Source organism: Neoarius graeffei, chromosome 4 (genome assembly GCF_027579695.1).
Source record: "Neoarius graeffei isolate fNeoGra1 chromosome 4, fNeoGra1.pri, whole genome shotgun sequence".
Lineage (NCBI taxonomy): Eukaryota > Metazoa > Chordata > Actinopteri > Siluriformes > Ariidae > Neoarius > Neoarius graeffei.
The window spans coordinates 71751437-71997344 of NC_083572.1; the positions used below are offsets into that span (position 1 = coordinate 71751437).

Consider the following 245908-nt stretch of genomic DNA (forward strand, 5'->3'; position numbering starts at 1 on the left):
ATTAGAATCTAACAATCGATTGTAAAAGTGTCCTTATGAGATGCAACATCACTCCCAGTTACAGATGGAAGCCCAGCTATGCAATTAAAAAAAAAGGTTTTTAATTGGTGGCACGGTGGTGTAGAGGTTAGCACAGTCGCCTCACAGCAAGAAGGTTCCAGGTTTGAACCCAGCGGCCTTTCTGTGTGGAGTTTGCATGTTCTCCCTGTGTCTGCGTGGGTTTCCTCCAGGTGTGCCGGTTTCCCTCACAATCCGAAGACATGCAGTTAGGTTAATGTGGGGCGGCCTTGGGCTGAGGTGCCCTTGAGCAAGGTACCTGACCCCTGACTGCTCCCTGGGCGCTCTGGTTTGGCTGCCTACTGCTCTGAGTGTGTGCGCGAGCGCGTGTGTTCACTGCTTCAGATGGGTTAAATGCAGAGGATGAATTTCACTGTGCTTGAAGTGTGCACGTGACAAATAAAAAAAGGTTTCTTCTTTCTTGAAACCGATGTGCCAGAAGCCAACAAACCATGCACACAGGGCATTCTCGGTCAAAAGGGATTAATGATCCAAAAGTGGAATCTGGCCTATTAACACAAGAACTTATTGCTGCGTTTGTGTACAACCAACCAGCAGGTCATTAAAACCAAGAAATATACTCAAAAGAAGTGGATATAGAAACCATTCAACAGATAGATCCTTATATGCTAACAAAGAAGGGTTTTTACAGAGTTGAAAATTATCCATCTGTTGAGTTCCTAGACACCTCAGACTACCTGGTGCTACAGACTTCTTTCTACATGGACAAACAGATGAAAACTTGGAAGAGCACAGAGGCATACAACTTTTATAAAAAGTGGCTGGGTTACAGGTCTGGGGCTCAGGACGCTACAAAATAGAGGGTGGTAGACAGATCCAAATGCAGGGGGAAAAAATGTTCATTAGCAGGCGTGATATTTACAAAAAAACAAAACAAAGCAGAGTATTTAAAGTGTTATAAACAAACATGGCTAAAAATAAACATGACCGTGATAATGCTTTGCAAAGCCTTTGTGAAAACACTGTCCGTATCTACACGTGCCGATTGCGCTCAAATCAGTATGCTTCCTCTAACGACCGGGTCCCAAGCATCCGCACAACACACTCCAGGAGCTGCACCAGACTCAAATGTTCACCTGCGATGTCACCACAACTTTTAGCTCACATGTATATGGCCATGCATCACCACCAAAATGACTCATTTTCATTGATAACCCCTCACAAAGTATCATGAGCTGTAATGTGACTGTAGCTTAATGAGGCAGCTGACATCAAATGCTACCCAGCAACTGCACCCGACTACGAGTAAAAATTAGCTTCAACTTGGGGGGCGCAGGATCACAGCCGACAAATGGGCCACAGCCTAGTGGTTGAGAAACACTGGACTAGAAAGATTATGCACACCTCCATGAACAAAATCTTTGGTGAACTGGAGAAACTGGTTGAAAAGTTATCCTAGATAACCAAAGGCTTGTCTGTATTTCTACACTGAAACGTGTGTCGAGAGAGATACAGCCACCCCCCAAAACAGTTTTATTTTTAACTAGCTTTATTGAAAACTACCCATTCATTCTTTTAAAATAGCAAAGGACGCACCATACCAAAAATAAGCGTGTGGTGTCAATGACACGATAACATCAAGATACTTTAAATTTACTTAGCACAGTCCGATTGTTAGCATACCACATATGAAGTGAAAGGTTGAAGTTCAGTTGCAATGCCTGGTGAGTGGCAATCATTTCATGAAGCATGAAAAGCATCAGGAAAATGAATGATCAGTTAACAATGCATCAGACTTAATGATCACAAGGATCTGAGGCTACCATAGGCACAGGTTCACCAAAACTAGACAGTTGAAGACTTTATTAAAAAAAAAAAAAAAGGGCAATTCCCCCCCAAAACAATCTTTAATTGTCCAGTTCGGGTGAGCCTGTGCACACAGCCTCAGACTCCTGTTCTTAACTAATGGGAAACGAAACAGTGCAGCCTTCTGCTGTTGGAGCCCATCCACCTCAAGAGTGGATGTTTTGTGCATACAGAGATGCTTTTCTGCTCACTACAGTTGTAAAGAGTGATTTTACTTTAGTTACCATTTCTGTTGTAGCACCTCAAACCACTCTGGCCATTTTCCTCTGAGCTCCCTCACAAACAAAGGGTTTCCACCCACAGAACCTTCACCCACTCCATGCTTTTTGTTCCATTCTGTGTAAAGTTGAGACTGGTATGTGTGAAATTCCCAGATCAACAGTTTCTAAAAATGCACAAACCAACCCAACTAGCACCAACCACCATGCCAGTCACATTTTACCCTCTCAGATGTTTGATGTGAACATTAACTGAAGCTCAACTTGTATCTTCAAGATTTAATGCATTGCGCTGCTCTCACATGACTTGCTGATTGAAGAACTGTATGAATAAACATATGCATACATCTCAGATCAGCAATAACATTAAAACCACCTGCTTAATATAATGTAGGTCCCCCTTGTGCCATCAAAACAGCTCTGACCTGTCAAGGCATGGACTTAAACTTCTGAAGCAGTGCTGTAGTATCCGGCGCAAAGTTGTTTGTAGCAGAACCTTCAACTCCCAAGTTATGAGGTGAGACCTTCATGGATGAAACTTGTTTGTCCAGCACATCCCACAATGTGCTCAGATGATCTGGGAAACTTATAGGCCCTGAACTAGTCATATTCACTCTGACCAGTCTGCAGCTACACAGCCATACACACTGCAAGCTGCAACACCTTTATCATAGCCAGCATTAACTTTTTCTTCAGCAATTTATGCTACAGTTAAGGTCTTCCCTGCATTCAGACCAGCCAGGCTAGCCTCTGCTTCCCAAGAAAAAAGGTCAAGTCAGAACCCACATCAATAGGGCTTTTCAATGAGGGTGACAACTGAAGGAGGTTTTTTTTTTTTGGGGGGGGGGGGGGGGGGGGGGGGGGTTATGACCATGCCCTACACTCCTCTTCCCCCACTCTCTTATGGACCCATCCTCCAGCAGTAAAATCAGCCAGCATGCAGTCATGTGTTTTGGAAGGATTATTCAGTTGGATACTTTCAAAATCTTATTGCTCCTGCCTTTAAAAGAAATTAAATAAGACTTGTTACATGGATGTATTCTCAACCACAAAATGTCTTCCAAATATCATCCATGTTCTTGCCACTGCACCAATTACCCCAACAGGAATTAAAAGCAGAATCCAAACAGATTAACAAAAACACAAGTGAATTTTTATTGAACATTTTATTGTGCTTGTTTAATTAGTAGCACAATTTCTTGAAACCCCTGCCACCCTAAAACAAAACGTGATTCAACGCAGTGCTTCTCTTAGTGACTGGCTAGGGGAGGAAGTGAAGGTTGGGGAGAAGGCTTTTTTTTGGGGGGGGGGGGGGGGGGGGTTAAAAAAGAAAAAGCGTGGGGGGGGGGGGGGGGGGGGGTGATGGGAAAGGCACATACATACTGTAGCCCCACTTGGGCTCAGCTCCAGCAGGTTCCAGCTACTCTTGTCCACAAGAAATTGTGTACTGGTCAGGAAAGTATTGTTCATACTTGTGGGCATCTTGGTTTTACAAACCAGTCATCAGCAGCACAGCCCATTTTCCACTCTGACCAAATCCAAGGCTGCAAAACGTAGAACCCTACCAATTGTGGGGGGGAAAGAAAAGAAAAAAAAAGTCAAGGGGAAACTCCCAGTGGCCCTATTCTTTACTTTGAAACCTTCCACACAGGAAAAAAAAGAAAGCTATGTACAGGGAGAGGGGGACGGGGGAATCCCATAGTCTGTACAATTCTGACCTATACATTATTTACTTTACTGCAAAATAAACAAACAAAAAGTACAAAAAGAAAATCAAATCCCTAAATAAGCTGATAGGACAATTTCAACAGGGGAGGGGGGAAGGAAAAAAAAAAAAAAAAAGTCCAAGACTCTTAACTTCTAGGCCTATCAACAACTAAGATTTAATCATATAAAACACAGGGCTCCATCACCTGTACATCTTCATAGAAATTAAAGTTCACATTTTTTTTATTTATTTTTTTAAACTAAATAGGGCCATGAGGAAGAGGTCTTGCTGTACTCTGACTGGCTGCAGGATCATATCACTGGCGGAACTCCAGTTCATCAACACTGATTACTTTAGTAGAAGGCATGGAAGGGAGCGGTTGCTGTAGCACATCCGAGCCAAACCACTTGGCCAGGCCTAGAGGTGGACTCCCTGCTCGCCTTTGAGAGTGGGTTGTCCGATGTGTGCTGTGGCTCTGTGACTGCAAAGTTCCAGTGGGCATCGTGTGTATATCTGCAGGGAGAAACAGGTCTAGGGTAAAAACAAATACCAGTGCAATTTCTAGCTACAAGTGCCCTTTATACAAGTAGGACTTTAAGACTCATGTTAACCAATAACTTGCATCAATACAACTCTTGGTATTTACTAGGTCTCTGCTGCTGTTGGAACTGTTGTTGCATGACCGCTAACTGCATGTGTGGTCCAGCAGCTCTCGGGGGAATAAGTGGGTGTCCTGTAGTGCCCAGTGGATACAGAGTCTGGCCTAAGAGAGCAGGAGGCAGACCCTGCAGCTGGGACAGATCCACAGTCTGGGGGAAAAGTCCTGTTCAGACAGACAGACCATTGATATTACAGTCACTGTACACTCTTAGGAGGCACAGGAATATCTCCATTAAACAAAATGAACCTAGACAAACCTCGCAGCTAAACACCAATCCCCACCTGTTTGTAAGAGTGCGGGTCCTAGCTGCTGCGGTTGGATGCCTTGGGCGATCATCCGCTGTACCACACCAGGATGCAATTGTGGTGGTGGAGGCCTAACCAAGGGGACATGCGACAAAAGCGGTACTGGGTAAATGGGTCTGGGGAGAGAGGAAGAGGACCCTGGGGACAGCATAGCAGGAGTGTGATGCCCTGTGGTAAAGCTAGGCCTGGCTCGCTCAGCCTCTTTCGAGTGGCGATTCTGGGCAGATGCAGGGGTGGAGCAGGCTTTTATGCCACCTGCTTGAGGCCCACCACTGTCCACACCATCAAGGAAGGAGCTTGGGGAAGGACCGTCTGTAAAGGGAAACAGTTGAAAGGCTTATAAACCGAAAACTTCAGAACAACACAGCACAGCTAAACCAAGAACCTTACCTTCCTGTGAAGGTATTGTGTCCTCTTTGCTTCCTGGCCTATTCACTGGCTCATCTTTAGTCTTCTCCTTTGACTCATACATTTTTTTAATCACTGAGGTTGGAGTAAAAGATGGAGACAGCTATTTGGGAGGGGAGGAAAAAAGAAAAATTGGTAATACAATTCCAAGAAACAAGCAGTCACTGCATCAAGAGGACATTTGACAATGCAAGGGTTCGCAACTAGTTACATAACTTGCCAAAAAAAAAAAAAAAAAAGACACCACCCAGTAAGGGATGAGGAAGTCCGCTTAAAACCTGGAATTTTGACCTGCTGCACTGCCCAGCTAAAATAATTCCAATTCAACAATTTTGAAAGCAAATCTATAGGGCAAAAATCAGCTATACAGAAGGGGTGGGGTGTGTTTGGACCCATTTATAGTAACACTCACCATGCTTGTAACTGGGGAATGCCTGCCCGGCAGGTGAGGGCCAGGGGACCTGTTAATCCTAGTCTGCCTACAACACAGAACAAAGGCTCTGAACAATTAATTCAACTGGCCACCTATAAGGTTATTTTCAACCATTTCGATAAACAAATCAGGTCATCATTCAAGGGACCTTGGCTGTGTTTGAAATGGCATATGTATCACGCATACTAATTTTAGCATGGTTTATGCTGTAAGTGAATAATCTGGACAGAGGACATCCTTGGCAGCATATCCAAGTAGTTAATATACTGGAAATAAGTTTTTGTGCTGTACTGCATTCCATAATGCAATGTAGTCTCAAAGCTTAACAAAAAAAGGATTGCAAAGAAAGCATCAGCACACATGTAAAATGCCATTTTGTACCACTCTGTTCTAAATATAACCCAAGGTAAGTTTTATTGCAGGCAGTTTATTTTTGGCATTACCTCTGTCAAGACTAAGCAAGCTGAGGCAATATCAGAAAGGTGATCAACACTGCAGACTACTGTTCAGTCTGAGAGAAAAGGGTCCATCACGGCACAAGACAGGATATCCTGAACAAACCCTCCATGTTTATTATAAGTCACTGGTTGTGTGCTTTTGCGCATGTTTGGTGGTGCACATATGAAACGATGTTATGACAAGCCAAAGTTACCACAATTCAGGTTAAGTGTCCAAAGAGGAAGGGGGGGAAGCATCCATACTGTCAGAACGTTATGGGGATAACAGCCATCCGTTTCAGTAGCCAAAAATATTTTTTTAAAAAAGCCTGCTTTTGAATGAGTTTATACCATGCTGGGGTTTTAACAATGCCTTAGAAACGTAACAATTTGTAACTTTGGCTTGCCATAACTTTTCACTTGCACACAAAAACGTGAGTAATAATACATTCCCATGTGTGATGCATTGACATCAGGAGTTTCATGCAGCATTGCTATAACGACCAGCTGTACTGGAAAATGAACTACTGATACCAAAAGCAAGTAGTCAGTACTATGTAGTGGAAAGAGGCCATTAGACATTTAAAAACTTGTCAGTTTGTGTGCCATTCTGAACACAGCCTTTGGCTACCACTTGAACGAGAGGACTTTCCTAACCTGAGCCGAAAGGACTTCTCAAGGCCATGTTTGTTGTAGCCTTGCTGATACTGGCGACCATGTAACGCCAGATCCTGCTGGAACATTACAGCATCCAATTCTGCCTGGTCCATTCCCATAGACAGCGCCCTCAACTTAAAAAAAATAAATAAATAAATAAAAATATATTATATACATACACAATTACACTAATTCATGAAAGTTCATTCATATACAAAATCTAGCTCAATATTTGTATACTGCATAACAGTTTTCACCTGTTGTGGGGTTGCACCAGGACTTACAGCTCTATGCATATCAGGAATTTGATCACCCAGAATTTGTTGTGGGCCACCAGCAAAGCCTGCAAAGAAAATTATAGAATATTCTCAAACTCAAGATTTTCTCAGTCAGAACTAAAGCCAAAGTCTAATAGTAAGAACGTTTCATTTAAAATTGCAGTTCTGTCCAGTACTACATTTCAAATTTTGCTACCTGTTCCTGTCTGCATACCTGTATAGAAGTCGTGAATGGGCCCTCTGTGTGGAAACAGAGGGGGTGAAGAACCACGGTGGTGCAAGAGGCCAGGGGCTGGAGCAGGTGCAGCTTCAGGGTTTGCCAACAGCCCACTCAAGAGTGGCGAACTTGCCCGTGGAGCTCCCTGAACACCCAACAACTCCTAAAGCACAAAAGCAACAGACCAATGCGAATTCAGATCTATAATGTAGTACAATTTTGTGAAATGCTACCAAGAGCAGAACAGTAAAGACTTGGACACATCACCTGGAATATATTCTTCTGCTGTACAGCAGGAACTGGAGACTCCGTTATGGTGCTCAGGATAGCAGGATCTGCTGACTGCTGCAGCTGTGCACACAAAAGGAAAGGCCCATCACAGCTTTACAGTCAGTCAATCAGCTTTACAAGGTTCAGTGCCCCACACCAGTGTTTCCCCACACCAATAACGTGAAAGCCACCACCCCACAATCAGATTCAAATGGACAACTTCACAATGCAGCCTTCATACAACCCAAGTAAGATACAACCATGTACAAACTACAATTTCAGAAATTACAGCTTGATTTTCATGCCAAGTATTTCAGCACTTAACTGTAACATACCTGGACAGATCGCTCAAATACACCGACATACTATGGCCTGCCATAAACCCTGCAGCTGTCTGCTTCTCTGGCAAAACATCATTAGAATTCAAATAACTACTTTTGATGCAAGCTTTTAAACTTGCCAAATGAACAAAACCCACAAGTGTCCTTTCTCTAGGAATAAAAACAGCAATCCAACTTGTTCAACTGCACAGTACAAAACATATGCCCATCATTAATCCAATTCAAGACAGTATGACCGACCAATTACCCTTAAATTTAACCCCCCTTCCACCACACACACTTGCCTGCCCATGGTGTAAGCCATTATGCCTCGTTGCATGCATTTAATGGCAAGCTTTTAATGAAGCTAGCAATATGCATATAAAAGACTCAGAGTCCAGCACTTTTGCTGCATCACCCATGACTCCACTCAAGCTAATAAGAAAATTCATTAAAATTTGACCAAGTGTTTGTCGGAGAATTTTTTGGAGAAAACAATGAGATTTTTTTTTTTTTAAATACCCTCAGTACAAGGATCCAGTAGTTCTGCAGACTGCAGCATTAGCAATAATTAAACTACATTCATGAACCCCAGTTCAATTAGAACCATATACATGGCAAAAATACCCAAGTTTACAAATATACAAAGTATTTTTTTTTCTTCAACACAGCATACATTCCACTTTTGCTCATTTACAGAAGTGTTCCATTAATATTTTCAAAACTGTTTCTCACTGCTAAACACAAACCTTTCAGCTGATGTCTGGAATATTTAGTTCCTTATAAATAGTCTTCAGTTTAAAAAATAAATGAATCACGCCCGAATCAGTGAGAAAACCAAGCACACAGGAATATTTTCTACACACGATGTTCCTTGGGAAACAAATTTACCCGACACTCACTCCCAGCTTTACCTGATGCAGAGAAGCATGCTCACACGTTTAACCAGCTGTGTGGTCACACTTACACTGCTCGTGCTGGCCTTGGGCTGCGTGGGCAGGGTTCCACTTGCCTTCATACTGCTCACCAGCTTGTTGAAGGCAGACATGTCAGCATCACGGGGACGGGCCATGACCCCTGTGCCTCCTGTGAGAGCTTCTTCCAGGTGCTCAGCCATGAAAGGAGTTCCCCTACCCTGAGCCTGCAGTTGCCTGGGGGTTGACTGAGGCTGCTCACTCTGAACTTTTAGCCCCTTTAAACTGCTCTCCACCTCCTCCAAAGACAACACCACCCCAGAGTTAGCTAAAAACAGACAGACAACACAGGATCCTATTAACTCTGAGCCAGAGAGGAAAAACAATTCAAAATGTTACATCAGCATTACTTACTGCTCTCCTTGAGATGAGCCTTGTTTGCATTCAAGCTGGAGAGAAGGGGTTTAAGGTCAATTTTGGCTTTATGGAGCAGCTCCAAGATGTCGACTTTTTCTCTCCTCTCCTCCGAAGGAATTGGTGTGAAATAGGGTGTGGGACCCTGACTAGGAGAACTACTACATGGATCTACATATGGAAAAAAGAGAAAAAAAAAATTTGCAGAAAGAAACTAATGCACTTAGTTTACATGACTGGATAGTAAACTAGAAGTTTGTCACCAGTTCCTTTTTTGTGGAAATAAATGCAGCACTGAACCATGCCATTTGGCCTATGCTACCACTGTTGACCTCAAGCTTGCAATAAGACATGGAACAATTATGGTCATGTAACTGTAGTGCTGTGTGATAAAGGTTTCGGTTTCCCCATACGGTATGAATTTCATACACTGCCATAGCATAGCTGAAACAGCTGTAACGCTTCAAATAGACAGCAAGTTTAGATAATTGTTCACTACTAGAAGTACTATAGACCACTATAAAGAGTACGTCACCATACGCAGAAGTCACTGCACACCCACTGAATACATACTGAAAAGGCAGTGTTCCACTCAAATGCCACACACACAAAAAAAAAAAAATCTAAAATGTGAAAAGATGTTGTGTGATTGCCTGTACAAAGATTCAATGAGAAATTAGAGCCATCTTTTTTTACAGACTGCCAAAAGCAAAAGAAAAGCAGAGCAGATGGATTGCTGCAATTTCACAGAAGTAACTGGAATCCAAGCACCAAAAAGCAGACACGCAGGTGCCGTTTTATAATCGGCATGTTGTAGGATTTTTGGGTAAAAATTTTAAGTCATATCCAAGTAAGTGATAGTTTGCTGAAACATCTTTCCTACAGTTTTGACCTTCAATAGTTTTAAACTATGAAGTCAGGTCTAGGTGTGCCAAGGTCTCACTTTCCAAACTCAGACATGAACAGTGCAGAAATCACCCCCATTAAGCCCAACAATTATTTGCCAAAGGCGAAGTAAATATCGGTGAATAATAAGGGAGACAAAGTTGGTTATGTAAATATTGGCTGGCGTTGAGTAGTACATCAGATATATTCCATTCAGCTAGCATGATCTTGAACTCTTCAGCTCGTTCAATACCATGCTAGCTGAATAGAATATGATACCATGAAAAAAAAGCCAGACAATATTATACATACACATTCCTTTCAGGTGTTCAAGTCTCCTTCAAAATCTCCCATATTTAACAAAACTTGGCAGCCCTGTTTGTTTACAAATTCTCAGTCACTCTCTAGCACGAAAGTTTTACATCAGACACATGATGTCTTGACAATCATACAATAATCAAACCATATTGAACACTCATCCACCTTACCTTTGAATAGTTTTAGACCAAACTTCATAACAGTGTTTATAGGAGCAGCATTTTCTTTCATAATTTTTCACTTACAGTGAAGGGCTTGGCTGCCATTTTGCCAAGTCATTGGAGGTGATTGGTTAAGAGATTCATGTTTCTCAATCAGCACGCATGATTTTCTATAGTCACCTCTGTATTTATACTAAACATTCTATATAACTTGTCAAGACTAATTAAATTACAAGATGACCACACAGAAAACACTAAAGCTTTGGTTTCAAACAGCAACCTAAAAGCTTTCCCAGCTTCTGAATAGGTTAAATATCTCATCTCATTATCTGTAGCCGCTTTATCCTGTTCTACAGGGTCGCAGGCAAGCTGGAGCCTATCCCAGCTGACTATGGGCGAAAGGCAGGGTACACCCTGGACAAGTCGCCAGGTCATCACAGGGCTGACACAGACACAGACAACCATTCACACTCACATTCACACCTACGCTCAATTTAGAGTCACCAGTTAACCTAACCTGCATGTCTTTGGACTGTGGGGGAAACCGGAGCACCCGGAGGAAACCCACGCAGACACGGGGAGAACATGCAAACTCCGCACAGAAAGGCCCTCGCCGGCCACAGGGCTCGAACCCAGACCTTCTTGCTGTGAGGCGACAGCGCTAACACCACCGTGCCACCTAGGTTAAATATATTCTATCCAATAAATAAATAAATAAATACTTCTATGAACTGTACATCAAATGGCTCCTTACAAAAATATTGGGCGTTAATATCAAGCTTGTTAACTTGTGCAATAAAATGTTTGAGAAGTCTGAATATTTAAGACACCAAGTATCTTGGTTCTATAAACTACACTGACCCATCTTAAAATATCTTTTGAAAAGGAAGCAAATGGTACTTCAACAATAAACACACCACACCCACCCTTACTGTGAAACAACTTTTTCGTCATACCACCCAGCATTACATAACCACAGTATTAAAAACGCACATGCAAAAAGCTATGTTCTGCTACCTGCTAGTTTCTCAAGCTCTTCATGTGGGGTGGAGCGTAGGCTGCTGGAACGGCTACCAGAGGGACTCTGATTACTATTGAACCAGCGGCTGAACCGGCTGGCCGTGACTGGCCCTTCACCAAGCACATCTTCGATCATCTGAAAAAATGAGAATAGGCAAGTTGTTGAATTTAAGTCAGAGCAAAAATAAAGGGTTAATGGGGGGGGGGAGGGGGGGTTGAGAATGGCACTTACATGATTAGAGCTTGCAGGCGGTTTAGAGCAATGAAGGCAAAATCAAGTGTGGGCTTTTGGGAAAAGGTAATTCAAAACCATGGGCACAAATGTTCACATTTAACCAAAATATTCATCAAAGGGTCTCCGTGCTCTTAGAGCACAAGACTTTTGTACCACTATGACCATTGAAGACTCACACCAAGCACGCATTCAAACTAATCCTTAAATGGATCAGCGATGGGCATAAATTTGTATCCCCTTGTCTACAAAAACTTCCTCAGCCAACAAGGTAGCCAAATGTCTTAGTTGAGTGCAAACAAGTCTCAATCATAATGCATTACCAATCACTCAAATTTAAAAATAATCAGGGCAGCTGCACAAGCACAAAGCATCCCACAAGGTGGACTGTGAATAAGGAAAAGACCCAAAAGAAATGCCACAGGTGTGATTATTGTTCAGGACAGCCATCCACACATCAACCCAATCACCCTTTTAAGCATGCAGTGCTCCCCATAGCTTACCGAAGCCAGGCCAGGCATTGTCTTCTCCAGATTAAAGAACTCATTGAAGTCAAACTCCCCAGCTGTTGGTTCAGGTAGAATGTCTGGATGAGGCACCTCCTGATCAGTTCCTCTCTCTTGGACTACCTGGGTCTCCTCAGAAATACCACCATTGCACTCAACTGCACAAGAAAGGGTGAACAATTATGCAAAATCATTCCCGATTATTCATTTTTGCATGCAATTCAGTGAAAAACCTAAAAAGCCATGTCAATTAAAAGCACACATTCCACATGCCTTCTTTTGCAGGCTCTGTTCTCCTCCTTGAACGCTTAGATTTCCGCTTATCATCCTCCAAGACTTTATCATCAAAGCCAATAAGCTCAATGGTCTCTGACTGGCTTGTGGGTCCACCAGAAAACCATTCCGGCTCCTCTTCAGCATAAGAGTCATTTCTTCTCCGCTCACTAAACACTCTTTTGTCACCGAAGTCTCTCTGTAATAGCAACACAAACAGGCACTAGTTACACTGTTAACGTGTACAAAAACTAAATAAGACCCAAAAATTTGAAGTAAGAAAAGCCAGGAGTTCCAATCTGTAGATGTTGGCTATAAATTACAAGCTAGTTTTAGCACTAGGGCAGCAGATCATTGCTCTACTAAGATGTTTAAAATCACCAACCACCATGATCAGCAAAAATATAGAAAGCTGTGCGAGTGTACATTATACAGTGCTCAGCATAAATGAGTGCACCCCCTTTAAAAAGTATTTTAAACGATCTCAATGAACACAATTTCCAAAATGTTGACAAGACAAAGTTTAATATAACATCTGTTTAACTTATAACATGAAAGTAAGGTTAATAATAACTTGGATTACACATTTTTCAGTTTTACTCAAATTAGGTGGTGCAAAAATGAGTACACCCCACAACAAAAACTACTACATCTAGTACTTTGTATGGCTTCCATGATTTTTAATGACAGCACCAAGTCTTCTAGGCATGGAATGAACAAGTTGGTGACATTTTTGCAACATCAATCTTTTTCCATTCTTCAACAATGACCTCTTTTAGTGACTGGATGCTGGATGGAGAGTGATGCTCAACTTCTCTTCAGAAGTCTCCAAAGAAAATAAATTTCTTTACAACACAAAGGTGAAGGCTACAAGATCAGCAAAGCTTTAATTATCAGTCAGAATACTGTAGCAAAAGTGGTACAAAAATTTAAGAAAGATAGAACTGCAACCATCTCATAGAGACGTCGCGGTCGTCCATGAAAGTTAACACCTCGACAGGAGCGTCTTCTGATGAGAAGGGTTGAAGAAAATCAGCATGCAAGTTCACTGCAGTTATCTAAAAAAGTAGAACGCCAAACTGGGGTGACCATTTCCCATGACAATACGGCATACACTGCAGAGGAATGGCAAGCATGGATGCCATCCACGAAAGAAGCCTCTCCTAAAGCCCAGGGACAAAAAAAGCCCGCCTAGAGTTTGCCAGGGCCCATGCTGACAAAGATAAAGACTACTGGGACTCTATACTCTGGAGTGATGAGACCAAGATAAATGTTTTTGGAACTGATGGCTTAAACTGTATGGCATCACAAAGGTGAGGAATACAAAGAAAAATGCATGGTGCCTACAGTGAAACATGGTGGTGGCTTATGTAGGGCTGCATGAGTGCTGCTGGTGTCGGGGAGCTGCATTTCATTGATGGCATCATGAATTCACAGATGTATTGCTCTATACTGAAAGAGAAGATGCTACCATCACTCTGTGCCCTTGGGCATCATGCACTTTTCCAACATGACTAAACACATCTAAGGCCACTGTTGGATTTCTGAAGAACAACAGGGTGAAAGTGATTCAGTGGCCAAGTATGTCTCCTGATCTGAACCCAGTCAAACACCTATGGGGAATTCTGAAGAGACAAGTTGAGCATCACTCTCCATCCAGTATCCAGTCACTAAAAGAGGTCATTGTTGAAGAATGGAAAAAGATCGATGTTGCAAAATGTCGCCAACTTGTTCATTCCATACCTAGAAGACTTGGTGCGGTCATTAAAAATCATGGAGGCCATACAAAGTACTAGATGTAATAGTTTTTGTTGTGGGGTGTACTCATTTTTGCACCACCCTAATTTGAGTAAAACTGAAAAAAAATGTGTAATCCAAGTTATATTATTAACCTTACTTTCACGTTATAAGTTACAGATGTTTGTCTTGTCAACATTTTGGAAATTGTGTTCATTGAGATATTGTTTAAAATGTTACTTTTCAAAGGGGGTGCACTCATTTACGCTGAGCACTGCATTTCTGTAGGCTTGGTTTTCAGGAAGTGAAATTGGCAGTAGCCAGAATATATACACAGCATTTTTACACAATACCCTGAATCTCTTGTCCTTGAGGTCACGTTCTCTTTCACGGTCCCTTTCTTTATCCACCCGAATATCCCTCTCGAACCCACGTGCTGCCATGATGCGACCACTTCCGATGCGCCGTGTGCCCCCAAGACGGAGAGACTCGTTCTCTTTGTTCTCAAGGGGACTGATGGGACGCCGAGTCAGGGAAGCTGGTGCCACTTGGCAGCCACCGCCAAAACTACGGCGCTGGGGGCTAAGAACTACCTCCAAGTCATCCTCTTTAATACGCTCTCGTGGGTCTAGAATCACAACACAAAAAAAAAAAAAAAAGGTAATTATAGTGCTTCCTCCCCAAAAACACTGCTTAGAACTGAATTTGATAGTTGTATCAGTGCATGAAATTACCAGCAATTCTACGTTTCAGGGGAGGTCCATCCTCAGCGTAGTCTCTCTTGTATCCCTCCATTGCTAAGTCACACTCTGAAGGATACAGTGACGCATGCCATTTTTCAGGATCCCACACCCCATCGCTAGAGAAATAAAAACATTTAGATTTTCAAAGCAAAAGCAGCCATCACAGCAATCGAGACATTTTTGGACTGTTCCAGAAAAACTTAAAATACAAATTCACATTTAATTTTACAGAACTTTACAAGAAAGATGAGCAAATAAAGGGAATAAAACAGTACCACAATCTGTGCATTAATTTATTTTGTACAACAGTTAGTTCTATTCCATTAATTTGACTGGTCAAGCAGCATTGCAAGAAGGCTGATGTTTATGCGCATCACTCCACTTGTCGGTCCTAAACATAAAATTCCACTTCCCAGTTCTAAACTACTTTCAGGAATATAACCTTTGACTTAACGTGAAGGCTTTTTAGATGAAGATGAAAACAAAGGGAAGCTAATTTTACTAGAAACACCTGACAATCAATGTGAGCTAGCTAGCATGCTATAAAGTGAGCACAACAACTTTGGGATCCTTTTCCACTAGTCTAGCAAAAATAAATAAATTTAGCCATGTGTCCCCAAAATATCACACAATGTTAAGTTATTGTCTTTAGAACTGCTGTATAAAAGTAAGCTCACACTCAGTCATGCTGTTATACTGAACATCAGCATGACTGATTAGCTATGGCCAAACAGCACTCCCTCCTGTGATGTTTAACTACAACTCACCTATCATATTTCTGAGACAAGCATTCTGGTCTCTCATTAGAAATAGGTAGCGCTTTGATTTCCAAAAGCTCCTCCTGTGAAAGAACAAGAAAACGATCACAAATTAAAACCAGATTACACGAATCAAAGAATAAGAACAAGACAGTCAAGAACACGATCTCTCGACTTGGCTGATTTGGAAAGTGAAGCCGATTTACAAAGTGCGCCAACCTTCGTGTATCGATAGGCAGAAGTCAGCTGAGAAGTCCTCACAGTGTGGATCATTTTATTGCCATGTTCCTGATCCTCTATACGAGCATCTTTGTCCATGACTGAGGCAGAAGGCCAAAGTATAGCTTCTGTCTTGGACACTCCAAGTACCTATAGGCAAAGGATCTGGTCAGATTAAAACGTTAAGAAAAATATTGCCAAAAACTTTAGGAATACAAGCTATAAAAAAACATAGGTTTATTCAAGTGGCTAACTTCAGTAACATTTTTAGTACACGTGCTGAAATCCTAAAGTCTCCAACGACACTAAAAGCACAGCTGTGTTGTGGCCGAGCAGCATTATTAGCGTGACGTTAATCAGCGTCAACCAGCGGTGTGTGATCAAGTAACTTTAGCAGTTTGTACAATGAAAGCGATGTTGATTTGTAACCAACTTCGTTTAAAAACTGCTGTCGCGGTTATTGCCTTTGACCAGCATCACACTAAACCGAACACGGAAGGAATACGCACAAGGATATCACCAGCTCTCTCCTCTCACTCAGAAGGATTGTTACAGATACTGATTTCTGCCAAGAACCATAGCTGAGTGGAACCAGCTACCAACATACTTGCATCAAGCTACAGCCATGGATAAATTTAAGATGGGACTTAACAGTATGCACAAGTCTCCCTGGATCCGGGGGCCCATTATTAAACTTTCCACTAGTCACCATGCGCCTGGAACAGTGCATTCCTGCAGAGGAGATTGTTTACAGTCGAAGCAGAACTGTGCAAGAACAGCAGCTAACCCGCTTGTTAGGACCAACTGTCCATTCAGTTTAGCTTGTTAGTGTTAATTGCGTGGACACATTAATTTGGGCGCTAATGTTTACGCAGCCGGATGCTAGCAATATGTAGTTAGCATCCCGAGTTAGCCTTTAACTGTCAGCCAAAAGCACTTGGTAGATTAATTCACCAGTTTACACACCAAAAGGCAATAAAACAGCAGTATATTCTTTTGCTGGGAGCCAATTAACTTACCTGCTTCTAGCCAAAACCCCCCTCAAGTTACTCCTCACTCCACTGATGCTACAATTAGCTAACTTTTACACCAAACCAACGCCGAGTCTTACACAAGTGCGTCCAGGTGATTGAGCTGGACCCGGGCAGCCGCTTGCGGGCCAATTTTAGACTTGAACTCTATATGTATGTTGTGTTTACCGAACTACGGGACGTTAATGATGTGTACAGTTCAGGTAAAACGTTTCCAAGCGTCGACTAGCTAGCGAAGGAGCTTCCAACCAAGCTAGCCAAACGCCTAACAAATTAGTGCTGTTTTTGCTTCAAAAAAATTATTTATTATTATTACTACTACTTCTGTTGCAAAAAACCAAGTCACAAAACCATGCTTCTCTTTTAACACAGAGACCGAGCAACAAAACTACTGCTATTATAATATTTCTGGGTTTGAAGCCTTGCTTACAAGCTGTCGGAAACAATCCAAAGGCTAGCCGGCTAGCTAACCAAATTCTTACTATTCACTTCTAAGCATGATGTGCCCAAAAAGCACGCTTAAATAGCTACTGAAACACGGTAGTGAGTTTGCATCGGTTGGGTTAAACAGGATACTGAGCTCAGCCGCTTTAGTACAGACTGACCGGAACTCCACTGTACCTCCAGCTAATGTTACTTTGTTAAATAAGAGCTCTCTCTGTATGTATCTGTGTGTCTTTCTCTCTCTCCAGTTGCTCAGCAGCAATTTTCCTCTAATCACCATAGGTCCTAACTGAAGGCCCAATCCAGGATTATATAGCGATAGCTTCTGCCTTCGTTAAAATGTAAAATATCCACGCATCTTTTTTATTACGTTTTTAAATTCTCAGTAACGTATAATTATAATTTGGAAAATTAAGATATATATATTTGTTTAGAAATTATACGTAATTTACAAAGCGTGCCATTGAATATTGGTCAGGCATTCCAAATGGCCACCTAATATAGACCAAAAGCGTCGGGGTTGTTTTTCCCCCAGATGATGAGTCCTCTTGGGTCTGAATACTAGTGGTTCTGTTTCTATCCAATAGAAGTAATATTAAAACTAATACTCTGAAACCGATACATTGAAAAGTTTCCTTGTGTCTGTAAAAGGGGGAAATATGCGATTTATACAGTGATAATATGCAAATAATTTTCAGTTACACATGGGCTCTGGAAATTTGAAATCCTTGAATACACTTAAATTATAAATAAAATAAAATAAAACGCTACTTCGAGAAACTTAAAAAAAACTCTTTAAAATTAGTTTAAATATTTTAAACTTAGTTTTGTGGTGTTGCCACAGTATCTAACCTCTGGCATGTGTTATATTTTTGCTCCATTATTGTTTTTTTCTGTAAAATAACTCAAAATACTGCTTCTTTTCCTTTTAGTCATATCATTTGCAATATGTATTAATTCTTTCTCTAAAAATGGGTTGGAAGGCAGAGAGGGAAAGGGATAAGATCATGCGGATAAACTTATTCACACAGTTAGGTCCATATACTGTATATTTGGACACTGACACAAATTTTCTTTTTTACCTGTTTACTTAAACATATTCAAGTTATAGTTATATAATGGACATAAAGTCCAGACTTTCAGCTTTCATTTGAGGGTATCCACATTAAAATTGGATGAAGGGTTTAGGAGTTTCAGCTCCTTAACATGTGCCACCCTGTTTTTAAAGGGACCAAAAGTAATTGGACAATTGACTCAAAGGCTATTTCATGGGCAGGTGTGGGAAATTCCTTCATTATGTCATTCTCAATTAAGCAGATAAAAGGCCTGGAGTTGATTTGAGGTGTGGTGCTTGCATTTGGAAGATTTTGCTGTGAAGAAAACATGCAGTCAAAGGAGCTCTCCATGCAGGTGAAACAAGCCATCCTTAAGCTGCGAAAACAGAAAAAACCCATCCGAGAAATTGCTACAATATTAGGAGTGGCAAAATCTACAGTTTGGTACATCCTGAGAAAGAAAGAAAGCACTGGTGAACTCATCAATGCAAAAAGACCTGGACGCCCACAGAAGACAACAGTGGTGGATGATCGCAGAATAATTTCCATGGTGAAGAGAAACCCCTTCACAACAGCCAACCAAGTGAACAACACTCTCCAGGAGGTAGGCGTATCAATATCCAAATCTACCATAAAGAGAAGACTGCATGAAAGTAAATACAGAGGGTTCACTGCATGGTGCAAGACACTCATAAGCCTTAAGAATAAAAAGGCTAGATTGGACTTTGCTAAAAAAAAAACATCTAAAAAAGCCAGCACAGTTCTGGAAGAGCATTCTTTAGACAGATGAAACCAAGATCAACCTCTACCAGAATGATGGAAAGAAAAAAGTATGGCGAAGGCGTGGTACAGCTCATGATCCAAAGCATACCACATCATCTGTAAAACATGGCGGAGGCAGTGTGATGGCTTGGGCATGCATGGCTGCCAGTGGCATTGGGTCACTGTGTTTATTGATGTGACACAGGACAGAAGCAGCCGGATGTATGCTTTACATGTATGCCATTTGTCAGATGCCTTTATCCAGAGCAAGTTACATTTGTCTCATTTTTACATCTGAGCAGTTAAGGGCCTTGCTCAAGGGCCCAAAAGCTTAGTAGCAGCTTAACAGTGCTGGAGTTTGAACTCATGACCTTCTAATCAATCGTCCAACAGTTTAAACACTATACTATTACTTTACAGTCATGGGTTGAATCCATGTGTCCCCTTAGAGAGAAGGGTTATTGAAACCAATACAAAGTTATTCTTCTTGATCACTTTTATCCTGTGATGAAACATTTCTATCCTGCTGTCAGTGGTCTCTTCAGGATGACCCTGTCCCCTTCCACAGGAACTAAACACCAGTTGGAGATTCTGGACTGATGTGTGAGACAGCACTCTCCACCACCATCATCAAAACACCAATTTGCGGAACATCGTTTAGAAGAACAGTGTTTAGCCATCCAGTATAGTTCCAGAGACGTGTAGAGTCTCTGAACAGTGAAGTTGTTCTGCTGGCTTGTGGTTCTCCACTTTATGCTTTTTCCATTTGGCTGTATATATACACCTGTATGTATGTATATATTTAACATAGGTGGATTAAAAAAAAAAAGACCCATAAGAAAATTTTGAACCACTGCCAGTGCTTCCTAATGATTATATATTTACATTTATGGCATTTGGTAGATGCCCTTATCCAGAACGACTTACAGAAGTGCTTTGAAATCTCTATCAATAAAGACACCCTGATACTGGTTCACTAGGTCATGGACGAAGAATACCATCAGTCTTAGAACTCTGTTAGGGTGGTAATATAGGAGGAAACATACACAGACAATTTTTTTTTTTAAATGAAACTGCTCGTTTAAGTAATTCAAGAAGAGGTAGGTCTTTAGACATCATTTGAAGACTGCCAGTGACTCAGCTGTTCGGATATCCAGGGGAAATTCATTCCACTACCTAAGTGCCAGAACAGAAAAACGTTTTGATGCATGTCTTCTTTGTACCCTGAGAGATGATAGGATTACATATGCAGTATACAAAGTGTGTAAATTATTATACCACAGCGCTATTAAATGCTTGATTCTGACAATAGTACAGGCTGCAAGGTTTATATTAATGCACTTATTTTAATACATTATGGTTTCTATAGTAACAATTTGCACAAGGAATGTATTGCAGACGCGCCACATAAACAGATTAAAAACTGTGTAATTGTTAATACAGGGAGATCTTCTGTAAGCAAATGTTTAGATAGCATTTTTGAAAGGACTCTCCAGTCTCAGTGCTTTGTAACAATCAGAGGAAAAGCTAAAATTATGTTTTCTGACACAGTGTCTTCATGGTTTCTCAGAGACATTACAAGTTGCATTTTGTGAACATGAACCTCAAGAGAGCAAGAAAAAAAGAAACTGGTGAGAGAATAATTAAGCAATATCATACAAGAGGGAGTGCTGTTGTACTGAATATTAGCACAGCTCTGATTCGGTCATAGGCATGAGGCCAGTAGCCGAGCACTATAGCTCATCACAGCCATGTTGATATTCAGTGCAACAGATGATAGTTGGAAGTGGAACTGGGAAATAGAATTTTATGTGTAAGATACAGATGAGTGGAGTGATAGACATGGTGAAATGTCCCAGAGCCATTATGCATAATATCAGTGCTCTTGGAGCATCGCTCGACCAATCAAATTAGTGAACCAGAACTAAAGTGTTGTATAACAGGAACTAACTTGTTTTGCGGATGTTTGGTTTAGTCGCCACTTTCTCACAAATCAAAAATGCTACTAATTATGAACAAACGAAATATGGCAGGGGGAAGAAACAGGAGTTACGTCCCAATTGCCTACATGGTAAAACATGGTAATACAAAGATTACACTGTAAAAAATATTACACCACAACACACCATAATGACAAACATTTAATAAAAAAAAAAGTGCTGACATGAATCAGTGTACATGTTGATGAATAAATATAAGAGATTTAAAAAATTAAGTCAGACACACGGCACAATATTAGCACGAGATGACAAAAACAGAAAAGGGGGGAAAGAGCAAAATAGTTAGACATAACCAAAGAAAGCTAGCTGTTCAAAACCAGACAATAAAAATTGAATGATTTCAGTTAATGAACTATATAATGAGGAAAATATGAATAAAAAATTACATTTTCATTAGATGCTAATGTGGGGGACTATAAGTTGCTCATTTGAAGGCAAGACTTAAACATGTTTTACAACATTAACAAAATTGTGTACTAGAAACAAACAAAAATTATGCTGCCATTTTTTAAATTAATAAAACGTTGGAATAGCCGGCAAATTGCTGTGGTATAAAGGAAACACTTCTGGATGTGCTGTTACTGGAAAATAATCAACTTCACTTCTGCATTGCTTCAGGTCGCATCACACCACCTCTTCTTTGATTATTTTTCTGCCCCATTATGTTGTACTCTCCATGTAGTGTAGAGCAGGGGTTCTCAAACTTCTGTTTTGAGGCCCACCCATTCATACTTGTAACGAATCGGGGCCCATTAAAAAAGATCCCTGATTATCTTGGCTCATCTATTCTTTTAGAATCTAATAATCTACTGTAAAGTGTATTAATGGGATGCAACATCACTCCCTGTTACAGATGGGAGCCCAGGAATTAAATAAATGCAATAAAAACCAAACTGTTTTCAATTGTAGGTGTTGTATCTAAAATTGTATGGATGTGCCAGAAGCCAACATAAACCATGCGTGCAGGGCATTCTCAGTCAAAAGGGATTAATGATCCAAAAGTGGAGTCTGGTCCATTAACACAACAACTTATTGCCATGTTTGTGTACAGCAAACAAGCAAGTTATTAAAACCAAGAAGTACACTCAAAAGAAGTGGATATAGAAACCATTCAATGGGATTAGATCCTTACACGCTAACAAAGAAGGATTTTTCCTACCGGTATGAGTTGAAAATTATCCATCCATTGAGTTCCCCGACATCTCAAATTACCTGGTGCTGCAGACATTGTTCTACACGGACAAACAGATAAAATCCTGGAAGAGTATGGAGGAGTACAACTTTTTATATGTGGCTGGGTTAAAGATCTGGGGATCAGGACACTACAAGATAGACAGCGATAGACAGATCCAAGTGCAGGAAGAGTGTTTATTAGCAGGCATGATATTTACAAAAATGAAAGCAAAACAGAAAGCAGAATCATAAAGCAGAGTATTTAAACAGCGTTATAAACATGACCAGAATTAAATGTGACAATGATAATACTTCGCAAAGCCTCTGTGAAAACAGCGTCTGCATCTATGCGTGCTGATTGTAATCAAATCAGTATCAGTTGTTTCCAATAACGATTGGGTCCCAAGCTGCGTCAGACTCAAGTGCGCAAAGGCGTGACAGTCCAGTGCTGTGTGACCACAACTTTTAGCTCACGTGTATATCACCATGAACAACTGCCAAAATGCCTCATTTTCATCAGAGGTGGACAGCAACAAAGTACATTTACTTGAGTACTGTACTTAAGTACACTTTGAGTATCTGTACTTTACTTGAGTATTTTTTTTGGAAACTTATGACTTTAACTTCACTACATTTTCTATCAAGGTTCTCGTTACTCGTTACTATGAAGCAGCTTTGAAAGTGGATGTTTTTTCTTTTCTTTTCTAAAACGTGATTGGTTTTTTTCTCAGGTAACACTGAGACAGTCTATCAATAATCACTAGGGTCACGTCATGTCCATAGACTGTATAGAATCAAGTTCAATGATTTCTCAGCATCATTATTTAACACGATCAGTTGGTGGCTGAATGGAAGGAGGCAGTTCTTCTGAGGAATGCATACACTCATGGTCATACCCATGTTTGACCATGAGTCAAACCCATGTTTCAGTTTTCTGAAAGGATTAAAGATTCGTTTTGATTTAAATGTTTGCTGAAAATGAACCACATCACGGCCTACAAAAACTCACCATCCAACCTGCAGGAGCATATTGAGGTCTGTAAATGTTTTATTCCAAGAGAAAGCTTGCAATAAAGTTGTCTGTGCTTTTAGAGCTAGCGATAATGTTGCAATAGCTATGCAGTCTGGTTAGTCAAATGACTTTCTATGGATTTGCCCACCAAGTTGCCATTGCCTTGTCCATGGCTAACGTTAACACATAGCTAGTTAACTTAGACACTGTTAGTTAGCATGTAAAAACAGAGTTATGCTAACATGAATAATGTTGACTTATATGAAGTCCTTTCAGAAATATGTTTTAGCATAATCTTGGTAAATAGAATGTAGAAATCTCTCTTTTCTAGTAGCATTAGCTACCCAATACAATTTTGAGTTTGAAAAGAGTTTGCTAGCATGTCAGGTGGAGTTTCACTGACTAGCTAGCTTAACGTTAAACCACCATGATGACACAGCATGTGTTCATTTTGTGAATTCACATTTCTGTCTTTGGTAACGGCATTAGGTTTTGTGTTGTGGCAATAATATAACGATGCGTTGACAGAAAATGTACTTTTAATACTTAAGTATTTTTAAAAGCAAGTACTTCAGTACTTTAACTTAAGTAAAAATTTGACTGGACAACTTTCATTTGTATTGGAATAACATTTGATCAGTGGGATCTGTACTTTGACTTAAGTAATGAAGTTGGGTACTTTGTCTACCACTGATTTTCATTGATAACCCATTGCAAAGCATCACGAGCTGTAGTGTGACCGTAGCTTAATGAGGCGGACGTGACATCGGATGCGACGTCAAATGCAACCCAGCAACTGTACCCTACTATGAGTAAAAATTAGCTTCAACTTGGGAAAAAAAAAATCGCGGCCCAGTTGTTGAGAAACACTGGATAGGAATATACAGAGGTGGACAAAGTACCCAACTTCATTACTTAAGTCAAAGTACAGATACCACTAGATAAATGTTACTCTGATACAAGTGAAAGTTGTACAGTCAGATTTTTACTTAAGTTAAAGTACTGAAGTATTTGCTATTAAAACTACTTAAGTATTAAAAGTACATTTTCTATCAACGTATTGTTGTATTATTGCCACAACGCTTCCAAATACCTAATGCCTCTGAAGCAACCTACTGGATTTACTGACTAGCTTGTAGAACCTGTCGAGTAAACACCTTTAAACACAGATATCTACATTCTGTTTATTTGGCAAGATTATGCTAAAACATATTTCTGAAAGGATTTCAGATAAGTTAACGTTATTCATGTTTGGGTAACTGCGTTTTTACATGCTAACTAACAGTGTCCAAGTTAACTAGCTATGTGTTAACGTTAGCCATGGACAAAGCTGTGGCAACTTGGTGGGTAAATCCACAGAAAGTCATTTGACAAACCAGATAGCATAGCTATTGCAACGTTATTGCTAGCTCTAAAAGCACAGACAACTTCATTGCAAGCTTTCTCTTGGAATAAAATGTTTATAGCCCTCAAAATGCTTCTGCAGGTTGGACGGTGAGTTTTTGTAGATTGTGATGTGGTTCGTTTTCGGCAAACAAAACAAAATGAACCTTTAATCCTTTCGGAAAACTGAAACATGGGTTCTAATTATAGCCATGAGTGTGTGCATTCCCCAGAAGAACCGCCTCCTTCCATTCTGCAATCAACTGATCGTGTTCAAAAAAAGCTGATGAGAAATAATTGAACTTGATTCTATACAGTCTATGGACGTGACGTGACCCTAGTGATTATTGATAGACTGTCTCAGTGTCGCCTGTGAAAAAAAAATCATGTTTTAGAAAAGAAAAGAAAAAAACATCCACTTTCAAAGCTGCTTCATAGTAACGAGTAACGAGGACCTTGATAGAAATGTAGTGGAGTGAAAAGTACGATATTTATCTTTCAAATGTAGTGAAGTTAAAGTCATAAGTTGCTAAAAAAATTAATATTCAAGTAAAGTATAGATACTCAAGTAGATGTACTTCGTTACTGTCCACCTCTGGGAACATCCATTATCTGTAGCTGCTTTATCCTGTTCTACAGGGTCACAGGCAAGCTGGAGCCTATCCCAGCTGACTATGGGTAAGAGGCGGGGTACACCCTGGACAAGTCATCAGATCATTGCAGGGCCGACACATAGACACAAACAAACATTCACACCTACGGTCAATTTAGAGCCACCAATTAACCTAACCTGCATGCCTTTGGACTGTGGAGGAAACCCACACAGACAGAACATGCAAACTCCGCATAGAAAGGCCCTCGCCGGCCACTGGGCTCGAACCCAGGACCTTCTTGCTGTAAGGCGACAGTGCTAACCACTACACCAGTCCTCCTCTGGGAATATCCATCCATCCATCCATCCATTATCTGCAGCCACTTATACAGGATCCTACAGGATCCTGCAGGATCGCAGGCAAGCTGGAGCCTATCCCACCTGACTACGGGCGAAAGGCGGGGTACACCCTGGACAAGTCGCCAGGTCATCGCAGGGTTGACACAGAGACACAAACAACCATTCACACTCACATTCACACCTATGGTCAATTTAGAGTCACCAGTTAACCTAACCTGCATGTCTTTGGACTGTGGGGGAAACCGGAGCACCCGGAGGAAACCCACGCGGACACGGGGAGAACATGCAAACTCCACACAGAAAGGCCCTCGCCTGGCTCGAACCCAGGACCTTCTTGCTGTGAGGCGACAGTGCTAACCACTACACCCGCTCCCCTCTGGGAATATACGGTTAGGTCCATAAATATTTGGACAGAGACAACATTTTTCTAATTTTGGTTTTGTACATTACCACAATGAATTTTGAACAAAACAATTCAGATGCAGTTGAAGTTCAGACTTTCAGCTTTAATTCAGTGGGTTGAACAAAATGATTGCATACAAATGTGAGGAACTAAAGCATTTTTTAAACACAATCCCTTCATTTCAGGGGCTCAAAAGTAATTGGACAAATTAAATAATTGTAAATAAAATGTTCATTTCTAATACTTGGTTGAAAACCCTTTGTTGGCAATGACTGAGTAGAGGGGACAGGGCCTTTGCTGTCATTGGCCCTAAACTCTGGAATGAGCTCCCTCTTCACATCCGCCTGGCCCCCTCCTTGTCTGATTTTAAAACCTACCTTAAAACACATTTCTATGCACAGGCTTTTAACTCTATAAGACCTTAGTCTCGTCTGTTTTAATATACCTAGGGCTTTTGAGGTTTTATTTTATCTATCTATGTCTGAAATCCCGCTTTTAACCCATCTTTTATTGGCAAAATTGTCACTTTGTTTTATTCTTTTAATATATTTATATTCCATCTACTGTAAATAGCCCCCCTCTTGTGCTGGTATTTTATTATTGTTCTCCTATGTGTTTTATGGTTGTTCTTAAGTCCTGTGTGTCTTTCAAGTCTTGCGTGTTTAGGGCCTTTTGTTAGCACTTTGGTCAACTGCCCTGTTGTTGTTTTTTAAAGTGCTTTATAAATAAACTTTGACTTGACTTGACTTGAATGACTGCCTGAAGTCTTGAACTCATGGACATCACCAGACGCTGTGTTTCCTCCTTTTTAATGCTCTGCCAGGCCTTTACTGCAGCGGTTTCCACTTGCTGTTTGTTTGTGGGCCTTTCTGTCTGAAGTTTAGTCTTTAACAAGTGAAATGCATGCTCAATTGGGTTGAGATCAGGTGACTGACTTGGCCATTCAAGAATATTCCACTTCTTTGCTTTAATAAACTCCTGGGTTGCTTTGGCTTTATGTTTTGGGTCATTGTCCATCTGTATTATGAAATGCCGACCAATCAGTTTGGCTGCATTTGGCTGGATTTGAGCACACAGTATGTCTCTGAATACCTCAGAATTCATCTGGCTGCTTCTGTCCTGTGTCACATCATCAATAAACACTAGTGACCCAGTGCCACTGGCAGCCATGCATGCCCAAGCCATCACACTGCCTCTGCCGTGTTTTACAGATGATGTGGTATGCTTTGGATCATGAGCTGTACCACGCCTTCACCAAACTTTTTTTTTCTTTCCATCATTCTGGTCGAGGTTGATCTTGGTTTCATCTGTCCAAAGAATGTTCTTCCAGAACTGTGCTGGCTTTTTTAGATGTTTTTTAGCAAAGTCCAATCTAGCCTTTTTATTCTTAAGGCTTATGAGTGTCTTGCACCGTGCAGTGAACCCTCTGTATTTACTTTCATGCAGTCTTCTCTTTATGGTAGATTTGGATATTGATACGCCTACCTCCTGGAGAGTGTTGTTCACTTGGTTGGCTGTTGTGAAGGGGTTTCTCTTCACCATGGAAATTATTCTGCGATCATCCACCACTGTTGTCTTCTGTGGGCATCCAGGTCTTTTTGCATTGATGAGTTCACCAGTGCTTTCTTTCTTTCTCAGGATGTACCAAACTGTAGATTTTGCCACTCCTAATATTGTAGCAATTTCTCGGATGGTTTTTTTTTCTGTTTTCGCAGCTTAAGGATGGCTTGTTTCACCTGCATGGAGAGCTCCTTTGATCGCATGTTTTCTTCACAGCAAAATCTTCCAAATGCAAGCACCACACCTCAAATCAACTCCAGGCCTTTTATCTGCTTAATTGAGAATGACATAACGAAGGAATTGCCCACACCTGCCCATGAAATAGCCTTTGAGTCAGTTGTCCAAGTACTTTTGGTCCCTTTAAAAACAGGGTGGCACATGTTAAGGAGCTGAAACTCCTAAACCCTTCATCCAATTTTAATGTGGATACCCTCAAATGAAAGCTGAAAGTCTGGACTTTATGTCCATTATATAACTATAACTTGAATATGTTTCAGTAAACAGGTAAAAAAAAAGAAAATTTGTGTCAGTGTCCAAATATATATGGACCTAACTATATAGCATACAATATAGTGTCCTCCTCATATACAGAGTAGTGAGCTTGTGGCTTGACTGAACTTTTATTGTGAAATGAAACAGGCGGATGTTTCCTCAGGGACGCGGTAGTTACGGTTTGTTGTACCTGTAGAAATGGATTTGTGTGAAGGCTATCAAGAAAATTTCACTCAAATGCCATTAAATTATGTCTAACACCATATGTGTGGTTTACTACCTGATTTAAAAAAAGAAAAAGAAGTAAAGACGAGACTTTTGTCTGAAGAAGTTGTGTAGGTAGGGATTTGACTAACAGGAACAGAGTGGTAATGGAACGCTGAAGAGAGGGTTCGAGGTAGGGGACTGTTTCTTCATCATCTCTCTAGGAGTGATCAAACATTTATATAAAATGTCTAAATCTGTCCGGTTGGTTTGTTTTATACAATGAACCCAAAACTTGACTTCTATGGAAATATGGGGTTATTTTCTGTCAAACACCGTCAATCTTGTAATGTACACTACCGGTCAAAAGTTTGGGGTCACTTTGAAATGTCCTTGTTTTTGAAAGAAAAGCACTGTTCTTTTCAATGAAGATCACTTTAAACTAATCAGAAATCCACTCTATACATTGCTAATGTGGTAAATGACTCTTCTAGCTGCAAATGTCTGGTTTTTGGTGCAATATCTCCATAGGTGTATAGAGGCCCATTTCCAGCAACTCTCACTCCAGTGTTCTAATGGTACAGTGTGTTTGCTCATTGCCTCAGAAGGCTAATGGATGATTAGAAAACCCTTGTACAATCATGTTAGCACAGCTGAAAACAGTTGAGCTCTTTAGAGAAGCTATAAAACTGACCTTCCTTTGAGCAGATTGAGTTTCTGGAGCATCACATTTGTGGGGTCGATTAAATGCTCAAAATGGCCAGAAAAATGTCTTGACTATATTTTCTATTCATTTTACAACTTATGGCGGTAAATAAAAGTGTGACTTTTCATGGAAAACACAAAATTGTCTGGGTGACCCCAAACTTTTGAACGGTAATGTAGATCACACAGCTGTCATCATCTTAGGTGGTGTTTACATTAGACCGTATCAGCGGATCATCAGATTAACGTTTTTAAAACGATTAGTGTGCACACAGCAACGCCAATACACGATTTGCGTGCACACAGCAACGCCAATACACGGATACGCTCGGCTCCGCAGGCATCCTGCGCTCCAAATCACTCCGCCCTGAACAGCGAGTGCCCTCTGGAGGGTGCGCACTCCGGCCCTGCGCAGCTCACAGAGCACGCGAGTGGAGTGCACGAGCAGTGATTTGGGACTGAGCCGCTGTGTGTGTGATTTCAGTGCATGTCGGGCACTTACCACTTGCAAGTGATAGGATGGCAAGCCTAAAGACAACCATAACTACACAATGGGCAGTATTTGCAGTATTTTCATACTTTTATACTCTTTAATGAAAGGTGATACAAGGCGGAAGTCCGCGCCGTTTTTCAGCAGTCGCGTCACATGACCAACGCCAGCGAATCAGGAAGGTGGATGTCACAGTGACGTTGTCCAATGACGATGCCAGCTAGAGCTCAGCACAGTGTATCCGTGTATCTCAATGTTTACACAGCACCGGAGCTGACACGATCTGGATTGAATACGTGGACCCTGACGGATTCCCGTTTCCCGGCGTTTCAATGTAAACGGACAGTGCATCTGCGAAGAAAACGAGACAGATACGGTCTAATGTAAACTTGGCCTTAGGTTTGTGAGCACAAGCCTCACATTACAGCACTGAACCGTAGTTTCCGTCTTTAATACTTAAAAAACAAAAATAATTGTAAATCATTATTTGCATGCTTAAAAGTCCACACTACATTCACAAATGGCTGGTTTCTCTGCCGCAGCACACGGGTAGGCACACTTTGAAGGTTTTGACACCTCATTATAATCCAAGGAGACAGTTAGGGGAATAAAATAAAGCTGAAGTTATCTAAAACTAGAGATTTTCTTCTCAGATTGATTTGTTGCCCCTCAGTGAGTAACTGGAGATGAAAGCAACATGGAAATCATGTAGATTTTTTTTCATAAACATGCAACTTGTAATTTTGCATGATGTACAACATTATGTATGTGCTTCTAATGCAGTCAGAGCAAATAATGATTTAATAGGTTTGCAGATTTTACAAGAAAAGGTTTTGATAGTTTGTACAGTGGTATGCAAAAGTTTGGGCACCCCTGGTCAAAATTGCTGTTACTGTGAACAGTTAAGCAAGTTGAAGATTAAATGATCTCCAAAAGGCATAAAGTTAAAGATGACTCACTCATTCTCTTTATATTTTAAGCAAAAACATTTTTTTATTTTTCATCTTCTACATTTTCAAAATGACAAAAAAGGAAAAGGGCCCGAAGCAAAAGTTTGGGCACCCTGCATGGTTAGTACCTACTAACACCCCCTTTGGCAAGTATCACAGCTTGTAAACACTTTTTGTAGCCAGCTAATAATCTTTCAATTCTTACCTGAGGGATTTTCACACATTCGTCCTTGCAAAAGGCTTCCAGTTCTACAAGTTTCTTGGGCTGTCTTGCATGCACTGCTCTTTTGAGATCTAGCCACAGATTTTCAATGATGTTTAGGTCAGGGGACTGTGAGGGCCAGGGCAAAACCTTCAGCTTGTGCCTCTTGAGGTATTCCATTGTAGATTTTGAGGTGTGTTTTGGATCGTCGTCTTATTGTAGGACCCATCCTCTTTTTAACTTAAACTTTTTCACAGATGGTGCGATGTTTGCTTCCAGAATTTGCTGGTATTTATTCGAATCCATGCTTCCCTCGACCAATGAAATGTGCCCTGTGCCACTGGCCGCAACACAACCCCAAAGCATGATCGATCCACACCCATGCTTCAGAGTTGGAGAGGTTTCTTTTCCTGGAATTTGGCACCCTTTTTTCTCCAAACATACCTTTGGACATTGCGGCCAAAAAGTTCTATTTTGATATCATCAGTCCACAGGACTTGTTTCCAAAATGCATCAGTCTTATTTAGATGTTCATTTGCAAACTTCAGACGCTGAATTTTGTGGCTCGGACGCAGGAAAGGTTTTCTTCTGATGACTCTCCCATGGGCGGCACGGTGGTGTAGTGGTTAGCGCTGTCGCCTCACAGCAAGAAGGTCTGGGTTCGAGCCCCGTGGCCGGCGAGGGCCTTTCTGTGCGGAGTTTGCATGTTCTCCCCATGTCCGCGTGGGTTTCCTCCGGGTGCTCCGGTTTCCCCCACAGTCCAAAGACATGCAGGTTAGGTTAACTGGTGACTCTAAATTGACCGTAGGTGTGAATGTGAGTGTGAATGGTTGTCTGTGTCTATGTGTCAGCCCTGTGATGACCTGGTGACTTGTCCAGGGTGTACCCCGCCTTTCACCCATAGTCAGCTGGGATAGGCTCCAGCTTGCTTGAGACCCTGTAGAACAGGATAAAGCAGCTACAGATAATGAGATGAGATGAGACTCTCCCATGAAGGTCATATTTGTTCAGGTGCCGCTGCATAGTAGAACAGTGCACCACCACTCCAGGGTCTGCTAAATCTTTCTGAAGGTCTTTTGCAGTCAAACAGGGGTTTTTATTTGCCTTTCTAGCAATCCAACGAGCAGTTCTTTCAGAAAGTTTTCTTCATCTTCCAGACCTCACCTTGATCTCCACTGTTTCTGTTCACTGCCATTTCTTAATAACATTACAATCTGAGGAAACAGCGACCTGAAAACACTTTGCTACGTTCTTGTAGCCTTCTCCTGCTTTGTAAGCATCAGTTATTTTATTATTCAGAATGCGAGGGAGTTGCTTAGAGGAGCCCATGGCTGTTGATTTTAGGGACAAGTTTGAGGAGCCAGAGAATTTATACAGCTTTGAAATCTGCATCATCTGACCTTTCCTAACGAAGAATTTAAACAAGCCACAGCTCAATAAGCTAATTAAGGTCTGGAACCTTGGTAAAAGTTACCTGAGAACTCAAATGTATTGGGGTGCCCAAACTTTCGCATGGTGTTCATTTTCTTTTTTCACTCTCCAATTGTACAAAACAAAAATAATACACAAATCTTGCAGAAAATGCTGAAAAGAAATGTGTCGTCTTTACCTTTATGCCTTTTGGTGATCAGTTCATCTTCTGCTCACTTAACTATTCACAGTAACAGACATTTTCAGTAAGGGTGCCCAAACTTTTGCATGCCACTGTAGCTGCTCGCTGCAGTGAGAAGTTTCTGTCAGTAATCAGTTTTTTGTACATGTATAATGAAACAAAGACAAATAAGTCAAGTCTGTTTGTTTGTATAGCGCTTTTAACAATAGACATTATCCCAAAGCAGCTTTACAGAATTTGAACGACTTAAAACATGAGCTAATTTTATCCCTAATCTATCCCCAATGAGCAAGCCTGTGGCGATGGTGGCAAGGAAAAACTCCCTCAGACGACATGAGGAAGAAACCTCGAGAGGAACCAGACTCAAAAGGGAACCCATCCTCATTTGGGCAACAACCAACAGCATGACTATAACAGTTTTAACATGAAGTCAGTTTCGTTGATGTTATAACTCTTCAGTTGATGGAAACTTGAGTGCAAAACTGTTCATGACAACTGCAGTCCTAAAGTTAGCAAGTCAACTGTAGTCCTCAGCCATAAAAGCATTAGTGTAAGAGTCCAGCGCGTCTTCCAAGTGTGACTTTCAACTGTCCACATGGGGCCGTCCTCTACAGGAGCGTTAATAATAATAATTCATAGCTGTAATGTGAGGTTTGTACTCATAAAACCTGTCATTACAGTCATACTCACAGGTCTGATTATGGATTTTGTACTTCTTAAAAACTCATTGGTTTTATATAATATTTTTGTCAGGGAATTAACTCCATATTGTAGCAGTATAAGGTGTTTCCTGGAACACAAATGTGAAGCAAAACATTCAAAATCTCTGCTTTAGTTTTAACCAGTGCTAAAGCTGAACAGCAATCACAAAGTAATTTAGCTTCATGAAGTATTTTCTCAATAATGGACCAATGCTAAAGGGCAGCACGGTGGTGTAGTGGTTAGCACTGTAGCCTCACAGCAAGAAGGTCCCGGGTTTGAACCCAGTGGCTGGCGAGGGCCTTTCTGTGCGGAGTTTGCATGTTCTCCCCATGTCTGCATGGGTTTCCTCCGGGTGCTCCGGTTTCCCCCACAGTCCAAAGACATGCGAGTTAGGCTAATCGGTGGCTCTAAAGTGAGTGTGAATGTTTTTTGTCTCTGTGTGTCAGCCCTGCGATAACCTGGCGATTTGTCCTCTTGCGCATAGTCAGCTGGGATAGGTTCCAACTTACCTGCGACCCTGTAGAACAGGATAAGCAGCTACAGATAATGGATGGACCGATGCTAACATTCACCATTATATACATTTTGTTTATTTCAGTCAAAGACTATGCACAAAGCAAAAACCCAGTGTGGAAAGCAGGGTGTGTCTGCAAAGGGCTTGATGAGGAAGACACCAGTCCATAGGGTCAGCTACAGAGTGGGATACACATGGAACAGAGGTGGACGACTCAAAGAGATCAGGATACGGTTAGTAATAAATAATGCAGCGGGATGTTCTTTAACCCTTGTGTGTGGAGTTCATATTTTTGTTACTCAGCCAGTGCTCGTGGGTCTGGTGGACCTGCTGCATTTTGGTGTTTTAAATTCAACATAATCAAACAATTTTACATTAAATACTTAACAGACGTTTACTTCACCCCGATTACAAGCAATATATGAGCAGCATACAGTATATGGTTAAAAAAAAAAAGAAAATGGGTCCCACAGACCTGAACACCATACAAGGGTTAAGAAAGTGACTTTTTTTTTTTTTTTTTTAATGATTGTGCCAAAACCAATGCTGCTTCGGGTTATCTGTGTAGGCATCTTGCACGGAAGTTCCTTCACCTCTGGATTCAGAAGACTTTTGGAAGAATCACTCCATCACGGGCCAGGTTCAGTTCTTGGCCATACTGCCTTTGTTGTACTATTTGGAACTATATTTAAAAAAATTAATAATAATGACAACAGCAACTCCTAGTACTACTAATAAAAATCAGTAACTCCAATAGGTAGTTGTGTGAATGGGTTTAAAGTGACTTTTGTTTCCCAGGTCTCACCACAATAAGGTGGTCCTGAGGAAGGTTCTGAGGGCCTGGAAAGATGAGTGGTGGCATGCCAGAAGAGAGTGGACACTGACTATTAGAGCAGATTGTCACTATAAGTGAGTATTTAATAGAGAAGGAATTTGTGACTAAATAAATAAAAACTAGGTTATCACTGTACAGGTGAAACCATGCTCACTGTTTCCTATTAGTTTTATTTAATGTAATGTCTTATCCACATTTCTGTCTTGACTGACAATGTTAAAACATACTGGTGAGCCAAATGTTTTAAAATGCATTTCTGACTTTAGTATTACAAGTTGCTACCCAAAAGATAGAGAGCCACATCAAATCTTAAAATACTAAGGCAACGGTTTCTCATGTCTTTTGTCCTCTTACTGCAGGTATGTCCTGTACAGTAAATTGTACCAAGCCTGGTGTGAATATTTGTCTATTCAGAAAGAAGAGAACAAAAAGCTGCAGATCGCACTCATCTTTGGTACGGGACATATGCACATTTCAGTACATGTTTCTGATAAACTTGCAACCATAGTGCAATAATCAGCTCTTTGCATAGATGTGTGTCATTGTGTGCTGCGTTGCAGCGAAGCGGCATCGGATGCGTGTCGTGTGGGATGGCTGGGAGCTGTATGTGGAAATGAGGCGCTTAAAGCACAGGATGTATGACACAGCCCTAAAACACTACAGACGCACTGCTACTGGGTGAGCGTTTATGTCTGCTCTTAGTCAGACACAGGTTAGTGTGAGGAAACCGTATAGACCTTTATTTGTGTGTTTTGTGTTAGGTGGGTGTGGACTGCATGGCAAACTGCACTACAGCAACGCAGAACAGAGCATGTTCGTGAAGACTTCGCTTTACAGCAATGGACTATGTCTGTACAGAGCAAAGTAAGTGTGTGTCTAGAATGAGGAGTGTTAAATTTCCTTGAAAGCTTGAATTTGGATGTTATTTGGGAGTTTTACCCCCATTTTCTCTCAGTTTGTTCATCTGCCAATTCCTATCCACTGGCTAGCTCTGTCCTATCAAACAACAGTTAAAAACCAAGGATATTTCCTTCAAGATATGCAAAGCCAGTCACTGCGTCTTTTCACACTGCTGCTCATGCTACGTTACAGCGCAGATGAGCACACTTGGAGGAAACTGCCCTCTTCTGCATACATTAACTCACAACTGCCTACAATTGATTTTGCCTCACTCTGATTGACAGGCAAGAAAGTAATGCATCACACCCAGAAAACACAGCCAGTTTTGCTCTTTGTACTTCCAGCAGCTTTTGGCTGTGGCATCATCAGGATTTGAAGTCACAGTCCTGCATTGGACCACTTGGGAACCCCCAGTGCATTTTGATTTTAATTAAAAACATTTGATAACTGTACAGTGCCCCAGAGTGAACATGCGTTGATCTGGTAAAAACCACAAAAGGTAAAATTTGTGTTGTTTCTGAGACACAATTGTCACTACATGGCAATGTCACAATATTTGTAAACGTAATTGTTTCAAATCTGTTTTTATAGACCCATGCGTTGTGTTTTCTTGTCAATTATCTTTCACTAGAGTTTTACGTTTCTTGGGCAGCCTTTTCACACAGTTGAGAAGAATCCAAAGTGGTTTCTTGTTCATCGTATAACATGGTGTCTTTGTAGAACCTATGAAGAGCAGTGCACTGTTTGCCTTTTTTCAGTGTGGACTATCCGGTTGTAGTTTTCCACATTCATGGACTAAAGACTATTGTATAATCTCTTGGATGTGTGTTAGGGCGTCTCTGTGTTTAGAAAGTGTTTGTGGTGTTCTCCATTTACAATGGAGTTGTCATTGTGAACCTGTTTCTTGTCCTGTTCCCTTAAACAAAGTAATGCCCATTGTATGACAATCAGTACAATTACATGCACAATAATATTCCACGATTATTCAGGATATGACAGTATTTTGAATTTGATACGGGTCAAGTAAACGGCATATTCTGTTCGGATATTCCGAATTTGGCCTTATTCCGAATTTAGTATTTTCTGATTAAGACATAAGGGATATGCCGAGATTATTCAGGTTTTGGGAGCATTCTTTGGATGTGTATACAGTGCATTTGGAATACGCATCTCAATTTGGGTTTTAATGGCAGTTTGTAACACACGGCCTCTTGCCTATTTACGGTCAAATCTGTGTGTTGTACTGTTACATGTAAGCGCGAATATTATTGGAATATTCAATTTCATTAGCCATGACTTGGTGTTCCCGAAAAACATTCCTTAACATCAGTCATATTGTCTGACGTTGGGCAGATCTATGTCAGACATTTTCAGACCTTGTCAGACAATTTTAGCTTTGTGTAAAATGAATGAAAACAAGCAAGAAAATCAAGGACTATTATTTATTCCACAATGTCCTGTTCGACAATGTCCTTTCCAGCACATTGAAACGGTCAGTTACTGATGATATTTTTTGTATCAGTTTATCATTGAACGCATCAAAGCTCATTTCTGAATTTCTCAAGCAGACGGTTGTTAGTTTCCTCATCCTGCTCATCAAAGCTCTCATAGCCTGCATCAAGATCAGAATCAGAATCCTGCTCATAACACTCATCCAAGGTAAACAAATATGGTGCGAATGCATTCGGACAGCATATCGATCGATAACGTATCTTCTCAATGAACTAAGTAGGTTGCTGCAAGAAAACTCTGTGCACCATTAACGTGTATTTAAGGTATGCGAAACCGCATAGAGACATCAATGCATGGAGTATTAGAACTTTGTTTATTAAGTTGCGATAAATACGATATTTGTGAGTGTTTTTTTTTTCTCACGTTAAATTCAGGCATGTTTTAGATTTGGATGTTTATATTAGTAATTACAATAGCTATCGGTCAGGTTGACTGACGTTTTTTTTTTGGGGGGGGGCTTTTTTCACCTTTATTATTGGATAGGACAGTGTAGAGACAGGAAATGAGCGGGAGAGAGAGACGGGGAGGGATCGGGAAATGACCCCGGGCCAGAGCCGGGTCCCCGGATCCACGGTATGACGCCCCATCCACCTGAGCCACGACGCCCCCAAGGTTGACTGACGTTTATGTTAATTACGTAGGACAACTGAATTTTTCGTCTGTCATGACCGGTGTCCGACGATATTTTGGGAACACTTAGACAGCTTAGTAGGAATATTGTCTTTTTCAGAATAAAGGTAAAAGCCAAAATGTTTTAAGCGTGTAGATGAAGAACAGAGGTGGAGTGAAAGGCAAGTGGATCGTTGAGGAGTAAATAAATATTGGATGCTCAGAATTGAATTAATCATAAACCACCGACACATCTTACGTTAAACAGATTCCAGTTTAATTTTATTTTTTATTCACACTAATTTATCAGATTAGTTAGATATGCATCACTTGCTGGTGCTGTGGGTGAGTCAGCATCTGTCTTTTTTTCTTTCTGGGGCTGATGATGATCTTTGCTTCTGATGGAGTTCTTTATCATTGAGAGGTCTTCAAAATCTCTGCTATATGCATGAGAGGAAGTCTAATTTCTGATGCTGACCTTTCTCTTTTTCTGAATTTGCAATATGTAATATAAAATGCGTATTTCATATTTGACTGAATTGTGCGTGTTGATTGCAGGCATGGCTGCAATGGAAAAAGAAATATGCACAGGCATGCATCTTGAGAGAGAAGGAAGCCACAGCACATCTTCAGTACTGCCAGCAAATCCAAAAACGTGTACTACAATGCTGGATTACACACACTCAACACAAAAAGGTTAAAAATGAGGCAAAAGGTACCAGACCTACCCTACCTGTGTTCAGCTACCCAGAAACATGTTGTGCTTATTCATAAGATCTGAAAAATTAATTCAACGTGCAGTCTTTCCTTCACAGGGAGTCTATCTGTAATTACAGTAGGGGCGTTTTCACACTTGGTCCCTTTCAGCCATCTAACCGAACTCAGATCGATGACTCAGCATTTTTTGCGCATATGTGAACACTCCAACCGTACCCAGACCCCTTTAAAGCGAACCGAACTGAGACCACCTCAAGAGGTGGTCTCAGTACGGTTTGCTAAAAATCAACGGTACGGTTCGCCTAATCTGCGCATTGTGAACAAACAGCGCACTGGGTTCACTTCGCCTTTTTCACTGTAGTTTAACCTTCGTTTGCCGTAGTTGGTAACGTGACTGTAGCATGGAAAGTCAACTTCCTTTTGGAACTTACCACAGCCGCTTTACAGTTCTCTGAACTTACTGACTGATGAGTCGGCCACAATAATATAACTATATTATAAATATATAATATTATATATATATATATATATATATATATATATATATATATATATATATATATATATAATATATATATATAAATACATTTATTTTTCCTTAATCCTCACTATTTTGATCAAAGAATACAGCAGGGCAAGCATGGCAGCAGACATTTTGATTCAAGAGAAAATTACCCAGAATTCCGTGCACTGGGGGTCTGAGGGCTCTAGAGGACCTGGTGTGAACAGAAAGAGGACTGAGGCCCCATCAAAGCTTAACTGGACCAGAAAGAGAACCCAGTCCTCTTTGTAATAAATTCACAGTGTGAACACAAAAAGAACTGAGTTCTTTTTCTGTTGGTCCACTTTTTGGTCCACTTAAAGAGGACTGAGTCTGGTTCCTTTAAAGGGGACCAGGTGTGAAAACACCCTTAAAGAGGACTGAGTCTGGTTCCTTTAAAGGGGACCAGGTGTGAAAACACCCTAGAATATCTCATTTTAAGCTCATTGGATAGCCCACATCCCATGTTTTGTGTTTCTTGATATAAATGATAAAGTTGTCAGGAAATTCATCTTGTATAAAGCCCTAAATTGCTCATGTGTTGCAGCTGTGGCTAGCAGTGTATGGCGCTGCTCTGTGTTGAGGAGATACTGGTGTGCGTGGCACAGAGCTTTGCAAAACAGAGAGACTGACAGAGTTAAAGGACAGATTGCAGAGAATCTAGCACTGCAGGCCACTCAACGCCGGGCATTTTCACATTGGAGAGATTGTATCCTTATATGCATTCAGTCATTACTTTTAAAAGTGATTTTCTAATAAATTTATCTCCTCGTTTTCTCCAAATTTGATCCTAGTCAGTTTCCACCAGCTATTTTTCACTGAAAGCATGGTACTGGGTTAATGTTCTTCTGTTGAGCCACGTAGCCAGACGCTGCCTCTTGAAATACTGCTGACATAATATTTAGGAAAGCTGAATTCTCTTTCAGGAGAGCGCTGCTTATGTGCCGCTGTGGCATCATCAGGATTCAAGTTTGTATTTTTCTTAGGATTCTTAGGATAGGGTGACAGTTCTACCACTCTAGAGCTCGGATACACTTTTTTAATCTTAAAATTAGTGATGATGGGCTCCCAAGTGATGTAACAGGAAAGCATTCGCCCAATCATCCAAAGATAGTAAGTTCGAATCCCAGTGTTCCCACAAGCATCTGTAGCCAGGAGCCAAAATTGTCCGTGCTTCCCTGTCAATCACAGCGAGACTAGCCAGTCGTGACAGTCTTTGCCCTCCTTGGTTGGTACAGTAGCTGTTATGTAATGGGGTTATAGAGCTGCCTGATGGGTGGGAATTGGCTATAACTAAATTAGGGAGAAAGTCAGGGGGAAATCCTCAAAATAAGTGATGACTCCAATAAATTTCTGCCTCTTATGAGGAAACCAATAAAGATGCAATTGTTTCATTTCAAACTTTTTCTTGTAAACCACACTTTCCTGATCTGCTTTGTAGATGTGCACATGTGCTCTGTAAAGGCCAAGAAAGAACAGACTGCCATTCAGCATCGACACCTTCACCTGCTGGTCAGAAACATATGAGCTGTGCACTCTTGGAAATTCTAATACAGGAAGCTCTTACACATTTTCTACTCTAGGGAAACATTCTCTATTTCTCACTTCACTCTCTCTTCTTTTTCAGCGTGTAGGGTTTAAAGGCTTGACCCTAAATGCCACTCGCTGTAAAACTCATCAGTTGAACAAGAACATTAGTGCAAAGCATCTTCGGCACACAGTAAGAGAAACTAATTGTTACTGTGTATGAGATTTATGCAGTAGCATCTTTAGTATGTAGTATCTCTAGTACCTTGCAAAAAGTATTACTTGAAACAATTGATTTAATATAATTGTACATTTAGTATTGCATTTATTAAAGTTTATTCAATATGTTAGCTTTTATGTTCTATTCCTTAGATAACTTGTTGGTTGTTTGCAGATGATGGTGAAATATTGGAAGCGTTGGCAGTTGCGCTTGGAGCAGATCGAGGAAAGGCGTGTTCAGCCCCAAATCACTGTCGCAGTGAACTATCACAGGTTCATAATCGATTATCACAAGTGTAAAAATCTACTATTTTAAACACCTTGGACTTAGTTTAAGGCACTTCTTCTTAAACGAGTTCTCAGGGATCTCTATATGCTTTTTGGCTTCTCCCAGCATCCAAAACACTTTAACCAAGAAATCGGTAACACTGAATATCTAAGATTTGAGAAAGGGAAAAAGTATTGACATCTATAGGGCTCCAACAAGCAGTTTAATAAACACTGATTTACGGCAAATCCATTGGTAAGCAGCTGATGTTTTTCAATGGGGCTATTAGATAATGTTAGTGTTTTTAAATTAAATGAACAAAATGGTTTGTAAATGGCTTTATGCAGCATTTTATCAAAATATAGTGGATGAAAAGCATAAAGTCACATGTTTTAGCATAGAAGGGATGCCAAAGATATCGGGATTCCAGCAGGGTTGTTTTGTTTTTTTTTCCACTGGCATTTTCCTGTTCAAGGACAGCTTATTTAAATGAAAAGTTAATACCAAGGTTTAGTAGGTGTGCTAGAGCAGGGAACTCCATCTGGTCTACCAGTGCTGGAGTTACTACATTTGAAACAGACTTATGGAAGCATTAAAAACTTTGTATTTATCTTTAGAATGGCAGTGCTGAGAGTTTATCTTCACAGATGGAGGGAGCAATGCAAAGAGCACAGACACATGCAGGTACCAACCTGAATCTGAATCATGTTTTATCACATACCTTTCCTCCACAGTTAGATCAGCTGATCCTCTGTTCACCTGCCCTATCATAAACCACTGTGTGCATTCAGTACTGCAGTTATCATCAGCATAATGAAAGACTCATTTGTCACACTGTATGAATTGTATTTTGTTTGTATGCGTGTTTGTGTGTATGTGTAGGATTTAGAGTTGCGAGCTGACTCTTGGTTTGAAAGCCGGATCCTTCCAAAATATATGAAATCCTGGACAGAGTTTACGAGACAAAGAATAGAGCACAGAGAGAGGAAAGAAATAGCCGAACAGTGTCATCAGTGAGTATTTGGACCTGTGTGTGTGTGTGTGTTAAATGCATTGTGATTTAAAGCCCCTGCCAATGTACATATATTTATGATATTTGTTTTATACGCATCTTTGGCTGCAGCTTTGACTATACTGTAGATGATAGTGACTGTCTCAACAATGGGAGACTTCTCAGTTGATAGATTTGTACATGAATACCTGATGTCACTTAATCCCAACATGATCCCACTGAACTCAGACCAGCCAAAAAGTCAAAAAATATAATTCCTCTGCTACCAGGTTGTTCGTTCAGGTCTTCTGTCTGAGATTCTTCTTGCAGTGATATCTCAAGGAGTGGTTGAATGTTTGTAAAATTTATATGGCATTATCATTGTAATTTTTGCCAATTTTCATTGGCAGATGAACTGATTAGATGTTGGAATTGAGCCAAACGGTTCCAAACAGTAATAAAAAGGTTGTGGTCAGGACGAGTGAAAATCTTGCTGCTTGCCCGACCGGATAAGTAAATTAAAAAGTTAATATCAAGCCCTGTATACTTGAAATATCCTTAAAATATACTTCAAACACGAAGAAGACTTTTGAAGAAAAACTATCAGACATTTGACTTTACTATGTATTTACTAGTTCAGTGAAAGGAAAGTGATTAACAAAGTTTACCAAAAAGCAGGTATAGTTATGATTTTTTTTTTTTTTTTTAAAGTTTGGCCCTTTTCATCATTTTTGAGATTCTTTGTCTGTGTATTCTAAGCATCACCAATAGCTTATTTTTTACTGGATTGGGTTGAAAATCCAAGACACCCTAAGGATAATGTACATGTATTCATGTGCATAGTTTTTGGTGAATATTTACAGTAATCAAATGAATGAAAGAATTTTTTTTTACCTGAATGAAGATGCTTTAATTTTCAAAAATTAATGTCCCCATTAGTTTTCATTTTCTTGCAACCAAAATTTAATTCTGTGTATTGTATTGCTATAATTCTATCACATCTAGAAGTTATTTGGTCCTGCATTAAAAAAAATCGAGTCCCACAGATCTTGTCAAATCTAGCTTCCCAAGAAGGATTATTTTAATTTGTTGAAACTTTTTATGGGAAAGTGCTAATGTTCATGGCTAAAAAGTGTATACATTTAAAAAAAAAAAAAACTAATTCAAGTAAAACCTTTTTCTTTCATTCATTTGTTTACAGTAAACATGCAGCAAAAACTGTGTACATGAATGCATGTACATTGTCTTGAGGGTGTCTTGGATTTTCAGCACAAATTTCAACCTAATCCAGTGAAAAATAAGCGGTTGGTGACTCTCTTAGAATACGCATACAAACAATCTCAAAAAAATCATACCTGAAAAGTATTTGGAGTAGAGCTATAGGATTTTGCAAAGTTCAACGAATTTAAGAGAAGTTTTTACATTAATCTTTTTCAAGAAAATCCATGACATTAACTGGGAAAAGTTATGAATTTTGCGTGAATTGGCAAGGAATGACCTAAATCAGCTTTTTGTTACATAAATGAGCTATTGTTCTTGAACACGACTTTTTTGCTGAAAGTGAACTGCGTGACTGTGCATATTAGAACTTACTGAGGTGTGTGTGTGTGGTGTTGTTGTTGATTGTATAGACAGCAGATGTACAGCTGGGCTTTTTATACCTGGTGGGAACGTTGTGTTCATCAGAGAGACCAGAGACTGGCGGAGAGAATGGTAAACAATCAGGGAAACAGACACACATGCATCATTAACTGTATAAATGGACATACAAAATTATCTTGAAAAGGGTTAAAAGACTGGAGATTTTTTTTATGTAACCTTCCTGTTAGAAGTTTCTTTTTGTACTGGAATACAGATATAATATTTTGAATATGTAATTTGAGGCAAATATAAATACTAAGTAAGTAACCTTAAGACCTTTTAGAAAGTAAGATTAAAACTGTCCAAAACAGTGGTACAGTACTTCTGGTAGCAGACGGCTGGAACCGTGCTTTTTCCTTTGGCTTTGTGTAAAACAACATCAATTCCAGGGGATTGTTTTTTGCTACCCACAGAAGATTGGCATCAATTTACTTACAATTTCTTTAAGGTTTGTATTGGTCATGTATAAATCAGATCTTGTTTTTCACCTTGCAGTGGAAAATACCCCTATTAATATTATTGTTTATAGCTCTTTCTATGATAAGGGGTTACTACTTTGTGACATGTCACTCAAAATTTAAAACTGCAAGGAGAGCTTTAAATATGGGTTATAGTTAACAGTTATAGTACCCTGGTGTATACATCATAAGGGGGAGAGAACTCTCCCATTGTGTTGTGCAGGAGACCACATTGAAAACCGTGAAAATCTGGCATCACACGTGTAACCTGGACACTAATTTCTGAACCAAAAGTAGGGTGACCAGACATCCCCATTTTCTGGGGACAGGCCACCAAAAACAGGGACTGTCCCCGGAAATGTCCCTATTTTTAACCATGACTGACAGACCCGGGGGGAAAAAATCAGACCGAAACATCTACCAGATTTCAACACACACCTTGCGTATTGTTTTATGGATCACTTTAAGACGGGCTCAGGCCGATAGCAGAGATGTTCTAGAACACTGGCGCAGATTTAAAGGGGGGGATGCACCCTCCATCCAAAAAAAAAAAGTTTTAGTATTGCAGATACCGTGATATGCCTGCTGTTTTTATTGAATTAATAAGGTTTTAAAAAATAAACAAAATAAATCGTTCTGTGGGATTGAGCTGAAAAGTTTATGGTATGAATTTATATTTAATAGTAGGTCCTAGCTTAGGTTTTTCGTTGGTGACACAAATGCAGTGAAAAGCAAGCTGGGTGAGTCCTGTTGGATTTTAACAAGGTGCAGGAACTTTGTGCATCGACAAAAAACCATCCTGTATTCCCAGATTGCACTGTAGACTACATGTAAAAGGTGTACGCCATCCTTTTATGTTTATGGTATTTGTTAAAACGCGTGTTCACAAGCCAAAATGATAAGGTGCTTCAGCAGGCTTACTTACTGCGTATATACACACACACACAGTCTGGCTACTGCTCGTATTCATTAATAGAGTATCCTTGTACTTCTTGTACCCTGTCTATGTACATAGTACATATGTCATTTTGTGGGTGAATCTCACTTTGATTTTTACGACACCAGCTGGATAGGTCTGTGAGAGATGTTGATTTTTGCAACGGCTCTGAAGAAAATCTGCTTGAGATCTCCTGAGTCTTGGGAACTTAGGCTACGTTTACACTAGACCGTATCTGTCTCGTTTTCTTCGCGGATGCACTGTCCGTTTACATTAACCCCCCTGAAAAAGTGGGGAAACGGGAATCCGCCAGCGTCCACGTATTCAATCTAGATCGTATCAGCTCCGGTGCTGTGTAAACATTGAGAATACGCGGATACGCTGTGCTGAGCTCTAGCTGGCGTCTCATTGGACAACGTCACTGTGACATCCACCTTCCTGATTCGCTGGCGTTGGTCATGTGACGCGACTGCTGAAAAACGGCGCAGACTTCCGCCTTGTATCACCTTTCATTAAAGAGTATAAAAGTATGAAAATACTGCAAATACTGATGCAAATACTGCCCATTGTGTAGTTATGATTGTCTTTAGGCTTGCCATCCTTCCACTTGCAAGTAATAAGTGATATGCGCTGGGATCTCACACACAGCGGCTCAGTCCCGAATCGTGGCTTGTTCACTTCACTCGCGCGCTCTGTGAGCTGCGCAGGGCCGGAGTGCACACCCTCCAGAGGGCACTCGCTGTTCAGGGCGGAGTGATTTGGAGCGCAGGATGCCTGCGGAGCCGAGCGTATCCGCGTATTGGTGTTGCTGTGTGCACGGCTAACGGTTTTAGTGTAAACGCGAATCGTTTTAAGAACGTTAATCTGATGATCCGCTGATTCGACGTAATGTAAACGTAGCCTAAGACTTATTATAGGAGTTTACCTGCAACTCACACAATCATTGTATAGTTATTTCAGTCTGTTAGACTCAGGAGCTCAGATTGCAGTTACTGACTTTGTATTATAGACATGCAATTCTTGCAGTCTTTGTTTATAGTTATCTCGGTATTAAGCTCTGTCTTAAGTGGCCACTTACATTCCCTCAGTTTACCTGGGTATATTCACTGAATTCATATATTCTTATAAGAATACAAGAATAAGAATACTTATAAGAATACGTATATTCTTATATGTACACTGAATGTTCTGAGCAAGAGCTCAGATTGCAGTTGCTAAAATAGTAATAATTTATTGCTATAAGGTGTTTTGTGGTCAGTGTACTACACTGTAGTGGGTCATGTAGTAATGCATTATATGACAATGCACCTTTCATAAATGTTACCATATATCAGTTGTAATTACACTACCGTTCAAAAGTTTGGGGTCACTTTGAAATGTCCTTATTTTTGAAAGAAAAGCACTGTTCTTTTCAATGAAGATCACTTTAAACTAATCAGAAATGCACTCTATACATTGCTAATGTGGTAAATGACTCTTCTAGCTGCAAATGTCTGGTTTTTGGTGCAATATCTCCATAGGTGTATAGAGGCCCATTTCCAGCAACTCTCACTCCAGTGTTCTAATGGTACAATGTGTTTGCTCATTGCCTCAGAAGGCTAATGGATGATTAGAAAACCCTTGTACAATCATGTTAGCACAGCTGAAAACAGTTGAGCTCTTTAGAGAAGCTATAAAACTGACCTTCCTTTGAGCAGATTGAGTTTCTGGAGCATCACATTTGTGGGGTCGATTAAATGCTCAAAATGGCCAGAAAAATGTCTTGACTATATTTTCTATTCATTTTACAACTTATGGTGGTAAATAAAAGTGTGACTTTTAATGGAAAACACAAAACTGTCTGGGTGACCCCAAACTTTTGAATGGTAGTGTATGTTCTACGCATATACCTGCAACTCTGACAATATCATTTTCAGTGACTAATAAAATGGTTTTGAAAATTCCTACTTTTAAAACATATTTTTGATAAGGTCATTTTCTTTAAGAGATTTCATTTACAACATGTCTCTGACAGCTCAAAATGCATCTCTGGGCATTTAAAAACTGCAGAGCTTCGAGGGGCCGACCCCCGGCCTTACTGGGTTGACACCCCCCTTCCCATTTTCTTGGCTCCGCCCCGGAACACCTCTGGCGATAGCCTTTCCAGTATTTTGACTGGTGGTGCTGAGGAACAACTTTTTAGCGGAGCGCTAGAATCTTTGCCTAAACTAAAGTCATTCATTCTGCTTTGACAGATCGCTTCATCCGCTCCTGGACAGGTGAACCATAGTCTTTTCTTGTAGGCCTAAGTGATATTGTTTGTCATCCATTTTATTTAGCCTTTAAATGTGTAAGCTACATTTTGTGATGTTGTAGATGACATAACATTGCTTGTCACGCTGTACTGAGATGTAGCGGTTGACCTAACAAACCGTAGCCTACTGCGGCCAATGCTAGCAGGAGAAAGCTCAGTGCAGCGCCATTCAGTCAGCTGAAGTTGTTGCTAGATGTAGCGTTGCTGTAACAGAAATCCAGCGGAGGTAAAATTGTAACAGTTCAACAGCATAAGCTAACTTGCACCAGATTGGTGTGTTATCCCACAGAGTAGCTGCCAATGTAAAGCTGTAGGCTTATAGTAATGTTACCAAAGTGTCAGTAATTTGTATAATTAGTTGTGATGTGTAGTGGACTACACATTTTGATTAAGGTTACTCATTTAGGCGAGGTCATCAATTCAGCTATGGCTGCAATTTAGGCTATGGGAGATCAGGAATAATTTGTATCCTCAATAATAATAATAATAATAGTTACTAGACCTTGAAATTGCTTGGATTGAAGTAAACTGTTTATTTAAATTGTGTTGCGTGTTTTGGATATTTTTAAATACAGTGTCCGTTACTAGTGGCATATACGGTAATTCATTTAATATATTTACTTTCATGGGTCTAAAACATCTATTTCAGCTAGCCTACAATTTAAGAGTCTATAAATCTAAACTCTGTACCCATACCAGAGATTTTCACATTGTCTTTAATTAATGTTAACCTAAAGCAGTTGCAGAATCGGCCTACAGTGCACTCAGTGAGGAAAATCCCACTTTTTATGCAATGCATGATCAAAATACATGAAAACCAGAAACGTCCTTCCTTTTTATTACAAAGATGAAAACATTAGATGCTTTAATGATATTTTCACACCGAACTAAAAATGTCCCCGGTTTACTTCTCAGAAATCTGAAAAAGAAAAAAAAAAGAAGAGAGCACAACTTTATTCATCACACACTTGTGAAATTTCCTCTCTGCATTTAACCCATCTGAAGCAGTGAACACACACATGCACACACATGTAAGCAATGAGAGCGCACACATACCCAGAGCAGTGGGCAGCCATGCTAACAGCGCCCGGGGAGCAGTTGGGAGTCAGGTGCCTCGTTCAAGGGCACCTCAGCCCAAAGCCGTCCCATATTAACCTAACCTGCATGTCTTTGGACTGTGGGGGAAACCAGAGCACCCAGAGGAAACCCACGTAGACACGAGGAGAACATGCAAACTCCACACAGAAAGGCCCTCACCGGCCACGGGGCTCGAACCCAGAACCTTCTTGCTGTGAGGCGACCGTGCTAACCACTACACCACCTTGTCACCTTCGCCAAAAGATTTACAAAAATAGTCATGATTTCTCATAGGGAAATAATAATATAGGAACTCTTCTTAATAGGGAAAGAAAATAATTTCAAATATCATGCAGAAAAAAATGCATAAATTGGCTCCAACCGTTTAAAAAAAAAAAATTTAATGTAGATTTTACCCAGGGAAAACTATTGGAGCCAGAGTAGTGATAACACACTAAAATGTACCTTGTAAGGTTGTTATTTAACCTGAGAAGTAAAAAAAAAAGAACCTCATTCATAAAATATTTATGAATTGGAACTACAGAAGTCACTGGTGTGGGATTGGGGGGGGGGGGGGGGGGGGGTCTCATCCTGTCTCAGGCAGAGAGGGCCAGCAGAGCGGTTATAACTGTAAGAAACTGGAAAGTGATGACCAGGTTAGGTTGTTATTAGATGGGATATTAGAGGTTTCTAATGATATGTGGTCCAGTAACAAATTTTTCCAGGCAGATATATGAATTTTGTTCTTTGATTTCCAGTTCATGAGGATAGTTTTCTTGGCGACAGCTAGCGCAACCAATAGGATGATGTTATTAGAGTGATTCAAGGTGGATACAGTGGTATCTCCAAGCAAACAGAGCGATGGAGAGGTTGGGATGCAGCAGCCAAAGAAAGTAGAAAGTAGATCTATTACCTTCTCCCAAAATTGTTTGATGGGGGTGCAGTGCCAGAGTGTGTGAATATAGGTGTCCGGACAGTTTTGAGTGCAGTGAGGGCAAATGTCTGTGGAAAAACCCATGCAAAACAATTTGTGGCCCGTGAGATGAGTCCTGTGGATAATCTTGTCTCATCTCATCTCATTATCTCTAGCCGCTTTATCCTTCTACAGGGTCGCAGGCAAGCTGGAGCCTATCCCAGCTGACTACGGGCGAAAGGCGGGGTACACCCTGGACAAGTCGCCAGGTCATCACAGGGCTGACACATAGACACAGACAACCATTCACACTCACACCTACGGTCAATTTAGAGTCACCAGTTAACCTAACCTGCATGTCTTTGGACTGTGGGGGAAACCGGAGCACCCGGAGGAAACCCACGCGGACACGGGGAGAACATGCAAACTCCACACAGAAAGGCCCTCGCCAGCCCCGGGGCTCGAACCCAGGACCTTCTTGCTGTGAGGCGACAGCGCTAACCACTACACCACCGTGCCGCCCGGATAATCTTGTATTGGATTAATTGTAAGTTGGTATTTTTAGTCATGAGAAAGGTATTTTTGCAGACTTGAGTCCAGAAATTGGCATCAGTAGTGATAGAGAGGTCTGAATCCCATTTGGCAGATGGTAAGCTCATACTGGTATCAATTTGTATCAATAACTTATAGATTTTGGATAATAGCTTTTTTGAAGAAGATATATTAATAAAATTTGAGATGGGTGTAGTGAGTTCTAAATTGGGTGTTGAGGTATTCATTGTGGATGTGATTATTGATTTAATCTGTAGGTATCGTAGAAAGTGCTTGTTGGTGATGCCGAATTTCTGGACCAAGTCCGCAAATGTGGAAAATTTGCTGTTCGTAAACAAGTGCTGTAAGTGTGTAATGCCTTTATCTTTCCAGGTGCAGAAATTGAGTGTTCGTTTGTTGCAAATTAAATCTGGGTTATTCCAAATCGGGGTGAGCTTTGAGAGTGAGTGCTTTGTGTTAGTGATGTTGTGGAATTTCCACCAGGCTGTCAGACCCGAACAGATGGTAGGGGCTTTGAAACAGGGGTGTTTTTTAATTGTTGGAGTAAGGAATGGAAGATCTGAAATCAGAAGGTCATTGCAAATTGTCTGTTCTAAGTCCAGCCAGATAGTATCGGATTGGTTATGGTGGGTCCATCTGTGCACATATTGGAGATGATTTGCCAAACTATATAGAATGAAATTTGGTGCTTCTAATCCTCCTAGGGACTTGGGTTTTTGAAGGGTTGCTAGTTTAATTCTGGGTGTCTTGTTTTTCCAATCGAATTTTGTGATTGCTGAATCTAGAGATTTAAACCAGGATGTGGGTGGTTGTATTGGGATCACTGAAAAGAGGTAATTAACTTTGGGTAGGATTGTCATTTTGATAGCAGATATACGGCCCATGATGGAGAGTGGAAGGTTTGTCCAGCGTTGCAAATCATCCTGAATTGTTTTTAGAAGGGGGGAAAGTTTAGAGTGAATAGATCAGACAGCCTGGGGGAAACTCTTATTCCTAAATAGGTGATGTGATCGGTACATAGTGAGATAGGAAGGGTGTTGGCTGCTGCATCCCCACTTTGTGGTTTTAAAAGGAGAGCTGATGATTTATTCCAGTTGATTGAGTATTCTGAAATATTGGCAAATGAGTTTGTTTTTATTGTTTCTTGTAATGAACTTACTGGGTTTTGGAGAAAAAGTAGAATATCATCTGCGTAAAGGCTTATTTTATGATGCATGTTTTTAGTCTGAATACCTGTGATTAACGTGTTTTGACGTATGGCTGCAGCTAGAGGTTCAATGAAAATAGCTCCCCCCCCAATCCCCCCCGCCCACCCCCCCCTTTTCCATTGTTTATTTATCCTCCCCCCGCACCTCCCATCAAAAACACAACATAACATCAGTCTCTCCTGTACTGCTCTGGCTTCCAGGGGTCGGGGGCTGGCTGACTTGTGTGGGGGGTTCTGGCCATGGTGGGGCCGTGGTGGGGCCTCTCCCCCGCTGCCTCTGCTGCGGACCTCATCTTCCCCTGGAATGGACCGGGCTGCCTCCACTCTGCGTGTCTCACTTTTTAACGCTCTACATTAGCTGACTCGGAAGGTACATTCCCACTCAATGATACAAACACCTCCAGTAAGTAAGGGCTGAGGTGGGGCGCTCTGTAGAGTGGCCTGTAAAAGGGCCCGAATCAGCTTGCGCCTCACTTCTTTTAATGCATCACATCTTAGAAAAATCATAATCTCAATTTATAAGAAAGGTGGGGGTTGGTCGGGGGGGGGGGGGGAGTCTTTAGTAAGGCTCTCTCTCTGCTCTGCCCCCCCTCTTTTTAATGCATTTAGACATTAGATAAAACATATCATAGGGCCAGTGAGGCGCGTGGATTGGGGGAGCCTTGGGCTCCTGTTCTGTTCGGGATGGTGGGGGCCGGGGGTGGGCGTGGTCTGGGGGTGGGCGTGGTCTGGGGGGCTCTGCGGCGGCCCTTTCCTGTCCTCTCCTCCCGCTGGGGTTCGGCTTGTACTTCTGCACTGGGGCATGGAGTGGTCAAAGGAAGTCATCTTACCACCCCCTCCCCCATTTTATTTTATTTATTTTTTCTCTTGGGGGTGAGTTTGTGTCTGGGGAGGTGCATTAGTTTGCCCGAAATCTGCTTCTCCTTCCTTTGTCTCTTCCTCCCTTCCTCCACTCCTTCCCAGTGGGACTCATCCTAATCCCCCATGCCCTGGACTTTTCTGCTTACATATCATTTACATAACTGCTAAACTGATAATATACATATGTATTCATGTACACACACACACGCATACACACGCATACACAAATACCCCCCTCACACCCATACTCAAACATCCCCCCCCAACACACTCATAGACACACACACACACATACATTCTAATAACCCCCCCAGTATCATGTCCCTAGCCCTTATTGAATGTCAAAAAACAAAAAAAAAGAAGTCACTGGTATGTAATGCATGTAACATGGTTGTAATTTTGTTGGACAGATTGCGACTTTCACCTACCTTTGCCGCCATTCCATGCATCCCGGATGTCTTGCGCCATGACATCACATGAGTGTGTCTGAAAATCCCCATGACCTAGTTAGCTCAGTCTTAACACTTCCGAATAGGAATTAGCGCGCACATAACAGTTGGACGGAGGGTTATGACCATACATTTAAATCCAAATAAAAGACAAATTTATCAGAATTTTTTGCCAAAAAACTCCATAGCATTCAGATTTATATCTATTTAACACACATACGCCTGGCTTTTATTTAATTTTAAAAATAGCCTTTCAAACACTATCTGAACGATCATAACTTAGATGGACAGAGGATGTTACATACGTGACACGATATTTGATTGGCGCCCATGTGGATTTGGGAAGAGTTAGAATGAAAATATTTTTCCATGTTTAACTTCGAGTTTAAGCCTTCCATCAGTACACTAGAGTAAAATTTTAATTTTATCTTATTAGTGTGACATTGGATTGAAATACCAGCACCAATTTTGTCACAAAACGGGTCTCCAGAACCATCATCATTTGATGAAGAGATAGATTAATTAATTAATTAATTAATTAATTAATTAATTAATCCAACAAGATACCGTGCTTATTTTATCAACACTATCTAACAGACATACAATGACCACAAAAATATATTTGGCTTTTATTTCTATTTATTCTCACCCATACTACACAACCACAAACCTGGCATATGGCATTTGTAACCCCTTATCATAGCCTTATTCTAATTCAGTTGAAATTAGGCATTTCTAATAAAATCTTACCTGATTCTACACACACCTGAAAACTCGCATTTATTTCCCAACGTGCTCTTGATATTTTTTTTCTCAGGCTGTGTTGCATGCAGAGCGAGTGTGTCTGTCCCATGCCTGGTCTAAGTGGTTGTCCAGGATGTTTCAGCAGAGAGAGGACCGGCTCAAAGAAATGAAAGCTGCAACATTTTGCAGTCGCACTCTTCTGCACAAAACTCTGAAGCAGTGGCGACACAATGTCAGCAACATTCAGAGGAGGTGCGCCAAAGACACTGAAATCAGGCCCCGTGCACTGTCGGTAATTTCCTCGTTGCAGTTCGCTGAGGGTGGTGTTTAAACTCATGTCTGGTTATTGTGTGTTCTCCATCAGTCAGAGATGTTTTGAGCAGGCAGTGGTCCATGACAGCCAGCAGTCCATGAGGCGAGCTCTGATTGGTTGGCGTAAGGTATTGACAGTTACTATGAACTACTGCAGATGTTTTTAAGAACGCAGTATGAATGAATGAGTGTGATTGTCTCTGTTTTTCTAGTATATAGAGTGCAGAAGAGAGAAGTACAGGCGATTGATGCAAATTGATGAGTATTATGAAGGAAGACTGCTCAAGCACATGTTCGAAACGTGGAAGGTAGAGTATCCATAGAGAGAGAGAATATTTAGATGTTGATTTTTAGACATTTACATTGATGCTAATAGAACATAAAGATGCAATTCCACCACAGGAACCTTTTCAGGAACCTTATGGACCAGGGCCAGTTTTTATTCCTGGGTTGTAGTTTCAAGAACATTTTTTAGGTCTTGCTTTAAAATAATAACTAAAGAATCAAAGGTTTCTGAAATGTATTGGGAACATGAACTACAAACTAAGTTTTAAAGTTTTGGAACATTCTGGAATGTCAGTGAAAACACAGTTATCAGAAATGCATAAAATGTTACTAGAGCAGCGGCTACAGTTATTGACACCTTAACGATCTTTTGGCCATTGCAAAAGTAGAAAAGACTTTCAGTACGTAAATTGTGCATAAATAGTTACTCAGACGTCCACTGGGAAAAAAAACGAGTTGATTCCGTGTATCAGATCACATGACACTGTTCCACAATTATCGACAGCCAGATGATTATTTATTTTTTTAAAAAATTATAATTGGTGTGTGGTATTAAGTTAACAAAACAGTTTTTATTTAAAATTTGTTTTACACAGACATATATTTAGTACAAAATATCTTTTATATAAATATATCGATGTAAATGAGGAAGTAATTCTAATGTTTGTAAACAAATGAACTGATAATGTTTAACCTGTGTCAGAAAATCTTTTTGTTCCACTTTCTAAGTATTTTTGTAGATCACATTTTGTGAATCGTTTGTTGTTGTTTGTATTAATTTCTCGTTTTGTAGTTTACCAATAAATGTCAGCAGGCACTCGACATTGTAACCACATGAAAATCCAGGTCAAAGGTCGCATGTCATTCCTCGAACCAAAATATAAATTGTCTACTGATATTGTAATATGTGGTAGATATTTACAACAAACTGCAAAAAAAAAAATCTGAATGGAATAGAAAAATCTGAATATTTCAAGCATTTTTTATATTTTTAAAAAAATTTTATATTTCATTTTTTAGAATTTTTTATATGCTTGGAATTTAATTCTGGTCTACTTCTATTTATTGCAATAGGATTCCAAATACTCTATAAGCATTCCATTCTGTTATGAATCAGAAAAAAAATTATAAATCACAACACTTTTATTTTTTTAAAGTACTTCATCTACTTCAACAATGTTACCAAAGATCGATCCATAACAGTTGTAAACGTCACTTAATTCCACAGGGTGTCAATAATGGTGGACACCAGTGAAAGTGATCACTATTATCAGCACCTCTCAAACATGTGTTTAGATACAAAATGGCGACTGTCAAATGAAAGAGTAAGAAACAAAGTAGGTTTCGACAAGGAGATCATGAAATATCAGTGAATTTGATCAGTAAAAACATGTCCATGATTTTTCCACCATGCTTACCTGTGATGATAACGTCCGGGTTTTCCTCAAATTGCTGATCATGCTAAAAAAAAATTCCATCTAAGGTAACGAGCTGTGTCATCAGACGACAAGATCAAAGGGTGAGATGGGTCTTCTGGTTGATTTATTAACCAATAATAACAGTTGTAACTGAAACTCACCTTTGTAAAATTGTTTTTTTATTGTTAAATCTGAAAAGGTGTCTAATTATGGACTGTCGATAATTGTAGCCACCGCTGTATTAAAATTTTATATGAATCTAAAATGTATAAAAAAAACCACATTCAAATTATTAATAAAAAGGTACTATCTTTTAAAAAAAACAAAAACAAAACCTTGTTATAAAGAGATTAGTGCCCTCATCATTTTGTGTGTGTGTAGCAACACCATGCACAGATCCAGCAAGTCAATCTAAGTGTAGAAGAACGTCACCAACAACATCAGAAGCATCTGCTCAGGTATTACACTTACACTGCACTGCTGTTGTGAATATTTTGTTATTTATTATGAACAATTCCTGTTTTTTGTGTTTGCATCTGTTTACATTCACTACAGGAGGATGCTGCATTTGTGGAGGAGGAATGTACGTCTGTCAGTGGAGGAAAAAGAGAAAGAGACACGAGCAAAATGTCATTATCAACACAGCTTACTGTCAAAGGTGCTCTTGACTGCTTGTATATGACTGTGGCATGGGATGATGCTGTAGGTCTCAGGTCTTGAGTTTTCAAAGTAATGGCACTGAAAACTATAAATATTCTTCCCTTCAAAAATTGACTGGGGTCCCATCCGGGTTGTATTTCACGTTGCTCCCTATGTTTCCAGGATAGGTTCTAGGTACTGAAGATGAATGAATAAATGAATATGGTTTCTTGAATACTATTGCTAAACACTAGCATTATAAACCAGGTGAAAGTCGTGTTCTTCACTGTCCCCTCTCAGACATGGATGCTGATACAGATAATGATGCTGCTCTGTACATGTTTTGTTTACCTAATATCCATCTCTTTATTGTGTCAAAAAAAAACCTGAAATATTTCATATTTTAAGTAATAATGTAGTTATTTTTTTACACACAGGTGTTATTAGCATGGCATCAGAGATCAGCATTCAAAGCTTTTCATCATCACCAGCAGGAGGAAGCACTGAGCAAAGCGCAACTTCACTTGGACAAAGGTATTATTTGCATCACATTATTTGCTTGTTTTAATATTCAGTACTATACATTTCCCAGAATTCCCCTTGGGGATCAATAAAGTGTATACAGTTAGGTCCATATATATTTGGACACTGACACAAATTTTGTTTTTTTTTACCTGTTTACTGAAACATATTCAAGTTATAGTTATATAATGGACATAAAGTCCAGACTTTCAGCTTTCATTTGAGGGTATCCACATTAAAATTGGATGAAGGGTTTAGGAGTTTCAGCTCCTTAACATGTGCCACCCTGTTTTTAAAGGGACCAAAAGTAATTGGACAATTGACTCAAAGGCTGTTTCATGGGCAGGTGTGGGAAATTCCTTCATTATGTCATTCTCAATTAGCAGATAAAAGGCCTGGGGTTGATTTGAGGTGTGGTGCTTGCATTTGGAAGATTTTGCTGTGAAGAAAACATGCGGTCAAAGGAGCTCTCCATGCAGGTGAAACAAGCCATCTGTGAAAACAGAAAAAAAAACATCCGAGAAATTGCTACAATATTAGGAGTGGCAAAATCTACAGTTTGGTACATCCTGAGAAAGAAAGAAAGCACTGGTGAACTCATCAATGCAAAAAGACCTGGATGCCCACAGAAGACAGCAGTGGTGGATGATCGCAGAATAATTTCCATGGTGAAGAGAAACCCCTTCACAACAGCCAACCAAGTGAACAACACTCTCCAGGAGGTAGGCGTATCAATATCCAAATCTACCATAAAGAGAAGACTGCATGAAAGTAAATACAAAGGGTTCACTGCATGGTGCAAGACACTCATAAGCCTCAAGAATAAAAAGGCTAGATTGGACTTTGCTAAAAAACATCTAAAAAAGCCAGCACAGTTCTGGAAGAACATTCTTTGGACAGATGAAACCAAGATCAACCTCGACCAGAATGATGGAAAGAAAAAAGTATGGCGAAGGCGTGGTACAGCTCATGATCCAAAGCATACCACATCATCTGTAAAACACGGTGGAGGCAGTGTGATGGCTTGGGCATGCATGGCTGTCAGTGGCACTGGGTCACTAGTGTTTATTGATGATGTGACACAGGACAGAAGCAGCCGGATGAATTCTGAGGTATTCAGAGACATACTGTGTGCTCAAATCCAGCCAAATGCAGCCAAACTGATTGGTCGGCGTTTCATAATACAGATGGACAATGACCCAAAACATAAAGCCAAAGCAACCCAGGAGTTTATTAAAGCAAAGAGGTGGAATATTCTTGAATGGCCAAGTCAGTCACCTGATCTCAACCCAATTGAGCATGCATTTCACTTGTTAAAGACTAAACTTCAGACAGAAAGGCCCACAAACAAACAGCATAAACTGAAAACCGCTACAGTAAAGGCCTGGCAGAGCATTAAAAAGGAGGAAACCCAGCGTCTGGTGATGTCCATGAGTTCAAGACTTCAGGCAGTCATTGCCAACAAAGGGTTTTCAACCAAGTATTAGAAATGAACATTTTATTTACAATTATTTAATTTGTCCAATTACTTTTGAGCCCCTGAAATGAAGGGATTGTGTTTAAAAAATGCTTTAGTTCCTCACATTTGTATGCAATCATTTTGTTCAACCCACTGAATTAAAGCTGAAGGTCTGAACTTCAACTGCATCTGAATTGTTTTGTTCAAAATTCATTGTGGTAATGTACAGAACCAAAATTAAAAAATGTTGTCTCTGTCCAAATATTTATGGACCTAACTGTATCTGCCCATCCGTCTATCCATCCATTTAACCATACTGTTCAGTTTTAATATTCAATACTCTGTGTCTCTCCTCTCTATACAATACAAGTCAAAAGTTTGGACACCTTCTAATTCAGTGTTTTTTCTTTATTTTCATTAAGTAAAAGACACATCATGTCTTAAAGTAACGATGGATGTAATTTCTTTTTACTTAGTTGAGCGGTTCTTGACATAATATGGATTACTATATATATATATATATATATATATATATATATATATATATATATCTTATCTAGAGTGTTTTATACTGTTTATATTGTTTATTTCAGTTATTCTGTTTTTATTTATTGCATTGCCTGTTTGCACCGTGGGTCAGAGAGGACTGAAATTTCATCTGTGCTGTATGTCGAGCATGTATAGCATATTTGACAATAAACTTGACTACTACAGTTGTGGAATAATAATTTTTATTATTTACTGTTCAAGCTCAAAAACATTAAGAATGCAAGAAATTGCACTAATTAACTTTTGACGAGACGCACCTGTGAATTAAAAAGCATTCCAGGTGACGACCTCATGAAGCTGGTTAAGATAATGCCAATAGTGTGCAAAGTTTCATCAAGGTAAATGGTGGTTCCTCTGAAGAATCTATTTCCGTATACGTTCCATATATGTTATTTCAGAGTTTTGATGTCTTCAGTGTCTTTCAACAATGTCGAAAATGGTCAAAAAACAAAACCCAAAAACTGTGAATGACTAGCTGTATCCAAACTGTCTGTATGTATGTAGATGTGTGTTGCTTTGCCACAATTCACAATTAAACACACAATTTCATTGAGCTGGAAACACGTATTAAAATGTCAAGTGTTAGTTTATAACACTGCCTAAAATATCAATATTCAATAAAGCAAATTCTGGATACAGAAATATTGTGACTTTCCATTAAAAAGGTGTTTAATTATATTATTGAAATGTATTATCCTTAATCCCTTTTAATAACAGAACTGATATTATTTTATCAGAAATACATTTTTGGTAGTATTAGTGTTGTATTAGAGATTTTATCCACTCTGGTGTTGGAACCGTCCTCATGTGTGTTTTACTCGCAGTTCGTATGCAGGCAGTTCTTAGGAGGTGGAGAGAGAAACACAGTGAGGTGAGAGAAGAGAGGCTGTCTATGGAGAAAGCCTGCAAATGTCACCGCCGTATCCTTCTCAAAAAATGTCTCAGGGCCTGGATCTTGAATAATTACCGACAAAAACACTATCAGGTGCCTATCAGCACATTTACCACCCTGTATTAGACTCCAATACTCATCCTTATTTTCCTGATAGATTTATGTTGAATGTATCTATATGTATTAGGTCATGAAAAACAGAAGTACTGAGCTACACAGATTAAGAGTGTGTCAGCATTTTTTTATCCTCTGGAAAGCACAGGTGAGTACATTCATTGTTTTGTCCTATAGACACCTCCAAGTTTGTGTTTCATACATTATATAGAGCATTATTGTGTTTTAGGGTCAAAAAGAAAAATAAAGCAAAATAAATATCAAATGTGTAACACTCAAAGATATTCCACAGAATACTTTGTCCTTAAGGACAAAACTTTTAATAAGACTATAAACTTTATAAAAAGGTTTATAAAACTTCTGGAATTGTAATACAGCTATCTTTACGGGAACTTATGCATTCAGTATAAACAGACAAAGTATGAGTTGTAACTATAGCAGCAAAAGATTTCAAAATAAAATAACTGAATTTTGTGAAGGTATATGATCCTCACAGTGTGATTTTGTCCTCTTTTGTCTTTTACCCATGTATTTATATATGCCACAGCTACAGAGCAGAAGAAGAGAGGCAGAGCTAACAGAGATAGCCCTTTGGCACTGGTCCCTGAACCTGCAAGCCAAGGTAACACCTGAACAACAACTACTTTGCCTGAACATTTAACTTCTTAACAATTATAGGATTCAGTTGTGTGTGTGTATGTATGTTGATGACTTCAGGTGCTCTGTGCGTGGAGATACTGGGTTACTGAGTGTCAAAGAAAAAAGAGGCGTCTTGCAGCAGCAGCTCAATTCTACAGAGATGAACTGCTACAAGAAGGCGTTAGCCACATCCTTACATACACAACACATATGAGTGCATTCTCCACAAACATGGCTCTCCACAGCCATGAACAGGTATGTGTTCATGTGTTTGGAATAGGGACATGGCTTCTGCACAGCTTTAATATTGTTATGACGAGGTTTTGATGCGTTGCTTAACTGCTTATTCAAACACTGATGCGCATCCTTAATGTCAGTACATTTTGAAAAGAATATGTGTATGTTTAAAATTTTATGGCATAGAATTCACGGCAGCTGCAGGCTGTGGTAAGGCGCTGTGCCTTCAGATGGAAGCAGCGGGCGTTGTGCAAGCCTTCCAGAGTCAGCGAGACAAATAAAAATGACAGAGCCCCTAAAACAAAAAAGACTGTATCCTTCTCCTTGCCTGAAGACCACAACCACACCTACCAACCAATCAGGAGCCCAGCCACAGAGCAGAGGGCAGGAGATTCCACAGTAAACAAACTGTAAGTAAAAACCCGAAGAACAAGTAACTGAATTACATAGATGAATTATATAAGTAGATAGATGAAGGTTACATTGATTACATCATGCTTGATTTACTTGCCAGGGTGGGTAACTGTACACAGGCCTGGTATTTAACAGTTATTCCACAAAATCGAGTCTTATATGAGCTGATAGCCGACGAGGCGCATGGCACCGAGTTGGCTATAAACCATGTCTGATGAGATTGAGTGGAATAACTGTTTTATTCTATCCACGTTTACTGGATTTTAAGAAACGAAGCATTTTTATTTTTTGCAAATTCGATAAATAAAAACTTTATACAAAACATCCGACAAAATCATTTCTGCTTAGAATGTAAACAAACCAGCAAAATGACAGTAGCAATTTGTGAAAATACTGTAATAATAATAATTAGTGAAAAAAAGATACATTCTTACAATCAATTATTTTTTTCGCGGTCCGGTTTCCATCAAATCCCGCGCTCTGATTGGCTGGCGAGCAGGTCCATATCCTACGGTATGGACCCCAGATACGGACCTCTGGTGACTCGCTCGTTCACAACAACAACAAACATAGTAGCAATTTTTGTCAACCTTTATTTTTGCATTTCTCAAGAGAATAGACTTAATTTTGCATCATGGATCGCGATAATGACAGTGTTCACAGTGAAAGCGAGTTTTATTACCCTGAGGAAGAAGAAATAAAAGAAAACATTTCAGAAGAAAGCTAAAAGCCTGTAACTGTTGCTAACGCCGAGCAAAAACATGGCTGAATCCTGAATGACTCCTATTTGTATAAATAGGGGACTACATAGGTGGCAAAATGTAGTTTTTTTCCTGCCATGGAAGTGCACTTGTATACCGAGGAGGAAGCCATTTGCATTACAGCCGTGAATGAGGATTCAAAATGGCGGCTCAGCTCGGCTTGGTTTTCCCTTTCGGGCGCTCTCGTTTTCTGTTAGAATTTGGTAAAGAAAAAATAAATATATTATTTACCAGCTTAAGGTCAGTCCATATGGTGAAATACCGTGACCTCGGCCTTGAATACTGACCTCGGCCTTTCAAGACCTCGATCATGGTATTTCCAGGGATGCAAACAGCGCGCCTTTTGGCGGATGCCGCCTTTTTCACGGCTGAATCGCGCAGATCCGAATTTTTTTTTAGGGGGGGCGTTGGAGTGTCTGATTATAATTTCAAAGTAAATTCTGTATTAAAATTACTAAATAAGCAAATCCGTTACAGTCCATGAAACAGGAAGTATAAGGATGAGAAAAAAGTTTAAATCGGGAAGCTGCGCACATTTGCGCAGTCCTGCCGCTCAGGCTGCACAAACGTGCGCACCTTCCCGATTTAAACTGTTTTTTTCTCATCCTTATACTTCCTGTTTCATGGACTGTAACGGATTTGCTTATTTAGTAATTTTAATACAGAATTTACTTTGAAATTATAATCAGACACTCCAACGCCCCCCCTAAAAAAAAAATTCGGATCTGCGCGATTCAGCCGTGAAAAAGGCGGCATCCGCCAAAAGGCGCGCTGTTTGCATCCCTGTATTTCACGATACGGACCTACTAGCTGGTAAATAACATGTATGTATTTTTATTCCATATTTTGTTGCTTTTTTATTTTTTGGGGGGTTTTGTTTTCGAATAGAGCTTTTATTTCATCCTTGGTTGGTTCAGCAACACGCTCTGCCATTTTGTTTTTCTGTACTCACGATATATGAGCTAATAGCCTCGTAGTAGAGTAGCCAATCAGAGCATGCGGTTGCTCATATCCAGTGAATGTGGATAGAATAACGTGATATCGGTGAACAGCTATCATTAGTTATATACTAGTGTTTTTTATATTTTATATATAGTTGTTGTTTTGTAAGCAGCAACCAGCAGTGAGTAAAATAATGAGTCCATATAACAAAGGCCAATCTTATGACCTCTCTGATAACAAATGATGTATTGTTCCACCTTATGATGGTCTTATTAAACCTGCAGGCTGTTGACTCGAGCATCTAGGACTCAACCACGAAGGCCTGATGATTTATTTCACTCCCCAGCCAAAGAACTGCTATGGAACCTAAGGCCTAGCAAACAAAGTCAGACAGACAGTAATCACAAAGCAACACGCCCTGGGAGGTACAGTTTCCCACACGATAATCACAAGCTAGCGCAGATTAGAAGGTAATGCTATAACTATATACACTGTAAGTCAAAAGACTTGGACATAACTACTTATAATGAAGAAATTACCACAGTGAAATAGCATGGAGTTGTACAGGGACCAAGAAAAGGGTAAAACAAATCAAAAGTATTTGACATTATAAATTCTTAACAGTATTCCTGATGAAACTTGACACACATTTTTGCATCTTCTCAACCAGCATCATCCAGGAGACTTTTCCCCATAGGGGCGGAATCAAATTAACTTTAAGTAAAAAAACTATTAAGACGCGTTTAAAAATACATATACTTGCCAAAATGGTGTGACTAAAGTTTAGTCATAAATGATTTAAAAGCTCATAAAATAATGATGAATGATTAATATTGTTATACTTTGGCTTAGAATAATTTTCTCAGTTAAGACAATACATGATGTTTATATAAATGTTTTAACCATCATGCATTTTCATGGGTGGCACGGTGGTGTAGTGGTTAGCGCTGTCGCCTCACAGCAAGAAGGTCCGGGTTCGAGCCCCGTGGCCGGCGAGGGCCTTTCTGTGCGGAGTTTGCATGTTCTCCCCGTGTCCGCTTGGGTTTCCTCCGGGTGCTCCGGTTTCCCCCACAGTCCAAAGACATGCAGGTTAGGTTAACTGGTGACTCTAAATTGACCGTAGGTGTGAATGTGAGTGTGAATGGTTGTGCGTCTATGTGTCAGCCCTGTGATGACCTGGCGACTTGTCCAGGGTGTACCCCGCCTTTCGCCCGTAGTCAGCTGGGATAGGCTCCAGCTTGCCTGCAACCCTGTAGAACAGGATAAAATGGCTAGAGATAATGAGATGAGATGCATTTTCATGGCATAAAGAGAGGGTTTCTCCAGGACAAATATTGAGGGGTATCAGGGCAGGTCCCACCCCATTTTACATTACATTTAATGTACAGTTGTAAACAAGATCACGATTTTCAGTTTGGCAGAAGTTTTGGCTTGTGAATTGGTGGACCCATGTTGTCCACTATATCATTGTGTCATGCATATAAAACAGTTATGTTAAAACATTTCCAAGTACCAATCATCAAATCATGAATATTTATAACACTGCCAGATTGTGATATTACAACATCCCTTACATTCCTTTATGTAATCGCTTTGTTGTCTTGTTTGCAGTGCTCAGACTGACACTGGATCCAAATCAACTTCAGCATCTGTTCCAGTGCCTTGTCCGTCCCACTCTGTTTCACTTCCATTCACCCAGCCTCAGCCCTCTGGACTTTCTCTGTCCACTTCGCTGCAGCCTCCAGTCCTGGCCTTCAGGTCTGCTTCGACAGGAAACTCCACCATACAGATTAGTGCTGGGAACCAAGAGCTACTGCTTCCTCCTTCTTCATTTACTGCATCTAAATCACTGTTCAAGGTGAATATTGCAGGCAGTTTTACATTTTCATGGATGGACCATGCCTGCTTTCATGGTTTAATCATTTTTCAAAGTAACAATGCTCTCTGTTTCTTCAGCTTTTTCACTTTCTAGCTTTTATTTACCTTTTCGTTGTTTCTTTAACATGTCTCTTTTCTCTGACATGTGAAGCAGACAAGTTCCAGACATAAGGATCCCTCACTCCTCTCCCCTCAAGATTTCATCCAACCTAAGCTACCTCACCAAAGTAAACAATACACACACACTTCACCTATGGATAACATAGTTCCAGTCAATAGTATTAGCAGTGGTAGTCGTAAAAAGTTAGATAAACCATATATTTCAGTAACATCAATTTGGATCTGACTGCAAAAAGATACATTATCTAAAAAATGTCTTGTCTATACATTTGTATTTCATAGTAGTACCACATTACTGCATGACACATGTAATCACATAAGTACAGTGTCTTGCAAAAGTATTCATCCCCCTTGGTGTTTGTCCTGTTTTGTTGCATTATAAGCTGGAATTAAAATGGATTTTTTGGGGGGTTAGCACCATTTGATTTACACAACATGCCTACCAATTTAAAGGTGAAAATTGTTGTTTTATTGTGACACAAACAATAATTAAGATGAAAAAACAGAAATCTGGAGTGTGCAGAGGTATTTATCCCCCCCCAAAGTCAATACTTTGTAGAGCCACTTTTTGCTGCAATTACAGCTGCAAGTCTCTTGGGGTATGTCTCTATTAGCTTAGCACATCTAGCCACTGGGATTTTTGCCCATTCCTCAAGGCAAAACTGCTCCAGCTCCTTCAAGTTAGATGGGTTGTGTTGGTGTACAGCAATCTTCAAATTATGCCACAGAGTCTCAATTGAAGGTCTGGGCTTTGATTAGGCCATTCCAAGACATTTAAATGTTTCCTTTTAAACCACTCCAGTATAGCTTTAGCAGTATGTTTCGGGTCATTGTCCTGCTGTACCGTGAACCTTCATCCCAGTCTCGAACCTCTGGCTGACTCAAACAGGTTTTCCTCCAGGATTGCCCTGTATTTAGTGTCGTCCATCTTTCCTTCAGTCCTGACCAGTTTTCCTGTCCCTGCAGATGAAAAGCATCCCCACAGCATGATGCTGCCACCACCATGCTTCATTGTAGTAATGGTGTTCTCAGGGTGTTGGGTTTGTACCACACATGGCGTTTCCCATGATGGCCAGGAAGATCAATTTTAGTCTCATTTGACGAGAGAATCTTCTTCCATGTGTTTGGGGAGTCTGCCACATGCTGTTGGGCAAACTCCAAACGTGTTTTCTTAAGCTATGACTTTTTTTCTGGCCACTCTTCCATAAAGCCCCACTCTGTGGAGTGTACGGCTTAAAATGGTCCGATGGACAGATACTTCCATCTCCGCTGTGGATCTTTGCAGCTCCTTCAGTGTTTTCTTTGGTGTCTTTGTTGCATCTCTGATTAATGCCCTCCTTGCCTGTTCTGTGAGTTTTGGTGGGCGGCCTTCTCTTGTCAGGTTTGTAGTGGTGCCATATTCTTTCCATTTTGCTATAATGGATTTAATGGTGTTTGGTGGGATATTCAAAGTTTTGGATCATTTTTTTTTTTTTATAACCCAACCCTGATCTCTACTTCACAACTTTGTCTCTGACTTGTTTGGAGGCTCCTCGGTTCTCATGTTGCTTGCTTAGTAGTGTTGCAGAGTCAGGGTCCTTCCAGAACAGGTTGATTTATACAGACATCATGTGACAGGTCATGTGACACTTTGATTGTACACAGGTGGATCTTAATCAACTAATTATGTGACTGTAGCAACTCGGATGGGTGGGTGGAGCACAGAAGGACAGCAGGCCAGAACTGAGTTCACAAACACATTTATTAAAGCTTTTCCGCCTTAACTATACTTTGAACCACATATGCACACACGCCACAAACACACGTGTTCTGGTCGGGAGAGACCCCGCTCTGCTCTCGCTCTCTTCCTTAAATAGGGTGCGACTCCTGGGAAGACACACAAACACAGGTTAATTCACATCAGGTGTAGTGATTCTGCCACTTACCTTCCCTGACTCCGTCCTCTGGTCACAGACCGACGCTTGACCACGCCCCCACTGCCACATACCCCCACCGCCCGATTCAGGCCGGGCAGCCGTCTGGCCCGCAGCCGACCCCCCCCCCCCCCCCCCCCCCCCGACAGGAGAGGAAGTCCGCCACGACCATCTGCGCCCCCGGCCTGTGGACCACCTTGAAGTTAAAGGGTTGGAGTGCCAGATACCAACGGGTGATCCGCGCGTTGGCATCCTTCATGCGGTGGAGCCATTGGAGGGGCACGTGGTCCGAACAGAGGGTGAAAGGGTGTCCCAGCAGGTAGTAACGGAGGGCGAGGACCGCCCACTTGATGGCCAGGCACTCCTTCTCTATGGTGCTGTAGCGCCCCTCACGCACCGACAGCTTCCGACTTATATACAGCACTGGGCAATCCTCCCCCTCCACCTCCTGGGACAAAACAGCCCCCAGCCCTCTGTCCGACGCGTCCGTCTGCAATATAAAAGGGAGAGAAAAGTCAGGTGAGTGTAACAGTGGCCCCCCACACAGTGCAGCCTTTACCTCAGAAAAAGCCCACTGGCACTGCTCCGTCCACTGGACCAGATCTGGTGCCCCCTTTTTAGTGAGATCAGTCAGCGGGCTGGTGACGTCCGAATAATTAGGTATAAACCTACGATAATAGCCAGCCAGCCCCAGGAACTGTCTCACCCCCTTTTTGGTCTTGGGCCTCGGGCAGGCCGCAATTGCCGCTGTCTTGTTAATTTGGGGACGCACCTGCCCGTTGTCCAAGTGGAAGCCCAGATACCGTACTTCCACCCGCCCAATCGCACACTTCTTTGGGTTGGCTGTGAGGCCCACCCGCCTCAGCGACCTAAGGACGGCCCTCAGATGTTGGAGGTGCCTCGGCCAGTCATTACTATAGATGATGATATCGTCGAGATAGGCGGCCGCATAGGCAGCGTGGGGGCGAAGGACCCTATCCATCAGCAGCTGAAACGTAGCGGGCGCCCCAAACAGCCCAAAAGGAAGTGTGACAAACTGGTGTAAGCCGAACGGTGTGGAAAAGGCCATTTTTTCTCGGGATAATGGAGTCAAGGGGATCTGCCAATAACCCTTTGTTAAATCCAGTGTCGAGTAAAAGCAAGCCGTGCCTAGTCGATCGAGCAACTCATCAATATGAGGCATTGGGTACACGTTGAATTTAGACACCGCGTTGACCTTCCTATAGTCGACACAGAACCGGACCGACCTGTCAGCCTTGGGAACCAAGACCACCGGGCTGCTCCAGCCACTGTGGGACTCCTCGACGATGCCCATCTCGAGCATGGTCTCGAGTTCTTCCTGAACCACCTTTTTCTTGTGTTCGGGCAGTCTGTAAGGGCGGTTGCGCACTACCACCCCCGGGGGCGTCTCAATGTGGTGTTCTATGAGGTGGGTGCGGCCGGGCAGGGGCGAGAACACGTCAGAAAATTCTGTTTGCAACCGGGCGACCTCCGCGAGCTGGGTCGGTGAGAGGTGGGCTCCACAGGGGACCGGAGCGGTGGGTGATGCCAATTTTCCCTTTTGAACCTCCGGCCCCAGCTCCGCCTTCTCAGGAACCACCAACACCAGCGCCACGGGGACCTCCTCGCTCCAACGTTTTAACAGATTGAGGTGGTATACCTGTAACGCCCCACCCCTGTCCGTTCACCTCACCTCATAGTCGACGTCCCCGACTCGCCGTGTGACCTCAAAGGGTCCTTGCCACCTGGCGATTAATTTAGAGCTCGACGTGGGCAACAGTACAAGTACTTTATCTCCCGGTGCGAACTCCCTGATGCGCGTACCCTTGTTGTACAGGCGGGTTTGTCGTTCTTGGGCCTGCCGCAAATTCTCCTGGGTTAGGTGGGCGAGTGTGTGGAGTTTTGCGCGCAGGTCAATAACGTATTGGATTTCATTTTTACTTTGTGAAGGTCCTTCCTCCCAATTTTCCCGCAGCACATCTAGAATGCCGCGCGGCTTATGCCCATATAATAATTCAAATGGGGAGAACCCCATGGAGGCTTGTGGGACCTCTCACACTGAAAACAACAAGGGTTCGAGCCACTTATCCCAGTTACGTGCGTCCTCACTTATGAATTTTTTAATTATATTTTTGAGGGTGCGATTGAACCGTTCAACTAAACTGTCCGTTTGTGGGTGATACACGCTGGTGCGGATCGGCTTAATACCCAACAACCTATACAGTTCCTTTAGTGTACGTGACATAAACGTGGTGCCTTGATCAGTCAGAATCTCTTTCGGGATTCCAACTCGGGAGATAACGCGGAACAGCACCTCCGCAATACTGCGTGCTGAGATATTGCGAAGCGGCACTGCTTCCGGGTATCGCGTTGCATAGTCCACCAGAACTAATATAAAGCGGTACCCTCGTGCTGACCGATCTAATGGCCTGACGAGATCCATCCCAATTCTTTCGAACGGGGTCTTGATTAATGGTAGAGGGCGCAAAGGCGCTTTTGGAATGGCCGCTGGATTTACTAACTGGTATTCGCGGCATGCCGTACACCACCTACGGACATCGCCGTGAATCCCTCGCCAATAGAACCAGGCCATTATTCGGGCTAGTGTTTTATCCTGCCCTAAGTGTCCAGCCATGGGATTAAAGTGAGCCGCCTGGAATACCAATTCCTGGCGGCTTTTTGGAATCAAAAGCTGCGTGACTTGCTCTTTAGTTTGAGTGTCCTGCGTCACTCGGTATAATCTATCCTTCATAATCGCGAAGTAGGGGAAGGACAGGGTGGCGTTTGGCTGGAGCATTTGACCATCGATTACTCTCACTTGGTCAAATGCATGCCGCAGAGTCTCGTCTCGCGACTGCTCTAACGGGAAATCCGCGAGGAATTCCCCGAGAGGAGGGGCCGGTGGCTCCTCACTCTGACGCGGAGCTGACGTAGACGGCTCTGTGACAGCTGCTCCCGCCAACGCGACACCGGGACCTCCCCCTGTTAAACTATGGCAGGACCCACTCTTCACTAAATGACTCATTAATTCCCGAAATCCCGGCCAATCAGTCCCCAAAATTATAGAGTGGGTGAGGCGAGGATTAACCGCCGCCTTTACTATAAATTTCTCCCCTCGAAACAGAATGTGAACTGACACTAAAGGGTAGCTGTGAACGTCCCCGTGCACACACAACACCTTCACCAATTGTGCCCCAATGCCTCATCTTGCATCAGGCTTTGGTGGATTGAGGTCTGATTACAACCAGAATCCACCAACGCCTGATACGTATCCCCTTGGATACTCACCAGTATGCGATACGCTCCGGCCCGATCGAGGGCGGCTCCTGGCGCGTCGGGGATCTGAACCACCGCGCCCACCTCCATTACTGAGTACTGCTGTTGGAGGTGGCCCGGCTCCCCGCAGCGCCAGCAAACCAGCCCGGGCTCCCTCTCTGCACTGGTGCTCTGGGGCTCACTCACCTGAGGGGGGGGAGAGACAGACACAGACGGGAGGAACGGGAGGGCACCGTGGGTGCGGCAGGCCGGCTGGGGTGGGGGAACGGGGCGAGGACGAGACACAGGAGGAGAGGGGGAGAGAGAGGAGAGGGGAGAAGAGGTTGTTTGCTGTCCTGCCGTCGGGACAGCCGCCAAATGGTCCTCCGCCAGCTCGATTGCCTGATCCAGCGACGCTGGACGGTGGCACTGGACCCACTCTGCAGCTCTGGCTGGTAGACGCGCGATGAACTGCTCCAGCGCCACCTGGTCGATGATCCCCTCGGCGTCGCGGTTGTCGGCCCTCAACCACCGCCCGCAGGCGTCCCAGAGTTGCTGGCCAAACGCGAACGGCCGGCCGACTTCCTCCAAGCGCAACACGCGGAAGCGCTGCCGTTGTTGCTCGGGGGTGCGCCCCACATGCTGGAGGATGGCCTGGCGAAGGTCCGCGTAGGCCAGCCGGCGGTCGGCAGGGAGCTGTACCGCGGCCAGCTGCGCCTCTCCCGTTAGCAGGGGAAGGAGGCGCGCCGCGCGTTGTTCCATCACAGAGTTCCATCACGTCACAGAGGAAAGACGCATCCGGGTCTTCCCAAACAGGAAGCCCTGGATGACAAATGAAGTCCAGACCCTGATCAGAGCCTGAAACTCGGCCTTCAGGATGGGGGACAGAGCTCTTTACAGCACCGCCAGAGCTGATCTGAGGAGGGGCATCAAACAGGCCAAGGACTCCTACAAGAGGAAAATAGAGGGATACCTGGAGGACAACAACCCACGACAGATGTGGAGGGGCATCCAGGCCCTAACCAATTACAAAGGCCAAACCCCTCCCGCCTCCCCCAGCAGCAGCACACTGGCAGAGGAGCTGAACAACTTCTTTGCCCGGTTTGAGACCACCACCACAAACCTCCAATCACTGCCTCCCCCTGATTCCAGCACCCCACCTCTTTCTCTCTTGGAACACGAGGTGAGGAAAAACCTGAGAGCAGTGAACCGCAGGAAAGCTGCTGGTCCGGATGGTATCCCAGGGGCGGTGATTAAAGCATGTGCAGACCAACTGGCAGGGATCCTCACCAAGATCTTTAACCTCTCCCTGACACATGCCACCGTCCCCACATGTCTGAAGGCCTCCACCATCATCCCCATCCCCAAAAAACCTGCCATAGATAGCCTCAACGATTACAGACCAATAGCCCTGACGTCTGTAATCATGAAGTGTTTAGAGCGATCGGTCTCCCAGCACATCAGAGACTGCCTCCCTCCCTCCTTCGACCCTCACCAGTTTGCATACAGGGCAAATCGGTCTACGGAGTATGCCATCGCCCTGACACTCCATACAGCACTGAGCCACCTGGAGAACAAGAAGAGCTATGTGAGGATGCTCTACGTGGACTACAGCTCTGCGTTTAATACTATCATCCCGGACATTCTCTTCAACAAACTCATGCAGTTACAGATCCCTCTCCCCATATGCAACTGGATTAAAAACTTCCTGACGAGTCGCCCACAGACTGTAAGACTCGGTCCCCACCACTCCTCCACACTCACACTCAGCACTGGGTCCCCTCAAGGATGTGTCCTGAGCCCTCTACTCTACGCCCTGTACACCCATGACTGCTCTCCAACCCACCCAACCAACCACATTATAAAATATGCGGATGACACCACCGTGGTTGGACTCATCTGTGGTGAGGACGAGACATCGTACAGGGCTGAGGTAGAGAAACTGTCGCTCTGGTGCTCAGAGAACAACCTGACCCTGAACGTCCAAAAGACAAAAGAACTCATCATGGACTTCAGGAAGAAAAGACAGGACCACGCCCCCCTCCTCATAAATGGAGAACGGGTGGAAACTGTCACCACCTTCAAGTTTCTGGGCACCCACATCTCCGCTGACCACACCTGGACTTTTAACATCAGGGCCCTAGTAAAGAAGGCTCAGCAGCGGCTGCACTTTCTGCGTGTTCTCAGGAAGAACAACCTGGACACTAAGCTGCTGCTGGCCTTCTATCACTCCTCTGTGGAGAGCGTGCTGACGTACTGTCTGGGTGTCTGGTACGCAGGGTCCACAGCTGTGGATAGGAAGGCGGTGCAGAGGGTCATAAACACCGCCCAAAAAATCATCGGCTGCCCTCTGCCCACCCTGGAACACATCTCCACATCCTGCTGCCTCAGAAGAACCAAGGCCATCACAGGAGACCCCTCACACCCTGCCCACCCCCTGTTTGATCTGTTGCCCTCGGGGAGACGCTTCAGGTCAATAAAGTCCCACACCAGCAGACTGACAAACAGCTTCTTCCCATGGGCCATCAGGACTGCCAACAACAACGGACACATACACACACACACACTCTCACAAACGGACTCACATAAACACCTCCACCCCAACAACCAACAAATCTACCTCCGCTTCTTGTTTAAGTACTTTATATTTATTGCTTTTTATCTGCAAATTGCACATTTTATGTCTCAATTTTGAGACTATAATTAACTCCCTGACGTTTTTATTCCCTGACGTTTTTTATTGTATATTCTGTGTCTCTTATGTGCATTTTATTTTTCTGGTGTATGGTGGCTCTGTGGGAGCACCCTCAATTTCGTTGTATCTCCCGGTACAATGACAATAAAGATTATTCTATTCTATTCTATTCTATTCTATTCTATTCTATTGGCCACCCCGAGGTCTCTGCAACCTGTTCAAAGAGCATGAGGAAGGCCTCGGGGTCGTCCTGCGGGCCCATCTTCGTCAGGGTGAAGGGGACCAGTCCCACGGCGGTGGACCCCGCCGACGCGAGGAGGTGCCGGAATACTTATGCACACTCCAGATTTCTGTTGTTGTTTTTTTCATCTTAGTTATTGTTTGTGTCACCAGAAAACAACAATTTGCACCTTTAAAGTGGTAGGCATGTTGTGTAAATCAAATGGTGCTAACCCTCCAAAAATCCATTTTGATTCCAGCTTATAATGCAACAAAACAGGCCAAATACCAAGGGGGATGAATACTTTTGCAAGACACTGTAAGTGTGGCAGTGACGTGATGTGTACAGACTGCAGTGAATGTCCAGGTGTTGCAATAAAGTAGAGTTTAACTTTAAACAAATAAGAAGCAAAACAATGTGGAGACTACTACTCAAAAAAAAAAAACTTTAAAAAGTGAGTAAACATTAGGTCATATTTAGAAAGATGAGTAAATTTTGTTTGTTTCTACATCCCTAGTTTACTGGACTGTATAAAAAAATTGTTCTGAATTCTTTTGTATCATCTGGGTGTCTAACCAGCAGGTGTGTGTGAAAGTGTTTTTGTGGATGCGGAAGATGATGACAATGAAGAGCCCATGCTCTTGCAGACAAGCAGTGATCCTACTGAAGCTCTGAAGAGGGAGCTCCATGATATCAGGCTCGACCTGCAGAGATATCAGCAAGACAGAAATCAGCTGCAGTATGTACCGTGTCTGTGCATACTGAATGTACTATGATTCTTCTGGCTAGTGTCGAGATTTTTTTTTGGTGAAAGATCTGTCTCTCTTTACAAACAGGACATGGCGCAAACTTCAAAAAGTGATGAGAAATTGGCTCCAGACAACAGGCAGTGATGCAGATACTGAAGAAAGAGAGAGCATTATACAAGAAATAAGCGAGGTATTTGCATCTCATTTCTTTCCGTATTCTAGTCAGCATTACAAAAATCAGAAGGAGAGTCAAATGAGAACAACCCTCTCAGTGTGCCTTACTTGTTTCTTCTGTTAGAATGACCTGATTCAGGCAGATGATGGTGGTCCATTTATTTTATTTTATTTTATTTTATTTTATTTTTTAAGGCCTGTTCATCCCAAAATGGATGCATTTTATTCTTTAGACAGATGGCAGAAATGCATGGTTCATTGTGAGAGGACCTTTTTTATATCATTCAAAAAGGTCACACTTATTTTGTTGCAAATAATAAATATATCACAGTTAACAGTGATTCAGATAAGTTAGCAGTCATTTTGATGAATAAAAGAAAACACCATTTGTAACTCTTTCTGTTTTAATCATGACACGAATAGTTCCCTTTTTACCAGCAGTTTATTGTATGTCGAGCACATACCAGTAGACTTGGGCCATGAGAACTAAAATAAAACATAAAAACAAGTTCATACATTCAAACGACATACACAACAAATAAACACAAATTACGTTAAATAAACTTCAACATACCTCATTGGCCACATAAACAACAAGAGTCCTGAGGAGATGACATAACCCCCCGGCCCCCACATGAAACCCCACTCCAAATTTTCCTAAGTTGAATTGGTTGCCATGGAAATACGGAAAAAATAAAAATCATAGAAATCCCAAAATGTCAAAAGGCACAACTCCGCTAGTCACTTAACATAACTGTTAGGTTTTGTGAAAAAATTCCTAATAGTTTTTGTGTTATGCTCCAGAAACTAAAATCTTTACAGACGGACAGACAGAGCAATAGCTATATCCCCCCATATTATATGCTGGGGGGGATAAAAGGGAGTAAAACGAACATTCAGCTAACATTTATGAGTAATACTTTACCTTAGGCTACATGAACTTCATACAAATGGTGCGGCTGCAATCTCTTGAATGGTAGATGTCCTGCTAATAAGTTTCATCCTTGCAATGCATAACAGTTCCTACTACATTTGCCCAGGTAAATAAAATGGGAAAGGTAACATTATACACAAAATAAAATGTGCAATGAACTGAACACAAACGGTCTGACAGCTACACCATTATTGGCCCAACCCAAAAAACGAAATGGTGAGATTCATGAGATCATTCAAGAGTCTGAACTTTATAAAACTCTTAATGCTCTGTTTCATACACGCACAGTCTATAAGTGAGCATGTTCAAGTGAATATAGTGATTATGGTCTGTTTATAATTGGTCCATCAGTTCTTAACACATGCATTTTGAAAAAATGCAAATATTAACTTCAAGTCAGGAAGACATTTTTTGGACCTGGGGTACAGGTTTCCATAGAGTAGCACGTATGTGTTCAGGAATTTTTTGTCATACAGATGTATCAGTTATGCAATGTGTTTGCATTAGAACAGTAGCCTTTAATCATTATTGACTATTGACTATTTATTTTGCACATCTCCACCAATTCTCTTGCACTGCTTGTTTTTCCATTCTAACTAAAAATTTTGTGTAAGAAAGAAAGAAATGTCAGTTATTTGATGTACTTAAATTGTGCAATTTGTAACACAGGAGAATACTTGAAAAGGTAAAAACTTTTAGGTCCCCATGCAGAATGACCATAAATAAGAATCTTCTGGGTTACATTTAACACACATTCTTTTGGGAGATCAGTTTAAGCATAAATCTGCCTGTGGGCATAACAGCTGTCAGGCGTATTATTGTTGCAGATGGCAGGTTCTCCAGTCAACCAGTGTTTCACATTGTGTTTACATGCGCCTTGTGTCTATGATACAAGTTTGACTGATTTGAATAATTAATTCCCCCCCAGCTAGAGATCCGTATTTCTGCTCTGTCTGAGAAAATGACTGATCGGAAGCCCATCGTGATCTGCCATGCTGCAAGAGTCAGCAGTATAGAAAGCCAGCTGCTGAGAGCCAACGTTAAAATATAGATGTCATGCATTCTTTTATGTTGTTGTGTTTTGCACCCCTTCTGGATTACCTGAATGGATCAGATAAAGCTGAGGAATTAGGAATTGCTTGAAACCTGTAGCTATTAACCTTGAGAGTCATGTCAAATTAAGTTCTTGCTATCTGTCAGACTTAAACTATCAGGAAACACGGTGATGTATTTTGCAAAAAATGTAGGCCAAGTGTAGGAATAGCAGCAACCGAAAGTATTATATATTTTCATGCTTACCATTTATTTATTTATTTGTAACAAAAACAGTTTTATATTTGTAGATCTTTGTGTGTAGTTTTATGTAAATAAATTGTCCTTTTTATATTTCTGTATATTTTCTTACTTTCTATGTGTCTGATCAATACGTGCATGTACTGTTGGTCTGGCTTCCACTGTTTTTGCAGTTCTTCCCATTAAAAAGAAACCTTGGCTAATAAGCACAATGTGTTTTGGAAAAGCTGGAAGCAAGATGTCTGTGACCTAGTGATTCCTTCCACATGCGCTCAGAGCCCAGAATACCATTCCCTCCAAAAACACACATCTCTTTTCCTTACAGTGGTTCGGTAGCAGATACTTGGGCCCTGTTTCTCTCTGGCTCTTACAGTCCCAGACAGATAGGAACTGCAGATGGAAACAAAATAGAACTGCTAAATACAGTAAATAAAAGCTGATTTGAGTGAGTGTGGGGCTGTCAGTGTTAAGAATATGTAGAGTTGTGCAACTTCCAGTTCAGTAACGTCACTGTTTGCGGGTATGCTTGAGTGACACAATGAACACAAGGCTAAAAGTTATTGCATAACACTCATCTTGAGTTTCCAGTCATTGTATGTACGTATAAATAATGTTTAAGGAAAGAATTCGGCCTAAAAAAATATAATTTATACTGTGTTATGAAATTGTTAGATAAGTAATGAATTAAAAAAAAAATTGTGCATACTGTTATCTGAAAATTGGGTAGTGTTGTTGTTGTTATTATTATTCAATAACAGCATATCCAAAAGTGTTTTATTCCTCTTGTACCACAACAATTTACCAACAAAAACAGATCACACTTTTAACCATTTGTAATTACAATTTAATGTTGCAGAATGTCTATGTGACAAGTTTATTTCTGTTATGCCTTATGTTGTAGCATCTATAAACAGTCTTTCCCTCAACAGGCTCTTTGTTTTCTGTGGAAGATTGTAATATCCATCCATCCATTATCTGCTGCAGCTTATCCTGTTCTACAGGGTCGCAGGCAAGCTGGAGCCTATCCCAGCTGACTATGGGCGAGAGGCAGGGTACACCCTGGACAAGTCGCCAGGTCATCACAGGGCTGACACATAGAGACAGACAACCATTCACACTCACATTCACACCTACGGTCAATTTAGAGTCACCAGTTAACCTAACCTGCATGTCTTTGGACTGCGGGGGAAACCGGAGCACCCGGAGGAAACCCACGCGGACACGGGGAGAACATACAAACTCCACACAGAAAGGCCCTCGCCGGCCACGGGGCTCGAACCCGGACCTTCTTGCCTCCGGCAACAGTGCCACTGCACCACCGTGCTGCCCAGATTGTAATACCAAAAAAAAAAAAAATACTGTAGCTTGTAACATTACTAAAAACCTGAAAGAACAAAAGTCCTCTGTCCTGAAGACAAACAACTGCACATTTTTAATACTTTCTTATTAGGCTTGGATTATGTGGGAAAATGTTCACATATTTGAATGAGTGTGTTAATAAATAACAATGATTTGCCTTGGAGCCAGAACTCTCCAACAAAACAAAGGAGCTTGTCATTGACTTCAGAAAACGACCGGTTAAAACAACTGCCAGCCTGGTGATCTCTGGAGAGGAGGTGGAACAGGTGGGGAGTTTCAAATACCTCAGTGTTCACCTCTCAGAGGACCTGACATGGGGAGTGAACACCAGAGAGGTGGTGAAGAAGGGCCAGCAGAGACTTCTTCCTGCGATCCCTGAGGAAAACTGGGCTCTCTCAGAAGCTCCTCACCATATATTGTCTATTATAGTTAATGTTTTACTTTCCATACCGGATTGTATTATATTTCAACTGCATCTCCTGAATGTATTAAGAAAACTTTCAAAATAAACCATGGAAAAAAAAAAAAGAAGCTCCTCACCAAATTCTACCAGTGCACCATACAAAGTGTCCTGAGCTATGGATGCATAGTGTGGTTCTCCAGCTGCACCTCAGAGGAGAGGAAAGATCTGCAGCGGATCATCAGGACTGCATCTAAAATCATTGGTACTGCTCTCCAATCCCTGGAACAGATTTACTCTGCCAGGCTGAGGAACAGAGCCACAAAGATTAGGACTGACTGCACTCACCCCGGACAATGTCTTTTTGACACCCTTCCCTCTGGCAGGCTTAGGGTCATGAAGTTACAAACAGCAAGACACCAAAATAGCTTCTTCCCCAGGGCTGTAAAAGCTCTGCTGGAGGCCTGATCCGGACTTGGACTCACACTCTGCACCTTACTGTGTTTAGTTACTTTGAACAATTACATATTGCAATTTATACTGCTGCTTATATGCCAATATTCTGCTTTTTAAAAGGTTATTTATTTTTTATTTTATTCATATGCTGCTGTGATCTGAGCCCTCAAACAGTGTTTCGTTGTATAGTAATATGCAATGACAATAAAGAATATATCTATTGTCAGGGCAGCAATTATAGAAAATCAATCAACACCTTCTTTATTCACCTTCTTATTTGTGGTATTTTTTTTTTATTAAATATGCAAATTTGGCGGCACGGTGGTGTAGTGGTTAGCGCTGTCACCTCACAGCAAGAAGGTCCGGGTTCGAGCCCCGTGGCCGGCGAGGGCCTTTCTGTGCGGAGTTTGCATGTTCTCCCCGTGTCCGCGTGGGTTTCCTCCGGGTGCTCCGGTTTCCCCCACAGTCCAAAGACATGCAGGTTAGGTTAACTGGTGACTCTAAATTGACCGTAGGTGTGAATGTGAGTGTGAATGCTTGTCTGTGTCTATGTGTCAGCCCTGTGATGACCTGGCGACTTGTCCAGGGTGTACCCCGCCTTTCGCCCATAGTCAGCTGGGATAGGCTCCAGCTCGCCTGCGACCCTGTAGAACAGGATAAAGCGGCTAGAGGTAATGAGATGAGATATGTAAATGTATTATTATTATAAATATGTAAGTCTGTTACTTTAGTCTTTGTGAAGCATTAATAAAAGCAGTAAGTAAGGGTTAGGAGGTAAAGCAGCCAATCTGGCAACACTGACCTGCTCTTCACTGAGGAGCTGAACTTGTGTGTGTGAGTCTCAGTGCAGTGGATTAGGCAGCATGATGAAGGGTGTGTGTGGAATATTCGTCATCCTTTTCTCCACTGCTGTGTGGGGTAAGTGTGTACTGCTTGCTAAAATAAAACCTGCTGTATTATCAACCACACTTGGAAAAAAAAAATTTTTTTAATTGTTTCATGTCAGTATAAAATGAAGTTGTCAATGGAATGTTTTTGTACAGCATGGAATATGAGCACAGGACCTAAAGACTTGATACAGATTATAAATACAGGACATACACAGTGGCAGTAATAAAGTGGTATAAACATAACACATCATCAGTGCAGTTTATATGTAATCCAGGGCATAATGCATGTTACAAAGCACTTGGGGGTAAAATTCCAGAACAGGAAAAGATGCTGTTCTGCCAGCATGGGAAGTGGGATGTAAGAGATTATAATCATTATCACTGGGGTCATGTCAAAACAATACTTTTCTGTTAATAAGCTATTAGACTACTACGGTCCTATTCTGTTTAGCCTGATACTTCCCTGCTTTCTTCTTCTAGATCATTGATAATATGCACTTGTTTTTCTGGGGAGCATTTCTATCATGCAGAGCCTATCTCAGAGGGTCTGAGCTAGTCTAAAGGGGGTGGGGGTGCTGTTGACACTTGTATCACAACAAAATGTTAAATTGAATGATAAATGTGTGTGTGTGTGTGTGTGTGTGTGTGTGCCATACAGCAAAAAAGATGCGCTGGTGTATAGTGTCAGAGCCAGAGCGAAGGAAATGTGCAGACCTGGCTAAAGTACTAGGAGCTGCTTTTCCTCCTGCAGCCACAATGTACAGCCAGCTGTCTTGTGTGAGAGCCTCCAGCACTGTCGACTGCCTCAGTAAGATACGGGTAGGTTACTGCTACGTACAGTGCCTTGCAAAAGTATTCATACCCCTTGAACTTTTTCACATTTTTCCACCTTACAACCACGAACTTAAAAGTTTTTTATTGAGATTTTATGTGATAGACCAACACAGAGTAGCACATAATTGTGAAGTGAAACGAAATTGATAAATGGTCTTCAAAATTTTAAATAAAAATCTGAAAAATGTGGTGTGCATTAGTATTCAGCCCCCCTGCGTCAATACTTTGTAGAGCCACCTTTTGCTGCAATTACAGCTGCAAGTCTTTTGTGGTATGTCTCTACCAGCTTTGCACATCTAGACACTGAAATTTTTGCCCATTCTTCTTTGCAAAATAGCTCAAGCTCAGCCAGATCGGATGGAGAGCGTCTGTGAACAGCAATTTTCAAGTCTTGCCACAGATGCTCAATGGGATTTAGGTCTGGACTTTGACTGGGCCATTCTAACACATGAATATTCTTTGATCTAAACCATTCCATTGTAGCTCTGGCTGTATGTTTAGGGTCATTGTCTTGCTGGAAGGTGAATCTCCTTCCCAGTCTCAAGTCTTTTGCAGCCTCCAACAGGTTTTCTTCCAGGATTGCCCTGTATTTAGCTCCATCCATCTTCCCATCAACTCTGACCAGCTTCCCTGTCCCTGCTGAAGAAAAGCATCCCCATAGCATGATGCTGCCACCACCATGTTTCACAGTGGGGATGGTGTGTGCAGGGTGATGAGCAGTGTTAGTTTTCTGCCACACATAGCGCTTTGCATTTAGGCCAAAAAGTTCAACTTTGGTCTCATCTGACCAAAGCACCTTCTTCCACGTTTGCTGTGTCCCCTACATTTCTTATGCCTGTCTTTCAACAATGGCTTTCTTCTTGCCACTCTTCCAAAAAGGCCAGATTTGTGGAGTGTATGACTTATAGTTGTCCTGTGCACAGATTCTCCCACCTGAGCTGTGGATTTCTGCAGCTCCTCCAGAGTGATCATGGGCCTCTTGGCTGCTTCTCTGACCAGTGCTCTCCTTGCTCGCTCTGTCAGTTTAGGTGGACGGCCATGTCTTGGTAGGTTTGCAGTTGTGCCACACTTTTTCCGTTTTTGAATGATGGATTGAGCAGTGCTTCTTGAGATGTTCAGAGCTTGGGATATTTTTTTATAACCTAACCCTGCTTTAAACTTCTCCAGAACTTTATCCCTGACCTGTCTGGTGAGTTCTTTGGACTTCATGATGCTGTTTGTTCTTCAGTGTTCTCTAACAAACCACTGAGGCCTTCACAGAACAAGTGAATTTATGCTGAGAGTAAATTACACACAGTAGGACTCTATTAACTAATTAGATGACTTCTGAAGGCAGTTGATTGCACTGGATTGTATTTAGAGGTATCAGAGTACAGGGGGCTGAATACTAATGCACACCACATTTTTCAGATTTTTATTTGTTTAAAATTTTGAAGACCATTTATCAATTTCGTTTCACTTCACAATTATGTGCTACTCTGTGTTGGTCTATCACATAAAATCTCAATAAAAAACTTTTAAGTTCGTGGTTGTAAGGTGGAAAAATGTGAAAAAGTTCAAGGGGTATGAATACTTTTGCAAGGCACTGTATATGAGATAGTAATGTAATAATAATGTTTATTGGCCCCAGTGACTGCCCTAGGATCAGGGGCGTAGCTAGGATTTTTCAAAGGGGGGTCACACACTGACTGGCAGCCTGAGTACATACCAGCAGGTTTGTAAATGAAAAAATACATTGAATACATTTGAGAAAATAACACGGTCTTTGTATCATTCTTTCATCTCATGTTGCGAGCTGTTGAGATGTCGGACAATGATTAGGCCAAATCAGCTTTATCCGGCAAATCAAGAAAGCCTACATCGACCAAAAAGAATGGTTAAGCTTACTGACCGTACTAATGTTTTGGGCTAATTCTATCAAACCAAACAACAGCAACCATAGCATAAGCAAACCAAGCTCACTCGCCGGCAACTGCCGCTTGGGCCGGTGTTTCTTGGTCTGCCGAAGGTGATGATGCATCTTGTTTTGAGTCTGTTTTATCATAAAAAAAATTGACTTGGTACTAGAATAGAACTATGAAAAATATGTAACAAAAAATAATTACCATTGCTAGTTTTAGGTAGCTTAGAAACCGGCTCTTTCATTATTGCTGTTTCTTCCACGTTTTCTTGATGTTGTGTTCTAGAAACGGCACACTAAAACTTAGCTTCAAAGCCACAAAATGCAACTTTGATGAAAAAAAATATATATAATAAATTGCTTATCTCACTTTACGTCGAAAGAAGGAGGAACGTTTTGCATGTTTTGACATGGCGAATTATTAACACGAGGAAATACTCGTAATTCGCAACTAAAAAGACTGCAGCTACACTGGCAGCTTGAACATGCTTTATAGTGCGATCGTGTTGCACTTGTGCAGAACTGGGTTTTCGCGCCCAAACCACAGGAAGTCCACACAAGGTTATAGAAACCCTAATGAAGCTTAGGTGACAATCTAGTTTAAAAAAAATTTTTATAAAAATTACAGTGGGCGCTTTTCTAATATTATTATGCTGCTATTGAAAAAATGTATGGTCCGACAAAGGGGGGGTCACAGACGCCCCAGGACCCCCCAGCTACGCCCCTGAGGATTTCCATTTTACGTTAGTTTCCAGTCATCAGGTTTTCCATCCTTTTCTCAGTATAATAAAATGTGTTGAAATGATTGTTTTTTTTAATCATCATCCCACATGTATTAGATAAAGGTACAGTACCAGTCAAGAGTTTGGACACTCTTACTTATTCATAGTAATAAGAAAATACACCGATCAGCCATAACATTATGATCATTGACAGTTGAAGTGAATAACATTGATTATTTCATTACAATGGCACCTGTCAAGCGGTGGGATATATTAGGCAACAAGAGAACAGTCAGCTCTTGAAGCTGATGTGTTGGAAGCAGGAAAAATGGGCAAGTGTAAGGATCTGAGTGACTCTGACAAGGGCCAAATTGTGAGATGACTGGGTCTGAGCATCTCCAAAATGACACATCTTGTGGGGTGTTCCCAGTATGCAGTAGTTAGTACAGTACCTTGCAAAAATATTCATCCCCCTTGATGTTTGTCCTGTTCGCAATCAAAGTGTCACATGATCTGTCACATGATGTCTGTATCAATCAACCTGTTCTGGAAGGACCCTGACTCTGTTACACTACTAAGCAAGCAACATGAAAACCAAGGAACCTCCAAACAGGTCAGAGACAAAGTTGTGGAGAAGTATAGATCAGGGTTGGGTTATAAAAAATATCCCAAACTTTGAATATCCCAGGGAGCACCATTAAATCCATTATAGCAAAAGCTTTTAGAATATGGCACCACTACAAACCTGACAAGAGAAGGCCGCCCACCAAAACTCACAGACCAGGCAAGGAGGGCATTAATCAGAGATGCAACAAAGACACCAAAGAGAACACTGAAGGAGCTGAGAAGATTTACAGCGGACATGGGAGTATCTGCCCATAGGACCACTTTAAGCCGTACACTCCACAGAGTGGGGCTTTATGGAAAAGTGGCCAGAAAAAAGTCCTTGCTTAAAAAAATCACGTTTGGAGTTTGCCCAACAGCATGTGGCAGACTCCCCAAACACATGAAAGAAGATTCTCTTGTCAAATGAGACTAAAATTGAACTTTTTGGCCATCATGGGAAATGCCATGTGTGGTGCAAACCCAACACCCTGAGAACACCATCCCTACAATGAAGCATGGTGGTGGCAGCATCATGCTGTGAGAATGTTTCTGTTTTTTCATCTTCATTATTGTTTGCGTCACAGTAAAAAAAAAAAACAATGTGCACCTTTAAAGTGCATGTTGTGTAAATCAAATGGTGCTAACCCCCCAAAAATCCATTTTAATTCCAGCTTGTAATGCAACAAACACCAAGGGGGATGAATGCATTTGCAAGACACTGTACCTACCAAAAGTGGTCCACAGAAGGACAACTGGTGAAGCAATGACAGGGTCATGGGTGTCGAAGGCTCATTGATTCACATGGGGCAGGAAGGCTAGCCATCCATCCATTATCTGTAGCCGCTTATCCTGTGGAGGGTCGCGGGCAAGTTGGAGCCTATCCCAGCTGACTATGGGTGAGAGGTAGGGTACACCCTGGACAAGTTGCCAGGTCATCGCAGGGCTGACACATAGAGACAAACAACCATTCGTACTCACATTCACACCTACGGTCAATTTAAAGCCACCAATTAGCCTAACCTGCATGTCTTTGGACTGTGGGGGAAACCGGAGCACCCAGAGGAAACCCATGCAGACACGGGGAGAACATGCAAACTCCACACAGAAAGGTCCCCGTCGGCCACTGGGCTCGAACCCAGAACCTTCTTGCTGTGAGGCAAACGGTGCTAACCACTACACCACTGTGCCACCGCAAAGGCTAGCCCATATGGTCCAGTCCCACAGAAAAGCTACTGTAGCACAAACTGCTGAAAAAGTTAATGCTGGCTAAAACAGAAAGGTGTCAGCATTAACCTTTTCAGAAGATTGTGCTACAGTAGCTTCGTGTATGTCCAAACTTTTGAGTGGTTCTGTATTTCTTTACTGCAGTTTGTTGCTGTCCTTTCAGGACAATAAAGCTGACCTTGTGAGTCTGGATGCTGGAGAGGTTTACTCTGCAGTAAAGCAGTTTGGTCTTGCAGCAGTCGCCAAAGAGGTCTACAGTGATGGTAGAAATATATTATGGAATAATCTGGGATTAAACAATCTTAGTTAACCTTTTTTTAACGTCTTAAATACTGTTTAAATATTGTAATATCTGTGTGTCATTCTGCAGGTACCTGTATCCTGGCAGTGGCAGTAGTGAGAGAAACAAGCTTGATAGACATCCATTCTCTTAAGGGAACTACGAGCTGTCACAGTGGAGCTCGCTGGACTTCAGGCTGGAATTTGCCTTTAGGGCAGCTGCTTTTCCACAACCTACTGCCCTGGGCTGAAGGACAGCCCCTCACTCAAGGTGATTAGTTTTATACATCCTGAACTATTATTATGTAATAAGGAGATTAGGCAAGTTCAAGGAATAAATATACTGTATACATTTAAAGGAATATCTCAGCATATTTCAACCTGATCCCTATCCACTGCATCCTGTGAATGTGTGATAACCATGGAAAAGAATTTTGACATGTTTACCTTTACTGTATAGCTGTTTAAAATATTTGCTTTAAAATAAGTGGGTAGCACCATGGTGCAGTGGTTAGCACTGTCACCTCACAGCAAAAAGGTTCTGGGTTCAAACCTGCTGGTCCGCCTTTCTCTGTAAAGTTTGTATGTTCTCCTTGTATCTGCGTGGGTTTCCTCCCACAGCCAACTGCCTACTCTAAGTTGCCCATAGGTGTGAGTGTGAATAGCTGTCTGTCTGTCTCTCTGTGTACCCACCTCTCGCCCAGTGTCAACTGGGATTGGCTCCAGCTCACCCACAATGGATGAATAGTATAGAAAATGAATGAATGAATGGGTGGCATGGTGGTGTAGTGGTTAGCACTGTCGCCTCACAGCGAGAAGGTTCTGGGTTTGAGCCCAGTGGCCAACAGGGGCCTTTCTATGAGGAGTTTGCATGTCCTCCCCATGTCTGCCTGGGTTTCCTCCAGGTGCTCCAGTTTCCCCCACAGTTCACAGACATGCGGTTAGGTTAACATGGGGTGACCTTCAGCTGAGGTGCCCTTGAGCAAGGTACCTACCTCCCAGCTACTCCCTGAGTGCTGTAACATAGCTGCCCACTGCTCTGGGTATGTGTATGTGCTCATTGCTCACGTGTGTGTGCATGTGTGTGTTCACTGCTTCAGATAGGTTAAATGCAGAGAGGAATTTCTCAAGTGTACATGTGATAAATAAAGTTGTTCTTCTTCTTGAAATGTTTCGAGTGAGCATATTTTTTTCTTCTTTTCTCAGAAGAGGGAACTGTGTCCAAATTCTTGTCTGTGCTAACTGCCAACACATTACACATGTAGTAGATAGAGGCTAGGCTGAAAAATGCCAGAGTATTCTGTTAACCAACTGAACAATTAATTCATGATTGGGAGGCATTGATTGAAATGTATTTAGCAAACATTTCAAATAAGTTGCTGATAGATTTGAATTAAAAACTGTCACAATGTTAGTAGTGTACCACAGTGTGCATAATATGCTGCATATATAAAATCTCTCTTTCTGTTTTCTATCAGCTGTCAGTGCCTTCTTCAATGCCAGCTGTGTGCCTGGAGCTGGTACCATGCCATTCAACAACCTGTGCTCCAAGTGCCAGGGTCAGAGGTCATACATCTCACAGAGGAACTTTTACTGCGAGACATCCCATAATGAACCATTCTATCATAACCAAGGGGCACTCAGGTTTCAAAACACACATGCATATGCACACATACACACTACTTGCTATAAAATGGCTTATTTAGACACAGATACAGGGCGGCACGGTGGTGTAGTGGTTAGCACTGTCGCCTCACAGCAAGAAGGTCCGGGTTCGAGCCCCGTGGCCGGCGAGGGCCTTTCTGTGCGGAGTTTGCATGTTCTCCCCGTGTCCGCGTGGGTTTCCTCCGGGTGCTCCGGTTTCCCCCACAGTCCAAAGACATGCAGGTTAGGTTAACTGGTGACTCTAAATTGACCGTAGGTGTGAATGTGAGTGTGAATGGTTGTCTGTGTCTATGTGTCAGCCCTGTGATGACCTGGCGACTTGTCCAGGGTGTACCCCACCTTTCGCCCGTAGTCAGCTGGGATAGGCTCCAGCTTGCCTGCAACCCTGTAGAACAGGATAAAGCGGCCACAGATAATGAGATGAGAATGAGACACAGATACACAAATTGTATACAACTTGCTTTTTTTTAATTTAATTTTTTTTTCCCCAGATGCCTGAAGTCTGGAGCAGGAGATGTGGCCTTTGTGGATCATACAGCCCTGGACAGTATAGATGGTTAATGCATGCATATAACATTAATGTTTCAGTAGTCAACAATAGCTATATTGGGATTAGTCTTCTGACATAGACTTCATCATGTAAATTTAGTTGTACGATTTGAACACTTCATTACTCATTTTCTGACTTCCTGTCATACTCTTTGTCACTCTTGATCCTAAACTCTGCCTGCTACAGACAGCGTGAAGGATGAATACAGGTTACTGTGTCCAGATGGCACTCGAGCTCCACTGAGCAGTTTCAGAAAGTGCAATTTCGGTCATGGCCCTGGTGGAGCTGTGGTTACACGTATAAACAACCAAAACCTTGCTCGCAAGTTCCTGTCAGCAATTCAGGTCATGTCTTAACCGTACATGTGTTAATGTCAGTTCTGCTAACATTTTTTGATGATAATTTACCATTCTGTTTATTAGACAGCGTTTGGCTGGAAGGGAAGAGAGAATCATCGTTTCCAGCTTTTTGATTCATCGGCTTATGGTGTTGGTGATTTGCTGTTCAGAGACGTCACTGATAAACTGTCCATATTGCAACAAGGCAAAGACATTACTCAGGTTCTGGGCCTGGACTATGTTGCTTTGCTCAAGGGGTTAAGACATGAAGGTATATTCTATCCCAAACTTTTGTGAATAACGAGGTTTTTTTTTTTTTCCAATAGAGAATATCTATACAAACTAACAGCCCAAGACAGTCCTACACACTGTTTACTGTAGGCTAATAATCAGATAATCAAACCTGATGACTGTTCTCATTTACACATTAATTTTTATTTATTTTTTTTTTTTTTAATAACAGTGTAGGCTCAAAGGTAGGTCTGTAAAGTATAGACAGGGGGTCTGTGATTTTTTTTTTCTTACAGTTGTGGAATCATAATCCATCACTCTCAAAGTTATTATATTTATTCTTCAGTTTTTATAGTTATTAGCCTGTTTGACTGGTCACATGAATTGAATGGGTTTAATTCAAACTTCAATAGCTCTATAAATATTATCTTAGCTTGGGCCTGATATGTTCAGTAACAAGGTCTATGAAGCCAGTAGGCAAAATATTATTATATATTTTTGAATACTAGGCCTAAAGTTTGAATACTTGGATTATGTTTATTACATAAAATATGTGCTGAGGAGGTCTGTTGAATTTATTAAACTATATATTATAAAAGGTGTCTGTGGCTACAGAAAGTTTGGGAATTCCTCTTTATAGGAGGTATTATTAATTATTCATTATTAAAGCTGTGAGCTTTAATGAGCTAAATATTCCTGACCCTGTATTTACATATCAGAAGCCTGTTCAGTTAAAGAAATTATGTTTGGGTGAGGCTGTGACATTCAATTAGGAATATTTCATTTTCCCAATTTTTTCATTGACCATCATAATGACAGTTATGACATGACTTTTTTTGATAAACAACACACACATACAAAAAAAAAAAATCCCGGATCTTACGGTATTTCAACTCAACTCAACTGTATTGTCATTCTTCAGACATGCGGTTAGGTTAACATGGGGCAGCCTTCGGCTGAGGTGCCCTTGAGCAAGGTACCTACCTCCCAGCTACTCCCTGAGTGCTGTAGCGTGGCTGCCCACTGCTCTGGGTATGTGTGTGTGCTCATTGCTCGTGTGTGTGTGTGTGTGTTCACTGCTTCAGATGGGTTAAATGCAGAGAGGAATTTCACAGGTGTATGTGTGATGAATAAAGTTCTTCTTCTTCTTCTTCTTCTTCTTCTTCCACATACATAGTATTGAGAAGAACAAAATGTCGTTTTCTTGTGGACCAAGGTACATAGACAATGCAAACAACAAATATTCAAGATAAAACAGTAAGCCTTAAATAGTGCAAGAGCTGGTAAAGAGTTGTGCAAACATCACATAATACAACATAACACGACCTAACATACACAGCCAAACATAACAAAACAGAACCTAGTATACATGGCACAAGACAACACAACATGACATAACGCAACATACCACAACATAACCTAAAATGAATTGCAAAAACAGTGCAGACAAAAGACATTCGTATTTTGCTTGAATGTCAGAGCACACTTAAATGTAGGTGTTAGTGTGTTAGGCAGTGTGGCAACAGTTTGTTTAATTAAAGAAAACCACTGTCTAGGAAGCTCATTCAGCTGCACTAGATCTCCCCGTTTTGGATTGATCTTTAGCGTGGCTAATGTAGACAGGCTTCCTGTTCAGCTTGTGGACAGTGCCATGTCGCTGCTGCTGTCAGACAGCTAATATAAAGTATGTAACTCTTAAATGCAGCCACTTCAATTTTTTTTTAAATAAACTTTTTTAAAAGTATTTTGAAACTTTTAATAAATAGACTTTTAATACAGTATACATTTCCTAATACAATAATTAACTCAAACACTCTCTGTTTTTGTTGCCAGCAGCCACAAGACTGCTGCGAATGACCATCACTCCCTTTGTATCTCCACTGTAAATAACAGTGTAAAGCCGTGTGTGTGTGTGTGTGTGTGTGTAGGTAGCTCTCTGGAGGACAGTGTGGTGAGATGGTGCTGCATAAGTCATGCTGAACAGGAGAAATGTGAGCAGTGGGCTCTTAGCATAAAGTCCGATCCTCTTGTATGTGTGAGCGCTTCATCTATGACTGACTGCATTGAGAAGATCAAGGTCCAGTAAGATGAACATAACTGTTGAATAACTAAATATATGTGATTGTGTGATTAGCCCAATTGTTTGGGCACTCCTGAAGTAGGTACAGCAATTCATGTTCATGAATCACAGTCATAAACTGCCCTATACTGTATTCTGTTTTTCTTAGCAATGTCTAGATGTGTTGAGACAACATTCTGCACTGTGTGAATGAGATCATGCAGTCAGTCAGTCGATGTTTTTTTCTGTCTTCCTATAGAGAGATAAAGTGGATGCTGTGTCCCTGGATGCTACTCATGCCTTTATAGCAGGGAAATGTGGCCTTGTGCCTGTAGTGACTGAATATTATGGTAAATAATATCTCATACACAGGATGAAATATTTGTTAATTTTGTGTCTTTATGTGTATATCTATTCCTGAAAATGTCTCTGCTCATAAGGGACAAAGTGTGAATTCACTGGCGGAGAACCTTTAGAGGCTAAAGGTAAACTATGGAACCTTATTGATCTATAATAAAGTAATACACCGATCAGCCATGACATTAAAACCACTGACAGGTGAAGTGAAAACCATTGATTATCTCATTACAATGGCACCTGTCGAGGGGTGGGATACATTAGGCAGCAAGAGAACAGTCAGTTCTTGGAGTTGATATGTTGGAAGTAGGAAAAATGGGCAAGTGTAAGGATCTGAGCGACTTTGACAAGGGCCAAATTGTGAAAGAAGGAAAAATTGTCCAAGGAAGGACAACTGGTGAACCGGCGACAGGGTCATGGATGTTGAAGGCTAGCCCATATGGTCCAGTCCCATAGAAGAGCTACTATAGCACAAACTGCTGAAAATGTTCATGCTGGCACCTTTCTGTTTTAGCCAGCATTAACTTTTGCAGCAGTTTGTACTACAGTAGCTCTTCTATGGGATTGGACCATACAGGCTAGCCTTCGTGCCCCATGCGAATCAGTGAGCTTTGACTGCCCATGACCCTGTCGCTGGTTCACCAGTTTTCCTTTCTTGGACCACTTTTGGTCAGTATTAACCACTGCATACCGGGAACACCCCACAAGATGTGCCATTTTAGAGATGCTCAGACCCATTCATTCAGCCATCACAATTTGGCCCTTCTCAAAGTCACTCAGGTCCTTACACTTGCCCATTTTTCCTGCTTCCAACACATCAACTTCAAGAACTAAATGTTCTCTTGTTGCCTAATATATCCCACCGCTTGACAGGTGCCATTGCAATGAGATAATCAGTGCTATTCACTTCACCTATCAGTGGTCATAATGTTATGGCTGATCAGTGTATATGCTAAGCCGTATAATTTCCAAACCTTTAGCATGGTTGTATTGTGTGTGGGCTGCTGTTTTGCCTTTGTTTAAATAAAAAATAATTTAAACTCTGTAGACTTGTTATCAGTATACGGTGTGGCAGTGGCACGACATTCCAGTAAAAGCGTGTATGTTGGGAATCTCGGAGGCCGACGCTCCTGCCATGGTCATATGTACAGTCCTGCCGGCTGGGTTCTACCTGTCCAACACTCACTGAACTCAAAGCATAACAACAGCGTCCTCTGTGATCCAAACAAAGGTACTTCAATCCTCTGAAAATAAATAGATGCTGTTTGCACCCGGGTAAACAAAAGTACCACTTGTAACCAGTTTAGTCCTTACCAATATATAATTGGTTTTAATTACACAATATAATATTTAATCCAGTATGAGCCAAGTTGCACAATATAGGCTAATAGCCTGCCTTAAGCTAGCATGTTAGCAAACTTGTCTAGCTACTAATGCTTAACATCAAATACTGTACCAAGCAGGCATTTAACGCTGAATTAAATCATGATAAACATCGCCTACCAGGATTTGTGATTGAGTACTGAAATACAAATATAACCATAAATCCAATCACAAAACTAATCTCATCAAACTTCACATGAACTAGCAAATATTAAGAACATTAACTCCAAACTGAGGTCAAGTTACAGAGAAGCTAAACAGTAATAAACTGTAAACGCACCTCAAAAACCTACCTTAATTCCTAAATGAAACCACTCAGAAAAATTGAAAGACACCTGTTCTATGTTTTCTGCTGTGAAAAGTAATTCCTTTTCTTCTTGTTTTGAATTTTTTGTGTTGAATTTGAACATAATTCACTTCCATGGGTACAATCTGGAAAGCTGCCCCAAAAGGGCGTCATTGATGTTATAGTCCATTGAAGAGGTTACTTTAGCTAAGCTTACTAGTTAAAAGGGGTGGTGCAGTGGTTTGACCCTGAACTCGGGTTACTGTCTGTGGCGTTTCTGTGCATGTTCTTCCCATGTCTGCGTTGATTTTCTCCAGGTGCTCTTGTTTCTTCCCAGCTTCAAAACATGCCAGTAGGTGGATTGGCTAAGATAAATTGCCCCTAGGTGTGAAAAATTATGGGAATGTGTGTGCATGGTGCCCTGTGATGGCCTGGCTTTGTATCCATGGTATATTCTGGCCTCAGGTCTAGGGTTCCTGGGCTCCAGCTCAACCATGACCAGGATAAGTGGTTATCGAAAGTGAGTTAGTGGGTGAGAACTAGTTAGGTGGCTAACATGTAGGGATACAGTACATTTGGGTAATTAGCTAGATTAGCTAATGTTGCTAATCTATTGTATTGTGTAATTAAAACTAGTAGCTTATGCTAAACAGTATGATGATCGTAAGAAGTGAAAATAACAGCTAGTGGTGACACTGTACAATCAATTTTGCTATTATCTCATAAAATTTGTGAACTTGTGGTTTGTATGGTTTTGGTGCAAATACCTGTACTGTGTGGCCAATGCTATTTTCACTGAAGTGCAAATCAACATATAAATACACTCACTGGCCACTTTAATAGGAACTTGGTCTTGATTCTAAGATTCCTGTTCTTGGCTGGCAGGAGTGGAATCCAAAGTGGTCTTTTCTGCTCACCACGCTTGTAAAGAGTTACTATATGAGTTACTATATGAGTTACTATATCCTTCCTGGCAGCTCGAACCAACCTGGCCATTTTCCTCAGACCTCTCTTATCAACAAGGTGTTTCCACCCACAGAACTGTTGCTTACTCTATGTTTTTTTTTTTGTTTTTTGCACCATCCTGTGTAAACTCTAGAGACTGTTGTGTGTGAAAACCCCAGGAGATCAGCAGTTTCTGAACTATTCAGACCGCTCCATCTGGCACCAACACCCAGTGAAAAGTCACAGAGATCACAATTTTTCCCATTCTGATGTTTGGAGTGAACAATAACTGACGCTCTTGATTTGTATCTGCATGATTTTATGCATTGTGCTGCTGTCAAGGGAGTGGCCGATTAGAGAACTGCATAAAACAGCAGGTGTACCTAATAAAGTGGCCAGTGAGTGTATAGCTTCATTTTGACAATCACTGTGACATACATTTATAACAGTATGTATATAATTTATATACTGGTGTAACTTCTCATCTCATCTCATTATCTCTAGCCGCTTTATCCTGTTCTACAGGGTCGCAGGCAAGCTGGAGCCTATCCCAGCTGACTACGGGTGAAAGGCGGGGTACACCCTGGACAAGTCGCCAGGTCATCACAGGGCTGACACATAGACACAGACAACCATTCACACTCACATTCACACCTACGGTCAATTTAGAGTCACCAGTTAACCTAACCTGCATGTCTTTGGACTGTGGGGGAAACCGGAGCACCCGGAGGATACCCACGCGGACACGGGGAGAACATGCAAACTCCACACAGAAAGGCCCTCGCCGGCCCCGGGGCTCGAACCCGGACCTTCTTGTTGTGAGGCGACAGCGCTAACCACTACACCACCGTGCCGCCCCTGGTGTAACTTAATGATGTAAAAGTATAATATAAAGTACTTACTGGTGTACTTGAGTGAAACTAATACCGAATGTTTTATTTTACTGGTCTGATTATCTGATGGACCTGTGATGGCAGTGTACTCTGAGGTGTTTTGGAAGGGCTGTATGCCAGGCGCTGAAGGCAGTCTGTGTAAGGTGTGTGTTGGTGGAACAGAGGAAACTGCCACCAAACGATGCTCCAACAACCACAATGAGCGCTACTATGGAAATATGGGAGCTCTGAGGTGAGAGAATAGCACGGCATATGTGCACTGTTTGTTGGACTAGAGCACTAGAAAGCATACTATGCGTACTAAGGTCTGAACTGTAACCTAAACAATGTCAGTGCTGGTGTATTGGCCTACGTAATTAAGATTCTATAGTTGGTCCTTGAGTGAAGCCTTTAACCCGCAACGGCTCATTCATATGCTCAGATTGTATTCCACCTCACAGCTGACCACAGATGTGGCCACATTAGGGTTGCCACCTGTGTCTGACAAAAATCCTGGACATTTCGACCATCCAATCGACCTTTTTGCTTGCAAGCAACGGCGCCCTTCACACATCTAACCCAAGACAAAAATCGCCCTTCTACGCTGAAATTGTATTGCTCTAATTAGTAAAAATGACGCTTTTGCTAGTTATTTGTTTAGTTAATTGCTTTACATAATAAAGCAGGTCTTCATTATTTTGGTTTATTTCCAACAGTTTTTGGTTGTGGACACCTGGGGGCAGTAGTGGGCACAGGTAAAAGGGGAATACATAATTAAGTTGTTTGTTTGCTTATGTGGAATAAAAATAATCTAATTTTTCATTGTATCTAAGAATACCTGAATGTAACAATGTAAGGTGTAGTGTCAAACAGCTTACCTGATTGCTTAGAGTGTGGTGTGTGCTTTGCTTGTGCTTGCCTGTGCCTCTGCTGCTCTTGGCTAAACAAATACATAGGAGGACATATAACTGGGCACATACAGTACATACAGGAGTAGGCAGATAAGACTATTTGGATTTCATTTAATTCACCAAAACCTTACCTAATCTTCCATTTATATTTGGTGTTTTTCTTTGCTGCTGCTATGAGTCCTGGCTGATTTTCAATGAATGTCTTGAACTCAGTACAGGACAACTGAAAGTTTAGCCTGACTTGAAGCTCAGCCTTCACCACTGCAACAGAGAGTCTGTTTCTTTTATCAGTCCAAGCATCCTCCATTGCCCCTTTTCCACCAAAGCAGTTCCAGGGCTGGTTCGGGGCCAGTGCTTAGTTTGGAACCGGGTTTTCTGTTTCCACTGACAAAGAACTGGCTCTGGGGCCAGAAAAACCGGTTCCAGGCTAGCACCAACTCTCTGCTGGGCCAGAGGAAAGAACCGCTTACGTCAGCGAGGGGGGGCGGAGTTGTTAAGACCAACAACAATAACAAGGCCGCGAAAGATCGCCATTTTTAAGCGAGGAGAAGCAGCAACTGTACAAACGCGAAGTCAGCCATCATCATTATTATTGTTGTTGTTGTTGCTGCTGCTGCTGCTTCTTCAGTGTTTTTGCTTTGATATTCGCGCCAAGGTTTATGCAAACGTAGCGCCGTAACCGACGTATACAGCGACGTAAGTGACGTATACAGCGACGTAATGACGTGGCTCCGCTTAGCACGGCGAGCTCGGAAAAGCAAACTGGTTCTCAGCTGGCTCGCAAGTTGAAATACACATTTTGCCCATTATGTACAAAAAACCGGGACATTCAGTGTCCCGGATTTTTATTTTTATTTTCCGGGACAGACCATGAAAATCCGGGACAATCAGGAAAAACCGGGACAGGTGGCAACACTAGGCCACATGAGTGGACACAGGGTGGTAGTTGCCACTCTTGAAATAAGCTTTGACATCTAATCTACTCTTGTTCCCTTACGATTCTTGCAAATCATGGCCGGTTCATGTTGATTTTAATTAATCACTTAAGTCATTAAATTATTGAAGAACTGCAGGTATTTGACCAAATTCTTTGAGGACTATTCAGAATTGTGGAGCCACAATAAAGCAAAGACAGAATGTGGCAATTTATTTTGAACTGAGGAACAAATCTTTGGCTTATGCACAATTAAATAGTGATGGCTCTCGTTTTTAGGTGTCTGGTTGGCGATCCCAGTGCAAAAAGCTACGGAGATGTGGCATTTATGGATCATCACAACCTAGAGAGCAACATTGAATGTGAGATGGTTATTGGTTTGAAAAAAAAAATTACAACATACATAGTTCATGGATATGGTCAGATGAATAAAATTGTTTTCTCTGAAACCTTTGTGGTAGATGTGGAATATCCTGTGACTATTATCACCTACTTAATGACCTTATGCTCATTTGATGGGCAGATCTGAACAGCAGTGGCTGGGCCAAGGGCTGGGTTGCTGGGGATTTTGAGTTGTTGTGTGCGGATGGACAACGGGCTTCACTGACTGAGTGGAAGAACTGTAACCTGGGATCCATCCCGCCCAACATTGTTATGACACGACCTGTATTGGCTGCTCGTATCTATGACTTCCTCATAAAGTCACAGGTCTCATCAAATAATTTATTTCGTTATAAGTCATACATTTCTGTATGGGGATTTTGCCATTCTCCTTAAATATTATGATGTTTTATTTTGATCACGTGTTGATAAAATTGTTCATAAACACTGATAAACATAACATTTCTATGCAGTTACAGCAGAAATATAATGCAGTTTAATATAACAACTTTAATTTTGTCTGCCATGTTTCTTCTTTTTATGTTAGGATTCATTTTCTTACAGTTTGGATATTTTGCATATAATACAGTATGTCTTAAGCAAATTACCAAATAGAAAACACCAGATATAAAGAATGTCCTGTAATAATGTTTATTTTTGTATTGTTATATATCCTCAGAAGACACATCCAGATTCTGAGTTCCATCTGTTTGAGTCTCACCAGTATGGTGAAAGGGATCTGCTCTTTAAAGATGCCACACGGTGTCTGGTCCACACTAGTCACATGGACTATCGCACCATACTAGGAGAGGATTTCTTTTCACAAGTGGAAAGCATCTTTAACTGCACACATTCAGGTGAGACAGAACACACACACACACACACACACACACACACACACACACACACACACACACACACACAACATCCTTTCCAGACAATCCTCTCATGAGGTGCTTGAAATGTAATAGATGATATTTAATAGCATCATAGAACTTAAACTAATTTAATAAACTAAACATAAAGATTATATTAATTTTAAGTGTTGTTTTCATGAACTTTGTGATAATGCAATTGTAAATGTATACCTTGTTTTTGACAGATATTCTGCAGTTTTGCAACCAAGATGTGTGTAGCATTTTCTGAACAACCTGACGACATCATATGGCATCGGGAGTGTTTCATTTTATAATCTCTACTGCTCAATAAATTACTCGGTAAAATCTTCCTAGTACTGATGGTGCATATTATGTAAGCAATAAAACACTTCAGGGCATGTTGTTATATGAAACTAGTTAATGTTGGAGTGACATGATGCAGCCAGACTCAAAGCAGAGGATTGTTACCAGCCCAAACTGAACTATTTTCCAGTAACAGCACATCCTGAAGCGTTTCATTACTCACATAATTTTATTCATTACACTATTGTATTGCTCTTAACTGCAGTAAGTTGCCAATGATTACAATATTTAATTTATTAATTAACATTTTTTAAAACAATTTCTAGTTTATGATGTGGAACAAGAAGACAAATAAGTTCCTGTTATCACTAATGCTATAACAGATATAAACAATAATTCCATCACTAGCTTTGCTTATTCTCTCTTGAACTTAATAAGACAAAATACACAGCATGTTACTGGGAAACCAGAAGATGCAAAGTCCTCTGTCCTCAACACTTTCTTTCTTGGAAAACCTGCTGAGTGTTAAAAAGTTACTCCTCCCATAAATGTTTAAAAAGCAAGTTGAATAAAACTTCACCATATCAACAATTCTACCTTTTCTCTGATAAATAATAACACAAACAATTATAAGATTTTCTTTGGTAAATAGCATGTTTTTATCTGTTTATTATTAGGCTCAGTAATAATATGATTTATTATCCATCCATCCATTATCTGTAGCCGCTTTATCCTGTCCTACAGGGTCGCAGGCAAGCTGGAGCCTATCCCAGCTGACTACGGGCAAAAGGCGGGGTACACCCTGGACAAGTCGCCAGGTCATCACAGGGCTGACACATAGACACAGACAACCATTCACACTCACATTCACACCTACGGTCAATTTAGAGCCACCAGTTAACCTAACCTGCATGTCTTTGGGGGAAACCGGGGCAAACCCACGCAGACAACATGCAAACTCCGCACAGAAAGGCCCTCATTGGCCGCTGGGCTCGAACCCAGGACCTTCTTGCTGTGAGGCGACAGTGCTAATTATTACACCACTGTGCTGCAGGTATTGTTATTATTAAGAAACCATGATAACTAATAAGTTGTTGTCCAGGCTGTAAGTATTCCCCCTCTGTAACCCGACTGTTATATCATTCAAAACGCAGCTGAGTTTTGAATGATTTTCTCCTCATAGAAAATAATAATTATAAAGGCAACAGTGATCACAGCATTTTCAATCAAAACAGAAAGAACATGATTTATTATTATTATTATTATTATTATTGTTCGTCTGCCATTCAAGTCGCTGTGAATGAGATGTTACAATAGGAACACTAATGCATGTGAAGGAGCTCATTAATATACACTTTCCATTTACATTACAGTTGGCACTATTGTCAGAGCCCTGCTGTTATAGAAAAGCAATGAGAGAGATAATAAAAAAAACTTTCATTTTGTACATGTACAATTGTCTATAAGTATAGGTAATCATATGGGGCCGAGTAAAATTAAGGATTAATTTCACGAGTGATTTTGAAGTTTTGAAAATTTCAAAACTTTGAAATCACGAGTGAAATTGATCCTTAATTTTACTCGGCCCCATACGATTACTTGTTTATAACATATAGGGCCAAATTCATACTTCGGAAGCCATTCAAGTTCACAACATTTGTCATTCACTTTTTCTGAACCAATCAGGGCACGAGACTATCTTGCACGTTTGAATCAGTTTCTAAAGCGTTCCTTGTTTTCGCAAATCTCTTGCTTTTCCCTCGAGGACTTTACGTGATTCTTGAAAAGTAACATCTTTCAGGATTGATCCCGGATATTTCTCGTCTCAGATGCCGATCCAATGCTGCCTGCATTACTTTAAGAGAGTCTGGTTTGTAGTTTTCCCCATTTTCTTTCCTCACTTCTGCATAAAACTGCGATAGCACCTTGTCTAACTCACAGCATTCATATGCCACTAGAGAGTCATTTATTTCTTTTTCTGCGGCCCATTTCTTAAACATGGAAAGCTAAAAATTCATACTTTTTTGGTATTTTCATTTTCGCTTGCAGCTTTCAATTGGTTTATCATTTCTTCGTCAAATATAGTGAAACACAGCATTGCTGAGTCAGCAGTCAGCCATTTTGTTGACAAAATTTGCTAATTTTTGTAACCATAACCAAGCAACGAACTAGCCAATAGCATTTCAGAAATACGGCCCCGTGTTAAGGAAAAAAAAGCCCTCCTTGATTGACCAATCAGAATTGAGTAATTTGGCCCTATGCATTATAAAGAATTGTTATTACACGACTTTGTTGAATACTCAATTCTGATTGGTCAATTACGGTATTCTACGTCATAGCAGACCACTGTTGTGAAGACCGTTGCTATGGACACAGTTCTGATCATAGACCCACTGAGTTCTATATAAAATCTGGAGAGCTCATAGGCTCATCAGAATGAAGCCTTCTGACTCCCATCGCACAGCGGAACGGTCATTCAGGCTACTGGAAGCTACACAAAACTGGACAAGTTATTTCTGTAGTTGGTGAGAAAAATTACAAGAAAAATACCTACATGTGCAGCAGTGAACTGTACAAACCCGTCAAGTCAAACATTGCGGACGGACATTTCACCTGTGAGTACTGATAGTGTGTGATCACTTTTACACGTGTGTGCACAGTGCCATTTGCATGGAACCCCTATAGCATTTTATGATGGTTTGCAAGAGCGAAAGAAAAAACCCCCCAGAAAATCTGTCCCATCATCTCGTCTGTTTTTGTTGAAAATCTGACACTGATATCTGGGATGAAATCTGTGACTGTGTCAGATTTTCAATGGAAATGTCTCAGACTGGATCAAAGCCAAAGTCTAGACATGTTTGATATTGAATGTGAGAGCTCAAACTCAACAGCTCAAATTCAAAAAGAAAAATTAACTGAGTAAATTAGCCTCAGGAGCCTAAATGAAAGAAGAACCATAGCCTTAGACAGAAATGGCAGTGCAGGATGCAAATAAAAATAGATATGCTATTGTTCTAGTTTGGTCACTAGTTATTTTCACGCAATTTCAATCTTCTGTATGTCCTGTACATATTGCAGTACTGACAATAAAGTAGACTTTGACTTTTGACTCTGACTAGGCACAATTGACAATGTAGACCATTTAAACGTCACACCCATTTACACAAATTGACAAAATGGGCATGATTGTTTTAACTCCATTATTTTAGTTTAAATTGAGTGCAAGTACTTTTAAAAAGTACTTTATAAGTAATTTTAAATCAGGGTTGGTCATACATTCATATATAGGGGGCGGCACAGTGGTGTAGTGGTTAGTGCTGTCACCTCACAGCAAGAAGGTCCGGGTTCGAGCCCCATGGCCAGCGAGGGCCTTTCTGTGTGGAGTTTGCATGTTGTCCGCGTGGGTTTCCTCCGGGTGCTCCGGTTTCCCCCAGAGACATGCAGGTTAGGTTAATTGGTGGCTTTAAATTGACTAAGTGTGAATGTTTGTTTGTCTTTACTAGTGCATCTCAAAAAATTAGAATACCATGAAAAAGTTCCTTTTTTTCATAATTTAATTCAAAAAGGTAAACTTTCATATATTCTATATTCATTACATGTAAAGTGAAATATTTAAAGCCTTTTTTGTTTTAATTTTGATGATTATGGCTTATAGCTCATGAAAATCAGAAATCCAGTATCTCAAATTATTAGAATATTCCCTAAGATCAATCAAAAACAGGATTTACAATACAGAAATGTCCAACTTCTGAAAAGTACATTCATTTATACACTCAATACTTGGTTGGGGCTCCTTTACCATGAATTACTGTATCAATGTGGTGTGGCATGGAGGTGATCAGTCTGTGGCACTGCTGAGGTGTTATTGAAGCCCAGGTTGCTTTGGTAGTAGCCTTCAGCGCATCTGTATTTTTGGGTCGGGTGTTTCTCATCTTCCTCTGTACAATACCCCATAGATTCTCTATGGGGTTCAGGTCAGGCAAGTTGGCTGGCCAATCAAACACAGTAATATCATGGTCAGCAAACCATTTGGTAGTAGTTTTGGCACTGTGGGTAGGTGCTAAGTCCTACTGGAAAAGGAAATCAGCATCTCCAAAAAGCTTGTCAGCAGATGGAAGCATGAAGTGCTCTTAAATCTCCTGGTAGATGCCTGTGTTGACTTTGGACTTGATAAAATACAGTGGACCAACACCAGCAGATGAGATGGCACCCCAAATCATCACAGACTGTGGAAACTTCACACTGGGCTTCAAACACCTTGGATTCTGTGCCTCTCCACTCTTCCTCCAGACTCTAGAACCGTGATTTCCAAATTAAATGCAAAATGTACTTTCATCTGAAAAGAGGACTTTGGACCACTGAGCAACAGTCCATTTCTTTCTGTCCTTAGCCCAGATAAGACACTTCTGACATTGTCTCTGGCTCAGGAGTAGCTTGATATTAGGAATGCGAAAGTTGTATCCCCTTTCTTGAAGATGTCTGTTCGTGATGGGTCTTGATGCACTGACACCAACCTCAGTCCACTCCTTGTGAAGCTCTCCCAAGTTCTTGAATCAACTTTTCTTGACAATCCTCTCAAGACTACGGCCATCCCTGTTGCTTGTGCACCTTTTCCAGCCACCCTTTTCAGCAATGACCTTTTGTGGCTTACCCTCCTTGTGGAGGGCATCAGTGATCATCTTCTGGACAACAGTCAAGTCAGCAGTCTTCCCCATGATTGTGGTTGTGTGTACTGAACTAGACCGAGAGATACACTGTGTTCATATTGTTTTACTCAAACTCGAAATGAAATATTCTAATAGTTTGAGATGGTTTTTTTTATGTTTTTGTACTGTATGCCATACTGATTAAAATTAAAATAAAAAATGCTTGAAACATTTTAGTTTATGTGTAATGAGTCTATAATATATAACATTTTCACTTTCTTAAATAACTGATGGAAAATATTGAACTTTTTCACAATATTCAAATTTTTTGAGAAATTTTATGTGTTAGCCCTGCGATGATAGGCTCCAGTTTGCCTGCAACCCTGTAGAACAGGATAAAGCGGCTAGAGATGATGATATTTAAACATATTTGGGGGTCAGAGTTTGCCCCAAGAGCATTAAAGCTCATGTAAGGGGGCTTACTCCAAATAATAGTTTACATTAATATATAGAACAAACAACGACAAAACAACAGACCAAGGGGGGGGTAAGCAAGTTGGCCCAACTATTCCTGTGTGTGGAATCGTTTAGATTCCTCAATAAAAGTTTGGACATATGAAAATAACTTTCTATTGTTATCAAAAGATAACAAATCGGAACCAAATAAGAAAGAGTCCGACATAGTAGACCAACTACTTGCAAATCAATGAGCAGCTGATTATTTCCCGGTCAGCAGCTTATTTCCCAGACGGCGTCCGATATGTGATTTCCTGTACAAAGAAAAACTGAAATAATCTCCGTAAAAATAATTATAGTAGCAAAAGAGCCGTTCAAAGAAAATGACCAGAGACTGAACTGGAAAAGGGGGAAAATAATACACTCTAAAAAATAAAGGTGCTTCAGTGGTTCTTCAAATCTCTGGATGGTTCCATGGAGAGTCAAAACTCTGTGATGAACCATTACATTATGCGAAAGGTTCTTCATATTGGAAATGGTTCTTCAGAGCCTGGCATTCTCTTACCATTTGCTGGTCAATGCACATAGGCTATGTTTACACAAATCTGTCTTCACTGCTCAAACAAATGATTTAAATGGCTCTTTAAAGAACTGTTGCATGAACGGTTCTTTGAAGCCCTGAAAAAGGTTCTTCTATGGCATCGCCCTGAAGAACCGGTACTGGCCCCATTATTTTTTAGAGTGACCAATGAAGGCGAGCGATTAAAAAAAAAAAGGTATGTAAGGAATGTGGGTAAAGTTGAGAAAATAAGAGGAGGTAATGAAAGGAAAAAAGTCAGGAAATACTTTTCTTGGGGCTAATTTGATCGGATACGACGGTTTAACACATAAGCCAAGTACACGCGATGTGAACAGTCAGATGTGTGGACCGAGTGCCGAAATAACGCCTTCATTCGTCTCTCCAGCAGGGAATTTTTTTTTTTTTTTATTGCAATAAAACAACAATGACACTGACATGTGACAATAAGGTAAAACAAGAACAAATGACTAAAACAAGTACATATGACAAAGTAAATTACATTAATCAACTAAAAGGAAAAAAACGAGTAATATATATTAGAGAACGTTCAGAAGTCTTGTATTTTTCTTATTACGTACAAACTTAAGAGAGTTGAGAAGAGGTCATTTCTAGAATAAAAATATTAAAGAGAGGCTGATTCTTTTGCCATTTCTGTTTATGAATGAAAAACTTAGCCTGTAAAATATAAAAATTAACTAAAAATTCAAACAATAAATCAGTTGAGTTTTCATAGTAGAAGAAAATATCTTTAAGAGTGAAAACATAATGACCCTGCTGCGCAAAAAGATAGAAACTAAGGCCTGTCTCTCCAGCAGGGAATAGGCTCTGAGCTCTCCACATTTTTACGTAGAGCTCAGTGCATAGACCGTGTCCAGTCAGATCAATCAGCAGAAAGTAGTCCGGTCAATTTTGCTGCTTTAATAATCAAATTAAAACTGTCAGCTCATTCGCGACACCTTGTGGCAAAAAAAACCGTTACTACATCAGAAAACATCATGGAAGATTTTTCTAATATTAATATTCATGTTCAGTTTAATGTAGGCTAATCTTAAGAAGGCTACAAGAGTTTATGTTCCTATGGATGCAATTCAAACCGTATAAGCTAATGGACTATTTTTAACGGAAGCTACAAAAATGATTTTCAAATCAATAACATTATTTTAAAATCAATATTTTGTGTAAAATTATTGATTTTTTTTAGTTAATAGCCGTGTAATAAGCGGGATAACCTGCAGCGAGCCGGTAATTATTCCCAAATAAACACCCTTCAGGGTAATTTAAGACCCTTGTGCTTCACGTCCAATGACTTTTTTTTTTTGGTTCAACAGCGATAAAAAAAAAAAAAAAACTAAATCAGAGATACTCTTCACTTCTCTGTTATTTATTTAAAAAAAAAAAAGTCTCGAGGACTTCAGTTCCCATGATGCAGCAGTAATTCCGAGGCGGAAGTGATTGTACTGTCTCGACCTACAGCCCTGGTATATAATCACTGTACACTGTTGTGTAAGAAACACACAGTGATGTAAATTCTGTAGTTTTATGGGTTTGTGGAAAAAATACTCAATGCCGGTAAGTCACTTAAGTTCACTGCTGTTACAGGATCTGAATATGAGTTTATCCAGTTTTATAAGACGACAAGTCAGAAATCTACATCGGAGTAATGTAAATGACAGTGGTGTAGGTGTAGATTGTGGTTATCTGTCAGTCTGGACGTAAAGAATAAAGAAACAAGCCGAGGTGCTGTTTGACTGCTGTGAAGAACAAAGACAGATGTACAGGTTTTGTTGTTGTTTTTTCTGATCTGGGATACAGCAGTGCTGATCAGTAACAAAAGACCTGCTGATTGTTGTGCTTTGATCTTTCTGTTTATTAAAGTTAATACATTACACACACAACGTTACTATTGTTATGCAACTCTTTCAATTTGATTTTTTTGTGAAAATGAATGATAAAGAAAAAAGCAGTTCTTTCTGTTTTGATTGAAAATGCTGTGATCACTGTTGCCTTTATAATTATTATTTTCTATGAGGAGAAAATCATTCAAAACTCAGCTGCGTTTTGAATGATATAACAGTCGGGTTACAGAGGAGGAATACTTACAGCCTGGACAACAACTTATTAGTTATCATGGTTTCTTAATAATAACAATACCTGCAGCACAGTGGTGTAGTGGTTAGCACTGTCGCCTCACAGCAAGAAGGTCCGGGTTCGAGCCCCGTGGCCGGCGAGGGCCTTCCTGTGCGGAGTTTGCATGTTCTCCCCGTGTCCGCGTGGGTTTCCTCCGGGTGCTCCGGTTTCCCCCACAGTCCAAAGACATGCAGGTTAGGTTAACTGGTGACTCTAAGTTGACCGTAGGTAATTCATTTCAGGGAGGTCCCCCTTTTTGGGGAAGGATTTTTTTTTGGGGGGGGAGGGCAAATACATTGCCAGGGGTACTCCCCCAGAAAATTAGAATTTGGTTGATGTGATTTCCTGCATGGTGGATTTTGGGGTGGCCTTTTGGAGATGAACAATACTTGAATTCACTCAGTTCACTCAGATTCATAGCTGACACCCTGACTTGGGGACTTAGCTGCCCCCAACCCATAAACTATGATAACTACAATGTGCCATATATTAAGCTCCTTACTGATTGAATCTGGACACCCCCCCCCCCCCACCCAAATAAGGAAGGATGACCAGGATAGACAGAAATGTTCACCACAGAACATTGCTTTACTTAGATACCGAAACACAGATGAATATAACAGAACAATGAATGAATTGCATGAATGAAAATGAATGCAGTTGTACACGTAGGCCCTGGCCTAAAGGGCTCTTTCCTTTCCTATGTTCTATGCCTGTTCCTTTTGCAAGCTTTCATTGTATTTAGAGGCTGCTTGCTTTGCAGATTTGAGCAATTTTCCAGACACCTCCACCTTGTAGTACTTTGTGTCAATAAACTTGTTAATCTTGCAAGACATTGGATTCACATGTGTTTGGCGAGACGTCTGACTCCTAAATTCTGTCCTGATGTGACGCACCATGCTGAATGCCCTTTCCACATCACAGTTAGAATTTGGCAGCACCAATAGCAGCTTCATCAGCTGACAGAGCTCCCTGAATCTCAACTGCCCTGAGCTCACAGATTTGACTTTGGACAGCTTCCCCCAGAACTCATCAACTGGTAAATTCTTATAATTTGGCACCAGTGCTTCCAGGTTAGATGAGACATAATCCAGGACTTCTAAATGGAGTTGTTCTCTGGCATCTGCCTTCATTACATTTGGAAATCTCTCTGCCAAAGTCAAAATCATGGTTCTCAGGATTGACCACTGACAGATTCGTCAAGATTTGATCTCTCACTGGGAATTTTTCCTTTTTTTTTTTTTTTTGAAAGCTTCTGACGTAGAATGCTCTCGCATCTCTGTAGAATTGCTTTGTCTTGTGACTGGAGAGTGCTGATTTTCACATCGGAAAATCACATATTTGACGGAAGATGGATGTGTTAATATACCTGAAGATACAGTATTAATTGAACAGTGTAAATTTTGCTCATGTTGTGAGAGAATCTCTTTCAGAGCCTATAAATACAGAAAACCCCGATGAGTTAGTTGGGAGAGATAACAGGATGGCGTGTCCATTCATTTGATATTGAAATCATGTTTTTAGATGCAATATAACATCACACGTGTTTCAGTGGACAAAAAGGCAACGACAAGATTCAGAAATACACAGGGTAGTGTATAAATTATAAATTAATCTTGCAATGGCTTTTTCCTTCACTCCAATTCCGTGATTATTGCAGAGACTTTACCTTAAAATTTCAAACAGTTAATTCACTTTAAAATCAGCTCTCTGTAAAGGGACACTGCAAGAAGATCATAGGGTTTGGAATTTTGAAAAAAAAAATCTTGTATGGTTGCAGAGATGCGATGATTTTAGTAAAAATAAATAAATTAATAAATAAATAACGGTAATTACACGTTGACCCCCCCCCCCACACACACCTCTACTTAACGTTGTAGCACAAAATAGAAAGGGTGTACATGGTCCTAATTGGTTCTGTTTGAACCAGAAAAGGTTGTAGTTTTATGAGCGACTTAGTTTTGGAGGTGAATCCTCACAAATTCCTGGCGGTTGCGCGACACCTGCTCCTGCTGCTCCAGCACTGAAAGTGAAAATAATTTATTGCCATTATTGAGCCTTCCGCCAAGGAAGTGAGCTTACAAAGATGACAATTACAAAGAGACACTGCTTTATCATAACTGTGAAAGTTCAACACCAAATCAGTTAAAAAAAAAAAAGATTTGTACCATGCATTAATTTCCTGGGTTCCAGAAAACAGCTGGAGCAGCTGCTGCTCTTCTTCATGCTCTGTGCACTCACTGACTGGTTGATAGGTTCGGGATGAAGATTGCTCGCTTGCTCTAGATTCCGTGAGATTGTATGTAATTTACGGGCATCAGGGAGCCGCTATCAATATGCGGGAGACTCCCGGAACTTCCAGGAGACTTGGGATGTCTGTAGGTGTGAATGTGAGTGTGAATGGTTGTCTGTGTCAGCCCTCCGATAACCTGGCGACTTGTCCAGGGTGTACCCCACCTCTCGCCCATAGTCAGCTGGGATAGGCTCCAGCTTGCCTGCGACCCTGTAGGACAGGATAAGCGGCTACAGATAATGGATGGATGGATGGATGGAATAATCTGGCCTGATGTTGTAATATGTGCTGAAGCCATTTCTGCTAACTGTACCTAACTGCACTCCATGTAGCTTCACATTTGCATGGATTAAGATGCTGGATTTTCTCTTGTAACCATTTGTGATCAGCAGGAATTCAGTCTTTACAAGATGATCCTTTTCATGCAATCCTTTGTTCACATGGGCAAAAATAAAACTGTTTTTCACACATGACGCCCTTTTGAGATTGTAGTAATAAGTCTCGCTGAGAAAAAACCTCTCTGTGATCCTCACGAGAACATATGCTCATTTGGTTGATACCACTGAGCTGTATATAAAATGTGAAGAGCTCAGAACCTATTCCCTGCTGTAGACGAGTGAAGCCATCTGATCACCATATTACCACTCCCATCGCGTGGTATCCGATCAAAGTTGCCCCAAGAAAAGTATCTCCTGACTCCCCCCCCATTACCTTCTCTTATTTTCTCAACTTTACCCACATTCCTTACATATCTTTATAGCGCTCCCCTTCACTGTTATTGTTTTTTTTTTTTTCTAGTTTAGTCTCTGATCATTTTTTAAAATGGCTCTTTTTTAATACTATAATTATTTTTACGGAGATTATTTCAGTTTTTCTCTTTCATATATTTCTTCTTGGGCGGCACGGTGGTGTAGTGGTTAGCGCTGTCGCCTCACAGCAAGAAGGTCCGGGTTCGAGCCCCGTGGCCGGCGAGGGCCTTTCTGTGTGGAGTTTGCATGTTCTCCCCGTGTCCGCGTGGGTTTCCTCCGGGTGCTCCGGTTTCCCCCACAGTCCAAAGATATGCAGGTTAGGTTAACTGGTGACTCTAAATTGAGCGTAGGTGTGAATGTGAGTGTGAATGGTTATCTGTGTCTATGTGTCAGCCCTGTGATGACCTGGCGACTTGTCCAGGGTGTACCCCGCCTTTCGCCCATAGTCAGCTGGGATAGGCTCCAGCTTGCCTGCGACCCTGTAGAACAGGATAAAGCGGCTAGAGATAATGAGATGAGATGAGATTTCTTCTTCCTCATTTATAGACATTATCTTTGATCTAGTCTGGGACATTTCCATCAAAAATCTGACAGTCACAGTGTTCATCCCAGATATCAATGTCAGATTTTCAACAAAAACAGACAAGATGATGAGACAGATTTTTTTTTTTTTGTTCTTCCTATGGGGGTCCATGCAAATGGTGCTGTGCGCACATGTAAAAATAATCACACACTAGCTATCAATACTCACAGATGAAATGTCTGTCCACAACCTTTGACCTGATGATTTATACAGTTCACTGCTGCACATGCAGGCATTTGTCTTCTCATTTTTCCCACCAACCACATAAATAACTTGTCCAATTTTGTGTTGCTTCCAGTAGTCTAAATGACAGTTCCGCTCTGCGATTGGAGTGGTAAGATTGCGGCCAGCTGGCTTCACTCTGATGAGCTCTCCAGGTTTTATATAGAGCTCAGTGTTTGATAGTTTATCCACTTTTAGCTACTCACAAATAAGACGGGGTACAACCGAGCAGATGAGGATTAAGTGTCTTGCTCAAGGACGCAACAGTGGGATCGTGGTGCTGGAATTTGAACTCATAACTTTCTAGTCTGTTGAGCTCAAGCCTTAAAGTGCCATTCCACCATTGGATGTATTCTTTGGCATAAAATACAATATATTTTATGACAACATGACTAGACAGAGAAATCTTTTAGCTTCAAAATGATATATCAAACATAATTTTTTGACAACGACAAGTATATTAATTTTGCGACCAAAGTCACCTACCCTTTTAATTTCCACGCGGTAGTGAAACGTGATGTCATTGGCAGGTTCCCCTTCTCGTGTACCACGTCACGTGTGACGTGGCACAGATTATCAGCAATGGCGGATAGAACGCGATTTCCACTTGTCGATTGCTGTGCCGATATTCACCATCGACCGTCTCCTTTGGGCGAAACTTGCTATTTTCCTTCGCTTCTTTTCCGAAGCTGACAATCGCGTTCTATCCGCCATTGCTGATAATCTGTGCCACTCACACATTACGTGGTACACAAGAAGGGGAACCTGCCGATGACATCACATTTCACTACCACGTGGAAATTAAAAGGGTAGGTGACTTTGGTCGCAAAATTAATATACTTGTCGTTGTCAAAAAATTATGTTTGATATATCATTTTGAAGCTAAAGATTTCTCTGTCTAGTCATGTTGTCATAAAATATATTGTATTTTATGCCAAAAAAATACATCCAATGGTGGAATGGCACTTTAACCATTGAGCCACCACTTCCTTTAACTAAACTTGACATTTCCTACACACCTACTGGAAGCGCTATTTGGTTAATTTAAATCTATTTTACACCAGGTGACTGCATGGACATCAAGACCTCACAACCGCTATGCCCATGCTTTCCACGTTACACTCACAAATGTTTTATCGGAAAAGCAAGGCACTTTATTTGTGTTTTCTCACCATGATAAACCATGTGTGGTGATTACTGTAGATATGCATTATCAATATATACAGTCTGATTAAATTAGTCCATGTTTACTCCGATACGCCTTAGTAATCATGATCATGCCGCATTATGGATAGTTCTGCCATTTTTGTTGCATTAGTTCCTTGTTTACATGCTACAAGCACATTCTCACACATTGAAAATTTGCAGAGATTGCGGTCTTAATGACTGACTTTTGTCAACTGTATCACAATGTACTACAGAAGGGATACCAACCTACACTATACGGATAAAATTAGTCTTATTGACAGTGTAGAACCATAGAGACTTGGATATGCTGCCTCCTTTTACAGTTCCGTAAATCTTTTCATATCTGACGGGTGGATCGAGTGCCTAATATTTTTGAACAATCTTAATATTTCAAGTCACTCTAAACCAGGGGTGGGCAATTATTTTTCACAAGGGGCCACATGAGAAACCAAAATTATGTCAGAGGGCCACGATAAATTTAGGTTGTAATTTTATTGACCAGATGTAAGGCGCACCTTTTTAATATAGGGTGAATTCAGGTAAATTGGGCCACTTTTTTTTGCAAACTTGGAAAGACCCCCCCTGCCTTTTAGGGGTACACCAGCCCATCCCCTTACCCTCAGGGAGGCGTTTTAGAGTACCAAATGCCATTAAAAACCTATACAAGAAATCGTTTGTTCCCAATGCAGTTAATATGATAAACAAAGTGGGAATTGTATCCAACACACAGGCAACTTTTGCAAACCAAGATGAGTCTTGTTTTATTTATTTAATCATTTATTTATTGGAGTAGTATTCCTTACTATTTTTACATTTTAAAATTTTTACACTTAATTTAATCATCTATTAGAGTAGTATTCCTTACTATTTTTACATGAAATGGAGTCATATGTGTTTTTTATGTGGTGAAACTGAAGACAAGTTTCCACACTTGTGGACAATAAAGATTCATTCATTCATTCATCACAGAAATATTATGGCATCCAAATGACTTAAAGCAAATAAAGTAGTAATGTTGCAACAATTTAAATACATTTGTGGTGATTGGCCAGTAAAATTGGAAGAGATGAAAAGCTCAGTGCGTAAGTGGCCCAGTTTACCTGATGGCCCAATTTACCTGAATCCACCCTACTTAATATATATTCATGTCAATACATAATTAATATTAATATTATATTTATTCATAGGCTATGTGGAATTGTGGTGTCGGCTACATATAAAGAAGAAAACAAAACCAGTCATTGAATCAGTGCAATTTATTATTTACATTTATTTATTATATATACAATTTAGCTGACATGCCTGACTGACGACGTGCTGGCTATCCTCACTTGTTGCAGTTGACGTTCACGCACAGCTCGCACGTTCGAACGTAAACATGAACGTAGCGCTTTCAAAATAAAAGTCGCACCATTATATTGCACTCGGAATATGGGGGTTTCCCCATTTATTTTGTAATTTATAATTGGCCTCGCGGGCCGGACAGGGACACACAACGGGCCGGATGTGGCCCGTGGGCCGTAGAATGCCCAGGTCTACTCTAAACCCACGCATAGTTTAAAAATGAAGGGGTAGAGGACCTGCAACATCTACAAGAAGCCAAAATCCGATAACCAAGTTATACAAATCAGTGTAAGTTAACATTGGTTACAGTACCCTCATTGATCTCCACAGATATTCATTGTTTTACTGTGTTTTTGACATAATGATATGTAAACTTTAAACATACAAATATATATTTAATCATTAAATAAGCATTGAATGATTAATCCTTTTAATATAAAATTGAATTGCAAGTGATGCTGTAACAGTGCAGTTACTGGAGCAGGTGAAAAATGGGCTCTACAGTTTACTTTTCTAATGTTTGCTCTTCCTCCAGATGCTGCTGCCACAGCGATCCCTGTCTCAGTGTGTGGCAGTGGGAAGACGTGCTGCTTCTTCAGTTCCTGTTGGCGCGCTGAAATTTGTTCCATCCAGCAGCTCAGCGGACAGGAGCTCCCTGGAGCAGCTCCAGACGTTTGTATCACAAGCCTCACGTCTCTTTGTGTTAACTGGAGCAGGACTGTCGACTGAGTCAGGAATCCCTGACTATCGTTCGGAACGTGTGGGGCTGTATGCACGCACAGATCGCAGGCCAATGCAGCACACCGAGTTCATGTGCAGTTCCAAGGCTCGGCAGCGCTACTGGGCCCGTAATTATGTGGGCTGGCCACTATTCTCTTCCCACCTCCCAAATTCAGCTCACTATGCTCTGAGAGACTGGGAGGAGAAGGGCAAAGTTCGCTGGCTTGTCACTCAAAACGTGGATGCTTTACATTCAAAGGCAGGACACCAGAGACTGACTGAGCTTCATGGCTGTTCACACAGGTAGTCTAGGTCAGCCTTTCTCAACCAGGGTGCCGTGGCACCCTGGGGTGCTGTCTGGCTTTGTTAGGGGTGCCGTCAAAAAAATATATATTCTAACGTTGAAATAAATAAAATGAATTAAAATTCCAAAAAACATTAGTTACACTAATGCAGATCATCGCCGCCTCATGCATCATCAAAATTTGTCTCACGGCCCCCTTTCCCATGTCACAACGTCACTGCCGGGGTCAGCGTGACTGCGTATATTTTATATGGGGGTGCCTTGAGAATTTGCATACTTCTGAAGGGTGCCGTGACTGAAAAAAGGTTGAGAAACGCTGGTCTAGGTGGAAAAGAATCAGGGGCAGCGCCAGAAATTTTCTTTTGCTGGTGCTATGGGGTTGCTTGACTGAAATGTAGGGTTTCTCCTTAATATGCTGGTTGCCACCAAGAAAGTTATGTTTTTGGTTTGTTTGCCTGACTGCAGGATTATAAAAAACTGCTGGTGTGATTTTTATGAAACTTGGTGGAAAGGTGTAGCATGGGCCAAAGAAGAGCCCATTCAATTTTGGAGTGGATCCGACTCACGGGGCAGCTCAAAGAATTTAATTCCACTTTTGCTAACATTGCAGCATTTGACCTTGTTGGGTCCCTTCTAATTCTATTACAGTACCCCCAACAGACATACAGTCACACCCACACATACAGTACCTGCTTTGCAACAGTTACATTGCCATTCTGTGTTAAACACAAGGCGAGATATTCAGCTCACAGTATACACTAATGCATTTCAAACAATTAGAATATCCTGAAAAGTTCATTTTTTTTCATAATTTAATTCAAAAAGGTAAATTTTATATATTCTATACTTCTGACATGTAAAGTGAAACATTGAGCCTTTTTTGTTTTAGTTTTGATGATTATGGTTTATAGCTCATGAAAATCAGAAATCCAGTATCTTAAATGATGATTAGAATATTTCCTAAGATCATTCAGAAAAAGATCAGACCACCTGTGTTGACTTTATGTTTTTAGTCTAAAACTAATCTGTTTTTGGCTCAGCCTTTGGCTGAAGCCTATAGAGGCATCTGTCTGTACGTGTATGTTTAACCGAGTTCGAGGGTGTTTAAGAATGTAAGATGGTCATTGGCATGCCAGCCTCAGGTAGCAATTCCACAGAAAAAGGCTGAGCTCAGACCTGCACAGGTCTCTAGTATTAATGTTTTTATTTTTCAAATTATAAATTATCGTATTCACACATTAAAACTTTAAAACTTAAAAAAACAAACACACAAATGTCTTGGGGGTGTTAAGGGGATGTTATGATTATCCTAAGGGTAGCTACAGAACCCGCAAGCCCCTCACTGGTGCTGCCCATACAGTGAATAAAGTGTTGACCAGGCTTTTTATATATTATTGCAGGGGACTTGTGAAAATTGTTAAACTCTTGAAGTCCTTAATCTCTGTTCTTAGAAATATTGATAGCTTATACAGAGATACACATGAAACTTTTGAACATGCTTGCAAATCCTAATGATAGCAGACAATTGAGCTGAGCACACAAGGTTTCATTTTGGAAACATAGTTTTAGCATTTAATAACTAATGAAGTTTAAAAAGTTGGTAAATTTTCAGGGTAAGCACATATGAGAAGTAAATGCTAAGTTGGCTAGTTTGACCCAACCAAGCTTAAGGGTTGAAACTTTTTTTTTTTTTTTTAAAGGTTTATTCTATTTTTGATCGTGTGTGTGTGTGTGTGTCAGGGTGGTGTGTATGGGATGCGGGCACCTGACTGCACGGGAGGAGATGCAGAAGCGTTTTGCTGCACTGAACCCTGGCTGGGAGGCAAGCGCAGGCGAAGTAGCACCGGACGGAGACGTGTTTTTGGAGGATGAACAAGTGATGCAATTCAGGGTTCCTTCGTGCCAGTCCTGTGGTGGCATCCTTAAGCCTGCCGTGACGTTTTTTGGTGACACGGTGGACCGTGCAACTGTACAGTTTGTGCACGACAGGCTGGCTGAAGCTGATGCTATGCTTGTGGCTGGATCCTCACTGCAGGTGAGCACTGAGAGTGCTTTATTAATATACAGATACAAGGAGATACCGCCCAACATTTAATGCTCTTTTGCCCCTTTTTATGAACAGAAAAGGAAGTATTGATTCAGTACTGGGTATTGTTGTCAGGGTACAATTGGCATGAAGCACATTTGATTAGTTCTTCTGTAAGCAGTGCAGAAAGACTGCTGATTGATTGCACCTTGGTTGACCGTGAAAATCTACAGGCCTTCAGTTTGCACTCCTGGACTCTGTTTGGCCTCACTGACACTGCAATTGATATATTTCACTTGTTTGACATGCAGTAAATATGCTAGTAATTTTAAATGGGCATTTTTGTGAAAAAAATAAATCGCCTTTCTCCAAAGGTATTTGGAGAAAGGCGATTAAGAGCAGTCTTTCAAAAACATGCCACAGAAAAAATGAAGCAAGATGGTGTCAGTGTAAGCGATAAGAATATTTAAATGTATGATGGCAAACACAAATGCTCAGCATTTTTATGTCACAGAGCATGGTAGGAAGTCATCTCCTTAATTGCATCATGTATACAACTACACAGTATATTTCATATAAGCATTAATTCTACTAACCTGTTAAATTTCCTGCTGTTTAAATCCTTTTATGTCAGTTAATTCTGTGTTAAGTGTGTTAATATACACACGCACTCGCACACACATATTGAGGTATTTTACCTGACGTCACAGGGTCACGTGACGCCCCGGTGTCCACCATTTTGAACGTCAAGCTACATACTAACGCTGCAGACAGAGAGGGAGAACCAGCTTGAAAAAAAAAAGTGTTACAGACACCTAGAATAGATTAATTTGTCAGTAAGCACTCTATAAATAACCATGGTGTTTGCTTGTTGTGCTGTGGGCTGCCACAACAGACAGGGACAGCGTGCAGGACGCTCCTTTTACCGGTTTCTAGTGATGGGAATTTCGGCTCTTTTTCGGGAGCCGGCTCTTTTGGCTCTTCTTACTATAAGGAGCCGGCTCTTTCGGCTCCCAAACGGCTCCTGAGATTTTATTTTTGATTTAATTGCTGCAATTAACTAGTTAATTAATTACATTATTTATATTTTATCAATAGGATGTTTTCCATTTTATTTTTTAGTTTTGTAGCCATTGTAAAGCTTGGTAAAGTATAGCAGTGTAACAATGTTCTAGCTATAGAAATAAAACTTACTTACCAATTAATAAATTAATTTCTCACAAACATAATGCAAAACTGTGTTATATTACCAATATAAAATACACAGCTGATTTTCCCCTCCTCAGGTGCCTCACAGACTCCTCTCCCCTGCGCTCCACAGCTTTAAGCATTACACCAATTTTCGTATTTTCGCAGCTGTGAATGACATCAACCCCCCCAACCAAAAAATGTAGGCGTACACCATGCTACTTTTTTTCCTTTGACTGGTAATAGACAACACAAAGACGCAATCGGACAGCAACTTTTTTTGTGAAAGTCTCTCTCTCTCTGAGGCACCTAAGGACAAAAAACTAATTCGGCTCCCCAACTCGGCTCCCACCGAAGAGCCGGCTCCCGTCGTTCACTTCAAACAGCCGGCTCTTTGAATCGGATTGTTCGCGACCGACACATCACTACCGGTTTCCTACTGACCCAGACAAGAGGGCCAAATGGATTGCAGCTGTGAAGAGACAGGATTGGGAGCCAACAGAGTACTCCAGACTTTGCAGTGATCATTTCATTTCAGGTTAGTTTATCAGTTAACGCAATTTTGATAAAATATATAGCAAAAAGTAAATGGGTCAGTGTTTGTTAACCCATCTGAGCAGTGAAACAAGGCAGTGTTAATTTGTCTAGGGTTGCATGTAGCAGACATCAGACATAAAACGCAATAACAAAGGCTAGAAAGAAATGGGACGCAGAAATAAATAAACAGGGCTCCATACCAAGGCTGGGTACAGTGTTTGTGATAAAAGACAGATCCAATTTAACACGAATCACAGCTTACTTTCTTGTTAAAATGTGCAAAGGTCTCCACCATCTCATACCGCCTTGCACTGAAGGACTTAAGCGTGCCGTCCAAAATGGCTGCGTCACGTGACTTGGTCACGTGGGTGAAATACCTCAATACATTTATTATGTAGACATGAGCGTTTTACTGGGAAATATGCCACTTGTATTTTTTCATACAAACTACATCCAGGACATTGAGTAACATATTTTCCAATATCTTCACTCGTGAGGAAATCAATTAATTGTTTTGATTAATTTGGGTACTTTTTGTTTGTGAATGTGTCTATATGATAAAAAGAAAATCACAAGTTGGCTTGAAGATATGAAGTTATCTTATGTTGAAAAACTCGCATTTTTCATACAAAATACATCACGGATCTGAGCGACATTTAAAAGTTATTCCACAAAATCGAGTGGTACATGAGCTGATAACCGATGAGACGCGTAGTGCCGAGTTGGCTATAAGCCATGTATGACAAGATTGAGTGGAATAACTGTTTTATCCTATCCACATTCATTGAATTTTGAGAAACAGAGCATTTTTATTTTTTGTAAATTTGATAAATAAAAAGTTTATAAAAAACATCCGACAAAATCATTTCTGCTTATAGTCATGAAAGTGTTCTGGATTTTCCCAGAATTCCAGATTTTCATGAAAATTCCTCTGGATTTTTTCCGCTAATGACAAGTCTTCCGGAAATCCGGATATTTGACAAAACTCTTGAAAATCTCTGGTTTTCCGAATGGAGAAATTTGTTTTTCGGATTTTTCGCGTTCCTAGACGCGGTGTAATACTTCGCATCATCCTTGCATGGGCACAGTCCTTAAATAGCCCAAACATAGTTCATTGATTAAAGACAGGTGTTCTTTGTTCACGGTGCGCGTGCCGGAGCTCGTTAGGCACGCGTGCCAAGGCATGCCTTCAGGTGCACGAGCTAAGGCGCGCAGGACTGACACCGTTCTGCTCAAGTGCAACACAATCGCACTAGAAAGCATGTTCAAGCTGCCAGTGTAGCTGCAGTCTTTTTAGTTGCGAATTACAAGTATTTTCTCATGTTAATAATTCGCCATGTCAAAACATGCGCAATTTTATTTATATATATATATATATATATATATATATATCATCTCATCTCATCTCCTCTAGCCACTTTATCCTTCTACAGGGTCGCAGGCAAGCTGGAGCCTATCCCAGCTGACTACGGGCGAGAGGCGGGGTACACCCTGGACAAGTTGCCAGGTCATCACAGGGCTGACACATAGACACAGACAACCATTCACATTCACACCTACGGTTAACCTAACCTGCATGTCTTTGGACTGTGGGGGAAACCGGAGCACCCGGAGGAAACCCACGCGGACACGGGGAGAACATGCAAACTCCACACAGAAAGGCTCTCGCCGGCCCCGGGGCTCGAACCCGGACCTTCTTGCTGTGAGGCGACAGCGCTAACCACTACACCACCGTGCCCATATATATATATATATATATATATATATATATATATATATATATATATATATAAATTAATTTAAAAAAATTATATATTTTTTTCCCCATCAAAGTTGCATTTTGTGGGTTTTGAAGCTAAGTTTTAGTGCCATTTCTAGAACACAACAACAAGAAAACGTGGAAGAAACAGCAATAATGGAAGAGCCGGTTTCTAAGCTGCCTAAAACTAGCAATGGTAATTATTTTTTGTTACATAATGTACTCAGGCTGCCAGTCAGTGTGTGACACACACACACACACTACGCCCCTGATTTATATGAGAAATTTGGTATTCATTGGTGTGTTTAAATTTACAGACAATACGAACTAATGTAAACAATTGGCTTCAACTCTCATAAATCTGAATTGGAAATGTTTAGTTCACTTTAGCTTCTGCAAACGCACAACTCTACTAAAAGATTGATAAACGAGGCTCAATGTCCCCAACATTGAAACCTGAAAGCTTTAGAAACTCTAACAGACCTTTTACTTTTTAACAGTACTGTTTTGGGATTTTGCTGAGTTTACCTTCAACTGTCTGATTTTTTTTTTTTTTCAGTGAACTGTGTAGGCAGGAAAATCACCGCGTTTTATAAATGCACTCCTGAAAATTACTCATTAACTAGGGGAATTAAATTTGATATTTTTAACATGTTAATCATTAATGTACATGAAAGAAAAAGGCTTAAAAGTAACTTGTTTTAGTGAAAATAAGTACTAAAATGCACTAGAATGCAGGGTTTTGCGTGTTGTTATTAAAATATTTTCGGGGGACGTTGCCCCCCCATATCTTAGTTTGACTTTCAAAAGTTCAGGTTTTTTTTTTTTTCTTTGCTCCACTTTCATCTCTGTGCTTAAAATGTAAACAAACTGGCAAAATGATAGTAGCAATTTGTGAAAAACGTTATAGTAATAATTCTTCAAAAAAAGTTCTTATCAAATACTTTCATTCCATATTTTGTTGCTTTTTTGCCATATATACATTGGGGGGGGGGGCTTCTTAAGGGTTTTTTGGTAGTTGGCAGACCAACTTAAAAGTTGCATTATCACCACCGACTGGGCTGGAGTGTGAAACAGGAGCTATTGGGGGAGGGGAAAAAACTATATTCTTTTAGCTATTTCTGTTTCTTTTAAATACTTAACAATTTTTGGGGTTTTGTTTTCAAGTAGAGTTTTTATTTCGTCCTCGGTTGGATCTTGGTTGCTCCGCCATTTTGTTTTTCTCTACTCGCGGTATAGGAGCTGATATCCTAATCGTATAGTAGCCAATCAAAGCGTGCGATGACTCATATCCAGTGAATGTGGATAGAATAATTCCCAATATTTCACTCCAGTGATGTCACTCCCAGTGTTTTCCCACTGACTAGATGCTTGTTGTCAAAATGGTGAACTGGTTCAAAATTAAAATTCTTTTAATTAACTTGCGTATTTTTTTTTGTGTGAATGTGTCCATATAATATAAAGAACGTTACATGGTAATGCAAAGATATGAAGTTTATCTTCTCATGTTGAAAATATTTTCACTTGTTCGCTTCGCTGACTCATGAATATATTTACCACTTGAAGATAAACTTCATATCCTCACACAACCAATTAATATTTTCTCTCTTTTTATATATATAAATAATATAATGTGTGTGTGCATGGCTCTCCTGTTATATCCAGGTGTATTCTGGGTACCGTTTCCTGTTAGCAGCCCATGAGAGACGAATCCCAGTGGCCATCCTGAACATTGGTCCTACGAGAGCTGACCACCTTGCTGAGCTTAAAGTCAGTGCTCGATGTGGAGAAGTGCTCCCAATCCTCAGTACCATCTGAGACCAAGAACAGCCAATGCATGGAAAATTTTCCCCACTTTCAGTGGTGCTCAAAATCAGAAAACTTGTCCTTTAGTTTTCAGTGATAACTTCTATAAAAACTGTTGGCTTCTACCTCACTGTGCAGTGATGAAAACACAATAGAAAACTTAATTATCTGTTATTGTTAGCAGTAGCCATGTTTGAAGCGATCTAGCTTGTTTCATTTGTTGTAACCCACATGATTGAAAAGAATGATGAAGAGGGTAGACAGATTTTAGGTGGCACTGCAGAGAAGCCTCAAAAGACTTGATAACTGTCACTTTTTTATTTTTAGTTGTTCTATTACCTGCAACTCAGGGAAACTCAAGTGAAAGTCAGAAATGTGTATTGTTATTCGGCTTTTAGCTGTGGTGATGGAATATTTTTGATTAGTTTATTGCCTACTAACTAGGACTAACTGATGGGTCACTGGACATTAGCCTTAATTCATGTTAGTACATGCAAACGGTTTTTAAAAACATTCATAACGCAGAGTTAAATGTTTGTGGATTTCTAGTCACATCTGACACTCAGCTCATTATCTCCTTGTTGAGCAATACTCAATATTTAAGATATGTGAGCTTTTAGGCTTGCACCTCTGAACTTTTAAACTGATTTGTAAATGGTTAACTGCTGCTTGATGGCTGTTTCTGGTGTGGGTCATATTTATCAGCTCAAGGGGAAAACACGTTTACAATTTAAAAAAGGATTTGAGGAGAGTTATAGTTCACTTAATAAGCTTGAATAAACTTGAACCTGTGGCATACGCCAAAAGAACAATGTGTTATCTAGAAACTTTTAGTCACATACAACCTACACCTAATGCTAGCTGACCTAGCTAAAGTGAGTTTTTGGTGGTAAATCGTGGTTGTTTTGGGATGTTTTGAAAAGCTTGTTTAAATAAGTCACTGAGAACTTTATAGTTAAAGAAATCCTACTTCTCTTTACCAACCAGTCACAAATGAGAGTGAGTTTATTAGTCAACTAGCAAGAGTGCGAGTTAACTAGCCGGCTAGCTGATTTAGCTAATAATATTGAATAAAAATATTATAATAAGGTGGTGGTTGTTGTATTTGAGGGTTATAGAAGTCACTGAGAATATCACAGTGCTAAAATCCCACTCGTGTTAGTCAGCCTGTGTCAAAGGAAATCTAATTTACTAGCAAGTAAATATTTCCTGTCTAAGTCAATGTTTGTGATAAACAGTTTCTTATATTGGGGTACATTTTGGTTTGGCTGTTGTTATATGGCCCCTTCTATAATTGTGGGTACATTTCAAGTGTTGACCCTGTCAGTCATTGTTAAACTGGGCAATCCATTAACAAGAATAACAGAGTTGACTTTTTTCCCCACCATTTTGTGTCTTAACTCTACATGCTAACCTCAAACTAGCCACCACATGGCATGCATGAAAACAGAATTTTATGGATTTTAAATCATCATCTCATCTCATTATCTCTAGCTGCTTTATCCTTCTACAGGGTCGCAGGCAAGCTGGAGCCTATCCCAGCTGACTACGGGCGAAAGGCGGGGTACACCCTGGACAAGTCGCCAGGTCATCACAGGGCTGACACATAGACACAGACAACCATTCACACTCACATTCACACCTACGGTCAATTTAGAGTCACCAGTTAACCTAACCTGCATGTCTTTGGACTGTGGGGGAAACCGGAGCACCCGGAGGAAACCCACGCGGACACGGAGAACACGCAAACTCCACACAGAGGGGCCCTCGCCGGCCACGGGGCTCGAACCCAGACCTTCTTGCTGTGAGGCGACAGCGCTAACCACTACACCACCGTGCCGCCCCTAAATCATTATTTATTAAATGAGTGAGCGAGTCACTCTAATACAGGGATGAGAATGAAAAATATTTTAAAAAGTCTGAAAAAAGCCGGGGGTTTGGGGGCCGCAGGCACCCAGCAGGGCCCAGGGGCAGAGCCCCACTGAGGGCCCAGGGGGCGGGAGCTAATGATTTCTGACTATTTTTTTTTTTTTTTACCCCAAAACCATAAATTTTATCAGCAAAAAGTTGCAATTTATTTGGAAATAAATTCCCCTTCTTGGTGGACTACCAGGTGAAAATGATTAATATGGTACAAGAGACTTGTTTTTAATCAATTCACATTTGATGATTTCAAAAAAATCAATGCACCTTTTAATATAAACGAGCTCTACAGTACTATATTTCTGCATTTTTGCTATTCATGTCTTTGAATACTCTAATCCTTTAAAATGAAGTGCAAACCAGAAAAAAGTTCTATCATATAATTCTCTTAAGCTTTCTTCTGATGTTATCATGGTAGCAGAAGTCTTGCATATTAAGCAGGCAACATTCAACATCACATCACTTCCCTTTCAGCTGTTGTGTGGACTAACTAGGTTTTATCTGGACAGGATGTTGTGTAATGTAATACAGATACCATATGGTCAATTTGAAGATCAAGATGGTGATTTTGAATTAAAGAACAGGCATGTACAATGGGCATTACAGATTGGAAATTTTTTTTAAATCAAAAACTAAAGTTCATATTGGCCTAAAAAATGTGGGCAGACGCTCCTGCACGGCACATGCCAGCAATTCCCCCCCCCCCCCCATGAAATGAGCAATAAGTAGGAGAGTTATACATGGTATCATACCTAAAATTTTATCAGAAATATAGATATGATTCTCCCCAACATGCCACATTAGATAAGCTAACCCCATTTATAAAAGATACACACTTATATATGACATATATATATATATATATATATATATATATATATACACACACACATATTATATATATATATATATATATATATATATATATATATATATATAAATTTCACACGCACACCATGGCATTGATTCGTGCGATATACATTATAAATGTGAATGAATGAACAGGCAAAATAATTTTCGACCTACCTTTGTGTTTTTTGGTGTGTATGTGAAGTTCGATAGTCCTTGCCCCTCTACTAGCGTAGTTTTATGTCAGAACACAATGAGCAAAGTACTTTTCCTGGGACGTCTATTTTCCGTATGTGATCACCGAGCTTCGTTATGATCTCGACATTCAGTGTTCTTTCTAACCAAGTCCACCAAAAACAGTTCTTTATTCCTGCACCTTTATCAATCTCCCTCGCTCGATCCTCTTCTTTCTTATCTAGGACTTTTGCCATTGTCGATATGCTAAAATATCCCGCCTGAATACGTGTCTTTCCAATGTTACCAATGCGTATCGTCAAACAGTGTGTACGGTCGGTGAACGACGATTGCAAGCCACGCGTGGAGAGCATGCGTACTTGTTTATACACTGCACGCGATGGGATTTCCTGAAAATTCTACTGCAAATAAGTCGAACATTGTCGCAAAAGTGAATGTTAATTACATGTCAAAAGACTCGAGTGTGTTAACCCGGAGCCCACCAAGAATCAAGACGTAATAAGGTGACCACAGATCGTTAACCATACCCCCCCCGAAAATTTCTCAATGGATTTACATCGATCTCAAAAACGATCATTTTGGTCTGAAAAAGTCGGAAATTCGCCGATCGGCAGAAAATTCTCATCCCTGCTAATATCACAACAGATTTGACAAATAATCAATCAATCTATTGTTGGTGTATCCTCAACATTTTGTTCAAATTAATGAGAGAAGAACCAGAACAGACCTCACTGCCTTTCTGAAGGTTCCCGCCAGAGGAAGTGACATCTCTCGATGCAGGTGTCATGCATATTATTAAAAGTCTTTGTGGATTTTATGTGGTTTGGTAACAGAGTTAACAGAATTGACAAGAATATTGGGACGGATAAAAAATTTTATTACTGAAATTTCACATAATAGAGAAAATGGACTTTCTATGCAATTGTTTTTATAACAGTTAATAGAATAAGCCCCCAAAAACAGGCTGTTAGACTCAATCACTTCATGTTTATTCATTTTGAATGTATGAATCAGTATTCGAAGACAGCCAATAATGTGAGGGGTGAGAGTCATTTAGTGAATGTTTTATGGACAAATTGGGTCTATTTATTGCTATTGGTGAAGGTTTGTCATAGTTTGCATTATTGTTCAAAACTGATTCAATAAAGATTTTTTTGTGGAAAATAAAAGGTTTTATCTCAGAGATGCAAAATGTACCCTACATTCTACAATGACCCATATACATCACTGGCAATGTGACAAATGCAAATGTAAGACAGATACTCCCACTCATATCTACTTGTGGCAAGCGAGTGGACTAGCAGTTCATTTGCTGGCTAGGTATTAGGAATCACAAGGACATTTTCCCCCAAAATTATATGAGGGTAACAGTGTAGGCCAAATCCCAAGCCTATTTCAGCAATTACTTAAGCATAGAAAAAAAAATTATTGAACACAATTTATTTTGAGATTTACAAGGCAAGGTTGGTGTATATAAATGGGCTGTAACCCCTTGCCTTTCAAAGATAAAAAGACACCAATTTTTAGCTTCATTTCATTGCCAAGTGGAGTATTTTTGAGTTCTGGGAAACCAAGCATAACAGCACCTCCAATGATCAAAAGAAATATACAGAGAATGGTATGAAGTGAGACTGGGGCTGATTTCTTTATAGCCCAGTTTGTAAACTCATCCAAGCCATCAGTGACAATCAAGTCAGGTGTTTAACTCTGACCCGGTCCACACGGCAACGGATTCAGGTGAATCTGATAAAATTGTTTATCGTTTCAGCCTGGCGTCCACATGGCACTGGCGTTTTGGGTGCCTCAAAACGATATTTTTTGAGAACGGGTTTCAGAGTGGAAAAATCTGGCAACGTTGCCGTTGCAAAGTCGTCTGGATGGTTAGAACGGATTTGTTCACGATGACGTCACAACCACATGACTAGAACAAGCAGCACTCTCGCCGTTTTGTATGAACCACTGCATTGCATTCACTTTTGTTTACAGCTTTTCTTTTAAATAAACAAGTAACTGAACCATTTCTTTAATTTCTTTTTTTTATTGGATAAGACTGCTTTTCAAAATGTTCACACACAATATAAAAAGTTATATAAATTATATAAAAATGCTTTTCAAAATGTTCACACACAATAAGAAAATGAAGTTATATAAAACGGGGGCAGCACGGTGGTGTAGTGGTTAGCGCTGTCGCATCACAGCAAGAAGGTCCGGGTTCGAGCCCCGTGGCCGGCGAGGGCCTTTCTGTGCGGAGTTTGCATGTTCTCCCCGTGTCCGCGTGGGTTTCCTCCGGGTGCTCCGGTTTCCCCCACAGTCCAAAGACATGCAGGTTAGGTTAACTGGTGACTCTAAATTGACCGTAGGTGTGAATGTGAGTGTGAATGGTTGTCTGTGTCTATGTGTCAGCCCTGTGATGACCTGGCGACTTGTCCAGGGTGTACCCCGCCTTTCGCCCGTAGTCAGCTGGGATAGGCTCCAGCTTGCCTGCGACCCTGTAGGACAGGATAAAGCGGCTAGAGATAATGAGAGGAGAGGAGTTATATAAAACTATGCACACTAATAAAACTAATTTGTACACACAGAAGGCATGATTTCCTCACGTAGTCGCAGCCATCTTCTTCTTGTTGTTGTGTGTTTGTTCCTGTGAGTGCTTCACGCCGGGTAGAAGAAGGGGTTTATGCGCATGCGTCCTACTTCTATTGTTGTGGTGTCTCCGATGGGACCATCTTACAGCACACGTAGAGGTGTGGCATGTGTATTGGATCGTTTTCAGCAAGCGTTGCGTTGCCATATGTACCTGATATTTTACTGATCCGTTGCCCATGTGGGCGCGATATTTTTTTAAATAAAATCTTGTTGCCGTTGTCGTGTGGATGTAGCCTCTGTGTAAACACCCCATTATTTGGGCTGACATTTTCCAGACACATAAGAACATCCACAGTGATTGAGAAAGCACATGTGAAACACAGTAACAGGAGTTGAACAAAGTGAATTATTTACTTGATAAAACTCCCCCCCCCCCAAAAAAAAAAAAAAAAAAAATGACGTGAGGAGAAACACATCATGAACACAGCAGTGCATTATACTTAAAAAAATAAATAAAAAATCTAAATCAAGAATGCATCTGCCAGTCTGTTTTAACATGTAAGAGTTTTCCCTCACATCAGCACTACGGTGAACACAAACAAGGCACTAAAACCTTATAAAAGCACAAGCACTCACAGGGCTACAGTGGGCAAAATGACCGTTTCCTTTAAAATTCTGAGTTCAGTCAAAATTGTCTGTTTGCAAAATTGGCTTCTCAAATGCTCCACCCAGTTTTCTATGTAGGTGTTGGCTTCTGCCCACAACACTTCAGGGACACTGAATGAGTAAAGACAACTGCTGTGTTTTGTATCGCATACTGGCCAGCAAACCCAAACCTTATTTACCACCAGTGGGATCATACTCAGACAGTTCTCAAAGCTCTGTGCTTGATCAAACCAGTACGAAGCAGGATAGCCCAAGAGGATCCCAAAAAGTGTGCACAAGTTCCACCGGTCATACAGCTCCTCTCCCACTACACTGACTGACAGATGCTGGTCCTCTTCCTCCATAAAAAAGTCCAGCATGTCTTTGACCATACGCTTGGTGCTACTATCCATGACAATCAGAGATGGCTGCTCCTTCCACGGACAGACATCGACAGTGAGGAGGCTCTTTTTCTTAAGCACTTCACTCAAATGTTCCTTCATCAGATTAGAGTTCACAACAAGACAGCTTCCATTGATGGAGAATATTCGGAGTGTTGTGGTCAGTACTCCTTCCTCCTGCAGTGAGCCGACGTATTGGTGGATCTGTTCTGCACATGCACCGTTAAGGTCATACAGAACAGCTGGTTTAAGGCCCAGATCAACAGCGATGATTTGCACAGCCATATCAAGACATGATGAATGAGGAATTTGTCTCTTCTTCTTCCCACAGCTGAGAAACCTCTGGGCTGTTGAGATGAAAACATCTGCTGATACCAGCATTTTCCCTTTGTCTTCCTATAACTGGGCTATAAACACAAATAAGCTAAAAGACAACATCTGAGTTAGGAGTGGAGCAAAAATCAACATTTCATAATCATAAGCCTATAGCATAGTTTATATGGTATGAAGCACCATACAGTGTTAATATTCATGTGGATAATATATTTTCTGTTAGCAGTTTTTTCTTTGCTTTTGGTGTGTTACATATATTTTTTTTTTACAAAGCAGAATAGCCAGTTTTAATAGTAGTTTAGGGTAGTTCTTTGGTAACGGAATTCACAGCAAAAATGTAACTTTTTTTTTTTAGTTGTAGTACTCAAGATAATGGTGTTAAACTAAAATTTCACACTGTACGGGATATCTTTTGACCCTAAAAAAAAAAAAAAAAGCACAGAAAAATTGGCTGTTTAACTCTGAACACAGTCTTTTATAGGGAAAGAAAAGTAAATACGTCAGAAAAAACTGACCTTTCATTTCTTAAAATTCAAACTAAGATTTCTCTGAAGCAACAGCGCTAGAATTGGGGTGATGATTTTTAAATATGGTTTTCGGTACATTTTACCTTGGATTCCATCCTTTAGCAAGATCACAGAGCTGACAAGTTAAGGCAATCTTAATAATTTCATAATTTTGGCCTCTCTGCTGAAGAACTGCCCTTTACACCACAGCAGTGTTGAATACTTGAATCTGATAAGTCAAAAGGTGTTGATTAATTTGTGACGGTAATGACATCTCCAAGACAACTCACATGTTTATATTAATGTGCTTACTTTAATAGCTTATTTGCACAGGAGCAATTTAACAGACTTTGTGCTTTTCAGTTTCTCGGTAATATAAGCTGCTTTTTTCCCCTTATCAACTTAAAAAAAAGAAGAGAGGCTGGAAAAGGACGAACCGTTTATAGTGGCTACAAAGTTTGTGACATCAAGAACTGAATTGTCATGTGGATGTTCAAAAACATTCCCAGTTCAAAGTATCGTGTGTCATTCATTCATAAATTAAACATTGTTATTGTTGGCAAATAAAAGTGGTACAAGAGGAATAAACCACTTTGGGACATGCTGTTATAAGAAAATAATCAACTTTGGTGTGGTAGCAGTAACTCCACTTCAGATCAAGCCACATTACACCACCCTGATGTTGATTATTTTCCTGTAACAACATACTCTATCATGTTTTATTCCTTACACTGCCATTATCACAGAATGCCTTGCAACTGGAAATAACATAACATTTCTATGACCTCGGATAGTACAACATTAAGAGTTTCGCTGAGTGACTTTTCACAGTATGAACACAGAACATTCACTCATCAGTAACGGCTTTATCCTGATTAGGGTCCCAGTGAGTCTGGAGACTATCCTGGGAACACTGGGCAGGGGGTGGGAATACACCGTGGATAGGACACCTGTCCATTATAGGACATCCATCCATCACTCACTCACCCACTCTCACTTCCAACATGTCATGGACAAAAATACATCTGGAATGTTTGTGCATGCTGCCCTGCAATGGCTTGGTGTCCCATCCCAAGTGTATTCCGACCTCTAGCCCAGTGTTCCCAGGACAGACTCTGGATCCACCATCTTAACCAGAATAAAGCAGTTGCTGAAGAGATGAATGAACATTACATCCAGAATAAAAATCATTAACAGTCACGGGCGCAGATAGAGGGGGGGACAGGGGGGATTCGTCCCACCCAGATTTAAATTCACCTCGTTCGGTCCCCCCTCCACTTATAGGGAGGAAAAAACGTCTATGCTGTCTTTCTTTGCATAAGGCAAACCTCACGGAAAAATCAAAAGACTAATTACCATTCGGTTTATTGAGGTGCACAGCAGTACAGACATAGTTGCAACTGCGCAGACTGCACAGGTTGCGAGCTCGAGCTTGGTTGCTATGGTTACCCACAACAAGTTTGACAGGCATATCAGGGACAGCTCCTCCTAGTTCAGGACCCCAACACGGCATGATGAAGGGTGCCAAAAGGCAGAAAACGATTGCATCGTTTTTTCAAAAAAACAAACAACGATTGTAAGTAAACTGTGCCTTACTTTATCATATCACCTTGCAATTTTTTGATAGTCTGTTCAAAGTAATGTCGTAGTGAAAGTAAAATCGTACGGAGTAGAGATGCCTTTCTGGTAGCCTCCTTCTTTCGGTGGTAGCCTGTAGATACAGTGCTCAGAAGGCAGTTTTAATGTTTAATCTGGCGTTCCCTGCCATAATTTCAGCGAGCATATTGTTTCATAAGGAAACTTTGCGAAGAGTTGTTGACTGACTGCCGCTCACGCAACACACAGGCATCGTTAGAAAGTCAGGATGCACTGGTTTACACTTTACACACACACACACGTAGCCCAGCCTCTCGCTATGGTTAACAGTTGGAACTTAGCGGTTTTAAAACTAGTTTTGCAATTTCTGTGCGTGATGATAATGTGTAAACTTTGGATTTCCATAGGCTATGTTAAAATGTTATCATTGTCCTGGCCTGCAGGTAGTTCCTGGTGATGGCAGTGAGGGAGGTGAAATAACATGTATACACACTACCGTTCAAAAGTTTGGGGTCACCCAGACAATTTTGTGTTTTCCATGAAAAGTCACACTTTTATTTACCACCATAAGTTGTAAAACGAATAGAAAATATAGTCGAGACATTTTTCTGGCCATTTTGAGCATTTAATCGACCCCACAAATGTGATGCTCCAGAAACTCAATCTGCTCAAAGGAAGGTCAGTTTTATAGCTTCTCTAAAGAGCTAAACTGTTTTCAGCTGTGCTAACATGATTGTACAAGGGTTTTCTAATCATCCATTAGCCTTCTGAGGCAATGAGCAAACACATTGTACCATTAGAACACTGGAGTGAGAGTTGCTGGAAATGGGCCTCTATACACCTATGGAGATATTGCACCAAAAACCAGACATTTGCAGCTAGAATAGTCATTTACCACATTAGCAATGTATAGAGTGGATTTCTGATTAGTTTAAAGTGATCTTCACTGAAAAGAACAGTGCTTTTCTTTCAAAAATAAGGACATTTCAAAGTGACCCCAAACTTTTGAACGGTAATATATATATATATATATATATATATATATATATATACACACACACGCACACATACATATATACACAAAATGGAATCATTTGCTGACAGCTCAGTCCCCCCCAGTTCAAAAATCCTATCTGCGCCCCTGTTAACAGTGCATGTTATAATGTGCTTATATAACTTACCCAGACAGTTAAGGGGATACAACTTCTCTTTCACCTCATTCTGTACAGCAGCTACTACAGCTTTTCTACAACCAGTAAGCTACATTACATATTTACTTGGGAGCCGTTTCTGCTTCTTCTTCTTCTTCTATGGCGTTTTATGGCAGCTGGCATCTAATTTGTTGCATTGCTGCCACCTTCAGTATCATTCCATTATTGCATTAGATTCTCTTGAGTCCAGTGTCCTTCAGCTATTTAAAAAGCCAACACTTTCCCTTCCCGGTTGACCCCATTTCTAAAATTGATCCCACTGACACTTCTTTCATGCCCACTTCCCTGAGTTCTGTAAGGAGTTCTTGTCTTTATAACAGGCAATAAGAACATGCTGTACTGTTGACAATCTAGGCACAGTCCATCCTGATGTTTTCCTAAAAGGAAAAGAGTATTATTGAGGTAAGTATGGTCAATTCTCAACCTAGAAATAATGACTTCATCCTTCCTTTTCCACCCTCTTCTTTTACAGGTTACCGAATCAGTCCCTCTATTAGTTAAAGAGAATAAATGCCTCCCCTTAGTCTCTTGTTCCCAGCACTGCTGCCATATTAGGTTAACTTGTTTCCAGACAATACACCTGCCCTCTGCTTTGGATAGACTAATACTGATGTCTGTGTTTTCTTTTTTCACTAGCCTATCCACGTTCTCATTTGTTGGAATACCTATATATGCGGGAACCCACATCACTGACAACTCAATCCCTTTTCTCATCACATCCCAATGCCATAAATGAGGTCTTGTTGACTTCTGGATGAACCTGTCCCAATACTACTAACGGCTGACACAGAGTCACTGCACACCAGTACTTTCTGATTATTTATCTGAGCTGCCCACTGCACTGCCATTAGAATAGCATACAATTCTACTGTGAACACATTCAAAAAATCTGATATTCTCTTGTATGATTTAATGTTCCACCCTTGGACAATAAAAGCTGCACCAGTGGCATCTGTTTCTGGGTCCTTTGACCCATCAGTAAAGATTAAAATTCTTAAGGACATGACTCATGCTTTGTTCCCGGCATTTGAGCAGCTGCCATCTGGTCGCTGGTTCCGCTGTCCGGCCTGTAAGACCCAGAGGAGGAGAGCAACCTTTGTTCCAAGTGTTATTCTCCTCCTGAACTCTAAGAAGTCTAAGACAGTTACAATAAGTTAAGTCTTCTGTACAATACTCTAGTGCAATATCACATGTCCTGATGTGCAATATTACAATATCACCTTGTCACTTTAACTACAATGTCACTCTTATCATATTGTCATTTTAATTTTATCCACGTGTCATTTTATTTATTTGCCATATTTTATCTGCTGCCCCTTTTTTTTTTTTTTACTTTGTTACTGGCAACAGGCCTGCCATTGTATATTGTACATAATACGGTGGTGGGTTTTTTTGTTGTTGTTTTTGCCCACCCATTTTTGTGATTTTTATTCTTTTTGTGATTTTATTTTCTTGCTCTTTTAATGTACCGCTCTTCGCCCTTCTAATTGCCCTTCGGGGATAAATAAAAGTTTTGTCCAAGTTAAAATGTGGTCTTGACATCTCTCTGCTACTATGGAATCAATTTTGTGCCAAAATGTTCATACAATGCTTTTGAAATATCAAACAAAAACGACAAATCAAAATACAAAAAAAAAGTACATTTTTTTAGACTGGCAAACAAATTATTCGTGTAATCGTGCAAAATATCAGTCGATTACTCTTCAGAAACCTTTTATTTTCGTTCCGCGTCTTTCTCAGTTTTGTTTGATGTAATTTATTTTGGTTGCGATTCCAGCTTTCTCGTTTGCGCTCCCTGACTTTTTGCTTGCAGTTTTGGCACAAACTTCACGTGTGGGCGGGCTGTCCAGGAGTGCATTCCCATTGGCTAACTTGTGTTTGACTGACAGCTACGCTCAGCCATTTCCTACTCGGATTCTGGCGGACTGTTTGGCGAGTGACCGATCCATTGACGGTAAACAAGGATCGAGTGGACTTCAGTGGCGACTATGGCTACGTTCACACTGCAGGCTGAAGTGACTCAAATCCGATCTTTTCGCCCATATGTGACCTGTATCCGATCTTTTATTGACAATATGAACGACACAGATCCGATTTTTTCAAATCAGACCCAGGCCGTTTGGATATGTGGTCCTAATTCCGATTCCTATCCGCTCTTTTCATATGCGACTTCAGTCTGAACCGCCAGGTCGCATTCATCCGACTTACACGTCATCAACAAGCCACAAACGTCACTATTCTGCGCTGAAGTAGGCGGCGGGTCTCTCAAAAAAAGTTATAACAACATGACGCATAATCACGGGCGCAGATAAAGGGTGGGATTTGTCCCACCCAGATTTAAATTCATTTCGTTCGGCCCCCCCCCCACACACACACACTTATAGGGAGGAAAAAACGTCTATGCTGTCTTTCTTTGCATAAGGCAAACCTCACGGAAAAATCAAAAGACTAATTACCATTTGGTTTATTGAGGTGCACAGCAGTGTATACATAGTTGCAACAACTCACATAAAACAAAACAAAGACTGATATTCGGTTGGTTGAGCTGCGCAGACTGCACAGGTTGCGAGCTCGAGCTTGGTTGCTATGGTTACTAACAACAAGTTTGACAGGCATATCGGGGTTGGGGTTGGTTTGCTGGCAGCTTTGTCCCCCCCAGTTTTTTGTCCCTCCCAGTTCAAAAAACGTATCTGCGCCCCTGCGCATGACATCAATGCGAGGGACGCTTCGGGCTGTGAAGGTTCTGAATCTTCTCAATGGAAGGACGCAGAGGTTAGGGAGCTGATTTCCATTTGGGGGGATGCAGCTATTCAAGCTAGATTGGATGGGTCATACCGCAACCGGGCGGTTTTACTTCCGTAAACACTGGCTATGCTCACTGCGTGTGACGTCGTCGTATCCTGCAATGCGCATGCGGAACACTTTTAGGTCGCTTTTCGTTCATACTGAGGATCACATACAAGTCGCATATATTTGTTAATGTGAACGACCTCACAAAAAAATCGGATTTCACAAAAAAATCGGAATTGAGCATTAAGCCTTGCAGTGTGAACGTAGCGTTAGATACTGAATTTACACTTTGTTGAATTAATTCAGTATCATAGTCGCCACTGAAGTCCACTCGATCCTTGTTTACCGTCAATGGATCGGTCACTCGCCAAACAGTCCGCCAGAATCCGAGTAGGAAATGGCTGAGCGTACCTGTCAGTCAAACACAAGTTAGCCAATGGGAATGCATTCCTGGACAGCCCGCCCACACGTGAAGTTTGTGCCAAAACTGCAAGCAAAAAGTCAGGGAGCGCAAACGAGAGAGCTGGAATCGCAACCAAAATAAATTACGTCAAGCAAAACTGAGAAAGACGCGGAACGAAAATAAAAGGTTTCTGAAGAGTAATAGAGAGTGATATTTTGCACGATTACACGAATAATTTGCCAGTCTAAAAAAATTGACTTTTTTTTGTATTTTGATTTGTCGTTTTTGTTTGATATTTCAAAAGTATTGTATGAACATTTTGGCACAAAATTGATTCCATATGCTACCTGGATGTGAAATGCACTAATTAAATCTCTAGATTTACTCTCTGCTTTTAGTTCAAGTAGCTCCAAATAAACTTTGGGTACCTCCAGCTGCCACAAAGGAACAGTGGGCCACAATACAACAGGACAGAAGCCTTTGTCATGTATTGACGGTTCCTTCGCTAGTGTCACCTGACCATCCATAGCTTGACAGTTTTGCCACCTCTCTCTCCCAGCTTGGCTGACTTATTGCTTTAACTGGATGATTGTCTGTTTGACCCTTCATATTCACCCAGTAATTAGCCTACAGTTGCTTCCAGCCCTGGAACTGCTTTGGTGGAAAAGGGGCATAAGTGGCATTTCGACTTGGAGAACACATACAGGCACTGACAGCACAGCGCCTGTGTTGGGAGTCGTTTCTTCTTCTGGTTTAATGGCGGTTGGCAGCCAGTTTATATGGAGCATTACCGCCACCATCTGGACTGGAGTGTGAATCAGGAGTTTACAACAAAATTAAAAAAAAAACCTAAATTCTATTCATCAGTCCTGTGTTTTTCAGGAAACTACATAAGTGGTTGAAACAGACTTCTCCTGTGTTTAACTGTAGTATGCTCTGTAGACTGAACTGGATTTGTTTTTCCTTTAGTTGGTCAATTAATCTTTGTCTCTCTAGGTGGTATTTAGGACACTGTATAAGTACATGAGCCATTCCACCGAATAGGTGCCATTTCCGTCCCTCCAAAATGTATAAATGCACATAAAAATGTACTTTAAAATATATTACGCAGAATGTCCTGCACATTGATCTGATTTCAAATTTAAGATATATAATTGTAAGGATTAATAAAAACAACCTAAAACACTGAAAAATAGCATGTGTTACCTGTCCCCGCACTCTAACTTTATACTTAACTATGAAATATTATGATTAAAATCCTTCAGAAACAGTATTTCTTTTGCACTGTTGTGTGACTCCATATCCTATCCATGGTTTAAATATATTTTTTTCATAAGAAATCCACAATATCTTAGGTAAAATACACATTTTAGTCATGTCCCTAGGTTTTCACTCAGTCCTGTTACACAAACATATTACCCCATCTGACAAATTTGGGACATTCCATAAATCACATGCTCAACAGGAAGTTACATCAGTTGTGTCTTCTGAAGGCCATGGGAAGACCAAAAGTTAGTTCTCTCATTTACTTTTCTGTATATTTGATGATTTTTTAACTTTGACTGATAAGTTCAATGTCAACATACTGTCCTGTTACTTAAATTATTTCTTATATTTATTTTAAAAAATACAGATTTTTGGTAAATCACTAGAATGTGCTAAGTGTGGTCATGCTATTAGCGATGACGCCATGTGGCTTAATTCCATCTCATCTCATCTCATTATCTCTAGCCGCTTTATCCTGTTCTACAGGGTCGCAGGCAAGCTGGAGCCTATCCCAGCTGACTACGGGCGAAAGGCGGGGTACACCCTGGACAAGTCGCCAGGTCATCACAGGGCTGACACATAGACACAGACAACCATTCACACTCACATTCACACCTATGGTCAATTTAGAGTCACCAGTTAACCTAACCTGCATGTCTTTGGACTGTGGGGGAAACCGGAGCACCCGGAGGAAACCCACGCGGACACGGGGAGAACATGCAAACTCCACACAGAAAGGCCCTTGCCGGCCACGGGGCTCGAACCCGGACCTTCTTGCTGTGAGGCGACAGCACTAACCACTACACCACTGTGCCGCTGGCTTAATTCCATGTATTAGCTAATCCTAGGCTAAAAACTCAGTCCTGTTACTTTCGGAGTTTTGGTAACAGGACTGAAAAAAATGCAGCCATCTTTGACTTCCAAACCTTGTAACGTAGCCTGAGGTTGACCAATACACATTTTGAATAGTTAAATATGTGTGTAATTATAATCAGTGTTGAAAAGATATAACAAATTAAGTTTAATTTGGGAGTGGTACAACAAGTAAATGGCACCCATTCGGTGGAATGTCCCACATGTTCTATGGTCTCCTGGCTATCACTACACTCACAGGTCCCATCAACATGTTTCTTTATCATAAATAGTGTGCTGTATGACCAAAGCGTGTCCTTGAAAATACATCCTCTTCTTGCTCCTCTTCCAACTTTATTTTGGATATTATAATAATGACGTCTAGTATGCCCAGTGTTCCAAAGGTGTTGCCATTTGTCAGTGACTTTAGTTTTAACTATGCTTTTGATTTCTGCCTTGCTGTTTGTAATATGAATGTGGATTTCTTTGTTGCTTGCTTAGCAAACTTGTCTGCCATCTCATTTCCTCTTACACCTCTGTGAGCTGGCACCCATGTAAATGACAAATTGATTCCAGATCTGACCAGATTATTTCCCATTTGCATGAGTTCATATACAATGTCTTGCCTTGACTCAGACTGTCCATTTTTGAGGCTTGTTAGTGCTGAGCCTTGAATCAGATGCAATCTACCTTGCTTGGTTTGTGATCTTCCACCCAGTGTAATGCCAACCATATTGCTACTAGTTCTCCTGTATATACTGCCAAATTGTTAGTTATTCTTTTTGCCACAGCAATTTTTTGTTCTGGAATGGCATACGCCGTTTGTGATTCAGCCATGGGTTCGAACCTCACGGCCGACAGGGGCCTTTCTGTGTGGAGTTTGCATGTTCTCCCCGTGTCTGCGTGGGTTTCCTCTGGGTGCTCCAGTTTCCCCCACAGTTTAAAGACATGCAGATTCGGTACAATGGGGCCACTGTAATTGGCGCAAGCTGTTGTGGTTTCCCATGCCATGATGTATGTACATACCGTATATATATAGATCTTCCTATGGCAAAAGCTAAATAAATGTTTTTCAACTGTGCGCCGCAATTTTGTTCACACGAAACGTCAAAATAAAAGTATCACACCATTCGATAAGCACAACTAATCCTATATCAGCGTCTGCATTTTATATCTGACAAACAGGGCCGGCTCTAGGTCTTTGGCTGCCCTAGGCGAGATTGAGTTTTGGCGCCCCCCCCAGAAAAAAAAAACCCTCTAATAACATCTAAATAACACTTTAATCTCATTCATCTCATCTCATTATCTCTAGCCGCTTTATCCTTCTACAGGGTCGCAGGCAAGCTGGAGCCTATCCCAGCTGACTATGGGCGAAAGGCGGGGTACACCCTGGACAAGTTGCCAGGTCATCACAGGGCTGACACATAGACACAGACAACCATTCACACTCACATTCACACCTACGGTCAATTTAGAGTCACCAGTTAACCTAACCTGCATGTCTTTGGACTGTGGGGGAAACCCACGCGGACACGGGGAGAACATGCAAACTCCGCACAGAAAGGCCCTCGCCGGCCCCGGGGCTCGAACCCAGGACCTTCTTGCTGTGAGGCGACAGCGCTAACCACTACACCACCGTGCCGCCCACACTTTAATCTAATCACTCTATTCTATTACTATTAAACAATGTAAGGTGCATGGACAATAAACAAGAAGTCATTTTTATCTTTTTCATTATTGTTATGATTGTTATCATTATTCACATAAAGTGTCACAAAGTAAAATGACCACACAAATTCAATACATATCTCCATATAATGGGCAAAAACTCTTCCGCACCCTGTTCAAAGTGTAGTGCATGGACAATAAACAAGAAATTATTTTTAGTTTATTTTTTGCTATTAAAAGTTAAGTCATCTCTGAAGAATTAACAAATTAAATGAATAAAAAATTCTACAATTCTAAATTGTGCAAACTTAAGCACCCTGTTAGGACATCAATGGGCTGTATTTTCAAACAAAAGTGCTATTATGGGTACTTTGTTATTGAAGTAACATTACAATGGGACTCGTCTGGTCTTCCTAATGGCCAATTCCTTGATAATATCATCAAATGATATTTCTCTTGAGATCTCTTGGTTGATGCTCATTAGAGCAAGCCCATTCAGACGTTCTTGACTCATTGTTGACCTTAAGTAGCTATGTCTTCAGCAGTTTTAATTTTGAAAAGCTTCTTTCAGCAGAAGCTACTGTCACAGTGTTGTAAAAAAGGTTTTCAACCTTTTTGAGCCAGGGCGCATTTTTTTCAATGAAAAAATCTCAAGGCACATCACCAATAGAAAATGTTGACTGAAACTAAAACGCTGTTGCCAATATTTACAATATACAGTCATTCTATAATTTTCCACGGTACACTTGGTGATCTCACGGCACACTAGTGTTCCGCGGTACTAGAGTTCGGCAGCACAGTGGTTGAAAACACTGTACACCACTGATGGACTTGGTAACATCTCCATTCAATAACTCCATCCCTCCTTTTTGGTGGGGTTTTGGTCGCCCTTGGCGCCCGTGGGCACACTTTGCGCTCTGGCAATCGCCGGCGCTGGTAACATCTGAGTGCTTGTTTCGTTTCCCTGCAGTCTTGACGCACTGAGATTGTTTCTTGTTTTCAACGCGTTTATTATATTTTCCTCCAGGAAGCTCTTCGCAACATGGTTGCTTGAATGAGCTGCTAAACTGTCATTTTAATGAGAACACAGATCAACAAAGCAACTTTGTTTTATTTAAAAAAAAACGTGCCAGGCACCACTGGAATATCTCGCTGCGAAACGTGTTCGGTGCATAAAAGACCTTTACTTCAGCCCAGACTGCTCAACGACACCGACAGACTGCTCCAAGTGCAGCCGTATTCAAAACAAGCAACAGATCTATGTCAGTTATCTACGTTATGCAAAAACACTCTTTAGCCAACAACACTTAGGCTATTACGTGGTTAGCTGCGGATGCGCACTTGAGCGCTTATTGTTTCATGATTAACAACCACCACCACACCCCGCTTTTTTTGACAAATCGCACCCTGACTACATGCTTTGCTGTACAAATAAATTAGGCTAAGACATTATAATGCTGACTCGTTTTCAGAATAGTGGAAGTCATAATTTTTCTCCCCCCGTTTCTGCGCCCCTGGATGGACGCAGCGCCCTTAGCATTTGCCTATATTGCCTATGCCACGGGCCGGCTCTGCTGACAAATAATATTGACAAATCCGACATTTGTAATGTTTTATAAACTACCTTTCAGTCCCACTTAAGGCGTCTCGTGACTTTTATTATGAAAGGGTTTAATCAGGAAGTAAAGCGTATTTTGCTAAATAACGTAGTCATTGATTTTTTTTTCCAGCATGTGTACAGTATTATGAGAGTTCTCTATGCGTTCAGATATTCCTTACTGGTTTTACAGTGTATATCGTAATGTGTGGAAAAACAAAGATGTTTATTATTCGTGTCCTTCATGAAAGGTTTATATAACTGAAGTTTCTTGGCTGCTCTTTATTTGAGAGGTGTGAACTGACTGGATCATCATGGGGTCCGAAGACGTCCTCAAGAGTGCATCGACTCTGGCATCGTACAACGTCCTGCTTCAGGTATGTTTCTGTCCTGATTTGTGTGTCAACATCTCTAGATACACAACTGCATGCCAGTGGCTATGAGTTAATGTGACTCGTGCCTTTGGCTTCATGTTTTATTAAGGTTATGTTCCGGGTGCTTACTTTCTTTCTGAACGCGTTCACACTGCGCTTCATGTCGAAGGAGTTAATAGGCGTGGTCAACGTCCGGTATGTCGATCTTATGACATGGCATGTTCTTGTTATTTTAGGGTGCGAATATTTGTTGTGATACTCACAGCAGTGCTTGTTTGTGTTGCAGGATGATGCTGCTGTACTCCACACTGGTTTTCCTTTCCAGAGAGGCGTTCAGGAGGGCGTGTCTAAGCGGAGAAGGGGCGGGGCGTAATTGGAGACAGGTTATCAACCTGCTATGGCTTACGTAAGCAGACTCCCCTTTCCGGTTCATTAAAGTGTACCTGTAGTGAATTTTAATTACTAGCTATTTCAAAAGATCACGTATGATACCAGTTCGTCATAAGCTCTTGTCAAGTACACACGAGTTTTAGGTCACTGTTCCGCCAGTCAGGCATGGTCAGCGACATGTTGCCTCCTTCAGGGGCTGTTCCGGCACCGGTAGTGACGCACAGTCATTGGTTTGTCCGATTGTCTGGGCTGCAGTGGACTGGCCACTGACCCCGTGTTGCAAAGTCTAAGATAACACGTTATCAACCGATCTGCTTGTAAGAAATAGAAGAAATATTTACACTTACTCGAGCTGATCTTTGGCTGGATCAAGTCGAAGTAAAAAAATAATTAATTAATTAATAAATAAGGCACCGTTCATCATCAGTGTCGCAGTTCTCAAGATTGAACTGAATCGCTGTCCTGAATCATAAAATAAATCATCCGAAATGCATAAAATCCGCGCCATCTCACAACAAGTTTTACCTCCAAATAGCCCAAATATATCCCTATATTCCCTAATCCCTAATGGGATGTCAGACACATTTTATCTTGTTTACGGTGGGCATTCCCACCACGAAAGAGAAACCAATCGAAACTGAAAGAGTGAAAATGATTATCATGCCGTTACCATCCATGTGTCTGAAATCACTCACTTGTTCCTTATTCCCTGTGAGTGCACTATATAGGGTGTAATAATCCTCACTATCGTTTCAGACAGCACTACAAAATGGCATCCTCACTAATATAGTGCCCTGTATAGTGAGTAGGGAGCGATTTTGGACACAGGGACTGTGAGTAGTCTTAAGGTGACAAGTTTTATGTTTCATCTTTCCATCCATTATTATCTGTAGCCACTTTATCCTGTCCTACAGGGTCGCAGGCAAGCTGGAGCCTATCCCAGCTGACTATGGGTGAGAAGCGGGGTACACCCTGGACAAGTCGCCAGGTCATCACAGGGCTGACACATAGACACACAACCATTCACACTCACATTCACACCTACGGTCAATTTAGAGCCACCAGTTAGCCTAAACTGCATGTCTTTGGACTGTGGGGAAAACCCATGCAGACACGGGGAGAACATGCAAACTCCACACAGAAAGGCCCTTGTTGGCCACTGGGCTCGAACCCAGGACTTTCTTGCTGTGAGGCGACAGTGCTAACCACTACACCACCATGCTGCCATGTTTCATCTAATTTAGGTAATTTAAAAGCTATAATATTATTTGGCAGTGGGCACATAGGAAAGTGTAAAGTATAAAGTTTCTGTCAATATGTTTATCATGTTTGTATGATAAAAAAAACCTCACAAAAATATTTATCTCAATACCTGACCTACTCATTTTAAACCCGCCGAGCTTTGCCGGTAAAGCTCTCGACCCCAAAGTACAACCAAATCTACTTGCACATAATACCATGAAATAATAGATATGTGCCATAAAGATCTATTACAGGTATTAGATCTATATTTATTCAACGTGTTCTGAAGTTACTTGACTGGGAATCTCAACCCACAGAACACTGCTTGTTTACTTGCACCCGATAACCCGGAATCAACGACTGTACGTCATTTCCGACCGGCAATGGCTGCTCCCCGTGGTTCTGCCTCCGCAGGTAATTCACGGAATAAAATTGCCCACAAAAGTGCTTTTATGGTGTTTGTTTGACTGAATGTGTGCGTCTTTTGTCTATAAGTAATACATACTGTAAAGCACGATTAATGTTGTAAGCATGACCAATACTGGTACACTTTAAACAGTCGTTCATCTTCAGTAATCTCTTTATTCTGGTCGGGGTTGTGGTGGGGCCAGAGGCTATACTGGGAACACTTGTGAGGCAGGAATACACCCTGGCTGGGATGCCAGTCCATCTCAGGGCACCATACACAATGGACACACACATTCACACACTCATTCACACCTAGGGGCAATTTAGTGTAACCAGTCCGGCTTCTGACATATTTTTGGGAGGTAGGAAGAAACCAGAGAATCCAGAGGAAACCTACAGGGAGAACATATGAAACTGACCCTGTGACCCTCCCACTCTTCCTGCTCGTCAGGTTGCCACTTGGCTGTCTTTGGGGTGTGTTACTGGTGTGTGTGTGGCTGTGGTTACTCCAGGCTCCAGATCCTCAGACTGTCCCACATTACGGACCTGCTGTGGGAATCTTCTGCATGGCTGCTCTAACCGAGTTGCTCGCTGAGCCTCTGTGGGTTCTTGCTCATGCTCATATGCTTGTTCGCTTAAAGGTAAATAAGAAAGCATTTAAATAGTTTATTGTGTAGGTAAGGTTAACATATAAATAAATTAGCATCTGTCTGATTACATTTATTGTATTCTCAATAGGTGATTGCAGAAAGTCTAGCAATAATTGCTAAGTGTCTTGTCACCGTGATTATGGTGGTCTCTGCTCCTCAGTGGGGTCTCTATATATTTTCTGCTGCCCAGGTATGAGTATACAATACATACAATCAGGGCCATAGGTATTTGTACAGTGACACAATTTTTGTCATTTTGCCTGTGTACACCACCATAATGGATTTCAAATGAAGCCATCAATATGTGATTGAAGTGTAGACTTATGTTAGTTTGTCCAGTTACTTTTGAACCTGTAAAAATGGAGGGACTATTAAAAAAAAAGTGATTGCATTAACCATTGAGGAATTACAATATTTTTAAACCCCTTGAATTAAAGCTGAAAGTCTACACTTCAATCACGTCTTGATTGCTTTATTTCAAATCCACTGTGGTGGTGTACACAGGCAAAATGATGAAAAGTGTGCCACTCTCCAAATACTTATGACCTGTTGTGTGTCTATATGTGTGTGTGTGTGTGTGTGTGTGTCCCCTCTAGCTTGTTGCATCTTTATCCTTGTTTGTGTGTTTAGTGTGTGTATGCAGCGTTCTTGTGTCTTTGCTACACTGTCTACTTCATTCACTTCCTGGGTTCTGAGGAAGCAGAGAAGAAGTTCTTTCCACTGCGCCACATTTCAGAGCTGCTGCCCACCAGAGTTCACAGACAGGTGAGAGTTATTTTCTGACCTCTGAAATAATTCTAAATGGACTTTTATGTTAAAATGTATATTGTTTTTCCAATTAAGAATATTTTTTACGATGAAAGGCTCTGAGAAGGAATGCTAGAACCCAGTGATGTCCATAAGCGCTAGCGACCGGCAATTTTCTCCGCCTACACAGACGGTCTGCGCCGGCTACTCGATCCCAGAAAAAAATAAAAAGTTGCCTTTTAATGTTCAAGCGATTTAATATCGTCTCCGCTGGCCCATAATTTGCTGCAAATCCAATTATTCCACCACAAAATTGTCTTCAATTCGGGTCTAACATGACCAAAAGCGACACCATATTTGTTGAACGATTCTCACGTTTTAATTGGCTAAGGAGGACCACGTGACCACGCTGTAGCAGATGACAGTAAAGACCACTGAGCTCTATATAAAATCTGGAGAGCTCATAGCCTATTCCCTGCTGAAAAGACAAGTGAAGCCATCTGGCCGCCATCTTACCGTTCACATCGCGTGTACTTGGCTTATGTGTTAAACCGTCGTATCTGATCAAATTTGCCCCAAGAAAAGTATCCCCTGACTTTTTTCTTCTTTCATTATCTCCTCTAATTTTCTTAAATTTACCCACATTCCTTACATATCTTTATAGTGCTCCCCTTCATTATGTTATTTTTTTTCCCTTTTCCAGTTCAGTCTTTGATATTTTTTTGAACGTCTCTTTTACTACTATAATTATTTAAAAAATTTTTTTTTGTACAGGAAATCATATATCGGATGCCATCCGGGAAATAAGCCGTTGACTGGGAAATATGACCAACCCTGATTTAAGAGTACTTATCAATGTACTTGCACTCAATTTAAACTAAAATCATGGCGTTAAAACAGACAATCATGCCCATTTTGTCAATTTGTGCAAGTGGGTGTGACATGTAGATGATGAGCCTTAGGTAAATGAAAAATAACTACTGACCAAACTAGAACAATAACATCTTTATTTTTATTTGCATCCCACACTGCCATTTCTGTCTAAGGCTATGGTTCTTCTTTCATTTAGGCTCCTGAGGCTAATTTACTCAGTTAATTTTTTTCTTTTTGAATTTGAGCCGTTGAGTTTGTGCGCTCACATTCAGTATCAAACATGTCTAGACTTTGGCTTTGATCCAGTCTGAGACATTTCCATTGAAAATCTGACACAGTCACAGATTTCATCCCAGATATCAGTGTCAGATTTTCAACAAAAACAGACGAGATGATGGGACAGATTTTCTGGGTTTTTTTTTTTTTTCGCTCTTGCAAACCATCAGAAAATGCTATACGGGTTCCACGCAAATGGCACTGTGCACACACACGTGTAAAAGTGATCACACACTATCAGTACTCACAGGTGAAATGTCCGTCCACAACCTCTGACTTGATGGTTTGTACAGTTCACTGCTGAACTGTGGTAAAGGTGTTTTTCTTGTAATTTTTCTCACCAACTACATAAATAACTTGTCTAGTTTTGTGTAGCTTCCAGCAGCCTTAATGACCGTTCCGCTCTGTGATGTGAGTGGTAAGATGGCAGCCAGATAGCTTCATTCTAACGAGCCTATGAGCTCTCCAGATTTTATATAGAACTCAGTGGTAAAGACGCAGTTGGTTGTTGCAGACAATTTCACTCGGTTTTCACTAAATATTTTATAATGTAATGTGATTTGTACATGCACTAAATAAGCTCACCATGTAGTTATGTTACAGAGCCAGGCAGCGTACTACAGAGGGTAACTGAGAAAGCTAAGCATACACACATCTGGAGGGAAATTTCATTCATATTTTGCAAGTATCTTACAGGGAAATGGTTAGTAATTTATTAGCTGAGAATGCATCAGAGAACACCAGAAGGCACGGAAATTTCAAAATTTTCTGGGGGGTGCCCCAGACCCCCCCCAAGCATTAGCACACTCTTGGCACACCACGGCAGCTTTGCCACCGCAAATTCCAGAGCTGCCTACGCCTTTTTTTAAGCCGACTACTTCAGATTTTCTGGAGAACCCTGTAGAACCCTTTTCCTAAATAGAAAATAATTCAGTAGATACATCGATAAAGTCTATAATTTAGGTTTAGAATATTTCATGTGATATTTTAAAAGTAAAAATATGCTAATAGTTGACAGGTTTTCAGCAAAGTGTGTGTGTGTGTGTGTGTGTGTGTGTGTGTGTAGCCACTGATAAACTGGAAGCTTGCCACACTGACTTGGAGTTTCTTCAAACAATCTTTCCTCAAACAGATTCTCACAGAAGGTATTATACACAAACATCTCCTTTTCCACACGTGTGTTTTGTGTCATTCTGAATGTGTTCTGATCACGTTAATTTTACAGGCGAGCGTTATGTGATGACCTTTCTGAATGTACTCAACTTTGGAGACCAGGGTGAGTACATTATTCAGGACATGAACAAAAATACACACCTTTTACAGTGCCTTCCACAATTATTGACACCCCTTGTAATGATTAGTAAAAACAGTTCGAAAAATTGCACCTTTTGGTGAAGTCGCTTCATCTCACATTGAAAAAAATGACAAAAATCCAACCTTTAACTGAAATACATTTATTCAGAGAAAAACAAATCCCTCATCAAGAAATTATTATTTTCAACAAAAATACATGTACCACTATTATTGGCACCCCTGGAAATTATAGTGAGCACAATGTAACTGAAGCACATTTCCCATTTAAACTGTACATTTTTGAGTTGATTGGAGTGTACAGGAACTTTTAAGCTGTAACTCATGACTTCCTGATTACCTGGGGAACAAATATGAGGTGACACAGAATCCAAATTCTCTTAATCATCCATCAACATGGGAACGATATGAGAGCACAAAAGCCAAATGAGGGAGAAATGTGTTACATATTTAGGGCAATAATAAAAAAGTGGTCACCAACTGGAACTGGAACAAACTTGCCTGGAAGAGGACTCAAGTTTATTTTGTCCCCATGTACAGCGAGGAAGATGGTAAGAGAGGCACAAAAAAAAAATCCCTGAGGATCACTGTTGGTGAATTACAAGAAAAAAGTCAAATCTTGGAGTTTCGAAGTTTCCAAAACTACCATCAGATGCCACCTCCATGTCAACAGGTTATTTGGAAGGTGTGCCAGAAAAAAATACTTTTTCTGTCAGTTAATCACAAACATAAGAGCCTGACGTTTGTGAAACACTACTAGAACTTTGACTGGAACTGTGTTCTATGGTCTGATGTAACAAAAATGGAGCTTTTTGGCAATAAACACTCCAAGTGAGTTTGGTGTAAAAAGAAGGATGGCTATAATGAAAAGAACCTGATCCCAACTGTAAAATATGGTGGAAGGTTTGTGATGTTTTGGGGCTGTTTTTACTTCAAAGGCCCTGGAAACCTTGATAGGGTACATGGCATCAGGGACTCCATGAAATACTAGGACATTTTAAATCAAAATCTGGCTGCCTCTGCCAGGATCTTCCAGCAGGACAATGAGCTGAAGCATATGTCCAAATCAACACACAAACTGTTAGCTGACCACAGAATCAAGCTTCTGCCATGGCCATCTCAGTCCTCTGACCTGAACCCCACTGAAAACCTGTGGGGGTGAGCTGAAGGAGAGTGCACAAGAAAGGGTGTAGGACCCTGGATGATCTGGAGAGATTGTCTAAAGAGGAATGGTCTCGGATGCCCTGCTCTGGATCTCCAATTTTATAAAATGTTACAGGAGATTCAGTGCTGTCTGTACAACCTCCCTTTGCCAGTAAACATATTAAATGCAGGGATGCCAATAATAGTGGCACATGTGCTTTTGTTGAAAATAATTATTTCTTGAGGGATTTGTTTTTCCTCTGAATTTATATTTCATTTAAAAGTTGGATTTTTCTAATTTTTTTCCGTGTGAGATGAAGCTACATCCCTAAAAATGTGGATTTTTGTTAACCCTTTTTACTAATCTTTACAAGGGGTGCCAATAATTGTAGATGGCACTGTATATACCGTGTTAGACTCATTTCCTTTATCCCTGTGTTTTCTTATTTAGGGGTGTATGATATAGTGAATAACCTTGGGTCGATGGTGGCTCGGTTTCTCTTCCTGCCTATTGAGGAGAGTTTCTATGTTTTCTTTGCCAAGGTGTTAGAGCGCGGACGTGATGTACAGCATCAGAAACAAGTCAGTACCTCTGATCCCACACCGGCCCTTAGTCCATTAACCACTCATACAAGAGCTTGGATGATTGATGAATGTTGTCTGGTCTGCAGGATGAGGTCTCTATTGCAGCTGATGTACTGGAATGTCTGCTGAAGCTGGTTCTTCTGATTGGCCTGATTATCACTGCGTTTGGTTACTCCTACTCTTACCTGGCCCTCGATATGTATGGAGGGGAACTTTTGAGCAGTGGAACAGGTAAAACTTACAGCAATTCCATAATTCTGCAGAAAAGTCTTATGCATGATTGCTAATAAATTCATTTCTGTGGCATATTTGAACATACATTGATTGTCATTCTGTTTTGAAAGCCATTGATATGCATTTTACTATCCAATGTTATTTTATATAGTACCAGTCAAAAGTTTAGACACACCGTCTCTTTCATAGGTTTTTCTGTATTTTGACTATTTTCTACATTGTAGAACAATAATGAAGACATCAAAACTATGAAATAACATGTGGAACATATATGGAATTATGTAAACAAGTTTTAGGAAAAACAAAATATATTTCATATTTTAGATTCTTCAAAGTAGCCACCGTTTACCTTGATGACGCTTTACACACTATTGGCATTCTCTTTATTATTATCTTCATGAGGTAGTCCCCTGGAATGCTTTTCAATTAACAGGTGTGCCTCGTCAAAAGTTAATTAGGGCAATTTCTTGCCTTCTTAATGCAAACAGTAAATAATAAAAATACAGTAAATAGCCCTATTCCACAACTTTAGCACTCCGTATTATGTCAAGAACCGCTCAACTAAGTAAAGAGGAACGACATCTGTCATTAAGACAAAGTGCTTTTTAATAAATAAAAATAAAGAAAAAACACTGAATTAGAAGGGGTGTCCAAACTTTTGACTGGTTGTGTGTGTGTCTCACACACACAATTATACCACCCCGATTCCAAAAAAGTTGGGACAAAGTACAAATTGTAAATAAAAATGGAATGCAATGATGTGGAAGTTTCAAAATTCCATATTTTATTCAGAATAGAACATAGATGACATATCAAATGTTTAAACTGAGAAAATGTATCATTTAAAGAGAAAAATTAGGTGATTTTAAATTTCATGACAACACCACATCTCAAAAAAGTTGGGACAAGGCCATGTTTACCACTGTGAGACATCCCCTTTTCTCTTTACAACAGTCTGTAAACGTCTGGGGACTGAGGAGACAAGTTGCTCAAGTTTAGGGATAGGAATGTTAACCCATTCTTGTCCAATGTAGGATTCTAGTTGCTCAACTGTCTTAGGTCTTTTTTTGTCGTATCTTCCGTTTTATGATGCGCCAAATGTTTTCTATGGGTGAAAGATCTGGACTGCAGGCTGGCCAGTTCAGTACCCGGACCCTTCTTCTACGCAGCCATGATGCTGTAATTGATGCAGTATGTGGTTTGGCATTGTCATGTTGTAAAATGCAAGGTCTTCCCTGAAAGAGACGTCGTCTGGATGGGAGCATATGTTGCTCTAGAACCTGGATATACCTTTCAGCATTGATGGTGTCTTTCCAGATGTGTAAGCTGCCCATGCCACACGCACTAATGCAACCCCATACCATCAGAGATGCAGGCTTCTGAACTGAGCGCTGATAACAACTTGGGTCGTCCTTCTCCTCTTTAGTCCGAATGACATGGCGTCCCTGATTTCCATAAAGAACTTCAAATTTTGATTCGTCTGACCACAGAACAGTTTTCCACTTTGCCACAGTCCATTTTAAATGAACCTTGGCCCAGAGAAGACGTCTACGCTTCTGGATCATGTTTAGATACGGCTTCTTCTTTGACCTATAGAGTTTTAGCTGGCAACGGCGGATGGCACGGTGAACTGTGTTCACAGATAATGTTCTCTGGAAATATTCCTGAGCCCATTTTGTGATTTCCAATACAGAAGAATGCTTGTATGTGACGCAGTGCCGTCTAAGGGCCCGAAGATCACGGGCACCCAGTATGGTTTTCCGGCCTTGACCCTTACGCACAGAAATTCTTCCAGATTCTCTGAATCTTTTGATGATATTATGCACTGTAGATGATGATATGTTCAAACTCTTTGCAATTTTACACTGTCGAACTCCTTTATTAATATTTATAATATTGCTCCACTATTTGTCGGCGCAGAATTAGGGGGATTGGTGATCCTCTTCCCATCTTTACTTCTGAGAGCCGCTGCCACTCCAAGATGCTCTTTTTATACCCAGTCATGTTAATGACCTATTGCCAATTGACCTAATGAGTTGTAATTTGGTCCTCCAGCTGTTCCTTTTTTGTACCTTTAACTTTTCCAGCCTCTTATTGCCCCTGTCCCAACTTTTTTGAGATGTGTTGCTGTCATGAAATTTCAAATGAGCCAATATTTGGCATGAAATTTCAAAATGTCTCAATTTCAACATTTGATATGTTGTCTATGTTCTATTGTGAATACAATATCAGTTTTTGAGATTTGTAAATTATTGCATTCCGTTTTTATTTACAATTTGTACTTTGTCCCAACTTTTTTTTGGAATCGGGGTGGTATAATTGTGTGTGTGTGTGTGTGTATGTATGTATATATGTGTGTGTATATATATATATATATATATACACACACACACACACACACACACACACACACACACACAGGTGCTGGTCATATAATTAGAATATCATGAAAAAGTTGATTTATTTCAGTAATTCCATTCAAAAAGTTGTTCAAAAAGCCACGTTGTTCATTCATTACACACAGACTGATATATTTCAAGTGTTTTAATTTTGATGATTTATAACTGACAACTAACGAAAACCCCAAATTCAGTATCTCAGAAAATTAGAATATTGTGAAAAGTTTCAATATTGAAGACGCCTGGTGCCACACTCTAATCAGCTAATTAACTCAAAACACCTGCAAAGGCCTTTAAATGGTCTCTCAGTCTCGTTCTGTAGGCGACACAATCATGGGGAAGACTGCTGACTCGACAGTTGTCCAAAAGACGACCATTGACACCTTGCACAAGGAAGGCAAGACACAAAAGGTCATTGCTAAAGAGGCTGGCTGTTCACAGAGCTCTGTGTCCAAGCACATTAATAGAGAGGCGAAGGGAAGGAAAAGATGTGGTAGAAAAAAGTGTACAAGCAATAGGGATAACCGCACCCTGGAGAGGATTGTGAAACAAAAAAAGAAAATTGGACTGTAAAGATCACCCTCTTCATTGTTCATTTGAAGCTCTCCCCTCAGGCCGGAGACTAAGAGTCCCCTTTTATAAGTCCAATAGGACAAGACACTCTTTTATCCCTAGTGCAATACGTCTGCTCAATTTGCACAATTTTGCTTTATTGCACATAAATGAGTCTGATGACCATGTGTCAGAAACATAGATAGGTAAGACAGTTTCTTTATATTAGTCTGTTTATTTATATTAGTTTGTGTCAGTTTCCCTTCTTGTGTCTTTGCGTATCTGTGTGCTATTTATGTGTACCTGTACCTGACTGTAAGACAAGTTTCCCCTTGGGACAATACATTTGAACTGAACTGAACAAAACCCATTCAAAAATGTGGGGGAGATTCACAAAGGGTGGACTGCAGCTGGAGTCTGTGCTTCAAGAACCACCACGCACAGACGTATACAAGACATGGGTTTCAGCTGTCGCATTCCTTGTGTCAAGCCACTCTTGAACAAGAGACAGCGTCAGAAGCGTCTCGCCTGGGCTAAAGACAAAAAGGACTGGACTGCTGCTGAGTGGTCCAAAGTTATGTTCTCTGATGAAAGTAAATTTTGCATTTCCTTTGGAAATCAAGGTCCCAGAGTCTGAGGAAGAGAGGAGAGGCACAGAATCCATGTTGCTTGAGGTCCAGTGTAAAGCTTCCACAGTCAGTGATGGTTTGGGGTGCCATGTCATCTGCTGGTGTTGGTCCACTGTGTTTTCTGAGGTCCAAGGTCAACACAGCCGTCTACCAGGAAGTTTTAGAGCACTTCATGCTTCCTGCTGCTGACCAACTTTATGGAGATGCAGATTTCATTTTCCAACAGGACTTGGCACCTGCACACAGTGCCAAAGCTACCAGTACCTGGTTTAAGGACCATGGTATCCCTGTTCTTAATTGGCCAGCAAACTCGCCTGACCTTAACCCCATAGAAAATCTATGGGATATTGTGAAGAGGAAGATGCGATACGCCAGACCCAACAATGCAGAAGAGCTGAAGGCCACTATCAGAGCAACCTGGGCTCTCATAACACCTGAGCAGTGCCACAGGCTGATCGACTCCATGCCACGCCGCATTGCTGCAGTAATTCAGGCAAAAGGAGCCCCAACTAAGTATTGAGTGCTGTACATGCTCATACTTTTCATGTTCATACTTTTCAGTTGGCCAACATTTCTAAAAATGTTAGGGTTTTGCTGGGATTCGAACCTGGTTCGTTGGTGTGATAATCCAGCAAACCCCCACTAGGCCACCAGGGGGATGACTCAAATGCAGAGGCGTGAGGCGGAAGTAGAAAAAGAATCAAAAGGTTTATTTAAACTATATACACTATATACAGGGCAAAACAAAAGACAAAAAAAACCAAAGAGTATAATCCAAAAGAAAAGCAAAGTGCAAAAATTCAAAAGCTAAGAAGATCAAAAAAACACAGTACAAAGGAAACTGGAGATAAACATAACAGCACAAAGACTCCGTGACAAGAGGACTGAACTCAGGGGTATAAATAGACAAACTAATTAAGGACACAGGTGAAGATAATTAGGCAATTAACACAAACACAAAACACAGGAACAGTGGCGGCCTCTAGAGGCCAAAATAAACACGACATGAAAAGGAAATAACAGCGGCCTCTAGAGGCCAAAACAGTCCTAGTCCTAACAGGACCCCCCCCTCTAGGAGCGTCTCCTGACGTTCCCAGGGCGATCCGGATGGGCCGAATGGAAGTCCCGACATAGTTCTTTATCAAGGACATCCCGAGCAGGAACCCAGCAGCGCTCCTCAGGACCATAGCCCTCCCAGTCCACCAGATATTGCAACCCGCCGCGGACCCGGCGGGAGTCAAGCAGGCGATTCACAGTGAACACAGTCTGCCCCTGGAAGATGCGGGGGGGTGGGGGGTTCCTAGGGGCAGGGGCATACGTAGACGTCAGTACGGGCCGTAACAGGGAAACATGGAAAGTGGGGTTGATCCTCAGAGTCCGGGGCAACTGGAGCCGGTAGGAGACAGGGTTCACCCTGCGCACCACCTTGAAGGGGCCAATGTAGCGAGGAGCAAGCTTGCGGTTCTCCACCCGCAGTGGAAGGTCCTTAGTGGACAGCCAAACACGCTGCCCAGGGCGGAAAGCGTGTGCAGGTCTTCTATGGCGGTTGGCCTGAGTCTGGTTGGTTCTGGAGGTCTGTATGAGGGTCTTCCTGACCTTGCTCCAGGTCTTGCGACACCGTCTCACATATTGGTTGACCGAGGGCACCCCCGCGTCCTCCTCCTGGTCCGGGAACAGAGGTGGCTGGAACCCGAATTGGCACTGGAATGGCGACAGCTTGGTGGCCGATGACTGCAGGGTGTTGTGGGCGTACTCCGCCCATGGCAGCCAGGTGCTCCACGATGTCGGGTTATCCATAGCCAGGCCTCGCAGGGTGGTTTCCAGGTCCTGGTTGAGCCTCTCCGTCTGACCATTGGACTGTGGGTGAAACCCAGAGGAGAGGCTGGCAGTGGCTCCGATGACCTTGCAGAACCCGTGCCACACTCGGGAGGAGAACTGGGGCCCTCGGTCTGAGACGATGTCCTGTGGAAGACCAAAGACTCGGAAGACATGATTAAACAAAAGTTTCGCAGTTTCAAGAGCAGAGGGGAGTTTGCACAGTGGTATGAAGCGGCAGGCCTTGGAGAATCTGTCAACTAAGACCAAAATGACCGTGTTACCTTGTGACTCAGGGAGACCCGTGATAAAGTCGACTGCCACGTGGGACCAGGGACGCCGGGGAATGGTCAGAGGATGCAGGAGACCCTGGGGACGCTGTCGTGGGTTCTTGGTTCTGGTGCAAACCTCACAGGACAGGACAAATGACCTTACTTCCTTCTCCATGTTAGGCCACCAGAAGCGTCTTTTCAGGAAGTCCAGGGTCCTCCGAGCTCCTGGGTGGGCGGTGAGAGGGGAAGAGTGACCCCACTGGAGAACCTTGGCCCGGGCTTGATGTGGGACGTACAAGAGGCCTGGTGGCCCCGTCCCAGGACCGGGGTCCTGGCGTTGGGCTCGTCGGACAGCCTCCTCAATACCCCAGCGGACAGGGGCCACAATCCGGGACACAGGGATAATAGGCCCGACTTCATTCTCCCTGTTAGTGGCAGAGAACAGTCTGGACAGTGCGTCAGGTTTGGTGTTCTTGGAGCCGGGGCGGTATGAGAGGGTGAAGTCAAACCGACTGAAAAACAGGGCCCACCTAGCCTGTCGAGGGTTCAGTCTCTTGGCTTGCTGGAGGTACTCCAGGTTCTTGTGGTCAGTCCAAACCAGGAATGGATGTTGTGCTCCCTCCAGCCAGTGCCTCCACTCCTCAAGGGCCAGTTTGACCGCTAGCAGTTCTCGATCCCCCACATCGTACCAGGACTCAGCAGGACTCAGGCGGTGGGAGAAGTAAGCGCAGGGGTGCAGCTTTCCTTCCGAACGTTGAGAGAGCACCGCGCCGACACCACTGTCCGAGGCGTCCACCTCCACGATGAATGGTTGGGAGGTGTCCGGGAGAACCAGAATGGGTGCCGTGCAGAAGCGGTCCTTGAGGTCTTTGAACGCTTTTTCTGCCTGAGGAGACCAGCCATAAGATCCACCTGTCCCTTTGGTGAGGTCTGACATGGGTGCTGCCACAGAACTGAAGTTCCTGATGAACTTGCGGTAGAAGTTAGCGAATCCTAAGAACCGCTGAACCTCCTTAACGGACTTGGGAGTAGGCCAATCCCGGACGGCCAGGGTCTTGGCAGGGTCCATTTGGAGTTGGCCTGTCCGTACAATAAATCCCAGAAAGGAGACCTCGGGAACATGAAATTCGCATTTCTGGGCCTTGGCGAACAGATTGTTCTGTAGCAGCCTCTGGAGAACCTGGCGGACATGGTGGCGGTGCTCCTGCACGGTCTTGGAAAAGATAAGGATGTCGTCGAGGTAGACAAAAACGTATAGGTTAATCATGTCCCTTAAGACGTCGTTGATTAGGGCCTGAAAAACAGCTGGTGCGTTGGTGAGTCCGAAGGGCATCACCTGGTATTCGTAGTGCCCAGACGGGGTGTTAAAGGCAGTCTTCCACTCGTCTCCCTGTCGGATACGGATGAGGTGGTATGCGTTCCGTAGGTCCAACTTGGTGAAGACGGTGGCGCCTTGGAGCAGGTCGAAAGCTGTGGACATCAGCGGAAGGGGATATCGGTTGCGCACAGTGATCTTATTCAGGCCCCTGTAATCAATACATGGTCGGAGCCCCCCATCCTTCTTGCCGACAAAGAAGAAGCCGGCTCCAGCAGGTGAAGTGGAGGGTCGAATAAACCCAGAGACCAGGGCATCTTTGAGGTATTCCTCCATGGCCTTGCGTTCTGGCTGAGAGAGTGAAAACAGTCTGCCACGAGGAGGGGTAGTCCCAGGGAGCAAGTCGATGGCACAGTCGTAGGCCCGGTGCGGAGGAAGAATGGCGGCCCTGCTCTTGCTGAATACCTCCTTGAGATCCCAGTACTCTGTGGGAACTTGAGATAACTCGGTGAGATCAGGGGGCTCGGCAGGAGACACAGGAGAGCTAGAGAGCAGACAAGAGGCATGGCATGCAGGGCCCCATTCCACAACCTGGCTTGTTACCCAGTCTATGCGAGGGTTGTGGCGAGTAAGCCAAGGAAGGCCTAGAATAACTGGGAACTCAGGTGAAGGAATCAGGTGCAGGGATATTTCTTCCTTGTGACCTTGAGACTGGAGGAAAACTGGAGAAGTAACTTGGGTGACTCTTCCATCACCTAACGCTTGGCCATCGAGGGCAGACACAGACAGTGGGACTTCAAGAGGTGCAGTCGGAATATTGATGCTTTGGGCGAAGTGAATATCCATAAAGTTCCCAGCCGCCCCTGAGTCTATCAAAGCTTGACAAGAGTGGACAGACTCACCCCAGGAGATGGAGACCGGGATGTAGATTCCTTGGCCAGGGAGTCCGGGAGAGAGGGTAGGCCCCGTCACAACCCTCCCTCGGCTGGACGGGGCGGTCCTTTTCCCAAGAGTTCGGGACATGATGCTCGGAAGTGACCAGGCTTGCCACAGTAGATGCAGCACTTGTCCCTCCTTCTGCGCTCCCTCTCAGATGCGGAGAGGCGAGTACGACCCACTTGCATGGGTTCTGGACAGTCACTGAAGGAGGTAGACGGTCTCCAGGTAGAGGTAGGGAGGCTGGGGGGGCTCAAGGCTTGGTGGCGTTCTCTCATCCTGTTGTCCAGACGAATAGCATGTGAGATGAGGGTTTCGAGGTCACTTGGGCATCCAATAGAGGCCAGACCGTCCTTGATGGGGTCAGACAGACCATGGTGGAAGGCTGACACCAGGGCAGTCTCGTTCCATCCACTTACTGCTGCGAGTGTTCGGAACGAGATGGCGTAATCTGCGACGCTTCCTCCTTGCCGGATGGACATGAGCTTTCGGGCTGCGTCGGTACTGATGTCTGCCTGATCGAAGACCCGAAGCATCTCTTCAGAAAACAGCTGGAAATCAAAGCACTCAGGTCCCTGTCTTTGCCAGATAGCAGTAGCCCAGGCTCGCGCCTTACCAGCTAATAAGGTGATCACAAAGGCAATCTTGCGGCGATCCGTAGTGTAGGTGGTAGGCTGAAGCTCAAAGGTGAGTTGACACTGGGTAAGGAACTCTCGGCACTCACTGTGCTTGCCGTCATACCTCTGTGGTGCAGGAAGGCTGGGTTCGCGAGGTGAAGAAGGCAGCATTGCAGGAGGCACTGGAGCAGGAGTGGGAGCTGGATCAGGAGCAGGAACTGGATCAGGAGCAGGAGATGCAGGCAGAGATGTCAGCTGTGCCAGGGTTTTCCCAATTTGCTGAAGCAGTTCCTCGTGGCGAGCGAGGGCCTCACGTTGGCTGGTGAGCGTACGTCCATGAGCGTCCATGGTCGCTCCGAAGCGTGTCAAAGCTGCCATAATTCCCTGAAGGTTGGCCGGGTAGACAGTTGAAGCAGCCTCTGCTGAGTCGGTCATGACGGAGTCTTTCTGTTAGGGTTTTGCTGGGATTCGAACCTGGTTCGTTGGTGTGATAATCCAGCAAACCCCCACTAGGCCACCAGGGGGATGACTCAAATGCAGAGGCGTGAGGCGGAAGTAGAAAAAGAATCAAAAGGTTTATTTAAACTATATACACTATATACAGGGCAAAACAAAAGACAAAAAAAACCAAAGAGTATAATCCAAAAGAAAAGCAAAGTGCAAAAATTCAAAAGCTAAGAAGATCAAAAAAACACAGTACAAAGGAAACTGGAGATAAACATAACAGCACAAAGACTCCGTGACAAGAGGACTGAACTCAGGGGTATAAATAGACAAACTAATTAAGGACACAGGTGAAGATAATTAGGCAATTAACACAAACACAAAACACAGGAACAGTGGCGGCCCCTAGAGGCCAAAATAAACACGACATGAAAAGGAAATAACAGCGGCCTCTAGAGGCCAAAACAGTCCTAGTCCTAACAAAAAATCCTTTTTTTGTATTGGTCTTAAGTAATATTCTAATTTTCTGAGATACTGAATTTGGGATTTTCATTAGTTGTCAGTTCTAATCATCAAAATTAAAAGAAACATTTGAAATACATCAGTCTGTATGTAATGAATGAATATAATAATATACAAGTTTCACTTTTTGAATGGAATTACTGAAATAAATCAACTTTTTCATGATATTCTAATTATATGACCAGCACCTGTATATATGTACAGTGCCTTGCAAAAGTATTCATACCCCTTGAACTTTTTCACATTTTTCCACCTTACACCCACGAACTTAAGTTTTTTATTGAGATTTTATGTGATAGACCAACACAGAGTAGCACATAATTGTGAAGTGAAACGAAAATGATAAATGGTCTTCAAAACTTTAAACAAATAAAAATCTGAAAAATCTGGTGTGTATTAGTATTCAGCCCCCTGTACTCTGATACCTCTAAATACAATCCAGTGCAAATAATTGCCTTCAGAAGTCATCTAATTCGTTAAGAGAGTCCTATTGTGTGTAATTTACTCTCAGCATAAATACACTTGTTCTGTGAAGGCCTCAGTGGTTTGTTAGAGAACACTGAAGAACAAACAGCATCATGAAGACCAAAGAACTCACCAGACAGGTCAGGGATAAAGTTCTGGAGAAGTTTAAAGCAGGGTTAGGTTATAAAGAAATATCCCAAGCTCTGAACATCTCAAGAAGCACTGTTCAATCCATCATTCACAAATTGAAAAAGTATGGGACAACTGCAAACCTACCAAGACATGGCCGTCCACCTAAACTGGCAGAGCGAGCAAGGAGAGCACTGGTCAGAGAAGCAGCCAAGAGGCCCATGATCACTCTGGAGGAGCTGCAGAAATCCACAGCTCAGGTGGGAGAATCTGTGCACAGGACAACTATAAGTCGTACACTCCACAAATCTGGCCTTTTTGGAAGAGTGGCAAGAAGAAAGCCATTGTTGAAAGACAGGCATAAGAAATGTAGGGGACACAGCAAACATGTGGAAGAAGGTGCTTTGGTCAGATGAGACCAAAGTTGAACTTTTTGGCCTAAATGCAAAGCGCTGTGTGGCGGAAAACTAACACTGCTCATCACCCTGCACACGCCATCCCCACTGTGAAACATGGTGGTGGCAGCATCATGCTATGGGGATGCTTTTCTTCAGCAGGGACAGGGAAGCTGGTCAGAGTTGATGGGAAGATGGATGGAGCTACATACAGGGCAATCCTGGAAGAAAACCTGTTGGAGGCTGCAAAAGACTTGAGACTGGGAAGGAGATTCACCTTCCAGCAAGACAATGACCCTAAACATACAGCCAGAGCTACAATGGAATGGTTTAGATCAAAGAATATTCATGTGTTAGAATGGCCCAGTCAAAGTCCAGATCTAAATCCCATTGAGCATCTGTGGCAAGACTTGAAAATTGCTGTTCACAGACGCTCTCCATCCGATCTGGCTGAGCTTGAGCTATTTTGCAAAGAAGAATGGGCAAAAATTTCAGTGTCTAGATGCGCAAAGCTGGTAGAGACATACCACAAAAGACTTGCAGCTGTAATTGCAGCAAAAGGTGGCTCTACAAAGTATTGACGCAGGGGGCTGAATACTAATGCACATCACATCTTTCAGATTTTTGTTTAAAATTTTGAAGACCATTTTATCATTTTCGTTTCACTTCACAATTATGTGCTACTCTGTGTTGGTCTATCACATAAAATCTCAATAAAAAACTTTTAAGTTCGTGGTTGTAAGGTGGAAAAATGTGAAAAAGTTCAAGGGGTATGAATACTTTTGCAAGGCACTGTGTGTGTGTATTGTATATAATCTCTAATATAAATTGTGTGTTTCAGGTCCCTCACTTTTACGCTGTTACAGTTTTTACGTACTACTTTTAGCCATTAATGGTGTTACAGAGTGTTTTGTGTTTGCTGCCATGAGTAAGGAGGAGGTAGACAGGTTGGTGTGCATTTTCTCTCTCACACACACATTTTACTATACTGCTTGCATGTACTCTAAACATCCATTTACATTTTTTTGATGTATCTATCCTGTACTGCAGTCAAAATAGACATTGTTTGTAGCCATTTTCTTCTATCTAAAGCTTAGTTTGTGGAATTATGTCTTGAAGTAAAGATCTCTGTTTTGTAGGTATAACTTTGTTATGCTTGGACTATCCGCCTCCTTCCTGCTGCTTTCCTATTTTCTGACTTGGCTGTTTGGGGGTGTCGGCTTCATCCTGGCAAACTGCTGCAACATGGCTTTGCGAATTATCCATAGCCTTATTTACATACACCGCTACTTCCTGCACAGTGACCACACCCCTCTGTCAGGGCTCCGCCCACATCCTACACTCTTAATTGCTCTCACAATCAGTTCCATCCTGACAGCATTCTCAGAGGTAAAGCTAACAATAATAAATAAATATTCTTGCCAGAGCCGTTTAGCAATTGCCTTCCAGTTCATTTTGTCTTCTCTGAATTTCAGCGTGCACTGTGTTGTGACGGTGGCTGGTTGCTGAGGCTGGCGCATATCTCCATCGGAGCAGTTTGTTTACTGGTTGTGGTCATGGTGGCGTTTCTTACAGAAAGAAGACTTGTTCAGTTCATCAGAACTCAGCTACTACCCCACTACGGCAAAAAACGCACATGAACTTGTATCATCAAACATTCAGTGGGACCTGTCAGTTTGGTGTTGGACAATGTATTGCCTTGATACATTTAGGTATCTGTTAGAACTATGCAGATAATCTACAAACATCTGTGTTATAATTCTTTGCTTCAGGTTGGTTGTTGTGTTTGGGGAATTTGTATGTTTTATTCGGGGAGTAATAAAACAAATCAATTTCTATTTCAAAAGTAATCATTAAAATCTGACACCAAAAATGTACTGGTTTACAAGAAGTTTCTGTTTACCGTCAATAAATGGATCCCCCCCCCCCTTTAAACATTTAACATGGGAATTAAACCTGTCCATCCATTATCTGTAATCGCCTACCCTTTGCAGGGTTGTGGGCAAGCTGGAGCCTATCCCAGCTGACTATGGGCAAGAGGCAGGGTACACCCTGGACAAGCCGCCAGGTCAGGGAATTAACAACATTCTAATTTGAGAAATGTTTTATAAATTGACAAGGTTAGGTATGACAGTGAAAATTCTAAATGGTTTTATGACTTTTTTTTAATAATAATAATTTCTTACTTGACAGTTGATAATTGACACTGTACACCTAGCAATACTATATTTATTATAAATCATAATTGAGGTAATTACCCAAGATGGAGCAGTTTGCAATTTTTAAGAGCCCTCTGCTGCCAACTGTATTAACAATTCTTTTCCTTTCTTTCAGTGTTTCAAATCAACTGCACACTGTTGAAATGACGTACTCCTCATAAAAGTCCTTTACAGAAAAAGGCGCTGATCTGAACAGCTCTTGAGGGTGGGACTTGAGATATTATTTGGGCTAGAAAAATGAGAACAGAACCCTGAACCGAAGAAACTAGCCCCATCTATTTGAATAAATTATTACAGGTTTATAAACACTTTACTAAAAAGGTGCAGTTTGTAATTTTTAGAAGATATGATGGTCTACACCACACCGTATTTATTACTGGGAGCAAATTGTGAAAAATTTGTGGAGGAAAAAAATAAAAAAATTGGTATGAACAATGTGTTGTGATCTGTTTTAACCACATTTTATAGCATGTTTGCACATTCAGACTTCTCTGATGTAATGTTTTGAGCATGTAGATTAATCACAGTGATGAGAAGCAGATGAGGATGAGAGAACTCGCATCTGTTAGACCTTTAAAAAAAAGTTAGTTTTGTGTAAACATACAGTATGTCATTTCAGAGGAATGAGGAAGGGAGTACACTTGCTGACTTAAGATCACACAAATGAAAAACAGGTGATGAACTAAAAGTATGCGTGCACACACACACAATGTTATAAAGAGATCCAGGAGCACTGCTTCAAAATACATCTAAAGGCACAATTTATTTTTCACAGCTGCATGAACCAGTTAGAATAAAAAGCCATCATATACATCACCGTGTGAACTGAGGAAGAGGGAGGAGGAACAGACTGACTCATGCTTCGGCCAGCATAATTATAGTCCATTGGGGTTTGTGTGTATTTAAAGGAAGGAAGGAAACATCAAGAGCTCCAAGCAAATCTACAAGGCTGCAGTATAGTCTGGATTTGAGCACCAGTTGAAACCTCCTGAACATGTCTCAGGCATGTGAAAAGGATTTTGTATGAGATACAGATTGATGATCATCATCAGCTGTGAATCTGTAGCATTTCTGTTTTTCCCCCCTACAGCTACAGGAGGAGAGCGAGGAGGGCAAGATAAAGAGGCCAGAGGTGAGGGATGAGGACCTGATTCAAGCAAGGGATAAGCTGGCATTCGGGACTACAGTGAAGAGCAAGACGTTTGAAGTGATGGAGGAATGTGGTGAGTGGAGCAATGACCCTGACAGTACAGGAACACAAGCTGTATGTTACACCAAAGAGAAGAATAAGAACAGAAGTTCTTGCTTGGTGGGGTGTAAAATATGCCTGTGTGAATGCCTCAGGTTTGCTGGTGTTTCCACTCCATATAAAGTAGCAGAGGGTCTCCAAACCAGGGCACACAGACGCACAAAAATATTCCCTGTGGGGAGAGAAATGTGTTTACACAGAAATCTTTAGCCACTCCTCCAACTCAGTGAAACAGCACTGGTTATCATCACAGAATCGTGTGTTTACAGGACAACTAGTGAACGCAACATTACAGAAATGTAAATTAACTAGTATGCTATAGTTACTGAACTTTAAACCCATTTCTGTAATTTAGGACTTTTATGGAATGTTCATAATAAATTCATCCAGCCTTCATCAGCTATTAACTTCTGTTTGTCTCCCGCTATGCAGAGCGTGCGGGAAAAGTCGCACCGTCTGTGTTCAGTAATGCTCGATCAGGAGCAGAGACCGTCTTCAGCAAACCCAGCAGGAAAAAGTGACATGGAAAATCACATTTACATACTTTCAAAATTTGTATTGTATGTTGTTGAAAAAGGATTGAATAAAAACAGAAAAGTTATACATGATGATTTCAGGCACCTTTGTGGGACCAACGCATTTTACACAACTATAGCATAACCTATATTCTGTTTTTGTACTGTTCTAAATACAAATGCAATAATTTCCTACAGTGCAGTTAAATACTGAACCAGAAAGTGAGGTTTAGCACCATATATGAAAAAGGAGAAAATACATTTTATTTAAAAATTCTTAAAATTTATTGTTCTGGAAAACAAACAAACAAAACATTAGCAGTTTGTAAAAATAATCTATAAAAAGGAAAAAACAAACAATCAGGCAAAGACCTCAAATATACAGGTACCAGGAAAACTCACTGGGAGGACAATATTATTCTTATTTAACAATTTCCCATTTGTAATAGTATTTTATTAGATGTACTCTAGGTGTTGTGGCTTTGCTGTCTTGCACATTTTGCCTGAAGAGTTTAAGAGCAGACCTGAACTGTGGGACCAGTGAAACAGAAAACAAGTGAGTGCCGAGTTACAAAGTTTTACTTCATGAACTTGGTGTGCTGATCCTGAAGGAGCTTTGCCGAAGACTTGGCATCATAGAAGAGCTCATTAATTTCTTCCACTTGTTCTCTTTCTACAACTTCTTTCCCCTGAACTTGAGCCAGCAGACTGGCAGGTGTTAAGAGCTGCACAGCATACCTGCACACAGACAAATAATTCATTGCTTTAAGTACATTAAACTGTTTTGCATGTTGAAGACATAAAACCCATTATAGAACCTATTAAAGAAGTAGGGGGTAGGGATGCGAGTGTTGCATGACAAAGGTGTGAGTAAATGGTATAACTTTAGTATATGCTGTTCCAATATGGATGATAACCCAAACCTACAAAATTCTAAGAGAAATCCTGTTAATGAGTATACCAGTTCCCCATAACTAATGATCAGTCGACGACTGGCTAATGTAATTAATAGAGGCCTTAAGATTGCTTCAAAAGTGTTTTTTTTTTCTTATGTACAATGTACTAATTTATACTGCAAGTGTTACCTGAGAGTGGTCTTAGTGCCGATCTCTCCCAGGTGAGTTAAAGCCTCCTCGCTGATGTTTATGCCTTCTGTCTGAGCTCGAATCTTAATAATCTACATTACAAATAGACTGAAGTTAGCAAAAGCACAGTTGTATGTTTTTTTTCTCATCTTTTTTTTTTTTTTTATATATTCACCTGTTTCACTTCTTGAGGAGCATACTGCATGGTTCCGATGATCATAATTCGATCCAGCAGATCAAGAGGTATTCCATGAGGAGACTTAATGTCCTCTGTCCCTCTAAATAAATAAATTTTAATTAATTAATTTAAAAAAAACATTTTGCAATCAAAAAAGGGCTGCCTGTTAGTAAGTGCCTTTAAAATACTTAAGTGAAAGGAGTCCTACCTGATGAGACAGTTTCCTCGGTTGGATGCGAACACTACGATTGGGGAGATGGCGCTCTCCAGAGCTCGGTGCAGGTAAGTGAAACACTCAATATCCAGCATATGAACCTCATCGATGAACAGAACACCAGGCACGAGTTCTGCCACACCTTGATCTATGTATCTGTTCACCACTTTGTTGATCTCTCCTCGTAGCTTATCTATAAAAGCACACACCACGTTCAAATATGAAAGCAACTCAATAAACTTGGACATTGGTATGCATCTGGAATCAAATGACCGTTGTGTGTATACATGCATCTTACCGGTGATCTCAGTCTTCCTAGGTTTCATCAGCTGACCCATCATAGAAAGGATGTCCTGACCTCCCTAAAGCACAGAGTCGGTTTAAGTGACACTGTACATGCACACATACATACAAGCTACATTCCAGGATATGTGAAGGTCTTTGAATAAATGACCTTCACATGAAGATAAATTAAATATAAACCTTTACTTTTAGCAAAACACCCACATTAGCTAACTCAAAAATAGGTAGCTAATGCTAGTCTCATAACATAGGGCTGTTGGGGGAGCAGCCCCCCCCCAAAAAAAAAATTTAAAAAACAAAACAAAACATCCAATCCTGCATAAACTCAAATTTAAGACAATAATTGCTAAGACTTTTGACTGGTAAAATATTCAAGACTGGTCTCATCTCTCTCTCCCTTCACTTAGCACTACTAACAATCAACTACATCAAGACACCATAATAACATGAAGTAAAATAATAGCCACTAGTAAATAATTTTATTAGTACACACCAAAGCAGTGTATAAAATTAAATTACTCCAAGCAGATAGAATTTAGATAGATGTGTCGTATACCATTTGAAAAACAAACAAACAGTATCCAAAGTTTAAGAAATTCATTATAATTTGTTATTAATAATGCCTCATTATTTATATAGAAAAATAAAATCATTTACCATGTGCGTATGTGTGTGTGTGTGCGTGCGTGCGTGTACCTGAGGGCGCGCATTAGCTACATCCAGGTCATGTAGCGTAACATCTTGTATAATCTCTTTCTTCTTGTGTACATCTCCTTTGGGCAATGGAACGTATTCTTCAGCCTCCAAGTCAAACTCTGTTGCAAAGGTGTCACAGCGCCCTTGTCTCTGCAGACCAATCACAGCACAGAGCAATTACAGAATGACCAAGAACAGCTCCAAACGTGCCGCGAGGACCATACGGACAGTATGCATGTTCAAAGAGCAGTTGGGGAAATGGTGAAACACTCAGTAATCCAACGAGTAAATGCGTATATAAACAAGCATGTGCCCTGTGCTCATTTTGCTTCAAGAATTTCTTTGCAAAGTTCTCAGGCATTTTGAAAAGGAATCATTACATTACAGGTATTTAGCAGACACTCTTATCCAGAGCGACACACAACATACCCAGAGCAGCCCGGGGAGCAGTTAGGGGTTAGGTGCCTTGCTCAAGGGCACTTCAGCCATTCCTGCTGGTCCAGGGAATCAAACTGATGACCTTTTGGTCCCAAAGCTGCTTCTCTAACCATTAGGCCATGACTTTTCCTCATTAGAAAGTCAGCAGTGCTGAAGTGTATAAGGATGCACTGGAAATCTTTGGGTTTGTGTATGTCAGCAGTATGAGGTTTAAACATCTCTTTTGCTCAGTGTCCAATAGACCTGCACTGCCTACAAGTTACCTCAACACCCTTAACCAGCGAGTGTTCAGCAGAAACAGCAACAGGTTGTGTGTTGTCCTTACCTTTACTGCTCCACTGTTAGCTTCAATGTAGATGACATCACCAACCTCCACTCTCTCCTTCTGCAGGCTCTCGTAGATACTGGGATCGAGCTGCGTCACACACAAAAGGAACGGATATCAAGACGTCATATCATTAACTGCCATTCCCACAGAATTATTTACAACCCAAATTGCAAAAAAAGTTGGGACGCTGTGTAAACTGTAAATAAAAACAAAATGCGATAATTTGCAAATCATGGAAACTATGTTTTATTGACAACAGTACAAAGACAACATATCAAAATGTTGAAAAATGAGGAAATTTTGTTTTTTGAAAAACATATGCTCATTTTGAATTTGATGTCAGCAAACATGTTTCAGAAAGGTTGGGACAGGTGCATGTTTACTACTGTGCTGCATCACCTCTATTTTAACAACACTCTAAATGTTTGGGAACTGAGGAGACCAGTTGCTGTAGTTTTGAAAGAGAAACAGTGTCCCATTCTTGTCTGATATACAATTTCAGTTGCTCAGCAGTTCAGGGTCTCCTTTGTTGTATTTTGCACTTCATAAGGCACCAAATGTTTTAAATGGGACACAGGTCTGATTGTAGGCAGGTCAGTTTAGCACCTGGACTCTTACGACAGAGCCATACAGTTTTGATATGTGCAGAAAGCAGTTTGACATTGTCTTACTGAAAGAAGGAAGGCTTTCCCTGAAAAATATTTTGTCTGGATGGCAGCATATTGCTCTGAAACGTGTGTGTATATATATATATATCATTCAGCATTAATGATGCCTTCCCAGATGAACAAGCTCCCCCATGTCATGTGCACTAATGCACCCTCATACCATCACAGATACTGACTTTTGAACTGTGCGCTAATAAGCCGGATGCTCCCTCTCCTCTTTAGCCTGGAGGAAGTGGTGTCCATGATTTCTAAAAAGAATTTCTAATTTTGATTCATCAGACCTTGGGACAATTTTCCATTTTGCCTCAGTACATTGTAAAAGAGCTCAGAGAAGGTGGCGGTGTTTCTGGATATTGTTTATATCTGGTTTTAACTTGCATGTGTGGATGCAGTAATGAACCGTTTTCACAGACGATGGTTTTCTGAAGTGTTCCTGAGCCCATACAGTGATTTCCGTTACAGACACGTGTCTGCTTTCAATGCAGTGTCGTCTGAGGGCCTGAAGATCACAGGCACCCAATGTCAGTTTTCAGCCTTGTCTCTTGCATACAGAGATTTCTCCAGATTCTCTGAATCTTTTAATGATGTTCTGTACCATAGATCATGTGATCCCCAAATTCTTTGCAATTTTACATTGAGGAACGTTATTCTTAAATCGTTGTACTGTTTGGCCACACAGTCTTTCAGAGCGGTGAACCCCTCCCCATCTTTACTTCTGAGAGGCTCAGCCTATCTGGGATGCTCTTTTTTATAACCCAATCATGTTACTGACCTGTTGCCAATTAACCAAATGAGTTGTTTTATTATTGTTGTTTTTTTAAAGCATTACACAACTTTTTCAGACTTTTGTTGCCCCTGTCCCAACTTTTCTGAAACGTGTTGCTGACATCAAATTCAAAATGAGCATATATTTTTCAAAAAACAAAAATTTCTCAGTTCCAACATTTGATATGTTGTCTTTGTACTATTTTCAATGAAATATAGGGTTTCCAAGATTTGCAAATATTCACATTCAGTTTTGATTTATGTTTTACACAGTGTCCTAACTTTTTTTTTTTGGAATTGGGGTTGTATTTATACACACATACCTTCAGCTGTTTGGTGCCTTTTGCTGTCTTTAGTCCAATGATGACATGACTGACGGTTTTGCCATAACCACCCATTGGATTCTCCGTCTCACATGGGGTCAGCTCTGTCACTTCACCTTCATACACTTCCTTTGTCTCCTTAATCCGCAATCCTACATATATCAACATAAAACTCACTCATTCTTTAACTGGTATGAAGGACACAGGTGGAAATATGTTATGCTACTATTAAAAGTTATCCCTCTGAAGTCAAAGTTATTAAAGACAATAAGATATGTAGCGATTTTAAATCTTTTCATGCTATTGGAAACCAAAAGAAAAATGTCAGAAGATTTTAGTTTGTCTTTTTATGCCTACATTTGGGTTTCAAAGTAAGAGTTATATTATGCTTTAAAGGAACAGTCCACCGTACTTCCATAATGAAATATGCTCTTATCTGAATTGAGACGAGCTGCTCCGTACCTCTCCGAGCTTTGCGCGACCTCCCAGTCAGTCAGACGCGCTGTTACTCCTGTTAGCAATGTAGCTAGGCTCAGCATGGCCAATGGTATTTTTTGGGGCTGTAGTTAGATGCGACCAAACTCTTCCGCGTTTTTCCTGTTTACATAGGTTTATATGACCAGTGACATGAAACAAAGTTCAGTTACACAAATTGAAACGTAGCGATTTTCTATGCTACGGAAAGTCCGCACTATAATGACAGGCGTACTAACACCTTCTGCGCGCTTCGACAGTGCACTGATACGGAGCTCAGTAAAGGACCCCAGGGTAACTTCTAAGCAACTGAAGGCCTCTCTCACGTTGGTTAATATTAATGTTCATGAGTCCACCATCAGGAGAACACTGAACAACAATGGTGTGTATGGCAGGGTTGCAAGGAGAAAGCCACTGCTCTCCAGAAGAACATTGCTGCTCATCTGCAGTTTGCTAAAGATCACGCGGACAAGCCAGACAGCTATTGGAAAAAATGTTTTGTGAAGGATGAGACCAAAATAGAGCATTTTGGTTGAAATGAGAAGCCTCATGTTTGGAGAAAGGAAAACACTGCATTCCAGCATAAGAACCATATCCCATCTGTGAAACATGGTGGTGGTAGTATCATGGTTTGGGCCCGTTTTGCTGCATCTGGGCCAGGACGGCTTGCCATCATTGATGGAACAATGAATTCTGAATTATACCAGTGAATTCTAAAGGAAAATGTCAGGACATCTGTCCATGAACTGAATCTCAAGAGAAGGTGGGTCATGCAGCAAGACAACGACCTTAAGCACACAAGTCATTCTACCAAAGAATGGTTAAAGAAGATTACAGTTAATGTTTTGGAATGGCCAAGTCAAAGTCCTGACCTTAATCCAATCGAAATTTTGTGGAAGGACCTGAAGCGAGCAGTTCATGTGAGGAAACCCACCAACATCCCAGAGTTGAAGCTGTTCTGTACGGAGGAATGGGCTAAAATTCCTCCAAGCCGGTGTGCAGGACTGATCAACAGTTACTGTAAATGTTTAGTTGCAGTTATTGCTGCACAAGGGGGTCACACCAGATACTGAAAGCAAAGGTTCACATACTTTTGCCACTCACAGATATGTAATATTGGATCATTTTCCTCAATAAATAAATGACCAAGTATAATATTTTTGTCTCGTTTGTTTAACTGGGTTCTCTTTATCTACTTTTAGGACTTGCGTGAAAATCTGATGATGTTTTAGGTCATTTTTATGCAGAAATATAGAAAATTCTAAAGGGTTCACAAACTTTCAAGCACCACTGTAAACCTATGTCTCATCTCATCTCATTATCTCTAGCCGCTTTATCCTGTTCTACAGGGTCGCAGGCAAGCTGGAGCATATCCCAGCTGACTATGGGCGAAAGGCGGGGTACACCCTGGACAAGTCGCCAGGTCATCACAGGGCTGACACATAGACACAGACAACCATTCACACTCACATTCACACCTACGGTCAATTTAGAGTCACCAGTTAACCTAACCTGCATGTCTTTGGACTGTGGGGGAAACCGGAGCACCCGGAGGAAACCCACGCAGACACGGGGAGAACATGCAAACTCCACACAGAAAGGCCCTCGCCGGCCCCGGGGCTCGAACCCAGGACCTTCTTGCTGTGAGGCGACAGCGCTAACCACTACACCACCGTGCCGCCTGTAAACCTATGTAAACAGGAAAAACGCGGAAGAGTTTGGTCGCATCTAACTACAGCCCCAAAAAATACCATTGGCCATGCTGAGCCTAGCTACATTGCTAACAGGAGTAACAGCGCGTCTGACTGACTGGGAGGTCGCGCAAAGCTCGGAGAGGTACTGAGCAGCTCGTCTCAATTCAGATAAGAGCATATTTCATTATGGAAGTACGGTGGACTGTTCCTTTAAAGAGAAAACATTGCGTTTTCAGATTTACATGGATGAGAAACGTTTTGGGGTGTGGGAAAAGAACATGTTTTATGCAAATTATTGAATTTGAATTAGATTTTCAGTTTTGAAGAAAGTCACAGAGACTTTGCAAGCACAGAATTTTGGACTGGGTGGAATCTCCTAGATTCTGAAAAACAAATTATAAATTAAAGAATTCAAAAACATTTAAACGCGTAAAAGCCACAGATGTTAATAATTGCAGCAGTAAACGGTTTAGCACTGTAGATCTGCAGATGTTATTACATGCTAGCCATTACTTTAGTTGTTAGTAATAATGTGTGTGTGTTCATTCAAGTGGGTAACAAAGTGCAAATGTCTGTAGGTAAACTCTAAGCACAATAACAAATCTCACAGCGTATAGTCCTGTTCTAGAAGTTCCAACATGTTTTCAAGCAGGACACAAGCCCTTTTTACACAGATATTGTGCAACAGTGGTGTAAAGAAGATTCTTCAATATTCTGGGTTTGGTGGTTTCACTGAACCAAATAAAGTCAGCATAAAGCCACACCAGCATGCGTTTTTACCCAGCATGCTGGCGTTCCGCAACCAGAGGCATAACGTGTGGCAAAACGGAGCATCGCAAAACATGTTACTCGTCGGAAATCCGAATACCCCAAGCATACCAGTGTTACTTTCTAAAATATAATGGCAGGCAAACTGAGGGCTGAGCTGCTTTTGTTAGCATTGCACTTCAACAGCACTCACACCGCTCTTCAAGAAAACTGCTGTGAGATCAGAAATATGTTGGAGGAGAAAGTGAAGAGAAGTAGAAAGTGATGTGAGGCAGAAAGGTGTGCGGACCCTAGACAGAAACTTTTGAATGTGTGTTGGACTTGGGGGGGGGACGACGACAAAAAAAAGAGTGACAAACACATCACACCCCTGTTCTGCAATGTTGGTTGTCCCTTTTACACAGATGTAAATTCTGTATCTGTTATTTGTTACGATCGATCGTTCCAGCTCAGAAGCAGAAAAAGTGTGTAGAAAAATCTACAGTGAACCCCCCACTTTTATTCATATTGGTATACACATCTATAAACTCACCAATTGCTCTTCTGAAGTTCTCCATCAGCACCTCTGTCTTCTTGATCTCTGATGAATACACTTCGCTGCCCACCATGGGACAGAACGGCACCTTATTGCCCAGCTCCTGTGCCATGGCCAATGCTAAAGCAGTCTGTTCGGAACAAATAGTTGTTTAACACACACACACCTTCTATACCATCATAATGCCTCAAAAAACATTCTACTGCTTTGGATCTGAAACAATTTCAGTGTAACACATCATGTAAAGTAGGAGAAGAGGAAGGAATACCTTTCCAGTTCCAGGTGGGCCTGCCAGTAAGACAGCTCGGCCAGCCATCTTTTTCGAGCGAATCAGCTCTACAATGATGCCACAGGCCTGAAAGAACATTTCGCACCAGTTATTAGAGAGAAAGTTTGCCTGTACACAGTAATTACCTCTAAAGACTACGAGTTATTTCTTTAGTGCATTCATCTGCGTTTCATATCACAGTATAATGCAGTTTGATTCTTCATGCTCTAAAATTAAAACATTCAGCTCCTCATTAACCCGTCAAGAGCAGCATCAGGGGCGGCACGGTGGTGTAGTGGTTAGCGCTGTCGCCTCACAGCAAGAAGGTCCGGGTTCGAGCCCCGTGGCCGGCGAGGGCCTTTCTGTGTGGAGTTTGCATGTTCTCCCCGTGTCCGCGTGGGTTTCCTCTGGGTGCTCCGGTTTCCCCCACAGTCCAAAGACATGCAGGTTAGGTTAACTGGTGACTCTAAATTGACCGTAGGTGTGAATGTGAATGGTTGTCTGTGTCTATGTGTCAGCCCTGTGATGACCTGGTGACTTGTCCAGGGTGTACCCCGCCTTTCGCCCGTAGTCAGCTGGGATAGGCTCCAGCTTGCCTGCGGCCCTGTGGAGCAGGATGAAGCGGCTACAGATAATGAGATGAGATGAGCAGCATCAGGTGTCCGAGAGGAAACATGAAAACGTGTCAAATAAAAGACAGATCTGGCCGTTTCTTCTCTCCTGCCTGTTTAACGTGTCCAGCTTGTTAAACCATCAACATAAAGAAGAAAAACATTAAGACAAAATTAAATACACTACTGTTCAAAAGTTTGGGGTCACTTTGAAATGTCCTTATTTTTGAAAGAAAAGCACTGTTCTTTTCAATGAAGATCGCTTTAAACTAATCAGAAATCCACTCTGTACATTGCTAATGTGGTAAATGACTATTCTAGCTGCAAATGTCTGGTTTTTGGTGCAATATCTCCATAGGTGTATAGAGGCCCATTTCCAGCAACTCTCACTCCAGTGTTCTAATGGTACAGTGTGTTTGCTCATTGCCTCAGAAGGCTAATGGATGATTAGAAAACCCTTGTTCAATCATGTTAGCACAGCTGAAAACAGTTTAGCTCTTTAGAGAAGCTATAAAACTGACCTTCCTTTGAGCAGATTGAGTTTCTGGAGCATCACATTTGTGGGGTCGATTAAATGCTCAAAATGGCCAAAAAAATGTCTTGCCTATATTTTCTATTCATTTTACAACTTATGGTGGTAAATAAAAAAGTGTGACTTTTCATGGAAAACACAAAATTGTCTGGGTGACCCCAAACTTTTGAACGGTAGTGCACTTTGTAAGGAAACTGAAATAAGTGCCATAAAGTGTTTCTTGTGTATGTTTTCAGTTGATCCATCCTTCCATCAGACTGGCTGAGCAGCGTCAGCTAACAGGAGCTGGTTAGTAAAGCTCGCTACCTCTCTGGCGCTCTCCTGGCCCACAAGGCCGGACGCAGTCTGTTTGGCAAAGCCGGCGTCGTCTAACCCGAGACCTTTCACATGGCTGTGAGACGCAATGCGCTGGGTCTTCGTTGTGCTTTTCACCTCCTCGATCTTCATGGCTTTACCTGCAATCCGAAAGCTTCACGGAAGCGAGAAAACTACTTGATCTTGCTCCTTCTGGCTTGTTGTGTCAATGTTATGACAAAGAAGTTCTTATTCTGGTTCTGATTCAGAAAACCTGCTCTCAACACCAGTCATCTAAAATCGGCGCGACTACATACGCACAGGGAAGCTTGTTTCCATGCGGGTTACCAAGGAAATTTCCGGAAGTTACGCCTCCGTTAGCGTGCACCGTGTGCTTATTGGCTAGGACGCTTTTTATTTGTGTGTCGATTGGATAATTTCGGTGTCTATCTGGAAGAAAGCTCACTTGACCCACCCACCCCCCGTGTGCAAGATTAAAGAGTCGTACTGAAACAGCTACGATTATTATTAAATTTTTTGGAACTGTGCACAATAATGAACGAAACAAAGCAAGTTTTTCATTCGTCTATGCACACGATACATCTCTTATTTCAATTATTGTTTCTTAGCTTTTTATGTTGCAAGACCTCGAGCTAAACGATGTGGAACCTGAATACTCTGAACCATATTTGCAGCCGGAAACATTTGATAGTGACGCAGGAAGTGAATCTGTCCAATTATAAAACTTTCGAGCAAGTTTGGCCCGTGTAGTGAATTAATATAGTTTTGTTGGCGTAAATTAAAACGAAATAACATACCATTAGGATATATTACTGTCAGCATAATATTGTTTTTCCATTTATAAAAATCTGCAACCGCAGATCTTAATCGATCTCCGACCAAAGTCTGTTCATGCACCGAGTTGACTGAGTGAGATCAGGTCAGTGTTATAAGAGCAGATCCCTTGGATATGGCAGATCCAGAGCCGACGCCTAGGGACGGTCTCGCCAAAACTCTGAACTTTAACGTGGGTGTGTTGGGACATGTCGACAGCGGAAAGGCCAGAGCTCTGAGCAGCACTGCGTCTCAGATTTAAAGATTGTTCAGTAATGTTTTTGGATTTAATAGTCGCGATTAGTTTTTCCACAACCATCCCGGACAGCTGAACAGTAATCAAACAGGGGAAGTACCATGGTGTTATATAAAGTGATATAAGCCTCACGAGGGATGATCTTACGGGCTTTCTGTAACATGCCCAACCGAGATGAGATTTTTGTGGAAATGTGGTCATTCCCAGAGGGGGCTGGATCAAGCACACCACCAAGATACTTGAACTGATAAACTCTAGTTAAAGTCTTATTGCGTGCTGCAACACAAAAATTGGTGACCCTGGCAAACCTTTGATGTGTACCTATAAGCATTATCTTGATTTTGTAGAAGTCCAGAAATAGAAAATTATTTTCAAGCCAGTTTATATTATTATAAACGATAATATTCAATGTCATGACAGACACCATCCTGCAGGGGGCACTGTGTCAATGATACACTAGAGATACCTGCATTCAAGGTACACAGACAACTTTTGTTTCCCACAGTTTCGACACTAAAATAAAAAAGGAAAGGAAAAAAAAAAAGATTCCTCATGGGTTCCTTAGATTAGTAGAGATTTTTTGCAGCCTAAATTTCAGTTTTACCTGAAACCCTCACTAAAAGATTAGAGAGACAAAAAAACTATTAAAAACTTTATTGAATGTGCTAAATGGTGTTGAAGTCGTTAAATGACTTGAGCGTTGTAATTAGATTTAACATGTTGAAGTCTTTCTTTTTAAAACCATAATGGGGACATGTCCCACAACAGACAGTACCATGAACCATTCCACAAATAAGCGTGAATTAGCAAAGTTCGCACTTGTTTTAGCATGAATGAACGCCAGCCATCTTTTTCACAATGTATGGATGGTTAGCAAAGGAGTGTGTGAGAAGAAAAACTGAAAACACAAAATATTCTATGTTTACAGTTCGCTAACTGTAGATCAATGATTCAGACAACTTTTTTCCCTGTTCCCCCTGAGTATTCTGGAATAGGTGTCTATAAACTAAGCGACATCTATAAAAAGTCCCAGCACACCAATTTTGAACACCTTAAGACAGTGTTTCTCAACCAGTGGGCCATGAAGCACATGGACTCAGCAAGATTCCACTACCATCTGGCAGCAACTGGAAGTGGGAATTGCGATGGGATGTTCCATTTCCTGTCAGCCTTGCGATGACCTGGCGACTTGTCCAGGGTGTACCCTGCTTCTTGCCCATAGTCAGCTAGAATAGGCTCCAGCTTGCCCGCAACCCTGTAGAACAGGATAAGCGGCTACAGATAAATGGATGGATGTTCCATCTCCTCTAGCCTCTTCATCATTGCCTTGGCAGGTGGTTGGTGGAGTCAGCAGGCTGGAGGCTCCCCCCTCTAAGGAGCTTCATGGATGACATCACATGCCTGCTTCAAACTGCACCTTGCACAGCTAGGCTCCTGAAGAGGCTAGACAAACCGATCTCTTGGGCTAGGATGAAATTCAAGGCAGGAAAAATAAAAAAAAAGGAGTCTTTCCCTGCAGAGAGGAAAGCTGGAGGACAGGGCCACCTTCACCATTGGCAAGAAGACATCCTCCCCCCACTGCCAATCAGCCCCTCCGAAGTCTGGAAAGGTAGTCCACATCCAGTCTCTCAGACAAGAAAATAGGGAAGCCCACCCCTTCCAGCAGCTGTCAAAAGGCCTGGTCAAGATTGAGTCAAGCCAGCTACCTGGTGTGGTGCTTTAGCGTCATCTTGTACCCAACAGTAACAGCCACTGAAGCTGTGTGAAGTCACCTTTACAGCCATAAGCAGGATAGAAGCAAAAGTCAACTCGTTCATCTGAAAACGGATGGGACTCCCAAAAGTGCCTCTCAACAACAAGCCTGTATGGGAGGAACACACTGCAGCTACCCCTAAAATCAATTACCCTTGGGTACAGGCATGAGAAGGCAAGGCTGGCGATGGAGCTAAGGGACTCTGTTGAGGAGTTTATGAGGGACATGCATACCCGTATGGTGACAGGGAGGAAATGGAGGGCAGAGGAAGAAGTGGAAAAAGCAGTGGGCAGGCTACAACACAAGGAGGTAGTGGGTACAGTCCAATCAGGACAGGCAGGCCTTGGATGGAGTGATCCACCCATCTTGTGGTCCAGAGCCAGTGAAGAGGAGAGGAAGGACCTTGTTATTTCTGAGATCAGGAGGATGGCTCAGGAGGGGTACAGGGTGAAGGCCATGGCACAGGGGTGCTGGACAACATGGAAGAGGGTGGTAAGCCGGGCAGGGAGCTGGACAGACTTATGGAAGCTACCAAAAGCCCAACTCAGTTTCCTTATTTGGGCAATCTAGGACACCCTGCCTTCCCCCTGCAATCTGCACCAGTGTCTGGATACAAAGCAAGCCTGTGACCTTCTGTGGGACCACCAACACCTCCCTCCAGCACATTCTGGCAAGCTGCAGGACCGCTCTCGCACAGGGCCGGTTCAGGTGGAGACACAACCAGGTGCTCAGGAAGCTTGCGGAGGTGGTGGAGAGAAAGAAGCAAGAGGTGAGCCAAGGGAGTCAGCCAAGGACCCAACAGTGGATCCATTTCCAGAGGCAAGGGGAGTCCACAGACACCATCAGCAGGAGACCAGCACCCTCACTCCTCTTGTCTGGGACAGAGTGGAGATTGGAGATCAACAGTTCCATTTTCCAACAGAGATCTGTAGCACAACACCACAACCAGACTGTGGCAGCGGGGGCGTGGTCAAGAGCCGGTCTGTGACGGGAGGGTGGAGCCGGGGAAGGTGAGTGGCAGAATCGCTACACCTGACTGTAATTAACCTGCGTTTGTGTGTGTTTTCCCAGTAACCGCTCCCTATTTAAGGAGGCAGAGAGAGAGGAGAGGGAGCGCAACCCGGGATGAGAACGCAGAGTGTGTGTGTGTGTTTGTGCGTTATGCCGCATATTAGAAACGGGCGATTTAAACTGAAAAGTTGTGAAATAAAAGCCCTCTGTGTATCTAAAGCGTTGTCCTGCCGTCCTCTGTGCTCCACCCACACTCGATACGCGCTACAGTACAATTGAGAAGGAGTGCCTGGTGATCAAGTGGGCGGTCCTCGCCCTCCGTTACTACCTGCTGGGGCGCTCTTTCACCCTCTGTTCGGACCACGCGCCCCTCCAGTGGCTCCACCGCATGAAGGATGCCAATGCGCGGATCACCCGTTGGTATCTGGCACTCCAACCCTTCAACTTCAAGGTGGTCCACAGGCCGGGGGCGCAGATGGTCGTGGCGGACTTCCTCTCCCGTCAAAGGGGGGGGAGTCGGCTGCGGGCCGGACGGGCGCCCGGCCTGAGTCGGGCGGTGGGGGTATGTGGCAGCGGGGGTGTGGTCAAGCGCCGGCTGTGACGGGAGGGTGGAGCCGGGGAAGGTGAGTGGAAGAATCGCTACACCTGACTGTAATTAACCTGTGTTTGTGTGTGTTTTCCCAGTAACCGCTCCCTATTTAAGGAGGCAGAGACAGAGGAGAGGGAGCGCAACCCGGGATGAGAACGCAGAGTGTGTGTGTGTGTGTGTGTGTGTTTGTGCGTTACGCCGCATATTAGAAACGGGCGATTTAAACTGAAAAGTTGTGAAATAAAAGCCCTCTGTGTATCTAAAGCGTTGTCCTGCCGTCCTCTGTGCTCCACCCACACTCGATACATGCTACACAGACATAGTGCGCTGGTCAACAGGCATAAAAATCAGTGCTGCTGGCAGAGTGGACTGTGCCTTGGGAAGAAGGCTTGGAGGCAGCCCATGAAAGGAAGAGGGCAAAATGCACAGACCTGGTTGCAGAGTGCAGGGAGGGCAGCTGGAACACAAAACTCTGTCCAGTGGAGATTAGTACAAGGGGCTTTGCTGGAAGCTCAATACAACACCTGCTCCAAGACTTAGGGCTACAGGGAAAAGAGCTACACAAAGTCACCAGGGAACTCTCTGAAGAGACCGAGAAGGCCAGCTTTTGAGTATGACTCAGAAGGTGGGACAAGATTTGAGAAAGGTTAGCTGTGGGGAGGGTCGGCGAGACGTCCCTGTTCACTGCCCCGTCACCAGGAGATGTTCTGGGATAAGGGGCAAAACATCTAGGAACGGTGGTCCCTGGCTGATGACCCCACAGCTAACCAGACAGGCACCAGTGGAGGGGTGGCAGGCCTAGATCCTAACAGGTTAACATATACCTGTATAAATTGTTAAAAATGGGAAATTGTTAAAAGAACAATATTGTCCTCCCAGAGAGCTTTCTTTTACCTTTCCTGATACCTGCATGTTTGTAGTCTTTGCCTGATTGTTTTTCTGGGTTTATCAGAATATTTCTCTCTTTTTAAAGATTTTTACAAACTGTTAATGTTTTTGTTTTCCAGAAAAATACATTTTAAAACTAAGTGATACATACCCTTTTTCATATGTGGTGATAAATGTCACTTTCTGGTTCAGTATTCAGCTGCAGTGTAGGAAATTCTTGCATTTGTATTTAGAACAGTAATACAACAAATGAATAATCGAACATGTATGGATATGTCAATATAAAGGAGTTTATTTTTTGGGTTTTGTTTGGCTTTAAAGTGTCACAACTTGAGCCTGAACTAAAACATGATTAAACAGCTCTGTGGAAACCTGAAAAGGGAGGTAGAGTCCATCTAACCTGACAGGAGTTTGAGGTTTTGCATCAAGAAACTGGAGAAGAGCCCCAAATCCTGGTGTGCAAAGCATGTAGCATCATAGCCAAGAAGACTTAAGGCTGTAATTGGTGCTAGGGAGCTTTAACAAAGCATTGAGTAAAAGGTCTAAACTTGTATTTTTATTTTTTTAATAAACTTACAAAAAACTTTCTGCAAAACACTGAGTAAAGGGAATGGAAACGTAACACACACACACACAAAAAAAAAAAAAACACAATGAGAACAATCTTCCGTCGTCATTTAGCAATACTCATTGATCCCTACAGAGACATCTGAAATTGGCAAACTGATCCATAGATTGTTCCATTAACTTGGTTGTGTAATTCAGCATCTGACTGAGAACAAGTGACAAATTGTCAATCTAAACAAAACGCACACTACAGACTGTGTATGAGAAGGTACAGTTGAGTGAATTATTTATGCTCAATTTCTATTCTCCATTTTATTTTAAATTGTAACACACAGGATCTAAAACAGAATGCAAAAGAAACTAAAATCAAACAAACATACACAAGCAAAAAAATCAAAACACAAGACAAGCAGATACTGTAAACCTTGACAGAGAACTCTGCAGTATTCAATTCTTCATATATTAGGCTGATCGCCTCAGATGCCTCCCTTTCATATCAGATTATATCTTCCCTCAAAAACCCATCACAAGTGCACCTATGTGTGAGAAAGAAGTGAGCTGCCTTCTCAATAATCTGATAATGCTCTCTTACCTACATACAGTTCTTGAACCTAAAATTCTTGAATTGAACCTGTCTGGTTTTGGAGAGGGATTTGCCTGAAAACAATGGACATTTTTTTTTTTTTTTTTTTTTAAAGATATTTTTTTGGGCTTTTTGCACCTCCATTGGATAGGACAGTGCAGAGACAGGAAACGAGCGGGAGAGAGAGACGGGAAGGGATCGGGAAACGACCTCGGGCCGGAACCGAACCCGGGCCGCCCGCATCCACGGCACGGCGCCTCAACCACCTGAGCCACGACGCCCCCCAACAATGGACATTTTGACTCTTCTCTTGCAGGATGAGAGTCTGCTCAGCTGCTCCATGGCCAGGCATGGATTATTCCCTCATTATTGCACTTGCCAGTAAACTAAAAGGTCTCGAGTTGATTTGAAATGTGGTATTTGCATTGGGAGTCTATGGCTGTTATCTCCCAATATGAAGTCCAAAGAGTTACCACTGCCAGTGAGGCAAGTCATCATTAAGCTGAGAAAAAAAAAAAAAAATCAGCTATCAGAAACTTTAGGTGGCCAAATCAACCATTTGGTACATTCTTCAAAAGATAGAATGCACTGGTGAGCTCAGCATCTCCAACAGGCCTGAAATACTACAGAAAACAACTGTTGATGACAGAAGAATTATTTCCCTGGTGAAGACAAACCCCTTCACAACAGTTGGCCTGATCAAGAACACCATCCAGGAGGTCAGTATATCTGTATCAAAGTCAACAAATAAGAGAACACTTCACCAGAATAAATGCAGAGGGTTTACCACAAAATGTAAACCATCAGTAAATCTCAAAAACAGGAAAAAACAGGTTAGACTTGGCCAAAAAAAAAAAAAAAAATCTACGAAAGCCCATACAGTTCTAAAACATCTTATGGACAGATGACACCGAGATCAATTTAAACCAGAATGACAGGAAGAGAAAAGTATGGAGAAAGGAAGGAACCACTCATGATCCAACGCACATCACCTCATCTTATGCCACGAGCAGGTACAGCTGCTAATAAAACTGGTTGCTTTGTATTTATTAATGATGTGACTGCTGACAAAAGCTGCAGGATGAATTCTGAAGTTTAGAGGGCTAGATTATTGGCTCAGATTCAAGCAAATGGTTAAAAAAAGTTGGATGGCACTTTACGGTGCAGACGGTCAGTGACGAGGTATACTTCGAAAGTAATCCAAGACTTTTTTAAAAGCAAAAAAAAAAATGGAAAAATGTTCTGCAACGGCCAACTAAATCATCTGATCTGAATCCAACTGAGCTGCAGTTCACTTGTTGAAGGCAAAACACCCCAAGAATATACTGCAGCTCTCTTCAGTTTCTGTATCAGGCTGACAGAATATCACCAGGGAAGAAAAACAGCATCTGGTAATGTCTATGGGTTCCAGTTTTCAGACTGTCTGACTACAATGGATTTGCTACCAAGTATTAAAAGTTTAATTTATGATTAGGGTGGCATGGTGGTGCAGTGGTTAGCTCAGTCACCTCATAGCAAGCAGGTTCTGGGTTCAAACCTGGCAGTTAACAGAGTCCTTTCTGTGTGGAATTTGTATAATCAACTCGTGCCTGCATAGGTTTTCTCCGGGTGCTCCGGTTTCCTCCCACAGTCCAAAGACATCAAAATTAAATCAACTGCCTACTCTAAAATTGCCCATAGGTGTGAGTGTGAATGGCTGACTGTCTCTCTGTGTTAGCCCCACAATAGATTGGTGTCCTATCCAGGATGTATCCCGCCTCTCGCCCAAGGTCAGCTATGATTGGCTCCAGCTTACCCGCAACCCTCACTGGATAAGTGGTATAGAAAATTAATGAATGAAGTTGAGGTGTGATCAAAAAGTCCTGGGACTGTTCCTGTTGCAAGGTCATGTATGTGCAGCAAGAGTGAGCAGTAACTCTTGCAAGTCATTATGCCACGTGACCTGTATTATACACTTTTTTTGACAATGTGCATATGCACATTTGCGATTTCACTATGGACCAAAGAGCAAACAAAATTCTATATCAGAAATTTGGAGAATACATATAGACCCTGGAAATGCTTCACCAAGACTATGGCAATGAGCAAGGCAAGGTGCTTCAAGTGGCATCCGTGCACAAAGAAGGGCAGAGCATTATCCTCCAGTGACATTCTTCCCCTGTTTAAGTTCTTCATTGCCATAGGTTTGTTAAAACATTTCAATTATCTCTACTGCCAATCGCAAATGCTTGTGCATTGCACAAATCACAACTGTGTACATGCGCACAGTCATAAAAAAGTGTGGAACACAGGTCCTGATGTTGATAGTACAATGTCATGCAGCACGCTGACTAGTGTTACTGCTGGCTCCTGTTACATATGCATGAATCTTTACCTCGGTTCAGTGAAAACAGACATGAGCCAAGAGACATTATTTATTAATTACAACTAAATCATCTTTTACTGTGAACCAATTCAGTGAAGTTTCAAAAATGTCTCTCCTCCCGTTCTATTGCTGGAAGAAAAAGGTGTTTCTTCAGTACTTGTGAAACTTTCAGAAAGCAGCAGGAAAGGGAGAAAATACTTCTTTGTTTGGCCATACCAACTGCAGAAATGAAGCCGATGACCTTGAATTGGCTTAAGATGAAAAAGGTAGAAAGAATGCAGGTCGGTGTGAATCTAGCCTCAAAACTCCCACAGACAAAAGGGACTGAAATCACAGAGGTCCTTGTGAGGATAAATATTAGTGGAGACCACCTTGATGAGAATAGAAGAGGAGGAAAGGAAGGAATTGACCCCATACAACCAGGAGAGCAAAAGGTCAGCACTTTGCAGGAAACTGAAGTTGTTCAACTTGGAAGATGGAAAACGTGTGAAGGATGCATATGTTTTCAGTTTCTAGAATATGATGCCTGAGGAAAACAGAGACAGCACGACTCTGACTCCGGCCTCCATCACAGACATGGAACTGTTCCCTGGCGGGCTGACTAATTTTGGAAACAACTGCTATGTTAACGCAAGTCTGCAGAGCTTGTTCACAGCTGAGACTTTCTGTGCAGAGCTCTCCAACCTGCTAGAAAAGTCTGTCCCGAATCCAGAGGGCACATTCCTCAGATGTTTTGTGGAGGAGTTGTCACGGTTGAGAAAGGGCTCTGAATTTCAAGACCTCACCAAGGAGACTCTTCTTTTGAACCTGATTGAATCAGCTGAAAACATCAACCTAGAATTCACCATCAACAATCAGAATGATGCCCATGAATTTCTCTGCCACTGTCTGACCCAAATGGAGGAATATGTACAACTGTTGTGTTGGCAAGAGGATGTGGATTTTCGATGCCCAGTCTGGTCCAATTTCAAATTCAAGATGAGGAACATCATAACATGCTCCAGCTGTGGATTCCAGCAGAACAACAAACTGGAAGTGTTTAATCACATCTCCATGTCCCTGGCTGGACCAGTACTTCAACAACTTGGTTACAAGCCCGACAGTGTTGGAGAGCAAGTGTGTGGAGGAGAATCTGCCACTTCCACGTGGACACTCCACTCTCTGCCCAGATTTCTGATTCTTCAGCTGAACAGGTTCAAGTTAACTGAATACAACACATTCATCAAGACAGAAACTCCAGTGGACATCCAACTAGACCTGCAGATAAACTGCCTTCTTCAATCAGACATGCCTGGAAAAGAGGACAGCAAAGCTGAGGCCAGAGAGACAGACAGAAATGAACTGGATGAATCAACCTCCACTTATCGACTGATCAGTGTCGAGAGTAACTGCACTAGTCACCAGGGAACTAGCTTGCTACAACGTGGACATAGCTGCCCTCAGTGAAACACATCTAGCAGACAAGTGCCAGCTCATGGAACATGGTGGTGGTTATAACTTCTTCTGGAGTGGTCATAGCAGCACTGAATGGCGAGAGGCAGGCGTTGGATTTGCTGTAAAGGCCCAGAAACTTAAACTCCCAGAGGTCATCAAAGGTCACCTGATGACACTTCAGCTCCCACTTAGAGGCAAGAAGAACGCAAAGTTGATTAGCATTTATGCTCCCACAAAACATGTCACCGAGGCCCAGAAGAAACGAACTGCACGGAAGGCTCAAACTATCTCCACCCCCACTGCAGCACCTACCCATGCACGCCCAACGTGTGGGCATACCTTCAAAGCCCAGACTGACCTCATCAGTCACCTCCAGACCCACAGCCACCACCCACCAAATTGAAGTCATGACCATCGTCGACCCCGCAGTATGAACATCAACATGTGCATGACCTTGCTGCTCTGTTGTTTCACAACAGGAACAGTCCTGGAACTTTCTAATCACACATCGTATAATAGTTTGTCCAATTACTTTTGGGACCTTAAAAATGGGAAACTATATATATTATACACACACACTATATAGCCAAAAGTATGGGGACACCTTAATATTACACCCATATATCGCTCTTCCTCAAACTGTTGCCATAACGTTGGAAACACACTGAAAAATTTTGTTTCAAGGATTTTAATTCAGCCTGATCACTTGGATAGAGAGCGAGTGAGTGCAATCCAAGTACGACCAAGCAATAATAATCTCAGATCAAGCAATAATATCTGATATCAGTTGCTGTCTTCTGTGAGTACTGCAATGCATCTCTGGCTGTGGGAAATACAGACCTAAACTGTGGGACCAGTGAAACAGAAGACAAGTGACTGCTGAGGGAGAAAGTTTTACTTCATGAACTTGGTGTGCTGATCCTGAAGGATCTTTGCTGAAGACTTGGCATCATAGAAGAGCTCATTAATTTCTTCCACTTGTTCTCTTTCTACAACTTCTTTCCCCTGAACTCGTGCCAGCAGACTGGCAGGTGTTAAGAGCTGCACAGCATACCTGCACATAGACAAATAATTCATTGCTTTAAGTACATTAAACTGTTTTGCATGTTGAAGACATAAAACCCATTATAGAACCTATTAAAGTAGGGGGTAGGGGTGCGAGTGTTGCATGACAAAGGTGTGAGTAAATGATCTCATCTCATCTCATTATCTCTAGCCGCTTTATCCTGTTCTACAGGGTCGCAGGCAAGCTGGAGCCTATCCCAGCTGACTACGGGCGAAAGGCGGGGTACACCCTGGACAAGTCGCCAGGTCATCACAGGGCTGACACATAGACACAGACAACCATTCACACTCACATTCACACCTACGCTCAATTTAGAGTCACCAGTTAACCTAACCTGCATGTCTTTGGACTGTGGGGGAAACCGGAGCACCCAGAGGAAACCCACGCGGACACGGGGAGAACATGCAAACTCCGCACAGAAAGGCCCTCGCCGGCCACGGGGCTCGAACCCGGACCTTCTTGCTGTGAGGTGACAGCGCTAACCACTACACCACCGTGCCGCCCTGAGTAAAATGATATAAAACCTTAGTATATGCTGTTCCAATATGGATGATAACCCAAACGTACAAAATTCTAAGAGAAATCCTGTTAATGAGTATACCAGTTTCCCATAACTAATGATCAGTCAACAACTGGCTAATACAGTTAATACAGACATTAACATTGCTTCAAAAGTGTTTTTTTTTCTTATGTACAATGTACTAATTTATACTGCAAATGTTACCTGAGAGTGGTCTTAGTGCCGATCTCTCCCAGGTGAGTTAAAGCCTCCTCGCTGATGTTTATGCCTTCTGTCTGAGCTCGAATCTTAATAATCTACATTACAAATAGACTGAAGTTAGCAAAAGCACAGTGATATTTTTGTTCTCGTCTGTTTTTCACACACACCTGTTTCATTTCTTGAGGAGTATACAGCATTGTTCTGATTATCATAATTCGATCCAGCAGATCAAGAGGTATTCCATGAGGAGAGTTAATGTCCTCTGTCCCTCTAAAAAGAAAGGAAAAAAACAAAAAAACACATTTTACAATCAAAAAAGGGCTGCCTGTTAGTAAGTGCCTTTAAAATACTTAAGTGAAAGGAGTCCTACCTGATGAGACAGTTTCCTCGGTTGGATGCGAACACTACGATTGGGGAGATGGAGCTCTCCAGAGCTCGGTGCAGGTAAGTGAAACACTCAATATCCAGTATGTGAACCTCATCGATGAACAGAACACCAGGCACGAGTTCTGCCACACCTTGATCTATGTACCTGTTCACCACTTTGTTGATTTCTCCTCGCAGCTTATCTATAAAGTACACACCACATTAGCATCCACGTGTTCAAATATGAAAGCAACTCAAACTTGGATATTGGTATGCATCTGAAATCAAAATGACGCATGTATACATGCATCTTACCGGTGATCTCAGTCTTCCTGGGTTTCATCAGCTGACCCATCATAGAAAGAATGTCCTGACCTCCCTAAAGCACAGAGTCAGAATGTTTGACACGATGCATTATATACACACACTAACCACTTTATTAGGAACACCCATCCACCTGCTGTTTGATGCGGATCTCTAATCAGTGAATCCCTCGACAGCAGCACAATGCAGAAAATTATGCAGATTCAAATCAAGAGCTTCAGTAAATGTTCACTTCAAACATCAGAATGGGAAAAATTGCGATGTCTATGACTTTCACTGTGGTATGGGTGTTGGTGCCAGATGGACTGGTTTGAGTATTTCAGAAACTGCTGATCTCCTGGGGTTTTCACACACACACCTACAGTTTACGCAGAATGGTGTGAAAAACAATAAAACACCGAATGAGTGACAGTTCTGTGGGTGGAAACGTCTTTTTGATGAGAGAGGTCAAAGGAAAATGGCCAGATTGGTTCAAGCTGCCAGGAAGGATAAAGCAACTCATAACACTTTACAACCGTGGTGAGCAGAAAAGCATCTCGGCATGAAACAGCAGAAGACCACACTGGGTTCCAGTCCTGCCAGCCAAGAACAGGAATCTCAGAATCAAGAACAAGTTCCTATTAAAGTGGCCGGTAAGTGTATATTAGCTACCTTCCAGAATATATGAATGTCTTTGAATAAATTACCTAATTTAAATATAAACCTTTACTCTCAGCAAAAAACCCAAGTTAGTTAACTCAAAAGTAGGCATCTAATGCTAGTATAGTAATCTGGGGTTGTTGGGGGAGCGTCCCCCCCAAAAAATACCCAAACAAAAAACCCAACCCATCATTCCCAAATACAGAAGCCGCGAGAGGCCCTTCATATAATCTTTTTTTATTCACCTTGTTATCCTGAGATAACGACATAATTAATTCAGGATCTCGAGAAAACACCACAACTAATTCGAGATCTCGAGAAAACAAAACCGTTATTTCGAGATAACGACATAATTAATTCAGGATCTCGAGAAAACACCACAACTAATTCGAGATCTCGAGAAAACAAAACCGTTATTTCGAGATAACGACATAATTAATTCAGGATCTCGAGAAAACACCACAACTAATTCGAGATCTCGAGAAAACAAAACCGTTATTTCGAGATAACAACATAATTAATTCAGGATCTCGAGAAAACAACACAACTAATTCGAGATCTCAAGAAAACAAAACCGTTATTTCGAGATCTCGAGAAAACAAAACAATTATTCCGTGATCTCGAGAAAACAAAACAACTGTATCTCCGTCGGTAGAGATGAAGCCGGGCCAGTCTTCTGTGGAGGTGCCGCGGACTAATTTTGAAATTATCCCTTATTAAAAGACTTAATGCAATCTCTCCCTGTGTCAACCCCTGATCAAAATATTGCCTTATTAGGTGATCGATTATTCCAGACATTCTAATGACCAAAGTTGCATCTACACAGAATGAGAAATAGCCTCAAAGTCAGCATATCACAAGTCTCTTGGTGCACCTGAATGAACCATTTCTCAGCTGTTTACTCGAGATCATGAAATAATTGTTTTGTTTTCTCGAGATCTCGAAATAACGGTTTTGTTTTCTCGAGATCTCGAATTAGTTGTGTTGTTTTCTCGAGATCCTGAATTAATTATGTCGTTATCTCGGGATAACAAGGTGAATTAAAAAAAAGGACTATATGAAGGGCCTCTCTCAGCTTCCGTACCCAAACATCTAATTCTGCATAAACTTAAATTTCAAACTTTAATTGCTAAGGCCTTTAATTGGTAAAAATATTCAAAACTGGTCTCGTATCTCTCCCTTCACTTACCATTATTATCAAGACACCATTATAAACATGACTAACATGAAATAAAATAGGCACTAGTAAAAAAATTAGTACACACCAAAGCAGTGTAAAAAATACTGAAAATACAGTACCCACTGTGCTCAAGTTTAAGAAATTCATTATAATTTGTTATTAATAATGCCTCATTATTTATATAGAAAAATAAAAATCATTTACCACATTTATACTCGTGTGTGTACCTGAGGGCGCGCATTAGCTACATCCAGGTCATGTAGCGTAACATCTTGTATAATCTCTTTCTTCTTGTGTACATCTCCTTTGGGCAATGGAACGTATTCTTCAGCCTCCAAGTCAAACTCTGTTGCAAAGGTGTCACAGCGCCCTTGTCTCTGCAGACCAATCACAGCACAGAGCAATTACAGAATGACCAAGAACAGCTCCAAACATGCCGTGAGGACCATACGGACAGTATGCATGTTCAAAGAGCAGTTGGGGAAATGGTGAAACACTCAGTAATCCAGCGAGTACATGCGTATATAAACAAGCATGTGCCCTGTGCTCATTTTGCTTCAAGAACTTCTTTGCAAAGTTCTCAGGCATTTTAAAAAGGAATCATTAGAAACTCAGCAGTGCTGAAGTGTATAAGCATACCTGCCAACCTTGAAAAAATTTTACGAGTACAATTTTACAATTTCATGAGTACCCTCCCCCTCCCCTCGCGTCAACCTCACCCCAGCCCGGCGCGCATGCGCCCCCACAGACCACAACCAGCAGACCAAAAACACTTTCAATCCAGTTTTATTGATTGACCTTGGGAACATAGTCCAGTTTTGTAAAACATTCCTATTGATAGACTTTGGGAAACTTATTGACGGCTCTTGGGAACTTCGTTCCGTTTTGAAAAGCACAACAAACATTAAATACATGTGCAAATGAAATGAAATTAAACCAGAGCCACTCTTTCAAAATAAATAACACATTAAATTAATACAGTATGTAAAAAAGGCACTTTCAACACAAAACATGGTATGCACAAATTTCCCATGCAATAGGTTTAGACTTTTGCATTTTTTAACATGTTAGAAGTATATTGCATTATACAGTAAAAATATTGCATTATACAGTAGGGCTGGGAATCGATCCGGATTTCCTGGATCGATTCGATTTCGATTCATTAGGTCACGATCCGATTCGATCCACGATTCGATATCGATTCATGTACATATTGCTGTATTGTCACTTTAAAACTTTTAAATAAAAACTGACCCTATTGACAAACAGCTCCATGTCTGTTTGTGCTTGTATCTGTGTATGTGTAAGAGGGACACACAGAGAGACAAGAGTTCAAGTTTGAAAGAAAGCTTATTTATTTTGGAATGAAACATATCCAGGTTTTATTTGAAGTCTAAATCAAAATTATGACATTTGGTGGCCCTCTTTTAGTTAAATAACATACCCAGGTCTGGGTTTCTGACCACAAAAAAAATAGCTCATCAGTCAAGAAATTATGTTTGACTGATAAGTCTCAGAGTGTAACAAACTATGACATTTGGTGGCCCTCTTCTAGTTAAATAACATACCCAGGTCTGGGTTTCTGAACACACAAAAAAAAAAATAGCTCATCAGTCAAGAAATTACTGTCTCGCTTAGATGTTTTCGGCTGGGCAAGACGTAGCGTGGCTCTAACCTCTTTACTAGTAGCCTAAACCCAGCATTTTCGACTACGCTGTAGGGGCGGAGATCTTTACAAATAAAGATCCCGACTCCCTCTGTAAGGCTCATAGCACGCTTAGACTGTGGGGGAAATTTCACACCAAATGCATTTTCAAGTGCCGCCTGCTTCGCGTCAGGTTTAGCACTAGCTGTCTCGGGGTGGTGCCTGGATAAATGGTTTCTTTAGATTGGTGGTATTGCCCAGATATTTTACTTCTATTTGGCACAACTTGCAAACTGCATTCGTTTTGTCCAGTTCGTCTCTGTCCTCATACCGTTTGAAGCCGAAGTGTTTCCACACATCCGACTTCATCCCCGGCGGTGTTTTTAACCGGGCAGCTTCGTCCATCTTCTTGTTTTCTTTATAAGTTTCATTTTACCGGCACCCGCTTTTATAGTGCTCCTTGCGCGTTGGAGAAAATAGTCCCTTGCGCGTTCGAGAAAATAGTGTTATAGGCACCTGGAAGAAATCGATTCACATGTTGTTGGATCGATATCGTGTTTTTTTCGCGTGAATCGATATCGAATCGTGGATCGATTTTTTGACCACAGCTCTATTATACAGTACACTGCAGTATTTTGTAGTATGCCTTTTTCATGTGCAAACTATTGCATTTGCATTCGAAATATTGCATTTACTGCAGTAATACTGTAGAAAAAATCATTTGATACTGCAGTACCACGCAGGTTTTTTCATAAGAGGGATGACCAATTTTCGACTTCACATCATCTGCAAACATTCTAGGCTACCACTGACAGAAGTTACCGACTGCCTTTAAGATATACAACATGCTACGTTTTGTTGAGCACATCAATAAAGTGGTACTTATCATAGTGATTCAATGAGAGCGCGAGAGAAATTGTAATCAGGTTTCATTGGTTACCGCATCGAATATGCAACCTCGAGTGACGGCTTCGAAGTTAAATGAAGAACTAGCCTGTACTGTTGGTGTTGTAAATGCACAAAATAACGGCTAGGAAGCTCGAGTACACGTGAAACACAACCGTTTCTGTTACAAATATAGGAAGGCCGTGCATAACGGTAAAAGTGTTACGCACTGCCTTCCAGTTAGCTAAAACTTATTGCAGTACTTTAACGGGCGTGTGTGGGACGGTGTTAGCATACCTGTTGCTCCTTAGTGACTGATGTCTATATCAATCTTGCACACCGTGCAGAATGCGTGGCTGGGTAACTGCGACCGTGTGAGACAAGGCCACCTCTCCCGATAGCTTTCCAGAAATCTTTGCGGTTTCCGAACACGTTTGGCGCTCGGTTCGGGCTCCCATGGATTAAAGCAAAAAAAAAAAAAATCATCTGACTGAAAAAAAAAGCTCCATGTCGTTGGCCCCTACCACATCAGCGATGCGTCAAATTTTAAACGCCATGTTGTCCATTATCCCCTCGGCCCCTACTTATAGTACATTTACATAATTTTAACAATGACTAAAGCTAAGGCAAGACTTTACCATTGTCATTACTGGCTATAAATGATGAAACATCAAGTTTTCAGCACAAAGTGCAAATTTATTTCAACAATACTTTAGTAATGCACAACAGTGGTTAAGAGAAAAGTGCAAGTGCAGTCGAACTTGAACCATGCTTTCAAAAGAGTGGAACAGAAAGAACTTGCAAGAAAAGTAAAGTGAAAGTTCACTTTTTCTGCTTCTTCGCAGTGAAGCCAAAGGCATCTAGTTTTTTGCCATTGCTTCCATAGACTTTTTTTATGGCAAACTACACAAAAGCACACACCTGCCATTTTCATCTTTTTGCACCATGGACTAAATGGCTTGCCATTATTGCCCATTTCATTTCGCCAAGCCCATCTCCACTTATTCTTTACCGTTTTGTCGATGTCTGACACATCTGTGCTTTCATTTAAAAGAAGCACGTCCATGCTGGCAAAACCGAAAGTAATTTGACGCGCTCTATGGAAATCGAAGGGCCTGTGTCATGTGGCCTTATACGCAGTACTCGAGTTGAGGGGGGATGTGGGGGGAGGCATCCCCCTTCTGAAATAAAAATCTCAAATCATTCCCCTTATAAAACGGCCATCCCCCCCATCACATCCCTTGTGCCATTTTACCGATTAATGTGGAAATTAGCCTACTATTATTTTAACAAATATTACTATTTCAACATTAGAGGCTTTGCGCAGTGATAGCCTACATGTAGCCGGATAAAAAAAGACGCATATTTATTTATTCGGTTGCACCTCTCATTCACACCTATACGGAGGTTTCAGTCACTGAAAACAGCTACTTTCACAAACTCTGGGCAGAGTGGAGATTTCTGAAAACTCCATCTTCAGACACGCGTGTAAATCGGGAAAACGAAGCAACAGTGGGCGAGAGGGCGCGCGCGAATATAAAGAGTCAGAGGTGTGAATCTTTCACCAAATGCCAATTGTCCCGGTTCTTCATGAAATCGCACGCGCAAATTCATCAGGTTAACTTTCAAATAACTGTTCTTGTGCACTTGCGACACCGGAGCCACTTTCCTGAATTTTGAGCTTCGGATTATTCGCTTCTTTATCTATTTAATCAATGAATTTATTTGTTACATACATTAAATTACTAATGTAAACCATTAGTAGCCTATTTAAGCAATAGCTGTTTTCTGCACTGTTTTCCGACCTTTTGTGCTTAGTGAATGAGACACTTCATTACACTCCACTGACTGACTTCCAATTCCGGACTTTTTTGAAAATGTAAAATATAGGCCTACGAGATGTTTTTTGGGGACTTAATTCGCCTTGGTCCTTCACTATTAATTTTTGAGACTGACGAGGCACTAAATACTGTGGAATTATTTTCTCCTTACTATGAAGTTTGGCATCTTAAACAAGTGTCGGGAAATCTTGCAGCCCGACTCTGCAGCCTCCAATGTTTAAGCGAACTGCTGAAACCATAATGTTTAAAGATTAAATCGTAGGCTAATCAAACCAAAGAAAAACACAGCCTTTCCAGGACGTTGTCTGCCGAAGCCTACAAAAGGCTTAATAGCAAAGGTCTTGCTGCGGCTTCAACTTTTCACCTGATCACCTTTCAATAGGCAAATATCATTATTACTACTACTATTAGTAGTAGACAAGTAACCTAGTTGCCTAGTAGTAGGACAGCCAAATAGTTTCATCAGTGGCCTACGCCGAGCCTCCCCGGGACTAGACAGTAGCGGAGGCTGTATTTATTTATTTTATTTGTTTATGCCTGTCTAGCGCAACAACTTATTCCTTTACATATACTCAAACATAGCACAAGAAAGGGTTCAACAACAGGCAATCACAGCAGCTTGGTGAAGTTCTAAATCACATCGGTGTCAGACCTATGGGCCTACCCCCCCCCCCCCCCCTTTTTTCCCTCGGATCTGCATCACTCTCATTATTGACCTTTAGCGCTCCCAGTTGACGGAAATCCGTCGTAGCGACGGAAAACTTTAATCCATGAGCTCCATATGTTCAGTTTTTGTCTGAAACATGCATGTGGGAAAGCCTGAAGTATTGCAGCATATTGAGTTGGTGAACGAGTATAACGTTCACGAGGGGTTAACAATGTCGGTTTATTGGGCTGACCTAATGTTTTTATTTTACCTTTCCAGTGATCTTTGCAGAATGGATTGTTGACCATCATTGATGAAATCTCTCTTCTCTAACCGACGTTTCAATCCCTGACTCGCTCTAGCCACCTGGCTGCACCGCTGCACTCAAGTCAGAGACGCGAAGAAGGAAGGGGAGGGGGTGAAGAGGGCAGAGCCACACGCTCTGGAAGAGGGGCGGGGGGATTGGGCAAAGCGTTCCATTCTGGCTTTGAGTTTTCTCACAGATCAGCAGTATCAACTTCAGCGAGAACTTGACTGAAATGCGAGTTCGGACGATATGGGTACTGAAATGCGAGTTCGGACGATATGCGTACTGAAATGCGAGCTCGGACGATATGCGTACTGAAATGCGAGCTCGGACGATATGCGTACTGAAATGCGAGCTCGGACGATATGCGTACTGAAATGCGAGCTCGGACGATATGCGTACTGAAATGCGAGCTCGGACGATATGCGTACTGAAATGCGAGCTCGGACGATATGCGTACTGAAATGCGAGCTCGGACGATATGCGTACTGAAATGCGAGCTCGGACGATATGCGTACTGAAATGCGAGCTCGGACGATATGCGTACTGAAATGCGAGCTCGGACGATATGCGTACTGAAATGCGAGCTCGGACGATATGCGTACTGAAATGCGAGCTCGGACGATATGCGTACTGAAATGCGAGCTCGGACGATATGCGTACTGAAATGCGAGCTCGGACGATATGCGTACTGAAATGCGAGCTCGGACGATATGCGTACTGAAATGCGAGTTCGGACGATATGCGTACTGAAATGCGAGTTCGGACGATATGCGTACTGAAATGCGAGTTCGGACGATATGCGTACTGAAATGCGAGTTCGGACGATATGCGTATTTTTTAATGTGAAAACGTACAGTCGTACAATGAGGTAAAAATTCGTAGTGGCTACGCAAGATGCGTACAGGTTGGCAGGTATGTATAAGGATGCACTGGAAACCTGTGGGTTTGTGCCACGTCTGCTAATGTGCATGTCAGCAGTATGAGGTTTAAACGACTCTTTTGCTCGGTGTCCAATAGACCTGCACTGCCTACAAATTACCTCAACACCCTTAACCAGCGAGTGTTCAGCAGAGACAGCAACAGGTTGTGTGTTGTCCTTACCTTTACTGCTCCACTGTTAGCTTCAATGTAGATGACATCACCAACCTCCACTCTCTCCTTCTGCAGGCTCTCGTAGATACTGGGATCGAGCTGCATCACACACAAAAGGAACGGATATCAAAACATGGCATGTCATATCATTAACTGCCATTCCCACAGGATCACTGATTTATACACACATACCTTCAGCTGTTTGGTGCCTTTTGCTGTCTTTAATCCAATGATGACGTGACTGATGGTTTTGCCATAACCACCCATTGGATTCTCCGTCTCACATGGGGTCAGCTCTGTCACTTCACCTTCATACACTTCCTTTGTCTCCTTAATCCGCAATCCTACATACATCAACATAAAACTCATTCTTTAACTGGTATAAAGAAACAGGTGGAAATACGTTATGCTACTATTAAAAGTTACCCCTCTGAAGTCAAAGTTATTAAAGGCAATAACAAGATGTGTGTAGTGATTTTATATCTGTTCATGCTAGTGGAAACCAAAAGATCAATCATGTCAAAAGAGCACATTTTACTTTTTGCCTTTTTATACCTACATTTGGGTTTCAAAGTAAGAGTTATGTTATGCTTTAAAAAGAGAAAACATTATTGTACTTTCAGATTTACATGGATGAGAAAAAATTTTGGGGTGTGGGAAAAAAAAAATAATGTTTTTTACAAATATTACTGAATTAGAGTTTCAGTTTTGAAGAAAAAGTCAAAGAGACTTTGCAACCGCAGAATTTAGGATTGGGTGGAATCTCCTAGAGTCTGAAAAATAAATTATAAATTAAAGAAGTCAAAAACGGCGGCACGGTGGTGTAGTGGTTAGCGCTGTCGCCTCACAGCAAGAAGGTCCGGGTTCGAGCCCCAGGGCCGGCGAGGGCCTTTCTGTGTGGAGTTTGCATGTTCTCCCCGTGTCCGCATGGGTTTCCTCCGGGTGCTCCGGTTTCCCCCACAGTCCAAAGACATGCAGGTTAGGTTAACTGGTGACTCTAAATTGACCGTAGGTGTGAGTGTGAATGGTTGTCCGTGTCTATGTGTCAGCCCTGTGATGACCTGGCGACTTGTCCAGGGTGTACCCTGCCTTTCGCCCGTAGTCAGCTGGGATAGGCTCCAGCTTGCCTGCGACCCTGTAGAACAGGATAAAGCGGCTAGAGATAATGAGATGAGAAGTCAAAAACATTTACACTGAACCAAATTAAGTCGACATAAATCCACACCCGTGTGTATTTTTACACAGCACGTTGGCGTTCCGCAACCAGAGGCATGACGTGTGGCAAAACAGTGTCAGTGTCTAGAGGTGCTCTTTTGACAGGATTATTCTTTTGGTTTCCACTAGCATGAAAAGATATAAAATGACTACACACGTCTCAACATGTTACTCATTGGAAATCTGAATAGCCCGAGCATACTGGTGTTGCTTTCTAAACGATAATGGTGGGTGAATTGAGTGCTGAGGTCCTTTTGTTCGCCTTGCACTTCACCAGTACTCACACCACTCTTCAAAACACAAGCAAAATTGCTGTGAGATCAGAAATATGTTGGAGGAGAAAGTGAAGAGAAGTCAAAAGTGATGAGGCAGAAAATTTCTGGGCAAACATCACACCCCTGTTCTGCAACAACGGTTGTCCCTTTTACACAGACATTAGGGCTTGACATTAACTTTTTAAATTCACTTGTCCAGTCGGACAAGCAGCAAGATTTTTCACTTGTCTTGGCCATAACCTTTTTATTGCTATGTATTTACTAGTTCAGCAAAAGTTATGAACAAAGTTTACAAAAAAGCAAGAACAGTTATGATAATCATTATGCTTTAATGATTTATAAATTTTGCAATAAAACTCAAACTTTAACAACGAACAAAAACTATCCAAAGAATTATTTTTTTGACTATGAGGTGTCCTAATTTGATTGAAATTCTGTCTGCTACAATTTGCATCAGTTCGTTTAAATGGTGGGCTTTAGCCCATCAAGATTATCGTCTCAAACCTGAGGTCTCAACAGTTTGATGCCGACGTCATAGCAATTCACTGGTTGTCATTTGAAACACTAGTATGTATAGCATATATGTTAAAAATCTGTGTACACATTACAAAAGGTCGCTGATTAACACTTCTATTATCTGCACCTGGGTGTCTGATAGATTGTTTAGTGTTTTTTCACTTGTATGTCCATGTTACACTTCCTGACTTTATACTACACTTACTGACATTGTTATTGTGCATATTTTGAAAAAAATGATGACACTGAGTGTGTGCTCTAGGGATCGACCGATATGTTTTTTTCAGGACCGATACCGATTATTATAGAATTGGGATGCCGATAACCGATATGTGCAACCGATAAATGTAAACATTATAATTCACATGAAATTAAACATAGCACACACTGACACAGACCTTCATATCCATGAAATGTACAGTGGTGCTTGAAAGTTTGTGAACCCTTTAGAATTTTCTATATTTCTGCATAAATATGACCTAAAACATCATCAGATTTTCACACAAGTCCTAAAAGTAGATAAAGAGAACCCAGTAAAACAAATGAGACAAATATATTATACTTGGTCATTTATTTGTTGAGGAAAATGATCCAATATTACATATCTGTGAGTGGCAAAAGTATGTGAACCTTTGCTTTCAGTGTCTGGTGTGACCCCCTTGTGCAGCAATAACTGCAACTAAATGTTTCCGGTAACTGTTGATCAGTCCTGCACACCAGCTTGGAGGAATTTTAGCCCATTCCTCTGTACAGAACAGCTTCAACTCTGGGATGTTGGTGGGTTTCCTCACACGAACTGCTTGCTTTAGGTCCTTCCACAACATTTCAATTGGATTAAGTTCAGGACTTTGACTTGGCCATTCCAAAACATTAACTTTATTCTTCTTTAACCATTCTTTGGTAGAACGACTTGTGTGCTTAGGGTCGTTGTCTTGCTGCATGACCCACCTTCTCTTGAGATTCAGATCAGGGACAGATGTCCTGACATTTTCCTTTAGAATTCGCTGGTATAATTCAGAATTCATTGTTCCATCAATGATGGCAAGCCGTCCTGGCCCAGATGCAGCAAAACAGGCCCAAACCATGATACTACCACCACCAGGTTTCACAGATGGGATAAGGTTCTTATGTTGGAATGCAGTGTTTTCCTTTCTCCAAACATAACGCTTCTCATTTAAACCAAAAAGTTCTATTTTGGTTTCATCTGTCCACAAAACATTTTTCAAATAGCCTTCTGGCTTGTCCACGTGATCTTTAGCAAACTGCAGACGAGCAGCAATGTTCTTTATGGAGAGCAGTGGCTTTCTTCTTGCAACCCTGCTATGCACACCATTGTTGTTCAGTGATCTCCTGATGGTGGACTTATGAACATTAACATTAGCCAATGTGAGAGAGGCCTTCAGTTGCTTAGAAGTTACCCTGGAGTCCTTTGTGACCTCGCTGACTATTACACACCTTGCTCTTGGAGTGATTCTTGTTGGTCGACCACTCCTGGGGAGGGTAACAATGGTCTTGAATTTCCTTCATTTGTACACAATCTGTCTGACTGTGGATTGGTGGAGTCCAAACTCTTTAGAGATGGTTTTGTAACCTTTTCCAGCCTGATGAGCATCAGCAACACTTTTTCTGAGGTCTTCAGAAATCTCCTCTGTTCGTGCCATGATACACTTCCACAAACATGCGTTGTGAAGATCAGACTTTGATAGATCCCTGTTCTTTAAATAAAACCGGGTGCCCACTCACATCTGATTGTCATCCCATTGATTGAAAACACCTGACTCTAATTTCACCTTCAAATGAACTGCTAATCCTAGAGGTTCACATACTTTTGCCACTCACAGATATGTAATATTGGACCATTTTCCTCAATAAATAAATGACCAAGCACAATATTTTTGTCTCATTTAACTGGGTTCTCTTTATCTACTTTTAGGACTTGTGTGAAAATCTGATGATGTTTTAGGTCATATTTATGCAGAAATAAAGAAAATTCTAAAGGGTTCACAAACTTTCAAGCACCACTGTATGTTTAATTGTAAAATTGAACATGAAATTTTGTGCAGGGAGATGCCAGCAGCATTTGTACAATAAAGTCAAACATTAGTTAGAATAAAATGAGAAATAAAATAATAAAATAAATATTCACCAATAAAAAAATAAATCACTCCCTACTATATTACAGCTCACCATTTTCAGTGGAAAATAAATGAAAATACACTCTGGATTCTTTTACACTAAGAACTAAGTAAGACTTACCAACTTCAAGTAGTTTTTAAATAAACAAATCAAGTGCAGGGAGCTGCCTGCAGCATTTTTTAAAAAGTAAAATCAAACAAAGTAGGCTATCACTCCCTATTATGCAACAACTTAACAAGTAACCATCTACATTCTAATGCTTTTAATGCCCAAGCCTAATATTCCCAATTTAGGAGGATTATATTGTAGTGAAGGAAGCATTACATGTAGTTTCAGCGAGACTAGTTGGTTGTAGGCTAATTCAAGTGCTTCCTTCCATAAGCTAAGTTTGCCTGGCTACACAGATGCAAATGGACAATTTTAACGAGTAGTAGATGAAGAATGTAAACATATAAGGATGTTGTGCTTTTGCAACTTGTGTGTTTGTGACTTATTGCGGCAAAAGCAGCGTGTCCTTACCTTGAAGTGGGATCTGCTTCTGCCCGAGTGCCCATACGGCCACCTTGAAACAGTTCACAGCGTTTAGCTACGCGTGTTGATTGGCTGTATCCCTTGTGCCGCTTCTGCCCGAGTGCCCGTACGGCCGCCTTGAAACAGTTCACAGCGTTTAGCTACGTGTGTTGATTGGCTATATCTCTTGTGCCAAACAAATCAGATGTTGTGGTGGGCGGGACCATGTTCTTGAACTCAGAGAGGCGAGTGCAGGAAAGGACGTGCAGTGACAGTCGCGTTAGGAACGAAATGGCTGCAAAAAGGCATGTTATCGGCATATCGGTGGAAATCATGGCCGATACCGATAACCCTAAAAATGCAGAATATCAGCCCGATATATCGGCCAGGCCGATTATCGGTCGAACCCTAATCCAAAGCCCCATTATGGTATACGTGTCATTAGAAGCCTGATATTACCTGATGTGCAATTTTAAGAGTTAGACTCAAATTCAAAGCTTCTGGAGGAAATAAAGTTAAATCTTGATTAATCCAGTAAAACCTGAAGTACTAATTAATTTAAAGAAATGAAACCGAAAGAAAACAAATCGGACATGATAAGGGTGACAGAATCACGTTATGAATGAAAACAAACCGTGAGTGAGTTCGGCACTGTCGTAAAATTCCTGCAAAATATTTTATGACTTTGTGATGGTTAAAGGTGTACCAGACAAAAGAAAAATACAATGAATGTCCAAATGAAATGAAGATTCACCACAGATATTTATTTTATTGAGTTGATTGCCGTTTCTCCAATTTTGGTGAATTCAACGTCTAATAATGTATAATTAGATATTAAGATGTGGTTATTTTTACACATGCACCTGCTGTACTCTGCTTCCCCGGAATTTCGTAAACAATAACATGGCCCACTCACTGAGGGGATTGAACTAGTTTTGTTGGAACTTTACTGATATAATTCTTGAATAAATTACTATAAAAATGGTGAATTTTAACAAATCCCTAAAAAATGTGTTCCTAAAAGATATAAAAGCATAAGGTATCATTACTATATTGCCTGGGGCGGTTATATGTAATACTTTGAGTAATTTTCTCTAGTCTGTAAACCAAATTAGATTAGCCTATGTGTAGAAAATGTCACAGTAAAATATGTAGACTGCTTATTCTGTTTATGGAAACTGCTTATTACTATGATTTAACTCATTTTTTAAGTATTCTATTGCAATTTTCAGCAAATCTTCAAGGAGTTTGGCCTTAACATGTAGCCTTAGCAGTGAACCAGTGAGTATAAATAATATGCACATGAACAAAACACCTGTTAAACTCCCCTCAACATGTCTTTTACAATTGTTTAACCCGCCACAGGCAATGCTAAAATCACTGCTGCAAACTGCACAGCGCACAACACCCTCATTATTTTTACCCCTATTAGGCAAGGGTACACTTTCATGGGTTTTTGGTGTGGGTTTTGTACTTTTGCCTTTTGTTGCGCTCTGCCATGACGCTCCTGGATACACTGAACTGATGGACTCTCAGTCCGGGAGAGAAGACGTAAAGCCCACCCACACAGAAAACTGATTGGCCTACTTAGCAAGACAGAGCAATCAAGATATTTTCTCTCTCTCTCCCACACTTGCTCGCTCTAGATTCCAGGATATTGTAGCGGGGTGTCACATAGGTCGCGTTAACCGACAATTGTCCGTCATTGACAGATTTTTTTTTAGCTATGACGGAAAAATCTGAAGGCCGTCGGTCATTTTGACGGATGTTTACCGTTACCATTACCAATAACAATAATAGTCTAATAATAACAATAATAAAACATAATGAAACACAATTGAAATGATTGGCAAGTTGTGGCAGAGTTTTCTTACATACAGTATACATATATGTATACTGTATGTAAGAAAACTCTGCCACAACTTGCCACAACTTGATTGCACAACTTGCCAATCATTTCAATTGTGTTTCATTATGTTTTATTATTGTTATTATCTACTGAACATCAAGACTGCCGCAACGTCGGCTCAGATTGAAAGTGACGGCAGTTCACTGCCGTCACTTTCAATCTGAGCCGACGTTGCGGCAGTCTTGATGTTCAGTGCATAGGCTACTCATGTATACATTGTAGCCACTGCGCAAGGCTGTTCCCCCCCATCGCGCTCCTGACCGCGCTCTGACTTTTCTAACCACTAGCACAGTGAGATGTATTAATGTTTCCCTTCTCTGCAGAAGACACGTCATTTTTGCTATTAAAAGAAGAGATGCATTGGGTTGTTTGTGTCGTTTCCCTGCCTGTACGTCTTAATGCAATAGCGCTCATTTAGGCTACTTGTTTTCTTGTTTTTAAAATGAAACAAATGTCGATTTGTATTCTTCCCCAGCAAGCTTAGGAACATCACTGCTCGAATATCTGCTAAACTATCATTTTAATGAGAGCACGGGTAGATAAACTAACATTTAAACATAACTTCGTTTTATTTAAGACCTTCCGTGTCAGGTTCCAGGCTCCGCCGAGCCGACCCCCAATGACCAATTTAAGTAGCCTACGGAAGAATCTGAAGGCCGTGCGTGATTTTGACAGATGACACTACGGGTCACCGCGGGGTGCAGCTGCACCACTGGTGCAGAAAGACCGCATGCTGCAGGATTTCCTCCCTATGAAGAAAGTACTAGCAGGGTCAGGAAATCCAACTTTCAGAGGCTCTTGCCGGCTTCTGATCACTTCCCTGGGAGAAATGTTTCCCGACTTCAGAACTTTGGCTGAAGTGGCGCTGGTTATTCCAGCCTCCAGTGTCGCAGCAGAGCGCGGGTTCAGCCTTCAGAATAAAATTAAAACGTCAATAAGAAGTCGTCTGTCCGAGGCAAAGACGCAAAATTTAATGACAATTGCCTCGGCAGCAGTCTCCATTGACGACTTTGATTATGCACAAGTGAGCTTCCAATTTAAATCCATGCGAGCCAGAAGGAAGGTTTGAGCTCACGCAGACAGGCCAAATTAGATTGTCACTTAAATCGTTGTAGTGGACTGTTCATATTTTAACTGCAATTGTCTTGCTATGTTGTAAAATAACATTGTTCATATGCCCGTTAAGGCACAACAACCGCAATGTTTTTAGCGGAGGGAAAATGGGTTCACAAGTGACCGAACGTCAGAATCTCTGTTCATCTTTTTGCATCATAAATACATAAATAAATGATTAAATAATACAAGCTTGTTCTGTGAATTAATTTTTAAATGAAAATGAATCCATGAAAACACAAGTTATTAAATATATAGCATTTATAGCCTATATGCATTGTCATTTAAAAGTTAAAATAAAATGACAGATAATAACGGACAATGACGGAATTTTTACGACCCTGTCCATCAAAATGACGGACAATGAAAAAGTCTAACGCAACCACTGGGGTGTCAGGGAGCCACTATGCGAGAGACTCCTGGAACTTCTGGAAGAGTTGGGAATAATTCAACTTGTCCCATTGGACAGGCAGATGCAGATTTGTCTGGACCGAACATTTGGTTGTCCCGGACAGTCAGACTAGCATTAATGTTGAGCCCTGGATGTCAATCCTGTCTCTGTTAACTGTTACTATCAGTCGTTCTAGCTCAGAAGCAGAAAAAGTGTGTAGGATTATCTACAGTGAACCCCCCACTTTTATTCATATTGGTATCTATAAACTCACCAATTGCTCTTCTGAAGTTCTCCATCAGCACCTCTGTCTTCTTGATCTCTGATGAATACACTTCGCTGCCCACCATGGGACAGAACGGCACCTTATTTCCCAGCTCCTGTGCCATGGCCAATGCTAAAGCAGTCTGTTTGGCACAAATAGTTGTTTAACACACACACACCTTCTACACCATCATAATGCCTCAAAAAACATTCTACTGCTTTGGATCTGAAACGATTTCAGTGTAACACATCATGTAAAGTAGGAGAAGAGGAAGGAATACCTTTCCAGTTCCAGGTGGGCCTGCCAGTAAGACAGCTCGGCCAGCCATCTTTTTCGAGCGAATCAGCTCTACAATGATGCCACAGGCCTGAAAGAACATTTCGCACCAGTTATTAGAGAGAAAGTTTGCTTGTACACAGTAACTGTCTCACAAAAGTATTCATCCTCCTTCATGTTTGTCCTATTTTGTCGCATTACAAGCTGGAATTAAAATGGATTTTTTGGGGGTTCACACCATTTGATTTACACAACATGCCTACCACTTTAAAGGTGAAAATTGTTTTATTGTGACACAAACAATAAGATGAAAAACAGAAATCTTAAGTGTGCACAGGTATTCACCCCCCCCAAAGGCAATACTTTGTAGAGCCACCTTTTGCTGCAATTACAGCTGCAAGTCTCTTGGGGTATGTCTCCATTACCTTAGCACATCTAGCCACTGGGATTTTTGCCCATTCCTCAAGGTAAAACTGCTCCAGCTCCTTCAAGTTAGATGGGTTGTGTTGGTGTACAGCAATTTTCAAGTTATGCCACAGATTCTCAACTGGATTGAGGTCTGGGCTTTGATTAGGCCATTCCAAGACAGGCTTTCGTCTAAACGGGGGAACAGGGGCGCTGCGCCCTCTTACTCTCAGCGTGTGCCCCCTTACCGACTCCATGAAAACATCCCAGCAACACCACGTGACAATGTGTCTGATCATCAAATACGCTATAATTGCTCCAAAAATATTCCAATCATAGTAGATACACCGCCAGACGGTGCAAAAACAATCTGAATTGGCGTTTTCCAGACTGAGGCGCCATGTTGTTTAGTTGTCGCGGCTGCTCTCACGAGATTTGACATGGGTTACATACAAGGTCAGCTGACTTGTAGAGCGAGATTTCTCGAGACTGAATGACCTTTCACCCACCGGCGCGGGAGCTTTTGACAGAAGTAGTTCGCGAGTTGTTTTTGTTGACACTTGGGCATTTAAAGATGTCATCCCGCGGCACGAAGCGGAAGAAAGCCAAAGACTGTCCGGGGCAGAAGAAGATTACTTCTTTCTTTTTCAATGTTGACAGACAACTTGTTACAATTTCCCTCTCAGATAGCCTCAGAATGTCCCATTGGAGCATTTTTCAAAGGCTTTGCACGGCGGGGGGGACGACAACCGGCACCATCTCCCCCCCCCGCTTCGCTTCCTCGCCATGGTGAGCGCCCTCATACTAAATTTTTCTAGAAAAAACCCTGCAAGACATTTAAATGTTTCCTTTTAAACCACTCCAGTGTAGCTTTAGCAGTATGTTTATGGTCACTGTCCTGCTAGAACATGAACCTTCATCCCAGTCTCAAACCTCTGGCCAACTCAAACAGGTTTTCCTCCAGAAGTGCCCTGTATTTAGTGCCATTTATCTTTCCTTCAGTCCTGACCAGTTTTCCTGTCCCTGCAAATGAAAAACATCCCCACAGCATGATGCTGCCACCACCATGCTTCACTGTAAGAATGTTCTCAGATGTTGGGTTTGTACCACACATGGCATTTCCCATGATAGCCAAAAAGATCAATTTTAGTCTCATTTGACCAAAGAATCTTCTTCCATGTGTTTGGGGAGTCTGACACATGCTGTTAGGTAAACTCCAAATGTGTTTTCTTAAGCAATGACTTTTCTGGCCACTCTTCAATAAAGCCCCACTCTGTGGAGCGTACAGCTTAAAATGGTCCTATGGACAGATACTCCCATCTCCGCTGTGGATCTTTGCAGCTCCTTCAGTGTCCTCTTTGGTGTCTTTGTTGCATCTCTGATTAACACCCTCCTTGCCCGGTCTGTGAGTTTTGGTGGGAGGCCTTCTCTTGTCAGGTTTGTAGTGGTGCCATATTCTTTCCATTTTGCTATAATGGATTTAATGGCACTGCCTGGGATATTCAAAGTTTGGGATATGTTTTATAACCCAACCCTAATCTATACTACTTCTTTGTCTCTGACCTGTTTGGAAGCTCCTTGGTTTTCATGTTGCTTGCTTAGTAGTGTTGCAGAGTCAGGGTCCGTCCAGAACAGGTTGATTTATACAGACATCATATGACAGATCATGTGACATTTTGATTGCACACAGGTGGATCATAATCAACTAAATTACGTGACTTATGAAGTGAATTGGTTGAACCGGCTCTTATTTAGGGGTTTCATATGAAAGGGCGGCACAGTGGTGTAGTGGTTAGCGCTGTCGCCTCACAGAAAGAAGGTTCTGGGTTCGAGCCCCGTGGCTGGCGAGGGCCTTTCTGTGCGGAGTTTGCATGTTCTCCTCGTGTCCGCGTGGGTTTCCTCCGGGTGCTCCGGTTTCCCCCACAGTCCAAAGACATGCAGGTTAGGTTAACTGGTGACTCTAAATTGACCGTAGGTGTGAATATGAGTGTGAATGGTTGTCTGTGTCTATGTGTCAGCCCTGTGATGACCTGGCGACTTGTCCAGGGTGTACCCCGCCTTTCGCCCGTAGTCAGCTGGGATAGGCTCCAGCTTGCCTGCGACCCTGTAGAACAGGATAAAGCGGCTAGCGATAATGAGATGAGATACGAAAGAGGGTGAATACTTATGTACACTCTAGATTTCTTTCTTTTTTTTTGTCTTAATTATTGTTTGCGTCACAATAGTGGTAGGCATGTTGTGTAAATCAAATGGTGCTCACCCTCCAAAAATCCATTCATGCGACAAAACACCAAGGGGGATGAATACTTTTGCAAGACACAATACCTCAAAAGTAGAGACCATGGGCCATTTCATTAGTGCATTCGTCTGTGTTTCATATCACAGTACAATGCAGTTTGATTCTTCATGCTCTAAAATTAAAACATTCAGCTCCTCATTAACCCGTCGAGAGCAGCATCAGGTGTCCGAGAGGAAACATGAAAATGTGTCAAATAAAAGACAGATCTGGCTGTTTCTTCTCTCCTGCCTGTTTAACGTGTCCAGCTTGTTAAACCATCAACATAAAGAAGAAAAACATTAAGACAAAATTAAATACACTACCGTTCAAAAGTTTGGGGTCACTTTGAAATGTCCTTATTTTTGAAAGAAAAGCACTGTTCTTTTCAATGAAGATCGCTTTAAACTAATCAGAAATCCACTCTATACATTGCTAATGTGGTAAATGACTATTCTAGCTGCAAATGTCTGGTTTTTGGTGCAATATCTCCATAGGTGTATAGAGGCCCATTTCCAGCAACTCTCACTCCAGTGTTCTAATGGTACAATGTGTTTGCTCATTGCCTCAGACGGCTAATGGATGATTAGAAAACCCTTGTACAATCATGTTAGCACAGCTGAAAACAGTTGAGCTCTTTAGAGAAGCTATAAAACTGACCTTCCTTTGAGCAGATTGAGTTTCTGGAGCATCACATTTGTGGGGTCGATTAAATGCTCAAAATGGCCAGAAAAATGTCTCGACTATATTTTCTATTCATTTTACAACTTACGGTGGTAAATAAAAGTGTGACTTTTCATGGAAAACACAAAATTGTCTGGGTGACCCCAAACTTTTGAACGGTAGTGCACTTTGTAAGGAAACTGAAATAACTGCCATAAAGTGTTTCTTGTGTATGTTTTCAGTTGATCCATCCTTCCATCAGACTGGCTGAGCAGCGTCAGCTAACAGGAGCTGGTTAGTAAAGCTCGCTACCTCTCTGGCGCTCTCCTGGCCCACAAGGCCGGACGCAGTCTGTTTGGCAAAGCCGGCGTCGTCTAACCCGAGACCTTTCACATGGCTGTGAGACGCAATGCGCTGGGTCTTCGTTGTGCTTTTCACCTCCTCGATCTTCATGGCTTTACCTGCAATCCGAAAGCTTCACGGAAGCGAGAAAACCTGCTCTCGTTGTTGAAATCAGCGCGACTGCAAACACGAAGACGCTCCACTGAGCTCTACGTAAAATATATCTGGAGAGCTCATTGGCCAGTCAGAGTGACGCCATCTGGCCGCCATATTACCACGCACATCGGATCGGTACGGCTTTGCCTCGGAAGCTACACAAAACTCATCTCATCTCATTATCTCTAGCCGCTTTATCCTGTTCTACAGGGTCGCAGGCAAGCTGGAGCCTATCCCAGCTGACTACGGGCGAAAGGCGGGGTACACCCTGGACAAGTCGCCAGGTCATCACAGGGCTGACACATAGACACAGACAACCATTCACACTCACATTCACACCTACGGTCAATTTAGAGTCACCAGTTAACCTAACCTGCATGTCTTTGGACTGTGGGGGAAACCGGAGCACCCGGAGGAAACCCATGCGGACACGGGGAGAACATGCAAACTCCACACAGAAAGGCCCTCGCCGGCCACGGGGCTCGAACCCGGACCTTCTTGCTGTGAGGCGACAGCGCTAACCACTACACCACTGTGCCGCCCGCTACACAAAACTGGACATGTTATTCATTTAATTGTTGAGGGGGAAAACCCCCCCACAAACTGGACATGTTATTTATACACGTGTGTGCATTTGTGTTTGTGCCAGTGTGTGAATGGTTGTTTGTTTTAATCATAATGTACAGTATTCAGTACATTTTATCATCATGGATACATTCAGGGAGATTACTTTCTATTTATTTATCTGACCAAATAGAAAATACATAGACAATACATGTATAACAGAGAAGTGTACTTTACAATATGACAACAATTCTGATTTACACAGAGATGGAGATAGCATGTAGGGCAGGGTCTACGAAAATAACGTCATTTCCTGTTGCCCGGAAGCACGTGAACCCTCATATACTGTTGACAGAAAGAAAGAAAGAAACTTTATTCATCACACACTTGTGAAATTCCTCTCTGCATTTAACCCATCTGAAGCAGTGAACACACACATGCGAGCAATGAGCACACACACCCAGAGCAGTGGGCAGCCATGCTAGGTGCCTTGCTCAAGGACACCTCAGCCCAAGGCCATCCCATATTAACCTAACCACATGTCTTTGAACTGTGGGGGAAACCGGAGCACCCGGAGGAAACCCACGCAGACACGGGGAGAACATGCAAACTCCGCACAGAAAGGCCCCCGCTGGCGGCTGGGCTCGAACTCAGAACCTTCTTGCTGTGAGGTGACCGTGCTAACCACTACACCACCATGCCGCCCATGGCAATATACTTGAATTAAATGAATTTAATACTAAATATGATATGGATTGCTCCATCAAGACTTAAGAAAGTGACACAGAACATTCCAATAGCCCTTATTCAATCAATAAAAAATAATATATTAAACATACCAACACCGAGATTACACAATATTAAAACTGATGATGTGGACCTGGTGAACGTAAAGTGCAACAGTAAGTTTTTGAGAAAATATTTAGTTAACACTCTATTTCCAGGTAGTTAACACTCTATTTCCAAGGAGCACACTTAGTCTTCAAAATTATGACAAATCTAAAATTTCAACTATCAGAACAAATTTCTTAAAATTTTCAATCCCAATACAAAGAAATACATTTTAAAACAATTAGCGATATATATCCCTCCAATGAATTTATAAAAAAAATATTTAAATTAGAAGTAGAAAATTGTTATATTTGTACCACAAACATAGAAACGACAGAACACTTGTTTTATGCTTGTGATGCAGTTCAGAACTTATGGAAATCCCTTCACAATTGGATATCTTCCAAATCCATAGGTATAGATTTCTTTTCCTTCAAAAATATTCAGATGGGTGTGATTCTGAAAAATAAGAACATTGAGTTTCTATAGTGAATAATCTCATTATAGTTACAAAATATTACATACACAAATATCGATCTAGAAACGCTCTCCATCATGGTCTGTACTTAAACAGGAATTATCTTTATTTCACAAAAGTCTCAAAAAAATTAACAATGCCCAGGCCTTATGCTCACTTATATTGTCATATCAGTTGTGCTAACCCCTTGTTATATTTGTTTTCTTTTATTTATTTTATTTGTCTTACATACCTTTAATCCACTCATTAGAGGAGGTGGGATTTTGGGTTTTGATAGAATTGTTATGTATTGTAGTGAGTTTGTTGTTGTATTGTATTATTTTGTTTCAATAAAAAAAAAACTTGCAAAAAACCCCCCACCACCCCTCATATACTGTTCCAGATCAGCAATTAAAAAAACAAAACAAAAAAAACATTCTATTGCACAAAATGAAAAATGCAATAAAACTAATCGTGCAAATAAAGGATGGAAGAGTTACATGTAAATATTACAAATTAACTATTTAGAAACAGAATGATACCAATCCATAGCTATAGTCACAAAATATGTATCATCAATCTTCTAATAATAATAATAATAATAATAATAAAATTAAACAAGTCTTAAATTGATTGCAATATAACAAAACAATAAATTCTATTTTTTTGGGGGGCTTTTTCTACCCCCATTGGACAGGACAGCGCAGAGACAGGAAATGAGCGGGAGAGAGACAGGGAAATAACCTCAGGCCAGAACCGAACCCAGGTCCCCAGATCCATGGCATGGCGCCCCATCCACCCGAGCCACGACACCCCACAATAAATTATTCTAATACTCCATTTATTAGAATATATTTCCATACAAATTAATATTTCCAAAACATTTTAAAAAATTGACATAAATTTCAAGAAAACCTAAATAACATCAGGCAATAACTATTTATAACTATATCAAACAAAAATAAGCTCAATACAACAATTCTATAGTATTAAAAAAGTCAGTGTGTATTAAAGAAAATGAGATGCGAGATATTAGTGTGAGCACTGAGGAATATCTATAAATGACTGAACTCTATCAGGATCGATTCATGTATGATGTGAATTATGTGATCAATAAACAAGACAGGACTGTGAGAATGAAGTGAAAATGGTAAATAACATGAGAAAATGATCCTGTTTCAACAACTGCCTTAAATAGAAAGGAAGAAGAAATATAGAAAATAGAAAGATACATTGTATAAGAGGAAAACTGAAATAATCTGCGTATAATAAATATAGTAGTATAAGAGCCGTTCAAAAAATAATCAGACTGAACTGGAAAAGGGAAAAAAACCAATAACAATGAAGGCGAGCGCTATAAAGATATGTAGGGAATGTGGGTAAAGTTGAGAAAATAAGAGGAGATAATGAAAGGAAAAAAGTCAGGAAATACTTTTCTTGGGGCTAATTTGGTCGGATACGACAGTTTAACGCATAAGCCAAGTACACGCGATGGATGTGGTAATATGGCGGCTTGGACGCTTCATTTGTCTGTAAAGCGCAGATTGACCAATGAGCTATCGAGAACGTGGGAAGCTCGTCTTCACGCCGGTTACCAAGGAAATTTCCGGAAGTTACGCCTTCGTTAGTATGCGCCGTGTGCTTATTGGCTAGAACTCTTTGTATTTGTGTGTCGATTGAATAATTTCGGTGTCTATCTGGAAGGAAGCTCAATTGACCCACCCCTCTGTGTGCGGGGTTGAAGAGTCGTATTGAAACAGCGACGATTTTATATTATTATTATTATTATTATTATTATTATTTCACTTGTTTTGGAACTGCGCACAATAATGAACGGAACAAAGCAAGTTTTTCATTAGTCTATGCACAAGATACATATCAAATATAAAACAATAACTATTGCTTCTTAACTTATCATCTTTTTTAACAATAATCAGGTAAACGTGTTAATACTTTAAACATTTGATATTTTTGAACTCATTTTACCAGATATGTTGCAAGATCTAACATCTCGAGCTAAACTATGTGGAACCTGAATACTCCGAACCACATTTGCAGCCGGAAACATTTGATAGTGACGCAGGAAGTGAATCTGTCCAATTACAAAACTTTCGAGCAAGTTTGGCCCGTGTAGTGAATTAATATAGTTTTGTTGGCGTAAATTAAAACGAAATAACATACCATTAGGATATTACTGTCAGCATAATATTGTTTTTCCATTTATAAAAATCTGCAACCGCAGATCTTAATCGATCTCCGACCAAAGTCTGTTCATGCACCGAGTTGACTGAGTGAGATCAGGTCAGTGTTATAGGAGCAGATCCCTTGGATATGGCAGATCCAGAGTCGACGCCTGGGGACGGTCTCGCCAGAACTCTGAACTTTAACGTGGGTGTGTTGGGACATGTCGACAGCGGAAAGACGTCTCTGGCCAGAGCTCTGAGCAGCACTGCGTCCACGGCGGCCTTCGACAAGAGCCCGCAGTCCAAAGAGCGCGGCATTACACTGGACCTGGGTTTCAGCGCCTTCACTGTTCCCCTGCCCGAGCACATGAGGCAGAGCTGTGGAGAATATGACAGTCTGCAGTTCACACTGGTGGACTGTCCGGGACATGCCTCCCTCATTCGCACCATCATTGGCGGTGAGTACCAAACATCATATGCAGAGCTTCCCAAAGATAAATAAAATCTTAAGTGTAACCTTCACTGAAACAGTGGATTCCTGGTCTCAGGTGTTAAATCTTTGACTGTCAAGTGAAGCTGTCAGTTAAAGACTGCAGGATACATCATTTGCTGTTCGTGATCGAGTTATTGGCCTTTACAATACTTCTATTACAGAAGGTTACAATATGCACGGAGCAGATCACAAACCAGTTTCAGAAGTGCCACATGCTCACTGAAGTGTGAACAGTTTCTGGAATTAGCACATGTTTTGTGCTTATTAATCTTGTGGTCTTTTTAAGCACAAAACAGAAGTGGTTGACTGCTATTACTTTTGGAAGAATTTACAATCCAACAGCATGCACTTCCAGTTATAACCACAAGGTGGCAAAAAATTGCATAACAGTGAAAAAACGTGCATGAAAGTTGCAGTTCAGTTCATCAGGCCCCAAGATCCCAACCCTGAGAGAGGAGAAAGTCAGTAGTGCCAACAAAGGTTAACTGTGTGTTTGGTGAGCACATGTGGTTGTATAAAGCAATAGAGCAGTGTTCAGTTTCTCAGACAAACTTTTCGTCTCTCCAGCCTGATGGCTTTATTTTGTTAAACACTTTGTGTCTTTCTCATAGTTTTGTCTCAAATGTGTGCTTGTCATTAAAATAGTTTCACATTTTAATGACAATTCTTCTGTATTTGTGCGTCTTCAGGGGCTCAGATCATTGACCTGATGATGTTAGTGGTCGACGTTGTGAAAGGTATGCAGACGCAAACTGCAGAGTGCCTTCTCATTGGTCAGCTCACCTGTTCGCACATGATCGTCATCCTCAATAAAACAGACCTGTTGCCCAGTGACAAGAGACAGAGTGCCATTGAGAAGATGACCAAGAGGATGCACAAAACTTTGGAAAACACTAGGTGCACATTCATAGAAGCACAATTATGTTTTTAATTAAGCTTTAGCATGTAATGTTGTGTATAATGTACATGTAATTGTTGCAGTATGGCAGTGTATTGAATGGAGATTTTTTTTCAAACAGTTTCTGATAATAGCTATAAACCTGTGTGCTGGCAACTCAATTCTCATCATGACTGTTTTGATTTCATGGTTGAGTAGATTTAAAGGTTGTCCAGTCATTGCCGTGGCAGCAAAGCCAGGGGGACCCGAGGCTCCAGATACAGCAGAAGCACAGGGAATCACTGAGCTCATAGAGGTGAGAGCATTTGGTACAACCTACCAGTCTACATTTGTTCCAGTACTCACATTTTAACTACTTATCATCTTGACTACGTGAGTTTGGTATGTTTGGATCTGTACTCAGCGTCTGACAAACAGCATGTAATGTATTTTGTGTTTAATGTTTGTTTAGCTGCTAAAATCCCAGGCGTTTCTACCTCAGAGAGACCCAGCTGGTTCTCTGCTAATGGCAGTGGATCATTGTTTCTCCATCCGTGGCCAGGGAACAGTCATGACAGGCACCATCCTGCAGGGGGCACTGCGTGTCAATGATACACTAGAGATACCTGCACTCAAGGTACACAGATGGATACAACGCATATCTGTATTTTGTCTCCCACAGTTTCGACACTCGTAGTAAAAAAGGATTCCTCATGGGTTCTTTAGATTAGTAGAGATTTTTTGCATCCTAAAGTTTTCAGTGTCACCTGAAACCCTCACTAAAGGGTTAAAGAGAGACAGAAAAACTTGAATGTGTGAAATGGAACGTAAATGGTGTTGAAGTCGTTAAATGATTTGAGGGTTGTAATTAGATTTAACATGTTGAGGTCTTTCTTTTTAAAACGATAATGGGGCATGTCCCACAACAACCAGTACCATAAACCATTCCGCAAATAAGCATGCTGTTTTAGCGTGAATGAATGCCAGCCATGTTTTTCACAATGTATGGATGGTTAGCAAAGGAAATTGTGTGGGAAGAAAAACACAAAATATTCCATTACAGTTAGCTGTTCCAGTTCGCTAACTGTAGATCAATGATTCAGACAACTTATTTTTATATAGTGGATTGACATAAGCTTACTGTAAAATATTTAATTCGACATAAATTTAGTACATGCCCATGAGTGCACCATGAGTCTTCAGTGTTTTCCTGTTTCTCAGAGTATTCTGGAATAGAGGTGTGTATAAGCTAAGAGACACATCTGCAAAAAGTCCCAGCACACCAATTTTGAATACATTAAGATAACTGAGGATGACTCAAACACTAAGGCTACGTTCACACTGCAGGCTGAAGTGACTCAAATCCGATCTTTTCGCCCATATGTGACCTGTATCCGATCTTTTATTGACAATATGAACGACACAGATCCGATTTTTTTTCAAATCCGACCCAGGCCGTTTGGATATGTGGTCCTAATTCCGATTCCTATCCGCTCTTTTCATATGCGACTTCAGTCTGAACCGCCAGGTCGCATTCATCCGACTTACACGTCATCAACAAGCCACAAACGTCACTATTCTGCGCTGAAGTAGGCGGCGGGTCTCTCAAAAAAAGTTACAACAACATGGCGCATAATCACGGGCGCAGATAGAGGGGGGGACTCATCCCACCCAGATTTAAATTCACCTCGTTCGGTCCCCCCCACTTATAGGGGAGGAAAAAACGTCTTTGCTGTCTTTCTTTGCATAAGGCAAACCTCATGGAAAAATCAAAAGACTAATTACCATTCGGTTTATTGAGGTGCACAGCAGTGTATACATAGTTGCAACAACTCACATAAAACAAAGACTGATATTCGGTTGGTTGAGCTGCGCAGACTGCACAGGTTGCGAGCTCGAGCTTGGTTGCTATGGTTACTAACAACAAGTTTGACAGGCATATCGGGGTTGGGGTTGGTTTGCTGGCAGCTTTGTCCCCCCCCCAGTTTTTTGTCCCTCCCAGTTCAAAAAATGTATCTGCGCCCCTGCGCATGACATCAATGCGAGGGACGCTTCGGGCTGTGAAGGTTCTGAATCTTCTCAATGGAAGGACGCAGAGGTTAGGGAGCTGATTTCCATTTGGGGGGATGCAGCTATTCAAGCTAGATTGGATGGGTCATACCGCAACCGGGCGGTTTTACTTCCGTAAACACTGGCCATGCTCACTGCGTGTGATGTCGTCGTATCCTGCAATGCGCATGCGGAACACTTTTAGGTCGCTTTTCGTTCATACTGAGGATCACATACAAGTCGCATATATTTGTTAATGTGAACGACCTCACAAAAAAATCGGAATTGAGCATTAAGCCTTGCAGTGTGAACGTAGCGTAAATAAACTCCTATTAAATATCAGAATGTTCTTCTTTGTAATTAAAACATTTCTCATCATTGTGGGCTTGCTGTGATCCTTAGGTAACGCGGAAGGTGAAATCGATCCAGATGTTCCATAAGCCGGTTCCTAGTGCAATGCAAGGAGATCGGGTCGGTGTGTGTGTCACACAGTTTGACCCAAAGCTGCTGGAGAGAGGGGTGGTGTGTACACCTGGTTCACTGCATACCATTCATGCTGCCATTATTTCTGTATGGAAGATTGAGTACTACCGCGGGGCACTTAGCAGCCGTGCAAAATTCCACATCACCCTTGGACATGAAACAGTCATGTCACGCGTGTCATTCTTCAGCCGGGCTTCTCCAAGTGCTGACTCAGTAGCAGCGTCTCCTTCAGGACAGAGCGCAGAGACTTTCTCATTTGACTGGGAGTTTTGCCACCAGGAGGAATATTTGACTGGCCAGGGAGAAGCCAAGGGGCGGGATCCAGTTCAGTGGGCATTATTAGAGTTTGAACGGCCTGTCACATGTCCACCACTCTGTTTGGTGATTGGCTCCCGGCTGGACTCTGATATCCACAGTAACACATGCAGGCTTGCTTTCCATGGAAAGCTGTTAGACGGCTTTGAAGACAAAAACTATGTGGACAGCGTCTTGCCCAAGCTCAAAATCAGTAAAGACAAGCACAAAGAAGGAGCAGTGGAACGGGTAACAACCACCTATTCAATACATACACAACTTTCAAGTTGTATGACCCCCTCCCGCCTCCTTTTTTTTTAAAAACAATACTGTAAAATTGGGCCACATTAAGTTGACATGATGCAACATTTTGTGCTTTATTATATGTAGCTATAATGTAATTACTATCAGCGTTTAGTGCAACATGATAATGGTTTAAATGATCATCACAATTATTTTGTTCAGTATTATTTATCATAATTATTCAGTTTTATTGCACTTTTCCAGAAATCAGCCTTCTAGTCTATATTCATTCATATGTACAGGGGGCTGCAAAAGTAGGTATACAGTAATGAAAAACAAACCGCATTATTTTATTGATTATACAAACATATTAATAATAAACATATTAATCCCTCAAACGTTCAAACTGTTGCCCCCGGTATTCACACACTCCACTAGTCGAGTGTGGACACCCATGCGCGCACTGGCACAAAGGTCTTTATCAGCATCAATTTCCTGGCAAGCCTCCCGTATGAACTGAATCATGGCATCAACAGAACATGGCTTGCGTGCGAAAACCCTATCTTTTATACATCCTCAGAAAAAGAAGTCCATAGGGGTGAGATCTGGTGAATGTGGTGGCCAGTCAACGGCTCCCCAACGTCCGATCCACCTGTTGGGAAATTCTTTGTCAAGTACCGCACGCACATTGAGTGTGAAGTGCGGTGGTGCCCCATCCTGCTGAAGGTAGAATTCGCCCTGCTGCTGTTGTTCGCGTGTAATTCTTATTGTATACCTACTTTTGCAGCCCCCTGTATAAATGACTAAATAAATAATTCTAAATACAAAAAAAGATATTAAGATTATAAAAAAATTAACACAAACAGTGCCAGTCAAAAGTTTGGAGACACCTACTCATTCATAGGTTTTTCTGTATTTTGACTATTTTCTATATTGTAGAACAATACTGAAGACATAAAAACTATGAAATAACACCTGGAATTATGTGGTGAGCAAAAAAGTGTTAAAAATGTTTATTTTTTTCGCGGTCCAAATCCTGCGCTCTGATTGGCTGGCGAGTCCCAGTTACGGACCCCGATTATGGACCTCTGGCGACTCAATCGTTCACAACAACAACAAACATAGTAGAATTTTTTTTGTCAACATTTATCTTTTTTTTTTAAATAAGATTTATTTATAAGGTTATCACAAATCTTATAAATTTTTGCCAGCATTTCTCAGGAGAATAGCATTAATTTTACAGCATGGATAGCGATAACGACAGTGTTCACAGCAAAAGCAAGTTTTACTACCCTGAGGAAGAAGAAATAAAAGAAAACATTTCAGGAGAAAGCTAAAAACCTGTAACTTGCTAACGCCGAGCAAAAACATGGCTGAATCCTGAATGACTCCTATTTGTATAAATAGGGGACGACATAGGCGACAAAATGTAGTTTTTTTCCTGCCATGGAAGTGCACTTATATACCGAGGAGGAAGCAATTTGCATTACAGCCGTGAATGAGGATTCAAAATGGCATTAATTTTACAGCATGGATAGTGATAACGACAGTGTTCACAGCGAAAGCGAGTTTTACTACCCTGAGGAAGACAAAATAAAATAAAACATTTCAGGAGAAAGCTAAAAACCTCTAACTTGCTAACAGTTTGATCTCATTAGTTAATGAGGCCCATTTTGGACCATGTTATCCTAATACATAATATTACGTTAGGTAAAAACTTTAAACCAGTACAATCTCTTCTTCAAAGTTTCACCAAATGGCTTTATTTATGCAATATAAAGGTCATAATACTGTATAACTTTGTTCAAGCAAAAACACCAAGCAAAAACATGGCTGAATCCTGAATGACTCAATTTTTTATAAATAGGGGACTACATAGGTGGCAAAATATAGTTTTTTTTTTCCTGCTATGGAAGTGCACTTGTATACCGAGGAGGAAGCAATTTGCATTACAGCCGTGAATGAGGATTCAAAATGGCGGCTCGGTTTTCCCTTTCGGGCGCTCTTGTTTTCTGTTAGAATTTGGTAAAGAAAAAAATAAATATATTATTTACCAGCTCAAGGTCGGTCCGTATGGTGAAATACCGTGACCTCGGCCTTGAATACTGACCTCAGCCCAGAGGGCCCCAGTCAGTACTTTCAAGACCTCAGTCACGGTATTTCACGATACGGACCTCCCAGCTGGTAAATAACATATATGTGTTTCATATTTTAGATTCTTCAAAGTAGCCAGCGTTTACCTTGATGACTCTTTGCACTCTATTGGCATTATCTTAACCAGCTTCATGAGGGAGTCACCTGGAATGCTTTTCAATTAACAGTTGTGCCTCGTCAAAAGTTAATTAGTGCAATTTCTTGCTTTCTTAATGTATTTGAGATCAAACAGTAAATAGTAAATAATACAGTAAATAGCCCTATTCCACAACTGTAGTAATCCATATTATGTCAAGAACCGCTGAACTAAGTAAAGAGAAACAACATCCATCATTACTTTAATACATGAAGTGTCCTTTTATTAATAAAATAAAGAAAAATCATTGAATTAGGAGTGTCCAAGCTTTTAACTGGTACTGTACATCCATATATACGCACACACACACCACATATTGTAGTTTTACCCTGCTTCTGTAGTGAACTTTAGTTCTGCCTGTGTCTTCAGTCAGTATGTTTAGGAAGCAGAAACAGGAAATTTGTCTGAGTGCACTGTGATTGATCGGATTGGTTAAACCCTTCAAGTCCAGGCTTATTGTTCAGTTTTTCATCTTAAAGGCGAATGTTCAGTATCGACTTTAAATTATTCCATGAAACCCATCACAAAAAACATCAAGTGAATATTGTAAATCTGGACTCATTAGGGGATGAAAACAAACACTGAGCTCCTGATTTATTGTTATCTAAAGAGATCTACAGTTAGCCTCTTAACTGTAGCAACGCTCACCATTATTATGGTTGACTGTGCGTAAATCATTGAGTCAGACAAAAGTTATGTAAGAACATATTTCTAATAGGAACTGAAGGATGAGAGAGTCAGCTTGGTTAGATGCCAATATCAGACCGTTGTCAAGATCGACGTATTGCTAACGTCCATGTTTAGATGACAAGTCATATATTGTATATCTGGTTAAATGTCTTGTCATGCCACTGATGGTTAAGTAAGATGTGACCTTCTTACAGAAAAGATTATGGTGTATTAACTGTATTTATCTGCAACCAGGTGACAGATGACTACACTGTGATTGGTAAAAACCTGTTCAAGAAAGAGACCAACCTTCACCTGTTTGTGGGCTTAAAGGTTACACTTTCTTCAGGAGAGACCGGGGTCATTGAAGGCAGCTTTGGGCAGAGTGGAAAAATCAAAATTAGAGTTCCAGGTATGAAACACACACAGACACCCCGAATACATGTACACTACACAAATTGCTGATTCAAATTCCTCAGTTATTTTTTGCTTAGAGCAGATTTTCTGCCAGGTTCTCGCTGACTGGTAGCACACTAGTGTTGTAACTACATATCAAAAATACCTGCTGTCTAATAAAGATCGACCTTAGACACACGTACCTCGACACAGGTATTTTACTATAAATTTTTTTTTGTTTTTTAGAGCAAATGAAATTATATGAATGTGAATATTCTTCCTTTTTGCAGCTATATTAAAAAAAAAACTGGCCAACTCTCAAGGCTTTGATAGCAGTGTTTGAACTGTTATATTAATTGCAGGATTATAAGCTATTGATGCCTTTTGTGTGGAAAGCTTCACCTGCAGTTCAGACTAATGTTTTGGATTGAGGGGTTGGTAGAGATAAGTAACTTTGAGCTACACAATTACTCAATTTAATTCAGTTCAATTCAGTAATAGAAATACCAATAATAACAATACGAAATAATAAATAATAGTGCAAAACAGTAATTACAATTTTGTGAACAATGCTGAACAGTACCGTTATATAATGAATAGTACAATCCAGTTATTCCATCGTGTTGTTAGATAATATTAAAGATCTATAAATGCTGTAGCACTGTATATATATAAAGGACCTGATATTTTGGTGGATGATTTATAATAAACTTTCAGTTCGTCTCCTCTGTCAGTAAAGTTGGAGTGAAGCAGCTCGATTTTAATCCTTAAATGCCATCTCGGGTCACCTCTGACTTTTGGCCTCATTCTCTCTCTCTTCCATATCCTTTTTTTCCCCCCACGAAGGCTCCCTAAGTCGCTCCCTCCAATTTTCATCCAGTTTGTTCACTGAGGAGTTGGATTTAAATCCAGATTTCTGCAAAGCTGCTTTGAGACAAAGGCTATATTAAATGCACTCTCCACTTAAAACCTCATTGAATTCAATTGTTATAAACATCTAGATACCAAAATGATCTAAAATCTTGTGTTTTTGTGTTAGGAACATGATCACAATGTGCAATTAGTTATTAGTAAACAAGATTCTTAAATGTAAAGCTCAAAAAGATGTTTACTATAATCTAGTCCTTGAAAAACATCTTTGAACAGGAAGTTATGTGTGAAGGGGTCTCGGTACTATCTGGATGCACTCTTAGTGTTGGGGCCAGTAACAAACGAAGTTAAAACTATTGGCACAAATCAAATCATTCATATTTCATTACGCAATTCTGTTATTGTGATACCGTTTTTGACAGTGCATTATAGGCGAAACGTGAGGATTTGTTTCTCTGTTTTCAAAGTGGTAAGGCATACGCAAACCGCTTTCTTTTTCTCTTCATTCCAACAGAGGGACTGAAAGAAGAAACAAAGCAACTCCTCTCCTCTTCCTCCAAGAAAAAGGGAAAGGGCGGGGCTAAAAATGAACCACCTAAAGAAGAGGACGCCAAAGTAGACTCTCAGCCTATAACCATTCATCTGAATTTTAAAAGATATGTTTATGACCCTCATAAAAAGATGGTGCAGTCTTGATTTTTACAGCACTAATAATGGCTATGGTAGAGACTAATTAAGAGGAGCAATAGAGGGAGCTCAAGCTCAGGGTGATTAATTAGCAGTCACATGAGGTTCTGTGCATATGAATGTGGCAGGAAGTGTGAGTACGTAACCCTCTGATTGGCTTTCTGGTACTTTGGAATCATGTAGTTTCCCTGCAATAAAATACCCAACACTGGAGAAAATACTGAATTACAGAAGGCAGTCTTTTTTCACATGCTTTGGAATATTTTTATTCTAGTTGGCAAATGCATGAGTTGTATATTTATAGTTAATTGGAATTTTAGTATAACACAAAAACAGCAACCTTATTTTCGTGCATATTGTATGTTTCACCTAAAATCTTTGGATAAAATTTACTTTGAGAAATGCTGTGTCTGTAAACCTTCACATGTGTGTCTCAGGCCTTTCCTGTATTCTGTACTAACATTAATGAAGTGTAGTAGAGTTGAATTTCTGTTCTTAATTACAACAGGAATAGAGAGGGAATACACTGCAGGGCATCAGAGAGAGAGAGACTGTGTGAGATACATCAGTGTGAGTGTGTTAACTTTGCTAATCAGGGTCCTTCATCAGAAAAGTCCTACACAGCACCTGTTTAATATTCCTAAACAAGTGGAAAGAAAGGAAAGCAGAGGAAAATAAGGAAAATGGGCAGTGAGGAAATGAAAACAGAACATGATATTGACGTTACATGACATGACATTACAGGAATTTAGCAGACGCTCTTATCCAGAGCGATGTACAACAAGCACAAAAGTCAGGTACAAGAAGTGCTGAACTTCTAGACAAGAACTTGTTAGCATTTACAGTAAATGTGCTACAATTAGGGTAACAGCCAGAGATACATTGCAGTACTCGGAGAAGACAGGAACTGCAAGCAGATATTATTGCTTGATCTGAGACTTGGTCTTACTTGGATTGCACTCACTCACTCACTCACTCACTCTCCAAGTGACCAGGCTGAATTAAAATCCTTGAAACAAAATTTCTCAGTGTGTTTCCAACATTATGGCAACAGTTTGGGGATATATGGGTGTTATATTAAGGTGTCCACATACTTTTGGCTATATACTGTCTATGTGTTTTCCCCTTTGTAAGGTCCCAAAAGTAATTGGACAAACTAACATTATTATACAGTGTGCGATCAAAAAGTTCCAGCACTTTTCCTGTTGTGAAACAATGGAGTAGCACGTTCATGCACATGTAGCAAGTGAGTCACCGTGCTGCATGACCTCATGCTATCAGCAACAGGACCTGTGTTCCACACGTTTTTATGACAGCGTGTATGTACACATTTGTGATTTGCACAATGCACAAGTATTTGCGATCGGCAATGGAGATTATTGAAATGCTTTAGCAAGCCTATGGCAATGAAGAATTTCAAGAGGGGCAGGACGTTACTGGAGGATGACACACGAATGCCACTCAAAACACCTCACCTAGCTCATTGCTTCATTGCCATAGTCTTGGTGAAGCATTTCCATGGTCTCCATTACGGATTCTCCAAATTTCTGACATAGAATTTCATGTTTGCTCTTTGGTCCATCGTAAAATCGAAAATATGCATATGCACATTGTCAAAAAAAAGTGTAATACAGGTCACATGGCATACTGACTCACGAGAGTTACTACTCACTCCTGCTGCACATACATGACCTTACTACACTGAAGAGGAACAGTCCCAGAACTTTTTGATCACACCTCATAAATTCATTTATTCATTAATTTTCTATACCGCTTATCCAGTGAGGGTTGCGGGTAAGCTGGAACCAACCATAGGTGACATTGGGCGAGAGGCGGGATACATCCTGGATAGGACACCAATCTATTGTGGGGCTAACACAGAGAGACAGTCAGCCATTCACACTCACACCTATGGGCAATGTAGAGTAGGCAATTGACCTAATTTTGATGTCTTTGGACTGTGGGAGGAAACCGGAGCACCCGGAGAAAACCTATGCAGGCACGAGTTGATTATACAAATTCCACACAGAAAGGACTCTGTTAACTGCCAGGTTTGAACCCAGAACCTGCTTGCTATGAGGTGACTGAGCTAGCCACTGCACCACCATGCCACCCTAATCATAAATTTAACTTTTAATACTTGGCAGCAAATCCTTTGCAGTCAGACAGTCTGAAAACTGGAACCCATAGACATTACCAGATGCTGTGTTTCTTCCCTGGTGATATTCTGCCAGGCTGATACTGCAGCTATCTTCAGTTTCTGTATATTCTTGGGGTATTTTGCCTTCAGCAAGTGAACTGCAGCTCAGCTGGATTCAGATCAGATGATTCAGTTGGCTACTGTAGAACATTCCATTTCTTTGCTTTAACAAAAGTCTTGAATTACTTTCGAAGTATACGTACTTTGTGTCACTGACTGACTGCACGGTAAAGTACCATCCAATGAATTTTAAGCCATTTGCTTGAATCTGAGCCAATAATCTAGCCCTCTAAACTTCAGAATTCATCTTGTTGCTTTTGTCAGCAGTCACATCATTAATAAATACAAAGCAACCAGTTTTATTAGCAGCTGTACCTGCTCGTGGCATAAGATGAGGTGATATGCTTTGGATCATGAGTGGTTCCTTCCCTTCTCCATACTTTTCTCTTCCTGTCATTCTGGTTTAAATTGATCTCGGTGTCATCTGTCCATAAGATGTTGTTTCAGAACTTGTATGGGCTTTCGTAGATTTTTTTTTGGCCTAAGTCTAATCTGCTTTTCCTGTTTTTGAGATTTACTGATGGTTTACATTTTGTGGTAAACCCTCTGCATTTATTCTGGTGAAGTGTTCTCTTATTTGTTGACTTTGATACAGATATACTGACCTCCTGGATGGTGTTCTTGATCAGGCCAACTGTTGTGAAGGGGTTTGTCTTCACCAGGGAAATAATTCTTCTGTCATCGACAGTTATTTTCTGTAGTATTTCAGGCCTGTTGGAGATGCTGAGCTCACCAGTGCATTCTATTTTTTTAAGAATCTACCAAATAGTCTATTTGGCCAGCTAAACTTTCTACTAGCTCGCTGATTTTTTTTTTTGTTTTGATTTTTCTCAGCTTAATGATGACTTGCCTCACTGGCAGTGGCAACTCTTTGGACTTCATATTGGGAGATAACAGCCATAGACTCCCAATGCAAATGCCACATTTCAAATCAACTCGAGACCTTTTAGTTTACTGGCAAGTGCAATAATGAGGGAATAATCCATGCCTGGCCATGGAGCAGCTGAGCAGACTCTCATCCTGCAAGAGAAGAGTCAAAATGTCCATTGTTTTCAGGCAAATCCCTCTCCAAAACCAGACAGGTTCAATTCAAAAATTTTAGGTTCAAGAACTATATGTAGGTAAGAGAGCATTATCAGATTATTGAGAAGGCAGCTCACTTCTTTCTCTCTCTCTTTCTCTCTCTCACACACACACACACACACACATATATATATTATGCGCACCTGTGATGGGTTTTTGAGGGAAGATATAATCTGATATCAAAGGGAGGCATCTGAGGCGATCAGCCTAATATATGAAGAATTGAATACTGCAGAATTCTCTGTCAAGGTTTACAGTATCTGCTTGTCTTGTGTCTTGATTTTTTTTTGCTTGTGTATATGTTTGTTGATTTTAGTCTCTTTTGCATTTTATTGTTTTAGATCCTGTGTGTTGCAATTTAAAATAAAATGGAAATTGAACACAATTTTCACAGAATTCAATATAATGCATTCAGAACTTTACCTTCTCATACACAGTGTGTGTGTGTGTGTGTGTGTTTAGATTGACAACTTGTCACTTGTTATCAGTCAGATGCTTAATTACAAAACCAAGTCAATGGATCAATCTATGGATTGATTTGCCAATTCCAGACATCTCTTGTAGGGATCAATGAGTATTGCTAAGTGACTTTGGAAGAATTGTTTTTGTTCTTCTCCTTGTGTACTTTATCTTCTTTTGTTATATTTACATATACCCTTCCTTTAAAATGTTTTGCAGAAAGTTTTGTACATTTATTTAAAATAAAAACACAAGTTTTCAGACCTTTTACTCAACGCTTTGTTAAAGTCCCCTGGCAACAATTACAGCCTTAAGTCTTCTTGGCTATGATGTTACATGCTTTGCACACCAGGATTTGGGGCTCTTCTCCAATTTCTTGATGCAAAACCTCTGAAACTCTGTCAGGTTAGATGGACTCTACCTCCCTTTTCAGGTTTCCACAGAGCTGTTTAATCATGTTCTAGTTCAGGCTTGAGTTGTGACACAAACAAAACCCAAAAAATAAACTCCTTTATATTGACAGATAATATCCATACAAGACATGTTTGATTATTCATTTGTTCATATTTGTACCTGTATACTGTGTACAGATTTTATTTTAAAAGAAAAATAATGTCCCTGCCATCTCAGTTTCTCCAAGGTTCAAATATCGCACTCCGAGTACAAACTATGCGAAAGAGTCCAAGGTTGTGACGTCACTTACAGTCTACGTGACTTTGAGGCTGAGATCTAGTGGATACATTGCTTCAAAATTGTTGTAACCCTGAAGATGCCCAAGTGTTAAATGTTTGGGTGTAAAAATAAGCCTGATCATGGAAGCAGTGAACACACATGTTAGCAGAGAGAAGACACCTTGGAGCTACTCCAGAATAGCAGACCCAAAAAAAACTTCTGGGTTTTTCTGGTCATGTGATGCAAGATGTCGGGCGAGATCTCAGACAGGATCCGTTACTAAGGCCGAATTAGAAATGGTACACAAATATACCGAGTTCGCCTCCATTTTTTCATTTTACCTTTCAATTTTAGGGGGTTTGGGGGTCCTCCCCCAAAGTGAACACAACCATATTTTTGGGATTCATGTATTTATCACACTCACCTACATAGAAACAGGTTGCCGCTGGTATCAAAGTACGAGTGATCCAGACTGATGGAGGTAGCTGAACTTGAAGTAGTAGGAGAGGTGGAGGTGGATTCTGGATGATGTTCATTTTCTTTGTCACTGTCTTTATTGGGGTTGTAAATTCATGAAATCAATGAAAGGAATGTGAGGAACTCAGTGTTTTTGTCTTGGAAGTATTTATTTCTGAGGCAATATTAATAAAAATAAGAGTCATAAAGGTCTTTCCGTGTTCCACTTTTTGGGAGACTATTCTTGAGGGCGTGCCAGAATACATGTGCATCAATGAGAATGGGGATGAGAGTGTAGTGAAGATGCAAGGAGTAGACGTAAAGAAAGTTGGTGAATTCAAGTACCTGGGGTCAACTGTGCAGGAAAATGGGGGCTGCGATAGTGAGGTGAGAAAAAAAGTGCAGGCAGGGTGGAGCAGTTGGAGAAGGATTTCAGGAGTCATTTGTGATAGGAAAGTCCCAGCAAAAGTGAAAGGTAAGATGTATAAGACAGTAGTGAGACCAGCTGTGATGTATGGATTGGAGACCGTACCCTTAACGAAGAGACAGGAGGCAAAGTTGGAGGTGGCGGAGTTGAGGATGTTAAGGTTTGCGATGGGAGGTTAGACAGGATAAGGAACGAGCACATCAGAGGGACAGCACATGTGGAGAGCTTGGGAATTAAGCTAAGAGAGATGAGACTGAGATGGTATGGGCACATCCTGAGAAGAGATGCAGAGCATGTTGGAAGGAGAATGTTGAGGATGGAGCTGCCAGGCACACGAAAACGAGGAAGGCCGAAGAGGAGATACATGGATGTGGTGAGAGAGGACATGAAAGTGGCAGGTGTGGTAGAGAAGGATGCCGAAGACAGGGAGCAATGGAGACAAAAGATCCGCTGTGGCGACCCCTAATCGGGAGCAGCTAAAAGAAGAAGATGATTCTTGAGGGCGTGCCACGTCCTTTCGATTTTGTTAGTGCATGCGCCAGTTTTTGGGTCTTTGAAATGTTTTGAATGGTTCAGTTTGATGGATATAACCAAATTTATCAAGATTATGGTATGCTTTCCAACAGTCTGAAATTATTGTTGTTCCTGGTTTGATGTATTTTGTTATTACTGCCACAAGAGTTTCTTCACTTCTGTCACTTTCAAAGAAACACCTTCCAGTGTACCTTTTGATGCCACCAGATACCCACACACCGTCTACACGTCTGCCTTTATGATATTTACATTTGCCAAATTTTCTTTCATCTATTTCAACAACAGACCCTGGTCCTCCGATTACTTCCTACCGGAAAATTGAAAGGTATAAAAATGGAGGAGAACTTGGTCTATTCGTGTACTTCACCAACATACTTGGGCCTTAGCAACGGGGCCTGTCTGAGATCTCGCCCAACATCTCGCGAAACATGACCGATATCTCGCGTCACATGACCGGAAAAACCCGGAAGTTTTTTTGGGGGAGGGGGTCCGCTACCATAGACATATAAACATAGACGCCGCATTGAGCTGGTGGCCCCGTTGCTGGGATACATCAGAGTGTCCGCCATATTTGATGTGGCAAATCTTCCCCGTAAACCAATGCAAGTAAATGGACTGAACTTCATAAAGCCCCTTTCTACAATAATATTTAACTCGATGCCTTTTATTCACCCATTAAAACACATGTATATATTTGGGAAACAAACAGGCATCAAAACAACACATATAACTTTTAATGTGATGGTTATAAATAGTGTGCGAAATATCCTGTACACTGCAAACTAGCGACAGATACGCGATAGATAGCTCAGGTAAGCTAATCAGTCAGCATACCGTAGCAAGCTACCAAAACCTGAGGCCACAATAACCAACCTACAAGACTGAATATGATAAATGATGGAAATAGTGGAAAAACTGGAAATAGTGAATGAAAATAAAAATTTACTGTTTTATTTATTGAGTCACCACACAGACCTACTCTCGTTGAATAAAGTGAGCTGAATGACCGCCAAACTGAGTTCGGCCAGGTTCTAACGTCATACCAAAACAAAATGCATCACTGATTCCTTCACATTCAGAAAGGTTAAAAACATTCATCATACGTTCAAAAACGTTCATCATAGTGTGGCACTGTATTATCTAATTCTCACTGCTTATAACTATACACCTACCCGGTGGAGATGAGCTGGGAAACTGAAGACTGAAGGAACAGCTCCCTCTCTGATCCTGACTGTCTGACCTGTTCTGCCAAAATCCTCCGTTCTGAAGTGTTCACTGCAGAGCATGGATGACGGAGTAGCAGAAAACCCTTCCCGTCGCACAGCTGTCTCCCACTGCTTTGTCATGTCTTTATTTTTGGGAAACCTACATAGTATGTGAAAAGTTAGCTAAGCAACTAACAACAATCAGCGTAGTTACGAAGGAAATACTTCGTTGTTTGGAGACAGGTTTCACCGAGCGGCTATTATGCGTGAGACTTCATATTAGCCACAAAGTCAGAAAAATCTGTTCGTAAAATTACGTTATAACGACCAAATACAATGAAAAGTATTTTTCCAGTCTCACCTGTGAAAGGTAATCCCATGTGATCTCGTTTGGACGGTAAACCTGTTGGTACAGTTAAACGCAGCACACGAATGAGGCACCTTTATTCTCGGCTACTGTCTAGACGCCAGAGACGGTTGAAGAATCTCCACTTTGCCACATCCAATATGGCGGCGAGGATGACGTATGATTCTACGCAGAAGGCGGCGTCTATGTTTATATGTCTATGTCCGCTACCCTGCATTCTAGCCGACACCTTTCGCCACCTATAAATGCTCCATTGCCAGCTACTCGCAGTGGTGTTCTTTTTTGTTTTCAAAAAAATTCCATTTTCCCCCTTGTATTTTTATGTGACATGCTTTTGTTTGTTTTTATTCGCTGAGAAAAGTGATCTTTTTAGATGGCAAGAATCATGTTGCTATGGCAACGGGATTGTTTACTAGTATCCGTGTCAGTACTGCGCCTGCGTTATCTTCCCTGGTGAAAAATAAATGTGCTAAGTGTACTAAAATTTAGCATACTTTTGTGTACTTGAAGCCGCACTAATCATGAATATACTTCAAGTGTGTTTATGATTAGTTAACTTGAGGCATGCTACTTTGGAACAAGTAATTACTAAATATATTTTAATTGTAATTAAATTGTAGAAAAGTGCAACTTGAAGTTTATTTAGTGTACTTTTATATGCTACATTACACATAACTTTCACTTAAGTATATTTTAGTATAATATATTTCTATAAAGTGTAATATAGTATAATTATTTTAAAGTGTGTTAAAAGTGTTAGCGTGAAAGCGTGATGTTAGTATGCTTTTTATATATTTACAAAAAGTACAATTTGTGTAAGTACATTTTCAATATACTATTGAAAATATGAATATACTTTAAATACAATAAAGTATATTTATTTTTCACCAGGGTCGCCGAGTGAGATTTAAACTTCATAAAAGTGAAGTCTTGATTCACGGATGTTGTTGCCAGTAAAAATCATATGGTTACAGAAAATTTCTGATTAGATTTTTAAAATTAGAAGCCTTTATTTCTCACATATACATTACAGCACAGTGAAGTTCTTTCTCTGCTTTCAACCCATCTGAAGCAGTGAACACACAGAGCAGTGAGGAGCTGTGCTACAGTGCCTGTGGATTTTTTTTTAGAATTAGAAGCCTTTATTTAAAGGTCCCATGGCATGGTGGTTTGTTGATGCTTTAAACGGGCTCGTGGAGGCTTCCGGATGTTATATCCGCAGCCTTTCTCGAAATGAACCCTTGGCACGTAAATATAGCCTCCTGGGAGAAAGCCCCATTTCAGCGCTTTTCCCAGTGCGTCGTTTTGCTAATGAGAAGCAGGAGGCGGGGAAGGGTAGAGGGTGGGGGCGGGCCATGGGGGGAGGGGGAGGGGCTTGACCAAGCTGCGCACACACACATACTCGCTGCTATCAGCGCCTGTAGCCACGCTGCTAAGACAAAACCCCGTTCTCCCTCGGACTCCTTTCGTAAACTCAACGTGACACAGAGAACAGAGAGTGAGAGTGTTCGGAGTGATAGTTTACGAACGTATAATACCCTAGGCTTGAACACGCACTCCATAACCAAAGAGGATAGAAGCAGCAACTACAGCAACATAGCGCTTATCCAACAGAAGACATGCATTGCGGAGCAATAGTCAAACATAAGCTCATAAGTTACAGTCAATTTCCAGACTAAACTCAGTTTAACAGAGCATGCTGCATGCTCTTTAGTTTTGTAGCGCAGATTACCTGGCTAACTGCAGGAAGCAGTTAGCTGCACAGCTAATGTAGCCATTGCTAGGCTAACGCACCGATTTTAAAACACGGCAAAACAACCAGTTATACACTTACTTGTTCGGTGTTTGTTGCTGATGCGGCAGGGATGCTTGGTACGGACCCAGGCTTCAGTGACATTTGATGTGCAAAACCTGCCCTGTACTGTCCCAAGTTGTGGAAACATTCCTCAGGAAAATGCTTCCGACAAACATACACCGTCTAAGGTAGACTCGACGGCGTATTATTGAAGTAAATAAAATTAAGCCACTGCGTCTTCAGGGGCTCTCCCGTCGGCAGTAAAAACAGACTCTTTTCTGTGTTGTCACATCCATGTACAGCACAATTTCCATGTTTCGCTCGCTTAGGTGATGCCATGTTGTTGTGTCCTCTATGGTCTCCTCACTACAACTGGGCGGGCAATCCGTACAGTGGGTGGGAATCCAGGGGGGGGCGTGGGGATCATCTCCCTTGCTGACGTAGTAAAGGGAAGAGCTCATCAACGCGCCGTTTTGACGTGCCATTCTCAAATGTTGGGCATAGTTTGGTTTACACATTATGAAATTTCTAGCCACTGGGGTGACAAGAAGGTCAGAGGAACTCATTTTAACGTTAAAAAACCTCAGAAAGTGAAAATTTCATGCCATGGGACCTTTAATGACTCTGTGTTACTAAGGTAAACAGTGTACTAGTGTATCAGCTACATCACAAGCAGATATCCGGTTTCAGTGCAAAGGGAAGGCTATTCTTAGTAATATTGTAATTTTTAAAATGGATAAATCGTTTTATTTTTAATTAAGACATGCAGGGAGCATATCAGGGCACTTGCTGTGATTGTCAAATGGCAGGGTTTTTTTTTTTGGGGGGGGGGGGGGGGGGGGTGTTTGGCTTTAAAGGCATACACACATTTATCCTGATTGTATCTCGTTTCTCATTGCCAGAGAGACCTATGTGTACCTTCTGGCAAACTCCAAGTAAGCCATCATGTTTTTAGTCTGGAAACTCAGGTCTGATTGGTGGAGGACTGCAGAAATGGCTGTTTCTCTAGCAGGTTCTCTCATCTCCACACAGGTCCTCTGGATATCAGTCGGAGTGACTTTCAGGCTCTTGGGCACTTCTCTTCTCCTCTGTTTGTACAACCTGACTGTGTGTCATCCAAGCGTCTCTGTGTTTCTTAACCTCTTGCATTTAAGAATGTTAGAAGACTTTGCGTTCAGAGGAACTTTTAAAACTACAGAAATTTTTTTTTTTGGACATCCTTCATTTTGATACAGCTTCATATCTCAGGGATGATCAATGGAAATGGGTGTGAGCAACATATCAAATGGTCTGAGATCCCATTAAAGCTTTTTCATTATGGAGTAGTTTTTGCTATGGAGTCCCTAAAAATTGTGTAATTTTTTTTGGGAAAGTTTCTCGTGCACATGAGAAAGTATCTGATGTGCACATTCTTTGTTGATTTATTATATCTTCTGGTACATTTTGCATTCTTGCATATGTCCCATTCTCCTGTCAGAAACACTTCATCATGTTTATGGAGTTCAGGCTTCTGTCAGGTAGATTCTTGTGGGCTTGTAACTTTATTTGGTTTATTTGTTTGTTTGTAACACGTCCCTTTAGGGGCTCCATATTTTGCTGACTGATGAAAAAAATATTTAATTCAAGACTGTAAGGGAACATAAAGTATAACGTTCTTGGGCGGCACGGAGGTGTAGTGGTTAGCACGGTCGCCTCACAGCAAGAAGGTTCTGGGTTCAAACCCAGTGGCTGACAAGGGCCTTTCTGTGTGGAGTTTGCATGTTCTCCCTGTGTCTCTGTGGGTTTCCTCCGGGTGCTCTGGTTTCCCCCACAATCCAAAGACATGCGGTTAGGTTAATATGGGACGGCCTTGGGCTGAGGTGCCCTTGAGCAAGGCACCAAACTCCCAACTGCTCCCCGGGTGCTGTTAGCATGGCTGCCCACTGCTCTGGGTATGTGTGTGTGTTCACTGCTTCAGATGGGTTAAATGCAGAGAGGAAATTTCACAAGTGTGTGATGAATAAAGTTGTGCTTTCTTTCTTAAAACATATGGCATTTGTAGTCTCAGTCAATTTTTAAGGTTATAAAACACTCCTTTATTCACTAAGCCCTGGACCTTATATTTAATTTTCCATAGTCTTTATGTTCATATAGCCTTATGTTTCATTTTTCTGATATTTATATGCTGCCCACAAAAGCATGTCTTTATGTATCATACCTTCTCGTTGTCTTTCTTTTGTATGTACAAATAGTTACATACATTTTTTTATACATGTTCGAAAATAAAATAAATTCATTCATTCATTCATTCATTCATTCATTCATTCATACCTTACTTGTGGTAGTTCCGCTTAAAAAAAGATTTAACAAAAGGTCATTTTGTGCAGGGTCACACAGTTAGACACACAAATACCCTTTCAAACCCATCAATCACATAAGCTAGTGAGCTAAAAGCTTTCTGTATCCATTAGTAATATGACTAACTGCATTAGTGGGCTTTCTCTCTTATCTTTAAACGATAAACCAAGTGATCTGTTCGATTACAGCTACTCAATTATAGCCTCTCTCTAAACAAACAATTAGCAGAGTGTCAGAGTGGCACATTTACATGGAATGATTGTTTATGTATAAAAGAAAAGGTTTACATGATCACACATTCACACGTGTTTTATTAAAGGAATAGCAGTCGTGAGCTTACATAACTGTGTGATTATACATCAACCTATTTTTGTATATAGTACCAGTCAAAAGTTTGGACACACCTCCTCATAGGTTTTTCTGTATTGTGATTATTTTCTACATCGTAGAACAATACTGAAGACATCAAAACTATGCAATAACATATGGACTTTTGTGGCAAACAAAAACATATTAAAAAGTTTCTTATTTTAGATTCTTCAAAGTAGCCCTGTGACACTTTGCACACTACTGGCATTATCTGAACCAGCTTCATGAGGTAGTCACCTGGAATGCTTTTCAATTAACAGGTGCCTCGTCAAAAGTTAATTGGTGCAATTTCTTGCCTTCTTAATGTGTTCAAGATCTCATCTCATCTCATTATCTCTAGCTACTTTATCCTGTTCTACAGGGTCGCAGGCAAGCTGGAGCCTATCCCAGCTGACTACAGGCGAAAGGCGGGGTACACCCTGGACAAGTCGCCAGGTCATCACAGGGCTGACACATAGACACAGACAACCATTCACACTCACATTCACACCTACGCTCAATTTAGAGTCACCAGTTAACCTAACCTGCATGTCTTTGGACTGTGGGGGAAACCGGAGCACCCGGAGGAAACCCACGCGGACACGGGGAGAACATGCAAACTCCAAACAGAAAGGCCCTTGCCGGCCACGGGGCTCGAACCCGGACCTTCTTGCTGTGAGGCGACAGCGCTAACCACTACACCACCGTGCCGCCCCATGTTCAAGATCAAACAGTAAATAGTAAATAATAAAATACAGTAAATAGCCCGGCGGCACGGTGGTGTAGTGGTTAGCGCTGTCGCCTCACAGCAAGAAGGTCCTGGGTTCGAGCCCCGTGGCCGGCAAGGGCCTTTCTGTGTGGAGTTTGCATGTTCTCCCCGTGTCCGCGTGGGTTTCCTCCGGGTGCTCCGGTTTCCCCCACAGTCCAAAGACATGCAGGTTAGGTTAACTGGTGACTCTAAATTGACCGTAGGTGTGAATGTGAGTGTGAATGGTTGTCTGTGTCTATGTGTCAGCCCTGTGATGACCTGGCGACTTGTCCAGGGTGTACCCCGCCTTTCGCCCGTAGTCAGCTGGGATAGGCTCCAGCTTGCCTGCGACCCTGTAGAAGGATAAAGCGGCTAGAGATAATGAGATGAGATGAATGAGATTTTATATTAGACACTGGGAAATTGCATGAATGTTGTTTTAAAGGATAATATAAAAAAATTATTTTTAAATGAGTGACAGAATTTCATTCTTTTGAAATGCAATTAAGTAACATAATTGTAATAAAAACGCACCAGCAGCTATGAGTAATTGACAATTTTTCTGTAAAACACCACAACACGAAAACAGAAACTGCTGTATTTTATCTGTTACATTTATGACTCTTACTTAATTCTCTGCTTATCTGTGAGACAGTAATGTAATGTGAATGTTAAAAACAGCCATATTCACATTTTATTTTATGTTTTTTTTTCAAGTTTGTTTGTATTTGAGACAAAGAAAGTGCAATGCTTTTTAAAACATTAAATACGGCTGTTATGCTGTATGGGAGCACATGTTCTCCTTGCCCCTAATCCGTACGTGTGCATGTGCACAATGATCTGAAGTCAAATCTGACACTGTCAACGCTTTATTGTTGAAGCTGAGAAACCAGATACTCCCAGAGGCATGCCCTTCTTTCTTTCTCTCTCTGTTAAGCTGGGTTCAGCCTCAGTGGGAGCATAGTACATGTACACATACACTCCCAGTGTGCTCATTTACAGAATGCCACTCTTAAAAGCTTAGAAACCAACCACAAAGATATACAGTACTGGGCAAAAGTCTTAGGCACATGCAGTGAAATGCTGTAGAGCAAAGATGCCTTCAAAAATAATGAAATTAAATGTTTCTACATAAAAAAAATACATTGAAGATCAGTAAGCAGTAATGCATGAAAGAAGTCAATGTTTGGCTTGAGACGACCCTTCGCTTAAAAAAATAATAAAAACTTGGAGTCTCGGGTACAGTGAGTGTAGTTTTATAAGGAACTGAGCTGTAGGTTTTACTGAGCATCTTACAGAACCAGACACAGTTCTTCTGGACACTTTGATTGTCACACTATTTTTCCAGCAAAACCCAGTAGTCTTCAGTATGTTTTTGTCTGAAAAATGGTCTGTTATGTAATATGCTGCTTTCTTTACTGACATACAAACATTTTTCTGTAACATTTAATTTTGTGCTGGAAAACTAATGTTTGGAAATCTAAAGTGTTTTTGTACTAGTTCCATAATGTAGTAGTCATAAACTAAAAATATATAATAAAGTTTGTATTAAAAAATAAATAAATAGGGTGCCTAAGACTTTTGCACAGTACTGTATATGTCTGTTGTGTATATATATATATATATATATATATATATATATATATATATATATATATGAATGACAGTGAAGCATAATGAATATACGGTGCATATAGAGTATATTTTATATATTTATTTATATATTTATTCTAATTACAGTTCTAATTATGCTTAAAGGATGTGCCTGATATGTCACTCAGGTTAATGTACCTATGAAAGTTTACAATTATTAAAAATAAAACACTGCAAACAACAGTAAAACAGATTGATGATAGTATCATATTTGGGGTAGGTTAGACTTTTTATCTAATCATGTTAGTGAATATATTGTATTAGAGCAATGAAGTTTTCTCCATGTCTTTGTGCCTCAGTGTGCATGTGCCTCTTTTCCTCCCCCTTGCACATTTTGCAAATATTTGTCTGTCAACCTGCTTATCTTAAATCAGTGGCTGACCCTCTCTCCAGCTTCTTTGGTGACTTTCCTTTTTTTCTATCTTTCTTGATTTCTTTCTTTTCTGTTCCATAGCTCTGTGCTCTTATATATGTTTATCCCATTGTTCCTTCCATTTTGTTTTTAAGGGGAAACATGGTTTAATACTGTACCTCAAACTAAAAATGGTACAATGTTATAATGTAGTGTTGGACAATGGCAATGGAAAGTGCATTAAAAAATCTCCACCATCGCACTGAATCCATGTCTATCACTTGTGCATTTATTATAAATGATGCTGATTCTGTAGTGATGATCATTTTTAAGCTTTAAAGTGTCATCCTATACACCGTCTCCCTAATCACAACCCAGTTTACTAGTTAAATAGTTAATCTCCATGGAGCAACATCTATTGAAAAGACCTGCAGGCATGATTGTGCGATTGTGCATTTTGTGGGTAAAATGGTTGTTTTTCCCCATTGTGATAATGCAAGAGTCCTACCTGCAGCCTTCTTTCCTTCCTCCAAAAATTTCTCTCAGCACAAAACCACTTGGATAAGGGAAAGAAAAGAATGGAGGAGGAGGGCAGTAGAGCAAGACAGCAGATCTGTCACCATGTCCTGAGAGACCTGCAACAGAATACACACATAAACACACCTTTCTCTCTCTTACACACACACACACATACAAATGTTCGCCACACAACATTGTCCCAGGAGAGGGGAACTGAGCGTTTACAGTTGCTGTTCGCCGTTTGAAAGGAGGGATTGTTTCCACACAGAGGGACGAATTAATTTACCCACTAAACAGGATGATACGTAAATTAAGGGGAAAAGTGAAAGAAAGGGGAAAGAAAGAAGATGAATGTGTTCGAGAGCAGGAGGGTTTGTTTGCCCCAGTTTCATTCAGAACAAATGTAAACACACACCTGTTGGGCCAGATCTTGCAAATGCTTCATGCCAATCTTCAGTAAATTACAATTCAGTGCACTGTTTCTTAGCTAGCTACTTAGTATGACACTGAACTTTTAATATTTCAAATAGTTTAGAACTTTCAAATAATTAATTTCATGTTTATTTTGCAGTTTATGTACCAGTATGTTAAATGGGAGCAATATACTGTATATATTCTAATCATATAGCAATACATTCATTCATTCATTCATTATCTCTAGCCGCTTTATCCTTCTACAGGGTCGCAGGCAAGCTGGAGCCTATCCCAGCTGACTACGGGCGAAAGGCGGGGTACACCCTGGACAAGTCGCCAGGTCATCACAGGGCTGACACATAGACACAGACAACCATTCACACTCACATTCACACCTACGGTCAATTTAGAGTCACCAGTTAACCTAACCTGCATGTCTTTGGACTGTGGGGGAAACCGGAGCACCCGGAGGAAACCCACGCGGACACGGGGAGAACATGCAAACTCCACACAGAAGGGCCCTCGCCGGCCCCGGGGCTCGAACCCAGGACCTTCTTGCTGTGAGGCGACAGCGCTAACCACTACACCACCGTGCCGCCCCTATAGCAATACAGTATATGTAAATTTACATAGCAACAGTTACACCAAAGAAAATTAACAAAGCTTTTGCTTACTTGATTAACTGCAATTTGGTACTTTTTTATCTCATAGTCTCATATTCACAGTTACACACCATCAGATGGTAGTGAATAGTGAAAAAATAGGGGAATAAATGATATACTGGATCATCTGTCCTTACAAATAAGGTAAACTTGTTGCCTTGGGTTTAAGGATTTCTTTTAAAGTCAAACAGTTTTGCAGTGAAAAGATTTTTTTCATTTGTATTTGTAAGACTTGTGACACCATGTTGCTTAAAGATGTACAGTATACAAATTAGAGCATTGATCAGTCGAGACAGCGTTACTGTAGAATAACTTACAATGGCCACTAATATAATGAAAGTCAAGTGTATTCTGTGTACTTTACATTTGCTATAGTCAATGTAATTTGACAGCAAACCAATGATTTTTGCTTTCTATCTTGTTAGCTGTTACATTGGACAGTTGAAAGTCCCACTTGGAGGACACTCTGGACTCTTACAGTAATGCTTTTATGGCTGAGGACTACAGTTGACTTGCTAACTTTAGGACTGCAGTTGTCATGAACAGTTTTGCACTCAAGTTTCCATCAACTGAAGAGTTTATAACATCAACAAAACTGACTTCATGTTAAAACTGTTAATGTTATAGTCATGTTGTCTGTTGTTGCCCAAATGAGGATGGGTTCCCTTTTGAGTCTGGTTCCTCTCGAGGTTTCTTCCTCATGTCGTCTGAGGGAGTTTTTCCTTGCCCCCGTCGCCACAGGCTTGTTCACTGGGGATAGATTAGGGATAAAATTAGTTCATGTTTTAAGTCGTTCAAATTCTGTAAAGCTGCTTTGCGACAATGTTTATTGCTAAAAGCACTATACAGATAAACTTGAAACTTGAACTTGAAACATTATACATTTACACTCACCGGCTACTTTATTAGGAACACCCATACACCTGCTGTTTTATACATTTATTTAAATCATCCAATCCCTTGACAGCAGCACAATAAATAAAGTCATGCAGATACAAATCAAGAGCTTCAGGTATTGTTCACTTCAAACATCAGAATGGGGAAAAATTGTGATCTCTGTGACTTTCACTGTGGGATCGGTGCTGGTGCCAGATGGACTGGTTTGAGTGTTTCAGGAACTGCTGATTTTCTGGGGTTTTCACACACAACAGTCTCTAGAGTTTACACAGAATGGTACGAAAAACAAAAGACATTGAGTGAGCGACAGTTCTGTTGGTGGAAATGCCTTGTTGATAAGAGGAAAATGGCCAGATTGGTTTGAGCTGCCAGAAAGGATATAGTAAATCATATAATCACTTTTTACAACCATGGTGAGCAGAAAAGCATCTTCTGAAATAGCAGAAGACCACATTGGGTTCCACTCCTGCCAGCCAAGAATAGGAATCTTAGAATCAAGAACGAGTTCCTATTAAAGTGGCCGGTGAGTGTATGTTATCTTACAAGTGTACAAAAGCATGCACTTTGACATGATTGTTCCATAATGCAGTGGACAAATACTCCATACTCCCATATTACTGCTTGGTGGCTTGGAGTATTTTGCTAAGGTGTAGATTGTGTTTTAGCTATCAGGTTAATATTACAGAGTGATGCTGATCAATTTAGCAACTTTTATTGAGCTATTTGCTAGTAATGTTGGTCTAACAGTTGCTAGCATTATTGCAAAAAAAATATCAAACTTATTAAGTTCTATGCATGTTATTTTGTAAAGAGTAATTATGCTAGAAGTGCCTTTTCTCAAGATCTTACATATTCTTGTAATAGCAAATCTTCCTAAGACTTAACTTGATGCATTTAAGAGATATGGTATTGTTGCTCCTGTGCAAGATGAGAAATACAAAGAGGAATCAGGTTAGTCTTTCAGTGTTATCTCATGTCTCAATCTCTCTGGAGTCCAGTGCTCCATTCATTCTTCTAATCTGCTCATCACACTGATAACATCTGTGTATCAGAGGCGTGTGTGCAGCTCACAGCCACACGTGTCAGTTTGGATGTCTGTGTTCAACACTGTTGCATAGACATTTAAGTATGGGCTACGGTACATATTGGGGGAAAAAAGATGTTCTCCTGGAGCCAACAATCAGCTCAAACACACCTGATGGGGCTCATTAGATAGTTATCATCATTTTAATTAGACCACATACAGTGGATATAAAAAGTGTACACACCCCGTTAAATGATAGGTTTTTCTGATGTAAAAAAAAAATGAAACCACGATAAATAATTTAAAAACTTTTCCCACTTTTAATGTGACCTATAACTTGTACAATTCAGTTGAAAAACAAATCTGTTAGGGGGAAAAACATAAAAAATAAAAAACGTACAATAAGCTGGTTGTATAAGTGTGCACACCCTTAAACTAATACTTTGTTGAAGCACCTTTTGATTTAATTACAGCATTCAGTCTTTTTGGGTTCACACCTGCCATCAATTAAAATGACTCTGATTAACCCCAAATGAAGTTCAGACATTTACTCAGTTCCATCCTCCAGCAAAAGCCAGGGTTCACGGAGAGCTTACAAAGCAGCAAAGGGATCTCATTGTTGAAAGCTATCAGTCAGGAGAAGTGTACAAAAAAATTTCCACAGCATTAGATATACCATGGAGCACAGTGACGACAGTCATCAAGAAGTGGAGAAAATATGGGACAACAGTGACGTTACCGAGAACTGGACGTCCCTCCAAAACTGATGAAAAGACAAGATGAAAACTGGTCAGGGAGGCTGCCAAGAGGCCGACAGCAACACTGAAGGAGCTTCAGGAATTTCTGGCAAGTACTGGTTGTGTACTACATGTAACAATCTCCCATATTCTCCATATTTCTGGACTATGAGGTAGGGTCAAAGAAAAACATCCAGGCCCGGCTAAATTTTGCAAAAAAAAACAAAAAAACAAAACAATGACAACAACAACAAAAAACATCAACTCTCCCAAAAGCATGTGGGAAAATGTGTTATGGTCTGATGAAACCAAGGTTGAACTTTTTGGCCACAATTCCAAAAGGTATGTTTGATGTAAAAACAATACTGTGCATCACCAAAAGAACACCATACCCACGGTGAAGCATGGTGGTGGCAGCATCATGTTTTGGGGTTGTTTTTCTTCAGCTGGAACAGGGGCTTTATCAAGGTGGAGGGAATTATGAACAGTTCTAAATACCAGTCAATTTTGGCCTAAAACCTTCAGGTGTCTGCTAGAAAGCTGAAGATGAATTTCATCTTTCAGCGGCCCAGCCAGAGCCCAGACCTAAATCCAATTGAAAATCTGTGGGGTGACCTGAAGAGGGTTGTGCACAAGAGACGCCCTCACGATCTGACAGATCTGGAGCGCTTTTGCAAGGAAGAGTGGGCAAATATTGCCAAGTCTAGATGTGGCAGGCTGATAGACTCCGACCCAAAAAGACTGAATGCTGTAATTAAATCAAAAGGTGCTTCAACAAAGTATTAGTTTACGGGCGTGCACACTTTTATGCAACCAGCTTACTGTACGTTTTTTATTTTTTATGTTTTTCCCCTGAACAGATTTGTTTGCTTTTCCAACTGAATTGTACAGGTTATAGGTCACATTAAAGGTGGGAAAAGTTTTTAAATTATTTATCGTGGTCTCATTTTTTTATATCAGAAAAACCTGTCATTTTAACGGGGTGTGTACACTTTCTATATCCACTGTAGCTATCAGCACAAGGTCTATAAATGACCAAGATTCAGAATCAGAATCACTGGAATGGACACTTCTCTAACCAGACCAGATAAATAGCACTTTATTTACTGAAATGCATAAATATAAGAACACTTCAACTTCACCGAAATTGTACTGTGAGCAGAACAGGGACATCCAGTTCCTGGAACACTGCTAAATGTGTTGTTTCCTTAAAAATAATAATAATAATAAAAATTGGGATTTTGCTGCCACGTGAATGGGACTCATTAATGGAGGAAGGGTGGAGGTAGAAGTGGGGTAGTATCAGGAAGAACTAAATAACACTTTTTTTTTTGCAATGTTCAACATTCACAGTTTTATCAGACATACACACACTTACATGCTCTAGAAACCCCAGGTTTTTCCTCTGTAACTCTTTTACAACACTCAGATGTTGTGACTGGGTGATTCAAAAGATTTCTGAAATGCAGTGTTTCCATAGAAAGTCCCTTGCATTTTGCAAACCTCCCTAGAACATATCATCGAGTTTTGATATAAAGTGCACTTTATTATACAGTCAGCTAATGATATTTTTTTAAATCAACAACCTCATTTAGTTAGCTAGCTTCAATATGTGAATGTACAAAAACATGTAACTCTAAAAGTGTATAAGCACTTAAATAAAAGTCTCTGATTTCACAAATCCACAAAAAAGACCTCCATGTGGTGCTCAGCTCATGGCAGTCACCAAGTTAGCATGGTGCATGTGGCTGAAGGCTGGATGAAACTCGACAGGTGGAGTCATGTTAATATGGTGAGAAATACTGGTGATGTGGTTAAAGGCATGTGGTTTGTCCTGCATGAATCTGCTAAAGTGAAACTGATGAGAGCTCTCGCCTCTCCTTCGTTTCGATTTGGTGGACATTTTTCTGTTGCGAGTCTGAATGCCTTCCTTCTTCATAGTGAGTGGGCGGTTCATCTAATAAAATAAGCACAAATATACATAGAAATAGTGAGTACCAATGGTAGAGTGACAACCAACTGTACTGTATTGCACTGAAAATTAAACACCATATTGAACCTGTCATAGAATCACAGGTCCTGATGTTCTTTAATGGTTCTTTGGATAGCAAGGAAATAGCAAGGGTTTTTCAGGTACAGACTTATGCATATAACAAGTTAAGTGATACGCACATTGTGCAGTTTATAGTAGAGACCACAGGCATTGCAAACAGGCTCTCCATTGGTGTTACGTCTCCACAGTGTAGTAGTGCCCGTGTGGCAGTTTGCACAGCACGTACCTGCTCTCCTGGCTGCTGACTGCGTGCACACACACACACAAATAGGAACAATTTTCATTTTAGGTTAATGCACATGGTTCATGAAAATCTAATGTACTGGCAAATTTGTACTGATTTTTGTGTTTTAATTCCTAATTAGTGGCATGGAGTGGTCATTATTACTAATTTTTTCTATTGTATCAGTCTACATTTGTTCATTCAAGGTGTGAGTGGATCTGGAGTCTATCCCAGGAACACTGAGAATGAGGTGGGAATGCACCCTGGATGAGATGCCAGTCCAGCGCGCGCGCACACACACCCCTCGGGGCAATTTTATTGTAACCAATCCACCTACCAGCATGTTTGTTTATTTTTTTGTTTGTTTTTTTTGAAAGGAAAGCAGAAAACCTGGAAGAAACCCATGTAGATACAGGGAGAGCATGTGAAACTCCACACAGACAGTAACCCGAACTCAGGATAGAACCTGGAACCCTGGAGCTGTAGGACAACACTACCTGTTGAAGAGGGCTGTGCCATATCATGTTCTCCATCATTTACCTTTACATTTCCTCCCCATTATAAGTATTTGTCATCCTGTGATATCGATGAGGTGTTTGCCTATGTGTCACAATGTGGGAATCTCACCACCTCACACGTAGAATAAGAATGGCAGAAGTCGGAGTTCCAACACTAGACGAGGAGGAAGAATTAATTCCCCAAAAAAGGAGCTCCATCCATAATAGCCTCCTTATTTGATGATGGTTGGGATTAAGCTTTACATTTTTGGATCAATGATTGTGTTTGCTTGGCTCTCCAGACTGTATGCTGATGTGACTTGAGGCCAAAAGGATAGTGTTGAATGGTACTATTTTCATATCATTACTTATATTGTGGCGGCACGGTGGTGTAGTGGTTAGCACTGTCACCGCACAGCAAGAAGGTCCTGGGTTTGAGCCCAGCGGCCAACGAGGGCCTTTCTGTGCGGAGTTTGCATGTTCTCCCCGTGTCTGCGTGGGTTTCCTCCGGGTGCTCCGGTTTCCCCCACAGTCCAAAGACATGCAGGTTAGGTTAACTGGTGACTCTAAATTGACCATAGGTGTGAATGTGAATGGTTGTCTGTGTCTATGTGTCAGCCCTGTGATGACCTGGTGACTTGTCCAGGGTGTACCCCGCCTTTCGCCCGTAGTCAGCTGGGATAGGCTCCAGCTTGCCTGCGACCCTGTAGAACAGGATTTTTTTTTTCTTTATCAAATTCTAACAGAAAATGAGAGTGCCCGAAAAGGAAACCATATTTAGAACAAACTTGCTACAATACATGAGCGAGGACGGCTTGTACACATCACCATTTTTCTTTGTTGCGGACATGAAAAAGTTGCACAGCAACATGTTTAGTTCTTTGCCAGGTATGTCTTCCATCTTTCAACCTTCATTTAGGTTTCGACAGAACTTCCCAAAGACATTGAGGTGATAGGTCGTCTTTTTTGTTGTATTTTCTGCCCTTTGCTCCTCAATAAACTGCTGGATTTGCTCGGCGTTTATAGCAACAGTTACAGGTTTTTAGCTTTCTCCTAAAATGTTTTCTTTTATTTCTTCTTCCTCAGGGTAGTAAAACTCGCTTTCACTGTGAACACTGTCGTTATCGCTATCCATGCTGTAAAATTGATGCTATTCTCCTGAGAAATGCAAAAATAAATGTTGACAAAAAAATGCTACTACCGGTATCATGGGCGCCGCCAGGGGGGGGAAAGGTTAGAACAATTCTAGGGGCCCAGCACTGCCATGGGGCCCTTTAAGGGGCTGATAATATGCTTGTAATGATTTTAATAAGACTTTTGAAATAACAACAATGCAATATTCCATCTGGTAAAATGAGCTAATTGAACAAGGTTGTCTATTTCTTGAGTTCTTCAACATATTGTCATTTAACCCTCCCCCTTTTGCGAAATGGTACGGTCCAGTTCTGGTAGAAGTGCGATGCGTTAAATCTGTGTGCTGATCAGTGCAACGCTACTTGCTGCTGTGTCGCGGTGCAGCAGCCAGCCAGCAGTGGAGTGCGTACAGTCTATGATTGCTAAATATGAAGAGTGGCTGTCAAAAACGTAAAGAAAGGCAGCTGAAAGCTGAGAGGGACCGGAGAGGCAGGCAACTGGTCACTCAGTTTTTCCCAAAGAAAGGTAGCTATCGCTCACGTGTGTTCAAAATATTAGCGAATGGTAAATGAACAGTATGAACGTGGTTGGATTAGCCTATCAAGAGAACACTTTTACAGTTTGTACAGTGACATTTTTTCCATTTTAATAACTGAACTGACTTGTGTGATAAACAAGATGAAATATTACGTTATGCTGGTGCTAATAACTAGTGCTAATAACCAGTTTCATAACTAATGGGGTGCCCTAAATATGCACAGATTCAGCCTCAGGGGGACCTCCGCCCTACCAAACCACTGAACCCCCCTTTGGAGAAGGAGGTAAGCAGCAATACAACCCATAAATGCTTTAGGATTGAAGTTTTTAATGAGCGAGCGCCATATACAGTTTGCTAGATTAAAGTGTTGCTAATAGTTTGCTAGATTAAAGTGTTGCTTAGCAGTCACATCACACATTTCACTACCAATTGTCCTAGCACAAGAAGGCATGTGGCAAAATCTTGAATTTTTGTGATTGTAAATGCACCAGAATTAGTCACTGACCAGCTTTCATCTAGTCCCTAGTAGGTTAATACATAAAATGTAAAAACAAAGTCACAAACTCAAGGTCCATGGGCTATCAAAAGTCAAATAATGACATTAGTGCAATTGTGACGAGGATGGGCAAAGTTGGGGGCCCAAAATTCTAATCTTTCATGGGGCCCAAAATTTCTGGCGGCGCCCCTGACCAGTATGTTTGTTGCTGTTGTGAACGAGTGAGTCTCCAAAAGTCCGTAACCAGGGTCTGGATCGTAGGATACGGACCCGCTCGCCAGCCAATCAGAGTGCAGGATTTGATGGAAACCAGACCGCGAAAAAAATAACATGAAATATATTTTTCACGGTCTGGTTTCCATCAAATCCTGCGCTCTGATTGGCTGGCGAGCGGGTCCGTATCCTACCATACAGACCCCAGTTATGGACCTCTGGCGACTCGCTCGTTCACAACAACAAACATAGTAGCATTTTTTGTCAACATTTATCTTTTTTTTTTTAAATAAGATATTTATTTATAAGTATCAAAAATCTTATAAAATTTTGCCAGCATTTCTCAGGAGAATAGCATTAACTTTACAGCATGGATAGCGATAACGACAGTGTTCACAGCAAAAGCGAGTTTTACTACCCTGAGGAAGAAAAAATAAAAGAAAACATTTCAGGAGAAAGCTAAAAACCTCTAACTGTTGCTAACGCCGAGCAAAAACATGGCTGAATCCTGAATGACACCCATTTGTATAAATAGGTGACGACATAGGCGGCAAAATGTTTTTTCCTGCCATGGAAGTGCACTTGTATACCGAGGAGGAAGCAATTTGCATTACAGCCGTGAATGAGGATTCAAAATGGCGGCTCGGCTCAGTTTTCCTTTTCGGGCGCTCTCATTTTCTGTTAGAATTTGGTAAAGAAAAAAAATATTATTTACCAGCTTAAGGTCGGTTCGTATGGTGAAATACCATGACCTCGGCCACGGTATTTCACGATACGGACCTCCCAGGTGGTAAATAGTGTATCGCCCAACTGCTGCATGCCACCTGTGTGTCTGGATATGATGCTAAAAACTCACTGGTTCCTTTTAAAGTGGTGAATATTTCTCATAAGAGTGCAATGATATGTTGATGCTTATCTCAAACTTAATGATAATTTTTCTTTTAATTGGAAAAATTACCAGGGTTATTTTCACTGGAAAAAAAATCCTGCAGTTAAATTACTGTAACATTCTGCGTGCAGTTAAGCAAAATATAGCTATAACCCACTATATAATGTGAATCATTAATATTAGAAACCTATCATTTGTAGTGTGCGATTTTAAACTCAGCCAAACTGCAGTCCTGCTCTTAAATCTTCCCACATATCAGCTTTGTAAATCTACATGTCTACCTCCAACTCTGTTTTTCCTTCCAGCCGCTTTCGTTTCCCCTTTTATGTTTTTCTTTTCTTTCTTTCTTTTTTTATTCCTGTCCTGTAGTACAAAATTATGAGCTAGAAACATCAGTAAGCTCTCCGCAGGCGCTGAACTCCTCTATCGGGACCGAGCAGACATCCGGCCCCGGAAACCCCCGGAGCGGTCCTCCTCTGCCGGACAAACCCAAATATACCACCAGCACCTCGCACTCAATGCTCGCTCCCTTTCACTGTGTTATCTTTCTCAGCATTTTGGATCTCGCAATGGTTTTTTTTCTCAAGGAAATGCAAGAATCATTCGGGCTTCCGTAACTTCCGCCTTTCAGCGTTGAACCTGCTGGAGTCTGGACGGACTGAACCATATGTACCTTTGAGATGTGGCCCTGCAGAGGGTGTGCAGTATTTTTTGGGATTGAAAACTCAGTATAACAACCTATTACTTTTGCTAATAATAACAAATTGATTGTAACATTAACTTTTGCGAATCGAAAGTCAGAGGCACCAAATCAAGCATTCGCCTTCATCAATTTGTCATGAGCCGCCTCCCTCCGCTTTGTGAGCTCTGGTGGTCTGTTCTCATTTTCACCTGCACCACCGGAAGAGCGAGCGGGGGAGAGCGGCCTGTTGGAGCTACACGGTGTTCAGAAAACACCTAAGAATTAAAAATTTGAGTGGAATGTTTTGGGACTTTTAAAGTCTTTTATTAGTACTTCTTGAGCCACTTAAGTGTAATAGGTCCAGACCGCTTCGCTCATTTGAACTGTTTGCTTTCATTGTGCTGAATCACAGACAATTTCCAAAATAAAGTAAATTATTGTACCTTTAGGGGTGCAGTGGCTTGTCACTGGGGCAGGACCCTGTCAGGCACTTATCTGTACCCTTTATATACTGCTTGGGAACATATAACTTTTTTGGCCCTAAAAAGGTACACACCTTGAAGCCCAATAATGAGCCGTATGGGGTACGTTAGTGTATATTCTATCTTGGGGGACAGAAATGGACTCCTACTGTACCCCTGTTTCTGACAGTGTACTTTAACCTTTAATAGCTAGTTTTTCACATATGGAAACAAGGCCATGATTTATACAGTTAAGTGGATATGACATAGTAATGAACACACACACAAACAGTCCTGCTTTTATAAAGTTGAGTCAATCGAAACTATTTTTGCACGAGTTTCCTGCAGGTTCTCCAGTTAAAAACATGGTACTCTAATGCCGGGATCAGATTACATGAATTCAGAACAATTTTGACACAATTTTGTTGTGACCAACAAATTTCCAGCATTGGGCCCTAACATGAAGGTCAGGAACAACAGATGAGCGTTATAATGTGACATAACTGTAGAACAGCGATGTGGAGTCTGAGACGCCCCACAACACCCCAACAAAAAGTCTAGCATGTCAGACTTTTTTTGTATTTTCTCAGCTAGTTTGACAACACCTATGGCATGGTCCTTGATAGCCATGATTGACAGTTTCTTGACCCACCTCCCCAAAGCCACGCAAGGACGTGAACAATGATTGGTCAGGGTCAAACTTTTATGAATGAATGAATGAATGAATGAATTTATTTATTTCGAACATGTATAAAAATGTATGTAACTATTTGTACATACAAAAGAAAGAAAATGAAAAAAGTGACAAAAAAAGAATAAATAAAATAACATAAAAAGCTAAGACATTACAGTACACCGCACATTGTTCGAAAAAGGAGTGGGAAGAAGTACAATACTTTTTTTCAAACTTTTAGTGTTACCAGTCTCCCGACCAAGACCCGGCAAGAATTATATAGGTACTATTGTTGCCTAATTTGACATGGTGACCATTGTGAAAGAGAAAAATATCCCCAATATTGCCCCAAGATGTAAATGTGTGGGTGTGAATGGTATCTTGCAGTGGTCTGGTGTCCCATTTAAGGTGCATTCTTGCTTCACGATCAGTGCTTCAAAGATAGGTGACCCTGATCAGGATAAAGAGGTTACTGAAGATGAATGAATGCCAATCATTAATGTTTGCAAGCTGTACTGTTATAATGATAATATTTAAGCTACATAGACAGCTAATAACATTACTCATGGGAATACTGTAGATTTGTCTTGTAGGGATATATGAACTGGAGGTTACCCTGTGTCCCTACTACCCTACTAAAGTTTTACAACACGATTGCCATAGATAGGCTACTTTTTCATATTTGTTCAGTAAAATAGGTTGATGAGGAAGCTAGTCATCTAGCTATAATAACTGCTAAAATAATGCTAACTTGCATTATCTCATGACAGCCAGATCCCACAGCTACTTTATCTGAACTTAATTTGAGCCACGCATTTTAAGCCACTACATTACCTTAACATTACAGAAATATACAGAAAATTGATTTATGATTTAAAGGATTTAATCATTCTAAATTGAATCTACAGTAGGTAGCAAATTTCATTGACAGCAAAGGACGCTTGCTTCCAAGCGTCAGTTTACATCTACCTAATGTTAAACCAAGTGCACACTACATGACTTTCAAAATCGCAGAATTGGTGACCCTTTCTCACTACAAGACATTAATCATTTGTGATCAGTTTATTTTTGAGAACATAAGGACAAGATCATGCACACACTACACAAACTTTCATCTGGGGGTGTCTGATCCCCAAATCCTGCTTTCTTGCAAAAATGAGCACAACAGATGTTCAATCTATCATGTGACTTTGTGGCTTTGTGACAATTTTGTACGGAAACAAGAAAAAAAAGAGAGATGAGAGAAAATATGGAGAAATTTGTGGTTGGGGAGATACAGGTAGAAAGGCTGTTCTGCAAAAAGAACTTGAGGTACAGTGTGAAAAAAACAGGTTTTTTTTATACAGTGCTGTCTTACTGACCATTTGGAAGATAAATTTGGTTTCCTTTCTGACTCTCAATAGCTGTGCGTCCATTAACCTGCTTAATGCACAATAGTAAAAATAAACAAACAAATAAATAAATAAAAACCAGTAATGGAAAAATTAATTTTAAAAAAGCACAAAAAAAGTTATGTTCATATGAGGTGGTTCTTCAGAAGATTTGATAAAGCAATATTTCATAAAATTGAAATGGAAACACATTTTTCATATTTAAGTCACATACATGACATGAGCAAATGGAAAGGCTACTCAGCTACTGGCTGTTTCTCATTGCTGCCCTTGCAATGACTTGCAAAGGCTTTCCAGACTATTATCATAATGTCTATAAGTTATATGTCTTTTGGTGAAAGGAATGCATTACAAATGCTTTAAAAGGTCAAAGACAAAAAAAAATCAGCTACATACTGTAACTACTTCATTCATAATTTATTTTTCTTTCCTGATCAGGTAACAACATTCAAACTACCTAACTTGCAGTACAAGTCAAAAGTTTGGATACATGTTTTTTCTTTACTTTTATTAATTAAAAGACACTTCATGTCTTAAAGTAATGATCGACTGCCATTTTTCTTTATTTAGTTGAGCAGTTTTTGACATAATATTCCACACTACAG

General features: G+C 41.2%; 11 protein-coding genes across 29 annotated transcripts in view; 6 read left to right on the forward strand and 5 right to left on the reverse strand.

Annotated features, from left to right (window-relative positions):
• Positions 1 to 3233: 3233 nt before the first annotated feature.
• Positions 3234 to 17736, reverse strand: eif4enif1 (eukaryotic translation initiation factor 4E nuclear import factor 1). 7 transcript variants are annotated; one of them, XM_060919610.1, is made up of 19 exons: positions 17613 to 17736; positions 15977 to 16126; positions 15767 to 15840; positions 14991 to 15115; positions 14610 to 14884; positions 12520 to 12718; positions 12244 to 12404; positions 11506 to 11644; positions 9125 to 9295; positions 8764 to 9038; positions 7474 to 7557; positions 7204 to 7369; positions 6969 to 7054; positions 6712 to 6845; positions 5597 to 5663; positions 5167 to 5287; positions 4753 to 5088; positions 4457 to 4633; positions 3234 to 4323 (listed from the first exon to the last, which is right to left on the reverse strand). In XM_060919610.1, exons 2-19 carry the CDS (start codon positions 16073 to 16075, stop codon positions 4127 to 4129), a joined length of 2886 nt encoding a protein of 961 aa, XP_060775593.1. In that variant the 5' UTR covers positions 16076 to 16126; positions 17613 to 17736; the 3' UTR covers positions 3234 to 4126. The 7 variants fall into 7 exon arrangements, with proteins under 7 accessions (XP_060775593.1, XP_060775590.1, XP_060775591.1 ...); XM_060919607.1 differs by having other exon boundaries at positions 15977 to 16141; positions 17584 to 17736; XM_060919608.1 differs by having other exon boundaries at positions 17438 to 17736.
• A 10681-nt stretch (positions 17737 to 28417) lies between these two features.
• Positions 28418 to 75383, forward strand: sfi1 (SFI1 centrin binding protein). 7 transcript variants are annotated; one of them, XM_060919613.1, is made up of 32 exons: positions 28418 to 28640; positions 33707 to 33855; positions 34191 to 34262; positions 34421 to 34531; positions 34817 to 34911; positions 35018 to 35135; positions 35219 to 35321; positions 38037 to 38193; positions 39284 to 39445; positions 40178 to 40248; positions 40364 to 40456; positions 40658 to 40755; positions 41368 to 41434; positions 41633 to 41763; positions 43373 to 43454; positions 52947 to 53125; positions 53238 to 53313; positions 53398 to 53493; positions 55270 to 55346; positions 55444 to 55546; positions 55965 to 56061; positions 58882 to 59042; positions 59137 to 59211; positions 59611 to 59685; positions 59781 to 59957; positions 60126 to 60349; positions 62341 to 62481; positions 63668 to 63914; positions 64086 to 64161; positions 72717 to 72876; positions 72974 to 73076; positions 74923 to 75383. In XM_060919613.1, exons 2-32 carry the CDS (start codon positions 33716 to 33718, stop codon positions 75043 to 75045), a joined length of 3690 nt encoding a protein of 1229 aa, XP_060775596.1. In that variant the 5' UTR covers positions 28418 to 28640; positions 33707 to 33715; the 3' UTR covers positions 75046 to 75383. The 7 variants fall into 7 exon arrangements, 6 of the variants coding, with proteins under 6 accessions (XP_060775596.1, XP_060775599.1, XP_060775598.1 ...); XM_060919616.1 differs by having other exon boundaries at positions 72720 to 72876; XM_060919615.1 differs by having other exon boundaries at positions 64089 to 64161.
• Positions 75384 to 78344: 2961 nt separating this feature from the next.
• sxph (saxiphilin) lies at positions 78345 to 96626 on the forward strand. 2 transcript variants are annotated; one of them, XM_060918315.1, is made up of 17 exons: positions 78345 to 78420; positions 79051 to 79211; positions 83842 to 83941; positions 84049 to 84228; positions 85436 to 85601; positions 86114 to 86178; positions 86359 to 86516; positions 86595 to 86781; positions 88670 to 88818; positions 89060 to 89150; positions 89241 to 89285; positions 90206 to 90388; positions 92749 to 92896; positions 94768 to 94850; positions 95012 to 95196; positions 95549 to 95726; positions 95972 to 96626. In XM_060918315.1, exons 1-17 carry the CDS (start codon positions 78366 to 78368, stop codon positions 96013 to 96015), a joined length of 2178 nt encoding a protein of 725 aa, XP_060774298.1. In that variant the 5' UTR covers positions 78345 to 78365; the 3' UTR covers positions 96016 to 96626. The 2 variants fall into 2 exon arrangements, with proteins under 2 accessions (XP_060774298.1, XP_060774299.1); XM_060918316.1 differs by having other exon boundaries at positions 95552 to 95726.
• Positions 96627 to 103196: 6570 nt separating this feature from the next.
• On the forward strand, positions 103197 to 120146 carry sirt4 (sirtuin 4). 2 transcript variants are annotated; one of them, XM_060919620.1, is made up of 4 exons: positions 103197 to 103301; positions 110774 to 111261; positions 113003 to 113297; positions 118438 to 120146. In XM_060919620.1, exons 1-4 carry the CDS (start codon positions 103272 to 103274, stop codon positions 118588 to 118590), a joined length of 966 nt encoding a protein of 321 aa, XP_060775603.1. In that variant the 5' UTR covers positions 103197 to 103271; the 3' UTR covers positions 118591 to 120146. The 2 variants fall into 2 exon arrangements, with proteins under 2 accessions (XP_060775603.1, XP_060775604.1); XM_060919621.1 differs by lacking the exon at positions 103197 to 103301 and adding an exon at positions 108673 to 110526.
• A 3803-nt stretch (positions 120147 to 123949) lies between these two features.
• Positions 123950 to 138089, reverse strand: c4h1orf74 (chromosome 4 C1orf74 homolog). Of its 3 annotated transcripts, none has more exons than XM_060919625.1 (2): positions 138034 to 138089; positions 123950 to 125598 (listed from the first exon to the last, which is right to left on the reverse strand). In XM_060919625.1, the coding sequence occupies exon 2, from the start codon at positions 125553 to 125555 to the stop codon at positions 124761 to 124763; it is 795 nt and encodes a 264-aa protein (XP_060775608.1). In that variant the 5' UTR covers positions 125556 to 125598; positions 138034 to 138089; the 3' UTR covers positions 123950 to 124760. The 3 variants fall into 3 exon arrangements, with proteins under 3 accessions (XP_060775608.1, XP_060775609.1, XP_060775607.1); XM_060919626.1 differs by lacking the exon at positions 138034 to 138089 and adding an exon at positions 128791 to 129111 and having other exon boundaries at positions 123950 to 125581; XM_060919624.1 differs by lacking the exon at positions 138034 to 138089 and adding an exon at positions 128791 to 129110.
• Positions 137510 to 158773, forward strand: rft1 (RFT1 homolog). Of its 2 annotated transcripts, XR_009654568.1 has the most exons (14): positions 137510 to 137773; positions 137880 to 137965; positions 138057 to 138176; positions 140262 to 140451; positions 140549 to 140650; positions 141091 to 141225; positions 143423 to 143501; positions 143582 to 143632; positions 145262 to 145392; positions 145482 to 145626; positions 156961 to 157066; positions 157259 to 157508; positions 157595 to 158187; positions 158454 to 158773. XR_009654568.1 is itself a non-coding variant. In XM_060919622.1 (13 exons), the coding sequence occupies exons 1-13, from the start codon at positions 137711 to 137713 to the stop codon at positions 157757 to 157759; spliced, it is 1623 nt and encodes a 540-aa protein (XP_060775605.1). In that variant the 5' UTR covers positions 137510 to 137710; the 3' UTR covers positions 157760 to 158773. The 2 variants fall into 2 exon arrangements, 1 of the variants encoding a protein (XP_060775605.1); XM_060919622.1 differs by having other exon boundaries at positions 157595 to 158773.
• Positions 158774 to 159073: 300 nt separating this feature from the next.
• mustn1a (musculoskeletal, embryonic nuclear protein 1a) lies at positions 159074 to 160190 on the forward strand. Its single transcript, XM_060919628.1, has 3 exons — positions 159074 to 159341; positions 159429 to 159561; positions 160020 to 160190. The coding sequence occupies exons 1-3, from the start codon at positions 159333 to 159335 to the stop codon at positions 160106 to 160108; spliced, it is 231 nt and encodes a 76-aa protein (XP_060775611.1). The 5' UTR covers positions 159074 to 159332; the 3' UTR covers positions 160109 to 160190.
• Positions 160191 to 160372: 182 nt separating this feature from the next.
• LOC132885212 (ruvB-like 1) lies at positions 160373 to 170630 on the reverse strand. The gene is made up of 11 exons (XM_060919623.1): positions 170289 to 170630; positions 168840 to 168926; positions 168569 to 168701; positions 165101 to 165252; positions 163342 to 163431; positions 162579 to 162728; positions 161878 to 161941; positions 161574 to 161772; positions 161363 to 161465; positions 161188 to 161279; positions 160373 to 160840 (listed from the first exon to the last, which is right to left on the reverse strand). Exons 1-11 carry the CDS (start codon positions 170427 to 170429, stop codon positions 160681 to 160683), a joined length of 1371 nt encoding a protein of 456 aa, XP_060775606.1. The 5' UTR covers positions 170430 to 170630; the 3' UTR covers positions 160373 to 160680.
• Positions 170631 to 175879: 5249 nt separating this feature from the next.
• On the reverse strand, positions 175880 to 203757 carry LOC132885215 (ruvB-like 1). Its single transcript, XM_060919629.1, has 11 exons — positions 203533 to 203757; positions 199882 to 199968; positions 199611 to 199743; positions 191464 to 191615; positions 191281 to 191370; positions 185080 to 185229; positions 183025 to 183088; positions 182714 to 182912; positions 182511 to 182613; positions 182347 to 182438; positions 175880 to 181610 (listed from the first exon to the last, which is right to left on the reverse strand). Exons 1-11 carry the CDS (start codon positions 203671 to 203673, stop codon positions 181451 to 181453), a joined length of 1371 nt encoding a protein of 456 aa, XP_060775612.1. The 5' UTR covers positions 203674 to 203757; the 3' UTR covers positions 175880 to 181450.
• Positions 203758 to 207649: 3892 nt separating this feature from the next.
• eefsec (eukaryotic elongation factor, selenocysteine-tRNA-specific) lies at positions 207650 to 217329 on the forward strand. The gene is made up of 7 exons (XM_060918317.1): positions 207650 to 208211; positions 208936 to 209143; positions 209343 to 209439; positions 209596 to 209760; positions 211575 to 212198; positions 215407 to 215563; positions 216932 to 217329. The coding sequence occupies exons 1-7, from the start codon at positions 207902 to 207904 to the stop codon at positions 217111 to 217113; spliced, it is 1743 nt and encodes a 580-aa protein (XP_060774300.1). The 5' UTR covers positions 207650 to 207901; the 3' UTR covers positions 217114 to 217329.
• Positions 217330 to 235718: 18389 nt separating this feature from the next.
• gata2b (GATA binding protein 2b) overlaps positions 235719 to 245908 on the reverse strand; it is a 14138-nt gene continuing 3948 nt past the window's right edge. For both annotated transcript variants that reach the window (XM_060919631.1, XM_060919630.1), the window contains exons 5-6: positions 238226 to 238351; positions 235719 to 238010 (exon numbers count right to left, since the gene is read on the reverse strand). In XM_060919631.1, coding sequence (XP_060775614.1) covers positions 237762 to 238010; positions 238226 to 238351 — 375 coding nt within the window. In that variant the 3' untranslated portion in view covers positions 235719 to 237761. The remainder of the gene's footprint in view (positions 238011 to 238225; positions 238352 to 245908) is intronic.

What these genes read in the sequence shown, in the direction of transcription:
- eif4enif1 (XM_060919610.1), bottom strand. Translation starts at nt 16,075, where the DNA reads ATGGACAAAGATGCTCGTATAGAGGATCAGGAACATGGCAATAAAATG. An exon ending in TTGTCTCAGAAATATGATAG is followed by an intron (nt 15,116 to 15,766) that starts GTGAGTTGTAGT and finishes TTATTTCTCTAG; the next exon opens with CGATGGGGTGTGGGATCCTG. An exon ending in ATTCCCCAGTTACAAGCATG is followed by an intron (nt 5,288 to 5,596) that starts GTGAGTGTTACT and finishes CCTCCCAAATAG; the next exon opens with CTGTCTCCATCTTTTACTCC.
- sfi1 (XM_060919613.1), top strand. Translation starts at nt 33,716, where the DNA reads ATGCACAAAGCAAAAACCCAGTGTGGAAAGCAGGGTGTGTCTGCAAAG. An exon ending in CTCTGATTGGTTGGCGTAAG is followed by an intron (nt 53,314 to 53,397) that starts GTATTGACAGTT and finishes CTGTTTTTCTAG; the next exon opens with TATATAGAGTGCAGAAGAGA. An exon ending in CATCTAAATCACTGTTCAAG is followed by an intron (nt 63,915 to 64,085) that starts GTGAATATTGCA and finishes TGACATGTGAAG; the next exon opens with CAGACAAGTTCCAGACATAA.
- sxph (XM_060918315.1), top strand. Translation starts at nt 78,366, where the DNA reads ATGATGAAGGGTGTGTGTGGAATATTCGTCATCCTTTTCTCCACTGCT. An exon ending in CATAACCAAGGGGCACTCAG is followed by an intron (nt 85,602 to 86,113) that starts GTTTCAAAACAC and finishes TTTTTTCCCCAG; the next exon opens with ATGCCTGAAGTCTGGAGCAG. An exon ending in ACTTCCTCATAAAGTCACAG is followed by an intron (nt 95,197 to 95,548) that starts GTCTCATCAAAT and finishes ATATATCCTCAG; the next exon opens with AAGACACATCCAGATTCTGA.
- sirt4 (XM_060919620.1), top strand. Translation starts at nt 103,272, where the DNA reads ATGGGTTTGTGGAAAAAATACTCAATGCCG. An exon ending in CTTCATGGCTGTTCACACAG is followed by an intron (nt 111,262 to 113,002) that starts GTAGTCTAGGTC and finishes TGTGTGTGTCAG; the next exon opens with GGTGGTGTGTATGGGATGCG. An exon ending in TGGCTGGATCCTCACTGCAG is followed by an intron (nt 113,298 to 118,437) that starts GTGAGCACTGAG and finishes TGTTATATCCAG; the next exon opens with GTGTATTCTGGGTACCGTTT.
- c4h1orf74 (XM_060919625.1), bottom strand. Translation starts at nt 125,555, where the DNA reads ATGCTGGTATCAGCAGATGTTTTCATCTCAACAGCCCAGAGGTTTCTC.
- rft1 (XM_060919622.1), top strand. Translation starts at nt 137,711, where the DNA reads ATGGGGTCCGAAGACGTCCTCAAGAGTGCATCGACTCTGGCATCGTAC. An exon ending in CGTACAACGTCCTGCTTCAG is followed by an intron (nt 137,774 to 137,879) that starts GTATGTTTCTGT and finishes TGTTTTATTAAG; the next exon opens with GTTATGTTCCGGGTGCTTAC. An exon ending in ACTCAACTTTGGAGACCAGG is followed by an intron (nt 143,633 to 145,261) that starts GTGAGTACATTA and finishes TTTCTTATTTAG; the next exon opens with GGGTGTATGATATAGTGAAT.
- mustn1a (XM_060919628.1), top strand. An exon ending in TGAAGTGATGGAGGAATGTG is followed by an intron (nt 159,562 to 160,019) that starts GTGAGTGGAGCA and finishes CCCGCTATGCAG; the next exon opens with AGCGTGCGGGAAAAGTCGCA.
- LOC132885212 (XM_060919623.1), bottom strand. Translation starts at nt 170,429, where the DNA reads ATGAAGATCGAGGAGGTGAAAAGCACAACGAAGACCCAGCGCATTGCG. An exon ending in GAACTTCAGAAGAGCAATTG is followed by an intron (nt 165,253 to 168,568) that starts GTGAGTTTATAG and finishes TGATATATGTAG; the next exon opens with GATTGCGGATTAAGGAGACA. An exon ending in CTCCTCAAGAAGTGAAACAG is followed by an intron (nt 161,280 to 161,362) that starts GTGAATATATAA and finishes TTTGTAATGTAG; the next exon opens with ATTATTAAGATTCGAGCTCA.
- LOC132885215 (XM_060919629.1), bottom strand. Translation starts at nt 203,673, where the DNA reads ATGAAGATCGAGGAGGTGAAAAGCACAACGAAGACCCAGCGCATTGCG. An exon ending in GCCCACCTGGAACTGGAAAG is followed by an intron (nt 199,744 to 199,881) that starts GTATTCCTTCCT and finishes TGTGCCAAACAG; the next exon opens with ACTGCTTTAGCATTGGCCAT. An exon ending in AAGGCACCAAACAGCTGAAG is followed by an intron (nt 191,371 to 191,463) that starts GTATGTGTGTAT and finishes TGTGTGATGCAG; the next exon opens with CTCGATCCCAGTATCTACGA.
- eefsec (XM_060918317.1), top strand. Translation starts at nt 207,902, where the DNA reads ATGGCAGATCCAGAGTCGACGCCTGGGGACGGTCTCGCCAGAACTCTG. An exon ending in AAAACTTTGGAAAACACTAG is followed by an intron (nt 209,144 to 209,342) that starts GTGCACATTCAT and finishes ATGGTTGAGTAG; the next exon opens with ATTTAAAGGTTGTCCAGTCA. An exon ending in AAGAAGGAGCAGTGGAACGG is followed by an intron (nt 212,199 to 215,406) that starts GTAACAACCACC and finishes ATCTGCAACCAG; the next exon opens with GTGACAGATGACTACACTGT.